This window comes from Coloeus monedula (assembly GCF_965178545.1).
Source record: "Coloeus monedula genome assembly, chromosome: 3".
In the NCBI taxonomy this organism is placed as follows: domain Eukaryota; kingdom Metazoa; phylum Chordata; class Aves; order Passeriformes; family Corvidae; genus Coloeus; species Coloeus monedula.
The window spans coordinates 104,117,324-104,335,280 of NC_138783.1; the positions used below are offsets into that span (position 1 = coordinate 104,117,324).

The following is a 217,957-nucleotide window of genomic DNA, read 5'->3' on the forward strand; positions in this document are numbered from 1 at the left end:
CACCACATGCATTTTTAAATCAGCTTGGTTTATGGTCAACCTCACCCTTCAAATACGTTTTGATTTTGTGTAAGAAAAGCACAGTAGCTCAGGGAATGTGTCCAGAAATAGCACAGCTCTTATCAAAGAACATTTCATCCAAAGGGATACTCTTAAGACTGGTGGCTGCCCAGTTATAAAACTCCCTCCACACAAAAGAAAGGGAAGCCTTTGTTTAAAAAAGTGTCTATAGCATTAAAAAACCCAAACTGTTTTACATGAAGATTAGAAGAGCATTAGAATTAAAGTCTCTATATAAATAGTATGTAGTTCAGATAGTCTGTGTCTAATGGTGTTGATAGTCCTTCATTTTATTAACTGTAAACAGCAAAACCACGCTGCCAGTGCAGACAGCATTGCTAAATGAATCATGTAGTTAATTCTTAGCAAGCACTGAAATATTTTCAGGTACAGAAGGCAGAAAAAATTTAATGGTCAGTACATAACATAGCACCAGAAATGGCTACATTCACCCTGAATAAAAAAGAAAAATAAAATTTTAAAAAGGATGAAGATTAGTCTGGCACTGATTACAGAACAGAACTGAGACTAGTACAAATGGCCCAAATTAAGACAGTTTGGTAACATTCCCACAGCGATGCAAAATAGGAACTGCCTGGGCAGGTTTGCTCTTCTATCTATACATCTTTTCCAGCTGTAGCTCACGTCCCATTAGCCCTAAGACATTTTGTTATGTTTTCATAGCCCTCAGAAATCTTGATGTGTTTCATTCTGCCAGATTGTGGAAAAAAAGCCAGAGATCACCCCGTACCATGGAGATGCTTTTAGTCTGACTGGCAGCATGTGTGTGAGGCCTCGGAGGGGAAGCGGGAGGCAAAAGTACTCGTGTGTGAGAGAGAAGTGCAACTCCACATAGCAGTGTCATGTTTCTCCCCAAGTTGGAGTGCCAGACGGCTCAGAGCAGCACACACAGATCCATGCGCCTGGAAGAGGAACACAAACAATGAGCAGTGTCTCAGCAGGAATATGTGACTGGCACACTTTTGTTTTAGCACAGTAAGGGAACGTACAAAACACACATTTAGACGTGTACACGTGAACCAGGGACATCTCTCAGCAGCAGGATACTGATGTGCGGAGAGGGCAAGACTGCCAACGCTTTTAGAATCAGAGTCAGAGCTGGATCCCCTTCAAATGGACAGAGTTGCAGCGGTCAATACACATTTAAGATATGGCTTTAGGAATAAAATATTTTTTTACAAGTCTCAAGTGTGAGCTGAAGTCGTCTTCTGAAATGGAGACCTTTTCCCAAATGCAAGAAAACGTGAGGCAGATAATTACACAGCGCTGACCACCAGGCCCAGGCCCATTCCCTGTAACTCATGCACTTGGGGTGCTTTGGCCATCGATGGCAGCATAGGCACCATGGGATCACCATCCCTATTAGATGGGAGGTACCTACACCAAAGGCTTGCATATCCTACATTAGGAGAAGTCTAGCTATGTCTGACTCAGCTTTGAGCCTGTATCCTGGAAGCAGCCAGTCTGTGGAAGACAGTTTACCCCAGACTTGGGACATCATTGCTTTAGCTTCACCTCTTGTGGACTGCACACACACTGCTAAGCAAAATAGGCAGAGGAAAGCCAGACCCATGTACTTCTGCACTTTCAGGTTGCAGGTTCCACAGGCCCTTAGCATCAGTATGGTGTTAATCTTACAACTTTGGCCTGCCAGGTCTCACTATGGGATGTGTGGCTGCTTTCCACCCAAAAAAAGCTTTTGCAACCTGGCCCAGGTATCCCTGCATTGGTCTGCAATCTCTATCTACAATCTAACTGCACCTTGTCTGTACCCCAGAGTGTTTTTTTAGTGAGAACAAGCACTGACAAAGGTTAATAGTTTTCTTAATATGATGATGATGAAGGTAAGTTTCTTAATAAGTCTCTGATTAAAGTAAGTTAAGCCAATTTTTTCTCTTTAATCTTTAAGATAGGTAAATCACACCCTCCCACTCTGATCCTGCAAAGATACTAAAGCGCTGACTCCAGGTCAGCAGAGCTCAGGGAGTCTTCTCCTCCTCCTGCAGAGACGTTTTAGCCTCAGCACTCGACAGGGCTCCCACGCAGACAGATGCCATGCCAGCAGCCATGCCCAGAGGGTACCGTTTTCTAAAGCCTTGCACGTGCAAAATGAGACAGCATAATTTAAAAGTGAAGCTGCTCCGAGGCAAGCTGAGATGGCTCTTTCTTTCCCAATTAATAAAGACGATACACACAGTACAGGGGAAAACACGGATGGAGTTAACCGTGTTTGCTAGCTGTGTGCTGTGAAAAGCACTGGCCTTTCCCCAGAGCTCAAACATTCTCCAAACACAGGGGTGAAAGGGCCCATGCTCCAGTCTGTCCCGGTGAGACTCCGCGGGGATGCATGGGGCTGCAGACTTCGCCACTGCCTTTGTCCCTCGCTGCTTGGGAGCAGGCACGGGCTGCTGCTTCTCCCCACGGCCTCTGCTCTCTGTGGTCTCCTCGGTTACCCCTCCGAGGGACCAAGATAAGGTGGGGATTCCTCTCCCGCGCTGGCAGGGAAAGGCTCCTCTTGAAGGCGGGCGTTCCCTGCCAAGGTTGCAGCCTGTGGAAAGGATCCCATGTGGCAGGGTTTCCCACATGAGGTGCCTTTCTGCTCCCGTAGAAACACCGTGCTCCGCCTCTGCCGCACGCCGGGCCCGCGCTTTCTTTAACTGGCTAGGAGGTTCCCCGTCTTGTGGAGGAAACAGCTAAACCGAAACCGATCGCATTAAAGGAAATTACGAAAAACTCAGCGTGAGCCAAGGAAAAAAAATTGCCAACCTGGCGCTGGTTCCACTGGGGCTCGAACCCAGGACCTTCTGCGTGTAAAGCAGACGTGATAACCACTACACTATGGAACCGCCACGGGAAACTGTTCTCCCCACACTGCCCCTATCGACCACGCGCTGGCCATGCCTCCCTCCGTGAGTGAGGAGGGAAGTCTGCTATTCTCTTTTTAATTGCTGGCTAATTACAAACAAATGTAGTAATTAAAAAACACCCTAATGCGTTTTCTGTCCTTCTGATAGCTACAGAGGGACAGTGACGGGGGTAAATCAGCTCTAGGTAAGGCTCCTGTGCCACCGTGTTGGGGCAGCGGCGGGCCCCGCTCTGCCCGGCCGAACGCGGCGCACAGAGGCAGGTACCGACCCTGGGCGGGGTACGGGCCACGTTACCCGGAGCGCTCCCTTCCCCTGCACGTATTCGGCACATGCATACGAATGTGTTCCGTAAATCTTTTGCCTTCAGCGCGTGTGCTCCCAACGCCATTGCCACTAGCCCCGCTTCGGGAAGGGCTGCCAGCCTTCCTGCGCATCCCGCTGCTCCTGGGACATGCTCAACTGTTGGGCTGGGGTGTCACATCAGGTTGGCCCGAGTGTGGGAAGGGCAGGCTGAGCTCCCGGAGAGCTGCAGCAACTCCACCTCTGCTCCGGGGGAGCCCGGCTGCGCGGACTTCCTCTAAAGCCACCATGGCGAGGCGCTTCAGCTCTCTTTTCAGCGGGGCCGGGAGGTGCAGATGATTTCCTCGGTACTGGAGGCTGTTTAAGAAACATAAGGCAGTGAGAGGCAGAACGCCCGGCTCTTTCCAACCCCGTGGAGAGGACGGAGGGTTTTCCGCCCGTGTGTGGCCGCCCGGGGCCGGCGCCCCGCAGTCCCCGCCGCCGGCAGGGGGCGCCCCGCGCTCGCCCACCGCCGCAGGCCCCACTCGGGCCCGGAGCCTGTGCGGGAAACAGCTCCTTGAGTAGGTGTTTTGGGTATCCATCCATCCATCCATCCATCCATCCATGGACCTTCTTGTCACCTCTTACACCCCACCATAATTGCCATCTTCCCCCTGTTATGTTTTACCTGGGTTTTTGCACTACTCGCGCCACCTCAGTCCTCACCATATTGCATCTTGCCTCGCATCTCAAAGGGAGTGGCTTGTAGGAGCACAAATTAAGGCACCTGTACAATGTTTACAGGTTAAAAGTTACAAACAGAAGCTATTATTTGGAATATAAAAAGTAAGTTTGGGAGTTTTCAGAAGTGTGGTGCTTGTAAGCAAAACAGTGTATTTTTTGTGGCTAAATAGTGTAGTTTCCAGGACTCCTGAAATTAATAACATTTTGCTGAAGCAGCAGATTTATTTACTGTAATAAAGTAGAAAATGTTGTCCTTTTTTTCATTAGAAGCAGTTTAATAAGCATTAGATGAATATACAGGTGAAGAAAATTATTTCCAGAGATTTGCTGACCTCCACCATGGATGTGAGGGTTGCAGTTATTAGTTGGTAGTTTCTAGTCTTTAAAAAACAATCAAAAATTTTTTAAAAAATCCTTTTACATACTGATCATTAGCGTGTGAGTCAAATCTGTGTGCTCTCCTGACCTGGAGAGCCTGATTTAACCTGGAGAGCCTGATTTAAAGGCTTTAACCCTTTGGGGAAGAGACAGTCTGGTGGGCCTGAGGCATCAGGATGTAGGATTTGCAGTGTGTGTGTAGCTTCTGGTTCACCAGACCAACAAAATGCACATCAAGCTTTTGTTAGGCAATTCTTATGCCCATTTCTTTTTCCTCATGTTGCTCTACTAAGATCTGTCAAACCCTTGGTGCTGTAGATAGATAGTTATCATTTCTATAAGCTCTAAGTGGAGGTTGAAGCTAAAGTGAGGGAGGTAGAGTTGTGCAAATTAGGTCATTAGTCATTGCTTCCCAGAATAATGTGCATACATCTGATAATTTGGGAAAGTTTCTTAAAAAAAAAAAAAAAAGTTCTCATTTTTTACAGCGGGTATCCTTATGGTTTCATAGTGTTCTGGTCTAGTTTCTTGGTCTTCAGGAGCTTTGAGGCCCTACCGCTGCCCTTCTTTCACATTTCTGATTTTGTATGCTTTTTGCCAAGGATGCTACTTTTGATGTCTTTTATTCACCTTCTCACCCAGAATTGTCAGTGGGGGAACGTTTCTTTTTCTGTTCACACAAATTAACCTACTTCTTCTAATGTGTGAGCACAGATTTCTGTCATCTCACTGACTGAGACAGAGTTTAGATTTGTTCTGGACATTAATGTCTCTCTTCATTTTTCTCTATTTGTCTTTTTTTTTCTGTCTCTGATTGGCCATCCAAGTCTCTCAGTTAGGGACTTGTCCCCTGGCTAGTACTTTAAAATACTTTGCTGGGTCATATAAAAATACTTCGTTAAGCTTGGTAGGGCAAGAGGAAGGAAACCATGGTCAGAGCTTAGAAGGAGTACATTCACTTCAACTATGATTATCTTCATTCTTTTTGAAAAATATTGGTTACATCACTTTGTAGTGGGTGCATCTGAGAAATAAGCCTGAAGCAGAATTTGAATTATGTATGTGGAACGCCTGCATGAAGACTTGCTCGGGAGGTTAATGTTTCCAAAGTATTTGGAAAACAGAATATGTGCTATTACATCAAGAAGGGCTGCTTTTAGAGGGATGCCCTGATTTCTACAGTAGCACCATCACTGGGTTTTTTCTTGTCTAGAGCTAGACTGCTCAACCATATATTCCCAGAATTTTTTGGCCTACTTTCTGTTGCAGCTGTTGATGATCACTTAAACTCTATTCAGCATATTAAGTGTGTGTGTGATACATGACTGCTGAGCATAAAAGCAGTAGTATGTGTGACCTTGTTGATGGGACTGGTATGTTCTCTTTGCCCTTTGTGGAAAGGAAAATGGTGTTGTCTCCTTGGACTTGATAGGGAAAGGTTAATTTGGAAAGGACCTTTGTGTTTCCTCAAGTTGCATGTTATTGTGATCCCCACAAGTAACTGGAGAGGTGGCTCAGTCCAGCAACACTGACTCTTTATCAGGTTGCTTAGTCATGTCAGATCACTGACACAGAGGACAAAGAACTTCCCTGAGAAACAAAACATGTCCTAAAGAACCTAATTGCTAAGGTTATCTCTCTCCCACTGATCTTGGATGAAATGTTTCTGATGGATTTATTGGCAATTGGAGCAAACCTTGTAGCCTCTCATTATGCAGAGATCTTGGTAAATGCCAGTATAGATGAACTTATCAGGTACAGTAAATGTTTATAAATAATGTGTATCCCAGGAGTGCAGTGGAAAGAGGTTGTGATGTATTTTTGCTTGCATGCATTTTGGCAGAGCAGCATGATCATACATAAAAGATTAGCTACTGTAACTAAGATCAGGGAAAGTGCATCCTGCCAGAAAAGCAAACATCAAAACTCTTCTGGGTCATGCGGAATTATTGCGCTTGGTATGCTTTCCATTTACTGCCTCGCCTCACAGGAGAGAACAGCTTTGAAAGTGGAAACTTGTGTCCTGGACTCCAGAACCTCAGAGGACTAGCTCAGTCAATCAAATGTCTTCTGCCTCGCTGGTTTGGCATTTTAAGTCTCTTTTGTACCTTAATAAAAGTCTGTCTCAAAAGGGGATTTGATCACTTTGTCCTTCAGAGTGGTGGTTGATGCCTTTAGAACTGTCACCCCACAGATGGCAAAAAAATTCTGCAAATAGCAAGTTATGGTATTAGTAGACCTTTGGGGAGGGACAGGAGGATGAAGATATTACTGTATTTGCCTCTATTCTCAGAAATCTTTTGCCTCCTATCCAGTCCTGGTGGGGCTCCATCACCTGGAGAGGCTTCAGAGGAAGGGGCACAGTGAACTTCATCTTGTGCCCAGGCACATGGAGCTTTCTCCCACCCCAGCATGCTTTATAACCTGTGGTTCTCTTTGGACCCACAGGCTCCCACCCTGACCCCACAAAAGTGGCTGCTGTGCTCTTTTCCATCACTGCACAGCAGCACACAATCCCTCCCTGGCTTTTGGAGTGGGGCAAAGGTGGCCTGATGAGCATAAGTGATGTTGAGGAGTGGGCCCAAAACTGTAGTGGTGATATTACAATATCATGCTTCCAGTGACACCTCCTAGTTTTGAGTGGTTTGGTGGGGTATGCATTCAAAACCAGTGTCCCTGTGCTATCCATACACTGCCAGTGGAGCAGATTGTTCAGGGGCTGTTGTGTGGGCAGTAACAAATCACCATGATGGCTCTGCCCTTCCATAGGGATCCTGTGCAGTGACTGAGAGTCAGGGGTCAGTGTGGCCAGGAGCTGGGGCTGAGATGCAGGACCTGCTGCCAGGGGTCAGGGGGCTCAGGGTTTGATTTCAAAGCACAGCTTTCTGACTGGAGCAAGGCTGCAGTGTTCTCAGCTTGTTCAATCCCTTCCCAGCAGTCACACAAGGAAAAGACGAGCCAAAACATGAACTGAGTCCACAGAATTCCAGTCACGCACTTATGGTGAGAACATGTGCATGCTACATGAAGAAACTGAAGGCATTAGCGCAGTGCTTCCCAACACAAGATCTGAGTGCTTCATACTTGTCCCATTATCTGGGTATGACTGAGTGATTTGGAGAACACCTATATTACTTGCATGCAGATACAATGCCTTGCAGTAAATTCAGTGCTCCTTTCCTTAAAAGCTTTCATAACCATGCCAGTCACATCAGATAACCAAAGAACCTGGACAGCCTTATGTTTTTTTCCAGTGTGCTAGATCTGCTAAAATGCAAATCATTGCCTCAACACAGCAGAAAGGCCGAAAGAGATCATGTGACTTCAGATGCGAGGCAGATAACTTCAGCCCATCCCTTTCTCTGCCTGAGATTCAGGAGGCATGGTGACAAAACAGCTCTTCTACACGCAAACAGCACAGCTGGAGGGCTGCAGCCATGAGCTTTCACATCAGGTTGGAGGATGAAAACAGCATTTTCCCCTGACTGTTTCTGAAGAGCAGCATTCAAGAAATTTCCTCTTGGGAAGCTGTATAAATAGGTGGAGAGCAAGTGCATTGGAGCTCCAGAGCCCCAGAGAGAATTGGAGCACCTGTTCTGCAGAGCTGCACCCCCCAGGGGTTGCTTTATCTTAAAAAAAAGAATCTTCTAAAGGTACTCTTGTACAAAAAATCTCGGTATTGCTGAAGCCGAAAGAAAAAAAGGTAATATCTTTGGGTGGGATATATATATATATATATTTAGTTCACATTTAAAGAGCAAATTGACAAAATGACAGATGTATGTGGCATTATTTATGATCTTACCCTGAGAAAAATCACTGTGCTTCAAATTATAACGTTTGACCTGGGCTGAGTCAGTTATCCAGAACTTCTGAGTACAGATGAGATCAAATAGCTTTCAGACTACTGTATTTCATGTACTTTCTGTTTCAAGAAATATAATTTTTATTATATTTTTGAACCTTCTTCTGATGCTTAACTTAAACTTTATGAAAACCATGCTGAAGCATGAATTTAATTTTTAAACTGGCTCAGATTTCAATGCATATTTATTCTGAATATTTGCTTTTTCAGGATGTCATTAAGAACCTGCTTATTAACTGCAGGACAGTGTGATCCAGCTTTTTGCTTAAAGGGTGTTAACTTCTATGCTCCAGTTGGGTTCAGTTTACTAGAACCAACTTTCCTTCAGGATTTTCAGTTTTCCCCTTGTTGCCCAAAGGAATCTCCCCCTAGAGGCGTTTAACATTTCTGGAAAGTGATATGATGGGTTTGCTCATTCTTCAAGGTGATCTGCACCCCATTTGTACACCTACATTTGCTACTCCCCCTCTTTTTAAAAACAATTCTGCCCAAAGTCTTGCTGCACGAAAAAATGAGGCTGCTTGCTTTGTTTATTTTTTGCACCAAAAGGAAAAAAAAAAAAGGTTAAAATGTTTTGTGTAAATGTACCCTTTAATGATATAAATAATATGAACTGGTATTCTCCCACCAATTTTTCTACAGATTCTCTTTGGGTGGCATGCAGTTCCTGAGCTAAGGGATTGCTTGAACTATCTACATGTTCACACCTTGGCTACTCTTGCTTTTATTGCTTTTTGCAGTGCATTTTTTGGTTCAGGAGTATGAGTCCACCTTAAAACTTCATCCTATTCTTCATCCTATTCTCTTTCAGGCTTTGCTGGCTTTCTGGTATCTTGCTGCATCCCATTCCCTATTGATTCCTGGCCCCAACACTAAGGTCTATCAACATGGTCACTGATAGCAATCATTCCATCAGCTCTATATTGAGCTTAGCCTTGCTTCTCTGAGCGGGCTAAAGAAATTGTCTGTTAACAAAGAGGCTTTCTCATTTCTTTCTTTCACATGTATATAATCACTGAAAATCATTTAATAGAAATGTTAGTTTGTTCCACGGATGTAAAACAATGGAGACCTTATCACATATTGATTTGTCTATGTTTGATGTTCTTATATCAACCCCTTGGCAGATCAAATTCAGTGTTGGTGTCAAACTTACAGCTCTTGTGCCATAGCCAGGTTCCATTTCACCCTGCTAGTTGACTGTGACAGCTTCATCCTACTTTCTGCAGGGTGGGTCTTTTAGCTAATGAGATCTTTAATTCATCTCCAGATTCCCATCCTTGACAATCCCAACAAGACAGTTTTGGAGAGCTGTCCTACTGCAGGTCCTGACCTGAGTGTTGTGATTTAATGTCTGGATTCTCTTATCTAGGGTGTTTTACTTTTGCCAGCTTCATGTCCGAAGCAATGCACAGAAGCAAATCCATCACAAAACCAGGTTATGCCTTCTCTATGGTAGCTGTAGTTTTCATATCCAAATGAAAAGAATTCTGAAGGAAATCTGTGAGTCACAGTAAAATAAGAAAATTATAGCAAGATGACTTCAATTGAAAGTCTCTGTCATTAGAACCATCCATCCATTCATCTGATCTTTATGCAGAAAACTCTCCAAGTACATGTACCTCCTAAGACATGTTATGGGAGGAGATCATAGCTACCTATTCACAAATATGATTGAGAAAGGGGTGATAGCAAAAGGAGGCACATTGCTGGAGAGAGCTGTTGAAACAACTTCTAGGGGAAGTAGCATAATTATGGAAACCCCATCCCAACAAAAATAAAAGGAGGAGCCTTTCATTTTTGTTTATCAAAGGTAAGAAACAAATGAAAAGACAGAGGAGTAAGAATTTAAATCCTGGTGGCTCTTATTCATATGGCTCCCATATCCTCAGGTTTAGCCCAGCTTACACTTGTCTGCCAGTGGGACAGCTCAGATAGTTTTAAAAGATAAGGTGTGCTTTAAAGGATGGCTCTCTGCCCAAAGAACCTGCCGTCTGATTTCATTAAAAGTCAGCTATAAATCTTTACAGGATGGTCTTTATGTGACTGACAAACTGGAGGCATGATTGATTTGGGGCAGCAGCTATTAGATCCTGACCAAATGATGCTGAGCCATAATCTCTGTAAATCAGGCTCTCAATAGCTTGGGTTCTCAACCCCAAATTTCTGAGCATTTGCTGTGTGTAACCTTCAGTGACTCCTGTCCAGGAAAGAGCAGCATGTGCTACTCTGGCTTAGCTTTGTGCACATCCATTGGCATGACTGCAAAGACATTTTATTTTGTTTCAGTGGATGGGTTGTACTTTTAGTGCCTGTCTATAACAAAACTGGCTTTTTTGCTAAGCTGAGACAAATCTAGCATTTTTTTTAAGTTATGTCTAAAAGTGGGGAAGATCATTGACTTGTAGAAATTGAATGCATGCTTTTTAGTCAACATGACAGAGTCTCTCTTAAAGGTAAATCAGTGGTATAGTATCCAGTATGTTAACACAGTGTTATATTTCAAATTCTCATCCAGCTACCTTGTGTCTCTTGCAATACCTTGGTAAAAGCCCAGCTTTCCCTTTCATCAGCCAACATTTGGGGGGAGTTTTGTAATGGCAAATGATTCTTCACAAGACACTGCTACACTGTATATTAAGTAGCTCACAGAAATTACTCTCCTGGCCTGGAGTCTGGACATACTTGTTGGCAGTGAGGATGGCTCTGTAGCCACTTGAGAAGCCATCATGAAAAGTTGTCCATTTTTGAATGCAGATATTTGGGACTGAAGGTGATGACTATTCCCCTGAACTACCTCTTTGATGGCCAGATTTGGCCTTTTAGGAAGCTTAATGATAGGATATATCTGTGCAAGTTTTCCTCCAAGCTCTGAGTGTATGTTTGAGTTTTCATTTACTGCTGTCACAATAAAATTTCTGTCCCTATGCCTCTATCTTTTAATTTCTTTGCTCAAGGAGGTTCTAGAAGTCCATGAGTTTAGAGGTATGTGGAGGAGAGTGGTGATGATTGGGGGAAAGATGAAGTCACTGAAAGCAGGGTATGATCACGATTCAGCCCCCCATTTCTTGGGTCAGCCCATTGTTTGCTGTGGTTTGAATGGAGGCCTGAGAGGTGTGATGGTTCTATTTGGGGCTCCCATTGCTCACTTGCTGGGCACAGGCTGAGCTGCCCTTTAATCAAGAGTCTCACTGCAGTAGAACTTGGATTGTAAAATCTTTTTTGCTCTTAGTGCCAGTCTTCAGACCACAATTCAAGTCATGGCTGGCTTGTTTGAGATGGAGTAATGAAGGCTTGAGATCCTCCTAAGAAGGAAAGTGAGTAGATGGTATCCAGGAGAGCAAGAAGTGTTTGGAGAGAAGACAAATTTGAGCTATTAGCAATATCAGTGCTGTATTTGATGCTGCCAAAGCCATTGAGTGGCTCAAAATTAATGTAAGAGCACTTTTTAAAAATTTCATTATACCTCCTTCAGAGAGAAGTAAAGCAGTCCATTGCAGGGAAAAAACCTTAAACTCCTTCTTTCCTGAAATAATTACTCACTCATAAGGAGTCAGACCCAGCTGAAGTGTAGGGTACTCTTGTTTTGTGGGACCCTGAAAAACAGTCCCAGAACTACAAAGAGTTGTGTGACATTAACATGACATGACAGGATATCATACATAATAACAAATGTAGAAAACTGTACATATAGTCCCACAATTATAAATGTTTTCTAATTATTGAAATTGAAAATCACCTAGTTATGCATTTATGAGTTCTTTTCTTTTGTATCCTTCTTTTATTTTGATTTCTGCTAGTAAAGCCAAAGGAAAATAGTAGCTAAGGATTCATTTTATGCTGATGAATTTCTTTGTTTTAAAACTCAGGTTAAAAGAAAAGGAATATCAATGAAACAGAACAACAAATGAAATAATTCAGATGTGAGACGTATCCCTGGAGATGGAGAGAGAAGGGTCAACATGATCATATAAGAAATCTTTAGCTAAAATAAAGTTCAGTATCTAAGAGCATCAGTGAATTTCTTGTTGCTTAGAAATTGATCCATTTTGTATCTCAGAGGAACTGTATTAATTTGAATTTGTTGATTAGAGAGTGTATTGCATTAGCAAATGATACTATTTAGTGAAGAGTTGAGCAAGTGCCAGGAGAAAAACCCAAAAGACTTCATTTCAAAATGTATTTTGTTCACTTATTTAATGAAACAAAATCTTTTGCTTGGATTGTTACAATAGAAATGCAACAGAAAACTGGATATTTTATTTAAATGAAATCTGATTATGAAGTGATTTGCTATGGTATTGTCTGTCCTGGTAAATTTGGTGGTAGTGATAAAGAGAGATAAAGTGATAAATGGGGTGGTAAGGCAACTTTTCAAATCAATGGAGTGTTAGGAGGGTTGAGGGTTGGGGTTTTTTTAGCAGTACTATCAGATGTAATTTAAAATCTTTAAAATCCTGCAGTTCCAATTTTCAAATCACAGAAATGAAGAGTAATGTGTTGCCATAGTCCCTTGTCCCTAGTAATAAGGTTTTAAATAGCTATTCTTCAGATTAAGAAATCACTGCTGCACATTAACTTTAAGCTAACATGTAAGGAGTAAACTGTATTAATTACTGAGTTAATTTCTCTTGGCTGCAAGTTGATAGTAATCAGATGTGAAAAAGAAATCCAGCGTGCTCCAGTTTGTGTAGGATGTGCTGTACAGTAATTTGTTATGTGCTGAAGGTACTTCAGATTCTTTGTTGTCTAGCACCTTTTTTTTTTTTTCTCCCTGTCCCTTCCTCCCAATCTCACCCCTCTTAGGGGTACTAGGACGAGCCCAGGAGCCCAACGGAGTATAGCCCTCATCACTGAAGGAACAACACAGGAAATGTGTCTAATGCTAACAGCTGAGGGAAACATGCTTCGTATCAGCAGCAATTAAAACGGATGGGCAGCATCATTGGAACCATGGGGTGCAGCAGTTCTGTAGCTGACAGAAGGTCAGAGAATGGTGAGTGTTGCTTTTGTCTTCAGGGCAAGTGGTTGTTCTCTCTCTAACACCAGAAGAGGATTGCAAGGTAATGTTTCCCCCCTATCCTGTTGTCAAAATACTTGTTCAGGGAAAATTATTTTCTAATTATTTTCTTTTTAAAAGAGTGCATAGTTTTTAGATGCTGGCTGAGGTCAGGAAGCAGCTTTAGACCACCTCTAACACTGACAGATTGGGTTGTAAAAGATTCACAGCATCTGGGACAGAAGCTAAATTTCAGAGGTGTCTGTGCTTGCTCTGTCACTGGCCAAGCTTAAGGGGTAAGGTACTGAGTGGGACTTTTTATGGCTTTTCACACCACAGGACTCCTGGGCAAACCACCCCAATTTCCCTGCTGTTGGGTGACCCCAATTATAAAACAAGTGTAATAAAGCAGAGCTATTACAGTGACTTCAAAATCAGTTTTCTGGCCTGCCAAGTGCCTGGCCTGGCATTCTCCCTGACAATTACTGAGGCTGTCAGCTGAAAGTCCCCACAGGACCTGGTTAAATGTTCAATTAAACTAATGGATCATCACCCTCCTTTTAATCATACCCCACCTTGATATGAACTCAGCAGTCTTTGCACAGGCAGGTGGGTTCCAGGATTCACTCAGACCTTTGTTCAGACCCTTTGTGTTCTCTTTCAAGATTTTTCATTAAAGCACAATTTGTTGGTCAGCAGAGAGCCATGTTACATGGTACTGTGCATAATCTTAGGACATTATTATGCTGAACAGCCATGGTTGAAGAGGAAGGCTCTTTCTGACTACTAAGCCAGGACCAAGTCACAGGAAGCTGGTGACTATGAAGCAGGAGCACTTAGTCATAGCTACAGGGATCCCAGCTGACTGGTTTGAGAGCAGTCCTCAGCTTTGTGTACGCTACTCCATAGCAGCATCAGTGCTGTATCACAGCAAGGAAAATACAACGGAATCAGCCGGACTCCCAGACCTACCTGTAACTCGAAGGCAGCCCTTCTGCTTTGGGTTTGCATGCTGTGCCTACGTGTGCCTTGCAAGACCTTGGATATGTGCTACTTGGGAATATTTCTGAGTGTGTAAAAGCTTGGAGTGTTCATGAGTGTCGGTGACTGAATGACGGACTCAGACCGCCAGGGAATCTGAATCGTTTACGCAAAGGAGTGAGTTGGTTTTATACACTTTTCTAAGGCACAGTATTTCCTTGAACGGCGTGACCTATCCCGTGTTGCCACATCAGCAACACACTTTCTCAATGTCCTTTCATGGGGTGGTCAGTCACTGTTCACTCCTCCGGCAGCTCCCGGCAGGCTCCTCTCGGTAGGGGTCTGCTGTGTGACACCTCCTCCCCCCAGGGTCCGGGGGAGATAAGCCTCTGTGTGCTGCCATGTGCTCCTTTGTGCTGCCATGTGCCTCCGCAGGCAGGTGTAACAGCTCACAGCTCAATTCTCTCTTATAATTCCCCATACATGAGGAGCTGTACTCTTTCTTGATCAACAACCATCAGCACACACTGATGTGGGGCATTAGCCCAAAGATGGCTTATGATTTTGTGTGCTTGTTGGATTGCGTTTTGTCTTCTGGAATTGCTGGATGGTTTTCTTTCTGCTCTTCAGCAGTAGTCAAGTGATGTTGAACCATCATTCTATCTGCAGCCTGAGGCTGTACATTTCTCTAATGCATTAATAACATTAATTTAACAGATACTTGTTGGTGTAGAGACCTTCTGCAACTGATAACAATTTCTTTTAGAGATGCAGTTTAGCCTAGTGTGAAAATAATGTTCTGATTCAGTCCTGAGAATAACAGTGCTGTAATAAGTACAATTGAAAAAAAAGACAGGAAACACTCTGTTAGATTTGCAACATTAACCACAGTGATTGATATGTTTCTGTCTTATGTGATAGCAATGGAACTGTGCCATGTTAAGTGCTCAGGACCATTAAGCAACCCAGGGGGGGCTTTAATGGGAAGTTTAATGGGTCTGATGCTGAAAATCAGTTTCTGTGCTGGTGACTGCACTTTGCCCCTTAGGTACTCTTCTAAACAGAAATGTTGGTGACAGCCTTGCTGTAATATGTGAGGCTTTCAGGTCTGTAGTGGTGGAGACTGAAAGGACTGAAAATAATAGAGATGTCATAGTTTTTGTAGGGTCTGAGGGATGCTCTTAGTCATATAAGGATCACATTTCCTTCAGTCAGGATTTTTCTGGGGTGGATGCAATATCTACAGGATGGGAGTCTTTATGGATTTTAGTCTTGTCTAGACTAGAAAATTTTATCACTTTAACTATACTGTATAATCATTAATGGTAAAATGAGCAAACATCGTGTTGTTATGGTATCTGTAAGAATTTTTATAAAAAGGTTTCTTTAATGTTATACATCTATTAATAGAATCACTTTCCCATTAATGTTTGTCCTTACCTGCATAACTATCAGTTTAAGAAAAAAAATCATTCTCACTCAGGTTCCACTCATCTTAGTAGAAAAATTCCTGGTATTTGAGATCAGGTACAATAATTGACTGGTGTAAACTGTTGTCCCTCTAGCACAGAGCTTTTCTTTACTGTTTTGCAGTGCAGGACAGTGTCCACCCCAGGACCCCTTTGTGCCACCAGATGTTGCTCTGATTAATAAACTTTTATCTGAGCAGTTAAAGGAATGTGCTCTCTTTCTGGCATGAATGAGGCCTATAGGCAACAGGCTTTTTCCTCCAGCCTGCAGTCTTGATGATTGTCCTTCAGTGAAGTTTCCAGCAGTTTTCCAGTCTGAGACCATTGTAGACACAGCTTCTTAAAATGCTGAGTGGAATGCATATTCAGCACATAGACAAAAATTGTCTTCTGGCATGTTCCCTTGAATTTTTGGGGTGAGTGTTCTTTTGTTAACCAAGTTAGCCAAAGATATACCTGATTGCCTTTTGGCTTGTCTGTTTAAGCAACATATTCTGCCCCTCGATACCATTTGTTAACTTTTTATCCTAGGATTTGAATTTTGCTGGCTTGCTGATGCAGCTCTGCAGGCAAAGACTTTCTGGTAGAAGAGGTTGTTGAAAATACTGTCATTATATGGCTGTTCATGTTGCAGCTTGCAAAATCAAAGCTTTTTACTGCAGCTTGGTAAAGAAAGACATTCTACTGATAGGCTAAACTGTTCTTCCTTTCCTCACCTTCCCAAAACTCATATAGTGCCCATCAGCTGAACATGACTGACTTCTTACCTGGGTACTGTCTTCAAGGCAATTAAATGGGGAAGGTTACTAACAACTTAGGCCTGAGCAAGTCAGCCAGCTTGGGATCTGTGTCTAAAGAAAGAAACAGTAAAGGCATCATGTAATTTTTTTCAGTCTCATTTTTACTGGGTACCATCTTATTGTTGACTGTGCACAATGGACTGCATTTGTCATCTGTCTGAAATTCTGCAAAGGCAGCATGCATATTTCCCTTGTAGATTGCCCTGCATCCATGTGTACTCCACTGCTTTCTGTTTTGACAGTCATTAGAGCTGCAATCCTCATCCAGAAGTGGTACCGCTTTACCATGGCCCGGCTGGAGATGAGGCGCCGCTATTCCCTCAGTATCTTTCAGTCAATCGAATATGCTGATGAACAGGATCAACTACAGGTTTGTAATCTTCCATTCTTCCTGTACAAACAGTTAAGTTATCCCCACGACTGTGTCTGGACAAACAAAATGGGTATGTGGTGATTTCTTCCTACAAAGTTGGGTCCTGATCAATGAAACTATTTCCCTGCCTGACACATGAACTGAGTTGTGTGTATTCATAGACAGACATACAGATGAATGTAACTACATGGGCATCAGGACACCTTCCTGCCCATACAGCACATCTAGGGTATAGGTTCCTGTATAGCAGCTCTGTTAGCCAGGGATTGCAGGTCATTTGCAGATCACTATGGTTGATCTTAACTGTGTCTGTGAGGCAACATATGTGCAACAGAGATATCGGTGTTTCAGCATGTCAGCCCAGGCTTCCTTTAGGGTCAATACAGGAAATTTGGAACTTACAGGCCTTTGTGTTCATCCTAGCACCTGTGTGTAAAGTCAGTTCAATGCATTGTAGCAGTTGTTTCTATTGACTACGAAGGAAGTCTAGGCAAATAGTCTGGGTGATGGGCAAGATGAATTACATCCAAAAATGTCAGCAGCACTGACACAGCCCTGAAATATTTTATGTATTCATAAAGTGTCGATTGTGAATTCATAGCAAAGAAGGAAAGGGAGCTATTTTTGTAGTAGGACACAAATTGTATAATTGCAGGCTGATAATTTGGGAATATACAGTAGTGACTTAGATCCCCCTAAATGGGAAATTGCAAGTAATTGAGTAAGAAAGATGTTAATGCTTGTTGGATCACCTAAACTCATCAGTGTGTTTGTTCTTTTCTTTTTCATACTCAGCTATCCAACTTCTTTACATTCATGCTGGATCACTGTACTCATCCTGATTCAGGTAACGATAAAAATAAAAGTAATGTAGAGATTCTGTTTGAAAAACTTGATATGAGGAAAGTTAATTTTCAATGTGATATTTACAGCCTATGGCATGTGCTGGGGTTGAGGTTTGATAATGTGATATGAGTTTGATCCTCTAAGTGTTGACACTGCTCACTATCTACTCAGTGAATCAGAGCAGTCAGTAAGTCAGAACAGGTGCTTTTGTCCTCACAAGAATATTCAGAGGTGCTCAGAGTGCTTTCTTATGTTACTGCCCTTCCTACAGAATCCAATTTTCACAGCTTTCTATGCATGTTTTCTTAAGCTATGAGATCTGATTATTCAGAAAGATTGTGTTCAGTTGGTTTAAGGCAGGTATAATCAAAGAGGTTGCTCTTCCCCCCACCTCCCCCTTCCCCTCCCTCTGGACCACTTTTTAATTTAATTTGTTCTAGATTTCACTGCAACATGTATCAGTATGTGAATGATAAAAAATGAAATAAATTTAAACTGCTGGAGATAAATCTTCGGAAACCATCTCAATTAAGCTTCGGTTATTCAAGGAATAACCTTTAATTTTTGAAGTATTTTGGGATCCTTGAACATAACTTACTTTTGAGGTCAAGCTCAACAGAAGGACAGAAAGTGATTCTTAAGTCCAGAAAACAAACATGACTTCCCTGAACAAATTGAGAATAGATCTAATCCCAGCAGAGTTAAAAATGAGGCTGTCCCCTTCTTACTGCATTACAAGAAAATGCCCTTTCTCTTTCATCTGGCCTAGCCACGGGTTATTCCAATTAAAATTTGCACAAGATACTTTGATAGCAGGATAAAACCACCATCAAAACCTTAAGTGGTTCAGCGTTCTAATGACAACCGGTAGAAATGGTAATTTTTCTCTCTTAAATACTTTAGAGTGCCTAATGCTCTCTGTGCTCTGCAGAAAAATAAATTACGTTTGAGCCTTGGTCCAAAGTCAAGACAGATGATGCAACAGTCCTTCCTTTGATTTTTTTTTTCCATTACTGCCATATTCTGTAAAAAAAATCTGCTTTAGTCATTTAACTTCCTGGAAAGGAATTGGCAAACTTAAAGAAGATCAGATACTGCTCACTTCATCTACTTCTTCATGCTGATAGTGCACCTCTGTTCAGCTTTTCCATCTGAATGGGGAAGAAAACAGTAGTGCTAGGTCTGAGACTTGGAAAAATATTGTTAATCTCTATTTTTAGTATTAAAATGGAATTTTTTAGCTGCTTGTTATAGATATGGTTTATCCACCTTTATTAATTGTGTCTGCTCACAGAAGGAACAAAGGTGAGGTGTCTCAGGTGACTTTCTTGGGCTCAGGACATTGCAGAGCACACTGCTACATGCATAGGTTTATATGCAGGTGGAGATTCAAGCCTCACCTGTGCACAGGGAGATGGAGGGTCCTGTGGGCTGCCCCTCATCACCACTGCACAGGTGACCTGTTTCTTGGTCTTGTAGATACTGGAAATTGCAGATGTGGTTAAGGCTGAAACACGTGATAAAGTGTAGATGGGTTATGATAAAGCATTCTTTTGTCTTGCTAGCTTAAAACTTCCATTTTTAGGACTGATTTTGTTAAGACTTGATGACTGCTCCAAAGGCTTTATTTTTCTCTTGGTTTGTTCCCCCTTTCTAATACCATGTGTTGCAGATACCAGAACCCTAAACAAAACCAAAAAATTCTGGTGTATGTTTAGTAAAGAGACGGCCAAGGCTGCCTATCTATGCAAAGGAACTGACTTAGATTTTTTTGAGGGATTGCATATCAAATGCCTGTTGTGTGGGTTGTGGTTATTTTGTCCAACTACTGGCTGTGTCCATTCTTTGCTTTAAGCTCTTGATTGCTTGCCCCTGGAAGTGACCTTTGCAGCACCCATGCTAGCCCCACTGATGTAAGCAAAATCAGTGCTGAATAGAGGGATTCTTAAAGAACTGCTTCCACTTTTGCTGAATCACCATCTTAAGAAATGAACCACCACGAATGTAAACATAACAACCAGAGAGGCTTCAAATCGACTTTGCTATTCTCTGGTGTTTTTTTCTTTTTTCATCAGTGCGTGCTCACTTAAATTAGAGTGATTGCATATGGTTCAAAAGCTGTCTCCAAGAAGACAGTATATAATATTCTTACCAGAGAATAAGTTGCCTGTTCTTCTCAGTATAAGAAAGTTACCTGAAAATTCTGTGATCTGTGGTTTTCCTTACATTATAAACCCCTCGGTCTCCACTATTAATCTTGTTACTTTCCTCTTTTTAATCTGTTTTTGCAGATTATGTTTTTCAAAGAAAGGAAGCAGCTGCCATCTCATTAACACAGTAGTTCTTTTGATGTGATTGTTTATCTGTTATACCCTAAAGCTTTTTTCATTCTCTCATTCTCCTTAAGATGCCAGTGTAGTTTGTGATTGGGATATTATGTAGTTTGTGTCTTGTTCTGCTTCTTATAAAAGGCTATTTTGCAAGGGTTTATGGAAAATAAGAATAAAAACCTTTTCTACCATACATTTTTCTCCCTCGTTTCCTGAAAAATCTTCCTACATTCTCAGCTTTCAATGGAAAGTTCTCTGGTCAGAGAAAACTGGAAACTGCCTTTCTGGCAAAAGGTGACCTATTTACTCACTCTTTTATGGGCGCATTGAGGGTGAGAAGACTGCAAACACATCCTGGGAAAAATGGTGGGACTGGGAATCTAAGCCTGTTCCTCTCAAGGTCACCAGGGCACCTCCTGGAGCCTTTCTTCAAAGGGGAACAAAAGAAAAAATGTGTTGTTTTCTGCAGTTTCCCTCCCCATGATGCCTCCCTTACAGCTTTAGTGCCCTTCCAAGATATTTTGCACAGTGATTCTTGCAGTGGAGAATAAGTTATAGCTGCTCGTAGTTTGTAGCACCCAGGAATGGAGTGAAAGAAGAAATGTCTGAAGTGTTATAGAAACCTCCTCCCTCCTCTTTGTAGGCTCAGTGTCCATTTGGCTTTGACCTGAGGGCTGTGAATCAGTATCTGGCATATGTAAGAGCCCTTCTCAGGAGTCAGAGGTGCTCTCAGATACCCCAGAGGTCAGGCTGAAGGCACACAGATCGTGGCAGAACAGAGAACTAATTTCAGAGCTGCAGAAGTAGCTGATTCCTGGTTACCCTGATTGTGAGCACATCCTTGGCAGTGGCAACTTTGACTTGCCTCTAACAACTCCCCTGGCAAGACGATCTTGTCAGGAGAATCAGGTCCTTGGGCTTTCTGTAGCCAAATTGACTCCACCTAGGTCTGGGCCTTTGTGTTTAACACTGAATATGGCTGTAGGGTAGTTGTGTGAGCTCTCTTAATGGTGAAGGCTCAACTCCCTGACCTCTGGTGTCAGAGTACAAAGCAGGTCATTGCCTGTGCTCCCTCTAGTCAGTGGAGAGATGCAGATGCTGGCAGAGGGCATTTCATTCTGTCTTGACACATGTGCCTGAACCAGGCAGGCCTAGATTTTTCATCTGTCTTTCAGTATGAACTAAAGAGCCTTGATAGCTTCAACTAGAACAGGAAAATGTGAGGGGTGCTGAATCCTTCAGAATTAGTCCTGCATGGGGCATGTGGTGAGCTGGTGTACTTGCTGGCCACCTTGGTGATCCCCAGGCTGCTTTAGGTCATCCATTACTGACTGTTCAGAGATGGGACAATCATTGCTGTGCTGGAAGAAGCCTTAAAATCCAGCTGAAAGACTGCCTGAGGAGCCATAAGCACACTCTAAGGGTAATGACAATGACTGGCTTTTGACAACTCATCCAGAAGTGGAAACTGGGGCGTACTTTGCAGAGATATGCCCTACAGGGAAAGAGATTGCATTTCCCAGCATGTGCCAAAATGGAAGCGAGTCTGTGAGGAAGGCAAGTTCATGTTCAGAGGTAAAGTGATGGATGGATGGCTAGCTGTGTGCAGGAAGGGAAGGCAGGAGTAAGAGCAGGCATGGGCAGGTGTCTGCCTGGCTTGAAGCGCTGAGAAGATCACTGACTTTGAAGGAGTCATGTCAGATAAGGACAGCTGGCTAGAACAGGCAAGAAATGAGGAATTTGGGTGGTCTGAGGAGCTGGTTCTGCAGTTGCCCACTTCCTGGGAAGTAGGGTGCAGAGGGAGATACTGTCCAGAGGCCTGCTGCTAGAGCTGGAGCAAGAACTGGTGCAAATGTGCTTGGCTAATCACTATGTGGGAATCAGCAGTTTCAGCCCATGGTGACATTCTGGTGTCCAGCCAGACAAAGCTGTAACTGTGGTAGAAGGCTGCAAATCAAACTGTACTTGGTGGAAACAGTGAACCTTGCTGTTATTTGATGCCTTAGTCCATTTACATGGCTGAGTATAACATTGCATTAGCACTGAATGTGCTAATCAGCTCACAGCTGAAGTGCTGATAGTAAAAGGGGACTTTTAAAAATACAGATTACATTTTTATCTATTTATTTCTTTAATAGGGACTTTATCCAGTTGCAAGACAAGCTGGCCTTTATGAATCTCATAATTTAGGAGGCCACATGCTGGTTTTGGCTACTGTGAGTTTTGAGTCACAGCTACAGGTCAGCTGTAAATCAGCAATAAATAATACAGCTGCATGGCTGTAAATAATACATTTTTATTTGCAGTTGCAGGAAATCAGGGTTACAGAAAACTTACCTGTAGCCCAGCAAACAGTGTTTACAACAATCATCTCACAAGAGCAACTCTGCAACAGCATCTGCTAGAACACTTTTGTTTAGGGCCTGGTTCTCTCTTTTAGAATAATATATGATCAAGACAATCTGCAAGAAGAAAACACTGAAGTCTGGTGATCAGTCAGTTACATTTCAAGGTTACATCAAGAAAAATATTGGATTGAAGCAATTAGCCGTGTTCCTCCTTTCTCCATGTTCCAGAAGAATTAGAAGCTATACTCTTCTTTCACCACTCTGTTTTTGTTTACTTTATTTCATCCAATAGTTTTATGGCAGCGAACCAAAAGCTGGCATTGTTTCCTAGCTGTATCAGAAAGGAGTGATTTGCAATCCACTATGAATAAATAGAATTTTGTTGGTGACTTTTAAAATAATCGCTGACCTTCTGGTATTTTAAGTAGAAAATAAAAGTAATAGAAGTGAATCTCCAAAACCTGTATAAAAAGTGTAATATTGAACTTTAAACAGATGATGATCATTAAAGATCAGCCACTACTTTTGTGTCTCCTTGCATCAGGGGGAGGGAGAAGGGAGTTTGTACCAGGTGATGGTTCTCGTTACCTATGTGAGCAGACTGCTCCACAACTTCAGTGCAAAATTTTTTGCACCCTGACCACAGCTACCTGCAGTTGGAAAAGAGTTTTTGCCTGGTTTTAACTTAGCTTTGGTCTTTTTTACCTTGTTTTGGTTGGTTGGTTGGTTGGTTTTAGTATTATGGAACAATCTGTGGAGACCTGGAGCTTTTCCACTATATGAGGCAGGAGTCGGCCACTGTAATACTGCAGCAGTTAAAGCAGTTACATTCAACCAGTTCTGGCCATGCTGGTACAGCTCTATGGGGGACTGGTGGAGTTTCTACAGTTTTGTTTTTCTTCCCTCTTGTTCCAGTGTCTCAAATTTTTACCAGCCCTAGTGCTCCTCAGGTGATGGATGAAGGCTTATGTTTAAAAGAATTTGAAAAGAAGATTGATGTTCCAGACTCCTATTATGGACCACGACTCTCATTCCCCCTTACTGTTGAAGATGCCAATGCTCTCCTTCATGCTTTCAGGAATGAACAGGTAATTTGCAACTAGCTTGGTTTTGGTTTTTACTTATTTTACATCTGTCAAGTTGTAGTTTCACAATCCAATGCAAGGCTAAACTGGTGCCCAAAGAGATATTTCACCCTTCTTTTACATCCCATTACTTTTTCCTGCTAGCCCAGTGTGATCATAAATGTGCATGGTGAGCTGCCTTGGGAAATTGATCTGGCTGGAAGTTAACACAATAAAATCAAAAGCAGACAGTTCTCAGACAGACGAGTTCCCAGATTTGATTCACTACTTTGCTGCACGACCACCAGGCCCAGCACTGGAGAGGAGGCAGGGAGTAGTGAGATGAAATGAGAACACTTAAGCAGCTGCAAGTCAGGAGCTCTCAGTGAGAGTACAGAACTGGGAAAGGTGTTCTAAGCTAAAATAGAAACTAATTATCATCTTTTTCTGGGTTAAAAGTGCTCATTGTTTGGTCCTCTGTCTTTTGTCTCCCCACCTCATTCTTTTAGAGGAATTGAGGTGTAAGGGTTAATCACCTCATTCCAGGCTGCAAGACTCTACCATAACAGTGGGAGTGACCATAAAGCAGTGCTAATGTAGCAGAACACAGTGACAGCACAAATCTCTGGAGCTCGGGCTGCAGCTTCCAAGGCACTGAGGAGGCTGTCCCTCATTCTCTGTATTCCTGAGCCAGCCCTTTTGTTGCCCACAAGATGAGGGTGGAGCAGGGAGGCATTACATGGCACAGCTCTGTTTGAACTTGTAATTATTTGTGCTTAACAATATGTTGTATATAAAGGGTAAGGGTCTATCTTGCTTTTTAATTTTCTAAATAAGAATTTTTTTTTCTGAGTCAGTTTCTGTGGAGGCTGATTGTAAAAGTACCAAATATAAAGCACATGATAAATGAGCCAACCCACACTTCACCTTACTGTCCACTCTCCCTTCTCTTACTATGGCTGGCATTTTATTAAAGAAATGATCATATGTAATTGGCCTTTTTGTTTGCTTAAAAACATGAATCTTGAAAAGTTGTTCTGTAGCTCATCTATCTCCTCTACCAAGATTCCTCAGATCTGTTGGAATTAAAAGCTTTAAAAATCACCAACTAAAAATTTTTCATAAAAAACATTAGGAGAGAAGACTGGAAGCTTCAATGTTGCATTGTTATAACATCTTCACTGTGAACAAGAAGATAACTCTTGCCAAGGCAGCCCTTGCTGGAGTTTTCCTGTCATTGTTTTTGCAGTTTGCTGAAATATCATTTATGGCCTTTGGGGGTTTTTTTTGTTAGCTTGTGGGATTTTTTTTGTTTGTTTGTTTGTATTTTACTCACATCTAGAATGACATCCTTTTAATTTTTTCCCAGTTACTTTAAACAGATGGCCTTATGCAATGATTCTGAGTGCTCTCTAAGTCTTATATTTTCTGAAAAATAGAAAGAGTAGAAACAGTACAGTATAAATAAAGTGGGAAAATCTGTAAAATAAATTCAGTCAGGGCTCCATATCCATTCACTGGGAAGCAGAAGCAAAGCTCTGAACACACCAGCACTAGGCCATACAGCCTGAACTGATGTCTGGAGGTCTGCACTATAAATAACTTTGGCAATACATGTCTGATATTAATAAAGCAGACAGACCTATTGCTAATTTGAAGGAGTCTTCCTTTTCTACCTGCTTTTTTTTTTCTCACAGCTGCTTCATGCCCGCTATGTACTGCAGCTACTAAGTGAAACTAGGAGGGTTCTCAAGGAGATGCCAAATATCACCCATCTTTCAACTTCCTACTCCAAGGAGATAACTGTCTGCGGTAAGGTGCCAGAGAATATAACTGCTTTGGGTTATGGGTTGGTATTATAAGTGGTTATAGAGTGATACTTTTCCAAATTTTGCCATCACAAGAGAGTTCTCAATGCCCTTTAAAAAATTTATTTATTTACTTTCCCCCACAAATGCATAAATTGGAACAAACAAACAAACAGACAAGAAGTTCCTGAGTCATAGTAAGTATCTTTTAAGAAATTCCCTCACCTCCTCTTTCCTGTTCTTGTTTAACATTTCTGAATGAGTCAGTATTAATTCAGCTAACACTGCAGTGCAGCTGAAATACTCCTGCACTTCCACCTCTAAAATGTTACCAAGTATTTTGATCACTGGCTGTAAGTCTCACCTCTTTCTCCTCTCACTGGGATAAAGACCTTACTCAGTAATGATTTTAATGATTTTAATCATAATTTAATCGGTAATGATTTTAATGAGGGCTTAATATGGGTGGCAAAAAAGACCTTTCATTGACAGCATGACTATTTAGAATAAATTGAAATGATAATAACCCCTCTTTTCTAAGGAGACCCAAGAGGATAGATGTCTCTATACAACCAGCAAATTAGTCTCACAGAATGGTGTATCACACAGTAAAGAACTAAGAGCTCTTTGCCCATCTATTTTGTTACACTTTTGTAAATTATGGATAATGGGATGCAGTATCCTGACTTGACACAGAATGCAGTAGCTGCAAAACAGAACAATAATGGTGACATAACTCTTGACATCTATAAGTGCGTGCTGTGTGTAATAGTAAAGTGGTATAAGGGAGGTACTCTGAGACATGCAAAACAAATAATGTTTTTAAAGATGTGGTTATGGACCTACTTTGATTGCCAGGAAAGGGTTTGTTTAAATGAGGTTTGTATAAACAATAATTTGTTAACCAAACCAACAAGACCCCTTTCCAAACCAAGGGAACATAGATTCATGCTTGTTCACAACACAACATGTTCTTGTTAAACAAACATTCCTCTTCGCGTTTCTATTGCATTTGTACTATGTAAGCAGCATCTAAAGGGAACCCAGTCCTGTACTGAAATGAAAAGCTTTTGTAACCAGAAAGAGCCTCTGCAGAAGACAGATAACCCATTTTAAAGCATAATTGGTCCAAAATGTTGATTTCCTTAAAATAAGGTATCCCTCCCTCCATTTCTTATAATTTCAAATTTATAATGCAGATTAAATATATGCCTGAAATGTTTGCTTCCACATATGTGATGAATACCTATCATAGCTTGAAAGATCCCTTAGAATTAATTCAGCAGGCTCATAATTAATTAAAAGTTGTGCAGAAAACACATACACAGGGTAAAAATGTCACTTCTCTTTTCCTAATCATTGGTGGTAAAAGCATATTTTCACAAGATAGGTTTTGAAACTGTTTTGCAGCTTTGTGGTGGTGAGTCACAGACATGAGAAGGTTGGCTTCAGCTGCAGCTACAGCTGCATGAAATGAAGTCAGATGCACATGGAATCTCTGCTCCAGTGATCCTTTGTGTTGGGGTGAAATTCCCCTGCCTGTTCCAAACAAACCTCTCAAAAAGGGCCCAATCTGTCATTCCTGTGGCCTTAGCATTGAGGCACACAGGTATGGATAGTTCTTGACACTCTCCATCACTTCCTGCTGGTAGTAAGCAAAACCTGTCCCTGAAACACGTTCTGTTGTGCAGTATAAAGAGGGCTACTTGGTAAATTTAAACCCATTTGTATGTAGAAGTCTATTATATTTCAAAATGTCTTTCAGTGACATTTTCTGGGTTTATATACGTAAGGAAAGCATGGGGGAAAACTTATTATGCCTAACCAATTCCAGTTTTATAATTCCAGTTTCTTCCTCTGTGAGAAAATTTTTTAAAAATGTTTTTGTTTCCTGTAGGAGATTTGCATGGAAACCTGGATGATCTTTTGCTGATATTCTATAAGGTAAGTAGGTACTGCGAGATGTGGCATTTTCACTTTATGACTTGTTATTAATAACACATATTTGTGTGTGACAGATTTATCACCATTAGAACTGTTCATGTGGTGTGCATACACCACACACACAAGTTCTGGAACAATTTGGTGTCTTTGTCAGAGCTTTTCCTTCTTCATATCCTCCTGTTTACTGGGAAGGAGGAGATCGAGGAGATGATTGTTTTCCTGAATGATGAACTGCAGCATGAGCCAAAACTTAAGAGGACTCCTTGCAAAATCTCCAAAGTTCTGCCACTGTTTTAAATTCCATATTGACTGAAGTCTGCTACGGATAATTTTGACTCACAAGAAAAATGCAGAAGCTTTCATTTAGGCCTTCCACGGATACCTACAGGTTTTTTGGTTTGGTTTTGGGTTGGATAAACCCACGGATAATTTTGACTCACAAGAAAAATGCAGAAGCTTTCATTTAGGCCTTCCACGGATACCTACAGGTTTTTTGGTTTGGTTTTGGGTTGGGTTTTTTGGTTTGTTTTTGGGGTTTTTTAACAGGAAACAAGAAAGTGCTGTTTAAAAGCTTTTTAAGCCTTCGAAGCAACCACATGATCTGCACAAAATAGAAGTACTTTGGGCACACTTTACATATCCTTTTTTATCATGCTAAAAAAGCATTTCTCAGTTTTACTGATGTGTAAAACAAATTAAGCTCCAGGATGCAGGAAATGTTGTGTATTTAGTTTCACGTTTATCTTCAGTATGAATCACCACCTTTGATTTAGCAGGTACTCTCTTTGATTTGAGCTTTCCGGGGAGAGGGGGGGAAAAGGTTTGTGTCAGATCCTTACACATTCATCTGCACTGAATGGAGACTGAAGTGAGGTAAACCAGGTGTTTAAATGATGTAATTCTCCCCCTGCTTCCAGCTTTGTTACCCTTCATCTGACACTTGTTGAATGTAAATGTAGTTGTTTTGCCCAGTGCATACCTGAAGTCTGTTGAAGTATAGTTAAAGTATAATCAGACCTTTTTATGGAGTTCTGCTTTTCTTATTAATCAACCATCTTTAACTGGTCATTGGCTTGCAGTCTTTTAGTTGTTTAGCTCTCTTTTTGAAACTGGAATAAGATATATGTTGGTTTCATACACAGAACCTGGAATGGGAAATTTATTTTGAAGATAAATGCTCAGATATAATTGTATTTACAGCTGCAGTAAGCCTGCATTTTACTCTTTTGGTGTAAACAGATGCCGATTCTTTCCCCCCTGCCTAACAGATGTTATAAAGAGAAAAAAAAAAAAGCAACTCTAATCCTGATTTCAGTAAATTTAGAGCCAAAACTCCCACTGACTTCAGACTAGAGATAACACCCAGTTGTTCTCTGTTAAACTTCTAGGGAAGTCCCTTCCACCAAACCGAATAAAATGGGCAAGTATTTTGTCACTTCAAAGTAGTTGAGAATATAGAGAACATATGATAGAGCTGATTAGTTATTTAGAAGCAAATTAAATGACAGTATTTTCTGTCCCCTCTGAGCAGTTTACTCAGATAAGCAGCGAACCCAGTCAGCTTCTGGGATCCATTTTTTTTCTCCTTCCCAAACTCTGTTTCGGTTGGAAGGGATTTCATCCTCCGAGTTGGTACGAACTACCTTAAACAAGAGGATGCAATCCTAAACAGTGCCATGGGAGTGATCTCAGTGTTCACAGGGCTGTGCAGAGCTGAATGGATTCTGGAGGCCTGCATGCAGACCAGGCTTGTCACAGCACTTCCACAAACCAAGCCTCGCAAACACACAGAGCTGGCAATCTACAGCATATGGATACAATGCTGCAGATGCTGTATAATCCTTACACCTGGTTTGGCTGTAGCTAAGACAGTTACTTATTTTTCCTCAATAACCAGTTTGTAAGGTTCATTCAGTCCCTGCATTAATCTTTATTAAATTACAGCATTTCCTGATATTCCTTGAAACACTTGAATTTTAAATTATGTATTCCTAAATTAGATTGTTAAAGGGATGCTATAGATAGAAATAGCCTGAAGCAGTAGAAAATGCCAACAACAAACGGAAGTTAATTAATAACTAACCCAGGAGATACAGTAATGATGCCCAGCAGCAAGTTGCTAATCATTACAGGGTCTTGTTTACCTCTCCAACATGTCAGAGGCTGCAACAGCCTTTAATTTAGTTTTGCTCTCATTGTTGGTCGAAACCACAGAAAAGGAAACTGCATGTCTGTGGAGCAAAACTAAAATGTCACATTGAAGTTGGAAGTCCAAACGAAACTTGCTTAAAACTCAAACTGTGTGTAAGCTTTTCCCAAAGAAGGGTGATAGAGTCTGGAGAGTGCTCCAGTAGATCTGTCTTTACATGAGGACTGTAGTTAGAGTGGTTGTGTGTATACTCACAATCTGCTGGTGAATTCACATGCCTATTGGTTTTAAGGCAAAGCTTTTATTTATCTTTCCAGAAACTGCTGCTGAGTTTCTGCGTCTCTTCTACTCCTGAAATCCATCCTATCCTTTTTAAAATCACTTCAACCCACTGCATTAGCAGAGTCTCATACATTGCCGCTCCTGTGAGCACAGAGCAAGCACAGGCCCCTTCTAAGTTACCTTGGAAAGGGCTCAGGACAGACTAGAGCAAAAACCAAGGAAGTTGTATTTACAGCAGCCAGGATGGAGAGACCAGGGTTCACTTCTGCATCCTGAAAACACAGGACACTGATTGGGACAAAAAAAGATATTCTTGTATGGATTCAAATTACAAGTTTCATTGAGTCCCTGGCCAAATCATGTATCCTACAATAAACCTGCTAAGGCAGTACACCTGCAATGCCATAGGAACACAAGAAAGGCTTGACACTGACACAGTAGATATATTCAAGAAGTGGATGTGCATGTCTTGCAATGCTGCCAAAAAATGCTGCCAAAACTGTTAAGAGTGGCTTCCGCAGTTATAATGTGATTTTATAGATGTCCTATTGATATTTCTTGTACATATCAATTGAGAAAACAGAGGTTTCTCTTTTCTGCGAAGTCAAAGTTAAAATACTATTTCTGATACTCATGACTGGAAATGGTGAAGCTACATATAGTTGGTGCTATATTTTATGTAAGCTGACGGCACCCATTGAAGTGGTGGTAATTATTCTAATCTAAAACATATCATCAGTTCAAAATACTTGTTTTTAATAAGTCACCATTTATAATAAAGCATTTCTCTGTATCTTCAGAAAAAAAAAAGGTAACAGATAGCTGTATGTTCAGCCTCTCAGGTTTGTGAGCTTTCAAGTATATCTTTGCCCTCATGAAAGGGGCATTTTCATGAAAGAAAATTCAAGTAGTGCTTTCAGGATTAAAACAGCTGAAATCAAACTCTTCAAAGTTCTGTCTTAAGATTTTATATCCTCTGGACTATAGTCTTTCTCAGGAGTTCTGGAATCATACACTGCAAACAATTTAAATGTATGAAATTCATTCAAACTTACATCAGAAGATAATTTTTCATGGATTTCTTATCTTCCATTCAAAGTGAATGACTCCCTTCTGTTGCAAGTGCATAATTTCCTGGCAACAGTTGCATTAACAAAAATGTATCTTTTACTACAAGACTGATGTTCCTTTTGGTCCCTTTCAATTTAATATAATACATTGAGGAAAGGATTAGAGATGGCATCGTAAGAACAGCTAGAGAGGTCATCTCTAATGGCTCAGGTTGTCTGATATGGAGGTTTTTATTCTAAGCAGTGGAAATAAATGCTGCATTTTAGATCTCTGTATTACGTAGGATTTTTTTTAAGAATTTCTAGCAATGGGATCTCATTTAAATGCTATTTCCTTTTTTACAGTAGCAAAGCAGCCTCTCTAAATGCTCCCCCCCTTTTTTTTTCTTTCTGCAGAATGGTCTGCCTTCAGAACAAAACCGCTATGTCTTTAATGGTGATTTTGTCGACAGAGGGAAAAACTCTATGGAAATACTTATAATCCTATTTGCATTTCTTCTTATCTATCCCAACGATTTACACTTGAATAGAGGAAACCATGAAGACTACATCATGAACCTGAGGTAGGTTTTGGGGGTGTATCTGGCCTTTCACTAGAAATGTTTGAGCTTTTGAATGCTACTTTCCACTGTGACACCCTAAAACAGAAATAATGTTTTATTAAGTAGTCAGGTGAAGAGCTTTGCCTCTTCAACGTGTGGGGGGGAAGGAACATCCTCACTACACACAGACATTTGAATGGGAATCATGTCTTGTTTTTGATCTAATCATGATCCATTGAAGTCAGAGGGCTTAGTGCAGCTTCCAGAGTATCAAAGTTGGGGAAGGACAGATGGAAGGATGATATTTTAATTAAAGAACATATTTAGCTAAAGCTGATATTTTAGTTAACTTTGAACTACGATGTCACTTCTCAAACACAAGGCACAGGTAAATATCCTACCTTCTACTCAGTGGAGCTTCATTAGTTGGAGGTGTCAATGCAGGAAAGCTGACACTCTTTTCTAACACAGACATTGGCACTCAGCTGTGCAGTGTTGCCAAGGGAGTGAACACAGCCAGTGGCTCTGGCTGTAGTCAAAGTGTGACTTGGAGACAAAATCATCTCACAGATGTAAGAACTCGGTCCTACTCCCTACAATTCTAAGCCACCCCAGAAAGTCTTTGACTGGTGGGTAACCTGCTATACCCCTTGGATCATTTGATGTGTGCACACAGGATGTATTGCTGTTTTAATGCAGAAGCCTGTGTTAACATCTAGGTTAGAGGCCCATAGTCAAGTCCTATTAATGATCCACATAAGAGAATCAGTTTCACATGATAGTTACTTTTTCAGCACTTAATTAAAAACAAAACAAAACAAAACAAAACCAAACATAAACCAAGATCAGTTACTTAATCTACAAGGTAGAAAAATTCCTACCCAGAACAGTAGAAAATATTAACTAAGTCTGTGATGATATGGAGTGCACAGATGTAGTCCTGTGTATCACTCTTTCCTGGGCATTTTGATTAGCAGTGCTGCACATGGCTAAATTTGAAAGCTGAGTGTTGTGAAAATGCCCCTTGATGAAGGATATCTTGGTGTTAAAAGAATGAGCTCTCAAAATCCTTGTCCCTTGTGGGGGAAAAGACATGACAGATGACATTGTTTAAGAAAGTAATATGTTCAAGGCCAGGCTGGATGAAGCTCTGGGCAATCTGATCTAGTGGAAGGTGTCCATGCCTATGGCAGGGAGTTGAAATGAGGTAATCTTTTAGGTCCATTCTATAATATGATTCTATGGTGATATGATATTTAAGACAAAAAACTCTGTGAAGGTTTTGTGGGAATTTTTGCCCATTATCAGTTAGCTTCCTTTGGAATTTCTCTCTGGTATCTAAAAGGTAGAGCTGGCAAAAAGGCCTCTTAATAATTATTGGGCTGGATTCGGTTCCTGACCTCTATTATGTACAAGAAACCGGTTTAACTGAATTCTCAAGACAGAGTGGAGGAGAGCACATTTCAACTGAAGTGAGATGGAATGGCAGGTGAAAAAGGGGGCTAGAAAACTCCTAGAAAACACCATACCACAGGAAGCCATGCAGAAGGGGCATACTGAAAATCAGTTCATTATGCTGTCCTGTTTTCAGATATGGCTTCACAAAAGAAGTTTCGAAGAAGTACAAGGTAAGACTCCTCCTCCTTCCCCTATATCTTTTTGTACTTTTGCACATGTAAAATGAAACCTGTGTAAACAAGGAAACTTCCAACCAATTTATTTAGGTGTAGCAGAGAATTACTTTAATGATGTAGTTGAAATTATTTTGGCCTATCAGTGGAATAACTGGCAAAACAATTTTAACTGCTAGTCTCTTATCCCCAGAGATCTGTGGGACAAAATAAGTAACATCCATAAGACCAACCAAGAACACAAAAAGAGGTGAACATGAAAGAAAAACTAAATGCTACAGAGACAATCAAATGGCACTAAAGTAAATGTCAGAACATGTTTGTCAGGATTGCAGTTCAGGATATCACCTGGACACCACTGTTCATGTAAACTGTCGCAGACATTTTAGCAAAACCTTGAACTTAGAAGCAACAGAATCTGCCAGAAACAGGATCTAATGTAAGAGTATATTTTACAGGACCATTGGAAACAGATTTTGTGTCTTCTGCGAGATGTCTTTAGCTGGCTTCCCCTTGCCACTATAATTGATAGCAAAGTTCTTATCCTACATGGGGGGATATCAGACACCACAGATTTGGATTTTCTGAATGCACTTGAGAGAAATAAGGTAAGAGATCATATTCATATGAGGGTAATTTTGTTTTCTTTTAAAAATTTTGCAGTACAAATGCTAGGATCAAATTGTTTACATTAGGAAAGGAAATGGCAGCAGTATAAGGCATGTAAAAAAAATAATAGTCCAATTTTTCTTCAAAATCAGGGCTTAGGAAAGAAGGTTGCAGTAGATGTGAGAGCCAGTTGTTTGGCTTTCTGTGTAACATGGGTCTTTTGACCTTAAAATAGCTAAAACCACTTTAGATGCCTCCTCCTGCAGTGATTAGCCAGAAAGTATGAAAACTACTTGATTCTCAGGTATTTCCAAACACTGTAGAAATCAATCTAGCCACATATTTCTTGCACTGCCTTTTGTCCTGGGGCTGTGCTTCTGCCATCTGTTGTGTGGGGGAAGTTCTCTACCTGTGAGGCACTCCCTTGGCAGCAGCTGAGCATTGTACATGTGGGAGAGCCTTTCCAGAAGGATCAGACTTCAAGAACTGGCCTTGATAAAACAGAATCTATTGCTTTTCATGGATTTAGAAGACAGAAATGTTCATGCTTTTTTTCTGAAATGGTGAGCAAACACAGATCTTCCAAATCAGTGGAAAGTGGTGTGGGATTTGGTCTCGATTTGGACAACTAAATCAAGATGTCTGCTTGTGATCAGGGTGCTGAGACTCCTTATAGTCAATGGAGATCCAGGGGATCTGATGGAGATCATTGCTTAGGCACGTGTCTCCAGTGCTGTTGAAGGAAGTGCCCCATAGGTTAGGGATGTCCCCTCTGGCCTTTGCCTGCCTCTGAAGAAAGTCTTCTTTGTAGGTCTCCTCCACCAGTCCCCTTTAGGCCAGATTTGTGTCTGCCCCCCTCAGACTAATTCACAGACACAGTGGAGCATCTCAGATGGCATAGGAGACCAATGTTTATGCAACCTAGTGTACCCTGTCATCAGTGTCTGTGGAATCTAGAGCTGTCATCCCCATATTTCCTAATGCAGAAATAAATGCTTTACAGGACAGTCAGTTGTGTCTCTTTTTCAAAGACATGAAAAAGAGCACGAACACTCCTGATCATTGGAGTCTTAGGCTCCATTGGCTGTACCACGGTGCACTAAAACTGGGTGCCTAGCTACAGATAGACGTGTCCTAACTGTGAGATGAGTTCTGCCCATGCTTTCACCAGGGCTCAGCTCTGCATGTTTTTGATGCAGTATCTGTAAAATGCAGAATTAACAGGTCAAAGTTGCTGCCACAGGAGAGCATTGCTAATGAGACATGTGTGGGCCACAACCCAGGGTGGTGTCACTCAAGGCCAAGTGATGTATTTTAATTGGTACAGCTGGCAGCTGACAGGTCTCTCATATTGGTCAGTGCTCTGGAGAATAACCCAGTGTTGTGCACTTTGTTTTAAATTAGTCCTTTTCTTTGTTAAAAAGTAAAATTCAGGCATCTGTGGACTGTGTATGTTTTATTGGTGGGTGTTTTTGGTTTGGGTTTTTTTGTTTTGGTTTGGGCTTTTTGGGTTGGTTGGTTGGTTTGGTTTCGAGGTTTATTTTGGCTTTGTTCTGGAAATAAGCTAGTATGAGAGTATTTCAAATGAGAAGACATTCCCTGGAGAAGAGTCCATGTTAGTGGTCATCCATGGAGCCATAGCACACCACTCCAAAAAAGCAAATGCCCATGCATGTTGGAGGAGTTTGATTTAACAGTGTAAAGCCTGATGTAATACTTCATCAATTTCACTGCCATCTTCCTGATACTCTATTTGTTTTAGCCAAATTAATCTAACAGCATGGTAGTGTGTCAGAACAGAAGTGAATGGACTTTCACCTTCAATAGAATATGAATGTATATTTTGTTTCCAGGGAAGCTGGGCACTGAAGCATCTTCCCTGAGCCCAGGCCCTACTTGCTGTATAGTGAGACCTTAAGATTGACTGTGTTTGGAATGAGTCTGTGTGTCTGGATAAGAATATGAAAGCAGCTCTGAAGAGCCTGGTTACTGATAGGTATAAAGCAAAATTTCTGCAAGTGCCAAACACCTGCAGCTTCTCTGAAACCTGTGAGTTCAGGACATTATGAGAGTTAACATTAGTCAAACTCTCTGAGTTTTCCTGAGTGCAAGAAACATGAGCTGGTGTGCCTTTCAGCCAGCATCTCTGTATCAACTTTTGTTGTTGAGGTGGTAACTTTTTTTTTTCTTAAAGTTGAAATCTTTGATGCGGCCACCAAAGTCAGTGAGAGACAGACAGGACCAAACAAACAAGAGAATTCCCACGACCAAATCCAGTAAACACACTGCCAACCAGCATGTTGCAGGGAAGACACAACACATCTCTTCATCGGGCTCCACTGAGCCTTCAGGCTCAAATTTGCCTCCAGACCCCGCCCTGAAGGAATGGAAACAAGTAGGTGAAACCAAAGACACACTGATACCAAACCCTCCCGCACAAACTCGGCAGGCGTTCTGTTTGGGCAGTGTGGTTATGCGTTTGAGAGAATGGTCTCTTATTAAGAAAACAGTCATTCTAAGGAGTGTATTAAATACCTAACGGGTTTTGGATGCTTTTTGTAGACCTGGTAATAAAGGCTTGGGATTTTATTCCTTACAAGTAAAATTTGCCCAGTGTTTTGTTTTCTTAGCCCTTAGGAGGAGGAAACTGCTCCGTACGAAATGGGTTTGCCTGCCCTCATGTGGTTGGATCTGTTGGTACAGAACGGGTTGTCGGTTTAGACAGGTCAGACTTTGCAATTGTTGGTGAGATAAAGCGCCTTTCTTTGGCTGTGCTTTTGGCAGCTGAATGCTGATATAGCCCCAAAAAGCCACCCAGATCCTGAGACCTACAGGCAGATTATTCAGAAGTGGGAAGTTTTTGTCCTCTGGCTGTTCATTTCCTCTTGAATATTAGAGCCAATATGGAGCTTTAGTTATACTGTAATTTAATAAATTGTGGCAATTTGGAAAGCTTAATTTCTCTGAAAATCTGATTTCCCAAGATACCTCTCTTACCTACAAACCAACACAGTGGGCACAAGCAAGGCCCTCTTTCCCCCAAAAATCTGACACTCCCCCAGCTAATCAAGCATCCACTAAGGCATGCTCATGAACATGAAGTGGAATGTGTTAATGCAAACCTTGCCCAGCAAGGTTTAAACAAACACATTTTGACTAATGTTTTCTACTGACTAGAATTAAACCATGATAATTCACCTTCATGTCTGAATCCTGCTAAAATGTTAATATGTGAAATGTTGGTTTGAAACATGAGCTAACTGAAGACAATAAAGCCAAAGGCAACTCTTACCATGTTGAGAGCAGGTACTCCCAAGCTTAGGTAAAACCACTGACCCATGTGGTTATCCAGTCTGTGCTGGGAAATAGAAATTGCCTCTCCTACCTATATGTGAAGAAGGCAGCTTGTGTTCTCTTTGAAATAGCCCAGGTACTGCTCCTGATGCACCTGCCCAAGTCTGAAAACCTCAGCTGTGAAAGGAGGTACATTGCTAAAAAGATCTCTCTTCTGGGAAAAAAAAAAAATTCATCCAAAATCTAGAAAGTGTTTCTTAAAAAGGATAAGAAAAGTCTCAGCACAAAAGAATATGCTCCTGAAAGGAAGGAAAAAACCCAAGACTTACATGTTAGCAAAGATGTGTTTTCTCCCTGTACTGTGGGGCTTTTGCTGTGGCCAGGATTTTAGACAGCCATAGCCTGTCAGTCTTCCCCCACTGTTAGTCCTCACTTGCTTGAGTTTGCTCTTTATAGATCCTTGACATTCTGTGGAGTGATCCAAGAAGCCAAAATGGCTGTACACCAAACAAGTGTCGAGGAGGAGGCTGTTACTTTGGTCCCGATGTCACTGCCAAGCTGTTTGAGAGGTATAATCTGAAGATGCTCATCAGGTCTCATGAATTTAAGCCAGAAGGTTATGAGATCAGTCATGATGGGAAGGTAAGATGCTTCCATGTAAAGTAGAATTCTCCTGTGAATTTCACAGGAACATCCACAGTAGATTTGTCCGCAAAATTTATTCTAAAAAGGGAGAGTGACTTTGTTAAACTGGGTTTGGGGGAACTTTGTCCTAGGTAGATGTTACAACAAATTACTGAGTTCTGACTAACAAAATTCTTTACAGCTTTAGGGAGTGGGGACCAGCTTATTACTGACATGAAAACAAATGGACATCAACAAAATCCCCAAGAAGAGTTGTGTGTAAATACAGTTCAAGAGATGCTATAAGGCTCTAGTTCTCTTTAATTTATGGATTTATCTTCTGGCCCTGCTTTCTTACATGCTGTGTTGGGAGGCCAACAAGAATCCTGAAAAATCGGTCTCTCTTAGAAAGAGGTTTCTCTTAAAACAGCATGTTGTATCTCACTGCCCTCTGAAGTGTGACAGGTCAAAAATAAAGGACCAGAGCTCTGACTCTAAAGGCAAGAGCAATTTGGTGAATAACAGTTTTATATGTAGACACATAATTTTGTAACTTGGAATTTTTTCTAAGATCAGTTTCAGAAATCAGTGTCAAGAAGAGCTGTTCTGGCCAATCCAGTTTCTCTGTTTCCTATGATCAGGTTATCACCATATTCTCTGCCTCTAACTATTATGAAGAGGGCAGTAACCGGGGTGCTTACATCAAGCTAAATCCTGAACTGACCCCTCGGTTTGTGCAGTACCAAGTCAGCAAGTACACGCGCAGGCAGAATCTCCGCGAGAGGTAAAGCTGTGTGTTGCATGCTGTGAGGGGTGGACTCTCCTCACATGTGAGTGTACTTGCCACAAATCTCGAGCTTGATGGAATAACTGAATAGGCATCCATTTTCCTTGATTCTCCCTGGTTTTTTGTTTTACAATTTAAAAATTAATACAGTAAACTAAACGTGTTCTAAGTGTTCAAACTTGGTTTCCTGAGAAATTCACAAAGGTAATTAGATGAGGTAAGCAGTTAGAACAGACAATTGCCAGGGACTCATAAATGGCCTGCACCTGCTTTAAGGCTGCAGTGTTAATCTGGACAAATCCTGTTATGAATTGAGTCTCAAAAGTTTATCATGACAGCTTTGCCATGCCTAGTACTGTGGTCAGATTAGTAAAGGAAAGCAGCTTAGAATTACCTGCATAAACTCAATTATCTCATAAACGCAGATTATTCTTATGGAGCATCGTTGGTTTTGTTTTTTGGGGGGGTTTTCCCCCTCTGAATGTTGTCTTCCTCCCCCACCCCCTCCAGTGTTCCAGTATGTTTTGGGTCATCCTACTTAAACATACTATACCCTAAACTTACTACATGTTAAAGGATAGAAGCACTTGATAATGAATGTTGAAAAGCATAAAATGCTTGAGGATTTTAATCCTTTAATAATCTGCTGATTTTTTTCTTCCTAGGGTAGGTACAATTGAATCATCTGCCTTAAAGTCCTTACGAGAGAAGATTTATGCTCACAGGTCTGAACTCACCAGTGCTTTTGCACAATACGACGTCAATGGGACAGGTACTACTCCTTCTCTGTCCAGCTGCCACCATGGGGAAAACAGCTTCCATGCGTCTGTGGGGCAGAGGGGACAAACTCCATGGAGAGGAATCCTGCCTGCCTGCCACTGTCAGGCTGAGGGCAGCAGAGGCTAGTTGACCTTGTTCTCCTTGACCACAGAGGAGAATAGATGTTGGTAAGGGTTTAGCCCCAGACAACAACTTGAGGGGATGAAGCTTAAAGTAGAAAAAAGAAAGCTGAAAGACATGGGCAAATAGAGAAATGGCGTTTGCTGTTGGGTAGAGAGTTTGGGCAGGCAAATCCAGTTCCAGAAGCTCAAAGGTCACCACCACCTTCATGTAGGAGGGTCTTCAGAAGGTGTCAGACAGGGAACTGGTCTCCTTTTGAGCCTGGGAGGTATCTGAGGAAAGCTGGCTGCCTGTGCCTCCAGCAGACACACAGCCTTGTCTATACCTCCAGCAAAAACACACTCACCCCTCAGCTGAAGAAAAGTCAGTGCTAAGTTAATAGATTAACCTTTAATGTAGAAGCAAGAAGTTGATTTCTACCACAAATACAACTTTTCCTCGGGATGGCTACTCACTTGACTGTGTCCTGTGCCCTTACAAGGGCACTCAATAACATGATGGTGTTTCTTTGGCCACTGAACAGCTGTTTCACATATTTCTGTCTGGTTTTCAGCCACATGTCACTCTAATTGCAGCTCAGCTGAAATCTGAAGTACACCTTCATGGCATAATCTGGCTTTGTCAAAAGGTGTTAAAATATGCTGAACGTCATAATAGCATCACAACTTTGTGTCAGGAAGGGACCTGTGGAAATGCCTAGTTCAACCCCACAGCTCCTTTGTTATGAGGGCTTTCATCCCAGGGTTCAGAGAAAATCCTTGTGTTTTGTAACCCTTTGTGCTGGTGACTGATGTGTGCTGTGTCCTGTCCCACTTGTAACCATGACCTGACCCCTTCTGGCAGGCAGGATTTCTGTCAACGACTGGGCTGCAGCGATGGAGTCTGTCCTACAGCTGGAACTGCCCTGGAGGATGCTGCGGTCTCAGTTAGCACAGATGAATCCAGATGGAGAAGTTGACTTCATGTCATGTTTTTATGATTTGAAAATGGGTCAACCTATAAAAGAGGTAAAGAGAAAAACACCTCCTTGCAGTTCTTGGAGGAACAACTTTCGGTGCAAATTGAAGCACAAGACAGTGGTTTGGCCCATCAAGTAGACATCTGAACTAGTTGCTGAGCTTCCTTTTATAGTTAGTGGAGGAAAATGAGCACTGCTGGGGTACGAATCATCATCCCCTGCTAAGGTAGATGCTTAAAATAGGTTGGATGAATCACATGCAAGAACTGCTTCTTACTTTCTGTTGGCTTTTGAGGGCGTTTAGATAACAGAGAAGAGGAGATATGACAAATTCTGCCCAGAGCATTCAACACTTACTCTTTGAAATGAGCTTTTCAAACAAGCTCCAGAGGCAGTTCAGGCCCCTGTGGGAGGAAGTCACATTTGTAGATGGACTTTTAGATGTTTATAATGGTATCTGAGGTCAGTTGTTACTGAGTGGCAGAACAGTGCTTTGGGACTGAGGTATAACCATCATTTTCCTAAACAGCGGGATCCATTCACATACTTACAGTAAGTGCTTTGTATGAGTGCATGGTCTACACCATCCCTAGATTATCCATATTTCCTCAAATAATTACTGAAGGTAGGAGGTGTGAAGGGCTCCTTTCCCCCTTGCCCTGCCATCTGAAAGTGACGGGTTTTATCTGATTATTCCTCAGGACAAGACATAGAAGTGTCATTCCAGAGAACTCAAGCATAAAGATTTTTTTTTTTTTAACATTTGACAAGTTAAACTGGGAAAATGGAAATTGGATAGTAGATACTCTGTTGGTTAAATTAACTCAAACCAATATCTGAGTAGCTTCTTGTATGTGATTTCAAAACCAGGCTCAGCCAGCTTTGGCAGAAACACTGTGTAGATACAGAAAAGATCTGGAGATCATCTTTAACATCATTGACAAAGACCACTCAGGTAAGTCCAGGTACCTCCCCTGTGTCAGCTGAATGGAGCCTATACCAGTTATCTTTTCCCCACTGTGTTTCCTCCTTAAGGCTTCTAAATATAGGGGAACCAGAGGTGATGTCATTTCTCCAGTTTAGTGGAGACTATTTTAAGCAGTCAGGCTGCAACCATATAAGGGACAGTGCACAGAGCTTAACAAGAAAAAATTCTCACATACCCCAGCTCCAGTACTGGCTTCCCTCTTGTGGGGGCTTTTTCTCCCTTCCACTGTCTCTTTACTGCTTTCTCAATTCCACTGTCAGAAGCATTCAGTCATTACATAAAGTAAAAACGTGCTTCAATTATGAAAGCACTAACCCCACCACGGTAGGCAGATAACTGTCTTGCAGTGAAGGAGTGTGTACATGTGTGTTTATGCAGGAAGGGGAAACAACACTGCAAAAAGCAGCCTACTGTCTGTCTCCTTTAGGTTTGATTTCTCTTGAGGAATTCAGCCAGACATGGAGACTCTTCACTTCTCACCTGGGCATTGATGTACAGGATGACTCCATTGACAAGTTAGTCCTCAGCATAGACTACAACAAAGATGGCCACATCGACTTCAATGAATTTTTAGAGGCCTTTCACATTGTTCACAGACTCGAGAAAAAGGCAACCTCATGAAAAGGCAGAACTTCTTGTGAGTTGTCTTGGAAGCTCAGCTTGCTGTCATTAGTTATAAAAGGGCTGCTTGATAGGGTCACTGCTCAAGTCTTTATTTAGCCCCTCGTGGTTGATCTGTACCTGCTAATAATGGGACAGAGGAGATGAAAACTCACACTTAACAGTATTACTGTGTCATTGCCACACACTGCCAGGACCTTACAATTCACTTCTGCCCTCTTGGTGGCATCATCCCCATCAGTTTAATCCCTCAATATTGCCAAGGTCATGACTAGAGCTGTGTAGGAAGAGAGACTTTGGTATGTGCCTGTCAACAGTCCTTAGTGACAGCTGAGAGCATTGATGACCACAAGGAACATATCAGACCCTCCCTGGTGATGGAACAGGCACAAGAGAGTCTGGGTGTGGGTTTTCCATTGCAGGAGAGGAAAACAGGGAAGAAGCGTCTAGTTAAAATGGGTAGGCCTGCATTTAATCTTGCTCTTTGCATGATGCAGAGGAATTAAATCATTCCAGGTCACTAACTTATCCTTTCAAAAGTTTACAGGCACAACTTAGAGGACCTTGGTTGAAAGGTGTTTACACTTGCACTAGATTTCCTCTTGCCACTGGTTACTTTCCCCCACATTTGTTGGGATTTAGAGTTCTGAATCAATCATAACTGTTTCTGAGATGGAGCCAGGCTCTTCTCAGTGGTGCTGAGCGATAGGACAAGAGGCAATGGACAGAAACTGATGCACAGCAAGTTCCACCTGAATATGAGGATGAACTTTTTTCCTGTGCAGTGACCGAGCACTGGAACAGAAGGCCCAGAGAGGGTGTGGAGTTTTCCTCATTGGAGATATTCAAGAACCATCTGGAGGTAGTCCTGTGCTATGTGTTATGGGATGACCCTGTCTGAGCAGGGAGGTTGGACCAGATGAGCCATTGTGGTCTCTTCCAACATGACCCCTTCTGGGATTCGGTGATTCTGTGATAACTTGTCACCTTAATGAAGGCTAAATCCATAGCATGTTAATGCAGAACATGATAGATCACAAAATAAAGCTTTAGCTTTCTGAGCAATGCCTAAGTGGGGTGTCTCTGCTTATGTTTTGGTATCCTGCCCCGATCACCATAGAATGCACTGTTCTGAAGACAAACAGGGTTTCTTAAAAACAGAGATGAGTAAGAACACAATAGTAAACATATTTTGATACTACCAAACCTAAATATTCTTGCATATAGTTAAACATAAATTCTTTACCAAGAAAAGGAACTGAGAAATCCTGAAACTGAGTTTTTGGAAGGTAGCAAGATGGAAGAGTCTCTTGCCTTCACCTGCCTCTCTCCTTCCCCTGACTGCAAGCCAATATTCCCATTCCTGCCAGTACCACCCTGGCAATTCCCAAGGGGGAGAAGTCAGGAGATCTGGACTTAATTTTCTTCCATCTTACACCCTGAAAGCAACATCAGGTCAGGAGCTGTTTGGTAACTGTATTACCTTATTCAGCCTCAGTAAATCCAATGCACATAAAGTGCTTTTTGGGTAGGAAAAGGTTCCAACCTAGTCCACCTTTAAATTTTAATAGCTAAAGATGAGCTAAGTAAAACAGCTCAGTTTCATTTGACAGAAGTGTTGAAAGTAGAAAAGAAGCATCCTTCCAAGTTTATCATCCCAGAATGTAACAGCAGCCCAAGCTTAAGGCACTGCTGTCTCTCTTAAATCTTATTTTCTACATTTAAATACAGAACACTTTTCCAGAAGTATTTTGTAACTTGACAGATGAATGAACAAACATGCACACACTTATTTCTACCTCCTTGGAGAAAAGAAAAATCTTTAATAGTGCAAACAAAATTTACAGTAAAACTTCAATGGCATTGGTAATACATAATGTATATTTTTAGCATGCAGTTAATCTGATCAGTCCCACCTTATTCCAGTGGAGTGACAAAAAGGCTCCACTTACGATGGCCAAACACCACTGTGTGGGGTGGGATCTTGCTTCCCACTGTTGCTTCCATGCAGTTGGTGTGAAATGACAAGGTGGAACTGGACACCGCAGCTCTGGAGTCCTCCTTTGCCACCTGCCCCAGTAAAGAGGACAAAGCCAGGGTGTGCAACGAGAGAGAGGAGCTCTGAAGGATGGCTGGCAGCCTCCAGTGTGGATCTTCCCCACTAGGGACACATTCCTGAACCTGGCATGAAGGGGACTGGCCTTGAGGGATCACTTCCTGAGAGGGGATGCCAAGGTACAGTTGCACCACAGGTTCACTTGGCAGGCAGTGAGAGCCTTTTGGGGATACAGGACTGAGGAGCTGAATCATTGAGCCAAAAAAGAAGGTGCTGTCCTGTCAGCTGCTGGTGGCACAAAAAGCCCCCTTACCCCTGACAGAAGGAGGATGGCAGGAGAGTAACTGAAATATCTAATGCTGGAATGCATGCCACTTGAGACTGGAACTGGGAGTGGGAAAAAGCCCTGCTGCTTTTACTTAAATCCAAACTGTTTGACCCGAAGCTCTTCTTCTATAACCCCCATCCTCAATCCCTTTTTTCAGTCATGATTCTATGCAGCAGCTACTTAATATTCCAGATGTGAGTGGTCCTTTGAGCAGCACCTGAATCAACCTGCAGATGAGTGCCCAAACTCTTACCCTACAGCTACAGATGGCACCAGGGGTGGCATCTGTCTCCTGCTTTCTGGGCAACTGCTCCTACCTGCAGACCACTCCAAAAAGTGCCCAAGGTTGGACGTGGACTGACTCAAGCTCCCACTTCACTCAAGGCCCTGGCTACTGCCAGAGGGGTGACACATTCCTGCAGTGTCCTGTGCCCACATGGGGCAGCCCAGGTGTTTCACTACCCCACAGAAAGTGGCTGCCCCTTTGCAGGGCAGCTAAGGACTTTGTGGCTCACCTGCACCTTCTGGGAACAAGCAAGACTCCTTCCCTGAGAAAGGAGACTACAATTAGCAGGAGAGAAGTCAGACAGACTTTGTACGCCACCCATTCAGTTTTCACAGTTACCTGTGGGACCAGCAGCTAAGGGAGATCAGTGGTGCTTTTGATCTGTCTAGTTTGACAAACCCATGTCCCTGTTGGCAGCAGGGAGAAGGCAACAGCTGTGAGCAGGGAGGGCACTGACCTGGGGGAGCAGGGTTGGGGCCAGCATGTGGTGTGAGCTCTGAGCTGGACACAGATCCTTATTCTGCCAGTTGCCCCCCACCCCAGCCCTGCACCTGTCTCCAGGTGCACCCAGCTGCCCCCAGCACTGTGTGGGTGCTCCTGACCTCACAGCTGCAAACTGGTTGGGGCAGCAGTGCTGGTCAGGCTGCCACAAGCAGCTCTCAGGTGAGTCTATTTTAATTCACTAATGCCCTTGTTTCACAGGATGTGTCTGTTCACCTTTGCCTTCTTTCCATAAATGAATTTCCTGGGGCTGGGAGCTGGCAGTGTCATCTGGTGGCTCCCCAGGGAGGCTGCACAGCCAAGGAGAGCCTCTGCCAATTAGCTCAGCCCTGCACAAACTGCAAAGTCGTCCTGTATTTTATCTGGGAGCACACCCTGGTCACTGCCAGTGCCAGCTCTGCTTTGCAGCAGCCTCACACACACAGGGGATCTTCAGGAAAGCAGGGGGTCTGTGTAAAACCTTAGTTGCATAATTGGGTTTGCACTGCAAGGTAACTCTCCAGTTGCAATGGCTCTTCGCTCTGAGCAGTAACACAGCAGCAAGGTGGTGCAGCTGTGCCTGACCCTGTAAGTAATATTAGTTTGCCTTCCACTGGCCTTGTGTTTGAGTCCCACCCTTCACCACCAACCTAAACTCTTCAAATTACCACATAAATACTTTTCAGTTGCCTGCATTCCACGTGGTAATTCATTATGACCATCATGAATATACCATAACCTAGGTCATACTGTGAATTTGATATTAAAAACACCAATGACACTCCCATTAAAAAAAATAAGTATTAAGGGGTGTCCAGGTATGTTAGTCCATACATTTAATTGCCTTAGACTTCAATGCAGCTGCATGTAAAACCAACATCAGCCTTCTTGTTTCTGCAAAAAGTCATCTTGCATCTCTCACAGTCTAGGATTCAAGAAGAAAAGCAAAAATAACTGCTACTACTTTTTGTATGATACTAGGTAAAATAAAAAACTATCACCTTGCTGTTGTGTGCTTATGCTCTGCACTGTCACATCTGCTTAAAGTAGACAAAGGATTTTACTTCCTTTTACTGGGAAACAAGCCAAGTGAGCTCTCACAATACATACGAAAAGTTAAAAAAACCAAACTAAACAATAACAAAGGCAAACCCTCACAAAACAGGCACCACACCAATAAAATTACTTCTACACCCAAGTGCTAATTGTACCTGAACTGTCACTTTATACTGGCCCCTGCACAGGCCCATGGTTCCCATGGTGGTTTAACACAGGGCTCCTGGTCCTCTGGACTACCAAACTCCTCTGTCTCTGAAAAAAACATTACATCACCTCACACTAAGGCCTCCCACACCTTCACTCTCTTGAGCCAGTTCCCAGATACTGCTACAGCAGCAGTGACTCTGTAGAGGGACAGCAGGTGGGGTGTCATGGCCTTTGGAGCTCAGACCTGCTGGGACCATGAGGGCTGGCAACTGGCAAGTGAGACAGGACATTACTTCTACTGGAAACAAAAACCTCACTCTCAAAAGCACCACACACTATTGTTACAAAAAAAAAAAAAAAAAATTCAAATCCTATACAAATGGCACAGCTATGTTCTGAAAGAGTGGAGGGGAGGCTTACAGAAATACTCTTACCAGGTTTATTAGCTCAGAAAGTACTTTTTACAGGCCTATCTGCTCTTTTCCCCTCTGCCTGGCAAGACAGAATTGCTCTGATCCTTTCTGCTCACATGGCAGCAGTGCTGCTGAGGGAACCTGTCTGTGGCCATGGAGAGGCTGAAGCTACTGCCACTTTCCTAAGCTGTCAGCCAGGTGCTGACATGTGGCTGGTGGCAAAGCCAGCAGCACAAGCACAAGGAAAACCACTGCCAATGCCTGGGGACACACCTATTCTCCCTGCAGCATCTCAGAGCTTCCAGTGGACAGCATTAACCTGGGAACTGTCTGCAGGGAGACTTCCAGGCAGCCCAACCCCTAACTACATGAGACCAGTGTGACTTCAAATTAAAAAGAAAAAAAAAGAAAAAGAAAAAATGGAAAAGGAAAAAAAAGGAAAAAAAAAAAAAAAAAAAAAGAGAAACATCAAAGCCTTCCATAAACTCACGCTACACTGGAAGAGCCACAATAATGCCATTCTTAACTCTGAGGCTGTTTGCAAGGGAAATGATCAGGAGACTTGGAAAGGGTGCTCAAGGGGAAAAGGTTTATCTTGCTCCATTCAGAGGAAAGGATTACAGGCATAAAACTGTCTGTCACATTGGAGAAGCTGGAGTCTTGAGATTTTTGCCTCCAAAGTCTTGGGGATGCAGGGAAGGAAGCTATTTTGTTCAGATTAAAGACAGATGCAGCTTCCTGACAGAGGCTATCCACTCAAATTAGTGGATATTGTAGGAAGTTTGTCCCTACTGGCCTTAGCCTTGCACTGACTAGGTGCAAATGAGAAGAGAATCAGGGTAAAAGTGTATTAGAAATACCACCACGTTATTTCAAGTTATTCTTACTCCTCTATTTTCCCTGGATGTTTCACACTGTGCATTAGTGATTCACAATGATGTACATTTACACACAGCAGGAGAAAAATTAATGAATTCCATCACTTCCCTTATTTGTGAGACCGTCCCCAAGATGCAGCTCCCTCGTTTTATTATGCCTTTTGATCTCCACAGAGTAATCTGTTTTCCCCTTGGCAGAACTGTATAATCCTTGCTAATTTAATACAAATGACATTTATGCACTTTGGGCAGAATAAGCCTCGTTATTTGTTATTTCTTGCACACTCTCCTAAAACCAGGCCAAATTCCAGCTCCCTATCCCCAGCAGGTCGGTGTGCACAGAGCATCCCCAGCAGGGCCAAATGCTGGGGGAGTGGATGGCACACATGGGCAGCAACCACAGCCAAGGGGTTTGTGACAGGGAACTGGGGAGGAAGAGCCTCCGAGCCTTCCCTCCGCTTGAGGCATCACTTACTGCATTGCACAGCCTGTGCTGGGCAGGAAATCGTGTAAATAAATAATTATAGCTTTTGTTAGGTAAGTCATGGTGCCATAGGCTCCACTGGGAGCACTGTCATAAAAAAAGTGGCAAATTCCTGTGGCTACGTCTTTCTCCAAGATACTACCAGTAGCTCCAAATGATTTCTGTAAAGAGACAAGCAAAGAAGTAGGGCAAGTTAGGCATGCATGCTTATTTATTGGAAAAAACCAACCCCATTATGATTTTCTATTTGTGCTGAATACTGAAAGCAATTCTCTTTCCCCTCATGAAAATCTTAATCAGGATTACTATAGGGCCCACATGACTTAGTTGGATCAGTGCAAGTAAATGAAGAATATATAAATTCACAGATTTTTGTCCATTGGGGGGAATGGGTGGGATTACTCAAATATTGGTGATACTAATGCCTTGATACAGCAGAACTTCAATCTACCCTTGCACTTCAGAGCTTGTTAGACACTACAGTTTTATTCCCTTTAAATCTCCCACAGTTCTTGCATTAATTCTCCCAAATATATTTCCAGAAGATACTTAAGTGATTTGGTCTGTCTTTGTAGGAGAAAGGGCCAGGACAAAATCAAGTTCATCACACACATTAAAAAAAGAGCAGGGAATAATTTTGGAAGGAGAAGGCTTTCCCCCACTGCCCTTTGAGCTCACCAGCTCCTGCAGAAACAGGTCATTGGCCATGTGCACAATTCTGTCCACGTGGATGATGCCCCCGATGCTGTTCACCTCGATGTCAGAGAGGAACGTGAGGACCAGAATAGCTTCCACCAGGAGCTGCCTGTACTCAGGCTGGGGGACGTGGTTCAGCACTGACTCCACGTGCACTGCAAACTTGATTTCACATGGGGTCATCTGGCAAGTTTGAGTGGAAATGGAAGGACAAACTGACAAATCCAGAAGACTAGCTCCTCACATCCTGCAAGCACTGAGACATATGCTCCTCTCCGCACATGGGGGCAGACTGACTGAAGCGAACAAAATGTTTGTGCAGCTTTAACACTTACAGAAAGTTTTTGTGTTGCTAGACCCTGATTCTGCAAACAGTTACACAACTTCCAGAAGCCTGCTCCAGCCCTGCAACCCATCTCACACACATCTCACTTACATACAGTGCTGTTGATGCTTAGCTGGCACATTAACTCTTTGCTCCTCAGGCTGTGGTCTCACACACTCTGCCTTGTACATATCTTTCTGGCATTGCAGGTTAGTTGCAAAGCCAAATGTACTGCTGAGTTTTAAAAGCAACCACCTGCTTAGAGGGGTGACTTTTAAATAACCCCTGAGCTTTGCCATGCAGGAATATCACTATTCTGTTTGTAGAACAGCTTAATTTGCACTGGCATAGCTCTGTGGATGTTATGCTGCCTTAGGAGGTTTGTGCTTATTTAATTCGATTGCCTCAAACAGCAAAATTAGATCCTGTCCAGGTCTGACAGGCTAAAAATAGAAGTCTCTTTATCTACACAATAGGGATAAATAAAGCTCTCCTTTCTGAAAAAAACCACAAACCCCAACATTTAAATTTGACAGAAAATTCCAACTCCTCTCTTCAGCTGCTACCACAGTCCCTCAGAAAAGAAGGAAGCCAGAGACAAGTTTGAGAGAAACAGTCAGGAAAACAGTCTTGGGCACACAAGCACAGCTCTTGCACTGATGGATTACTATTCACAAGAGTTTGTTTTATAGATGCGAATTCAAAATTTGCCAGAGCACCTAAAGACAGAATCCAGCTAAGAAAAAAATGCAAGAAAATGGTATGGATTTAAAGAACCAAAGCTTTGGTTAGAAACAATCATCCTTAACTGGTATTTACTTTTGAGCCAAAATACACTGCCTGCTGTTGCAGCATATTAAAAAAAGTAAGTGGCAAGCAATGTGTCTGCTTTATTCCAACAAGTCTGTGCTGCCTCACCTTCCCCCCAAAGGGCTGCTGTCCCCCACCCTCTCTGGAGTCTCCCAGTGGGCACAAGGAGACAGTGAAGGTGTGCAGAAGGCAGGCTCAGCAAAGGGAAAACCTCCTCCCAGGCCTGCCTGGCAGGAACTCACCTGCACAGACCCAGGGAAACTAGCAGAGGTGCTGGGGGAAGGTCCAGATGTTCTAAACATAAAACCGAGGATCTGTAACAGCAGCCCTGCTGCATTTTACACTGTCAAACCAAACATTCAGACATGTGGCTAGAAAATCATTGGCATTTTACTGTACCTCTCTGGTGGTTGAAGAAGGAAGGACATACCCATCAATGGACAGACCATGGCACTGAAACATTTCAAGAGTGAACAGAAATTACACTTCTTGCAAGTCAATCTGAGGGTTCTCTGTTCTAAGCCAATATGTAACAACTTTCAGTTAGAAAAAAAAAAAAGGCAAAGCAAAACCCCGCAAATAACACAGAAAAAATCTGTTCAAAAATATTATTTCATCCTTCCTGAAGAAGTTATTATGTAACTGGCAAAGATTAGAAGCAGCCTGACATGACACACCAGAGCATGCTGTGCTCCAGCCCAGCTAACGAAGCAAAGCACTTTGAGAGCCACTACAGCAAAGGCAAACAAAGGAGGGAAACAAATCCATGAGAGCATTCTGTTGGAAAGGATTTGGAAATAAAAGATAACAAAAAAGCAAGACAACAGACCACAAAAGCAAGAATCTTTTTAAATTTTTGCTAGAACAACATTAAGTTATGTGTTTCAGATCCAGGACAGCACACCGCAGGATGTCAACCACTGGGGGAGAGAAATGCCAAGTGGTATAAAGAAAACAGCGACAAAACCTAAATGGTGAAAAGGCAGGTTAAAGACAGACACATCTGGGTACCTGAGGTATAGAATGGAAACACACTAGGAAGAGGAGACACATTTTATGATTCGTCCAAAGAGATTTTAAGAATGAAATATTGAAGACAAGCACAATTCATTTTAACAGCCAGAAAAACCATACAATTACTCCCAGCTATTACATTAGGCCAGAAGTGATGCGCACTCTACTGAAAGATCCTATTAGTATATAGCCAAGAGGTCATATATGATTTGTCTTGGCTGACATCAACACTAACAGCTTCAGTGTAAGTGATTTTAGAAGGACAAACCAGCGTAAATTGGTGATGCACTCTTTTTCCAACTAAGCAAGCATGAACAGCTCAGTGCTGCAGGGTGCCAAATGCTGGCCTGTATCCAGCAAAGCAGAAAAACAGGTGCATAATCACTTTGAAATAAGTTAAAATTTGTAATTCCTTTCCCCTTCTTCTGGGAGTGTTGCTTCAACACATTTCTATACCCCTCATATCCAATGTGCTGGCAAGGACTTACTTGTCACTTAAAAACAAACTAACTAACAAACAAAAAACATTAAGAATGCCATACAGCTCAGAACAGCCAGCAGGAGGTCTCAACACATTCTGGAAGAGTTAGAGCAGTTTCCTACTTCATTCCTCACGGCCTTTCTGACCCGGAGCACAGAGCTGCATTGCACTGCAGTGCCCTTTAGCTGCACTGACAATGTGCATTAGGCCAGGGGATGCACAACAGGCAGTGGTGGAACAGAATCATTCAACCAAAATTCAGCATTGGTGGTTTGAGAGAAAAAAACACTTTCAAAGAAACACATGAACTTGTGTTAATGGAGCCCTTTTATGTTCAAGAGACACACTTCTACCAGTGACTCTGGTTTCCACCTGTTGACCAACTTCCACTCCTGGCAAGATGCCACCCCTGGACCACCACCTCCCCGAGTTACTGCAGAGCTTGCTTGCATCCTCCACAGTGGTCAGCTTACCTTCTGAAGGATTTTCCACACTTTCTCATAAAAGCCAACAGGAACTCTGTTAATAGCACCGTCAAGCCTCCTCCTGCGCAGCCACTGCCCTTTTCTGTCACCCCAGCTCATGTCTCCACCGGAGCCAGTTGGAGAAGTGCTGGTGGGAGATGATGGAGTACTGCCCCTCTGTAAGGACATTAAAGCCTTGGTTAGTACTCACACAAGTGCCACTCCTAGCCAACACATTTCTGTTATAATGCTACCTCAGAACCAGGGAAGAAATACAGGCTTTGGTGTCATATAGGATGATGGGATGGGATTGATCCTTCATCCTCATCTCTCCCCTTTGCAACAAGCTTCATTTCTCAAGTACTTCCATCGTTTCTCAACAAAACAGGCAAGCACTTCAATATAGCATAACCCAGTGACCTCCACTGCTTGGTTTAATGCAATGTCTAACTATTTTAACAAGCATGAGCTGCTTCCAGGGCAGTGTCACTGGTGTGCAAGGTGGGGGGATCTGCAGGTATGTCCAATTCACTTGGACATGGTGCTGTAAAAGTATCAAAGTGAAAGTATCATAGTCCAGCAAGAGAGGCCCTCATACAAAAGCTCTATTAAAGCAAGTAGATTAAAAATTGACTTAATGAAGCCATGAAATCATCATGCTTGCCTTTCTGTTAAGTGTTAGTCTTGTTTCCTTTATTACCCTTGTTGCACTATTATTTTACCCTACCAGGCCTGGACACTAAATTAGGCAGCAAATCATCTTCAAAGTTGTTGCAATACCACCAAATTGCTGTTGTGATTTGCACACATACAGTCTGCCCATTCCTTGCACTCTCAGAGACTGTGCTCTTCTGTTTTCTCCTTCCTTTTGGATACCTGTTACTTTCAGCCCAGAAACGACTTCACTGAAAGTGCCATCTTAAATCCCCTTACCTCCAAGTAAGAAGCCATCTGAGCAATATAATGGGGAAGGAGGAAAATGATTGAAAACTGCATGTTTGGAAAGCACAGGCTCATAGACTCTACACAGCTCTGCAAAAAAAATCCCCAGCAAACAGTCCATTTCCACTGCTCCTGGTGTCCATGAGGCAGAGGTGGTGTTCCTTCGATGTTCCAGTGCTTGCTGTTCCTTTCCACTGCTCACTGACTATGACAGATAGAACTTCCTGCTCTATAGCTGTGTTTTTAGGGCATTTGGGAGGTGTGGAATTGACAATAAGTCTGAAGATGCAGAGGATCACAAACCACCTGTTCAAAGGGCATGTGTAGCTGGAAACTTCCTGTCTCTCCATGACACATTTGGAGCTTCAGACTTACTTGGAATTGCTGAAGTCTCTGTTGGTAAAATATTTAAGCAATTATATTCCTTCTTTAACAGTGAGAGCTTAAGAAGAGCTACAGTTCTCTGCCTTGAAAGAAGATGACTTCTTGAAGAGATACCCATGCAAACCCTGTCTCAGCAACTTGTAGCTATTCTGGGTTCCTCGCTGTCCAGAGGCTGCCAGCATTTATCAACACTACCTTACTTTTAAATACTAAAGACACCTGTAACATAATCCAGTATCAAGTAGCTAAATCTGCTAGAGTACTTTATCTGCTACAACTGCTTAAGCCTCAGAAGAACTAAGTAGATCTAAATGCGAGACTCAACTTCTTTTAAAAGATTACTAATGAGAATTGGTTCCCAATGGGGACAAACAAGACAAAGAGGCAGGGTTTGAAAACAAGGTTTTAGGCAGAAGACAGAGGAGGTGTCTAGAGCCAAGACCCTTGCAGACAAACACACACAGGGTGAAGAGCAGGTGCAGAGCTACAGATAGTGTTTTACCGTGGAAGCAAACATGCTGTTGGACGTGGAGTACCCCTCATGAAAAAACTACAAAACAAAACCAGACACCAACATGTCAGACAGACAGCCATGAGAACAGAACACAAACAAGATTAAGTAACCCATCTGTGCAAAGGCAAGAAATACAGAATAACCTCAGGTACTCAGGGAAAAACTGCAGCGATCCATGGCCTCTTGAAGTGTTGCACTTCAGCTGATACCAGGGCAGCTGCTGCTGATTCCCAGGGTCACCATGACGCAGAGCCTGCCATGCCAGGAGCCTGTTTGGCAGCCACAAGGTGCCCATGCCATCCACAGTGCTCCCAGCATGGCCAGCACAAATCACCAGTTTAAGATGCAAGCTAAAGCTTCCCCCTGTGACTCAGGGCTGGGGTAAAAGCCAAGCTCCCCACTTCCGTTCCCCAGTTGTTGCAATGCCACCAGCTTCTCTTTGCACAAGAAGGTCATCTTGCTGGAAGGCTGCAAACTGAATGGGCAGCACTAAACAAACAGCTGCAAGGCCAAATGTTTGCTGAAATGTGGATGCAGCATTTAAGCACTCAGGCTTTAAGCATTTTTCTCCAACTGCCCATCCCAAGCCATGCCTCCACATTCAGTGTTAATGGCTCAGGCAAAGGTTTGATGTTCAGACTCAGGAAAGAACAGCCACAAAAGAGGGAGCTGCAGTTGCTCAACACGTCCAGAGATGTTAGTACAAGTACTTGAAATATTCCTTGTAACAACAGAGTGTATCCTGCACCACCCCACCCAACCCCCTGCCAAAATGACATTACATCAGCTGCTGGTCAATTATTCACAGAATGCAGTTGTAAGTGGCAGGAAACAGCAGGAATGGCAAAGTGGGGGGGTACAAAAATAAACCCAGCCAACTCCTCCTCTGTGCAAAATACCCAGTTTCCATGGAATGAAAAAGCAACAAAGGAACTATGTTTCTAACATCAACAGAGATCCACATATTCCAGCTACGGCCCACCGCTGTATTTCAAACAAAATAATGCTGCCATCTAGTGCCTTGTCCCTCCTCCTTCCTGGAAAGGCCCCGAATCCAGACACTGCTCTATGAATGGGAGCCCTGCTCAGACTGACCTCCAAGGCCACCTCAGGGCTGGTGCAGCACAGTCGGCAGCACCTTCACAGCCACTCCTGAGCCTTGTCCACGATGGTGCTCCGGCAGTGGCACAGCTCAAACGCAGCAACCAGGTCTTAGGAGACAGACACCATGTGCTCCTCAGGGGTCTCTGCTTCCCTGCCTGACCATTTCCCATGAAGAATCATTAACTGATCTTTGCTGCCACCAGCAAATGCTTCATGTTAAGACCACGTCAAAATGCCACTCCTTTCTGAAGGCTTATTCAACCTGTTTTACACAATCCATGGAAAACATCAAATGCTTCCTTAGATGAGGCTGCTTAAAGCCCTATCCAATCTGACCGTACACATTTCCAGGGGCGGGGCATCCACAACTTCATTGGGCAACCTGTTTACTGCCTCTTCCCCTTCATCGTAGAAAGTAGTCCTTGTATCTAACCTAAACCTACCCTTTCAGTTTAAAACTGTTGTCCCTTGTCTTGTCACTACAGGCCTTGGCAAAAAGCATCTCTTCATCTTTCTTGTAAGCCTCCTTTATATATTGCAAGGCTGCAGTTAGGTCTCTTGGAGCCTTCCCTTCTCTAGTTTGAATAACCCATGAGGAAAAATAGAACCATTCTTACAAATGTATTTTATTTGACCACTATCTTCCTATTTATTTAAAGCAAAAGAAAATTGCTAATAGAGACACAAAACAGAGCAATCAAACCACTCAAAACCATCAGTCATATTCATTCAGAGTATTTTGGTTGTGTTTTCTGTGATCTCTCCATATACTCAGTTGAAGTGTAATTTAAAGTATTGAAGTTGAACATATATGTATAAATTCTAGCAGTAATCATCCTCCATTCCTGAAGAAAAAGAACTGGAAGAAAACAAACCAAGATTCCTTTTCCACCGGTATCTTTTCCAAATGGCATGTGGTCCACTTTTGCAACTTAGGCCAAGTGCAAGAACAAACACTGCGTAAAAGCTTCTCTTTGACCCTCTGACTTTTCCTTAGCTAAACATGATAAAAGAGCTGTTTTTACAGTGGATGCCATGAATGCGTTAGAGTTTGTTCAAGTTCTTCTACATCCAGAACATGAAACAAGAACAGAAGAGGAAGCACATTTTTGGAGGAAACATCTCTTAACTGCCTTCTATTTAGTGATCAGTTTTAAAATCAAAGCAACTTTGAAAATTTCTGTCATTTAGCAAGAACAAAACCTAACATAACACAGTTCCAGAACAGCTGTACTTTCTGATGAGCATTGACAGAAAACCCTCACCTGCTTCATCTCACTCTTCAATTTAGTAATACCACTTCTTTCTGTTTTGGTTGCTCCAGAATGCCCCATCTCATGAATAGAAATTGCAGGGCTGGATGAAGAAGAATCTACAGGTCGCACTAAAGAAGCAAATGGACATTTTTAACATTCTATGGGTAGAAAAATAGATGAAACTGTATCTAAGAAGTTAAACGCAAACTGTTTCAGAAATATGCAATGTTCTTGGTGACAGCATCCTTTCAAATCACATCAAGAGTTCAAACCTGATGGTATAAGGGGCCTAAATCCCTAGTTGGGTATCAGAAACTGATTTTCCAAGACAGTGAGCAATTGTAACTTTAGTGAGAATTGTGACAAGACTCTGAGGGCCTACAGAGGACCCTCAAAGAGAGCTGATGTGCCAGTCAGGAATATGTGGGCATCAAAGACATGCTTCTTGAAGGCAGGTTAGATATCACCTTTTAATGACTTTTGTTCTGGTTCCACAAAATTTCATTTTAAAAGTTTGCCTTAATGTTACTGAAACTCGATACAATCTTATTTCAGTACAGGATAGCTTCCCTCATATGTGTTTTGTTTATTCTACAGCAAACATACACATGTACTCGTCACCCATAATTAATATGCTACCTATACTTTTATTTTATGTGCAGAAGGAATAGATCCCTACTTATAAGACAATCTAACTTAACACATAAAAGTGAAAAACTTACAGCTTCTTTCCACTCCAAACTCTTTCCCACTGAGAATATGATGTAGGAGACTTTTCATATCAAAGGGGCTTAGATTCATCAAGCTCTCTGAAGCTTCTTCACCTAGTTAAACAAAATAAAACAAAACAAAATGACAAATGTCACACAACAAGCTATAAAGCCAGCTAAGGAAACTGAATGAAGTCCAATCACATGTAACTTTTTGGCTAGCTGTTCCTTTAAAAAAATTAATTATGTAGTCACATTCCAAGGAAAATACATTTCAGGACTAAACAACAAACACTGAATGGAAATAATACTACTTGCATTAATGAATATTGTCATAGCTTGTGCAAAATTTCACTGAAGCTCATGATGAGAAAGCAGTTGCTCCCTTGTAGAGCATCACTTGGAATGGCATTACAACCATCTCCCAACAGCAGATGACGTGAATCTAAATTACAGAGCCAGAATTATTCCATAAAGAACATCCTTTGATATTCTTTGAATAACTGGGTGCCAGGGGGAGAGAAGTCTTTCAATAAGTCAAAAAAAAAAAAAAAAAAAAAGTGATTTCCAAAGTTTGTAACTGCACATATGAACTAAGAGGTTAATAAAAGGATTTAACACATATAAATGAAAAGATCAGCCATGAAGGGTGAAGCAAAAATGACACCAGAAATACCCTCATGATAAAATTGTCTCCTACCTGAGCATTTCAGACTTCGTGCCAGCTCAGTGGCCATCACCTGGATTATCAGACCAATGCGGAGCCTGAGCATCTCCACAAAAAGACTGGGCTGTGACCGGACGTACATCGCCAAGTACATAATTATTTCCTGTAAGGACAAATCCATAAAGGCACCCATCAGAGTGGGTCTTCATGGCTTTCCCAGTCTCAGAGCAAACACTGGCACAGCACTGGGCACAGCCAAAGAAGCCTTTCTGCACAGGCTGCATACCTGAGTCAGGACTGCAATACTGATGTCTTGGCCACTGGCTTCATAAATGAGATCTGTGAGCTCCTCAGGCGGCAGTGGGCTGCAAGAAGACAAACCACAGGCAGCAGTGACTCAGCACAACCAGCACAACAAGCACTGGGATCGAGTCACCCAGAACAAAGGTGCCTACAATTCTACCTGGGTGGCTGCAAATCCTTTTGAGGGCAAGAAGTAAGGTTTAAAAGAAGGTAACAGCAGCAGAATGGTACCAGCAGGAAGATGAAGGGCAATCTGTACCTGAGGCAGAGCTCCAACTTACGTGGTAATGATTTTCTCACGGGGTTCTGGTGGCAGGCCCACTGTAAGTTGCTTGTGGTGTGACAGAAGGTCTGTGCATGCCTATCATAAAGGGACAAAAAGGAAGAGACCTTTCTCTGAATCATGTGGAAGTGATATGACTTTTAATTCCCAAAATTAAATTAATTCCATTTCTTTAGCAATTTTAAATGCATTTCTATTAATTACCAGACATACAGATCCAGAAGAATGCTGTTAAATAGTTTCCAAAGATCTCCTGAGGTCAACAGGGCTATGAGAGTCTACCCAGGCTAAAAGTGGCCTGTTTACCAGCTCAGTGAAATCAGCAGCAAAATTGTTAGATTAGGAACTCCAGTGGGGCTGACAGATCAATAAAGGCTTTCATCCTTTATCATATGATAAACTTTTGTTCTTTATTTAAGAAAAAAAAAATTTAATCAATGGAAAGTTTGGCAGCATTAGCTAAAAAAAAAAATCCTGTGTCCTAATATATCTCCTAAAACAAACACCCAGCATACTGCATCACATTCCTAATACATTCTGAAATAGGTACTTTCCCCAGTACCACAGTGTTCAACCTCCTTTAAAAGTGGGTGTTCAGTTTACCTGTTTTAATATCCTGAATCAAAAAACATCACAGAGCAGTGTTCCTCCGACTTCCAAGAGGCTATTTTCACTCCCTTAACATGGAACAAAACAGATCATCTCCATTCTCCTCCTCCCCAATTCTTTGTCAATACCTTCTCAAGTTAACACACGTGGCTTTCTGTGAGCATGTCCGTACTGCTCATCCATTGTGTGTTGAGAAGGGAAAAAGTTCAGTGCTTAATGAAGTACCATGCACAGTGATTATCACATATTGCTCCCAAGAAGACAGGACTGTCACTAAAATAAGGCATCCTAAATGTGACAGTCAGAGCCTTGAAAATGGCAAGGAATTACAGAAAGAGCTCCTCAGAAATATCCAGAGAATTACTAGAAAATTAAACAAATACTTTTAGAGTACTTGAGAAGAAACCTTTCTGTAATGTTCAAAATCATATCTGTACTCTTACAGTGGATTTTTCTTGCTACCACTTAATCGTCACAGATATTTAAACAGTTCCAAACATCCATTCACAGGGCAGACCGTCCACCCAAGGGGATGGAAAGGGGCAGAACATGTTTTTGTGTCATCACTAGCACCTTGACATCGCAGTGCTCCAAAGGTGTTCATACCTTCATGACAGCAATAGACAACCACCAGTGACAACTGTAGCTTTCAAAGCACACAATTCAGCTTCTCTGATTAACAGAGGTAAAATGAAGCCTTCACAACTATTACAGTGTGGCATTCTCAGTCCATGCCAACTTTAGCACAGTTCACAGTACAGATGAAAGATAAAGATGTAGTAAGACTCTAGATCAGAAAAATCAACCAATATTTAATTAAAAATGCTGCACTATGTATGTTGTAAAGTAAAACTAGAAGAAGGGCAAGCACAAACCCCAACAACAAACCAGTAGTTTTCTCTCTGTTCCCAGGCAGGAAGCTGAACCAGGATTCTTTGTATTTCATACCTCAGCCAGGACTTCAACTCTCTTTTTGAGTATGCCAGAAATGTAGCGGATTAAGCCCCATTCTTGATTGAGACCTGCCTTTCTGTAGAGCTCGTTGAGGAGGCAATGAACAGTGACACCATACTGTCCATCCAGCTCTGTGTCCCAGTCAGCACCTCTGCCACAAAAGAAACAGGAGGTAATTGTCATCAGGCAAGATGCTAAACTTTACCACACAGCCGGATTTTGACTGCCCTGCTCATGTTGGTGACAGAATTAAATACCAAATGGGACATCTGTGCCTTCACCACAGATTGATTATATGTGGACAAAATCTTCTTGATACCAGGAACTTTCATCCTAATTTGAGCACCCACTCAGCTGTGAGTGACTTGAAAAGAAACCACCTGAAGGACTTCCTACTATACTTCAAATTGAGCATTCACATGCACAGTTTTCTGGAGGAACACTCTATGTAGTGATTTTCAGAGCAGAACGCAACATCTTCAGTACTGCTGGAGACTACACCCATTTTTCAGATGCTTCAGGGGAATTTTTTAGCCTTGCTTCTTTCTTAGCTATTAACTAAACTTCCGTGTTGCTTATGCCATTACTGAAAAAGCAAAGGAGATTTCTGTTCCTCTCCTGGTTTTGAAATTCACTGCATTATGGCTTCTCTTTGGTAATGTTTTGAAGTGTCACAGAATGACTCTTCAACTCCTGCTGACAGAGTCCACTAGAGGTCCATCTGCCTGCCCAAGAGAAACTCCCTTGGTGAAATTACTGGTGTTGGATGCAGTTAAACAACAAAACATATTTTTAATAGGATTTCCTTTACTCTTTAAGAGAGGATGATAAATGTTTTGTTTGGGAAATCAAGAAGATCAAAGAAGAGGTCCTCACGGGAGACAGACTAAAATAAACAAAAATGCAATCTTTGTAGCAGTAGGGAAGACCATCTGTGATTAACACATACTTGTCTTTGCACCAAAAGCTAACTGCCTGACAGGTTCCAGCAGTATTCTCCTGCACAGGAAAAAAAAGCTCAATAAACACACTTCAGAAGATGATTCTGTTGTTTGTATTCGCATTTTGTTCCCATCAAACCAATTTAAATAGCAGGTGTTTACTAGCCCCAGCAGATGGGTCTAGACTGCTTCCAAGAATGTTTTAAAAAGTACCAAATTTTTGCCAGTTGTGTACTTAAATATGTAGAGAGATTAGAGGAAAAATAGTGAACACTCATTAAAATTGCATTTTGCTTTTAGTTAGAAAATGACAAGATGAATTTTCCCTCCACTTTCATTCTTGTGTATAAAAATCACACCAAGTCTTTGTGAACTTTATGGAGTGCCACAAATATAGCAGGGTGTGTTCTCATTCATGGAAAGGATTTGTGCATCTAATTTGTGAGCCATGGAGACTTCATGTATTTGCAACTTTGTGCCAATCAACTCTAAAATTTGCACAAGTCTTCTTTTGTATCCAAATAATTTCTGTAATCAAACTAACTGAAAACATGCTTGTTAAAGCACAAAATATTTCCATTCTCCCCTCAAAACACAACCTGAACAGTGGGAACCTTTTGCACAAGAATAATCAGATAGTTGTGAACAAACTTAAAGATGCTGAAGTTCATTCTCAGGCAACTTACTTGAGTATATGCAAGATATACAAGATATCTGCTTGATCATGGAGTGTTGGACATTCTTTCAGCTGATCAACAAGCTTCCTGCAATCCAAATCACCATGAGCATCTTTAGGTAAGTACAAAACATTTTCACGGTCCTGATAACAAAGATGGATGAAAAATCAAAAGACATGACCTTGAAAAAGTAGCAGATCTGTAACTTCCTGTAACTTCAAACTTTCCATTAAAAAATTCACAACAGACTTGCAACAAAGCTCTGCACTTGAAATACAGACACATCACTTAGTTCTTGCCAGGATACTGCAGGCACAGAAAGGAGACTTATACCAAGAAACACAACCCCCAGAATGGAACCTTGTATCTATTTTTTTTTTTTTTTTTGACAAAACAAAGAAGCCGAATTATCTGCATGCTTTTCCTGTCATCTTATGTTACTCGTAAAGAGAAAAGCAGAGATACTATCCTTTTTTTCATTTGAAATAATTTAGAGCTTTTTGAGTTCCATCTCTAACCTGTATATAAATGGTGCCTTATGAATGCAAATACTGCCATTATAAATTTTCCAGGCTTATGAAAGTAAAATGTTAACTAATCAGATGATGCAATCCTATGGTGAGTTCTTGGATGAAAAGAAGTTTTGTTTAACAAGCAATATAATCAAATATCAGCAATTCATATAATCCTAAAATACCATTTCCACAAACAAAGCCTTGTGCAGAGCAGAATCTTACAGGAGGCTGGATACAACCTCTTCTAGCCATTCTCAGCAGCTGGTCACATATACCAAGACAAAACAAGTGCCCAGCACAACCCCAGTGCCTTAAGGACATTCACACATTCCCAGTTGCCCAGATGTTACTGTAAGTAGCATTTCTTGGAAAACATCTCTAAAGGCTGCGAACATCCTGTCCTTCCCCTTGTGTTCAGCCAGAACTAAAGACGATGACTTAACTTTTGGCTTTTAAAAATAAAGCAACTATTATGTTCTTTTCTGTTTTGCACATGCAATTAAAAACTTTCCACTTGATAGTGTCTATTTGACTAAAAAACCTTAATCCAGCCAAAAACATAATTTCCAAAACAAGGGAGTACCTGGGATAGAATGGCTTGTCTGTGAAGAAAAATGAGACCTGGCATAGGGTTTGGAAGGAAAACATGAGGAAAGGCTACAGCATTGCATCCTAAAACCACAAACAGCATAAAAATTCCCACACCTTACCTTTGCCTCAAAGAAATGAGGATTATCAACAAGATTCAGAGACTTCCGGTGTGTGTTCAGAACTTTAGTGGGAAGAGACATAGACACGGCTGGAAAGCAAAGCCACCAGAACACAAAGAAGAAAAGGTCTGTTTCAGTAACATGAAAATCAAAAACACCTACATGAAGCAGCTTGACTAGGTAAAAACAACAGAAATACCTCCAAGGGTCAAAATACAAAGGCAGTGCTTCTGATATGCTGTGCATGGAACTCTGAGAGAGGCTCATGTTCTGAACCTTTTCTCCTTGCAGATTTGCTCTGAGAGTTTCTGAGATCAGCATGTCAAAGGCTCAGGGGCTACATGCTCAACTGATACCTCTTATTTGGCCCATGACTCAGAAATCCTGCAGCCCAATGACCTGACCCTGCCAAGTGTTTTAAACATTTCAACAGCAAATAAGTGGAGAAAATGGCCTAATTGATAAGATTTCATAATTAAAATTATAATGCTAAATGCAGGTTAATGCTCTGATAATTTCATTTGCTGAAATCAATGGAGGATCAGATGATGTGGTACATGAAAGATAGCAGAAAAGACTAACAGAAAAGCTTGGAAATTATTAATTTACACTGAAGTTAAAGGAAGTCTTCCATTGACCAGGACATTGAATACTACATATCTCCATATAAAACAATACATATGTTGGAATTTATTTACACACTCAGCCAAAGTGTTGTTTTGGTGTATATCTTCCAATCAGGCTATTAGAAATGTAGCATAATTAGAAAGACTGTGCTCCCTCTCTACTCCATTTGTTCTTACAAATTTAGAAAGTACATGTGAATATTTATGTTTTTCTTGCATTGAAACATTTCATTTCACAGCAACTTCATTAAAATAAAAAAGTATATTTTGTCTGCCTTTACATAAGCAAAGACAAAATTAATTAACTGATTTGGGTTCTAAAATTCTATCCAACTAAGAAGCTGTAGCAGCTTCCACAACATTTAACTTTGATTAAATGTTACATTCATTGCAGGTTTTCTGTGTATACACCATGACATGGGATACTGTGGAAACATGACAGCAACAGCTTCAGAGTCATTCTTACTTCTTAAGGAATTTCTCATTTCTTCTCTATACAGAAAGAACTAGTGGCACAAGTATGTCAAAAGATATAATTTTTAAATACTTGAACTTACCCCTTCTAGCATCCAAACCAGTTTTTCTATTACTATCACTAAAAAAATAATAGGGAGAAATACCTGGAACTTCCAAGCCCTTTGTCTTGGCCATTATTGACAGTATCTCTTCTGTGGAATGGTTTGCACTGAACACAGGTGGTTGACTCGTTGTCTTTGAAGTTGGAGGCAGGTATGACTTCAGTGCTGTGCTCTGCAGAACATCATTTATATACTGATCCAGCTCATCCTGGCTATCTAGTGTAACATACATTAAAAAAAGGTTTCTTAAAGGTAAAAATCACTATTTATCATCATCACCTTCTTATTCAAACATACTACTTTATTCTTGCTTATTTAGAAGGGCACTCAAATATGCAAGAATAGCGTAAGGAAGAGATTTTTAAGCCAAACAAACTGGAAACAAAAGAAAAAACCACATTTTTTGACATTGAAAACAGATTAAGAAGCTAGCTTTGCCTGTGAAAGGAATCAAAAGGGGTTTTATCTTGCTGGTAGATCACAGAACACAGCTGGACTTGATGATCATAAAAGTCTCTTCCAACCTGTATGCTTCTAAGACTCTATCATCTCTTCCACACAAGCTCTTGTCCATGGCTCCTCATAGCCCTCTTCCCTCTAACCTCTTCCACACCTCCCCACCTGCTCACTCTCCAGACTCAGCTTTACTGTAGCAGTTACCAGTCAATGCCATACTACAAATGCAGGAAGAACACAGAATGAATGAATTCATTCTCCAAACTGAGTCATGCAGGTCCTGTCCTCAGGTGGATGCATGAGGACCCAAATGACCATCAGCTGTGCACAGAACAGACTCTGCACTGTAGGCAAACCCAGGCCTGCACTGTAGGCAAACTCTTTTGATAGAACTTGAGAGAGAAAAAAATACCAAGTAAAAAAACACTACTACCTTTTTCACAGAAGTCTGCTGGGTAGTCTCCATATTCACTGTCAGGACTATTGCAGTCTTCATTACGGTCATCAAACAGTTTTAGGTCACAGTCTGGATCCAGGAAGCTCAGATATGTATGAAAAGAGGTGGTAAGAAATTCTGATAGTTTGCCTATCTTCACCCTGCAAAAGGGGATACGTGCCAAAGAGCATTAACATCCACCATTCTGGTACAGATTAATGCCCACTGAGCTTTCAACAACTCCTCCAAAATTTGTGAAACCTACTGCTCAATCCACCTTTGGTAACTGTGAAACCACAGAAAATGACACTGAAAAATAAAAAAGGAAAACACCAGTTGCAGATCCAGCTGGGTAGTTACTGCTGTAGGTACTAATTGATTTTAACTGTGTTATGGTAACACTCACAGGCCTAACTCAAAGCCTAATTATGCAGGGCGCTGTATGTTCATATGAAGAGAGACCCTGAAAAAGACCTGAGCTCCAAGGACAATGCATGAGAAACTGGGGCTGAGAAGGCCCCATGAATGGCAGTGTCTTTTCACAGAACTGGAGGCTGCTAAACCATCTGTGTTGGTTTTAGCTGGGATAAGAGTTAATTATGGGGCTATGCTTTGGATTTGTGCTGGAAACAGTGCTGATAACGCAGGGATGTATTAGTTACTGCTGAGCAGGGCTTACACAGCATCCCAGCCTTTTCTGCTTCTTACCTCACCCCAGCAGCACAGGCTGGGGGTGCACAAGGAGCTGAGAGGGGACACTCTCAGCTGACCCCTGCTGAGCACAGGGACATTCCATACCATAGGGTGTCATGCTCAGCATATAAAGCTGGGGAAGAAGGAGGAAGGGGAGGATGTTCAGGGATACAGGAGTTTGTCTTCCCAAGCCACAGTTACATTTGACGCTTTCCTGAAGATGGCTGAACAACTGCCTGCCCATGGGAAGTGGTGAATGAATTCCCTATTTTGTTTTGCTTGCATGCGTGGTTTTTGCTTTACTTACTAAACTCTCTTTATCTCAACCCATGAGCTTTCTCGCTTGTATTCTTCCAATTCTCTCCCTGATCCCACTAAGGGGAGGGTGGGTGAGTGGCCATGTGGGGCTGAGTTTTTGACTGGAGTTAAACCATGACAGTATGTGACTGTCAAAGAAATATACTGATTGAGAGGGCAAGTAGGAAGAGCATAGGGAGGTCCTGTGGCATCATATTTTGCACATAGATGAATGGAACACACAAGCTTACAAGTACTAAATGCAATTTATGTTTAAATCATGTCCAGTAACTGTGAAAGTAATTTACTTTTTAATAACAGAATCCCAGCCAGAGTCAAGATTTCATATTTCCAAAGACTTGACATTGTTTTTGTTATCCATTAATGGAAGTCAGAGATGGTACACTTTTTGGGAGACATCTTTTTCACTGCATCTGAGGTCCAGCTACCATTTGATTGTCACATAATAATTAAAGCTGAAACTTCCTTCTCTGTGGAGTTCTAGTACAAGGCCTGTGCACTATCACAAGTTCAAAACTGAGACTTCTTTAGGATTTAATTTTTCTGACATTACCTTGCACCTCCAAAATAACCATCCTCTAATTTTCTTATTGTGGCAAGAACTGCTGGATGAATGTCAGTACCATCATCAACTAAAAAAGAATAACAGAAGAGTTGAAATTCACCAACACATTCTTAAATTATCATGTCCAAATACAGTGAATTATTGGGTGTTGTCTACAGTGTAAATTAGACAAATTAAAACAGAACCCTCAACTGCTATCAATACTAGCTTATTCAAAAATCCCAGAAAAACAAGCAAAACACAACCCCTAGACAAGTTCTAAAGACAAACACCCACCCACTCAAGACAAGTTCCAAAGGGATTTCTATGAAATTTCTTTAGACAGAAATAGCATGGAGATGATGAGGTGATGGAAGCACATAAAGGGGGAATAAAACCAAAATTAAATACTACCATGTCCCCCAAATTCAGCATACACATGAGAAAATTAACTGTACTTCTGATGTTAGAAGTCCTGCTACCTGCCTCCTCTCCAATCAATGTCCCTCCTATTCCTCTGCATTACTCTACTCTGCTTGAAACAGAAAAAATTAAATTTACCAAGCATTGTGTGGGTGATGGGAAATGTCAAGGTTGGTCTCCCTGTCATCCTCCAGCAAGAAGTGAGGTAAGCCAGCTCTGTCTTGAGCATCTCCACAATCATCTGATTGTCTAGAGCCAGATAGAAGTGATGCTGGTCAGTAAACTAGAGAAAAGAAAAACACAACATAGGGGTAGTTGTCAGTGCTTTCCTTATTTTTTTTATTTCTTCCCTTAAATCATCCACAAATGCCATATGAGCTACTCCTGACCACAACACAAACCACCTGAATTAACCTAACCAGGCCTCAGACTGTAAAAAAGAAATCCATGCTCGTGCAAGAGTCCATTTTCTTACACTTGTAGACTGACCATCAGGTAAGCCATAGAAACAAAACCTAGGCAATCACACCCACGAAGCAGAATCTTCCCAATGACCGATTACACTGACCTATGATCTGGAAGATGGAAATACTCTAAATGTGGAAGAAAAAGCTAACAACAGCAACAAAAACAATAAACAGGCTCAAGTGCGCACTGGGGACTGGGAGCCAGTAACTGTATGCCCCTTGGGAGCCATCTGAAAGTCAAGCACAATACAGAAAAGCTGGCAGTTACTGAGGACAAAAGGTACATGAAATGTGCAATGGCAAAGTGTGCTGCTCCCACTACAGCAGGAAGCCAAGAACCACAGTAAGAGACTATTATGGCTACTTCAGGAGCTGGAAACAAAGAAACAGGACAAATAATGGAAAGTATGTCAAAGCAGCCACAACAAAAGTTAAGGAAGCCTGTAAGCCTTCTGGAGGAGTAAGTGCAGAAAGAATATGTTAAGTTCAAGCTGGCAAAGTCCAGAGAAATTTCTTCACAGAAGGAATCAGGAACTAGCCAAAACAATCCTTGAGCCACTTGCAGTTAGCTTTGGTAACTCAGGAAGAACAAGTCCCAGAAATCCAGAGAGAAGGAAACACACTGCCTGTCTTTAAAAAGGAAGAGCCATTTAAAAAGTCAGGCCAATTCCAGTGCCTGAAAGCTAGGGAAAACAAAACCAATTTGAGACAGCCAAGATAATTACAAAATTATAAAGTAGGATGGTCAAAAACCAGTCTCAGCAGATTAGTCCAATTTTCTTCTTTGGAGCAATTAGATTAGAAAATGGCTGACACGTGCCAACTTCTGCAAATTTTCACATTAGTGGGCTGAACAAAAACATCCTAAGAAACAGAACTACTTTTAAAATTGTTCTCAAAAGGTAGTTATTAACCATTTTTTCAGAATGACTGTATCTAAATGAAGTCAGCCTTTGCCCCACACCTAATCAATGTTTTCACTAGAAAAGAGAATGAAATACAAATGACAAAATCACAAAATTTGTGGACGCTAGTCAAGATCAACAAGATGATTTAACTGCTAACCTTAGGAAGGTGACATTAAATATTAACTCCATCCACCTCAAAAAAAAATGTCAAGGGAAGTGTCTGGCTTCAAAGTACAATGGAAAACGTTATGGAGATTTTAGTAAAACATGGAATATGCAGGAACTGTCACTGTGTTGCTAATGTAAAGATAAATGCCATTTTGGAATATACTAACAAGTATGTCCTTATTTGATACATGACAAGATTTTAGCTGGAATGTTGGGTCCTGCTTACATAGTAAGATGTGAACAAAGACACCTTTTGAAAAAAATCACATCTCTAAGGAATTTTTCCCTTATTTGCAAAAGTGAAAATTGGTATAGGGAAGTAACACAACAAATAACATTTTATAAAGCTGCTTGTGATCAACTGACATGGGGAAGAATGAGAAGGGACCTACAATTTTTGCAGTAAATCTGATTTGTTTGGGCGTTATGAAGCAGTACAGAAGCTTTCTACAGAGTCCACTGAATGCCTTCAGCTGGAGTTTAAAGACTTCATTAGTCAAACACCTATTTAGAAGGGTGGATGCATTCTTTTTCCTGCATCAGTTGTACATGCTTGGAGCAGGTGACTCCCTGGCCATCTAGTACCAACCGTTGGAATAATTCTATTGGAATAAGTGTGTTGCATTTCATTAAATGTATAAATAAGAGCCATTGATTCTATGAGGATCCAAACTTCCAGCAACACTGAAAAAACACACTAAAGACAAAAAAGACAGAACATCCATTTCTCAGCACTATTGACCCTTTCAACAATATAATGAAAAGATCACACCTTCACCTCCTAGGGGGTTACAGTATTTGGCACACTTATGTGGTACCAAATTTTTCATCAAAGTTTTCAGTAGAAAGATATATTAAGTGATCTATTTCTGCAGAAACTATTTCATTAATTAGTGTTGGTGTGGGCAGAGATCAGTAACAACTTTGTACTATTGATTTGCTGTGTTCTCTTAAACCAGACTCTGTATGACAGAAAAGAGATTTATTAGCAGTTCTATCACGCCGATCATCCCATGCCCTTAAAACCCTATAAAGTAAAGTACATCTGCTGTGTCAGCCCTGTTCTACCTAAAGTACAACGAGAGCAGGGAAAAGCAAAGCGCTTCACTAATGATTCACCATTAAGAAAGGAGTGACTTTCCTGCCAGCTTTACATGCTTACCTGAGGGGTAAAAGCAAATATTTGATTTCTTATCACGTAGAGCTTGGAGGTGCCCAACACCCCAATGTGTCGGTGTGGCCGGCCACTTAATTTCATGCTCTTGTTCCGGCCTGGAAAGAAAAGAATCTCAGCTAACATTTTCTGCATTGTTTTCCAAAATAACCACTTTAGACAGGAAAATCTATTCCACTAATACCAGTAAGGCAGAAAACAGGTAACATGGTGTGAGGCTACAAATTGGTTGGTTTTGTAGCAAGCACCAATGTAATAGCCAGAGTCCTTCAAAGGCCTGATTAAAAATTAAAATTTTGGCTTCACTGACTATGGGTTTGATCTTATAATTATAGTAATGGTTCAGCACCCAAAGCTTCCCCACTAAGAAAGACAAGAGATGTGACATTACAAAAACAAGGCCATCAATGTAACACAGAAATTGCAGCGTTTTCAATACAGGACCTTAAAAATTTGTGCCTGCAGGCTAAATCAACACACAAAGTACATCCAAATACAATGACAGACTTTCATTGGGCTTTAATAAGCTCCACTTTTCTCAGTGGAGCTTATTAGCAAATGATCCATACTACAACCTTTGCACCAGCAACCAGGAGCTGACTTGAGTCTTTCTGACATGGAATATAATGCAAACCATGTGCCTGGAAAAATAATACTGTGAACATTCCCAACGAAGTCACTGTTAAAAACAATGTATCAAACCATCCTACTCACACCCCCCCACTAGTGAAAGAAAGCCATTATGAATTACAATACAATAAATGTAAGCTTCAGCAAAGCCCTGCAAATGTTTCATTTTTTTATAGGACTTTGAGATGAAGAGCCAGATTCTTTCCCAAAAGCAACATATACAGTTTCCTTTCTCTGTGTAAAGGGCATACTTTCTAAAACTTACCTGAAGGCCCCATTACTTTGAATGATTCCAAAAAAAGCTCCCTGTTAGAAGAGAAAAACCAAACCCTGCAAACAAAAAACCACCACTACAACAAAAAAAAGTTTGTTCTCCCCATGAGCAGCCTCAGCATTATCTGTAACCAAACTGCCATGGGAACATGCTCCAGACTGACAGAGAAGAAGGATACAGCTCCCCTTATCCACACAGCAAAGGAATCTACCAGTGCTGAGTCACCTCACCTCAATTTTATTTTATAACAGTATCCACAATTTTGAGTAATGAGTTGCTGGCATTCCTGAAGAAGTAAAACTAAGGAAAATTAGGAATACATGTAACAAACTTTCCACCAAGACCCAAATAATTCCAGCAAGGATTATCAAGAACCAGTTATAAAAAGACTTAACAACTAGAACCAGTCAGCGCTTTGGGGCATTTATTTAAATCAATTCAGGCTTTGAGGAAAACAGGACTTGAGGGCCACTGCTGAGGAACAGGAATGTATTTAAAATCCTGTGTTTAGAAAAGCCCTAGAGGTTTCTGGGTTTGCAAGAGACAGAGAGCTTCAGCAGCTCAACTCAGCTCAAGGCTGGAAGGAACTTTAGCAAGAACCTGACAGCACAAAGATACTGTGCTAGCAGCTTCCCTGATTTGGAGCAGAAAACTTCCCTGATTGCCTGATAAAAATCATACTGCCCAGTTTCCAGACTTAAAAGAGAAATACTCTGAATTCTCAAAGGAAAAAATATTTTACTTTTTCTTCTGTGTTTTTCCAGGCATTTTTCAAAAACCAGTTTCTCTGTGGAAGTAGTTTCCAGGGGACAAAAGAAGAGTCAGTTCTTGTCTAACTCCAAGGACACAGGGAAACTTGTATTTTTGCCACCATTTCTAACAAGGCAATTTTTTCCCCTGTTTGAGTCCCTCATTAAGACAGAAGTTCTAAGTTGGTTAAGCTTCTTAAAAAAGTACCTTTCCTGGCAGTAGAGAGGCTTCCATGTTGAAATACTTACCCAGCATGGTGTAAAGGTTGCTGAGGATGCGAGCTGGCTGCACTCTGAGTGGATGGATATCAGCAATGCTCTGAACATTGATTCCATGGTCTTGCAAGAGATTCTTGATTTGATTAGATTCTGCCAAAACAGTTACTGCATAACAGAAGACAAAAACACAAATAAAAACCAGTGTTCTATTCTTTTTAACTGTCTCTACTGTCACCTCTCAACAAATGCATTTAGCTAACTAAAAAGGCACAAAGAGCTTGCTTTTTTCATAATCTATGGGTTCATGGAACCAAAAGGGATTGCAAGAGGGCATCTGACAGATTTTGATTCTCTGTTTCTCAGTATTTCTTGACATTCCTGTCCACTTTGGACCACAGTGGTGGTCAGAAGGGTCCTGTGAGGTCTCTACTCAAACCTCCTGCTCCAAGCAGGGTCAGACCTGCTGAGGTTAAAGCAGGTTCTTGGGGACTTAATCAGTGTCTTCTGATTTCTTTCAGTACCGCCAGTTTGGATCACACAGTCTCTTTTAGGAGAGAGTCTCTTCTGGGGTTTTCCCCCATAGAACAAGGAGAAACATGACTTGAAAATCTTTGTTATTTTAACACAGCACACTATAAAAATACAGTCAAGTCACTGAGGAGCAGGTGCTGTCACTTGTGTAGCAATAAATATTTCAGAGGCCATAAAATGGCAGAGGTAAGGAGAAAAAGAAGATCTCTAATCAGAGGAATTTACAATCCAGGCCTGGAACCCATTTCTTGTCCCACTTGAGGTTTTGCCCATAGTAAGTGGCTTATTGGTTTGGGACTAATAATGCAGTATTCTTTGTATTGCAAATACTTGCTAAAGAATGCTAAAAATAAGTAAGCACTTCTATTTCTATTGGAAATTAAGGACTTCAGAATAATGAAATGCTACTCCTATGACACCAACAGAGGGTAAACAACCACCAGCCCAGGTCACAGGATCATTGACAAAGGCTGCTCCTGATAAATGAGCTGGTTGCTCTTTCAGAGCAGTCTAGGTCTTGGAAAAATCTTAAAGACTGACCTACTGGTGTTTGCTCTCTGCTTAATTTTCTGGTTTTGGCTGTCCTTGCACAAACTAAAGAGGCCACTCCCTGCAGCAGCCAAAACCTGGTAACTCTGGCTGCCTCACCTCTGTGTACAGGGATCCTCTTCACTCGGTGCTCTCTGGTTCCTCTGAAAAGGGGCTGCAAGAAACCTGCTTAACCTGATCCATCTCCTGTCAGTCCTGCTGCTTCTTTCTAAAAGCTGCCAAGATTTTCCTTTTCACTACAAAATTAAGGTGGCCACTCTCCAATTCCTGACAAGTCTTAAAATTGTAACAAATATGTATTTTTTAAAAAGAGTCTTAAACCTGCTCTTCCCTCCTAGAAAAAGGTAACTAGGAAAACAAACCCTTTCTCCTTCTCACCGTGTCATCAAAGCATCTATGTCCCATGCAAAAAAATCCACATTATTTTTAAAAACATCTTTCATCTCTCCTGTACACAGGGACTTTGCTACCACATGATTCAATTCACATAGAATGTTCACAAAATTCCCTCACCTTGTACCACAACATCAGGTTTAAATCCAGTGGAAAATCTCCTGTTTAAGGGATCAATTTCACCTGCAGCAAGAAACCCCTAGAACAAATGCAAAAGAAAGAAAAAAGTAAGGAAACAAGCAGAATTTAAGCAAAAGGCTTATAGAATAAATCCTAACCAATTTTTGTATTTTTTCAGGACAGCAGGACTTGAAGCCTGGTTTACCTACTCTGTCTGCTAAGTAGTACATTCAATAAAAACAATGGCTGGAATATTTTTTGGAAAAAAAAGAAAATGGTTCTGACTGACACAGTCTGCACATTCAGAATTCCTATTTCAAAGTTACAGCAACTGACATAATTTCACCAGGAAAGTGATTTTTTTTGTAGCTCCACAGAGATATCTGTGCTTCTCTTAACTCATCTGACTTTATTGTGTCTGACTTGTAGACACATCATGCTATAGAGCAAGGAATAGCCTAGTGGAGCTGAAATGGCACAAAATCCTGGCTCTGGAACAGCCAAGTCAGCCTGGGCATACTCCTCTCTTCTAACCATATATCCAGACCATGTGACAACTTACTCAGCTTGATTAGAAACAGACAACTGCATATCTATATTAAAAAATAAAAGAGAAGTTCCTGAAAGCTCAGAGTCAGTGTTTCATGGTTCACGTACATGTTTCTACTGGAAAACACACTATCCCCTACCTGTCAACCAAACTGTACTTAAAGCCCAAGCTATCTCAAACAAAATGAAATATAAGTTTATCTACCATGCAAGAAATAATTACCTCTGCTAACAGGCAGCTCAGGACATACAATGACTGGCCCCAAAGATGTGGTAACTTTCCCACTGGGACACGATCCACTGAGTGAGGATTTTCATACTCCTCATCCACCTGAAAATAAATACATACGCAAGAAAAATTACCCTAAAGTTGTGAAGAACAATCAATAACATGTAAGCACTTGCAGACATACAGCCTAACATCAACCCTTTCTAGCCTGCCTTTACTACTGACATAGAAAAGTCTTGGTTTCACTTTTAAGGCTACACATTTTCTGGGACAAGAACTATGCTTCCTTTTTGTACTTTTTCCCACCCTTCAAAGCTGGAGGATGCATGGGGACTCTGCATGCAATTATAGCTTTGGTATTAGCTCTTCCACTTTCTTCTCACTGTGCCTTTGCTGCCTTCCCTCTGGGCTGCTCATAGGTAACTGGGTGTCTGTTTTCCAATCCCTTCCAAGATGACACTTTAACTTCACTGATGTTTACCCAGCCTTCTGAAGCAAAGGTGCTTTCCAACATTAAGACTATTCCATCTTTCCTGTGTTAGCAAGGATGGTCAATAGAAAAATTAAGAGTAGACTTACTAATTTAGAATAACTGCCTTTGTTTTGTGGTATACAGATCTATTGAGGGAAGGGAAAAAAGCCCTCCCAGATTACATTTTCAGGCAGCCATTTCATATTTTTTTATAGACAGACAAAATCGACCCTGTTTATGTGGCATGTTTGTCAAATCATTATCATCATATCAAAATTCACAAGAAGGCTCTGGACTCTTACACGCTTGTTCCCACTAGGAAGGCAATTCAGTTTCCACCTCAGATCTGCGAGCAAGGCATCAGCTGTCGGCTGAGCAACTCAGACCAACCCAGGAGGCTCCACACCCTTAGTGAGTGAGGGCTGAGAAGTCTGGAGTGGGAGAAGAAGTTGGCAGGGAGGGATACAAAGGCAAATAGCATGGAAGAGCACATAAGCTCATGTGAATTGCTTTGTCACAATGGGAGAATGAGATAAACAGTAACAGCAAAGGTGGGGGAAAAGAAAATACCCAAACAAACCAAACAAAAATCCCAGCCCAAACCCTAATCCATTTGAAACCTGTCTCCCATACATGTTCTGGAAAAGGGCAGCACAATCAATCAATCAACTACACAGGCAGGACAGCCTATGCTTTATTTCTTCTTTGACCTTCAGTTCCTAAGTCAGTATCAATACTTCTTAAATATATGTCTTGCTCTAAGGATGTAAAGTTTTAGACCTGCTGTAATATTTCCACAGACACTCAAATTTAAAGTAAAAAATTTGACCATTTGGAAGCTAAAGTTTACCATTTCTCAGCAGGAGCTGTGAGAAGTCTCTTACTTTTTAAAATAATGTGGAATAGTCTTTTTTAATTGTTGATTTAGATTCACCAGAAACACAAAAACTGTAAGACTGATATTCCTCTTGCTCTCTCTCCTTTACATACTGAAGTGGATACTGCATTTTCACAATACCTTTTCTGAAGGGACTGCATACAATTCAGGCATTAGCACTAATCCATTCTTCTCTCTAATAAGTATTCCTTCCAGAGCCTCTCTGTACTCTTGCACCTGGAATTATTTTTAAGAGAGTGAGAATTCACATTACAGTCAGCAAAACTGAAACAATAAAGTTAAAGTACTTTTGAATAGTACTCTTCTGCTGAAAGTTCATATATTTTAAAAAATAAAAAAAGGGTGGAGGAATCATGACTTGCTGATGGAAGAACAGTGTTCAAATTATCAGAGACTGTTCCAGCATCTCAGTGTTACCAGAAACATGAACACTTGTCTTCAATCTGTAATACATTGCTGCAGTACAAAACTTCCAATATACTCCTATTGAGAAGTCACTGGAACAGATCCTACATGGAATTTTCAATGGATGACAGTGCAGTGACACAGACATCAGACTGCCAGTATCTGTCAGAGTGTAAGGTGTATAAATGGTTAGCTGTATGCCATGCACATTTGTCTGTAGCTTACTGAATTCTGCTTTGCAGGATTGGGAAATCAGTTTCTCTTAACTGATTCGATCAAAATTTTGTCACAAGGAAAGCTTCAAGTAGATTTAAACATTCAAAAGTATCTAAGTTCACTGAAAAGCAAATCCTCTTCTTCTTGTGTTGTGAGACAACATACTAAGAACAGGAATAGCAGATTGCTAAGAACATGTAACACATTTTCTTTTTATCAGATTCCTTAGTTTGTCCATTTATTAACTATCCATTCCAAGTTTTTACTTAAAGGAGAAATTTTCAAGCACTACCAGCACTTGCCCCAGAAATCCTATTTCTGCTATTCCTGAGTAGAGTGGATCACTCAAAGGAAGGTACCCACAGGTTCATGTTATCGTACACTGACATTGTCAGTATCCTGTCCCTCTCTTTTTGAGTCCTCAGGGTGCTTACTTTTCTGGCAAAACCATTTGTTTGCAGCAGTAACTGGGGATTAGGCACTGACCTGAGTGTCTCAGTGACTCATTCAGCTATGTTTAAACAGTGGAAACTGGGAGCAATTGCCCTGACCATGCTCTAGAACAGTCCGTCTGCACACTGTAAAAGCAGCCAGGTACATACTGTCCCAGATAATCCAACTAAGGTCTAGAGACTGCTTAATGAAGTCGTATTTAATTGGCAGGACTGAAGTTTCAGTAAACTTTCTGATTTTCCCCCTCACTAAATAATCCCATTTCTCTCTTCATCAGACTACTTTTAGTGTGTTCAGGGAAACATTTTATTTGTCTAGTGTCAGAAAGAATTTCACTTGATTTGCAACATCTGATACAGAAAGAGGGCTCTTCGGTCTGAAATCCTCTGAATTGTTTCTGACGGGACATTTTGATTTTTAAGGAGTTTAGCAATCTCCTATCCCTCTGCATACTAGGCAATTTTAAATCACATATATTTTTTATTTCTTTCAAGCTACCAATCTGCGGAAGTTCTAGTATGAATGCATTTAGTCCTGGCTACTTGCTGCTCTTTAACTCACCAATAGTCCCCAGGTGCCACCATAACCTTTGGAGGGCTACAATCAATTTAGTTCCACTGTCCACTGGATGTCTGGCACAGTAATGGCATGAAGTGACTTAGGGAATTAGTGAAAATGAAATTGCTCCACATAAGCCAACCCCAAATCTCTCTAAATGTACAAAAAGACTGAAAGTGCTACGAATGTTGTTTTCAGCAGCCAAGCCAGAGAGGCTGGGGAAAAAGAAACTTGTCTCATCCTGAAGTAATTGTAAAAGAGGCATCAAGGTTGGTGATAAGACAAAACCAGGCAAATAAACCCTGTTCAGCCCAGTTTTACCACCCCAGCTAACAGAGCCACTCCAGCTGGTAAGGGGAAGGCAACCAGGCCCCAGTGTGCACAACCCTTCTGCCTCTACCATGTCATGAACTCCCCAGGAAGGTGAAAATGGCTGAAGACTATTTCACTCTGCTAATGGGGTATCCAAATGATACCCAAAACAAACAAGGAACAAAGTTACAAAATAGTGTGGGTAAATGGTTTTGCAATTTGAAAGCAGTTTCTTCTTTCCTCACCTGGATTTTGTCCTCATTAAATATTCCATCAATTAGGAAGTATGTCCAGAATACTGGCCACTCACATTCAATATTCTCAAAGAGCTTGAGCTCAGCAGGATCATAATGCAGCCTGCTTGGATCCTAAAAAATTCAAGCACACTTGTTTAGTCACAGTGCTAAATTAGTCACTTATATTCCAATCATAATCATAGTCTATTTTATACAAATTAAAACATAGAAACCAATAAATCCACCAGAAATAGTTTCCATGCAGTCTCTTGACTTCTTCGACACATTCACTCTCAAACTCATTTAATGGTTCTCTAGACAAGCTGATCCTTCCTGGTCTCAGAATCTAAGTGTCTCCCAAATGATCTTGGCTCTGCCTCAGTTTAAAGATATTTGGGGATGTTTCAGAGACACCACTTCATCTTAGACACCATAAGCATATCAAAGGGTTAATTTCTTACAGAATTATGAATTAAGTTCTGTCCTTAATAACTGGTTTTCAAACCCTTAGCCACCCTCAAATATGTGTCCTTTCAGGGTGGATACCTGGATTACCTCCAAATCCACTAAGATGTCTTAGCAGTGGTGGAGAACTTCACCCCTTCACGTAAATAAAACAAAATTTATCCATAAGGAAGAGAGAAAATTCTTCCTGTGTGCCTACTGAAAATATACATCATAAATATACATCAGAAGTACCTCTCTGGGTGTCTTGTAACCATCTCGGAGAAAGCGACAGCAGCCATAGCGGCCCTGTAAAAACAGACAACATTACCAAAAATTTCACATACACTTTTCCCTCACAGACTAACATCAGCAAAAAAGTATGTGCTGAGTTTTAAAGGTCACTCAGGGATTTTCTTCCCTCTCTTCCTCATGCATAGATGAACCAAGTCTGGCAACCCTTGTTTAAATAGGATTTTTGATTTATAAAGAGGTTCTGCTTCTCTCTTTGGAAAAAAAAAACAAAGTAAATCCTTACCTGCAATTTGGATATGATTTCACTCTTGGTTACATTAACAAGGTTTACATCCTCCACTGCAAAAGCTGGGTAAGAAATAATAGAGAGAAGGCCAGCATCTATCTCCTTTGAAGTAGACGCCCTTGGCAGCATGGAGTACAGAATAGACTGAGCAAAACAAGAACAGGAGAGAGGGATGTAAAACAATTTGCCTACTTCAAAAAACTATGTGAAGTGCAAATGAGACTACACTATTTGCAAGCTGACAGAGAACTCTGTGCAGTTATTTTTAACTGAGTTAGAATGAGAATGCTTCACACTACTCAGTTTCACATATCAACTAGAAAAAGGGTGAGCAGCATAGCCTGAAGCCATCCTTATTACGTTACATCCTTGGCTTAGTTAATCAACATTTCATTTAAAAGCAAAAGGGAGAGGGTGTTAGGTTTTCCCCTCGTAATTTTTACCTGACAGTGTTCTACTTCATCAGGAAGAACATGAATCACTGATTTGTGTCCTCCATGAGCTCCAAAAAGATCTAGTTCATCAATTGCTTCCAAAGCAGCCTTCAAAGAAAACCAAAACACAACCCAAAATCATTAAACACCTTTTAAGCCAAGTATACACCCTAGCACCTGTGCTTAACCTCTGAAAGAAATTACATAAGACAAGCTTGCTTCACAGACTTTTTTTTATCTTTAAAGGGAAGCTTGGCAGTATTTTTAAAAAAGTAACTATGGTTTTATTTTCTGGTTATTTCTGATGTGCTCATGCTCCTTCCTACAATTTAAAGCCAATGCAAAATAATCAGGAGCTGGGTCTCCACTAAGACATCATCTAAATAATGATGTACTTAATAAAAAGTGCTTCTCCTGTCCTATATTCCAAAATAAGCCTCCTATATCAGTGTGGGGCCAAGACCAGCAGTTTCTCCCTCTTGCAGTGCACACAAGAGCTAACAAATCCTGCTGAAAGGCAAATATACCTTTGACCTTAATGATGTTTGTCCTCTGTCTGTCCCTCAGATACCATGTAATAAGGTAGCTGTCAATTACACATTTACATTTATGGCCTTCTAAGCTTCATTTAGTATCTCTGTGACCTTGTGCTATGAGGGAAACAGAAATATCCACTTTTTTTAAAGTATATCTTCATTTATTTTTCTCTCTAAAATACTTGTAGAAAATTTCTTAGGCTGATATTCTGCTGTTTTTTAGAATTTACATCTGACTTTATCTTACCATGAGAACATCACATATGACACTGAGGCTGAAGAACGGAGGAGGGAAAGAAAACCAGAGGCCTCTTTATGAGATTGCATCTTACTGAATCTGTCAGATTCATGGTTCAATTAACCTGGTACCCTTCTTGCGATCCCTGGAACAACTGTGCTGAGGTCCTTCAATGAGAGCCATTATCACAAAGATTTTGCACTAAAGAATACTCACTCATATCTAAACAAAAATTCTTATACAATCAGCTAGTTATTGCCAAGAAGACATACAAAGGAAGCCATCAGGTTTGTCAGAGCCCTTAAGCATAACACAGCAGCCATGAAGGAGGTGTGAGGAAGACATTCTCACTTTGGCCATCCCTACGGAGCTCGCGTTCAGTTCAGGGATTCCTTGGTTTGTCTTATCACCACGTTCCCAAATTCCATAATCCTGCAACAACACCACAAGAAAAACAAATCAGGAAAAAGGCATGATTATATGCAAAAGGAATGTTTCCCCACCTTGTCCCACAACAAATCCACACTGCTACATGAAATTAGTTTATTATTTGTTTTCAAAAAAAAGAAAAAAGAAAAGGGGCTCCAAGTCTCCAAAGAGACCCTACTCATGTTTGAAAAGCAGCACATAAAAATATACCCCAGCAGGATCAGGCGCCTTCACAGAACACACAAAGCCCTTTATCCCTCCCCCTGTGCATGTTTCTCCCCATGTCCCTTCAACTTGGTTTGCTAACAACCTGCCCTTTTTAGAAAGGCCCACAAGACTTTCAATTAGACATCAGGAAATATTATTAATTATCAATAAAAGCCACTGTTATTATGATAGAACAAGTATACCTCACCCACGCAGCAGTAAATCCTCCACAGCCCTCTCAACATCTCCAAAGATGCTGCTCACAATGTAAAGTACTGACAGGCTGATACCTTTCCATGGAAAAAACAAGTCCCTATTTTACTTCTCCAGCAAGAAATAATTTTCCACCCACACTTGAGCAGTGTTCAGATGATTTACATATAAATAACTACTTACAGCAACTTTGTAGGCAGCTTCTATGTAAAAAACAAGATTCTGGATAAAGGTAACTTCATCAAGAGTGAAGATAATACGTAGCCCTGATCAAAAGAAGGGAAGAGAATAATTATACTGTATCAGAACTGCAATAGTTACTCTTCAGTGAGTTTCATGTTTTTGTTTATTTGCTACCAGCTCCTGCCCACTGAAATCAAAGGAAAAACTCAAACTAATTTCCAAAAGTCAAGCAGCAAGCCTCAATACTTGCTACTGACAAAATACTTCAAACCCCACCAATATCCACTGTTTCAAAGACCAACCAAAAACCACCTCTGTGAGGGTGACACTCAGACCATGGGTCTAAAGCAGAGACATCTGAGCCAGCTCTGGCTCTCCAGAGCAGTGCATGCCAATTCCTGCAGCTCCCCAGCCCTCTGCCTGCTTAGTGCTCTACCTAGGAACCTTCAGGATGAACAGGTGCCTGTTCTGCAGGGCTCAACTGCAAGGGGCTCCAAGGACAGGAAAACATGTAAGGAAACAAATCCTTATCCTCACAGGAGGAGTATGATTAAAAAGAACACAAGATAAAATAGCACCACTGAGACAAGAAACACCGATGGCACAAGTGGCACCTGACTTGATGTTGCCACACTGAAGAAATGTGGCTGTCCAGTAGGATGCCCTATGAAGTCTGTAAACATGAGACTTCTCTGACATAACTCTAAATATCTCATGTATTTGATGCCAATAAACATTAAGGGAATAGACACTGCCAGTTACTATAAACATGAAATTCCAAGTAAGTCATATCTCTTTTCCAGAGAAATATTACTTGCTTCTGAGTAATAATTATGTAAAGATCTTTGAAGCTAGTTACTACTTTTCTTTCCTTTTTAAAGAAAAGTTGGAATAGGAAAGGCTGCAACAAAAGGCAGAAGTATCTTCTGCTTACCTGATGCAGTCATCTGTGCCAAGAAGAGCAGATAAAGAGAAGTTGCATCCACTTGCAGATGCCCCCACTGGTCGTCCCCAACCACTGTGGCACAAGTTGCAGAGTTATACTTGGCATGGAGGCAGTCTTTGGTACTCTGAGTGCGTTTGAACTTCTCTACCTTATCTACCTAAAAAACATCACAAATCTCAAATCTGAAACATTTTGGAAGAAATTCGCCAAACTATTTCAAAATTAACAACTTTTCTTAGGTGAGGAGAAACTTGAGGTCTTAATTCCTGTTACCTCACTTCAGTGTGTTTTGATTAACCAGAGGGTTAAACACAATTCTGACTTTAGACTCCAGTTAAATCCACATCTCTACAGGAAAGAATAAGATTAAATTACCTTGTTGAGTACAGATCTAAACTACAGGCATGCATCTTGGTGAAAATCAGTTTTCAAAGGCAAAACTCTGCTTTGCTACAAGTACAATCTCAAAACATTACTTGGACAAGAAGTGGAAGTAAGGTCAGAGTTTTGCTCAAGAGTTTTAAGAACATTCCCCACACTATCATCTGCACACACGCAAAAAACCTCACTCCACAGAAGACATAAGAACCACACAATTCAACGAAGTGCTTTGTAAATACAACATCTACTAATTCAACTCGATTCTATGGCATTACCTGTCTCATCATGCACTGCAGGAGTCCCCGCATCAGCTTCACAACATTCTGCAGGAACAAAACAAACCAGTGACACTTTCAGCCTCATCAGCTCTTACAAACAACATTCAAAATGGCAAAGTTCACACCCTCTGCTAATGTCCTGCCAAAGGTAAAAAAAAAAGCATATTTGCTATTTTTTTTAAAATAACTAATCAGATTTTATTCCTTCATCCCTGTGTAGAAGAAGAAATATTTTCCCAAATGTCCTCTCTAAAGAGTGGAACAGCTCTCTGCGGTCCTTCTATCCAGCTAAAGGAAGTAAGGAATGCTATGTCTTATAATAATACCAATACTAATCTTTTGAGTGACAGATCTGGGGAACACTGGTGGGTGACTTCAAGACATTGACACGACTGCAAGACCTGTAGAGCTTCTTCCACTCTTTATACAGTACAACAAAAAGCAAGTGATTAGTCGAGAAATGGCCTTCAGTGTGAATGTAGAGAAGTGCAAGATTGTGCCTTAAATAAACAAATCAATCCCATCTTTTTACTCCCAAAATATAGCCTCAAAATATGATCATGCAAACTGAGTCAAGGTTATTCTGTCACCAGGATCTCCCTGGTTTGAGCAGGACATACCAGCAAAAAATTTATCCAGTGACTCCAAAACAACAGCAGGACACCAACAGTCCCTCACTTCCCATTTAACCCACCTCTGGCTACACTCTCATTTCTGATACTCACCCAGCTGCAGATTTTAGCATTTAACTGTGTGAGTTATGTCCCCTTCCAATTCTCCAGCACAGATCTTATCAGTTTGGAGATCGTTATCTTCTCTGCTTTGATCAAACATGCCTACACACCATGTACAACCTCTATGCACATTCTAAGGGCTACTACTTTAAATGGCATGTTTCTCTTTACAGGGAAGAATGGTCTAGCAGATAATTTGCTGCAAGATCCAAGCAGCCTAGGCCTGATTTTCTGCTCCATAATACACCTCATGAGGGACCTCAAGGTCTAATCAGAGAGAGGCTTGTAAATCTGGGCACAAAACCTTTCAGAAGCCTAATCTTCAACAATCAGCCAACCGATGGAAGTTTGACTTATACAGATTTTTGTTTCATTTGTAGTTTAATTCAGATGTTAGCCTCTCTGCCATCCAGTTCCTCAAATCCTCCTTGCCAGAAGGCTGCCAAAGATACTGCACACCACACATTGCACGGATGTTGCTGTCTTTGGAACAAGACGTACTCCAAGCTGGAAAAACCCTGTCAGATACCCGGGACAGCAGCAGTGCGAATGCACTCTCCCGAAACACTACTGTAAGAAAACCCAAACAGTGGAACTGGTTTATGCTGAGCCTTGACTCACCTGCTCGAGCTCATAGGCTTTGGCTTTATCCTCATCCCGGTCCGCATTCTTCCGATACGCCATTCCCAGCCCCCACACGGCCAGGATGCTGTAGATGTTGTCCCGTACCCAGGCATCCTTATGGTCTGTCCCAGCTGAAAGCAGCCCCGTCACTGGGTTCTAACCATGGCAGAAGGAATAAAGAACAAACATTACCACCTCGAGTCCCACCTGTTAAGAAGCATCACTTCTTCCTGTATTAACGGGTAACAAACTAAAGATGATTTCACACTAAGTGCACATTGTGGCTGCTCATGATTTCACAACAGAAGTGAGATTCCATCCTTCTTTCCCAAATTCACACAAGTGAAATGCAAAATTTATTTGAACACTTCAGATTGTAAAGTTTAGAGCATCCAGCTGGAAATCTCCATCCACACAGGATTAGTAGCTAAGTCACTGAGTGAAATTCAGAATAGATCAAGGAAATGAAAATTTAAATTTTACATATTCATGAGGAAAAGAGGGTACTGAGTTAATGCTAGAAACTGAGTATGGGATATATGTTTCTCTGTGTAACTGGTCTGTGACATAATCTTGAGAAAGATAAAAAACCACTAGTTACCTTCTAGGAGATTAAAAAAGTTATTTCTGTATGTCTGCCCACTGGATTTATGACAGCTAAATTAATGCAAAAACCTTTTTATATACTCCTTTGGAAAATGGACAGGAAAAAAATTCTGAAGGTGTTGAAAAGCAGCACTGTCTGAAAAGCAGTACAATGAGTAGTCTCCTGCATCCCAAATACTCCATTAAATTTTTCATTGCATCATTAATTCCTATCACTTCACTACCCTTAATTTTTTTAGACCATCTTTCTTGGCTGTACATTCTTGACTAAAAAATGAGGCAAAGAGGCAAAAGGTCAATAGAACTTTCAATCAAATCAAGCCTTTATAGAAAATTTCAGTGAATGAAGACCAGTTGCTGGGGCTGGTGTGACAAGGGGCAAAGACTACAGTAGTAAAGATAAGTAAAATTTAAAAGGATACATCCACCAATTTTTCATTTCTCCCACACACTGGTTCACTCAACTCATTATTTTTAAGAAAGCTGGTTTGAGGGGGAGGGGCTTTAGTTACAGTTTCCTGGGCTTTGTGTGTGACCACTGAGCACCACAGGGGTGACAGCCTGACAGACATGACTGGGCACAGTTGGCCCTATTGCTATGGTTTAATACAGCAACTCTTAGTGGCTCACTCAGAGTAGAAATGAAGTTCTGCTGCAACAACCCCACCTCAGCAAGGTCTTCACAAACCAAATAACAGCTGAAGGACCACCTCCTCATCTGTTTGATGAGGAATGTAGCACATATGAATGCAAACAGCTTAAAAAAATTCTTTTTGATCTTGAAAAGTCAAACAAGGAGTAACAGAAGTCCCCGTTCAGTACTGTGCCCACTTGACAAAACCCAGGGTCTCAAAAGGCAGACTGCATACTCCCAACATTTGTAGAGGACACTTTGTATCCCTCTCTCCTATGCAGGACAACAATATCTATTCACCTGCAGCCCTGGCTTGATAAAGATCACTCTGCTGCCTGAGAAATGATCATTTTGGTTTATTTTTCCCTACACTCCATGCTGGGCTGGCTCCCAGCTGAAAAATAAAAATCTCTCTGGGTACCAAAATGGAAATCCCACAGAAATGGCCTATCCAAGACTTTAAAAGCCTATTTAGCTCCCAGGGAGGGACTTGCCTACCTCAAGAGGCTGTATTAAACACCTCCAAGGGCAGCTATCACTATTTCAGCACCTTTGATTCCTCTAAAAGTTGGTCCCAGCTTTTGGGATGCACCAGGGCTTCCTCTCATGGACTGACAACATGTTAATGTCTTTCCCCATGCACATTCAGAATGTTAGGAGAACAACATAATATACTAATTAATATTTTCAGTGGTTTTGGTTTAGCTTTTTTAGAAGTGTTTACTCTTAAAAACTACAATTACTTTCTTCTGTTACCTGCTGACATCATATGAAAACTACAACCCTTACAAGGTGCTTAAGAACCCAGAGAAGCACTGAGTGCACTTAATCCCATGAATGTCAGAGATTTTCGCTTAAATAGTACTTCACAGCATTACATCTATGCAGTGATGGCTAGTTAGACTAGCAGATCTCATCCTGCAAATCACACTGCACATAAGATCCACGGAGCAAAGAATTTTATCAGCACCATGGGCTGCCAGCTGAGAGCACTGCAACAGAAAGCTGATGGCTGGACTAAGATTCTAAACTGTTGTATCATGCCCAATCCTATTTTTAAATCAATTTGTCCATCTGGAGACAACCCCTCCGCCCAACAAGCCAAATCACAAAACATACCAGTTCCTACAGGGCAGCAGGTGCTAATAAGAACTTCAGCAGTACAGGCACAAAAGCAGTGGAGTTCTAACCAGAGCAGCAAAGCAAGTAAGCCCACATTTAGCATCTTGCTGAAAAGTGGAAATTAAACAGATTGTCTTATTGATCTGTCAGATGAAAACTGAGGTAAGCTCTAGCAAATCTTGCAGATTTGCTTGTGGAGCCAGATGTAACATGATGTGAATCTTGGGGATGGCCCCACGCAGGGCTAGGAGTTGGACTTGATGATCCTTGTGGGTCCCTTCCAACTCAGCATATTCTGTGATTCTGTAATACAGTTGGGGTTACTCATAAAGGTATGAACTTTCCTTATCAGGTCCATTTTCTTTTCACTTACAGTACTCTAGCAATATTTAAAATGTACATAGATGTTAAGTTTTATTATTTCCTGTTGGGGAAGATGAAACAGGAAAGCCTTATAAATATGATTGCCCGACAAAAGATTTTGGGAATATGAAAACTATAAGCGACATCGAAATGAAAGCCACCTTTGAGATACCAAATCTTAGTTACTGAACAACTGGAAAACAATGGTATGGCCGACTGAAGGTAATCCCCTCTTGATTGAACAATACCCTCTGCTTGCAGGCAGGTCCAAGGGTCAGAGCAGACCCTACTAGCTCAGCAGAAGGGGTCCAAAGAGTAGTTTTTAGAAGTTAAGATGTAACACTCTATGGTAATATAAGAACTCTTATAGGCTGTATGTAAATGCTATAGGATTTGTATCTTGTATTAGATTGGTTAGTGACAATTAGAATATTCAGTACAGAAGATGATTTATTGTATTGTAACCAGGACTTCAGACACTCTTACTATACACTCTCTTAATACACACTCTTACTATTCTCTCTTACTATTCACTCTTACTACTACTTCCACTCTCTCTCCTTACTTACCCGCTTACTCTCTTGCTCTCTTGGGCCTGCTCAGAGCTGCCAGCTGCAGCTCTAAGCAGTGCCCCTGTACCCACGCCCTTTGCAATAAACCGCATGTTCCAAGATCTGACTACAGAGATCTCTCGTCTCCGTCCGTCTACGCCCGGTCCAGACTGAACCTGAAACTCCTACAATTTCCTAATCTTAAGATTCGCATTTTTTTCTTATCTCATTCAATTTAACAGGTGTAATAAGCAGCTGAGAACATCCCTCTGTCCCCAGTCCCTGGGGGTATATACAACAGCTGGAAGACCCCACACAGACAGGAGCCAATAGTCTGGTCTCAGCCTCCTTTTACAACCTTTAACAGGATCATAACTATCCCTGGGTATGCTGCAGGGACTGACCAGCACAATTCATCATCTGCAACACAGGAAAAAGTTTGCTACTGACCTGATCCTACAAGGTGCCACACAGAGAAAATTGTCAACCCTGGTGTGGGGTCTGGACCTGTTGTCTGAACACATCTGTCTGGTAGCACAGATATCATCCATTAAAAATTGCCTCTAAAATCATATTGATCTAGAGTGACTGGAATGAAAGCAAGATCAATTACTGCTACTGAGAAGCCTGGCTCATGGAGTATTAAACACGTGATGAAAGCCCAGTGTTCCGTGCACACTCCGTGTTCCCCTTGCTGCACCTCACAGAGGTGAGCATGTCACTGCCCTCCCTCAGAGCACTGCAGCTGATGTGCCAAGGCTGCATTCCAGCAGCTGTGGATGGGAGGTGCAGGGTCACAGTCACACATCACTCCCTCTGCTGAGCAGCGGCACCTCAGAAGCGTTTTAAACACCTGGTTCTTCTGCCAGGCTGCTCCTGGGCAAACCCATGGCTAAAACTCACCTCCCTGTCTCCTTCCTGAGAGGCCCTAAAAAAGGCACCAGCAGCAGTGAAGCAGCAGCCCAGCCCATCCAGCCACAGACTATTCTGCTCCCAAGGAAGACATGGTTGCATGTGGTCCAAAGACAACCATCCTAACTTGCCCAACTAAGCACTGCACCTCTTCAACATTTTCAATCTATTGCAATGAAAAAAACACAAGGAGTATAAATATACAGAAAAAACCCTAGAAATGTGCCTTGAGCATCTCTGTGGGCCCTCTTGAAATACCACTGATCCTCTGCCTCACTGCTAGCCTGTGACTTGCTTTCCACACAAAGAAGAAAACGTACTTATCTCCTTTCCCCACCTCTGAATTCTCCCAGACATTGAGCCCTTAGTGGAAAAGGCAATACACAGTCATGAACACTCATCCTAGTGTTTTAAATGGCAATTACAAAATTTAGAGTCACCAGCATGAACTCCTGTATTACCATTTACTTATCCTTTTTACTATTGTTAAATATTAATAACATCAAGGCGCAGCTTTCATGGGGCATGTTTGAGCTCTGCATCTCAGAGGCTCCATGTCTCCCCCAATGGAAGCTGCTATCAGCATCCTCATAAACAAGGAAATCAAGGCAGGCACTGGAAGCCAAAGTGACTTGCCCAAGGTCATCCTGCTGACAAAAGGCAGAGATGGGAACACAATCCAAAGCATCTCCTGCACCCCAGCACAGCAAGAGTGAAAAATTAACTTCTCACCACTTCTCACACCACATATACCGGTTCTTGCATTTATGTCTACTGGTTTACAATAATTAGTACACAAACTCCAATTCACAGGTGTTTGGACCCTGTGCCCAAAAGAACTACCAGTGTCAAAAATCTTACTGACCAAAGTGCATTTAGGTCCCAGCCTCTTCTTTCACTGCTTTCCAGTTTCTTGCAACTCCCATCAACAAAACATATCTGGTAACTGATCTGTGCAAAAACCCCTGCTGCTTATCTTTATGTACTGGATTGTTTTAACCAAAGCATGACACTGCCAAACACCTTCTGAGTCCTCAGTGCCCACCTGGGTAAAGCGAGCACGCTAACAAGAGAGCACCACGCTGACCCAAAAACGCAAGCTGGCTTTTGCCAACCACCCCCGCTATCTTCGTTCTTTCACTGCTCGCCTGTGCAGGCAGCCCCGCCTGTCGCTCCAGAGCCTCAGCAGTGGAGAATAGTGCGGAGAGTGGGAGAATAGCCTGGAATCTCTGGGACGTGCCCCGCCGCACACACGTGTGCGGGGAGCACACAGGGATCCGCACCGCGCTGTGCTGACAGGCGCGGCACAAACTCTTGCTCGGAGCTCTTATGTCACCGGGGCGTAATGCCGCTGTTACCATGTGTGCGTATATATATACACACACATATATATAGTGTGCACAACGGGTGGGTGTGTATCATAGGGCCACGAACACATTGCATACACTGTATTATAATTATCTGCAAGCTCAGACTCGCTGTGTTTTCCACACGGTTTCCAAGGTGCACTGATACAAGCACCCCCGGGATCCGCACCGCCTCAGCATTCCCGGCGCTGCTCCGCAGGCGGGGGCGGGAGATGCGGACAGGCGGCTGTGCGCCGGCCGGAGGAGGGATGTTCGTGTCCCTCCTGCAGCCCCCGGCCCCGGTAGCCGCCCCACGCCCCGGCACGGCCCCGGCACGGCCCCGGCACGGCCCCGGCACGGCCCCGGCACGGCCCCACTGCGCCCGGTACTCCCAGCCCCGAGCAGGCGTCCCGGGGCGGCGGCTGACTCCTCACCTGGTGGCAGAGGATGGTCCGCTGGACCAGGCGGGCGTAGCCGTCCAGGCGCACCCCCGAGTTGCTGCGGCTCCTCATAGCCCCACGGCCCGACTGCCCAGCCCGGCCGCGCCCGGAGCGGCGGTACCCGGAGATGGCGGCGGCCTCTCCCCGCCCACACGGCGGAGCGGGGCGGAGCGGGGCGGGGCGGGCAGCGGCCTCCGCCCTCAGGCGCCACGGGGACACCGTGGGTGCACAAGGGTGCGCAAGGAACCGAGCAGAGGAGGGGCCACATGGCATGACAAAAGCCCGTCTGCTTTTGTAAAAAATAAAGTCGATTTTATACAACCTCTTCGTAATTTCGTAAAATAAAGCTGAGGAGGCCAGAATACTTGTTGGAAGCTTTTCTTTCCCCCAGCTTTAAAAAACCCCATCGTTTTGAGATCTGATCGAATGAAAGAAAAAAAAAGCAGCAAGACTTTACCATGTTTTCACACCTCTTGGCTTTCCCACTTAGCAAAGAAACAAGACGTGGAGATTTCCACGGGAAATGAACCTGCTACTCCCCAAAGACACTCCCGAGAGGCACCGAGCAAGGCAGGGTTCTGACTCGATTCGCCCTTGCCTGACTGCAGGCTGCAGCTCCCCAACGAGAGCGAGCAGGAACAAGGGATGACGGGCAAAGAGAACCCAGATCTAGAAATTTATAAACACTTAAAAAAACCACAAACCAACAAACGTGTTACATACAGTTGCAAACCCTTCACATTCCGCCTGTGCTCCTGGCAGCAGGAAGAAAAAGTGGGTGCTGAAGCAGGGAGCAAATGTTGCAGAGTAGCCGAAGGTGTGGGATTCACTCAAAAGTCGGAAAGGATTTTTTTCCGGTTTTTTTTTGTTTTGTTTTGTTTTTGCTTTTGTTTTTTTTTTTTTTCCCTCATGTGAAATTGTAGCATTAACAGAGTTACTACTGTCACTTTTCCTTGCTGTGCTTCCTTCATTGACTGCATTACTGACAGTCGTGGTTGAGAAAGCAGTTTTCAGAGACGCGTTCGTTCCCTTGGTGGCCGTCGGACAGCACCTCTGTAGGTTCTGCACAGCAGTTAGAGGACAGAGCTCGCAGGTTCATCATCTCCATCTGCCAGAGCCGCGCGGCGAAATCTGCACCGTGCCAAAACATGGACCAGGCTCCCTCTTTCCCTGAACTCCGCACCATCTTCCTCCTTCAGGACACTGCTTTTTAGAGAGACTGTACTTAGGGACCAGGTTTGCTGAGCAGGGTGGTGCCAGCTGCACAGGAGAGGTTGCTGTTAATCTTTGACTAAGCTAAAACCTTACAGATCCCCCGAGTTAGCTTTGCAGCCACAAGCTAATGCACAGCATCTTACTTTGTGCTCTGGGCAGGTGTTTGCAGATTTCCCCGAGTTCTGGGTGTCATGGCTAAACAATGCCCAAGAGACCAAGTACCAAAAAGATACTGTAACACCCAATGTCAAAACACGTTTTCAGCTTGAATATGATAATTTTTTACTGAGCTAAAATAATATGCTGGTGTAAGTGCAAAATTTTACCACAATACGTGCGTGCTTTTAAGTGGCAAAGTCAGAAAGGACTCCCCACCCCTAGGAATATATAAAATAAAATTATTTAAAGAATCCTAACATATTTTAGTGTGGAAAAAAAAAAAAAGGAATACTCTGAGCAGGTCAGTGATAATGGAATATGTGTATCCATAGGGAATTTAATTACTGAAGCCAAACTCAGCTATGTGCTTTTGCTTACAGCATTCTTGTGGGAGAGCTTCAGCAGACTTTAGGGCAGGCACTGACTGGACAGACTTAGGTCAGGGTTTTCTGCGCTAAAATCCAGATCTGCTAGAACCATGAAAGGTAAAATATGTAGCAGACAAATGCAAAAGCTGGGTCAGTTTTTTCTCCAAGAGGTTATGTACTGTAGATCCTGTAATCTGAAGAACTGTAATGCAGCCTAGTATTAACAACACATTTATCTAAAAACCAAAGTTCCTATATTTCGTGTTGTACTTGCTGCAAATTTATTGCTTTTTTTACAGTTGAAAATATAAATATAAGAACATTAAATAAATTTACAAGAAACACCGCAAAGGCAATTAGCCAAATAGTTAAAGCATTCACAGAAATGTATTCCAGCTACTAGCATTCCAGGAAGGGCTTTACAAACATGCAGCTAAAACCCTGTGGATAAACACAACAAACACTTTAAATTCTCACCTTAAAAGCATAGTCAGAGTAATCTTAGACATAAGTGACTGAAAGAACTGAAAGAACCCATGTGTTGCCCACAGAACCACAACAGGGTTTGAGTACTGAAGAGGCTCAACTGCGAACCACAAGAGAGCCCCAGATAAGAGGCATGTAATTCATGCTTTTTGTTGAGGAGAGTGTTTCAGGGCTCCCCACCAAGACCTCTGGGAAACCAAAGCCTTTGCTCCCCTTCAGCCTGCACCTGCTTCATGCAGTCCCCTTTACAAGGCCTGGTGGTCCACAGCCCAACACCAGTTTGTCCTAGTTTACTCTGGGAGCATCCAACCTTTGCCCAAGAATGCAAATTAAAAAAGCAGTGGCCACAGCTCCACATGTGTGTGAGGAAGAAGAGGTAAAACCAGGGCATAGGCCAATTTCTGTTCAGGAGGAATCTTCACAATGTTGTATGGGCTTTCAGCTTTACACGAAGAGCCAAAATCCATTTTTTTCAGGTAAATATCACAAGGGGAATGAAATTTTCCTTCAGCAATTACTGAGCTAGCACCTCAGTGTTTGGTTTGCCAAGCAAAAGCCAAAGCACAAGCAGAAAAACTCACTAGAATAACTCAAGAGCTGCCCCTTAAAAAACAGCCATGCAATGAAACAAACAGTTTCTCAGCTACTAAATATAGCAGCTGTCATTTATTATTTCCATTTTTTCTCCAACTCCCCCCTCCTCCCCCTGCAAACTTCTCTACTTTCATCATTGCAAATGAGAAATGGCAGTGTGTTTAATCTCACCATTCAAGATAAATACTGACCCTGGTGAAATCAATGGCAAAACCTGATTAATTTACTCAAGCCACCAACACGACTTAGTTGTACTTAACCTACTGACTATTTTATTCAGCACTCCATTCACGGCACTCTACTTGAATTATACCCAGTTTCTATCCCTCTGTGGTGTACTGAAAGGGAGCTAAAGGTTCAAGACCAATTGTGTTTGTTATTTACAGTTCTGTATCCAGTGAACATATTCAAACCACTGTAGGTGATCCATTTACTGGACAAATTAACTTTTGTATTATTGTATGTTAAAGTTAATTAACTAATGAAAAATGCAAACTTACAATAACAGTTACAAACAAAATATCAATTACTTTTCTATACATAGGAATATTTAAATTTATATTACAAGAAATAAATACAAAAAGTATCATTGAGATGGTTAAAGGTTGATATTTTTCTGCTTCTGTACATCACTGCAGAGTTTGCTACTAAAACGTATAAAAAGTTGAAGACAGCATAGCTAACATTTTAAAAGTTAACATCGTTTGTATGCACAAGTTGTAACTTTCTACATTTATACAATACTACTAAGCATTATATCCAGATAAACGTAATTGTAATGAAAAAAGTCTAAATAAAAGTTTTGTTTAAATGCAAAAAAAAAAAACCTCAAAAAAACCCACTCTCTGATGAAGAATCAAAATGGAAATGTGACAGCTGTAATCTGATATCCAAGACCTTCTCAAAATAGTAGGTTCCTTTTTTTTTTTTTCAATAATTGTCCTTGTCAATCCACTGCATGGCTGCCTTGAAGTTCCAGTACCATATATTTTAAATAAAACCAGTTCTTGGTCTGCTCATATTATGTAAAACTGTTAAAGTAAAACTCTACTTCACACTGTAAAACAATGTGCTGTTTAAAAGGAAATCACATTTTCTCCATAGAACTTAGGCTTCCTCTCTTTGAAGTCCTTCTGAGTGAGATTTGGCTTTCTTGGCTGCTGGTATCATCCTTGTCTTGAAATACAAGCTGTTTGCCTGAAAAGTCATGGAGACACACATCACCATTCTGTACACTGAAACAAACACCATTCTTCTCACTGGAAAGATGGCCTGTTGAAACAAAAAAAGTGCATCTCCTCTCAGAAAGGTTCAGAATCAAGCCTCCCATGCTTTTTTAGTCACTATAGGGAGTTCACACACACTCATTTTATCCCTGCAACAATTTTAAAATGTGGATTTTTTGGTAAATATTTTGTATACATTTCTTTTCCTCTGTGAAATCCTAGATTTGAGAGATGCTAATATATTCATGCACAATAGGATTTCATATTTTAAGCAATGAAGGTCACAATTCTCAAAATGTAGACTTGACTTGGAATAAGTATCACTAGACAAGATGCAAAATACTCCTCATTTTAATGTTTTGCTTTATGAAATTGAGTTTTAAAGGTATCTCAGGTATGCCATGCAACTGAAAGAAGAAAGTGTTTGAGAAAACAACGAATTTTTTTGCCTTTGAAAGGAATTCAACTTACAGCATTTACTTCTGAAGGACAATCAGAATATGGCCTAGGTCTAATCATGGGTCAAAACCATATTTAGACTGCAGAGCATCTTACACATTTAGGTGAATCCACAATGAACACATATAATACCACTGCTGACTGAAGCCTTTTAGAAATGTTTAGTTCACCGGACAAATCTCCTGCCTTTATGTATCACATTCTAAATATTTTTAATGAGAATTTGGATTTTTTTATTCTAAGTATTTGTGTAGATGCTTCAGTTTGGATTTAAAGTTTAGTTATTAATTTGAGCAGCCATCAAGCAGTTAAACAGGCACAAATGTAGACAAGGTAAGACAATCAGAAGAGCTTTGTTTATCAACTCAAATAAGAAAAAGGCTGAAATTACAGAAAACAACCATGCTTGCTGACAATGTGACTGTTGTTTAACCCTCTGCTTGACTACAACTGTTTTATTTTAGGAGTTTTCAAAATAGCTGTGCCCTAATGTTAGGGCAAAAGCTGAGAAGAAAATAATGCTGCTCTGTGAACAAATTCAGAAAGGTGGTTTGTATTCCTCAGTGAGGAAATCTGCAGGTTTGGCCATGTGATACCTAATGGTAGTTTTCCAAACATGCAAATCTGCAAGAGAGAAACTGAAAATAAGGAAATACTAGAATGCCATGAAAAAATGAAGTCCAGTAGGAAAGCAAAGCCACAGGCTATACAGACATCCCAAACTTACCACAGTAAGTCATTCAGTCCTGAATCTGGAATAACATTTCAGTGGAAGCAGTGAGGCCAAAACCATAAACAGTTTATAGCTCAGTATATTTATGACATGGGTCTTCATTTCTAGAGAGTTTTTGGTTTTGGAGGGCACTTTTTAAAATGAAGCCTTGCAATGTTATTTTCAAGCTCCAGCTTTGAGAGCAGAGCAATGACGTGCAGCATATTAGAAGGTCCCATGCTAAGTGCAGCCTAATGCCTTTTGGAGGCACTAGCCCAGCTCTTCTGAGATACCACTGCCCCATGTTTGGAAGATCATATGTAAGGAATTGCCTCAGAGCTTTGCTGGGAGCTATCCAAGCATAGGTTTAGCCTCTTCTCATGGGAGTCCTAAGGACCCAGAAGAATTATTTTGTCAAACTATGCAGGCAAGGTATCATACAGCCCTCTTGATATGAATGGGGGATGTCGTATGAGGTTCACAGCATTCAAAATACACAATAAAATAGGAAATGAGGTGGATCACCTGAGCTATCCATGCTTGAGAGTGCACAGGAACAAGATTCTATCAAAGTTCTTTCAGCTGCTTTTGTCTGAGAAGCTTTTGGCACAGGACTCACAGACCCTCACACTGGAAAAGTCTGATTATGTGATTGAAGTAGGACAGAATTGGAGCACATCCAACAGAATTGGCATCACTCAATGGTTTAGACCATCAATTTAGCATCTCATTCTAAAATACCCAAAAGAAAAAACTTTTTCCAGAAAGCCACAACAGGCTCATTCACTCAGTTGCTACAACAAACAAGTTCAATAGAACATTTCTTCTATCTTTCTTTCTGTTGAGAAGAGCAGTCAAATGCTTTTGTAGCTGTGTATAAGCATTTCAAATGTTGCAGGGAGAGATGGCTTCTTTCATCAGAGCAATTAACACAGCAGGGAAAAAAGAACCCTACAAGACATGCAGGCTTTTGCGCCTGAAAATTTCTCTCTTTGAAAGGAAATCCTTCTACCTAAAAATATTGCCTTACTTTGTATTTAATGATAGTGAGAGTTATTGGATTCTGGTTCTCAATTGACCTGTTAGGTAAAAAGTATGTTAATCATTGCATTATATGATGTCCAAATGGAGATTTTACAAAGGAATGTAAAAAAAAACCAAAAAACAAACTCAATTTGGAAAGCTGTTCAGGGCATGTCCCAATGCCATCTCCTGAAGTGTTGTGATTTCTCTGCAACATGCAGTTAGTACACTCAAAGGAAGAGTAACCTCTAACCCACGTATGAATTCCATAGCTTTTACTCTGTACATCTGAGAGGTTATCAGCTGATATTATCCTGTTGATTATGTGCTGCCTTCTGACAGCATAGGCCAAGAAATGAGGACAACACAGCCTCTCCAAGCATGCTCATCAACTTCATAATAAACATTCTAGTTGATGACATGACTTCTTAGCCTCAGCTCTTGATCAGTTGGGAAAAATACCTCAGGCGCACAGGAGTAATGTTCTCTGAGTTTTGCTTGACTTAGGGTTTTATACATTACAGATTCGTAAGTTATTTTTCAGTTTGAAAAATTGATTGTCTTTACTGAGAGCTCAAGTCAGCAGCATGACGTGCCCTGCAAGAATGTGAAGAACTAGATTATGTTCACCGAAAGAAAGATCAGTTTTCAGTAAGTATAATCAGTGGTGATTCATATCTAGTTTTCTCAGCAGACAAATAAGCCACAGCAAATTGCAAGTGAAATTGAGCACAGTGCTACTTGCACCTGCATTTCTGGAACAGAGCAGAGGGCAGTAGTTCAGAAGACAGTACTATGTTAGAACAAGAAGGATGGAGAATTTTGCTTCTGAAGAAATACTGTTTTGCAGTATACTTACCATTTCCATTTGCATGGACTGAATAATCATTATTCATTAGCAGTGTTGTAGAGTTAGTGGAGTTACTGTTTGATTGTAAGGAATTGGAAGAACTGGATACTCCTTGATTTACAGTCTGCTTCTTTAAACCATTTGTAGCAGTTCTACTCCAGTCTACAACAGATACAGGACACCGAAAATAACACAACTCATACAAGCACTATATAAAAATATAGTTAATAATGCAACTGAATTGATATAAAACCAAGACTTTACACACTTCTTCCAGTATTCTAGACAGAATTATACTCTCCTAAGAATTTAATGACTCTTTATGTTTAAAATTATTTAAATCTAGTTCCTTTTCTCTTGTCCCTTTTTAAAATACAAGCAGACAACTGTCACAGCTTTACAACTGCAGATCAGATCAGAAAAATAACTAAAGTGCAGTTGATCCTCTAAGTGAAAGTGTGTAAAAAGTATATAGCTTTACAAGATGACAACTACTGAGTAACAAAATAACAAAAAGTAATTAATGTCTTTTTGGTTTAAACCATGTTTCACTTTGTTTCTGTGGAAGCCACTGGTAAAACTACTGCTGACCCAGAAGCTGGAACAAATCTTACCGTTTCTAACTGACCAAAATCTTCTGCAAAGACATGACTTTACCCTGCAGTGGAAGAGGTCAACTCTTAGCAGTTAACAGCTTAAGGCAACAGCATGTAAACATGCAAGAACTGCACCAGCTACCACCTTTAAAGAGTATCATTTTGGAGGTTTATTGTATCTTGGATAATAAACTAGAACTGCAACTGCAGCAATATGATTATTTGCCCTCCCTTTTTTTTTTTTTTTTTTTTTTGGTAATTATTACAAAATACCAGGAACTTAACACTGAATATAAGGATTCAGAAGTTAAAAAAAAATTACCTGAGTTTTCAGCCAGCCTGAATTTCCCACAACAAAGATATCTTCTCCACTGTTTGCGGACATTCTCTTTCGTTACACAATAGAAGATGAAAATGAAGAACCCTGCAAAGGAATAACATAGAAGACTGTTGCAAAACTCACTTTTACTACTTCTTAATGAACAATGCTTTCATTTTCTTTCATTTCTTTTTAATTTCTACTAAAAAGTAATGATACCTTTCTTTGCTGAAAAAGTTTACAACTCTGAACACTGCAGAGTACTTTTTCCTCACATAGATTAGAGGAATCATACACACAAAAGACAAAACAACAAATACAATCAAATGCATAAAATGCATACAGTTTCCTTCTATCAAATAAGAGGGGAAAAATTCTGTTGATCTTGAAATTTACTTAATGCTTTTGGAAAAGAATTCATAATGTCAAAGAGAAGGTGTGATACCACACTGTCAGATTTCTATGAAGCTTTTTTAGCACATGGTGTGACACTGTTACATCTTTTATTAGCAGCTAACCTGTTACCACCAATGCTACAAAATTTTGAGCACTCATACAAAGAAAATAACTAATTTCTAAAATAATAATAATAAATGGTACTCCCTTTACCACAATTTCAAATATTTTCTAGAAGGGATGGTGCTCATTCATTTACAGTCTCTTTGTCTATTTCTCATTCACTACTAACTGACACAGGGTGGCATCTAACTTTCCCTGCTTAAAAGTTCATCATAATTGTCCCCCTTTAAGGGAAAGCGGCACTCAGTCTTTGCACAATTTCCAATCTGCAGGGGGAAACAGCTGTATTAGGTTTAACATGAATAATAAATAACAGTAAATCAACACAGCAAATAGGGGAGAGGTGTATACACTGAACTGCAATTTTCATTGCTTTAGTCTCTCTGGGAAATCGTACAGTCAGTCATCTAAGTGCCATTTAAGCAGTTTGGATCCGAACTTCAGAAGTGCAATTCAGGTATATTTAGATAACTGTGGACAGCTACAATATCTTCTATTTATATAAAAGCCTTTGCAGCAACTCTGCTTTTGGATATGTCCAGTAGCACCCTGGCCTTTGCAAAACTCTTATGTTTTCATATCTACTTCCCTTATGTTCTTAAGGACTATATAAGCCATGCTTAGAAGTTGGGTCACTAACTTTTAGATGTTGCAGCCTTGCCTGTCTCAATGACCCTTTGGTGAATGTCAAACCTCCCCCAGAAGCTTTAGGGGAACTGAAGAAATGATAGTTTTCACTACATTAATTGCATTATAACATGAACACTTAGAGTAACTGAGTATTCAAAATTCATCTGTTTATTAGTGAAACACAGTCGCTTCCAGGGATATCTGGTTTCCATACACTTTTAAAACGATAATATTTATAAATATACCATATGTATATAAATAGTACCTAGTTTTTCGGTACCTTATCATAATTGCATAAACTGCATTTTAGTATTACAGTAAATAATTAACATGTTACAGTACATACCAGAGTTAAATTTGTATTGCTGAATCAAGAAAATGGGATTTCAAAATGTTTGGTTTGTTATATTATACTTAGGAGGCTGTTACATGGAGGACAAACTTACCTTGCAAAGTGTTGAAAATGGTAAAGAGGTAAGTAAATACCTCATTTACTGTGAAGAAAGCAAACCCCCAAGTAATTCCCAACAAGAAAGTGAGGCCAGCAACACTCCTAAGGTCTTGGATACTGGTTTTCCTTTGAGCACCGAGTTGTTTTTTCTTTTTGATACGACAGAGCTGGATCAGCACAACAATGAACATGCTGATATTGATCAGGAATATCAGGCAAAAGTATCCCACAGCAGTAATATAGAAGACAATTCGATTTTTGATCCAACAGCTAGAACAAAAGAACAGTCTGTCAACTGTTATGAGAAACAGAAGTTAAGTGAAATGAACATAGACAAACTTTTTGTTTGTTGCACATGCAAACCATTTTTGCCTTTTTAGAAAAAAAGTATTTTTTTGGCCAAAGGATCCAGGCCTTCATATAGGCAATAAACCTAAAACACATGAGATATTGTAGAGTTATGCCATTTCAAAGGACTACCATTGCTTCTTTCCCTTCCCCACTTTTACTCTAAAGAAAAGCAGTTTGGAGGATCTTCTTCCATCCCCCACCCCCACGTCCCCAAAAGCACCTCCCTTTAACTCACAATTCATCAGGTCCATTTATTGAAACCTTTCCAGTGGTTATAAGTCCATAATTATCTGGTGATACTGCCAACACAATGGACACAACTACTGCTGGTAACCCTAAAAGATTATGAACAAACACATATGTAAAAATCCTAACAGAGACAGTATTATGAGGACTTGAAATTATTATATTTTTCTATGAAATCTACAACTTGTTTCTGAAATTTATCTGTTGAGTTCTGCTGACTATTAGCTGTCTGAAAAATTGCAGGATTCAGACTGCTCAGGAGCACAACTTGCAAACAAACAAGAACAGTCCTCCACAGCCAGCTCCAAAACTTTCTGAATAAACCAACACTTGTCTTGAAACTGATTTAAAATCTCTTACAGCATGACCGATTTTCTTTCTTACATATGCTTTAAGAAACATTTAAGAGATAAAAATCAGGCCCAGAATCTCTTCATCCTCTATCCAGTTAGATCTGATTTTTTTTTTTATCCAGTTAGATTGCTGATTTTTGTTAGTGTAGTGGTTTGGTCCTGCTAACCCATGACAGTTAGCAACAGTGCTATTCCAGAAAGGGAATATATATATTCAGTGGCATTTATTCTCAAAATAATGGAAGCGTGCACACTCAAAATTGGTTCTATTGTACTAGCACAAGGAACACTTATTATCACTTTGCATTGCAGAAGCTTCAGTTCTGCAGCTGGGGGGACTCCATGACTCAGAAAGGTGGAACACATATAACATTTAATGATTGCCTAATTTTCATTTCTGACCTGTGTCACACTCACTGCAATACTTGATAAGAGGATTTATCTATTTAGCATACAGATGGAAAAAAAAATACATACCCCAACCAACAACGCAAAATTTAAGAATATATTTCCGTACATAGGTGTTAAAGACTTTCACAAGGGCCAGATACATGTGGAAAGCTTCCAGGCCCATCCAGGTGAAGGAAACCAAGAGGAAATAGTGAAGTAACACTGCAACTGCAATGCATAGACCTCGGGTATCATACAGTGCAATCCATGAGTCAAGGAGAAAAACTAAGTTGAGTAGAAGTAATGCAGCACACAGCTGAATAAGTATTTTGGAGGGGTAGTCTCTCCGGATTTTCCTAAAGAAAAAAATAAATTAGTGAGATGACATCAATTGTCCGTGGATCCCTGGCTTACTTCCTCTCACGCAGTCCTTGGCATTCACAAAGGCCAGGAAAAAGAAAATTTTACATTTTCATTCATATACAATGCTTTGTGTGTTGCATTTATACACGGAGAGAATAATTCACAACATATTTCCAAATTCACGGTCTGTATAAATAACGTTTTTAGAAAAGGTTACATAAATACCAACAATAACTTGGAGATTAAGTGTTTAGTGCCATGGCTATTTTTTTGTTTTACATTGTATGTTGGAATTCTTGTTACATTGCTACCCAAACCCAAAATGTGACTGTTCCTTATTGCTAAACTAGATCAAGCTTTTGACTGGACATCTAAAGCCTTGATAGACACAAGTCCCAGTCTTAGAATAATGAGAGAATAAAGAAAGAATACAAATGCTTTTAAAAATGATAAAATTCTGCACTGCTTTTTATATGTTGTATCTTAAATACATTCCTTCACACTTCTACTATGATAATCCATTATAAAATATTTCAGAGTGATACTTCTTCACATCTTACTGCATAGAGCCTCATGATAATTCACTTGTTCGTAAGATTAACATTTCTGAAGAATGAATCAACACCTTCCTGGTGAACTGGACAAATCTGTGCTGTTGGAGTGAGAGCTCCTCTGGACCCAGGCCCAGAGGAAAGCCAAAGCACAGGGGTTGAATTAAAACCTTTGGATAAGCTGAGATACATGAAGTCACACCAAAGTGAAACAGAATATAGATTTTTAACTTTTAGTAGAAATATATGCAAAGTGCTTTAAACATTGAAAAGCTGCAGCAAAGAAATCTTAAACACGGTTCTTACTGCAGCAGAGTTACCTTTTCACAGAATTTCTTTACTTTAGACAAAACACAGATAGAACTATACTGTTCACATGTTTTAGATAAACAATTAGATTATTCACATAAACAAGAAGAGCTGATAGAAACTATATACACAAATCTGGGTAATAGCTGTGTAATAATTGTGTAAGATTTATGACTATTAGAATTAGACCAAGATAAGTTAAGAAAAGAAAAACTAGAATCGTGTCAATTTTATTGGTCAATTAACAAATATAATCCACACTTCTGTAAGTTTAGAAAAGAAGAAAAAGAAGAAGCTGGTTTTCTACTTGTTTGCCTGCTGCTGCTGCTGTTACTGCTTGGCCTTATTATGTAACCCCTTCAAACTCTGCCTTCAGAAGACTATGGGACTACGAAATAAAGAACTTCAGCAGGACAGCAGCCTCCTGCTCTTTCACCCTCATCAGCAAAGAGAGAGTATCCCATCAAAAGCCCAACGCTGTGCATTGTTTGTGGAGACAGAATCCTTAATTTTTGAAAAGGATTTCGCAATGAAGACTATAATCAATCCCAATTGAAGAATAATGGGAGCTTAGTCGAATGGGTACTTACTCAAAGGCTATGTAGGTCACAAGAGTAACGGAAAGAAAAATTGCAGAGAGGCCACAGCCTATATACGATATAAAAGTCAGTACCAATTCTTGTGTGGGATTCAAAGGAGTCTTTCCATACAAGTCCTAAAACAGAAACAGAAGTTAATTTCAGAGAACATGTTGATTTAATGGTAAAAGATAAAAAAACACCAAAATAAACAAAAATACAACTTTTCCTCTGCACTTAAAAATAATTTTAAAAAAGGAATTCACTCTTTTCATCATGGCTCTTATAAAAAGTTAGAAGAAAAACAAAAAAGCCAGTCTAGTCTTGTAAAGAGCAGGGAGCTGGACTCCATGATCCTTATGGGTCCCTTCCAACTTGAGATATTATTTTATTATTCTCTGACTCTAATTGTGAAAACCCATTTGATTAAAACCCTGTTTTAAATTTGATTTATCCTAAATTTTATTTCCTAGAATATAAACAGCTGTCTAAATGTAAAAGCTGCAGCACTTGAGAATTTTTTTTTCCTCCGGTGGAAGTCATGGACTCCCATTTAACAAACAGTTTAAGCATATGAGTAATTGTATGCTATTTGTACTAACACTGAAGCCAGCAGAACTGAGTATTATTTATTAGGTAGTTTGTGCTTATTGAGTCTTCACTTACTTAAGACAACAGAAGGTTAAATGTGTTCTTAAATAAGGGTAAGATTGCATAATTTTTAAAATACTTACCATCAAAACTGCAAAACTTGTGAGATGGTTGCATGAACAGACTGTTTCATTTACTCTACTTTCTTTAACTATGCAACCTGCATGTGACCAGCCTCCATGTCCATCTGTTAAAAAAAGCAGCTTTGTTCATTAAAGGCTTTACTTATATTAACATGAATTAACATAGCTAAAACACCACAGCATCTTGGGTGATCTCAAGTACTTACCATTTTTATTGAAGTCCCAGAAAACACATCTAACCGTTGAATTATCCTGTTTAGGAGTAAAAAGAATAAAAAATCTTACTAAACTGTGAGTTTAGGATTGAATGATTTATGAATTATCTACAAAATGCTGGCAAGAATAAACACTGTATACAGCAAATCTGCCTGATCTACGTGAATGCAAAATTAATTTAGGTGCATAAAATGGATTAATATTGCAAACTGCATGTAAAAATATGCTGAACAAATTTGAAGTCACCATACAGGAGCTAGCTCTTGTGCTTATGCAAAGATTCTGTTCCTGGTAGAACCTTTTGAATGCTTTTTCATTGTCTTCCCACACTATACAACTTCTTGGGATTTCTCATCCTTCTGGACTTCATAACTTTTGAAGTCACAACCACACAGAAAAGGGAAAACCTTTTCATTTACAAATATTTGATCACTTCCTACTATCATGATGTTAAACATTTACATATTGATTTCCCCACACACATACAAATTCCATAAATACCAGCAGTAATACACATTGTTATAAATACTGATACTTCTACAGTTATATCTCAAAACTCATTATTATGTCAAAACAAGTAAAGATGTCACTAAGCCAGCTCCTGAAAAAAGCTTCAGGTGCATTAGTGGAATCCTTACATTTTTTAGTTTATAGTAATTTAGGATTTTAAACTCTTAAGATATAAAAGACTTTAATCCTTGATGCTCCTTTCAGAAAGAGATGGTGTATAAGAGTCCTAATACTTCTAGATGACACAATCCTGTGCCATTTTCTTAGGGAAAATTTCAGTTTTCCTTATTTTCTGGCCATGTGGCACCCACAAATGTCATGACTGAAACATCTCTAACAAACCACACTGTCAGTCTTCCATCTAAGAGTTTTTATTCTTTGTAGAATAAAACAGAAGTGTAAGTAAGAAAGATAAAAACTGGATGCATATGTGATAGAGCAAAATTACCTTATCCTATTTGAGAGCTAAAATGTATACCAGTGGTAAATAAGCAAAAAAGAGTGATTTTTAATGTCCAGGTGAAGATGAAATGCCCACACTAGTAAAGCAGAACAAACTCACTGGTATTCTTAGTACAGTGTTTCCACTACAACAGCTTCAGTGGAGGCAACAAAACTGTACTTTAAGTCTGCCATAATGTAAATCATACCTGATTAGGCTTGATATTCTGCAAAATGACAGTAACATTTGCCTTTAAGTTGCTAATGCTGAGGTTAGCAACACTTGATGATACTACACTGCTGATTAAAGATGCATTCTTCAAGGACAGATCCTGGAATGACAAAAAATGTGCCAGATTTTAAAATCTTAAAGGAAACAATAGTAGAGTACAGCATCCACAAGCTCATTTACTATGTGATGTAAGCACTGGACAAAAATAATTACTTTTTAAGTCAGAAGTTTTAAAACGTGTTTTGTGGGGAAAAAAGATATTTTGCTCTAAGCTTGAGTTTAAAAGCCTTATGAACAGTGGGCCAAAAAAATACCTGAAACACAGTGGTCTTTTTAAAGAAGTTGAATATAATTCTAGAAGCCAAGTCCAACTCTTCAGTGGGCAAATTTGCCAGCAATGATGAAGGAAGTGTAATTGATCCAAGAGTATTTAAATTCTGAATTGCCTGAACTCCTAGAGAGATCTGAAAAATAAACACCAGGATTACGCTTCGTTTCAGTCTCCAAATAAATAAATTATGACTTACTTTCAGTTTAAAACTTCAAAATAAACATCTCTTTAATCACTGTCACAAACTCACTGCTGCTCTCATTCCTCTCCTGCTCCAATGCATAAATAGCATTGACAGGACTGAAAAGGATGCATTCCATTTCAGGTCTGCCTACCATTGAAAATAATCTGGCTTTAAGCATTTGCCTACACGGACATGACACACCACTGTGTGTTTTGCATTGATTTGGAAAAGGTGAAGAGCAACAACCCCGGTAGGTTTATGTAACTGTGTAGGGAGATCAACATTTCACAGCATGAAAGCCTGCTAAGGCCAAGAATTTTTATACCCTGCAGGAAGTATGTCAGAATTCAGAAAAAGTGTAAATAGCCATTATTTGTCAATACATTTTTAAGTTCAGTAGGTTATGTTTATGTTTAGATAAGAACATAAACCCTAACTTTTTGATCATCTGGCAAAAATTAAAAATAAACTAGATAAGCTACAATTCAGATAACTCAAGAACTTAGTGAACTAATATTGTACAGAAAGGGATCTGAACTTTCACCCATTTTATGTGCTGTGCTTACAGGCCAGGGTGCTTTGTTTAGTACAAAATCTCTCAACATTCTTGTTGCACATTAGTCCTTTACACACAAATATCATCACCTCAGTGTTCCTGGGAGATGTGAAACCTTAGTAGTACTGCAGAAAGAATTTATCTGAGTATTCAAAGAATGGCTGTAATAAGAGTAACAGTGTGAACTCCCCACAGTGCCCTAACAACTTGGTTTAACTCTTCTGTTTAGAACAGCACACTCCAAATGTTTTTCACCATGCATCCCCTAAAAGTTTTTGAGCATGAACCCCAATATATACTCATCCAGAAGTTACATGTATGTATTACTGTATTAATATATTACTTAAGTTATAAAAATAAAAATTTTTAAAGGAGATAAAAAATTATTTTTGGAAATGTATTTTTTATTTATTGATCATATAAATAACATTTTCCCACACTGCAATGGACTGTCGTGTGCACACCCTGAGTACTCAAACCCCACTTTGGAGATCACCGGTGTAGACAGACCCCAAAGAAATCCTGAATCAATTCCACAAAAGCACTCCTGTTGCTCTAGTTTGAAGTAGATGATACTTACTGAAAATTTTCAGTGTTTCATTGCCAGTGCCATGCAATAAAAAATCATTCCTTAGCAAATACCTGTATGTCAGCACTACTACCTCCTAGTCACCTCACATTCATGCACTATATAATGCTAAGAAATAGAAAATAACTCAAATGTTAAACATTTACATCATTTTCAGTAACACAGAAAAGTTTCAGTACTACTTATGTCTCACAATACATTAAGCTATTTTCTTCTCTGAGGAGGCAGAATATCCCAAAATTTGTCCAAAACTTTCCATCTCTCCTTGATTAAGCCTCCTAGGCTGGTATTGTCCAAATTATTATTTTCTCTGCCAGGAGGGAGGTTTTGAATGAGATAAAGGGGATCCAACCAAACTTTCTAAGCACTTCTTTCTTGGTGAGATGCCATCAGTGACAAACATCTGAGCATCATTATCCAAGCAACATACATGGTAGTTCTTTCCTGGAACCCTCTGCAATTATTTCTTTCAAACAGATGAAGCCATCTGGCAACATTCCTTGACAAATTTCAGCACTGTCATGGTGGTTGAACAAATGACTCATAATTCAGGGGATTTGAGGCAAAGTTATTCTTTGCCAAGCACTTTGTCCATTCTGGTGTTCTAGCTGTAACCTCTCCAACAGCTTATTAGTTCTGCCAGTTTCTGCTAAGTCAGCTGCCATTTTACACCTACTTACACAGTTGAAAATTAAAGGAAAAACTATGGAGGGCTTAAAAAAAAGTCTGAAAATAACACGAACTAAAGATCCTGAAACTGACATAAACAAATAACAAACTCATGTTCATATAAATATAAGACCATAAACACTTTAAAAAAAAATTTGAAAATTTGTAAGTATTGTAAGCATTTTGTAACCTGGAGATCAGCTGAGTCCTGGACAGCAAAAGACATTTGGTTGGAGCGGATTCTGTTGGTTTTGACAACTGCCAGAGCCAAGGAAGGGGAGACAAATTCAGCAGATGATGTCGATAAGTTCAGTTTTAAGCCAATATAGTCCACCAGTTTTATAATTCTGTCAAATAAAAAGTATACTTAGTATTACCAAGCACATACATCCAAAATTCTGAGGCAAGTTATGGTTATGGAGCAATAATCCAAGTGTAGTGTAAAATGCTCACTTATTATGGTGTCAACACAAAAAAACCCCAACGTTTTCCATGGCATTATATTACAGTACAGCTGGTAACATTAGAATGCTTGTCCTTCCATTTTGAATAACTACATTAAAGAATAAGAAAAATTCTTCTGGATTATGAAAAAGCGAAACTTGCTGAACACATTTTATGAAGACATCCTGTAATCTATTGCCAAAATGACCTACCTGTTAGAAATTTGCAGTGGTAATGGCTGAGAAGCAGTGAGGATACCGCTCACCTCACTAACCATCCTTTCTACATCTTTTGGCTCTACTTTTCCAGCTGCTAAATCATTTTCTATTTTGGACACGATTTGCTCAGCTGTGGCAATACTAATGGTAGTGTGTTCGGAAGTTGTATCTGTAGTAGCTGAGAGAGTTTTTCCTGTGACAAATGAAAAGTTAAACATTGTGTTCAACAAATGAAGTAAGCTTGGAAAAGCAGAAAAATTAAACAGTTCTCTTGATCAAAAAACCATATCACTACTTGTAAGGTTTCTCAACGAGTTATATAATTCCTCCCTATCAGCTACTTTGCAGTGAGCAGTAATTTAAATCTCATGAAAACATAAGGCAAGGTTTCAAATTGCCAACATTAATTTCACATTTTATTGATTTCAAAGTTCCTCTCATCAGACCATTAATATATTAAATAACCTATTATTTTGAATTTTTAGCAACTGAATTTCTGAGAGTGTCAGAAATTTGAAAAGAAGCTTATAAAGATGTGTACAATCTTCATAAGAAAATACATAGCCAGTAACAATATTCCCAGTCAGTAATAATATTTTAAGGACGATCCAACATTATTTTGTGATATTTTAAATATTAAAATAGTTTAAAAAAAAATCTGCCTTTCTCTCTGACTTATTTTTTTTCTGTCCAAAAAGCATTTGTTCTATTGGGAACTTAGCACAGTACCTCCCTATGACAGTTATAAACCAGTGTGTAGGGTGAGGTATTACCACAGCCAAAGGCATCAGAATGTATTTTAAAATACATGCACATCAAATGAGAGTTGTCTCAGGGTTTTCACATAGAACAGAATCACAGAATCATTTAGATTGGAAAAGACCTCCAAGACCATTGAGTCCAGCCTTTGACTGAACATCACCTTGTGAACTAGACCAGAGCACTGAGTGCCATATCCAGTTGTTTCTTGAACATCTCCAGAGATGGGGACTCCACCACACCCCTGGGCAGCCCATTCCAATGTTTAACAACCCTTTCAGTGAAGAAATTCTTCCTGAATTCTTCCTGATGTCCAACCTGAACCTCCCCTGGGCACTCCTATCCTGTCACTGGTTGCCTGGGAGAAGAGGCCGACCCTCACCTAGCTACAATCTCCTTTCAGGGAGTTGTACAGAGTGATAAGGTCATCCCTGAGTCTCCTCTTCTCCAGACCCTTCCCCAGCTCCGTTGCCCTTCTCTGGATACACTCCAGCACCTCAATGTCTTTCTTGTAGTGAGGGGTCCAGAAATGGACATGGGATTGAAGGTGCGGCATCACCAGTGCCCAATACAGAGGGACAATCGCTGTCCTGATCCTGCTGGCCACACTATTGCTAATCCAGGCCAGGTGCCACTGGCCTTCTTGGCCACCTGGGCACCGCTGGCTCATGTTCAGCCACTGTCAGCCAGAACTACCAGGTCCTTTTCCTTCGGGCAGCTTTCCAGACACTATTCCCCAAGCCTGGACTGCTTCCCAGGGTTTCTGTGACCCACGTGCAGGACCCTGCACTTGGCCTCGTTGAGCCTCTCATACAACTGGCCTTGGCTCATCAATCCAGCCTGCCCAGATCCCTCTGTAGAGCATTCTTACCCTTACCCCCACCCAAAGGAATTCACAATAATTGCAAGGTCACCTCTCATATATATAATGCTGTTTAATGAAGTTTCAAAGTAAATCCAGAATATGGCATTCAAAACAAAGAATTATTTATTTGTCATATTTACCTGGGGTCCCACGGCCATCAGCAGTAGAATGAGGACGAGAAGCTGAGACAGAATGGTTGACAGGACTAACAGTAGGGGTCAAAGATATTGTGAAAGGAGTAAGGGGAACAATAGGTACCGTACTAACATTCTTGCTACCAGATATAAGTTGGGTTGTAGCAGGAGGAATTTGTGCAACAGATTTGGTTATAGCCTCAAAGTGGCGATTTATAATTGGAAGTTTGTGGGGCTCAGAAGAAGAAAGTGCAGAATGTTTAGTGAAACCTACAGAAGGAGAAAGTATTGTAAAAGTCTTGTTAAGGTGTACAGCATCAGATTTAATTGAGAAGGCAGCATTAGTGACAGATTCTGTTGCAGCTGTGGGAACAGTGATGGATTTACTGGAAGTTATGGAAGAAACAGTTGGCATGGTAGGTGGAGTAGGAGATTCAGAAGAGGAACGTGTAGTGGTAACACTGGTGGAAGACACAGAAGTTTCAGAGAAAGGGTTTGTAAGGGGAGGTGTGGAGAGAGTTCCAGAAAAATAAATTTCTGTGAATGGTGGGATCAGCGGTCTAACTGTGGGGCTTTGTTTAGCAGAAAGTATAGTGGGGGGAATAAAAGAATTAGATTTGAAGAAAGTCTTTTTAGGGAGAGAAAGAGAATGAGGGGAAGGAACCCATATGGAATGAGGTGGCACTTGTATAGTACTGTAAAAGAAAAAAAGGTTAAAAAAATCCATGTTAAATTTAGCATTGTTTCTACTTTAAAGAAAATGAATTATAATAGCGGAATATATATGAATTATATGGACATAATACTAATAATGTGTATTTTAAAACCAATCAGATTGGATGTTTCATGCTCTAATATTTAGAGGGTTCTTACATTCTATTTTGCTGTAGTTGTTAACTAGCAAGTCCATAAATAAATACTGCTACTGTCTTTGCTGCCTGTTCTGAAGGTGAGCTGTTGTTGAACACAAAAGCTAGATGCATCAGGGAAAAAAGTGAAAAAAAAAAAGGGATAAGAAGGGAGGGAAGGGAAAAAGGGAAAAAGGGAGGAAACAGAAGTGAGCTACACTGGAAAATGCTGGTCAGCTTTTTCTTGTGGAGTCCTTTCTGCCTATTACACTAAAGCATGGAAGTTTACTCTAGCAAAGTATTAGAAAATTTAGGAAATTAGCAAGTCAAATTTTGTATTTATACTTACTACATTTGTAATTCTTCAGCAGTCAAGGAACAATACTTCAGTGATGAACAGCAGCATTGATCTGAGATGACAAAGAACCATTATCCTTAAGCATAACAACTGCTAACATCATTAAGTAGAATATTTAACCATGTGTATTAAGTCTTTAAACAACATAATTTATTTTGAAGTTTGTTATGAAATTAGTTTTGCAAAACAAAAGAACTCTTGACCAGTCAGAATATTGCCATACCCCTAGATTTTTGTTCAATGCCTGACAAGTTCAGAGTTCTCTTTTTTTTTTTCAATTTTAAACAAACCAAAAAGCAACACTTTTGAAACAGAGACAAATGGTATGAGCCACTACTCCATCCTGTCACAACATCACTAAGAAAATTTGGCTACTTAACAATCCTTTCAATTCAGATTGTCATTTCAGCAAGACATGTTCTCAGCTTATTTTACACCTAATCCTTTCAAAGTGTGCTCTATTAAACCCAGTATTTTATACCAAAATATTTTTGTAAGTTATTTCTATCACACACACCCCCAAAAATCAGAAGGCTGCATTTTTATGTATTTATATTGCTCAAAACAGAAAATATTTTGATCTAAAAGTAAGTAACTACCTTGTCTTCTTAGCTACTTGAAGACCACATGTAAAGACATTAAATTGTGATGAGATTGTGTTTAAAGCACAACTTACCAAGTTGGCTTATTTTTGCTTTGTCTGTTAAACTGCTTATATTCTTTCTCTCAGCCAGCTTCATTATGAAATTGCAGTGTGTACTATAATAAGAAGAAAAAAGCTTAAGGCTCAAGAAACAGAGCTGCCTCCTCTTTACAACACATGAAACTAACATCAAATGCTAAGTGTGAAAGCACATTTTTCCTAGGCTCTGTCAGATTTGGGCATATTTTTAATGCATATAAACCCCTATTCCAGGCTAATTAGAAGCCCAATACATCAGTTTGTGGCACTTGTCCCTTACCTCTACTATGGCGATTCTTAAATGGGGTCCTCCCTGATCAATGTTGGCCATTAAAGAGTTGATAATTTTGTAAAGATAATAATGTAATCTCCACTGCTAGTGTAAATATGCCAGTGTTTATGAAACTTCCACCACCTGGGCAAGACAGCATTCTTTCTTGACTTTAGAGAGAAATTCAGTGACTCATTCAACCATGTAACCCCACCTTTACGACTACAGTTCGACAACTTGAAGCCCTGCCCAAACTAGTGAAGCTCCAGTAAAAATTCTTCATGTTCAGAAAATGCAAACACAGAGATGAATGAAAAGGCTTCCTTCCAGCACATAATAATGAAAAGATTACCCTAGCAACTGCCAGTACATGACATGAGGGTGTGATCTGAATACTTTCTGTCTATATTATTTTAGTGTTTTGGACTTTTCTTTCACCCTAATCTAGGAAGATAAAGTCCAGATTCAAGTATTTATTGGGGAAATAAAGTTTCACATTTTGTTTTAGAATACAGTGTTTCCAAGCTGATAATTTTAAAGGACAATTTAATGGTGAGTAGCAATTAAACTGAGAGATTTTATTTTTGTTTCAGGGCTTCCAGGATCACCTCTCCATAACGGCTTTGCCATTCTGATAACCCATGGCTTCCAGACTCTGAACTGGTTATTTCCTCAGGCTTCCCTACCCCAAGGATGGTTGGTTGCTCAAGCTGAAGAACAGCAACTTGGGAAGTCTCAAGCAAATCCCTCATAAAGATTGCACTGCATTCACAAGTTCTGTAATTCTGGTGCTCCCAGTTATGTGACTCAGCTAATAGCAAGATGCAGAAGAAATATGACAGGAAAGCCTGTGCTTCAGCAGAAGACTGATGAGAAGTACATCAAATACACTCGGGTTAAACGAAACCAACAAACTCGAAACGGTTTTTTCAACATCACGAATGCCAGGAGAATAATGAAATCAGAATTTCTTTGTTAACCTATATATATTTCTCCAGCCTGTTTCTTGAACTTCTGAACTTCCTAGAAAGTTTGTCTTTTTCTTCTGTTACAGAGCCATGCATACTTCACAGATCACAAGACAATATATGAGCTTTTAAATATTTGATCTTTAAAAATTTAGAAACAAACCTCTGGTTTTCTGCACTGCATTCCATAACAGATGACTGTAATGACAAACAAAAATAGGAAAAAATTGGTTTATAAGGAGAAATCAGGAATGATGCGTTTTCAGAAGCAAGTTGGAAAAAAGTTCTCCAAACAGTAACAACAATTGGTAATCTTACCTCACTTACTGCTCGCAAGGTTTTGTTGAACTCTGAAATGCTTTAAAATGAAAGGTTACTGTTATGGAGGAGTTTTAGTTATGTTTCTAAAAACAATTACAACAATTTAATAAAAAAAAAATTACAGACAAAAAAAATTTCCAGTTAATTAGTGATTTTTTTGAAGTCAGGCCAGTTCTAATACTGTAAAACCACATTTCAAAGCATTAAACATTTGAAGAGCTGACTTATTAGTCACTACACAAACTAAATTTAAGCCTCTGTCATCACATTTGAACATCAACCCACTGTAAATGTTATTTAAAAGAACAAAAGATAAATCTTAATGCTGCATTTTGACAAGCATTACTTAGAATAGAATTCTAAATTTATATTCAAAGCCACAGAAATAGAATGAGTAAAAAAAATGCATTTCTTGCACCAACAAGATTTGTCCTGAAAAATCACATCTTTGTGATTTTCAGGACAAGTTTGGGAAATATTCACTCATTCAAACCTCTTCTTATAAAGACAGGGAAAGAAAAAACTCACCAAAATAAAGTCATAGCTATGACTTCAAGAATGTTTATTGGAGAACATGCAGCTAGGAAAGTTCTCTTCTTAATTTCCTACCAGATAGACTGGAATCCTTAAATTATAACAAACATTTGGTGTACCATTTTTTTAAAAGAAACTCCAGTGGTACATAAACTGACTAAGAGTATTCTAAAAAATATTAACCTTATGTTAAGGAGCAAGAACGTACAACTTGTGAAATTTTTAATGTGCAGGAACAACACAAAATCTGCTCAACACATGGAAGGTCTCACTTCATCTTTTTCAAATATAACGAAGATGTCAATCCTTATTCAGAATTACTTACCTCAGTTCTTGTGGGGCATGTGCTGGAATTTCAATTAATTTTCTGACTTGAGTGTGAGTGGTTATGTTATTAATCTGTTAGAAAAAAGATCCCACGGCTAAGTACAGCCAGTAATTTTCAGTCTTAAAAGAAAATTGTTCATTTCACACATTTTAATAGGCTGAAATTACAAAGATAAGAAGCACATTTTCTCATGAATACACTGCAACAAATATTTACCATGACATTGTTGTCACAACTTATGGAAGGAACTGTTGATCTAGTATAGACCAAATCCCAAAATCTGATTTGTGAAAGATAGGGGCAAAAGGACAGTGAACTCACCATGTCGTATGTTGGAAAAAGAGGAATTTGGCTTAGTTTGCAACAAAGACAGCTTAGACCAGACACTGAATGAATTTTTTAACTCTAAGTGCAACAATGAGACAAGCTCCATAACAGACTCAAGTAACAGATGACAGAATGCTGCCAGTGAGAAGTCAAGAACTGCATGAAAGACATGGCAGAACTGAGCTAAATAAGTATGATCTAGCATTAGTGTCTGGGGATGCACTGAGGTTTATCTAAGAGCCCTTTCTATATATGCATTCTTATGCTCTTCTGGTTGCCAGCATTACAGGTTATTTTTACATTTCGTGCAAGCAGCAAGTGCCATGAGGCAAAACATCATCTAACATATGTGGTATTGACTTCCCCTAAGAAATGCTCTTCTAAAAAGCAAGAGTTTCAAGACATGGAAACCAGTTTTTCCAGAAGCTGCAGGCATAACGTTACCACGCTAGGACAGTTTCAGTAGGCATTATCACCAGTGAAACACAACATAATGTTGAGGTGGGGCATATCCCCGCCCAAACTCGATGCTCCATGTGCAGCTGTGCAGTAGCTCTCCATGCATATGTTGTTGACTACTCTCATGCTTTCAGGGACTGGCATGTGAAATCTCAGACTGAGGACTGACAAGGATGTGTAGGATAAAGATACAAGGTCCTTTTTTCCTTCCCTCAGTTTCCATCTGTAACAATTAAGCATTGTTGTCCTCATAGTATTATCTTGATACTCAATCATCTATATGGTCCTTGCTGGGCATGACACTGTCCTCTCAAAACTCTCTTCTGTTGTAAAAATGGACACACTCATGTCAGATAACCCTATTGCAAAATTAATAACTCAGTAACCACAAGCCAAAGAACATAGAATGATCATGCAAAAGCATAATTGACAATAAACACAAAAAACCAGAACTATTTATGAGAGTCTCAACATGAATTATTCCAGGATATAATCCAACTTTAATTATGCCCAAATAGTTGCCACCTAATGATGCTCATCTTCTAAAGGCAAGTGCCTAAATTAAACTCCAAAGGAAGATCCTGTGTGCCTAAAGGTAAATTCTTGAGATTACCCAGAGCTTCCCCCTCCTTTCAGTGGCCATGCAGAGAATACAGGTCCTTACTGTAGGAAGTTAACTTAGCTGGAATTCTAAAATCTAGCTGCAAAGCAGCTTTTAAAACAGAGTTGTTGCATCCACTGCAAACAGTATCTTGTACTGCAAACACAGTAAGAATCATGTTAAGGTATCAGTATTTTAAGTGTAGACAAAAAAACTCATTTCAACCTTCCTCACAATAAAGTTTTAAAAGAAAGAATACTTACTACTGCTACATTTAGTGATGCATTATTTTCTTCACTTGCCCGAAGCTTTACCTTGCCCACATAGAACACTAAAAGCAAAAGTAAAAAAAGTTAGTAAAATCAATGCTAAAACACAGATGCAAAATTTTTTGAGAATTGAAGATTTTACTGTCTTGTGTTTTGATACGAGGGAAATAAGAATACTTTCACTAGCTTATATAGTGTGCAATTGTTCTTCCATCTTATCACCTATTTCAACAAATAAACTCGCCCAGTAGCTCCATTATTTTCTATATATTTAATTTTGATGGCTGTCCCTAAATTCCTTCTCGTTAATCTATTCCCAAAACAGAAAAACTGCACTGTGTGTTACTATTAATAGAACTCCATAGCATACTTGTTTCTTGGGGTTTTTTTGTAATTGTTATCTGCAATTGTGTGCCTTTGAGAAACCAAAGATCAAAAGTACAATAGTCTCAACACTACTTAACCTTCCCCCGTTTAATATTTTTAGAATTCATATAAAATCTCTCTAAATTTACAAGGAAATTTATTACAGACCTAGCTTTTACATGGCAACTAAATGTTGCTTCATTACTCAGAGTATAAAATAGTTGGACAAGATTTTTATTAAAAAAATGGGAAAAGAAAACCACTTACCTGAATAATTACAGGTACGTGTTACGTTGCATACAATGGTTTCTCCTGCTATAGATTTTTCGGGAAAAAAACCAAACAACCACTGAGTAAAAAAGTTAAACATAAATCCAATATTAACACATGTATTTACAATCATTCCAGTGTTTGAAATGTAAATGTCTTTATCTTGTGCAAGTATTTGACATACTGTCTAGGCTTCACCTCTTTACAGCTCTTACCATGACATTTTCCAAGACTCAGTATTCAGAAGTATTCATGCTGCCTTTGATTAATAATTTTGAATAATTTTCTGCAACAGTTTTGACAGAAGACTTACATGCAAGTGGTCTTCATTTTTTTTCTTTTAAAAAAATTTAAATAGAAATTAGCATATAATTAATAACCTCTTCAAATATCACAGAATTCAACCACTAGGCAGCACATTATCTGCTTCTGAGGATCCTACTATGGCTCCATATGATAGCATGAAGCTAAAACTGCTCTACCTGATGGAATTCAAACTATGATGACAGCAACCATGTACACTCATCTAGTAGAGCATGCCTTCATTTAGTTACAGCAAGCTTTTGGCTGCTCCATATTTGCTATATTTTTAATACTACCTACACTGCTGAGAAATAACACTGATACTAAATTAGGGTACTGTAAACAGATGGCTCTGTTGTATAATATAAAAATAAAGCACTGGAAAGATATTTGCATCCAAGACAAAACTCCTACACTTGTTCATTAAAACGAAGTGGCAGCACGACTTTCCTTACTTAAGCAGATGGATTGGCCCCCATTAATGGAAAAAAACTAAATTCTACTTTTTCTGCTGTTATCATTAGTTAGTACCAAATGAGAAGGCTTTTTTTTCCCCACTTTCTCTGTGGTACAAACATTTGACTGTAAAAGTTTGATGCTTCATCAGTTTTATCACCATCAATAAATAAGCCATCAGAAGGTACAGACTGTAAGCTGGTGGTAATATTCAAATTATTAGAAAAAAACCCAGTTTTTCAGACAGCAGTTTAGAGTAAAATAAAGTTGATGGTTGGACTTGACGATCTTAGAGGTCTTTTGCAAATTTTACGATTCTGTGATCCTAAAAACTTAAAACTTGATGTTTTGTGTTTGAAGCACAAAAACATATCAGTAGTGATAGATGAAACCTACCTGGTGTTATGGTGGAGTAATAATCAGTGGTTGTAAGTGCTTCTGTTAAAAAAAACAAAAAGAAAGTCTAAAGTTTCACTTTTTAACTTCAAAAAACTATAAAACACTGTAGCAGGGGGGGTCCCGTGAGCAGGGGAATCCAGCCAGAGTCACAATACGAACACCGATACGATTTGAGCATCGTGCTCCAGTTTTATTATTCCATTACACCAAGTTATACTTTTTCCCAAAGTTCACGCCCCTTTCCCACGAGAAAGCCTCTAAGCAGCGGGGGAGCTGACCAGTGTGTACCTTTTCCCAAGGCTGTTCAAGGCTGCCAGCTAGCAGGTGCCTTGCAAGCCTATCTTCAGCCTGAGGCCCCATCAGGGATACTTCTGCAACAGCCCTGGGATGCCCAAGCTCTCCTGGGGTATCCTGTATTCCACAAGGAATCCCTCTACACAACACACGTCACAAAAATAAATTCTTATTTCTATTTCAGACTCTGTGTTTCCAGGAAAAGTGTAAATACATGACAATTTACAAGAAAATGAAGTTACTTTCAGTGTGGGAAATGCAAAACCAGCAACTGGAGTAAGATCCATCCAATTATATGTTTATATCCCCATCTGAGCCAGCGACTCCTGGCTCCCTACTGTTCAGAGGAGAAAGGGGTGCTTTTACAGTGGTTCCCATTTATCCTATTCTACATGAGCAATCCAGTGTAAGATCAATCTTGTTCTACAAATGTGTTTTTCAATTAACAACGAAGAATAGCAGGATGTCCAGCTCCTATACAGGCATGGAGGAATCTGTACTGATGTGGAATAAACCTTGTTTCAAATGGCAAAATCAGGAAAGGAAGGGGTAGCAAGTTCTTCGGATTGAGTCTTCTCTGATACAACCTGGCAACTCTTTGCAAGAACATGTATCATGTAAGTGTCATGTATTTAAGGAACGGGGTGTACATTTTAGTTCCGTTAAACAACTTAAATAGTTATCGGAAAGCATAGAAAACATTTCATATAGATATACAAAACCCCCTATATACATGCTAAAAAATACATCTGCCCTGTTTGAGTTTTGGTAAGCAATACAATATTTTGAATGAAAAAGAAAGGTTTACAGGTCAGTTAAGTGCGCCTCGGAGCCCTAACCATACAGACTTAAAATACAGACTGCAGATAAATACAAATTTTAAGATCATGTATGAAAATAATTTGGAATAAACGAACCCCAATTACTAAAAAACCCAACAAAAAAGCAACAAACACAAATGCAACAAACATCTCCCTTGAAACCTTGCTCTCTTCGTGCAAATTCTCACCTGTACTTTGTGTAGTTTCCTCTGAAGACATATCTGAAATAGAAAAATTCATAACAGTAAAATCTATAAAAATAAAACATAAAAAATCCTAAAAGTCTAAATCCAACAAAATCTAAATAAGAGAAACAGTAATAACATCTTGCCTGAAGAATTAATTGGATATGTGATAAAAGTAACAATAGAGAATTCTAGGGAAAAAAAGATAAAAGTAAAAATTGTATTAATAAAGTATCCTACCTCTATGAATTTTTGAGAAAAAAGATCAAGCCTGCAAAATGCTGAACATAAACTGAATATTATTTACCTAAATTTCATTTTAAGAACAACTTCAAAGCTTGTTAAGAGTGTTCACATTATTCAATACTAATAATTGAAATAATGTTCACATTATTTCAAAAATCTGAGTATCTGAATACAACCAGCTTGGAATCAAATGTCCTCCTTTTACTGGTTTCATTCTTTCAGAAGATGCAGATAAATTTTGCATATCCAATTGCAATAACTGCTTAACCTCAAGGACCTTTTCCTGCAGGAACTCACAGCATTCATAAGCAGACATGACACACTGGGTTTGACAAACTGTCTCTCCAAAAAAGCTATTTTTGTCACTAAACATATATAAATAAAATAGAGTAATGATGCAAAGTTCTTTTCAGCAAAATTAAGACAATAGACAAATATCTGTGCTTAGTAAGAATATTTTAGGTGTCAACACAAGAATAGAAAGTGGTTAGAAGACCACTTTATATCACTTCAATATGACAACTTAGTAACTTTTTTTAAATGGGCCAGAGCAGATTCACAACAGAAGAAGAATTTTCCAAGGCAACTAACAAGCAGCCAAAATATGAGCAATCAGAGTGAAAAGTAATGCTGGTTTCATCTACTTGGCCTTGTATATACTACACAAATACTGAATGTGATGCAGTTGTTAAAGATGAACCATTCCCAAAGAGTGACTACATCTGCAAAACAACAAGATCTTGTGTGTCTTTTATCCAGAACACTCTATGTCAGTATACATTAAGCAAGAAAGCAACTGGCTTTCACACAGCTTATTTTGGTGTGTCTCATTCTGAATTTTTTAAAAATGCTTTCATAGATGATGCTTATCATCTCCAGTTCCAGAAGTTTTTAGAGCCTTGTGTGTGTGTGCGCATGTGTGTAGTGTAATCTACTGCATGAAATAACATCTGCCAGGGTGGGAGGAGATGCAAAGGAGCTCTCACTACAGTTTTCCTCCTCTGCCATCTCAGCAAATTCTTCACTATTCAGATAACTCAACAAAAGGCTCCTGATCAAGGAACTTGCACCTAACTTCACCCCCAAATACCACAGCCACAAGCCATGAGTGATCCTATAAGGTAAGGTATTTCATTACAGTGTAGAATGAAACAATTAATTTTAAATTAGAACATTTTAGTGTTGGAACTCTGTTACATTACAACGTTCCTGCATTACCACAGATAAAAGCAGATTTACATAAGAGGAAATAAAAAACATTGCAGAAATCAGTAAAGTCCTGACTTTCTTACCAGAAACTGTTGTTGCAGCTGATTCTTCTGAATCTGTAAATTCTGTTTCAGGTTAAAAAAACAAACAAACAAACCCATTATGAAGTTCTAGACACATACATGATCATCCTCAGCAGGCTTTTCTTATATTATCAGAAGTTCACTGCATTCACCAGAAGAGGGCAACACCTGCTCTTTCAGAACAACACTTCCAGGTTGCCAAAAAAGGCAGATATAGCAACCTCTGGTTAAAAAAAAAAAATTACAATTTTTATGCACTCAAATAGAATTCAGTGCAAGAAATTTTTTTTTTCGAGAAATTCTGGACAGTTTGAACAGTATAATGCTAAGAAACCAAAAATTATTGACCCAAGATTGTGCCACACTAGCCTGAAAGCTACATGCTTATCCTGAGCGCCTTGCTAATTGTGGGAATGGGAATCAAGCATACACAAGATGGCTCTAGCTGGGTATGAAGAGCTCTTCTCAGACTTTTTACAATAACAGTGATACTTGCCACTTAAAATTTATCCCATTCATATGTATTTTCTTTTCTATCCTGCAAAAAGCAGCAATAAAAAAACCCTAATTCATTTCAAGTTTGAACCTCTGATTTCAACAGGAACCAGCCAACTGTTTATATAGCAACCACTAGCTATTAGATTTTTGATATTGTTACAGTCAGTATTTTGATCAAAAATAATTTAGGAAATTTGATATCTCATTCACATAGCAACTTTAAAGTTGGCCCTTTCAGTCACTGAGTGGTTTTTGACACTGTCAGAGACATATCAAGTTACAGGTCACAGTTATCATAGAAATAGAATCTAAAGAACAGCTGGATGCAAACATGAAGCACTATTCAAAAAATATACTTAAGTTATTTCAACACCTCTCAAAGGTCAAAAGTCATCCTCTAATGTTGCTTACAATACACTAATTACACTGTAAGGCCTTTTCTACTGCTGCAGAAGACTTAAATCAGATATACCAAAAGTCCCTGAAGAAAACTGGATTTTTTAAATTAAAAATCGTAGACAAGGAGTTTCTGAAATGCTAATCACTAATTAATTCCTTGCTCTAGTAAGACTATTTTGCTTGCCTTACTGAAAACTAGCAATAGCTTCTTTCCAAAGGATAAACGTGAATACAATTTCTGTAATGATGGGAGAATCAGAATCATCTCAGAGACTTTATTTTCATTTTCTCTGGAAAACTACTGATGCTATTTGCACCACAAAATTAGCTAATAAGCCACAAGGATGATACAGAAAATTAATTTGCAAATGTTTGCACATGCTTAATTATCTCCATGAATTACAAAGTAACAGCAGCGGCCATCTTCCTACACACTTTCTAAAATAGAAGAACAATGGGGCAAAATCCCACAGAACCCCAACATACCTGTAACTTGCTTTTTGCCAGGCAGCATAGCAGTAGTTTCAACTGCAAAATAAGATGATCTTTTAGGAGCAGAAGATTTAAATATATTTGTACACATGCATACACATACACTTATATAAACACTATTTTAGATGTGGTACTCACCTCACTTCAAAATAGTTTGCACAACTACTTTGCATCCATTAAGAAATATTTGTCAAGACTTTTTGAAAGCTGAAAGTTGAACTCTTTTGAGTTCAGTTTTCCACTCAGATTATCTTTTCATACTTATGGAAGATACAAATCAGGCCATGAGCTTTCCCACTTCTCTTCCATTGCCAGTGTCTTCAGAAACCTATTCAGCACATTTGCTTGAGTGAAGATGAAGCAGACTAAAATAGCAACAACTAAAAATGTAACATGTATATGCACATCATGATGTGCATGCACATCATGTAGACACACATCCAAGAGCTGCACCACCAAAATACATCTAAACAATGAAAAATCAGGCTGCCAGAAATGAAGCAGCTCAGGTGGACCTGGGCTGGGATGAAAAGGTGAGCTATTTCCAGCTCAATGGACCCATGAAACATGTCTGCAGGGAGAGATGCAAGACACAGATGGGCTTTTGATCAAGGGGTGGATCTGACAATTGAAGCCATCACACTCATGAAAGTGAAATGTGACATCATCAAGTGAGCCAAGTGACTAAAGCCTCCCTGGAAAAGAAGATGGTGTCCGGGCTATCAATGAGGAGGCCCAGCAGATCCATTAAATCACACCACTGCAGCAAACCTGCCACCAAGGCAAGTGCTATGTGCTTCCTGTGGCAGACAAAAAGCAGCAGATGACTCCAAATGTTGCCTGCACCCTGTCACCACTCAAAACACCACCCCGGGCCTCTAAAAACAAGTGGCAACACAGCATCACCTATACTTAAGGCACTGTTACCTACTTCAGCATCTTGAATAGGTGAGACCCTGTCTGTTGGGCAAAGAGGAAGAAAAGCTCTTCTCAAGTCACTGAACCTGGTGGGTCACTAGGCACAGTCATGATTCAAGCCCACAGGGTAGCAGAAGAAGAGAGATTCTCTCTGAATTGCTGGAGTTGGTGGGAGAGTTTCTCCACAGGTAATGCCTTGATACCTGGCCAGTCCATCACTGCCATGGCACACTGGTGGATACTGAACTGTGCCACAAAGCCCATGTACAATGGACATCACCCAGATTCTTGGGGACCTTGTTGTTGTCTAGGTTGCTGTAGACTACCCCCACCCCTGCTAATGCCCTCAGACACTGGACACCTTCCTTCTTCCATCAGTGGTGGTCCACTTGCACCTGTAGTCTAATTGACCATCCTCAGACTCTGAATCCAGTCATCCAAGCTCCAGTCTCTGTGGGACCTCCAGTAACCAATCACTTGGAGACGACACACAGGAAAGTGTTCTGAGGGAACAAATTCCTGGGTAGCAAGGTATGTGGGAGAATTTGGGCAGCTGCCTAGAGCAGTATTCACCTCTGATGGCATGGGAGTTTACACTCAAACAGGCAAGGAATCCTGGTGAACCGGCACACCACTGGAAGGATGTCTTGCTTACACCGAAGACAGAGACTTTTGGTCTTGTGTTGGGTCCTGGCATACGCCCACCAGGCCTGTGTCCCATGCCCTGGAAGGGGCAAGAGGACCTCTGGATGTAAGGACAAACAAATGGATGCTGCAGCTAAATCAGAGACACAACCCTAACCATAACAGTCAAGGGGAAACTATGGAAGTGGAGGTTGACACAGTCAGGGAAGGAAGAAGAAGATCCTCTTGAGGTGATGTAGGAAGACAACTCAGAAGAGGTAGCCTGTTCTGCAGCAGGACAGCCACAAGAACAGGAGAGGGAAATGACAGAAATCAAAAAAGAGACAGAAATTATCCAGTCCCTATTCCTGAGCAAGGTGTGAGATGCACACAGATGACAGCTGCCAGCCAGGTAAGCAGATTGCTGCCTGGCTACCCCAATGCTGGGATACTGAGACCAGTGATCTGAAGTCAGAGACAACATGAGAGCTTGACAAGATGAAAAATGTCAGTTCATTTTTGTTGAATATCATACACTGCATGAAGCTAAAAGCAGAAACTCTGAAATATGGCAGGATGAATACATGGGAATTGGATTCATTGCACTACAATTTTTTAGGAGTTTTCCATGCAACTGTAAGTTTTAGTTAATTTGCATCCTGAGTAGAAATTTTCTCATGTAGAAGAAAGAGGGAGAGAGAACCAATATTCTTAGTAAAGTAATACATATCCATTAAGTAAAAGGTACAAGTAAAAATTCACACCTTTTTACATACCAATCTACTGAACTTAAACTCCTCCAGTAAAGATAAGACAAAGTTACATCAAACATCTCATTTGAGACAACTAGGCTTCTGCCTACAGAGAAGTACAATTGCTTTTTTTTTTGACATCTAGAACTGTATGAACTTGATAGATCATAAAAATCTGGATATAACCTTAATTTTTATAGTCAATTTTCAGGAAAATTAGGACTTCTCACTATATTGTAAGTCCAGATAAAATACATATTTATATTATGTAAGGAATATATTCTAGAGCTCTTACATAGAAGTGCTGTTACTTTAACACTGTAAAGTGATTAGGAATTACAGATACCATAAAATTATTTTCTTAACACCTAGTGTAGGCTTGGGGAAGACCCTTAAAATACAATACCAACTTAAATAATATGCAGAACTGAAGCAGTAGCCAGATAAGATTATTCTGTATTGCTTAAACAGTAAATACTTTTAAAGGTAGAATGGTGCGAATAAAAATAATTGAGTGAAATTCTGGTTAGAGAAGGAAGCACCCTTCCACAGGTGGGCAGTCTGACTTTCCTACCACAAAAAGTGAATTCTATCTCCAAAAGTTTACCTGTCACTAGTCCTGTCCTGATCAGTGGTTAGGACCTTGTGCAAAAGCCCTTCTCTCCAAAAATAGCTCTGGAGGAAATTAAATTCTCAAAAGGAACCCACTTCTTGAATATGCAGCAGCTCAGAGCAAACACCACCACACTGCTTCTTCTGCCCACTTGAAAATGAAATCTGTACAGGGAATCTAACTTTAAGATCTTTCTCACAAACTCTTTTGGATTCAGTGTAGACAGTCTTGTTGTATACAAGCTGCCTTTTGCATCCTCCATACCCCTTCAACTTGCCTTGCAAATTTTTGTGGATACAAGTGGTACCCTGAGGTAGGTACAAAAACTGTACATTAACATATCTAGTTTTGTAGATTAGGAAAAAGACAGTGAACCCTAAAAATGCCAAATGTTTTTAATAACACATCCAGCAGTACAGGGAGTAAAATAAGCTAAACGTGAGCCATGCATATGGAGCTGGCAAATGCAGCAACTGATGATGGCATACATAATCTGAGGGACAATTTTTTTATGGACACCAGTCTAACCACAACTCCTCTTATAGTACAATAGTCACATGCCTACAGTTGCTAGAAATTATCCATGAGTATGAGACTTGTCATTTATCAAGGTGCAGCATTAAGTTCATTAACCAAGCCTTTCACCAGAATCATCACTGCATACAGAAAGGAGGAAGGAGGAGAGATGTACATATTAATTTATTTGTTAACCCCGTGTTTAAGAACAAGAAAAGAAAGTGAATAGGGTTTATTTGCAGAAGGATTAGGGCTCAATCTAAAATATCCCTAAAGTTGACATGTAAAAAGGAAAGTAAAGTAACTTAAGATGTGTTAGTTACAAGCTAACGGAAAATTTATTGCCCTTAGGTTGTTTACTATTGATAAGAGCATGAAAATCCTTACCTGTGTGAAACTTCCATTTATTTGCTCTATGGATTTTCATTTGCAACACTGTTAGTTTAGGATCACCAAATCAATATACCTAACATATCCTATTCCAAAACAAGGGATTACACATCATAATAACACTTTGCTACATTTTCTCTAATAGAAAACACTCTTGAAGATTCAAACAGTAATTAAATAGGCAAAACCCAGTATTATTTTTCGCTTTTGTTGCAAGGGAGATAGAATAGGCCCCCACAAGAACTGTTTGGTTTCTTTTCTGAGGGAAAAGGCAACTTGATTAAATGAGATAAGCACCAGTTTCTGTTACTAACATGCATCATTAGAAACAAAAGCAGCAAGCCCCTTACTGTCTTCATATCACTTTGTACTGTTCCAACACAAATAGCTAGCTAAGCGACGACTTGGGAATCCCATCTGTGTAGGCAGAGGAAACTCTTCCACAGGTTTGAAACCTGTTTAGCAACTCTCACCATAGCTCCATACCACAGCTGCAAAAATTGTGACAACTTTCATTTCCCAATGACTTCGTCTCACAATGGGAACCAGTGTAACTTCAGCAGCTCCAGTCAGGAGACTAAACCTATTAACAGTACTTAAGGTTAGGTGCACAAACCAATATAGCTCTGAGAGAGACCAGGTACCTGGCCTAGTCTAAAAAAACAGCCTTGTGTTTACAGCATTCCTTAGCATGACAGCTTTTAATTCTCAGGCTACTGGACCTTTTAGGACGAGATGGTCTCCACATGTCCTGCTGAAGCTGTTCCACCAAGAAAAGCAGAGCTGAAAAATCAATTCAGCCAAAGGGAAAGAAAGGCAGAAGGAGGATTTGTAACACAGTGGTCAAGATGGGACAGATGGTTCTGGTCCCTTCACCAAAGGCACTGTCACTCAAAGTACACCATTTGTTCAGTAGCTCAGGCACAGGATAGAGAAAAAGCCCTTAAAGCATGAAAGGTGTACAGTGTTCTATCTCCAACTGTGATAATGGAAAAAAAAATCCTTTTCTTCTCCCTACCTTCAATCTAACTTAGAAGCAGTACAGTCTTTCTTAAAATTTTTGGAAAGGCAACACCCTTTCTGATTCACCTGTCTTCAGACAACCTGGTCTGTGAGAAGCAGTTCAGTTTTTCCAGGGTGGAGAAGTGAGAAGCAGCTGGAATCTGGCTGCTGATAACAATTTTGTGCAAGAATGACATTACTGGTGGCAGTTTCTTGTCCTCCTGTCTCAGGGGAACATTGCTGCTGCTGACTAACACTGTTTTACCTAACACTTCATGATCTCCTTTAAACCTTTGCAGAAAGCATCCTCTGAGCAAGCCACTACTGGGCTTTCCCAGGAGGAGAAAAACAGTCTGAACTTTAGTGAACTAGAGCCTCCCTATGGACTCTCCCCCTGTCCAGCCTGTGTGATAGGTGAGGAGGGGCAGGGGACAGCACAGTGAGAAGGGCTGTGTCAGCTAGCCTCTGTGTCAGGAAACACGTGAAAGAATGCAAGGGCAGCTGCTTTCTAGTCAGCTCCAGACACCAAACAGGCACTGAATGTAAGGAGCAGTAACAGCCCTGCCAAGCTGTAGAAGTACAACATTCCTGGCAGAGAAACATACATTTATGAACTTACACATGTAGGGCCTAGATGAGAGGTTTATGGAATGAAGTGACTAAAATTTTACTTATATTAATTGAAAAACATGACAAAAATGAGAACAGTTTGTATTAGCACCCAAGACCATTCTTTCAAAGCACAGGTAGTCTTGATTATGTTCAGCTTTCACAAAACAAATCAACAGCAAATGGAAGAATCCCAAAGGACAGTTTGGTGGTTATGTAATTGGTCTCCTCAAGCCACAGTACTCGGCTGTCACCACAGAATGACATGAGATAACCACGACTGTATGTTGCTGCTAAGATCAGTTTTGACTTACAAATAAAAATAAAAATACAAGGAAATTTATAAAAATAATATTTTCTAAATAAGAAATTACAGCACACTTACAGTGCTGAAAGTTTTTTCACCAAAAATTCAACTCATTCAGTCAGTGGAATTGATTTGCATGAAAAATTCCCACGAGAAAGGCCAAAGCCAATCTTTTAATTCCAAATAGAAACCTAGTATCATTTCCTGGCTTATGTAATTACAAGCATTTAACATTTAAAATGTCAATTCCATATTGCAATTTTTAAATCTATACACATCCTCTTCTAAACATTTTTACAGGCAACAATTACCTGTTTATTACAGCGGTTACCAGAACTGTGCAGCATCCACTGCACTCCATTTGCATTCAGTGAAATGAAAATGCCCAGCATTGATACCTTTCACAAGACTTGCTCATGAACAAAACTGAGTAGCTCACACTGCAAAATTTCAAAATGGTGCTCTCCTAAAACCCTTTTTTTTTCAGAAACAGGCACTGAAAATATGAGATTCAATTCTCCTATTCAAATTAAATCCATATTTTCCATTAAGAGATTGGGTTCCTTTAACATTTGACAAACCTTTCAGCTGAATAAACGTTCTGCCAAAATGAACCATTCTGTCACACAAGGCATTTGTAACAATAACACAAAAAAATCCTCCACAAGTTAATAGTTGTTAGTTAGTTGCACACTGGAAACATTAGCCTATCTTGATTTTCAACGTAAGGTAGATTTTGAAGCACATTGTATATAAGTTTACAGGATAAAACTTAAGTGTAATCTTAGTTTTATATTTTGGTGCCCCTCGTGACCCCGTGTATCTGCTCTGACTCCCTGTGGTGGCACCATGGAAGAAAGGATGAATTATCACTGGCCATTAGACAGAAACAAATGTCAGAGCTTGTTTGCATCAGGCTCGGTCACTTTGGCCAGTTCATTTTTAGTATCTTTAACAGAAAATTTAGGCTTAGTATTTTTAACTCAGCTTTGATGCTATACCGGTTGTAAGAAATTAGGTTATAAATTGTTTTTATCTGTTTGTGGAAAGCTGTACATTAGATACTGAGGTGAATCAAATTACCACTTCTCTGGATAGCTGATTACCAAAAAGCCACTTTGTTTGGTATCACAGAAGATGGAGGGAACAAGAGCAAAAAAGGGAAGGTCAAACATGCGTTCTGTTAATAGGTACAAAGTAAAGTGCCACTTGACTCATCAAAAAGGCACTCCAGAGCTAGGTATTTTTTTCACATCACACTTTCTTCAAGAGCTTCTAGAGGTTTCTACAGTATTCTGTCCTTACAGTTTTAGGAAAAAAAAAATGCATTGCGGCAAATAATTTCCTTTTCCATCTTCTGCTTTCATGATCCACTCAGTAAGCATAATAATACAGCCCAAGGTTTGGTACCCAGCAGGCTGGGATGCAGACCGGATGAGTGACGACTACATTTCCACTTTCTCCCTAAGGATGTAAAGCCTTGAGACTTCACCCTCCCTTCCAGGAAAGGTGATCCTGTCATCAGATGGGCACACAGTTGGGAAATCTTTAAATGGGATTACATGAGCCTAAAACAATCCTTATACCGCCCACATCTGCAACTGGAACAAAAGTCCAAACTGAAGTTTTCCTCTTCCTTGAGAATGCAGAGGTAAAACAGTCACACTGAGCACTGGTCACTCCCCATTTCTCCCATCAGCATTAAATTGCTCTGTACCCAGAAGCGTGGAAACAGCCTCCAGCAACACCTGCAGCAGGCTTAGCAATATTGAGTCAAAAGAGTACATGAAAAAGAGAGGGCAACATCTTAATCTTGAAGGTTGGACAGGACAGTTTAGAAAAATCATAAATGCTACAATATACTCACTAAATTTCAATTAGGATAAAAAGCAGCAGAAAGCAACAGGCTAAAAGTTAGAGCACCAATATCACAAATGAGATGGCAGTGCTTTATGATCAGTGATCCTATTTATGCCCCATATCATCTATTTTATTTATTCATTGAAATTTGCTACAGATGTCCCATCATATCTGTGCTCCTTGCATAAATGCACAGTGTAACAGTTTGGATATTTCTATTTGGATTAAGAAAGTTACTGTTTAATGTATAACTGAATGATTAATGTTTAAACAGTACATTTCACAGTGAAGTTATTATTAAAGGCAACTTGAAAGTATCACATGTAAAAATGACAACTGAAGAGCCGGTACTCATAGACGATTAAAGTTTCTTTTCAAGCATTTAGCACTTTAACCTCATTTATTTTCCTGTGTGTTTGTTCTCTTAAATCACCCCAAACTTTAGATTATTTAGTAGACTCTTTACTTGGATTATATAGAGACAATAGTGGTATCATTCATATTGTCCACATTAAAGTATGTTGCTACAAAGGAATCATTAATTAAGGAACAAGATAAAGAAATTTTCCAAGGTTAGAATTTGGAAGGGTGAGCACATCTTTCTTCAATTACGTACTTTTAAATACCAGGAGGTTATCTGTAAAGTGAGACACATTCAACTTGTGGCACTCTTCTCTGCATATCACAGCTGTTATGCTACTTCTCTCTCACCAAGAGGGGAATTATCAAAGGAACATGAAGAATGTACATGGAAGGCCAGTAACGCACCAAGTGTGTGACCTCCTTCCCTGTCTGGCCCTGCCTGCAGTATTTACACCTGCTCAGTGTGCAGTGGCCACACCAAGAAGGAGAACCAGAAGACTCTGTCACTGGAAGGAGCAAGAGTGTCATCTTTAACTCAGATCTAAAGGTTCACTATTGAGAACCATTAGTCCAAGAAATGCGAGCAGCTTCATCCCAAAGTGGGAAGCAGTCAGATATGTCCTTTCTTGCATATTTCAGATGCATAAAACACGCAGCTACTGCAAAGGTAATCCCAGCCACTTCTGGGGAGTGAGCTACTTGGTTAAAGTTAAGCATACCTTTAAATGCTAAGCATGCGTGTGAATCTCACCAGAGTCAGGATTTTGATCCTTATTAGACCTCAAACTGTTAAGAAAAAAATTAAACAAATCTTTGGTAATTTGAAAAATATTCATGAAAATAAATTATAAAAACTAAAGTAAATGAATCAGAAGAGTCAATAAACAGAAAGGCAGGAAAAGTGATGCTAAGTAAACCTAGACCTATTAATGGAGTGGATCACTGCCTATGAGACACCAATTAGACAATGGCTTACACTGCACAGAGACTTTGAGTGGTTAAGCAAAGAAGAAATCATAGAAATTACGGTAGCCTTTGACAGAACATTTTACAAATAATTGTTTTACGTAGGCACAAAATGCCAACCATGTCACAAAAAAAAATCTGAAACTTGTCCTCCAGCACAATTATGACTAATGAACCACTTCCTTTTCACCTTTTGCGCCTACAAAGTTTAGGACTTTCCAAAACTTTTGCCCTTTGCCAGTTACGTTCATTGCAGATGTAAAATTATATCCTTCTGCAGACTTACTAATCAAAGTTATTCTGTTTTAACAAAAAAACAGAGAAGCTTCCCAAATCAGGTGATTTTTACACAGGAGTTTGGAGTAACTCACTGAAAATAATCAGATTGTAAGAGTAGTAGCAACATCAATTAAAATCACCTGACACAGACTGTTAGATATTCCTACGGTAAAAGCTTTGTTATCTATTGGACTATATTTGCTAAATACATGCGTTTCACAGCACAGCTTGGGGGAGATAATCAGCTAAAATGCATCTATTAGTGAAGAGAGGCCAATAAACTGTAAAAGAATTCCAGTAAGCTTCTCTTTGAAAAGCTGTTAATGCCCCCAGTTATCTAGAGGAGATAACTTATATTTGGCAGTAGAGATGGTCTCTGCACTGAAACAAACCCTGTTAGCATAGTTACTGCTTAGTCAGTTTGGCTAAGCAACAGAGCTTTGGAAACCACGCATCTTACACACTCACTAGAGATTCCATAAACCACTAAATCGTGAATTCTAAACCCATTAATCACTTGGGGCTGGAGCTGGGCATTTCCTGATCAATCTGTCCTGTGATGTTCAAGGATGCTCCATATTCAGGGCAGAAACTGCTGGAACAGAAAACAAGGAGGTTGTGCTTTCTGTGCATCAGTAGAAGACAATCAGATCCTCCACTGTGACCAAGATTTTCCCCACCATCCAGACATACCTCTCTCAGACTTTCTTTGTACCAAACTTATGTCTGGTAGCCAGAATGTTCCCCCTTTCAGCCTTAGGACTGTGTTCCTTCAAGCACAGCAACATATGAGTAAAAGAAAGACATTCTTTCTTCAGCTCCTTTCCCAAGTCACAATCCATCAAAGATGATGTTCTCCCAACTACAGCATCAGGGACAGCAAAGGCATTTCATTCATTACAAACCAGTGCTGGCAGCACTCTCCATGAGTCCTGGTTTGTTGGACAGATTTCTTTATTTCTTTCTCTCCCAGAAAAAGAAATCTGATCACCTTATTTTACTGCCCTTACTAAGGCACTTTGAATCTGGTCCAGTCAGGCAGTGGTTATAAGATTATACAAATAAAAGATATTTTTGAATCAGCATGAAATAGATAGGTACATTTTTTAAGGATAAAGATTATGAAGACTGGTGCCACAGTTAAACTGAATCACTGATGCTATATAAAAATTTAAGGAAACAATAATTGAGGTAGTCACATTAAAATCTCTTAGGGGATAATATAATTTCCTACGATTGATAAATTGTATACCATCAAAGCTTGATTCAAGTTTGTCTTTTTTGCCAACAGATGTGATAGCAAAAGCTAAAAATAGGATTATTCTCTTGCTTGAACTCAGTTTCTCTAAAAATAAAATCTTGGTTTGGTTTGATTCAAAGGTTTTTGTGGTTCTTTTTCAGGGCAGAGGGGAATTTTGAGAAATGTGTGAGAAACCATTTGGCCACTTTAATAAAGGAGGCATTACTGATACTGATAAAGAAATTGGATCATCCTATAATTTTTGTGGACCCTAGCTGCTGAATATGGTGTAATGCACCAGTGAAGCACTGAAAGCTGCACTCACTGAAATTTTGGCCCAGCAAATGAGAATGTGGAATGAGAACCAGCAATGCTTCCCTCTGTATTTATTCCCTGAACAGAAGATGTGCAAATTAACTATTTTAAGATGAAATTGATACATGCCCCAATACTCCAAGGAGTTTTAGTTGCATACATCCTGCTCCCATATTACACTAACGGTTGATAGACAAAAAAGTTGAAGCAAGTCAAAAATCTTTAAAGGACTGATGCTATACTTTTTCATTTGGATAAAAACTAGTGAAAGCTGCAGGTCCTCACATGATCTCATCAAGAATTTAGCTAGGAATGATTAATAGATTGAGACTTCATAAAATCTGGAAGAGAAATGCTAAACATACTCAGATCAACTTTTGACTGAATTACTATTTCAAAAGAAATGCAGCGGTACTTACCACATTGTAAAGAGTTATCCTCTTCGACTGTCGTATTATAGGTCCAATCCTCCTTTCTCCAGCGTATAACACCGCTATCCTGGCAGTCCTTAGATTGTGTCATATTTGCCTTGTCCCACATTCTGAACAGGTACAGCTCCCCAGTCATTCCCTGGTGAGGTGACGCAGATGTACCTCGCAGCTTTGAACAGCCAAGTAAGAACTGGCCTTTTCCAGGCAAATTAAATTTCCCATTTAGTTTCCTGCGTGATTCTTGTTTTCCATTTATGAATACCTTCATCTCCTCATTGTCACTTTTCCACTGGATACATATTTGGTTCCAAGTGTTTTTACGAAGTCTTACAGTTGTATTTATTTGTTTTCTGAACAACCATATCTTCAATTTACCATGATCTCCTGTAAGTCCAAGATCATACTTATTTGCAGAGAGATTGGTGTGAAGAGGTTTTTCAACATATACATATGCTGTCCACGGACTATTTGAGGAATACAGCTTGAGGTGCACACAGACAAGGAATTCTCTCAAGGGACGCAGAGAAATTCTTGATGACATACTCCACGGATCTTCACATGCAGTCTTAAAGACAGCTTTGTATCGCCCTAGGAAATCCTCCTGATCTAAATAAAGAAAAGGTGATTTGTAAAATGATTTAGTTTTAAAAAAGATCTTTCATATGAAAGTTATTCTTCAATATACTACTGTTTCTAGGCATTTTTCTAGGAGTTTTCAAAACAACACATTAAGAAACAATCTTGTAACCTACTCCTTTGGATTTATTTTTGTGATGGGGAAGTAACAAATTTGGAGGCAGTCAATAAATCCTAGCTGCTCATGAAAACTCTGAGGTAAAACTTACACACAAGACCAAGGATGACCATGCAGACTCACAGAATCATTTAAGCTGGAAAAGACCTCCAAGATCATTGAGTCCAATTGTAAACCCAGCACTGCCAAGTCCACCACTAAACCATGTTCCCAAGTGCCACATCTACACATCTTTTAGGCACCTCCAGGGACAGACTCAACCACTTCTCTCCACAACTTAGTTCAATGCTTAGCAACCCTTTCCACAAAGAAATGTTTCCTAGTATCCAATCTAAACCTCCTCTGATGCAACTTGAGGCCATTTCTTCTTGTCCTGTCACTGGTTACTTAGGAGAAGGGACTGACCCCTATTTTGGTACAACCTCCCTTAAGGGAGAGAGCAATAGGGTCTCCCATGAGCCTTCTTTTCTCCAGGCTAAACAATCCCAGGTCCCTCAGCTGCTCCTCACAGGACTTGTGCTCCAGACTCTTCATCAGCTTCGTTGCCCTTCTCTGGTCTTGCTCCAGCACCTCAATCTCTTTCTTGAAATGAGGGGCCCATAACTGAACACAGGATTTGAGATGTGGCCTCACCAGTGCCCAGTATAGGGGGACAATCACTGCCCTGGTCCTGCTGGCCACACTACTGCTGATCCAGGCCAGGATGCCATTGGCTTCTTGGCCACCCGGGCAAACATTGGCTCATGTTCAGCAGCTGTTGATCAACACCTCCAGATCCTTTCCTGTCATGCAGTTTTCCAGCCACTCTTCTGCAAGCCTTTAGTGCTGCATGGGGTTGTTGTGACTGAAGTGCAGGACCTGGCACTTGGCCTTGTTGAACCTCATACAACTGAGGCTTAATTTTGCTCCCCATCCCTGTCTTCCAGTTCGGAGCACTGGGTACTCTGAGACTGAGGCAAAGAACACATGAAGTACACCAGCCTTTTCCTCATCCTTTGTCACTATGTTTCCCCCTTCAGCCAATAAAGGCTAGAGAATCTCCTTAGCCCTTTTGTTGCTAATGTTTTTATGGAGACATTTTTGGTTTTTATGGCAGTAGCCAGATTAAATTTTAGTTGGGTTTTGGCCCTTCTGATTTTCTCCCTGCCTAATCTTAAGACATCCTTGTAGTCCTCCCGAGTTTCCTGCCCTTTCTTCCAAAGCTCATAATCTCTTCTTTCATTCCTGAGTTCCAGCCAAAGCTCTCTGTTCAGCCAGGCTGTCATCTTCCCCACTGGCTCATCTTTCAGCACGGGATGACCTGCTCCTTCTTGAAGAATAATGTGCAGCCTTCCTGGACTCCTTTGCCCTTCAGGACTGCTCCCCAAGGGACTCCGTCAACCAGTCCCCTAAACATGCCAAAGTCTCCCTTCCAGAATCCAAGGTGGCAGTTCTGCTGACTCCTCTCCTTACTTCTCCAAAAATCGAAAACTCATCATTTAGTGATTGCTGAGGCCTCCAACAGTCACATCATCTACCAGCCCCCTCTGTTCATAAACAACAGCTCCAGCAGGGCACCTTCCCTATAAAACAAGTAGCTCCAGACAATGCCCCAAACACTGAAACTTGATCATAACTGTTCAGTTCTTGTAGGTGCCTTGTTTCCTCCATAGTCCCAGTACAGGAAAGGACAGACTTTTGTGGCTGTAGATGTAAACTCTTTGGAGCTCTTATTTTGTGGAAATACCCACACTCCATTTGCATAATCATTATCATAGTTGCTTGCTTTATGGTGTACACATCAGCACCAAAATAAGAAGAAGTTCCTTTGGAACTTGAAATGGAACAACAGAAAAATGAAACAGGCTGGCAGATGCTCAGCCAGTGCAAGAGAACACATTACTGACACCTTTAAGGAGGTCATTATTTGTCCATCTATGCAGGGCTTTTATGTATGGTCCAGAGGACTTGTGGGGTTAATGATTGGTCAGGGGTCAGACAAGCAGAAAATGATCAGCCAACATAGGAAAAAATCCTTTTCCATTAGCTCCTCTGTAAGAAGACAAACTTCCAGGCAACTTGGATCAGGGTTTTTTTTCCAGGGTAGGTTACATTCATAGTCCTAGTTAGTTGTCAAGATTGCAGCCAGCTCTTCTGTGATGTTCTCAAGCAACCAGAGCACCAGCTTTCATCAGGCCAGTTCCGACAATTTTTCTGTCTCTTGACCTCCAGGCTCTCAAATTTCTTTTTCAATAGCAACACGTGAAAACAATGAGAAAGTTCCTAACTTCCAAGTGCAGCTTGATAGGTACAAGCTACCAGAAAAAGTCTGAAACACAAAATATATCAATCCAGTTTCATGGAAAGTCATTGACACCTATTCTTGTTGCATCCTATAGCTCTGTGATGCTAACTAGCAGAAACGCACAGGTTTTTTTCACAACCCTGACTCATTCCTGAAGTTCAGCATACATCATGGAAGTACTATGCAAGGCTACAGACCAAACAAAAAACTCCCTGGGTACAGGCTGAATTTGGTGAAAATCCTAACTCACAGACAATGGATTTTGAATGGTGAGTTAATACTTAGATTGCATTTAAATGGCAATGGAGAAGGAAAGACATACTTGACCCAACAGCAAACCTCCCCTGCCTAACCCTGCAGCATGAATTCACTCATTCTGTTTGGCCACTTGTCAGAGTCTGAAAGCAAAATCTGGGGTACTCAGCTAAGAACACTTCAGCATGAAAAACTAATTTTTAAAATTACTTAAAAGCTGGATGAGGAAGACTGGATGGGAGGGGAAAGTGTCATAGAAGATGAGATTTTTAGATACAGACTCAAATGTACCTACCTTTTTAACTAAAACTAAAATAGATCTACCACCTTACAGCATGGACAGATCATAAGGAAACTGCTTTTATAAAGGAAACAGCCATCTAATAACATGCCAACACTGGTGACACAGTCTTCCCAAATTAAAAAAATTACTCAAGTCTTTCATTATTAAGCAGAAATTTTGCTGAAGGTTTTGGAAGACTTGATGCAGCAGCTGTTCCTCAGACAGTGTATGTCAGAAGTATATTTGCATGACTCATATTGCCCCAAAATTCCTCTAAGCAATCTTGAACGTGCAGAGATGGCCAAATTGACTGGTAAAGGCAGTTTCCTGACACAGCTTCAAAACTTGAAGTCACTGTTATCTATCCAAATTGACAGACTAGAATTCCACTCCTGAGCAAAAATACTAATCAAAACTTGAAGTCTCATCATCAGACTTGGTTTTGGAAATGAACAAATTCTGAGAGAGGCTTGATTTCATGTTAAGCATTAAATCAGTGTTGATATGCCAACAGTGAATTAAAGGGCTGCTAAATTCTCTTACGTTCTTTAGGGAAATTGTCACTTCAAAATTGTCAAGGGAGCCAGAGTGAACATAAACTTGCAGATGAAAACAGTCATAAGACAGGTAGCCAACAAAAATTACACAAAATGAGATCAATCTGCTGATGAATTCTCCTGGTCTGCTTTATATAATCCAAAAAGATTGCTGTTGATCAATACGCAAGGCCTGAAGAATTAATTTAAACTAAGAAAAGTGTTTACATAGGGAGGTCTACACTTCTGGAATCTGGAAAGCTGGCCCACTTTGCTCTAAACAGTCATAAAAAAGAGAGTGCCAAAAAGGGATGCCAAAGTTAATAAAGTAGATACCAATACTATCTGAATTGTTACAAGACAGGGTTGGAAATTTTAATACAGTTTATCTGCCCAAAGAATGCTGAAAAAGCACAAAGGAAATCATAATCGTAGTCAGAAAATGCACTTTGCTGTTCCAAGTGAGTGCAGTACAGCCTTACATTAGAAATTAATTATCAGTATTATCTTGACTACATCTCCTCGATATGTGAGTGGATGCAATGTAGGTAGGAGATGACATTACAGTAAAGCCTTTGGAAGATCTGTTAATCGTCACTTATTATCTCTAGCAATGGTGCTTGTGGGCTGCAACCCACCCTTGACCACAGAACTGAGGAGCTGGAACGGGCTGTGCTCTGACAGTGGCATTTCTGTCTTATAATTAGTCTCCATGCATCCAGACTACACAATACATTCAGAAAAGTAGCCATGAACACACCTTTATCACCACAGCACAGAAGGGGTAGCACAGTGGAAAGAATGCTTCAAACATCTCCAGAGTAAGAAAACTCAAGAAAAAATAAATAATGATATTAACTTTTAAAAAAATTCAAAAAACCCCACAATTTGGAGCGAAGGAGTTGCCATGCAATAGTAATCGTGGGCTGACTTTTCAATGTCTTTTGCTGTATTTGGGCACATAAGCCTTTTCAGAAACGTGAATTTTTTCTTCTTACTATACTTATTTCTAATAGATGCAAAACCTGGGGGTTTTACCCTCAGTAAAACTAAAAGCATGTAATAAGTAAGCATGTTCTCTTAAGCCCTAAAAGAAATCCTGAAATGTATGCACACACTTCCAAATGTTTAAAATAAACTTTCTGAGAATGACAACATAAACCAAAAAAGCAATCTCCGTCTTTTTTCTAAACATTCTTAGATAATGATAACTGATACCTTTACAAGAGGTAGCCAACCGTAGGTATTAAGAATTAGACCTACAGGAGCAGATTCTCTCAGTACATAAGCAGCAGTGTTATTTTCCTTATATTACAAATAACCACTCTATCAGCATTACTACAGTCAGGTATTCTCTTGAATAAAAATAGTCACAAGTTTATGTGTCTGCACACTCTGGCTTTTAACTAGTAACAACAATAGTCATTAACTTCCTTGCAAGTGTTTGTCACCTGTGACAAATTTGGCTCACTACAGTCCATTGAAATGATGTCAAAAGACTCTTGTATACTCAAGTATTTCATCTACAGCTTGTAACTGTTCTTTATAAAAAGTTTAAAACTCTAAACATTCTGCATGTGGGTCACTTGATTCTGTTGAGTATTTTGAAAATATGAAGCTAAGAACTGTTTCCTCAAAATCAACGTCATCCCTCCTTTTCATTCACAGTTCTATTTGTTTAGCTGGGGATAAACAACATCACATTATCCAGCATTCTGAGCATCAGAAAGAACACAGGAAGTTCTTCTCTCTTCATATTTTTTGGAGAACATAAACATATTTTGGCATCTCAGATAAGGAGAGAACTGAGTAGAAATGGTGCTGGTAGTACTAAAACCCTAAAACCAAAAACCCCCAATAATATAGGGGGAAAACATAAACACACTCTTGTGTCAGTTTAGCTTTTCTTGAAGATTACTGACAGTTTTAAGTGATTCAAAGGTGAAAAATGAAATCCCTCTTTGCTTGCTTCCTCAGAACTTCAGACACAATCAAATTTTCCCTGAAAAACTCTTCTATGACATCCGTCCATCTGCTGAGCAGCTCTGTCTTTCTTACTATTTAATGTACAAGAAATTAAAACCTCTCCATCTTAGTAGCAGGTCTATCACCTGAATCTCAGATATGCCTCAATAGAAACATTTTGTGAAAATTACTATATTTGGAGAATTAGAGTAAGAAATAGCCTAGTTTGTAACCTGTGAACTCTCATTGCTTGTACAATGTCGTAAAGCAGGCATACTTAAATTTAAAAAAATCAGGCATTAAATCTGAACTGCAAGAAATTCTGACCTTCTAGACTAAGATAACATGCCACAAATGCAGCTTCTGAAATTAGCCATTAAGTACATGGCAAAAAGCACTATCAATTTTTTAATACTCTAAGCACATTATTAACATGATAAATGTATGTAGTGGGTTCGGTATTACACACCATTGATACAAGGAAACTTTATGAATGACAAGCACTGTCATCTTTATCACCTGAGGTCCAGAGCAGTGACAGATTAACAATTAGTTTACAGAATAGCCATGAAGAAACACAGATTATTTTACCCCACTTTATTCTACTTTATATCACAGAAAAGCATCACCACATTAGTTATCCAATTTGTACAAGAACCTTACGGATTTATTTTTTTACTGTTACATAAAGAGCATAAACTGCCAAGTTCAAATACATAATTTCTGTTACATGTTTTGGACCTTATTACCTTTTCCTTAGCCATATTCAGATCCACAACCAAGATCATATTCTACACTCACACATGCCCAAAAGAGCTCAAAAGATCTTATGGTGATTTTGCAAGAGGAGTGTAAAAGATTTAACAACATGTTCTGAAAATAGTAACACTTTCAGTTAAAAAAACCCCCAGCAATAAAATAATTTGTCTTGTTACTACAAATTGTGTCTTGGTTCTCTCCTCATGCATAGCCTAGAAGTTACTACCAATGATTTTTTATGAAAACATGAAAGGCATCCAAAATGCTAAGCACCAACTGTTTCATTTCTTGTTATTGACAGTTCTTCCTCTTGATTGCAAGAGGCAAAACTTGCCTGTCCTGAATATGTTCAAAAGTCCTATTCATCAAGACTAATGTTATTTATTTGGAATACCAACACTAGACAAATGAGGAAAAAATTCTCTTACCTTTGCTTGCTGTAGCCAGGAATAACTGAAGTAAAAGGACTGCTTGAACAATCCTGAATCTCAAGAAAACGTCCTGTATTCTGCCAACACAGCAGTGCTGTTTCCCCCAGACAACCATTCTAGAAGAAATAATTAAATAAATAAACCACGACTAGAAAACGTGTAGGTGTGTGGACATTATGACAAAATATGTTTCCAACGTGAGCATAAATCTTCCCAACCCTGTTGGGTATATATTGCAAGGAAATGCACAGATATTCTGTATATTGCCAAGACACTAAGAGAGAGAGATGTTTGCTGAAAGGAAAAAAAAACCCAAAACCAAAAAACCCATTCAAGCTCTAATTCGCCAAAGACTACAAATACATCAGAGCATGGCCATGGCTCCTTGCACAAGTAAGACTTTCAAGATTTGAAAAACAAACCCCTCCAAAACATTCGCACACAACAACAACAAAATACCCAACCAAAAGCTGACAGAGAAAGCATGGAAAGGTTATCCAAAAGCTTTATTAATCTCAGTAAGTATGCAAGAAAGCATCTCTTCAGTCCATTACCCACATGTTCTCTCATGTAACACTTTAACAGCAAGACTGTGAATGCCTAAGTAAGAAGCAAGATTTTGATTCCCAATCCTCGTCCTATTATCAAAGCAAGAAGCTACACAAAAAAAAAAAAAAAAAAAGATAAATTCCACAAATCACTGTGGGCAGCAAGTTCACAAACAGTATCATGAAAACCTGGTTCATCTACCTTTCCTCCTAGTGATGGTTGTCTAATGTGAGCAACAGGACAAAAGAAAATGCATTGAAAAAAAGGATGTGCCTTCTATTATAAGAGATATCGTTCTATGAAATAATTTTTTTAAGATCTATTCAAAAAAGCGTACATCTGAGTATTTTGCACGCCGAAAGAAACATTCAGATGCTTGTTGCATGCATTAATTCTTAAATAAAAAGGTTTAGATACATAGTGGCAAGTGATTCTATAGCTGATTCTTGAAACATGCACAGCAGTAAACTTTACACATTGACTACCTTTCATGTATCACCTTTAGGGTATAACAGAGCATGCTGCCTGACAGCACAACTTTTCCATCACAAGCTGGGTGCATGTGCAAGTACGCTGGTCAGCACTCACTGCTCACAAACAGCACTGTGCTTCTGCTCATGCTGTGTCAGGCTGCAGTAGATTCCCTTCTTTTCAGGCACTGTAAATGGTGAACTCTTTCAGGAATTTTACATTTTTTTAAGGTTAGGGCTAAAATGCCATTTTTTGGCAAGCATTCACACAAATGTAAATATTTATTAATTTACAATGGTTACTATTGGCTGAACTCTGCAAGAGAAGTGCCACAGGAATAAACTGAGAAACAGTGAAGTTGCTAAGCAAATGAAGCCTTGGAAATTGATTAAACATACATGCAAATAAATTATACACATATAACAACATAACATAGAAAGCATAAAGCAAGGCTTTTTAAAAATTAAGAGCACTGCAACATTGTTGCCAGTGTTTTCAAGAATTATGCAATGTGCAATACTTCTAACAAATATAAAAAAGCTGACAGAAAATAAATCATATGCTAAAACAATGGTCATACCTAATATACACAATCCTATGCAGGAACAGATCAAAACCAAACAAAACCAAGTTTAAAATGGGAAGAAATGTCAAAGGTGGGCTAGCTTTCTAAAGATCCCCAGGAAACATGTTCAAACCTGTACTCAGCTTGCTTCTCAGAATGTCTAAAAATCATGTATTAATAAAGTTGTTCCATCAGCAAACTGAGTAGCAGAATTACATTAATTATCCTAAGAACCAGTTAATGAAAACTGTTGTGCTTAAATACATCTGACAACTTCAAGACTGTTCATCTACAATATAATTTCCTAGGATTAAAAGAGATGCTTATCCAAAAACTGCGTTTCCTTTCTTTGCTTACTCACACTTCCCATTCTAGTGTCAAATTAGGTTACTTCCAAGTAAAACCAAGCTGCAATTTTGTTCTTACATTTTATGGGGAAATCTCTTCTTTAGTACACAAACCATATATCCACAGTGAGGTATTTAGACAGCAAAACAAACACAACTGCCAGCATCCCTTGTCTCTACTACCTAGACACCAAGAGTTGAAATGTGAATGGGATGGAGCCCAAAAAATACTCAGTGGCATCCACTAGTGTAGCCACCAATGCTAGCAAGTAATGAGGCAAGCTGCTTGCTTTGTGTCACTGATACTGATTCAGAATGCTCCTACATTCCCTGCTTTTAGTTTTCTCCTTAAGCCTCAGTCCTGCACACAGATACACATGAAATGACCTGACTAGGACAGAGGTTTTCTCCTCAACCACCAAGCATGCCTTCTATTTTGTTTGGCAGACCTTATTAGACAATGATGTTAGTGTCCCATCCCCCAGAAATAAAAACTGCATTACAAAAGTCTAAATTTGAGTACAGGAGCCAAGAAATTCCTGGTACTGACTCCAGACCTGTCTGAGCACTTCGTAGCTCTGAGGAGTTTGAATGGACCTTCCTCTAACTCTGGCACTTCAGAGCGAGCTTTGCTAATATTTGTCCAGTGTTTAAACAAAAGGCTGTAATAAATACTTTCTGTACATTTAGGTTTTTATCTCATCTGGGCTTTTTTGACATTGTTCTCACTTCCTGAGATGGGCCTGGCAAAGACAAATAGGGACAGAGGCAGAGCTTCTTGTTGATTGAACACAGTCACATCAAGAACTCCAAAACTATTCAAAGCTATGAATGAAAATTAATGATCCCAGGCAAAGCAATAAAATCCAGATAGCAGGAAACTGAGTAAATGTATAAAGTGAAATACTGACATGGTCACAACTCAACTGACTTTTTGCAAGACTTTGGACAGTTACACTGCTCAAGATCTGTTCCAATGTCCAGATAAAATATACAATTAAAAGAGAATTACCTAAGAGAGGTAAAATAAGATTTGTGTTCCTTTTTTTTTGCAACAATGTTGTTTGAGCACTACCAAAGAAAAAGATGCTGCTAGCTTTGGTATATTTTTAAAGGAAAAAAAGCAAGATATAAAACACAATTTCACCATATCTATTCAAATGAAGATCATATGATACATTCCAAAACATTTGGCCATTATGTTCTTCTTAAATTTATTTAAGTTCTTTCCTGTATTAGAATCCTAAATCTTTACTCTTAATGATCCTGAGCACTAATGTAATTGCGATATATAATTGTGGACATTATAGAATTAGGCATAAGGGATTATTTTCATTTGTTTTTAATTTTGCTCATTTGCTCAAATGAACACTTGTATTGTTCTTTATAATAGAAGAATACAGCATGACTGAGAGATCTCAGCATGAATATGCATGGTTTTTGCAGTAGGATGAAAAATTTTCACTTGTATATCAAGCAAATCTAATCAAGTACAACAGTTACTGAGCCACCCAAATGTGGGAAAGAATTCTATGCACAGACTACAGGTAAAGATGCAACCAGCTGTCTTCAATTTCTCAGTTACAACTAAGTCATTTTTATTTACAAAGAGCTAAGTGTCTGAAGAAGATGACAATATAAAACATTTCTTTATGGTCAGCAGAAAAAAAGAAAATTCAGAAAATAGAAATTAAAGGCTCAGGCATAAATCTGTTACCTCTTGTTTTCTCTCCACAAAGAGTGTTCTATTTTGACCAATTACAACCTTGTAGCATTGGTACCCAGGTCTCACAACATTTTACACCATCTTATTAATTTGAAAGTCAAATTAGAATTGACAGAGATTTTCTTAAATGAACAAACATACTTTGAAAAACTAAATTTTTTTGTCTGTTGTGTTATACATGTTCCAGTTCTGCATTAATATCACATTCTTTGCAAATTAAAGGGGTTAGTGGAAACAAAGACAGGAAAATGGTATAAAAGGAGTTTGTATTCTTATTATTAATACTAATTAGCTCATGCCATGCTAGTTTACTACTTTCCAAGTGTGCACCCATGGGTGATATATCAAGACATTTAGGACTTACCTTCAGCAACTGCTTGCCTTGTACTACAGCAGATATACTTTCATAGAATTAAAGATGAAGAAAGTACAAAACATAAAAACGGCTGTTGTGTTCTCTAAAGTATTTCGCTAAATCACTTTTGGAAAAATACATATGAATTTCACAATTCCTGTTGAAAATACATATTTACTAGCAGTATTTAACATTTAATAAACTATTAGTTCTTTTATGCAAAGTTTTAGGCAGAGCAGGTTTTCACTGCCAATGAATAAACAGTAGATTACAGAAACTTACGTTGGAAATCATGGCCCAAAACAACAATTCATTTACTTCAAATAATGCTGTCTGTCTACTGCTGCACTTCAAACTGCTTTGTTCAAGCCACACTTATTTCATCCGTATTCTCTGGGTCTCATTCTGTCCTCTGTAGTCATCCCCTACTAAGATTTTGGATTTCAATAAAAATATTTCTCAAATTCATAGAAGTTACTGCTGAGGAGAAGGGTAATAATGAATGGTAAGCTTCTGGCTGCTGTTCTGTGATATTCTGCCTTATTCAAGTCTATACCAGGTGATAAAAGGCTAAAAAGAGCAAGACAAACACATCATACTGCCCAGGTATGAGAACTTCTTGATGTCTTTCCTTTCAGAAATGTAAGGCTGAAGACTTCTTCCATCAACTCCTTATATTTTCCAGACTGGAACCAAAATGCAGTAAAGTTTTAATGTTATTTTTAAATTTTGGCTGGAGCAACTTAGATGTAATAGGGAGGACGCTTATGTTGGAAACTCTTGTGTCACAGTTAATCTTGGCACACACAGTATTCGCTGACTTAACAGCAGAAGTAGCACCATTGATTTTAAAATGTTGTTCCATGGGGGTTTTTTTATGTGTTTTTCCAAAACACAGTAACAGGATTATTACTGTCTGATAATAATTTGGTTTTCATTAATTTTCTCCAGTGTTAATCATGTCTGTAAAAACTGTATTCTTTATGGTCACCGTGTTCATACAGTTACTTTATGTAGAACACTAGCTTTTTCTAAGACTGTAATGGTAATGTGTTCAAGTACCTTCCTCCTGACATAAATCTTTACTGTTTTCAAAGACATTAAATATTTTACTTTTTAATAAGTTGGCTTACAGATAGCAACCAGCCACTTTGGTAAAGACATCAATCATCTACAAAACTCATAGCTGGTTGATTGAGTTCTTATGAGAACTGAACAGGAGGATGAACTCTCTGAGAAATCCATTCTTTTGTTTAGCCTTTCAACTGTTGCAGGATACTGCCATTAGAAAGACTTTTTAATATATTTTATTTCACAAATACCAAGCTGTGCAAGCCAAGGTCTGCCTTCAGTTCAACTCACAGATCTCCCCTCAGATTCATCTAAAAGTGCTAACTTAATCACTCAGACCTGTGTAAGTGGATTCAGGAATGGAATGTGCTATTGGATGGCTCTCCATTACTGACCTCAGTGCCAAAAATACTGCACTTTTGGTACTTAATTCTCTTGTACAGCAACTTGTGTCCTATATAGTGCAAAAACAGGGCAAGGGACAATTACAAGCAAGTTTTGTTCCCTCTTATCCAGACTGGAAATGTTTCACCTCCTCATATCCAACTGTCACCTGGGAGATGAGCAAGAGGCCTTTCTCTAGCTTTTATAAAAGTTTTACACTATCCAGGAAATCCTTATCTGCACGATGTATTCCCTCAAGAGCACAGTATTGCCCACACCCTCTATTAATCCTAGAGCAAACTAAAAAGCCCTTCAGTGACAATGCCTGAGCAGGTTTCCTCTCAAAAGAGTTTACAAAGTACTGATGAAGCATGGCAAGCAGAGATGCAATGAAAGTAGTTGTTTGTCACAAGTCTGATTATTTCAACTACAGACAGGCTGTTTACATTTTCCTTAATACTTTGGGGTATGGACGTATATAGGCTTAAGGGAGGGGGAAACAAGATGTGTTCTGCAGAGAAGACGACCACACAAAGGTTGGCACATCAGAAAACATTAAAAGAACACTACGCGTGCACCTTGAGCCATATAAGAACATGTGAAAAGGTATACAGAGATATAAGCACAAAAAAGTAGACAAAAAGTTTTCAAAAGCCTTTGTATTCAGTTACAGGACTTGATTTGATGCAGAGAGAAAGAGGGAAGGACAAAGACTTTTATAAACCTCAAATATTCATATTAGTGAACAATGCAAGCAGACTGTGAGGAGTTAGGTGAGGACCAGGCATGCCAAAAAAGAAGACCATCCAGCTCATGCTTTCAATTTTCCTACTTTTCAGAAAAATAAGACTTCTAAAAGTTTCATCTTACTGTAAGTGGGGTAAAATAAAAAGTAAATAGTTGTTCCTGCTCAGTTTACACTTTTCTTCCCCACTCTCCTTTTCAAGCTCTCTTGGCTTGAACAGCAACACCTTAGAAAAGAAATTATACTGTGATTTCATCCTAAGCTTCACTTTATGGACTTAACAGGTGTCTTGGATCCTGCTCTTGGAGCTCTTAAAATTTCTCTGGAAGCTAAGAAGCACAATATTTGGTGGAGGTTTTTGGTTGAAAGAGGGGGTGTGGGGGTGGTTTGTAACAGTCTCTCAGGCTTTTTCAGTCAACAGCCCAATGACCAAAACTAATAGTTTGTACCACAGAAATAAAACTCATCAGTTTGGAAAGATGGATGCACTAAAGCAAGCATCTTCCAAGTCCCACGAAAACTCTGATAAAGAATATGTCATCACTACCCTACACAGCCTAAGGAAATACAGTCATGTTGACACTTCAGCCTTCACATGGGGTAAACACTTAGGGAACCTCTATTAAGACATTCTAGGAAACAGGGTTATGCCAGAACTGCATTCTGGGCCTCCTTTAGCACTTCTCCTCAGGGTTCAACGTAAGTCTCTGCAGGGGGACAGGAAATGGTACCATTGTCTGCATTAGACTACTACAACTGAAACAAGTTAGTCAATAGCAAACATCTCTAAATACTTGAAAGTCATCACACAGGTGAGTAGATGATTCGAAAGCAACTTCTGAAAAGTTTATTTAAATCGGAGCCATTCCTGTGTGCAATCCCCACAAATGTATCAGCTCAAAAAATTTACGTTGTACAACTAGATTCCACATGGCTTTTTTCAACATCACCACCTCTATTAAAAAAAAAAAAAATTGCCTTCCCAGAAATAAACCACAATCACCACATTGCTGACTTGTTGAAACACAGATGAGGGTGAAAAAAAGAAAGCATTTTTAATTCAACTTATATGAACACTGGGACTATGCTATGAATAAGTAATGGTGGAACAAAGTCACTTCAAAACATGAAGAAACCCATCAGAAACCCATTCAGTCAGCTTATGTCCATAATTAATTTGGTGCAAAAGAAACAAAGATATTCAAAGTCTTTTTGGGAACTCAGAACCTAAACATGGAATTTGGCAGCATTCATAGTCATGCATGCCCAGATGTCTAATAAATTCAGGCAGAGAGGCACAGTAATTTTTTCTCTAAAGAAAGGGACTTAATAAAGGAATATTTTGAACACTAAAAGCATCAGTAAAAGATGCTAAGTTTTGTTATGTGTGCAAAATAACATTTCCATAATTATAATAATCACATTACTCCTTGTCTTTCTAGTTCTACCATTTCTAAACGTGTCACATATTATCAAACATGACAACTTCTGGCAAACCTTCTGATGGATCTCTTAGACCTTAACTCCCGAATGATTCCTTTAAGGAACACCATAAATGAGAACATAGTGCTTAATTTGTGAAGTGTGGTGGCCAGTGAACCTACGTTACAAAGGACAGAGTGTGCTCAGTAAGACAAGTCCCCAGTACCACAAGAACCACTTCATGTTAGGGTGACCAGAAAGGCTTCTCCGAGGATGCTTGTTCTGTTATGTTAATCTATCCCAGTTTGGATTCCCCGGTTGCCTGTCAGCCTCTACCCCTTGTCACTCCCCCAGAGCTTCCCCATTAGTCCCTCTTCCCTACTCCCATCTTTTCCCCACCCCCGGATAAGCCCCCGGATCGCCAGTGTTCTCTCATCTTTGCCCCTGAATCTTCGGCAGTGTAGAGGCAATAAATGCTCCTGCTGGAACTCATGCAAAGGCCCTTCCCATCTCCTTGCAACCATCTTTATACTGAAGCGAGCCGTGCGTTTGTGCCTGCACGCATGCGAGCTACAGGGCCAGAGAGAGACAGTAATAGTAAAAGGTTGTTCTTTTTTGGTAACTAAGGCATCACTTGAGGTACTCACGCAAATTTCAGAAAATATAAATAATGTGATAAGTTCTAGTAATTTTCTATAAATTCTACAGATTGAAGAAGTATTTTAAGTAGATTGGGGAACTTTATTAAGTATTTCTTTTCTATATACCGCCTCATCTAGTATAACTGACATTCTACAGTCTTCTTTTAAAACAAACAAAAATAAGCTAATCATGTTCCTAACTATACTTTTTCTATGAGCTGGTAAGAGCACTGTATTTAAGCAGCCAACAGAAGATGACCTAGAACAGAACAACAAAACAACATTTTTATAAGGCACTAGCTGAAAAGCAGCTGTTGTGTCAAACAGTATTTATATTTCTGTGCTACAGAACTCCTCAATAAAAGAAAGACAGAAAACACTGAGTCTGGGACTTGAACTGCCAGATACACTTCTAAAATCTTGTATTAGTTCCACTGCATAACACCTGCAATAAAACTGTCCTGAAGCTGATGTAGGTAGCACTCACAGGTTGAGTACCTGTGGCATACAAAATATTCATCTCACAGCTGAAGACAAATCCATGTGACTCATGAAGGGAGGAGTTTGAGATCCACTTTTTTTGTCTTTGATTTAATGTCAGCTACAAAAGACTCTTTGTCCATCCTGAACAACAATAAATTTCAAAGGTATTTTGTCACAAAAGGAATGCAAGACTCCCAAGTAATTGAGTCCTATTAATTACCATATAGTTATACAAGCCTATCTTTTTCTTAGAGCAATTATAGATCCTTTCCAAACTGTAACTCCACCAGGAATTTATGACTGGAAAGAGTAAGACCCTCATAATCATGAGCACCTATCTAACAAATGAAATGATCAACTCTATTCATGTTCACAAGCTGAGTAGCACCTACCAATAAATTAATATTCTCTAAATCCTTGCATCTGGAAAAGAGCAAAGCTTTTAATTGAACCTAGATATAAAACTACTGGTAGACTTACCATTTATCAGAAAGCTAACAATTCAGGCCAAATAACATGACTTATTAATGCTAATTCTTACATTGACGTCTATGAGATTACTTGCATGAGCTACCCTTTGGCCTTCAAATAATCTAATCTATTATTCCACTGAAAACATAAAACTTCAAACTCAAGTGTAGTGATCAGTTTTAAAGCTAAACTGCATTTGCCAAGGCCACTGATCATGTTACATGCTAGGAACTAAGAATTGTCCCAATTTAACAAGTTATTCCCCCATGAACTCCCAAACTTTCTCAATCTGCCAACACTCTACAGTTACCAGTGGAAGACCTGACTAAAAGCACTCACAGCACAGAAACTGTATATACTGGGTAATTAACTTGAGAAAGGGAATTTAGTCCTTCATCTCTCTCCAATTGGCCCTAATCTGAGCCAATTTGTGTTGATGTATTAGAAACAGAAGTTTAACATTAAATTTGGAAGGCACTGAAGAAAAATGAACATGCTAACAAACTCCATTTGATCTATAGAATTACCTTAAGATACTAAAGTAATATTAATAAAGATACCAATAACACTAGTTCACTTGGTACCATAGTAGAAATAACATAATATTATCTTACAGTGTAGGCAGAAAATTTTGTGGCCCCAATTCGTATCTGAGCAAATTCTGTTTATGTGCAATTTCTTTCCTGCATCTTTTTTCAAAGCATTCCACTTCAGAGCTTTGTCTTCATCATTTAATTATAAGTGTGCTTCCTCAGTGAAGACAAGTACTTGGAGATCCGCCTAAGCAAAGACATGTTTTTTGTTCTTTAGTTTAATTCAACAAACACACTACTGGTCACCTAGCAGAGGAACAAATCTTGCTTGTTTCCCCCATGGAAACAGTTACAGAAGTATGCTTTCCACTTGGGAATACCCTTAACTTGAAAGCTTAAGATCAGGAGTATCAGCTTGTGCAGCTCTCTTCTAGTGATGATGTACACTGTTAGCCTATACAACCAAACAGGAGGAACATGTTCTGAGCAGACGCACATAACGCCAGATTTACTTTTTCAGTACAAGTGACAGAACTGGAGACAACTAATTTGCTTCGGGATTGATAACGCTTAGGTCTGGAGGTTGTGAGCTCTATTTTGGCTCATGTTGAAGCCAATTCCACCACACCTTCAGGGTTACTCTGATTGTAGGGAGGTTGGCCCAGATAACTCACTGTGGCTCCTCCTAACCTTACCAATTCTGGGATTTCATGTAAGTCAAAACTAGACAAGGCTTGCACAATCACACATTTAATTTGCTGGATAAGCACACATTGAACTAGTGTACAAACATTTATTCCCTGTTTTTACATGAATCAATGCAAGAAAATAACACAGTAAAAGCAACAGAGTTCAGTACTGTTACAAATACTACCCATGAATGACTAAATCTATATATTTGCAAAGCAAAAATAAAGTCAGTCAAGAAAGGCTGCTTCCAGTACACTTAGCCAGTGGACATGACAAAAAAATCCCCAGACAAACTCCCGTCTCGAAATAAGTGTTGTGCACAAAAGGTGACTGAAGACATCACTTTTAGTGATACAGGTTTCCTTGCAGAATGTATGCGAAAGAAGCAGGGAAAACCTTTAAGCTGAATACATTCTCTGCACCCGTTCCCACAGAAAACGGATGTGAGAGCAAACCCCGATCCAGTCTAGCAATACCGTCCCAACGGGATGCTACCCTGTCTCTTCGTCTAAACCGCATTCAAACGTCACCAACGCCTCTGTCAAAACCACTCACTTTTCAGGCCAGTTTAAACGCGCTACTAAATGTTTCTCGCCGTTGACTAATTAAGCGCCTAAAATAATGCTAGAAAGCTGAAGGAGAGCTTTCCGCCAGCAGCATCGAGAGCTGTACCTGATGCGCAGCGCGGCGCCGCTCAGGACGAAGCCCGGCCGCCCTCCCCGCAGCCCCTCACGGCGGCCTCACCCCGCACCGGCCCGGCGCGAGTCCCAACGGGCCCGGGCCCGCCCGCGGGACCTTCCCGCTCAGCCGCCGGCCGCGCTCCCTCCGGCCGGGCGAGACCCGCAATGCCACGCCAGGGCACTGCGTGACTAAGCGGGAGCCGCCGGACTTGCCCGCGGAGGTCGGAGCTCCCCGACCTGCGCTCCTCCACCCGCCACCGCGGGACCTCCCCGCCCTAACCTCGCTCGTCCCTCCGGGGAGAGTCGGCGGAAAAACCCGTCCCAAGGGAGCCGCGCACCTCTGCCGCGCGGCGCCGCAGAGCCGCTCACCTCCACCCGGCTCAGGGCGACTCCCACCCCCACAGCCCGGCGCGCTGCCGGCCCCTCCCGCCCTCGGGAGCCCCCCGCCTCCGGCCGCCTCTGCTCCCGCGAGCCTGCAGCCGCTCACCTGGCGCCGGGCGGCCGCCCGTCCCGTCTGGTCCCGTCCCGTCTGTCCTGTCCTGTCCCGTCCCGTCCCGTCCCCTCCTGTCCCGCCTGCCCAGCGCCGCAGCTCCCCCGCGCCGCTCGCTCAGCACTGGGCACAGCAGGCGCGCCGGCGGCTGCGGCAGCTGGGACAGCCACTGGACGGGGGCGGAGACAGGCGAGGGAGGTGCTGCGAAAAGCCGAGGGAAGCCGGCGCGGCGGCGGCCGGCGGAGCCGCCCGGGAGCGGCCCCCGCCGCCCCTCAGCAAGGCGGGCTCGGCAGCCCCGGCGGCCTCGGCCCCTCCCGCCCGGCGGTCCCGCGGGTGCGGGCGCGGTCCGGGCTCCGCGGCAGCGCCTGGGGCGCGAGGCCGGCCCGGCGCGGGGTGCAGGCAGCGAGCAGTGCCGGCTGCGCCGGGTCAGTGCGTGGGGACACTCGGTGGCTGCACACAACCAGCTCGGGGAAAGGAACTACTACGAGTAAACTGTTTCACATTCCTTGGTGGGCATAGTGTTCGCGGTCAAACCAGCCTTCTCTCTTGCATAGCTTACTTGACCTTTAAAACAGACTTAACTACCTGAAGCCCTACTGTAAACGTAGTTTTTCACAATTAGCAACCTTCATTGAATTTCAATGAGATTCATACTTTCAGTCCGTTCAGATTATTGGTAGTGTAAATGAGCTTCACTATCAGGACGGCAGAAAGCTGCAGCTGTGGCCCTCCTTCTTTTCAATTGCTTGAAATGAAGCATATTCTGAAAATGCAGCATTTTCAGTTACTCATTTTATACCAAATGTTAAGGAACGGCTTCTTGCATGTGGGCTGGAGCTTTGGTCACTAGGCACTGCTGAAAAGATCCAAAAGCCTGGCTCCAGGGCATAGCTGGCAAAAGCACATACAGAGGCAAAGGCCAGAGCTGTAGGCAACAACTCTTCTCAGTGTTACTGAAAAGATAAGACAAGACAGGGACAAATTTTAGGAACTCCACAGACGGTAGGTCTTCCTGAGGATACAAGGTGTGATGAGTCCACATGATGAGCATAGTTTTGTAAACAAATACTGGTGAAAAACAGATGGAGGTAGATGGAGAAACTTGTTTCATTTTGCTTAGATCAGTGGTGTCTTTGGCTACTTTGGAGCCGGCATCTAGTGGAACACAAGGCCAGTGCTTTTGCAGTTCCTCACATGGGAAAAAACCAGGAGGCATTGGTCTTCTTCTGCCTCGCTTAGTGGAACATCTTTCACGTCCTCAAAGGCTTAAGGACCACAAACTTTGTTCTCTTCCTCGCTTAAACCACCTGTGAGAATTATAACTCCTCCTTCACTGCTGATCTGGATGTCTGAGGTCAATGATGAAGAAAAGAAAAATTGTCCTAAAGTTAGTGCTAAGGGTGTGAATATCATTTGTCTACGAAAAGACTTGCCTCGTGATTCTACACCAGTGATCTTCTGACACATCCACAAACAGTGCACTTTACCAATGTAGCTTAGCAATGTCTCCTCAGAAAGGCTAAAATGTTGAATAAGGATGGAAACTGAAGCCCAGCTTACCCCTGGACACCTTACCTGTTGGTAGTGCAGGGTCAGGAAGCTTTCTGTGTTGCTTTTTGTGTGAACAGTTACTTGTGTACAGATAAATGGAAGTCTGTCTCTGTCTATCCAACACACCTCTGACAAATAATACAATGTTTTGGATAAAAATCAGCCAGCTGCTGAATTTTCAAGTACTGAAATGTAATTGCAGGCAGGGGATTTACCTCAAAATACCTATTCTCTTTTCACTCAGACCAAATTAATTTACTAGGAGAAATTACCTTGCAGCCCACAAAAGGAAAACACTCCACTTAATTTATATTTCTGTTTATTTAAACTGTGTATTACATACAACTGGATGTTGTCCAGTAACTCTCAGAGAAACTACACCATATTGATTTGTAATGACCTAAAAACTAAGTAAAGAACTTAATTCCCAATGTATATGTGTTGCTGCGCTTAATTGGAAAAGTCCCTGGAATCTTTCTATAGTCACTCATATACCAGTATGCCATCTTTACAGTTCAAGGATTACACTGGATCTGGGCAGTGTTTCATGGAAGCCAAAGGCAAACTCCTATGCACTTACCAAGAAGACATAGACTTGAGCAGGTCTGAGGAACAAGCATGGATAATTGAGGAACAAAGAACTTTTCTCAGTAGTTTTGTCATATTTTTGAGAAAATGCCAAAAAAAAAGGTTACGCTAATTCAGATTGCTCAATGCCTCCTTTATTGTGCTTTTGCAATACTGAGCACTGGTTTAGTAGGAACAGCAGGTGAAAAATGTGGGTTTAAGAGAATGATACTTCCTTGGAGAGAAGGAGTCTAACCTTCCCTCCCCAGGCAAAATGATCATATGAAAACATCTTATATAAAATGAATTTTTTCTGGATCTGGAAGACTCTCCAGAAAATGGGAGCACAGATAGCATAAACTGGTGTTGATACCCAGTTTGGCCATGCATTCTTCTAGTGGGAAAATACTGGATTTCAAGGGTTTAACAACTGAAGCGTTTTATTTTCACCTGTGTGCAACAAGATTGAATGTAGAAACCCCAACAACAACTCTGACAAAGTCAGTGACTGAATTCCCATTAGCTTAATCTTAACCAGAATTTCACATTATACTTTCTAAATGGTTTGGGATTTATTTTTATTATTATTATTGCTTTAAACTCTTTCTGTCTTTATTTATATTTGTGTATGTATATATGTTTCTTAGGAAGATAAGACATTACCGTGACGTGTTGAGGTATTAATTTCATGTTTGGAATTTATGTATCCATATGGAATTTGTTCTGATTATATAATTCATGTCTTGGTAGGAAAGAAACATATGTAACTGACAAGGGAAAGAGGAGAGGGAGGTAGTGGGAGAAGTAAGTATGTTTGCCTTTTCACTTATGCTTGTGAAGGTTTGAAGCTGCTGTTTCACAAAGCTGCTTGACAGGACTTCACTATTCCTTAGTGGGCAGGATTGGGAGGTTGCTTTGCCTTGTGATGTGTATATGGTTGACCCCAGGGAGCATGAAGTTAGGGGAATGACTATTTCAATGAATCAAATTAACATAGTACCTTTTATGTCAAATCTAATTGGTCTAAAAACAAAGCAAAAAAGAGAATTTCCATGGCTCTTGATTTTCTGGGGTTCTGTCTTCTTCTCTGCCATGTGATGTATTTCTGTGAACTCCAGAAACTGATTGGAGGTAAAAAAGCAGTTAAAATGGTTACACTTCTCTGTTTCATATATAAATACAGTTCTTCCCCAAAATCACTCCTGTTCTATAATATCAGTTATCAGACACATAAATTACAGATCTTTATGTAAAAACTATGTTAGGGTTTTTGTTTTAACTGATGGTAGCACTGAAGATTAAATAAAATTGTCTATGAGTCCTTTGGTCTATTTTCTGCTTTCAGCATTACAAAGACATAAACAACAAGTGAGCAATTTTAGGATAAGGAAATTATATAGCCTAGCTGTGATGCTGAAAGGATTTAAATGTATCAAGGAAGGAGGATCTAAAGCCTAATCTTAAAACTGCACATATTAGGTGCAAAGTTGAGAGCTTGATTTGTGAAAAATGGACAGCCTCCCATAAAAATTTTTGCCTGACCAATAAATCTGTATCTTACAAAAGAGTCCTTGGTGTAGATACACCTATCTAGCGTTCTAATAGGATAACTACTTATTAATATTCTCTTGTCAGAAAGTAGCATATAGGTGTGGGTACCATGAGCACAGTGTTTGCTGAATGTTAACTGAACCAATATGTAAAAGAAATCTCTTAGATATGTAATCATTCAATAAGGAGGTTTAGTCTATCCAGCTGTGATTTTACATAAGTTGTCAAATACTAAATACAACACCCAGGGTAAGATTTCCTCTTGACTGTAGTAGTTTCTTCATAAAAAAAGAAATATGTAGTATCTTCCTTACTGAAAGTCCAGGAAGGATATTAAAATAGTAATAATAACAACAACTCAATATCTGTGGTTAAATTCTAAGCCTCAACTCACCAATGGAATATGCATTTCACTACTTGTATCATTACTGATGACAAGTGATGTTTATGTTCAGCATGTTATTTGGCACTGCCAAATTCCATGTTGCAGGCTGTCCTGCTTGCAAACACACAGCCATGTCCTGTCAGACTGTATTCCAGCTCAGTGTCCCTATTGCATTTACATTCCAAAATGGGGTAGAGGTGGAAGGCAATTTGTTAGGTATCGAGGCCAAAAGAAATGAGAAATCCTTGATACTGCTTTCTTTAAAAAAATTGCATGTTACTTACATGAAGAATGGATGATTATATGTAGCAGCAGGATGAGCGTTCTGTTCTATCGGGTGATCAGCCCTTCAATACTTTACCCTCTGCAAATGTTCTCATGCAACACTCATTCTGTGGAATTGAGAGCCTTCATTATTACCTGTTGCAGTAAAAAGTGAACAGAGCACAAACTGAAATGCAAAAAATGCCATTTAAACATAAGAAAAAGATATTTTATAGTGAGTCATTGAACACTAAAGCAGATTACCCAGAGAGCTTGTGGAGTCTCTACCCTTGGAGATGTTCAGAAGAAGTTCAGATACAGTCCTGGGCAACCTGCTGCAGCAGCCCCTGCTCTGACCAAGATTTTGGACTGGACTATCTCCAGAGGTTCCCTCCAGCCTCATCTGGTCTATCACACTGTGGGAAGAACTTCTGCTAACACTCTGCTTTCCCTTAGAATAAAATACACTTTTGGCCAAGCAAAGGACAATGATCCTCAAATTGTAAAAACCTGAGGGTGATGAAAGGCTCACATACCCAAGAGCCCAAAAGCCCACGGTGCTAATCAACATTGTGGGAAACTACAAGGAAGGGTTGCCAAGAAAAGCAATTCTGAAGAGAGCACCTGGAAAGGACAATTAAACTTTTCAATTCTCTTTTAATGGCACTCAATCTCTTTAAATTGTACTGAAATTTATATTTCCATTAAATAAGCATTTTAAAGGAGTTGTAACTTGTCCATAAAAAGTAAGTCTGTGTGGATCTTGGCAGGCAAATTCTCATTCTGGGAACGTTTCACATTTTTACTTTTCTTTTTTTAAAACTTATTTTACAAAAAAAGCTCTGTTAACTTCTGAAAATTGACACTGACTCTAATGGTTCCACATTAAATGCTCTTGTTAGTAAGACTTTTATCGTAGCATGAATGGTTAAAGTAAAGCCAAGGAGATTACTATACCCCAGTTGATTTCTATGTCTGTGTAACTGGTAAAGCAACAGAGAAGGATCCTTTTTTATCATGGAACTCTTTTCCAGTGTATGGTCTGCAGTGTATATCTTTCACGTACTAGGGAAAAGATTTTAGCTTTCATGCCAAGTCCTTTCACTCCTGACAACACTTTTTTTTCTTCTTTTCCTAAGAGGAAAACTTGTGTTCATAGTTGTCCTTTCTTAACTCTGTTCTTGGCTTTGCTGTATCTTTTAAGCAAAGTGTGCATATCTCAGCTGCAAAATAAGAGATGGATGGTGCAAAGGCGGAATAAATTGTAAGATGCCATCATGTTTTGAGAAAGGCAATCTGCTTTTGGTGTGTCAAAGGAGAGGAGATTTCCTTCCCCAGTTTAACTCTAAAATTTACTCCTTTGTTTTGCAATGTTGATCTCTGCCCACTTTACTGGGAGTGACTTAATCAGGGAGTGTGGGGAGACCCTTGGAAGCTGTTGCAGTACTTCTTGAAGACTGTTGTGCTGAAGTTTCAGCTTCCTTTTCAACCTTGTCCATTTTCAATTTTTTGCTGGTTTGGAAGAGAGGAAAGTTGTTCTTAAAAGGTCAACTAATCCACACTGCCTTTGATTTTACACCAGCATAAATCCATTTCACAAAGTTTCTTTTTAATCATACTAAAACACTTGGGAGGAAAAACAGAGTTTGAAAAATTTTTTCAGAAGAAACATTTCTCCCTGGCTCTGCCAGGGATGCAGGAATATATACACATGGAAGTCACAAACCTGACTGTTAATACTGGTGTTCTGCAGAGGATTAAGACACAAGAGACATCAAATTTTCCAAACACTTCAGTGTATGTAGACTTTGCAATAAATGATTTCTGCATAGAAGACTGGAATTTCAAATACTATTAAGTGGCAGCTTCTGGGACAAGCTATGGGCAGCTAGACAACCTACTACAGGCTGACTATGTTTCAACAAGTCTTGTATGTGGTTGCAGGCAGATACTCTGCATGGTAAGAGCCATCACATATCATATGGCTTGTTATCTTCACCTAGGATGCATTGAAAACACTAGTGGTATGTCTGATGGAAAGAGACAATAAAATGGTAGACAGCAATTAGATTGTTCATCTATAGAATAGAGATAATATTCAACCTTTTACTCTATATATCTGTTGTTTGATACTAAACATCTTTTTATTTAGTTTTTTAAAATGTTAACAGTGATGCTAATGTGGTGGTGCCAGAAATCTCTTTGTCTAAGTGTACCACAGGAGTTTTAATAAACCTTAGCACTGCCATTAGTTGTATTTGACTGAATTCTGAATGCTCTGTGCAGAAAAAGCACTTCTAGCTAGGTCATGTGATTATCAATATTAAATATTAAAAAAACTATAATACTGATGATTAAGGTAAGAAAAGAAGAGCATAAAGCCTCAAGTGCCAGGAAATTAACGTTTCTTTTACTCTTCTATGCCTGTCTCAGCAGATAGTTTGGAATGTATTTTTAAAAGTTGTCTTTCACAAAACTTGTTTTTATTTTTTAAAAAATAGATTTTCCGACTGGAATTACTCAATAGAAGAAAACATGTTTTTGTAATAGAAGTATTACATTTTGTGTCATTGGGTAACCTTGTTTTGCCAGGGTTACCTTTCTGTAGTCCCTAAACTTGTCTGGGATGTTTATTTTGGGGGGGAGTTGTTTCCTCAGTGGTTTTTTTTTTTTCTTGTGAATTATCTTTTATCATTTTCAAACTTAGGGAGGCTCTGCCACAAGTTTGGATGCTACATAACTTTCTGAAATAAATTACCTCCAATATTAAATGAAAATTTATCAAGATCCTGAATGTTTACATTTTTCAGGGTAAACAAATCCCAAATAATAGCATCTGTATTTCAAGTATAGTTCATTCCTGTTCAAAAGGTTAGGAGAAAGTCTACACATAGTTTGCAGAGTTAAATGTTTTGAGGATTTAGGTATTATTTGAGTGATTAATAGGTTTTGTGCAAGTCTTCTGAACATAGCTGAAATTCATTCTTTGTCTTTTGGATGTCAGATTAGACCTAGTCCTGTCTCTTGGAAAGACCGTGACTTTATTTTTAGGATCTTTTCTGTGTGATAAATTATTTTCTCTTAATTATCGCATCCTTAGGTTACTGTACTGATTATAGGTTAATTTTTGCAAAGACACAAAATGCCCATTCTTAATGTTGACAGAAATTTGTTCTGCCTTTCAGTAAAGGCCATATGGTGGTCCCTTGTACCTTCAGGAAAGTACTGAGCAGGAACTTCTTAATTCCAATTTTTATTAATCTATTTGCCAAAGAATCACTAAGGTCTTAAGAGAAGTTTTATTTAGTCCTCTTTATTCAGAAAGTCTATTCGAATGGAAATGGATTGGAAATGTAGCTGATTATACTGCGTTCTTGGGTCAGAAAATGCTTATAGCCATGGCCACAAAAGCAAGTAAACAAATAAAAAGGACAAAAGACAACTGTGTTACATGTCTGAAAATAGTATTGCCAAACAAAGTCAATGACCAGCTGAGATCATCATGTCAGCTGACACCTGGAACTTGCTTCAGTAAGATGCAGTTTTGCTGAGCTTGGCATAAGGAAAGTTGCTTGAAGCAGACCAGGATGGATCTAACAATGGTCCTCAGTTCTCCAAGAATACTTCAGAATAAAAGGATAGTATAGTGAAAAAATAAGCAAGAATATGGATGTCTGTGTTCATACAGTAGAATCTAATTATTTTTCTCAGTAGTTGTGTTTGGCCTTACATTCCCAATTATTATTAAATTCATTACACACTGAGATTCATATATGATCTTTGGGGACCACATATGACATTTCATGAAGTCTGATCTTGGCAGAAGTTTTCCACAGGTAATATAAGGGTTAACCTTATATCTTCCAGCAACTTCAGGAAAATTGTATTTGCAAAGTCTTTGGGCAATACAGTCTTGGGTACCTTGCCTGTTTTTTATCTTCTAAACTTTTACTTAGCCACTTATTAGCTGTGGTTTCTTTGTTTGCTTATATGTACATTTTTCATTTTATTCAATGGTTTAGTGCATTAAAATATTAACCCACAGAAATATTTCCATTTCAAAATAATTAGTCACATTAAATTAATGACTGATTCTTTAAAATAATAATTCAGCTTTATCATATCTTCAAAGTGTTGTCTTCAAGGTTTGTCTTTCACAATATTAAAATATTTTAATCTGAATAATTTGATTGCAAATGTATGACATCTGTGAGGTAACTTCTGGGATCTCTTGGTTCCAGAGATTGTATCAGGTGTAGGAAGTGCAAGAATGATTAAAGTCACTAAGGACAAGATAAACCAGAAGTCACAAAGAGCATCTGGCATGTGTTTTTCTCTGCCGTATCTGCATAGTTCTCAAGTTCCATATTTTGCCACACAGTGGAATGAGAACATTGTCTGAGCTGCACTAAATCATTTAAGAAGTGGCAGTATATTGTAAAAGAAAACAGATATTGTTGCTTATAAAATGGAACAGAAACTATCCTAGAGCACATGGTGGGTTGGCCTCGTCCAGCTGCCAGGCATCCACCGAGCTGCTCTCTCATTCCCCCTCCACAGCAGGACATGAAGAGAAAATACCATGGAAAAGCTCATGGTCAAGATAAAGGCAAAGACATCAGTTACCAATTACCATCACAGGCAAAACAGACTCAGCCCGAGTCAGGAAAATGCATTTTATTGCCAAGTAACTTCAAGTTGGATGGTGACAAACAAAGGAAAAACTGAAATATCTTCTTCCCATCCCCCATTTTTCCCAGGCTCAAATCTACTTCTCCATTCCTGACTCCTCTCCGTTTTCCCCCCAGGTGGTGCTGGGAATGGGGCATGGGGCTCATGGGCAGTTCAGGACAGTTCTTCACTGCCGCATCCTCCTCACACTTCCCTGCTGCAGTGTGGGTCCTCTCCTTGGGCTACAGTCCTTCAGGATAAACCTTCTCCAACATGGGTCCACCAAAGGATGCAGTTCCCATCAGAACCCGCTCCACTGTGGGCTTTCCACAGACTGCCATGGATGTACCTGCCTCGACAGGATATCTGCTCCACCATCACATTCTCCGTGGGCTGCAGGGGCACGCTGCCTCACCATGGTTCTCACCATGGGCTGCAGGGTAATCTCAGCTTCAGCCCCTGGAGCACCTCCTCTCCTCCTTTTTCACAGTCTTTTGCAGTCTGCAGGGCTGTTTGTCTCACTGGTTTTCCTCATTCCTCACACTACTGTGTGGCATTTTGCCCTTTCTTGCACACTTTTCCCCAGAGGTGCCACCACGTTGGCTGTGAGGCTCCACCTTGTCCTGTGGTGGGTTGGTCGGAGCCGTCTGGACCTGTCGGTGCTTGGTGCGGGGCAGCTCCAGCTGCTCCTCACATGGGCCATCCACAGTCCCCCTTGCCACTAAAACCTCCCCACCAACACCCAAGTCATCGCATTAAACTCAGCATTGCTTTTCAGACTGTGGTAAATCAGGGTTTTCTGAGCCCTGTGGAGTTGTGTCAGTTTGAGAACAGCTTTGAATGAGGACAGACCCCCAGAAGTCCTCTAGTGAGAAGCTGACACTTTGGAGTACAGACTGTCTCCCAATGCCATAAGATGTTGCTGAGACAACAGGTATATTTATGGTTCATGTGGCAGTTGCACACTTCACTGGTAATAAAGTTCCACCATTGACTGGTGAAGTATTTTCACAAATTACCTAAGTTAAAAAAGCATGATTTGCACATCCCAGCTTGATCATTTTGCCAAGAACATATGCCAAATTCCAGTAATTTTGCATGAAAGAAAATGGCCTTTTGTTTTACACGAAGCCAGAAAAAATTGGCCATTTAGCTACAAAGCTGATAAAAATAAATTTCTCTCAATTTAGTGAGCTATCTCTAATTCCATTTACTTTAAATATGCTGACACTTCAAATTTCTTTTATGTGTACTGGTTCTCCTATTAAAGATATAATTGTGGCTTAAAAGATGAAGTTACTGAAATATAAAGATGTAAGAATACAGATAATGTAGATTCTTTAGGCCCTCGTAACTCATCTAATCATTGTAGCAGATGTTTCAGTTCTGTCTTCAAGCTATTGTGATGTTCCTCGTGGGACAAAAGCAGACTTCAAGCCTTCCTGTATTACTGGAATTTATTTTCACAGTTGATAGTTGGAAACCAAAAAATCTTGGAAGTGCTTATCTGAAGATACAAATAACGTAACGACAGAAAAGTAATTTGCTGGAAAAAATAGAATTTGCCACCTGGATTCTTTTACTGACTTGCTTTACAATATTCTAGCTCTTGACTTGTAAATATCTCTCCACATGTAATGTATATTTATCTAATATGTAGTATATAATACATAATATATGAAAATATGATAATATAGCAAAATGTCTCTATCAGTCTGCAGAATCTGCTCTTAATGCCTGATTCTCTTCTCAGTTTGCTTTTGTAAAAATGTAAATTTATCCTGAGTTGCAACCATGAAACCTATCACTCCTTGTACATCCTTGGGATGGGTACCGTATTTAATATCTATACAAATTTGTGTTTATCTTTTAGACATGTAAATAGTAAATTATAATCATCAATGTGATTAAAAATCTGGTTTGGCTTGAATTATTTAGCACCATAAAACCAGAAATTCATCAACTTTTTCAGAAATGTAAACCCAAAGTTAGTTTGATTACGTTTGTAGCCAACAGTGTATTCACCAAACTTGAATTGAGAAGTACCCTTGAGTGATTGTTCTCAGCAAGTAATTTATCTGAAAACATTTACTTTGGTACAAAAAGTACTTTTTAATTTGCTTTTGAATTCTTTTCAATTATTAAGTCACTATGATTCAAAAGAAGTAAAAGAGAGTGCCTGATTGTTGAGTAATGGCATTCAGTTTGTTTGGACAAATCCATTGTCCTTGCAGCAGTTTTAAGTATTGCTGGTGAAAGAAGGAAGCAAATTCCTCTGTCTGTTATCAGTGTGTGGGCTGAATGTCCAGGTCTTCACTGGCTGAGATCCACTTAACTCTCATATCTGCACTGACTTCATTGTCAGTGTAAACTGGATTACCATGCCAAATACTTACATGTGTGATACTTTCAGGTACACTATTAACAGAGAGCTTAAGGTCAGAGCAAGAAAATGAAAATTAAAGCCTGTCTTACATATCTCAGTAAAATATTTAGCTGTTCTTGGTTCATTTTGTTTTCAGGTAAAACAGGTATATGATACTCAGCCCTTTGTTGAGCAAATCAGGGCCTAATTCTTTTCAGATACTGAAGCAATCTGGCATGACACTTGACTAGATGTTATCCTCACCCCTCTTCATCCTCTTCCACTGAAAAACAAGCTAAAGCTTCGGAATTTGCTATCAGACATGACTGAGTGAAAGCTTTTTCACAGCTGTAGTTCTTGCAGGCTCTAGATATTTTCCAATAGTGTTCTAGTGAAGGAAAAGGCAATGGCTACTCTCTGCAGTCCATAACAGATTATAGCATGGGTACAGTCAATGATTTTATCAGCATTATTAGGAACTACCGTGCTCAAACAATTTTAATCTGAAAGATGCTCACATTTCCTTGTAATTTACAACCCCAGTGTATTTTACTCTGTCCTTGAAACATGAAAAATATTCCCTTGCTGTTTGCATACACATTGATAACCAACTACCATCTGAGCTTAATCTGCTCTGCACCTTAGTCAGACCCCACGTTTTTTGACTAACTGTAGTTTGAAGAAGAGGATGAAGCATTTCCTGGAGTTCCATAAATACCCCTTTGACACACATAGTTTTCAGAAATTTTTTTGGAGATTGAATTACAGCAGTTTGGATTGCAAGCAACATGGGTGATGCTGGGATAGGAATAAATGACCTGGTTTCTTTCTAGTGATCTGCTAATGGTAGATTAATGTATCTTGGCATCATTCAAAGTGTAGGAGAGAAAATCTCTTTTTGGTTCTGGCAGGTTCAGACAAGATCTTGTAGCAGAGGCACAAGAGAGCAAAAATCTGAATGAGAAGCTGCCCAAGATACTCCCTGGACATAAAGAGATGTGGGCAACACAGTACTTACAGGTCTTGTTGCTGTGAACTTATTTCAGTCTGGGAGGAGAAAAGGGCATGAAATATGTCCCAACGTCAAATCATCAGAGCAAACAGGAAAAGGATGATTCTCACTCTGCAGACAATGAGCTACACGGAAGCAGGATTTACAAGGGAAACAGAGGGATCATTCATCCCTCCTGTCTCCCAGCCGTGTGTTTGGGTGCAAGAGAATTATTCTTCATTTATGCATTTCTGAGTGAACAAACTATTTTCCTACCAAAAAAAAAAAAGTACTTATTTGCTCTTTGTTGATTAAAAATCTGCTGCTATCCTATGCCAAATTTATCATATATTGAGTCAAAAGCTTGTCAGCTCTCTCTGATCTGTCCCCCTGAATATTCTCCCCGTTGTTAAATTATTTGAGCAGCAATGAAATAGAGAGCTGGTAGCTAATACTGCTGCTTTCAACTACACTTTGAATGAGAATCAGAGCTAATGGCATTTTTACAGATGAATGAATAAATGAGGATTAATAGAGACATAGCTGTGAGGATTAAATAATCAAGAACCTCAACTGGATGGAGAAAACTCATAAAATGTGCTAGGATAATGTAATAAGCATTTTAAATAATGATTGTCAAAGATAAAGCATGTTTTAACCACAGAGCCTGGAAATTCATCCAGGTTTATTAATATGAGTTATTCCGTATACCCACCTTAGATACTGTGGTCTCCCACAAGAACAGTAGGTAAGTGTAAAGGGTGAAGGTCCTCACAAAGTTTTCTGCAGGGAAAAGTAAGCAATGAGAAGCCATTACCACTGAGGACTGTTTAGAAAGTCTCTGGGGGTAAGTTCATTAAGAAGGGCAGATGTAAATTCCCAGGCATAGCCGCTCCCTATTCATGGGTATTCAGGCTGATCATACTGTAGAGTCCTCTGTCAATGGATGCTAACCAAAAACTACATGATTTTCAGATGCAAAATTGCATTTTGAATGGTACTAATGTTATTGCTCCATAATAAATAACTGTGAAAGTGCCAAATACACCTGAGCTTCCTCAGCAATAAATAGAAATATCTGATTATAAAGTCAATTATAAAGCAATTCAGTCCCTGTGCATGTGTGAAGCAGAAGCCAATGTTTGCTGCTGCAGTTTCCCGTGATGACTTAGACAGGCTAAAGCAAGTGTATCACATCCTCCACTTTTCTCCATGGTTCCTCCTCCTCTTTTCAGGTCATGTCCTGCTTTGTACCAGCACAGCTATTCGTGTGTCCACCCAGTCAGCTGGGGTTGTTTGCAAGGGTAGCTCTCACCCAGGTTTGTGGCTCAGCCCAGGGGATGAGGGACCACAAAGGATACTCCTGTGTGAAGAGTGGAGGATGGCTCTGGGGCAGGAGCAGGGGGCAGCAGGGATGAGGGTGTTGCAGGGCCACTCCTTTCAGTGGCAGTCTCAGCCTGACGTGCGACTGCTGTGTCAGTTAATGCAATCATTTCCTGCTCTAAATTTAGTGAAAGGGGTGATGCCAGATAACGCTGTGTGGTAACTGCTAGCAAATAATTAACACCAAATGTCAACCAGTTAGGTGTTTGTTGTTATATATTCAAATTTTGTTGAGGGCTCAGTCACAGAAACGGACATTCTTAGCAAGCTAATGGCACTTATTTTCATTTTGATTTTGGTGATGAAACTGCATTATGTCTTTCTCAGGACCTGGTGTTTATGTCTCAATATTTAGAATACAGACTTTTCGTATGGAGATTCAGTTTAGAGGCCATAAGATATCCCATCACAAAAGGCGTGCAAATACTACCATTCAGTTATTGTATGAATGAGTGATTGAAAGGTGACAAAATTCCCCCTCTCATCTGTGTGCCATGCATATACATCCCAAAGAAGCAGTGCCAAATTTCAAACCCTGTAAATCACTACTGAGTGCTTAGAAACTTTATCATCTCCATGGAAGAAGAAGTCAGGAAGGACCTGATGCCTGAGTAGAACAAGTTTACTAATATCCGAAAAACAGAAGTACATTTTCTCCTGTAAGACACAGTGGTCTAGATCATGGGTGGTTAAAAATAAGATGCTTACAATATCACAGTTTTTACCACATCTCTTTCCACTTAGCATGGTTCTTTTTCTGTGAAAAGGTGGGATTTGAGAGGGTTTTCATTCATTTGACTTCAGTAAACTAAAAGTGGAAGGAGAAAATACATGTTGCTCAGGTTTCCTGTCTAAAGACATCTGGGTCTTTATTTGATTGCTTAAGTCAGTGGTTCCCAAAGTAAGGTTACAAATCAGTAACAACTTACCAGATAATAATAAGTGGCTGGAACTGTATATTGCTAGGTTAATAGGTAGAATAGACAGAATTTTAGATTATTTGTGACAAAAGGATGGGAAGATTAAAGACACTCTGAGCTTGTCTTTCAGTTTGTGGATGCAGACATAAGAAAAATGTTCATGGGAGACAATAGTTTCTTAGGGATCTATTGAAAATATTTTAATTAGTTCACAGTAAAATCACTTCAAATCACATGTATATAGACTATACATCAGGGTCTTCTCCTCCTCTTCTCTTCTCTTCTCTTCTCTTCTCTTCTCTTCTCTTCTCTTCTCTTCTCTTCTCTTCTCTTCTCTTCTCTTCTCTTCTCTTCTCTTCTCTTCTCTTCTCTTCTCTTCTCTTCTCTTCTCTTCCTTTACAAGATAAAGACTGTTTCCAGGAGCTCATTGTATGGGTTGGTGACCTGAATCCTGGTACTTCTGGCCTGTACCCATAGAACGCTACCCCACTGTATTAGGGTAGATTGTAATTCTGTGTTGATTCCGGTTTTTGCTAAAGTGGGACACTTTGTTGGGAAACTTCCGTGAAGCCTATTTTTATAATATCTGAATCATCACATGTACCTGGGAAGGTAAAGAGCAACGTTAGTAATGTATTTTCTCATGCACAGCCCTGCCCATGCAGTATGTACACAAGAAATCAAAAGCAGAAAGGATTAAAGACAAGGAGCCACTGGGATAAGAAAAACAGGTTGGGGCAAATCGGAGGCAAGGAGGCTACTGGAGATAAGGAGGTTCTGGAATAAAGTTCCCCTTTACTCCCATGTTTGTAGTCCTCAAAGTACTGAATGTTGTGAGGGGAGAGGAGCTACTGCAACCTACTGTTTTTTTCCCGTGGGCATCTGTTAGGCAGAAGCACAGCACTGGGAAGCCAGTCAGTCCCCTCTGAGAAGAGGTACACCTCCCAGACGAGGTTGTCAGCATATGGATTGATGCCAAGTTGCAGAGGCAGTAAGATCTTACCTACATGGTTTAAGACCATGGTCAAGGGTGGCAGGCCTGGACACTGTAGTCCAAAGAGTGCCTAGTGAGGGAAGCTTTACTGTGGGACTGGAACTGTTGCCAAAGTTTCACAAAACTCATATCAAACTTCACCATAAGGCCATGTAAAAACCTAGAATTCTTACACAAAAGGTCTACAGTCAGTATAAACTCAGCTGGTTTTTTTTCTTAAATAGTGGGATCTTTATGTTTTGATGACTTCCTTGTCCTCTAAATTAAAGTGTTTAAGAAGTGCAATTTGCAACCTTTTTTTCAATAACTGATGACTGTTCCAAAACGTATTGTGAAACTAACTGGGATCTGCACAAAATACCAGTTAGTTTATTTCCAATGTATTCCAATTATGACATCTTCTTGGCGTAGTGATATCTAATGATGCCAAGATAACTGCTAACATTTTTTGAATAACTGGATGATTTCACAGTAGTATCTAAAGTCATCTGATTTTTCTTGGACAACAGCCCAAGATATTTCAAGTGACAGAATAATGACCTATCTGCAGATGTAATGTATGTTGCCTGCTTATAGACTGTATTCAAAAACCTTACTAAACCCCACTATCTTGAATTACTTATAGAGTTTTTAGGAGACTGGGGAAATTGTTTTACACACAGGATAAGTTCTACTCCCTCCCTCAGTAGAATTCATTTCTGAGAAAGCAGTAAGTCCCCAGGTATTTCTATGATTACTTGTGCATATTAGTCAAGGAAAAGGACTATTAACCTGATCCACACATGAAGCAGAACTGGTTTTCAGTGGAAGAGCTGTGAGAATGTTGAAGACGTCAACAAGTTGGACAAGTCTTTTGGCATTTTCACCTGGTAGACCAGACAGTCATCTAAAATAAAACGGTCAAGATAAGCACCATGGCAATTCTAACAGGGGCAAATAATATACTCTGCTGAACACTGATCTGACTTTTCAGCTCTGTGTGCCTAATCTAAACAAAGGTGGATCTTTGAAATGGCGAATGCTCACTCTAGCCATTGACCTTCTCCCATGCAAAAAACCAGGCTGTTTGACTTAGACATCAAAATCCACACGTGATTCCTTAAGTCTATTCTGTTGTAGGAATATGACTTTGGAAACTAATTCTGAAAATGGAAATTTTTTTTCTTACTTTTAGGATTTTCAGGATTTTAGGAGTTAAAATCCTGAGAGGAGTTAAAATATCCAGCCCAAAGAAGGACATTACAGTTCCATCAGCTCATCAGATACACATGAAAGGGAGATAACAAGTCACATGAGCTACCTGAATGTTATTAAAGCCTGCAATAAATAATGGTGAAACCATTAGATATTTTTAAAGGCCTGTCTTTTATGTGGCATTGAAAAGAAAGCTTTATGAAAAAAATGAGAAACTTCTTTTTTAACCTCTTTGATCAATAAAAAAGTAAAGGATGGTAAGATTGGACCTATGGTTCCTGTAAGATGTGGTGCTCTGAAATAATTGTTTCAGTTACCTAACTACATGTACACATTGTTTAATAAATCAATCATTTAAAATTAAAATAATATTTTTGTAGTATTTTAATTTAGTTTACTATTTTAAAAAAATCACTTGATCATAATATTTAAAATTATTTTTAGGCATGTTAATTGTATTTCAATGTTTATCTAAATGCACCTTGACGTAATTCACCATTTATGAAAATAGCAGAAGAAACGTCACAGAAGATTTGTGGTATTTTCTCTTCTGAGCACCACCAGAAGATCCAGCTGCAGAGGGGGCTACTAAAGATGGGGGTGGTTCAGAACAGGGGATTATTTTACAGAGCTTTAAATTATATCTTTGCTTTCTATAATGTAGGGATAATAACCATAATTTTACATAATTGGCATTTTGGTGAAATAAGAAGATCATATAATTCCTTTTGGAAATATTAAATGTGCTGTGTCTTTCTTGATCTCTGCAAAAGTTCCCAAAAACATAAAAGTGGGAGAAGTGTTTCATGGCTTATTATGATCACACTGGTGAAGTATTAAAGAAAGTGATTGTCTGATTTGGAAATTTTAAAATATATATAATTTAACCTACATCTTAGCATGCCAGAATGTCTGAATTCTAAGTGCTGCAGCTTTCTACTACTATAAATAAAATAGGAGTTGCTAAAATGCAGTTTATTTCCTAGTGAATTACCAGCAGCATCCCTTATGAACAGTAAAAGTTTATTAAAAGACCTTTCCATTTCTGAAACTAAGCAAATTGTATTTGAAATCTGATTAAGTTAAAGTAAAGCATCCCATAATTCCAAACAAAAATATTTTCAGAGACTTTGCAGTGTTTTCTGGTTACATCAGAATACGTAAATAAAAGCTGTGAGCCAACATAAAAATATTGGTACAAAAATGTTGCAATAAGAAGGAAAAACTATTACATGAGATCACAGACACTATAATTATCAAATCATATTTACAACTCAAATGTGTCAACTTCGGTTCTTGTTTCTCTAAAGCTGTTAAAACTTCCGCGTCACAAACACAGCTGCAAAACTCCAGCCTTTCAATGATTTCAGGAGAGTGAGACTTCAGCTGCTCTGTGAAACTGGATCTCTGACTCCAGAACTTTGGAAATTAAATATATAGTCAATGTTCAATAATCTTGATGAGACCATTTCATTTGGAAAGAGAAGTAGTATAAGAGCAGAGCCCCTGGAATTTTTAGCATCAGTGTATCAGTCTTTCCACTATAAACTTTGAGGTGTTTTTTTAGTATACTATAACATTTGGAAAAGAAACTTTTAGGGCAGGGGAGATTTTTTTTTTCATAAAAAGGTATAAAACTAATTTGTCTGTTCTATATTACAGGACACAGTAAATGAAATGAAGTCTGTGCCCAAGCTGATTGCCTTAAAAAGAGTCGTGTTTTCAACATGTTATAAATCTCTGTCATATGGGCTAAGATATTTCATGTTTGTAGACAATGAAAAAGGATAAATGACGAGACCAAAAGAGAACTACATTTGTAATAAGCAGCTATTTCCTGTATTTGTACTGAATAAATGAATTAATTTATTCAACATGTATCCATGATTCGAAGTGAATCAACATTTGATAAGGGCCCAGAGTCAGTGTATCATATCTGAGTTAGGAACATGTTTTCCAAAGCCTGGGGAGCTGCAGCAATCTCTGGGATGCATTAAGGAGTGGCAGAGCAGAGCTGCATAGCAGCTGCATCTTACTCCATTTTCCTTGGACGGCGCAGCTGCTGCCTTTGCAAAAGCAGCCCGAGGGTGTGGTGTCCCAGACCCTGGAAACTCTGGCCAGCCCATGCACTCCACCAAACAAACGAGGCCCTTTCAACACCTACTTAGCATCAGCCAGAGCCCTCCCTGGTGGCCTCGTGGCCAGAATCCCACACACTCATCACTGGGCTTCACTTCTTCTTGGGGATGGTTCACAAAGATGCTCTAGGCAGTGTCCAGCGACAGGGAGAGATGGACCAGCTCATGAACAAAGCTGAAACTGAGCTCATAAAACACTACACAGATGTAGAGTGGAACCCAGAGGAGTGGCTTGAAGCCAGTTGACCACATGCTGCATGATTGTTGCTGCCAACACTGGCATTATGGTAGGAAACTGTAGCCAGGGCAACGGGAAAGGAAGGGACCATCCCCATCAACCACAGCATGGCCACAGGTCAGCTGGATGAATGGGAAGACTTAGCCTGGGGGGCTTCTCATCCCACCTTTCCTGACAGCCTCAGGAAAGAAACTGAGTGTACTTTTGTTTGCATTAACTGCAAAACAACTTTGCTGAAATGAGAATGTAAAAATCATCAATGGTATTTGTCTGATTGAAGAAATTCAAATACTAGATTTTTATGCTTTTAAACCTTTAAATTGTTATGCTAACTTATTACGTGACATAGAATTGTTATCAGCTTGGTGTAAACATATAAACATTGAGATATCCTGTGGCTGATAGCAACAATAAATTACTGCAATAAAAAACTACTTGTAATAAAGATGTTAAAGCCCAAACTCACCATGATCCAAGAAGTTTCAAATGCATTATGAATGAGAAACTGAGTGTTGAGAAAACTGTTCAAAAGTGAACAATCTGTGCCAAGGTCTGAGGGACTGTCCTTTCTACAGATTTATTTTTTCTCTTTACCTGATTGGCCAAAAATGGAAGAAGCTGGCCCTCAAAAATGTTGTATAAACAAATTTTTCCAGTGTTTCTTCAAGAACATACATAAATGTGACATTTCAGGGGGAAATATTGTAAGAAACCCAATACTCCAGCCTAAAATACCCAAGTTTACAACACTTTTATTCCATTAAGCTGTGCTTTCAGCTAACAATTTGAAAGAAAATAATCACCTCTATGTTTTTAGGCCAACACAAGGAAATGAAAAACTAACATGGTGTAATGGAGTTGGGAATATGGGAAATTAAATACTAGTCTGGTTCCAAGAAAACCCAAACACCATTCCAGCTTAGTACTGGCAGATTTATTTTAAAATTCTCTCTGGAAAGGTGGTGAGAAATCTTTTCACCTTGGGCAGGCCACCCAGTAACTGGCTTTGTGCTATCACTGGTGTTATCATGTGACCTTAACCTGTATCTTTCTGGTCTTTCTTTGCCAGTTTTGCTTACCTTTCATGGTTTCGTATCTAAAGTTACAGCTCAAGTGTTTCTCTGGCACCGTTCTCATTCACCAGGCAGTATCTCTTACTAAGCACTAGTTAAACTGAAGGTAGGTGGGCATCAGGTGATGCTTGAACCTGGGGATGATGTTTAGTCCAATTTCAGGCAGGTCAGCTGCACTTATGGTCAGATCAGGATGCAGCTCTTTGCCCAGCTGGGATGGCTCACACTCCCACTGAGCTAAGCCAAGTGAATTGAGATAACTGCTGAACACACAGGATACTGCTCATACTGTCTGGGAGGTTCTCACCCTTACGAGACTTATGAAGCCAGGTTTCTGGCAAAAAAATCTTCTTCCTACCTGTGAATAATTCACACAGGTAAAAAGGTACTTGTGAATAATTCACAGGTTCACCATGATCACTGTAAATATATTTTGCTGTCCTTAATCTTGTGCCAGAGAGCTTAGGAAATAAATTTCAGGTTGGCCTTTTTTTTTTTTTCGAAGTGTATCTCATGTGACTATTGGCTCTTCACTGTTAATGGTGATTAATGATTAGTCACATATGTCTAACAACTTTTTCAGTTCTGCCCAGATGTCTGAGAGCTTTAAAGCAGGAGAAAAAAGGAAGGATGATTATTAAATACTGAATAATCAACAAAAGTGCATTCTTGAGGTTCTTGATGCTGTATGTCAGACTATATTAGAGCAGGTACTCTGTAAAACAGAACACTGTTTGTGAATCAGAATATATCTAAAGTTACATTCTACTGTAAAAGAAGTTTAAGTTACAGCTGAAGTTACTTAAAGGAGTATTTTCAGCATTTCACGCTATGTAAAAATTGCATTGTGTGTGTTTTATAACACACCAATACCCGTGCTCTTTGTCTTTCCATCTGAGTGTGCACAGCCTATTTGGGTGTTCCCAATTTTGACTAAATGGCTTGCTCATGTTGATTATATAATGACACATATTTCCAAAGCTGTGGTTGGGTGCAGGTGCTAAGGTCAACTTCTTGTGTTTTGATTCTCAGGAGGATCTTCAGAAAATGAAGCATCTGTGGTTACATTTATAATTATAAATCATGCAATGAGATCACTGTAGACCTCTTTGTTTTCATAATAACAGCATGTAACATTTTAAAGCACACAGATTGTATACTGAAAACAACGTTTAACAGGAAACATCCAAAGGTAAAGTGCCCAGAAAATTTCTCAGGCACTTATTTTTATACACTTGGAGTTAGTTCTAAAGTCCTCACTTCTTTTTTAAGGCAAGTCCTTCACAGATTTTTTCCAACAGTTTTCAAAAGAAGTATACAAACTGTACTGCAAACAAAGGCAATACCTAAACTATGCAGTAGTAGAAGAGTCCTTATGTGATAAGTGAAGCTAAAGCATGAAAAATATGCAACCTATTCTGTAATAAAAATCACCTTCTGTTGGCATTACTACCTTTTTCCCTTATTAAGGAAGTGGCAGTTGGTACACAGTACAGTTTGCTCTACATGATACAAATGGAAATAATAAGCTAGTGGCTAAATATTTACTTATTACATTCTTCTCCTATATGCTATTCACCAAGTCATGCGACTTACAGTTTTGCATAGGAAGATGATCAATGATTAACCACAGGTTACAACAAATTCCCTGGACAATCTCATAGAGATTTCTGCAAAATGGCTACTGTTTATTAAGGTGGATACACACACAAAGATTATGTCCTCTTTTTTAGGTGAATTCATTTGTGTCCAAATTAATGGGGTTTTTTTTCAAATTTTTTTCTGTTCTGCATTATTTGGTCGATACTGGGAGAGAAACTTGGTAGTCCATGTGTCAGAGCATCAAAAATATTCACAAAATCATTTAAAAAGTAGAAATACTTTTTCATTATCCCCAAATATTTTCAGCCAAAACAAGTAATTGTTTAGGCTTGCAGTATTCTGAAAAATTTCTGACTTTCTTGAGCAAATATTTCCCACAAAATACTTTGTTCATCTGTACTATTTTGTATGGAAAATAGACAAACAGACAACAGTTTTAATTCATATTTCATGTCCTAGAGGGTAGGAACAGCTGATAAAGGACAAGGTGTGACTCTGAAGCGTGACTCACGTTGCAGGGACTCCTGTGTGCCAGGCAGTGGACACCTCAATTGAATTTCTGTAGGCAAGGACTGTTGTGCCACAAACTGTGCCTCTGGGAGGCATGTCAGTGGTGAGAGCAAAGGGGAAGGGACAGAAACATGTCTTAAGATAATTTGGAGAGGAATGGGAGTCCAGCACAGGCAGGTGATAGTGTTGCAGAGAACAGAGACAGAATTTAGTCCTCTGCACTCTATGCATTCTAGCTGGCTTCACTGTGCCACTCAGTCTGGGGAAAAAAGATGAATGTGCTCTGTATCATCAGGCAGGGAAAAGGTCTCTGCTGAGCCAGAAAGGAATAGAATAGGAGAATCATAGAATATCTTGAGCTGGAAGGGACACATGAGGTTCATCAAGTCTGGCTCCTGGCTCTGCACAGGACAGCACCAGAAATGACACCGTGTGTCTGAATATACAAATTTAGTCTCACCAAAAGATGTCAGCTCTGCAGAGTTTGTTGAGAAGCTTGGCACATCTTTCCCTGAGTACCCTGTCTGGGACTTCATTTGCAATTAAGGATGTGCAGGCCAAAAACTTGTCACCGTGAATTTCCCAGCTACCTGAGCGCAGTACCATGACCTGCAGATCACTTTCCCTCGGTGCATCTAGGAGTAAATCATCATCATCTTTTTCATGGAGTGATCCATTGGAAAGCTGAAACTTTTATTTTCTTCATGTCTGCATGCATGCTTCACTCACTTCACTGATGCCTCTGTAACTCTTTATATATGACTGTACTGTACCATGAATACTACAGAACATTCCTTCTGAAACCAAACTAACCCCTTAGTTTCTTAATTTTGCCTTCACTTAAAAGTCAAGGCAAAATGCAGGAACATGATTGCAGACTTTTTCATGTGAAAATGAAACACCTTTCATCTCCTTCTGTACATGCACCCACATTTTAATATACCACACTAAACCACCACTGATCTTATTTCTAAAGAGGTTGTTCCACGTCTACTCTCATCACAGCAGTCTCTGTGCCACAACTGCAAGTCAACTAGTGATGGCAAAGGCGATTCTGAAATGAGTATTTTGCTTCCTCTGTGATTTCTACATTACATACTTGTCATATCACTCTTGGGAGAAAAAGGATGCTAAAAATACCTAGAGTTAAAAAATAATTATTTTAAGAGGCTACAGGAAGAAAGCAAGAAGGCACTGACTGTTACGTAGAGTTCTAGACATTTATCTGATTCACTGAGTGAGAGAGTTAATGGACTTACAAGAAAGCTCATCATTTCGGCATCACTGCTAGTGTGAAACTATTTTTATACTACTTTCTCCAGTGCTTAAATCCACTCCTATATTAGTGTTTTCTATTTATACTTATTTTCCTTAAGTACATTGATTTTTGCATTTCAGCACACCACAAAGACCCCTATCATCATTATGGTACAAGCTAAGCACGCAAAAAATCCTACAGAGTCCCAAATTTAGAGGTTACAAAGTAAAGCCTCAAAATGCCATGTAGAATTGTAGATAATTATCTGAGAGATCCACTGAGTCACAGACTTATTAATGTGTTAAGTCGCCCTGTGTATAATGAGAATGCTCATCTTGGTTCTAGAAGGTCCTGGTGTTTAAAATACTGCTTTATTTTCTTTGATTCTGAAATCACACAGAACATCCTCCTTCTGGCAATCAGTACCTACACTCCCCTGCAAAATTATCTTCATTTTCATATTATGAAACTGCTGCCATGAATTTTCTAGTAAGTTCTAACTCTAACAACTGAATTTCTCTTATCGGTAGTTTTCTTCCACGATGTTTCCAGTTTAGTTACCAAGAATAATAAGGATAAGCAGTCTGTGTGTTTTTTCTAATGTTTTCATTGGATGATTCCTAAAACGGTTTACAAATTACTTAGCACCAACTGAAATGTTAGGCCCTAAGAATGACTCAGTTTGCAATCACAACTCATTAGTAAGATTCCAGGGAGACAAACTATCATAGGAAAATAAATATGTTTCCATGTGAAGTTTTCCACTTGGAAAATCTTGAATTTTAACAGTGTTTTCCAGAATAGCTCCTAAGGATTTCTGTTGACAGCTCCAGCTCTCAACAAGGTGTGTTATGCACTCATTGTGCTATTCTAATTAGAAGCCATCATAGTTTGTAAAGAATAAATTTTTCATTTTCATTCAAATTAAGTCTGTATTTTTTTCTTTTTTAATAAAAACATTAGGTTCATAATGTCATAGTGACTAGCTAAACATCTGAGCTGATTTTCTGCAACACTTAGTATAATTATACAACTTATTTGAAGCTGATGTACAGTACACCAGATTTAGTCAGTGAAAAATAGGATTGGCACTTGCTGGAGTTCTGTTTGTCTATAATTTCCACTGGTGTTTTCCTCAAGAATAAAATTAGATTATCCGTAATTCTTTCATATCTGTGCAAAGAATTAAACCCCACAGAAATCACTGAAGTAATTAATTTCATCCTGTAATGGTCAAGAGGTTCAGTCTATCAGAAAGGTGACTTTCACTTCATCATTTGTTTTGTAACTACCCAGAGAAGAGGCACAAGGCTGAAGGACAAACAGAGTGTGCTTATCTGGGGAATAACTACACCTTGAATGACCTCCTCTCCAGCTAAACCTTGTGCTTGGAAGCATTCTGCCATCTTCTTATGATGTGCAAGTGTCCCTGGCATGTGCATCTGTTGTACAAGCTGGCAGTGAACTCTTGCAGGTGTGCATTTCTGCTGAAAACATTTAAGTGTGGAATGCAGCGGAGGAACACCAGTCAGGAGGTAAACTCAGGGTTACTTCTCTTAACTTATTCCTGCAGCCCAAGCCCTGTGAACAATCAAAAGGATTTCTCATCTTCCTGGAAGGACTTCCCATCTCCTGTTGCTTGTCTTCCTGGAGAAATTTCCAGTGTTTGGCAAAGGTATGTATACTGACATCATGTATACTCACTCATCCTTTCATCTAGGATATATTTATTTACACATTGACATCTCTCCTTGGGAACTGGAATATAAAAAAGGTGTCCCTAGAATAATGCATATTATTTTCTCCCTTTTCTACATATTCCTAAACACAGAAATATAAATTACTGTGTCATGATTTGCAAACAGGTTGGTTTGTTCATTTTTATACTTACTCTGTTTTTAAAACTCAGATTTAAAATAAAAAAAAGGAAAAAAAATACAGAATAAGTAGCATTTACAAGACAACTGGGAAAATATATAAATATTAAAAGTTTGGTGGATACATTGTCAGAAACATACAGACTACCATTTGACCAATAGCTACGGCTATTTAGTTTTAACAATAACACATTTAAATCAATAGCTCTTTTTAATATTTGATGTCCTCCTACCATTAGCCTGTTCTTGTGTCCCTTTTTCATTGCTAATCAAAGCTATTGGCAATGACCTTGACATTTTTCTAGGTTTTTAGTGGCTCAGGTTTCACTTAAATTAGCAACTATGGAAACAGTTTTTTGTTGATTTACAACCCACCTACATTTAAAAAATTTTGGTTGCATTTTGTTATTCCACTTGCAAGCAATTCTATAATTTTTATTTGAGAGACAAGGCTTAAATTAAAGTGCTTTTGACTTTTCTGTTTTCATTGTATATAGTATCCAGAATATATCAAACTGACTTCTTATATATGTCTGATTATGTGTTATGATGGCAGGATGCCGAAAACCAATTTCAGTCTTCCATTGTAATAATCCAGAGAAGCCAATGTCACTTTGGGTCCCTAGTTTGGGTTTGCAGGGTATTTTTGAAAGGATATTTGGAACATTTTCTTATTTCACGATTATTCTGTAGCTGTGGTAGAAGGCATAGAAATTCAACGATGAGTTTTTCTGTGTTTCATTAAAAGTGGAACATACTTTTAACTCAAAAATCATAATTTTTAGGAGCATAGTTACTGCACAGTTAACTACATCTCAAGCATTTCCTTCTATATTGAGACCAGCATGTGGTAATGTTTTCTGTGACACAGAAAAGCACACAGAATCTCATTATTTAAATTAGGCAGGTAAGGTTAATAAACAAGGGTCCAGAACTGAAGTCACACAGCAATTAAATAAGCATCAATCCAACACTGCTTTTTCACACAGACTGCTTTCCTGTAAAAGGCGTTTTAGCAATTATCTTATCAATTGTTACTACCTCAGCAGTGATTTATATAATTCTGCCTGTGTAATTAAGCTGGTGTTAGATTATAGCCGTTGAAATGAATGTAGCAGTTGCATTAAATAGCTCATTTACTTTTCAATGAGTCACAGGAAATACTTAAACCAGTTTACCTTGTACTAGCAAAAGCTTTGTACCCAAAGTTTAAAAAAATGTATGATCTGATCCAAAGCTTGCTGAAGTCCTTTAAATCTTTCCACTAACAGCAAGCAGTCTCTTACATACATGTATAATATACATATATATATATATATGTGCTCTCCTTGTGTAATATCTCGTGTCTGCAATGACTCCTGCAGTTTTCAGCGTGTCTCACTGGAGTTCATCAGATCCCTACCTGGAGCTCAGCTGAGAGCTCAAGGTACATATGCAGCTAATCTTCCTCTATGCTCAGGGCTGCACCTGTGCAAATGGAGTCCAGAGGGGTCTTTCAAAGTAGGCTTGGCTGCTGGCAGACTTGGCAGTCTTCCTAGTGTTGCTTCCTTGCTTTAGCAAGACACTGAACAAAGCAGAGGGAAACCTACGTGCTGTTTGCTTAGGGCAGAATTGCACATATCCTGTAGCAAGGCATCAGAGAAGCATGGAAGCATTAAATGCCAAGGTCATGATTTTGTCTTGCCAGCCACTGTTTACATCAGCCACCCTTGTATATGTGAGCCCACTGAGAGAGGTGTATTCTCTGCCCAAAGACACACAGGGGCATTGTTAGCATTGTTATTACAGACCAGAGCCGAAGAAAAAGCTGCCCACAAAAGTTACTGAAATTTTTGACAAGGAAGTAATTCTGGAATCAATACCATCATATATACTGGAAGAAAAATATTATATACATCTGAACAATTCCTTTCACACAGAGATCTCAAGATGTCTTCCCACACATGGATAAATATTTTCTTTATCTGTGGGCAGATGTGAAAATTAATTGCAAAATAGTGGCTTCCCACAAATGACAGTGAGGGTGCATGGTAGACCTAAACAAAATTGTGTTGAACTACCTTTAAAGCAGTCCTTACTGCAAACTGAGTGCCTTTTATTTCTGTTATATTGTCTGCTTTTGGTTATTTTTTCAGAAATATGCATACCCCCTTTTCACGCTGATCAATGATAACAAGCGAAGCTTCACCTAAGTTCCTCTTGCAAGAAAATACCAGCAAGACACCTGTATAAAGCTGCCCTTTAACAGGAAGATTATTTCTGTCCACCAAGAGCCTACATTATCTCCTCCTGCAAAGGGAAACTTTTGTTATTAAGGTTATGCTATAAATGAATTTCTGTAAAACTTGCCCATTTTAGAGGTACATTCTCAAATCCGTGACACATACAAGTGCTGCCTAATGAATCCTGTGAGTTAACCTTAAACAAGTAAAATAATCAATATTTTTGGAGCATGGATCATCCTCTGTACCATCACGGTTTGGTAGGCAACATCACTATCCTAATATTAGAAGTGCTAAGAAATTTCAGGGGGTTATTATATGACTCAAATACCCAATACAGGAAAAGGAAAGATCTGATTACTGTGTGCTCAGCATTTCTTGGACATTGGACTTTGTTCAGGTGTCTCACTCCCAAAACAAAATGTTAAAAACTATAACTCAGCCTCGAAAATATTGGCTGAATTTTGTAGATGCCCCAACCAATGGCCCAATCAATGGCTCAGTTAAATTCAAAGAGTTTTAAGGTTAAGTTTATTAACTGTTGAAATGTGCAAAATGTATGCTCAAGACTCAGTTTCTGCAGACTGCTGGCACACTAGTGACATATAAAGGAGCAAATTATTTGTAAGGCTTATTGCTGGTTGTGTAACAGCTTAGGAATTTTCAAAAAAGCAGCATATAGAGACAATGGTGACACTGGGCTAGGTCTGAAAAACTGGAGCTGTTCTTAGATATGTAAATTCATCTATACCTATATTCATCTTTATATACCTGTCTTCATCTTTAAAGTAGGATTTTAATCTAGGACTTCCATGTTTAGATAATGAGACATCTTGGGTATATTTTATATTAACATTCATTTTATAAGAAAGACATAATATATAATAGATTTAAAGGTCATGTTCTAAATTGTTACAAGCACCATACTACAGTATGGGCCAGTCCTAAGAGAGAGGCCAAGGATTGAAGTATTAACATTCTTAATTAAAAGATAGCAATGAAATTGATTTTATAACTTTAGCTCTTCTATTGAATTTCAACACTAGCACACACCCCGATAGTGTTTGATAGTGCCAGTGGAATTCTCTTTTCACTCTTGAATTTCCATATATGTCTTTCATTCCATATTTGCTGGGAGAGAACAGCACAGTATTTCTGACAATTCTTATTTAGATACCGTGCATCTGAGCTACCCCAGATTTCAGCTACATTTGGCTCCAGATCAGAATCATGTAACTTGGATTAATCTCTGTTATTGATAAAGTCCTCAGAATAATACTGAGAAAGCAAGTATTCAGGTTGCACTGTATACAACAGGTTATGGTAGTCTATACAGCCTTTGCCTTGTATTTCACTACATGCTCTCAGCTTTCTAAAAATAAGTCTCCCACATAAAATTCTATAGGGTTTATAAATGCAGGAGTGCTTCGCAAATAATAATTTGGTTTTGAAGTGCCGCTTTGTGGTAAATAGGTACTGCTGTAGTCACTTTGGGTTTATACAGATGAACACCCAAATCAGACCATCTGCACACTCAAGGATAAGTGAAGTTAAGCTGCCCTGGTAGTTCATAGCAGAGCAATTTGTCATTGCTGCTGATACCCAGTATAATAACTGACAAGTATTGGTATGCAATGTCTTCATCCTGCAGTCATATCAGAAAAGGGATCAGTATCAGAATGACATCGTGGGCCAACTGCTACATGCAGGCATATAACATCCCCATGTACATTCTGCCCATTGTAAAACTGGAAGGGCTGGAGTCACTGGCTCTTTCAGCACCACATAGGAACTCCATGTAATTGTTTGAAGTTATGGAGGTTCAGGAGGGACAGACCAAGTACCTGGAAGGGAACTCCTGGGAGTTACTAAATAAGCCACAAAGAGAATCACTTGATTTTATAACCTTCAAGTGATTTCAAAGCTCAAGAAATCAATTGAGGTGCAAATGATGTCTAGGAGAGCACCGCTGCAGGAGAGAAAAGGGAGTTTGCTTTGACTCATTTTTCAAAGGAACCTACTTCTGGTTTTGAGAGAGAGAGAAAAAACTGAGCCAGATGGCCCATGGGCTGAATCAATATTTCCTCTCTTATGGAAGCTGCCATATAGCAATACATTAAAGGTATTTTCCCCTGCAACTCCCTGCCTCAAAGAACAGTCTTTCTCATGTCAGAGTTCACCTCTTTCACTTCTGTTGGGAAATGGGTGGACGGCTCTAGGTAGAGCCTGGCCAGCTACAGCTATTGCAGCCCAAGAGATACAAGGGTTACAGAGCAAGAGAAGTGCCCGGACACTAACTGGGAGACTGAGTTGTCTGTGGTCTGTTGTGTGTCCCACTGAGGAGATCAAGAAGAAAAAACAACACAGAAGCCTTCTGGATCTTTGTCAGCTAGAATATAGATGAGCAATACCAGGTCTGTACCATAGTAATGAGACTGGTGGCAATCCAGGGAAGTTCCCACCGAGTGTGGTCACACTGCCTATGCAATGCTCTCCCTCAGCTGTCCCATATTTCAAACAGATTAAGTGCTGTCTTCCTCTCTTTTCTTCACCTTCGTCTTTTGTAAGCCTTTTAGGCTGCATGGTCTGCTTGGTTTTGATGAATTAATGCTTTTATTTGCATCTTTGGTTGACGTGTATTAAGAGTGATTTCAAGATGACTGAATAACAACAAAGCATTTTCCACCCAAATACTCAGTAAAAATATAAACCACAGCACCTTAACAGTGCTGTAATGCGCACCTCCTGTGCATCAGAGAATAACAGCCTGTTCTTCACAGGGGCCAGGGCATGAGGAAATGCCTAGTGACTATTGAGTAACAGGAAAGGCTCTCTGCCAGGCCGTAGACACTGGGAGCCATGGCTGATTTCAGAGGGCAATCAAACCATGTCTTCCAGAGGCACTTCTGAGACAGGATTCACAACTTTGATTATCCTGTCAGAAGAATCCTGCGACAGAATTCAGGCTTCTAATTAGCAAAAACCTGTATTTGTCCTTGGCATCGGCAATAAAAGTTTCAGTGTTACAAAGACACTTTATTTCATGGAGGGCAGAGGCTGAGGAGTGGTTTTTGTTTTGTTGGTTGTTTTTTATAATTTGAGTATTATAAATTGTGGAATGAGAGACAGGACATTTCAAGCAACAGTGTTCTTGGAGGCTGGACTGTAATTTCATACTGATTCAGAAAAAGATTGGTGTGGAAACCACTGAATGTAGGGAAACAAACAAAAAAAAGCCTTTCTCTGGTGAGGGGCTTTTTACCAGGTTTTTTTTTTTGCATTTGAAGTTCAATGTATGCATGGGTGTTTAGATTTTGCAGGGAGAGCCTCAAGAAATACCAAACGATGTCCATTCACCACTCTGAGGATCACACAGGTAGAGTAAGGCTGTTCCCAGAAGATCAGATCTGTTCTGGGAAAATCAGGGGTATTCTTGAAGAATAAGTACAACTACTTGCTTAGACAATTGGGAAAGATACAGAAGAAGAAGGGAGCTAGAGGAAAGGAAAAAGCAGCCAGAAGAGGGACTTCACAGCCATGATACGAGAATTTAGTGACCCAGGGACCCAGGGAGTCATTTGACTTCGAAAGATTCTGCCTCTAGACTTTCCATAAGGGCAGTTTGTGTTAAGGCATATCTTGCAGTATTTGAAAGTTTATTGAAAAGCAAAAAGTAGCAAAAGAGCACCAGATGTCTGCTTCACTATAAAGCTGCTGGAGAATGACGTTCTCTTTTCAACCTGCTCATTAAGAATGAGATTCAGATTACAGCCAGCCTAAAAAAGCTTTATCAAAAAAAAAGAAAAAAAGGACTTGCAAGGAAAGGAAAACTGATTTATTCATGGATGTGGTTGAACTGCTGGAAAACCTGTATTAGATCAACCACAGACGTTAAGAAATTTAACCCATTTGGTTCACTTTTCTTAGCATCAAATATTTGACTGTAAATAGGTTTTGTGAAGCTGTTTCTGTAAGGATTGCAGACCTTAGCTCTGCCTTTGCTATGCCTGGAGGTTTTGCATCGCTTCAGATTTACTCTGCAGCCACAGACCTGAACTAAGAGATTCCTCAGCGCTATATGCCACTGTTCTCTTTTCTGTGAAAAACAACAGAATAGCACTTAGTTGTTTAGTGTGAATACTGAAATGGTTGGGTTGAGCAGCCTCAGACCCTTAAAAGAAGGATGTCACAAAAGTTCTACAGTATTGGTAGCATTTTTGTTGATGTTGAAAATTTGCTTGGATACTACAGCAGTGGGCTCTACAGAACATGCTCCAGAAAAAGAAAGAAACCAAATATTTGCACATGCTGGAAAGAGAGTGAGTCAGCAACTGAGTGGGAACATTAATCAAAACTCAACAATGAGCAACATTGTGATGAGTCTTGCTTCAAGCATGGCATTCACTAGAAATTTCGCCTAAAATTAAGTTTTAAGAAGTGGATTTGTCTGGAAATGCTTTTGCTCAAAAGAAGTGCAAAAAATAGTGTAAAATTGTTATTATTTTAAACTGCCGTTTAAAATAATATTCAAAGGACTAGAAAGAAAACTTCTCATTCACTCCTGAGACCTCATTTGGCTGCATGTACACTATGGAGAGAGGTTAATTAGCTAAAAAGACTCTTGGGCCATGGTATAACTCCTGCCTGGAAAACCATTGTTGTCCATGCAAAAAGAAAGAAGGCAGTGAATGGAATCAGAGAGGGACAAGCCAGGAGAAATATTTTTTAAAGAATTCCAAGAGTTTAGACTAATCAAACAACTCAGTTTTCATGGTTATTTGGGTAGTCATTTTGATACTGTGCCACGGTGCACATGCAACCTAGTAAAATTAATATATCCTGTTTATAAAACAAAGCCATCAGTCACACAGTTGTTTCTCCAAAAACCAGAAAAACAACATTGTTCAAAAATTAGCCAGTGTCAGAAATTACACAGCCTTCTGTATCAATAGCATTCTGGAAGAAGTCCAGACCTGTCAACACGGAAACATGCAATATGATTTAATAAGTACAGCAAAAAAGTTTGTGTCCAACCCACCCTTAGTGAAGATGGAAATCTGTTTGTGTTCCCACACAGAATATAACATGTTTAGTTGCATGTGATTTTATCCTGAAAACACGTATTGTTATTGTGAAATCCATCAGCAAACGTATGCTAAAGAGGGAGAACATTGTTGAAATTTTTACTGTTTATTCACTAAAAATTTCTGGACAGTGGTCCTGCTTGACTGACCCAATCTCCTTCTATGACAAGGTGACCCGCTTCACAGAGAGGAGAGAGGCTGAGAACATTGTCTACCTTTAGTAAAGCCTTTGACACCATGTCCCACAGCATTCTCCTGAAGAAACTGACTGCTTGTGGCCTGGATGGGTGTGCTCTTGGCTGGGTGAGAAACTGGCTGGATAGTGTAGCCCCGATTGGTGGTGAATGGAACAAAATCCAGCTGGTGACCAGGCACTAGTGGTGTTCCCCAGGGCTCAGTACTGGGGCCAGTCCTGTTTAGTATCTTTATTGATGATCTGGATGAGGGGATCGAAGGCACCCTCAGTCTGTTTGTAGGTGACAACAAATTGGTTGTGTGTGTTGGCCGGCTGGAGGGTAGAAAGGCTCTGCAGAGGGATCTGGATAGCATGGATTGATGGGATAAAGCAAACTGTATGATGTGCAACAAAGAAAAGTGCTGAGTCCTGCACTTGGGTCACAACAACCCTAGGCAGTGCTACAGGCTGGGAAAAGAGTGGCTGGAAATGTGCCCTGGGGAAAAGGGCCCGAGGGTGCTGAACATGAGCCAGTGTGTGCCCAGGCGGCCAAGAAGGCCAATGGCATCCTGGTCTGTATCAGGAACAGTGTGGCTAGCAGGACCACATTGTTCCCCTGTACTCAGCACTGATGAGGTCACATCTCAAATCCTGTGTCCAGTTTTGGGCCTCTCATTTCAAGAAAGACACTGAGGTGCTGGAGCAAGTCCAGAGAAGGGCAACAGAGCTGGTGAAGAGTCTGGAGCACAAGTCCTGTGAGGAACAGCTGATAAGAGCTGGAGTTGTTTAGCCTGGAGAAGAGGGCTGGGACAAGACCTTATCTCTCTCTACAACTGCCTGAAAGGAGGTTCTAGCAAAGTGGAGGTCAGCCTCTTCTCCCAGGTAACATACCATAGAGCAAGAAGAAATGGCCTCAAGTTGTGCCACGGGAGTTTTAGTTTGGATATTAGGAAAAATTTCTTCATGGAAATTGTTGTCATACATTGGAACAGGTTGTACAGGGTAGTGGTTGAGTCACCATCCCTGGAGGTATTTGAAGGATGTATAGATATGGCACCTGGGGACATGGTTTAGTGGCGGACTTGGCAGTGCTGAGTGCTCGATAACCATGTTTTCTTTCAGCAGCTTAAAAGTTCATGTTTTATATTTGAGAAAAATAAGTTTCCTCCTATAGAGTAGGCAATTGTTTTTGCAGCTTATGGATGAAGATTACACAAAATCAAGTCTGGAATGGCCCCACAGACATCAGAGCAAGCTACCACAGCACTCGGTACTTACAACCATTGGACCTAGAAGTATAAGTATTAGTTTATCTGGAACAGTCTCAGTCTTTCTTGTACTTAATTAATTGACTTAAACCCCAGTAAAGTGTTCTTTCTGAATGAGTGTATTGTATCTGATCAAATGTCACTACTGGTGCCTTCTAGTTAACAAGAAATAAATGGACTTACATTCCAAAATTAATTGTGATGAAATATTTCATATGTAGGAATTAAAAAGTTGGGAAAGAATTCCTATTTCCTATATTAATTTGAAATCTTTTGGAAGCTGCAGCTATGTGGTAGTGATGTAAAGCGACAATTGATCCATCCTATATTCCTGGCAAGCTTGATCATTATATGACATTTGGAGAACTACTTCATTCACCTCTCTTTCACACACATTTCCACACACAAGACAGACATTTTTAAAATTTTTTATTTTGTTTTTTGCTTTATTTTGTTTTGAAGCATGAATTGTTTTTTATTGTTGTGTTGTGTTTTGGTTTGGTTTTAAGAGGCTATGTTTGGCTGTTCCTCATTTACAACAAAACCAGAGCAGCCAAAATGACTTGTTCAAACTTGTAAATGGAAAAATTAGAGCACAGACAATTTTTGGTGTCCTGTTACTTTTGATCTAAAAGAGGAGGTAAGAGGCTTGTTACAGTGTAAATCAGGTGTCACCCACCTGTTCAAGCAGCTGAAATGCAGACCACTAAGTTATCTAAATCCCCATCTCCAGGAGAAACCATCAGAGGCTGTGGGGTGTTTTCCTGGGGCTTCCATCCATGCCCCTGTGAAGTGCTGCCCCCAGCACTCACCCACACTCACCCACACTGGGTCACTGCCACTCCTGGGAGCCACAGACAAATTCTGCTCGTGATTCCTGAGCAAAGCCTCCTTTCCCTTCGAGTTTCTGTGGTACAGGGAGCTCTTCTCACGGGAGGATTTCTGATGCACAGCTAAGAAGGGACAGTTCCTTCTGATGAATTTCACCTCTTCCAGCACCTACTCTCCTCTGCAACATCAGAGGAGGACCCTGATGATCTCTGGAAGTCTGCTGTGCACATTTCCAGAAATTTGATACAGTTTGTTTTCTTACAGTAGAAGGAAAGGGAAAGGGAAAGGGAAAGGGAAAGGGAAAGGGAAAGGGAAAGGGAAAGGGAAAGGGAAAGGGAAAGGGAAAGGGAAAGGGAAAGGGAAAGGGAAAGGGAAAGGGAAAAGGAAAGGGGAGGGGAGGGTGATAACACAAAAGAGTGAGCATGAACATGTGACTCCAGGAAAACTCAGTTAAATTTGCTGCTATTAATGGGTTTTGAACCCTGTGGGACTGGAACATCAACAGCTAAATAATTTTGTGAAGTGCAGCTTTAATAAGAGGTTAGTACTGCAATGGCTTTAGTGGGTATAGAGGAAAAATAAGAGATCTGGAAAATAAGAGAGACACTGTTCCCAGTTGTTTGTTCCACCAACTGTTTTATTTTGCCCAAGGAACTCTCCAAATATCTCAGCCCTGGCTAGTAAAAGTAGCTGTCAAAAAAACCACTAGCAGAGCTGTGGGCAACAATGAACCAGAGGTTTTTGTCACAGCAGAGAATGGATGGCATTCTGGGAGGTGTTTTCTGCTTCACTTTATGGAGTTCATCACTATGGTAGTTATGTTTGTTGATATCAGTAAAGGGTGGGAGATGTGATGAGGGAATAGTTTGTATTTGGTTATTTGTGCTGTGGCTTCCAGTGAGAGAACACAGCGAACTAAAAGGAGAGCAATAAAACAAAGGAAGACATAAATCCCATGTAAGGAAAGAAAAATCCACAAATTTTTCAGTGCATAAGGAAGGAGAAAAAAAGCCCATATTCTCACCAGTACAGATAGCTCTTCATGTTGATTAATATCAAAATGGGAAAAAAGAAACTGCAAACAGCTTTTAGTAATGGCAAAATTAGATATATTATCTTTAGATATAACTAGTATTTTGCTTCTCCATCATAAGTGCTATCACATTTTCATTTTGATCTTCTGAAAATATGGATGAATGAAATAGAGATCCACAACAAGTCTGGTACTGATTGTTTCCAGCCTTTTTCAAGCATTTGTAGATGTGAAACTCTGATAGCCTAAAGCAATACTGAAGGTTTATGGAGCAGAAATAACAAAGAATCTAAGAGGACTTCTCTCTGTGGTAACCCAGATATTAAAATTGTAGTTGTATGTGGAATGTGCCCTCTGCCACAAGCCAATATGCATTAAAATGGTGAAAAAGCACTGACAAAACTTTTGTTGGTGTTGCAAAGAAAAGAGTTTGAGAAATATTGGGACAGTATTTTCAACAGACACAGAACTGGCAAAGCAACAACACCTCTTCTTTGCTGGCATCTTATTTCCTCTGATAAGCACAGCCCTACAGCCCTATCTGTAACCCCTTCACGGAAATCAAATTACACACTCCAAGAGCATTTGGATCCTCAGATGAGGACTACCACAGACTTCTCAGTATCTCCATCAATGCACCTTTCTGGCACTCATGTCTTGTCTGTGCTCTGAATTACAATGCCAAACATGGCAACTGAAAAAATTCTGTAATGGTTCCAAAATGCCAATTTCTATCTTTTTTTTAGTAGCATGACAAATGTAAAAGTTAGGCAATACTATAAATAATTGCATTCAAGTCTTTTCCTCGCCAGTCTCATAAACCCTGTTGTAAGTATCCTCCCAGGATTTTTCTTTCCACACTTGCCTTCTCCATTAATTCACAAATTCATAAACAGCAGGGATGAAAGGATTATGAAGAAATCATCTGGTGTACTTTGGCCCAAAGTAATATCAAATACACCTAAATCATTCTAAATGGATGTTTGTCTGACATCTGTTGTAGATTTTTATACTATCCAAACAAAATATTCCAGTTCTTCAGTGTTCTATTAGAAAGGTTCTCAGTGTCTCTGACTTACGCTTCCCTCCCTGAAAGTCCATTGCTCTTACACAGAAGAAATGTGTAGACTATGCTATAGATGCTGTAGAATTTTTCTTTTTTATATTTAGATGTTTTTATATTGTGTATCCCATCTCCCTCTCTCTAAACTGAGTCTTTTTCTCTCCTGTAAGTCTCCTAGAGTTCATCTAGTCCAGCTGACAAACCAAAGAAGGCTCTCCTATATTTGTCATTTGTGTTTATCTGATCAGTGTTCGTCTGTTTTCTTAATAGGACAGATTCCATGTCAAGTGATGTAAAGTAAAGTTGTGTAGTTTTTGGTTTATGTCTGGTCTTTCTCTAGTAGTGTACCTTCCGACTTACCCAATGTCCAGTAAACACTTCCTAAATGTGTAGTGGGATATCTCTGCCTACATGCTTCTCAGTGTGTTTTATGTAAGGAGGTGTGAAGCTCCTTTATGGCCAAATAAGATAGAACAACAGGTGCCTGTCACTTTTAATGTAATTTATAAACACTTCCAAAGTGAATGTGGTATTTCATCTAGAGCCCACTTCAGAAGCAATTCAGACTCTGTATTTCCCTCTCTCACAGTGCCCTGTGACATTATACTGTGTTAGTTTAAAGAAAAGTGAATTTTACCTTTAGTGATACAAACCCAATTTCAGTGCTTTCGAAAAGACTCCACAAAGAATTTTGCGGTAATTTGTGATGATGGAAAAAGCATGATAGTGATATGTGACATATATGGTGTTTTTTGTAGGATGGAGCTGACAGATGGCTTAGCCATTCATCTTACACATGCAGCCCTAAAACAGAGACACTCACACAATATTCCTAAAAACTGCTTAGCACCTTCTGTGCCTTTCTGGTAAGTGGGGATAAGTATAATGACATGAACATACACTGTCCTCTGGCAAGCAGTTGTAAGAAAATAAGCATTGTTAACATTGAGTAATCTACAGTAACAAACCATAAAATAATACAGGCTAGAGAGGGAAAAGACCGATTAAGTCATCCACTCCATCTCCTGCCAAGGCAGGCTTCTTTGCTGCCATATATTATTAAGGGCTTTGTCCAGCATAGTTTTAAATTACTGAAGCAATTTGATGTCCACTATTTCCTTTGGGAGGCTACTCTCCAATTCAATTCAGAGGTATGTTTGTTTATTCCGAGCTCTATAAATAAAATGTTCTTTGCCTATCTGCACTACTTCAAAAATTTGTTTTCAAATTCTTTTTTTTTTTTTTTGAACTTTATTACTATTGGAGCTGAGACATAAAATGGGGCATGTAGAGGACTTTGGATGAAACAAAGACATGAGGTTCTCCTGGAAAATTAAATAAAGGGAAGGTATTTTCTCTGGGTTTGTTTGCTTGTTTGTTTAATCTTGCATCATATCTTTGTACACCTCATAAACCAGAGCCAAATAAAATAGCAGCTGTTGCACACTGTTGAATAACTTCTCGTCCTGCCAGTAACTGTCCTGTGACAGTAAGCATCCCAGGCAGCAGAGTGGGAGATATTTTGGGATCCATGCAAGAGACAAGGAGTCAGGAAGGCAGAAAGGGACGACTGCCCAGCACCCTGACAAGCGAGCACACTGCCCCACAGATTGTCCTCAGCAGCAGCAGCTTCCTGCAGAGCTGCCCATGTGGTGGTGTGGTTCTTACTCAAGTATGCCAAGGGTTTCTAAACTTTTGGGCTGCTCAGAAATGTAAGATCAGGTCAGGAAAGCCCTGTAGACCTCGTTGGGTCCTGTGGATTGCTGGGTGAGGCGTTGCAAGGGGAACGACCAAGCACTAAATGTGCAGGACAGCAGAAAACACAGGTAAATGATTACAAGGATTGATTAAAAGGCATGTGCATGGCATAAAAAGATAAATAGCAAAGAAAGACATTCTTAATCCCAGGTGTTCATCTGTGCCTTGTCAAGTGTTCCAGCAAGCTCGTCCCTGGCCTTATGCTCCAGTACACTTTACAAGAAGTTTTCAGGTAATGGGAGTTTAAAAATTAACTGGTGCACCCTGTGCTGCATGCTCATGAGCCAGGGCCCTTTGAAGTGGGTAGAAAAATCCCCACAATTTCAAAGGGCTTTGAAGTCGGCCCTGGGCACACAGAGACAGTGGTTAATTTTACATTTGGACACAGAGGCGCCCTGAAAGCAAGTGGTGCAGTGGCTGGGACAGTGATGGGCGTTGGGACAGTGGGAACGTCTGCGACAGCGGGGAATGGCTGCTGGGGACACGGCAGGGGCAGAGCCCAGGCATGGATGTCAGCCAGCCAGCACAACATCCATCCTGCAGCCGTGCCTCTGGCAGGCACCTACCTCCTGCTAGCCAGAATAAGGCAATGCAGAAGGACACGGGAAAAATAATCTGCCCTTCCTCTAAGCAGGTACAAATGTTGAGTCTTGGGATAAGCAGCAACAGCAAAGTACTCCCCTGGGAAGCCACCTTCAGCTGGCACTGGGAATGTAGTGCAAGTTTGGCATGGAATAGCTGAAAAGACTGTGAATACTCAGAAAAACACTAAAGGGGAAACCAGAACTGGAGCAAAGAGGCCACAATGTGGCATCGAACTGCTGCTCTCCCTGCAACCACAAAAAAAAATGAAGGTTCCCTTTGAGCAATCATACAGAAAACCCTGAGGTCTGGCAGCAGAAAACAGCAGCAGCTCCTTTATCCAGATCTCCTTTTCCAATCTTTTGACAAAAGAAGAAGGGATCAACCCATGCCTGGTAGCACAAAAGTACAAAGTCTTGCTCCTGAGCACCCAGAGGGCACTGCAGAGGGAGAAGGCAGTTTCCCAGCCAGCACTGAGGCTCAGACCTAGCGAGGCGTCACCCAATGGGGCTGTCAGCCTGACACATCCTCCTGCCAGACCAGGTCCTGCCTCACTCAGCAGCTCCTGCTGGGGACAAGCCAGGGAGCCTACCAATTGCTGAGACACCCCAACCTCCCCCTGTGGTTCTTGGGGAGCAGGACAACAAGGGCTCCTTCCACACTGGCCCACCTGGCCCTCCTTCCCCATGGTTCTGCATCTCAGCCCCAGCCCGGCATCCCTGGGGTGGCCTCACTCCAATGTGGTGGCACTGCTGAGATGAACAATCCCAGCTCCAAGGCTGGGGAGGGACTAACCAAGGCCAGGGAGTAAAACCTCAGCATCCCCATATGGATATCGTATTTGGACTCCATTGTCAGAAAAGATTCCTTGTGGATTCCTCCTGGTCCCCCTGCCCAACAACAAGGCTGCCCCAGGGTCTGAGCACACCCACCTTGAGACTCAAGGCTTTTTGTAAGCTGTTCTTCCTCATTTTGAATCACTTACAGTGTTATAAGAAGGTCATTTGAATTGTGCTGTGCTGTTGCTAGTGTCTGATTGTACCTCTTAGAATAGTTTTAGAAGAAAAAAAATGTAAGAAATAACAGCATATTAAAAAATCAATTCATAGCATAAAATTCAAAGGCACATGAAGTATTATGCCACATATCTTCAAAATATTGTTATGTATTACTAGCTTCCAGTTGGTAAGAAACCACATATATTGCTAAGGAACTCAGTAATTTCTCCAATTTTGTTCCTGAGCACATTAATCACAATGGTGGATTTTATTCAAACAATATCTTCTTCTTCTAACCCTCTGAGCTCTATTTAGCATTATCCATCTGGATCAACGAATCACCACAATTTGGTGTGTGATTCTACTAGGATGGTCACCACTTCTGGCACACGACAGGAGCAGCTGCGTTTAAACAATCCCAGTTGGGATTCAGGCAAGTAAAATTCCCTGAACAAGGTGTTGCACATTCCAGCACCTGAGTTGAAGATTAATAAGCACTTCAGGCTGTTTTAACTATAGTCAATTCTTGCTTCCTTGGCAACTATTTTAACTCCATTTATGTGAAAAACACACAGCATAGTATAAAGTGGTGGAAAAAATTATTTGGTAAACTAAGAATGGGACTGGAAATAAGAACTCCATAGGAAGCTCACACATGACATGTAAAAATTTCCAATTATTAATGAGTGTATTCAAAGTAGTCCCTCAGAAATAATTTGAGAATAGCTCATCTTGTCCTGGGAGGGGAGGATGGACAACTGTGGTGCCTTCTTGGCACCTTGGGCTCTCTGTGGGACACAAAACCTGACACCAGAACAGTGTTCAGGTGAGGAGAGTTCAGTGGTTGATGGGCCTTAGCAAAAGGAGTAGAATACTTTGCAAAAGATGTTTATTTCTACTTGATCATTAAACTTCTCTACTCACACGTTTGTCTCAATTCAAATATGTTTAACCATTTCATCAAAATAATTACATAAAATGTATTCCTGGATTGGTTTGTGATTTTATATTACTGACAGGCTATCCATAACTTGCTTTGTATTTTAAATACGTAAAATAGGCACCCCTTAGATGACATAAAAGCCATTTTCAGAGACCAGTTGAAAAAGAGGTCATATTTGCTGTACTGTGTTTTAAATGAAAAAAGTATTTAGTTCCCAAATAGTCAAGATGCTCATTACTTTGTCTTTTACAGTTGGATAAATATTTAGAGCTGGTGTAATTAAAGATTTACCTCACAGTATCATCCTTATGACTCTGTGTGGCACGTTTATATCAGCTTCAATGATTTCCTGTGCTATACAAATGTGGGAAGTAGTCACTTATTTTTTATGGTGCCTGTACAAAAAGAGAAGAAAACAACTTTTTACTCTTGACTGGAGTCTGCCACAATGCTAAGTAACACCTTGCCCCTGGCACAGGAAGTGCTTTTATGTGGAGTAATATTTAATATTAACATTACAAAATCCAGCTCTGAGACTGAGGGAGGTGAAGGTGTACAAATGACTTGGCCATTTGAATACTTTAAGGTGTCACTGCACATCACTGCGCATTCTTTGGGACTGAAGGGCAATGTCTGTGCTGTGCCATATGGTATGGAGCAAAAGCCTCTAAACTGGCTCCCAGCATTTCTAATGCAGGGGTGTGGCATCACAGGCTCCATAAAGCTCTTTAGCTTGCAACACTGTCCCTGAGCTAATTAGCTCCACTTCTTAGCACAGCTAATTAACCTGAGTCCACATTGACACAATACTGTCTTTGGTCCCAAAGCCGGCTGGGTTGCTGCTGGCCTGAGGATGTCCAACAGCCATGCTCCATCATACAGTTTATATGGACCTGGATGTGGATGTTTTCAAACAAGAATATCTAAATCCAGTGCCAGGATTTAGCTGGTGGGTTGGGAGATGGAGCTGAGAGGCTCCCATCAGGCCAGGGGCAGCTGTAGGCTGGGATATGAGATGAAGGAAGTATTTGCAATGCTATATCCAGACACGATAGAAATCATTACTTTTTTCCTGCAAATTAATTTACAGTCACCTGGTCAAATGCATTTGTGGAGAGTGAAACAACTCAAGTGTACTGGCCAATGGCTCTGTCTAACCCAGTACTGCACTGATACCAAGGGACTTTCTATCAGGGTTAGGTGACACCGGGAACTCTGCTCTGAGCAGGAGGGCCCAGCCACCGGGTGGGAAGAGTGCCACCTTCAGACTAACGCATTTCTTTCCCTTCCATTATTCCTCCTGAGTGGGGTAGCTGTCCCAGAGTACCCAGAAGAAGACAAACCCAGGCCAGTGGCTTACTTGTGTACTCCAAGGCCATCCTCACCTGCTAAGTTACATGTGTGTAAGAACACAGTTAAAGAAAATATACATGCTTTGTAGCTGGAAGAGAGATGCAAATAATTTTAAATGAAAAACATGAGCTGGTGGATTCTACTAAAGAAAGAGGCTTTTCATTAACAGGAAAGTTTCCAGTTAAATATAATTCCACCCTTTTTTTTTTTTATTAAACAGCATTTTCAGTGATTTTGCATGGATGATTTATGTTCTAAAATATCTTGCTCTCCTTTAACCTCCATTGTAGTCAAACTTGATACATCATATTCTGCTATAGCAACAGTTTGCTTTCAGAAAAACAAAATTTGTCAGGGATATTTCACTTCCCTACAGAATTAAGGATTTGGTAAAGAATGAAACAGGAACATCTGAAATCACAGGTTAGGGAATACAGAAGCATGATGTGCTGCAAACTTCTTATTCCTGAGTATTGCCAACTGTCATAATTATTTAATATCTGAAATTCCCAACACTTGGCATCCTTCTAGTTGAACTTTTCTTCTTATTATTTTTTTTAAAAAATCAAAAAAACAGTTTGAGGAGAAGATAAATAGATGATCTTTTGTAATGGAATTTGCTGTTTATAGGGAAATATTTGCCTTGTTAAACTACCTGAACAAGCACCTTGGAAGTACTAGTATGCAATGATGACTATGAAATAAAGGATAAATATAATATAAATGTGTTTAAAAAACTGAGGGCTTCACTGGGAATTGATAGATGGTGTGAGAGAAACTGTTGAAATTAATTCTGGTGGTTTATACAAAACCACACAACTGACAACATGATTCATGCATATAAAATACTTGATACATTACTTACGGAGAGTGAATGTGGATGTCATGCACATAAAATGCATGCCACAGAGTGGAATACCTCAACCTTATGTACCTTTCTCACCCAAAAAATAAACACTATATAACCTAGTGACAGATTTATTTTTCTTTTCAATTACAAATGTCTGTAAATGGAGCACAGTATTGGTGTTAGAAAGCTGGAGTTTATAGAGACAACTTTCAGGCACTGGTACACAGGACAAAGCACATTTTGACTATAATATGTCACCCGGTAATCAGTTGTAAAAAGCCAGCAGTGAAAAAACAACCTTGCCTGAGAAAATGTAGACTGAGTGCCAGAGCTACTGCTGAGGATGAGACACAGTAGCAAGGAATGGAGCAAACATTGGCAGAACAAGGAGCTCGCACAGTGTCTTCACAGACCCCTGTCAGACAGAGGAGGAACAGTCAGTCCTAGCCGGAGTCCCAGTTAAAACCACCACGGTGCTGATGACTCATTGCTGCAATATTAAAACATCCACAACCATGTTTTAGGGAAAACAAAGCATAGCTAAGAATGGCCATGTGTACACCTATGTATACATCTATCCACATGTATGCTAGGCTTCATATGAGCATTGTGAACAGCTTCTGTCATGTTAAAAAAAAAAAAAAAAAGTAAGGGATGAGGTAAAGGAACTCAGAGAATTCAGTGTCTCTGATAGATTTTGGATACATTTTACCCCAGTATGCATAGGGACTGTGAACAATCCTGTATTTAGTTGTATTTCCAAATTGGTTAGTAGCTTTGTTTTGGATTGCATGTGTTCTGCGGTTTGCTGACTGACAGTGTATTCTCCAACTTCAAAATCAAGTCCAAAAAAAATAGATCATTTTAAGCCCCGTGCTCCAGGCTGTCAAACAGCCTCCAAATCACCATAGACTCTCCTTTCTAGTAAGGCCAGGGAAAAGCCTTTTCATAATCTGGGTCATGATGGAGTTTTATGTTTTTGAGAAAAGTATTCTTGGCTTCCAGAAAAAAATGCATCTTTAAACTTCCTAACAATACACCATACGTAAGCGAAATAACTTTCTCCAAGCTCTCCTCTTCTGTATCAGTCTTTCTTCTATGATTCTTTTCATTAGTTATATATATCACTTCTTTAATTTATGTTTTCTATTTAAAAAAGATCAGGGCAATAAAACTTTGGTATTCAGTCTTCTAAATTCTTCCTCTTTCTGGTTTTGACTACATTCTTTTCTCTGCTGGAAAAGATAAAGATAAGCAGATCTCCAAAGCCAATCAACATTTATTTTTCCATCATTGTCCTCACATTGTAGGACACATAAGCAATCATGAAGGAAAGTGTAGCAGTTAGAGTAACAGGCGAGGCCAATCTGCCCATGTGGTAGTAGAGTGAGGTACGGAGTGGAAACAATAAGATGTTGCCAAAACCCTGTCAAATGTAGAGACAGGGCCAGGCTGTGAAACAGCAGAGATTGAAGCGTCCCACAATGCAATGTGGGATCTTCCAAGCTGGGATTGACAATGAAAGGAGAGAGATGAAGCAGGTAGCTTCGCTTCAGAAAGAAGGGATGGGATGGGATGGAAGTAGCAGGGAACAGGTCTTGTTGGAAATGTGTGGGGATTTTCTTGGGTTTTCTCTTTAATTTTAGCTAAGCTCTTCTACCAAAACACCTCCTGCACAGCCCTAGAGGGGACAGATGTAGTGGTTTGGCCCAAAATACTCATTACTGTTTACCTTCTGTGAGATAAGAATTAGGAGAAATGCAAAGCAGGTACCAAACTTGAAAGAATATAAAGAAGTTTATTAACAGACCTAAAAGAAGAAAAAAATTATACCACACTTTCAGAACTTTTCTCCTCCCCCCACCTTTCTCCCTTCTCCCACTGACAATGTAAAAAGACAACCCTTCAGATGTTCAGCCTGTTTACCACTTCCATAACAACCCTGTTCAGTCCATTTAGGAAGAGGAGTCTCTCTTGCCCATGCTATGAACACATTATCACAACAAGACAGCCACCCACTTCCAAATAACTTTGTTCAGTCCATTTAGGAAGAGGAGTCTCTCTGCTTGCATGTGAGTCCCTTCCCCCGACTTGCAGCTTTTCCCACAACTGCTTTCGAGGGTCCACTCTTGAAGTTTTTGGGGTACAAATTTAAGGTTGAGCCATTCAGAAACAAAAGTTCTCTTGACCCATCTCTGGGAGCATTTCATCTCTAAGAACAGAGGCCCTTCTCCTTCCCTGGGAGCAAAGGGTCTTCCTCATCTTCATCTTTAGGACTATCTCTGGGAGCATCTCTAGGAACTGAGGTTTTCTCCTTTCCCATTTGGAGCAAAAGTCCTCATTGCTTCCATCTCTCCCTGTCCAAACTTCTCATGAAATTACAGCTGCGTCAGCATCTGCCTATCTCAGCACAGGTGCTGAGATCACAGGTACAAGTTGAACACTCCACCCCCCATATCTTCATGAAATTACAACGGGATACTCTGATATATCATAGCTTCACAACAGAATTTCAGCTTTAAGCATCTCCTCTTTCTCTTCCCTCAGGTTTTCGGCTCTTCACATCACTAAAAGGGTTAATCTCACCTAGGCCTTGCAGCTGGAATGTGGCTTATCACTGTTGGTCACCTGGCCTCTGCTGGACAGTGGTGCAGCTTTAGCTGATCTTGGCCGAACTGGAGGGGGGGGAGCCGAGCCGCTCCGGCTGCCCATGGCAAGGCAGTGTGTGTGTGGGGGGGGTGTTCCACGGGTGGAACAGGGCCCATCAGCTCCAGGATGGCCGTGGCCCGGCCTGGCCTGGCCTGAGCAGGCCCTGCCCCCGGCACGGGGCCCACAGCCACCTGTCCCAGCACCAGAAACGAGACAGAGAGACTCTGCCTGGGAGTTTCTATCCTTAAGTGTGCATCACAGAGGTGGTCACAACTTTAAGTGGCTCAAAGAACTGTCCATATTCAAACTGGCCAGCTGATAGGTTCTGTCAGGTCATAGAGGAAGCTGTAAGCACCCCTTTGCAGAACAGCACTTCCGGGACTATGCTTGCTAACCCATGACAACAGAGTAGTTAGTATGAACCAGTACTGAGTATCTTGACAATGTTATTTGTTGCCAACTCAGACGAGTTTCACTCAGCTCAATCGTCCTAAGTATGGAAACTTTTAAAAACCTCTTTATCTACTGACATATATACATATATAAATATATATATACACACCTTTTCTACCTCACTGTCTTCTGGACTTCTTCACTAACATATCCTTCCTCTTGTCTCCGAACTGCCCTTTACTCTTCCATTCTTCTTTTCTCTTGATGTTTTCCCATGACAATCTTCTGACTTAGCCAGACTTTATTCACAAATCTCAGATCCTCTTCATAGAAGACACCTTGATGTAAATAACTTTGAAGAGACGAGAGAAACAAAATCAAGACACAAGTCTGAAAAGAGAGCTGTCCTCCCATTAGTTCTCCTGTTGCAGCAGTTATGATAGGAGTGATGCAGCAGGATATTTTGTCTGGTGGTTTGGTAGGAACTCAAACAAGATTTTTACTATAATGATCGTCTCTGACCTAGAATTTATGCACCCCTGGATCTTCCCTGGATTATGTTGCCCACACAGAAATAGCCCAAGTTTTTGCTTTGTTCTTTTTCTGCTGTCCAAAGAGTTCTTTTCAAAATAGTGTAGGATTTCCATACTGTCCAACTGATGTGATTTTTTTTCATTTGCAATGAAAAGTCCTAGAGACTTAACATTCCTAGTTTATTTTCAAACCCACAATATTAAATTGGCTTTGATGTTAGGCAGGGAGAGTCTGCCCAGCCAACTGTAAATACATGTAAAATGCTTACACTCATTCCGTTACAGCACACATTTGTTATTATATTAAATAGTTAATAAAATTACATTAAAAGGCTTGTAAGAGTGAGGCAGAAAATTCCCACAGAAGGAAAATATTGAGTAAGTATTTCTGTCTTTAATTCCTTTTGTCTAGACATCACAACAGCCATTAGGCTTATCCTGCCAGTGTCAATATAGTCCCTTGAGGATATGTAAATTAACAAATTTAGCAATAAAAGTAATGGCTGAGAATTACCCAACTATAGCAATAATACAGCATATATTAATGAAATACACAGACACACACATGCATAAAAATATATGTCCTTGCAGGCACCTATATGCACATGTATTACTCCTGAGCCAAATTCTCCAACTTGTACCATAGCCAGCTGTTTTTTTCCACATTTATTTTTACATGCACAGTTTTTCATGGCAGATGGATCTGACATTAGGCCATTAAAATGACAATGAATGAGAACAACAACACGTATGTATAGTGCCAGATCTATGCACAACCATAAAAGCGCCCACAAACGCTGCCACAGCTGCCCACCTCTGAGGTGAGTGAGCCCAGGCACCCCCTAACTTGCAGCAGGTACCTGCATGAAGGTACCCATATTCATATTTTTGTATTCTGTCCCAACTCTGTCTGAGCTCAGGTGGCCCACTAATCCCAGGTACCCTCCTTGCAGATGGAGCAGAGAAGCACAGGAAGAGTGCTCTGCCATCTCTGTGGGGCTGGCATTGACATGGCAGGACATTCAGATGAGCCCCTGAGCATTTGTGACCACATGTTGCTGGCATCTCTGGTGGGGTCACCTAGAGCCCCCCCACAGGTGCTACTGCAAGCAGGCAGGAACCAAAGAGCCCCTCTGAATGCTTCAGGACTGGGTGGATGAAACAAGGGAATGGCACCGTTTTAGACTGAACATTTTCCTGTTAGAAACAGACAGTGGCTCTCACTTCACAAGGAGATACATGGAAAACATGGGGGTGGGGGGACAGGATGGGACACACAAGTTGTTCCAGCACAGGTTCCATCTTCAATTAGGGAAAAACTTTTTATAGTGAGAACTATTAATCACTGGAACAGCCTCCCCAGGGATGTGGTGAAGTATCCACAAATGGAGAGTTTTAACATGCAATTGGACAGGGTGCTAGATAATCTCATCCAGACTCCCTCTCCCATGAAAGATTGGGCCAGATAATCTTTCAAGATCCTTTTTAGCCTGGACTGTGGTGTGGTTCTGTAGTTTGGCTGGAAATCTGCTCGAGTTCTCCTAACACTTCCAGGATATCTGTGAGTCTCACAGCCAGAAAGCATTTTTCATTAACAGCTTTAACTACGACACCCTTCTAAATCAAAATGCATTAAGTGGTGAAACTCAATTCCGTCACAGTGAAATGGACAAAACTATTCCCAGATTTTAGCAGTCCTTGTAGCTGGCGAGTGGATTGAACAAAAAGGCCAAACTCGCTTGTAGTGAGATCTTTCCCTTGGTTCTTCATTCATCAAACTGAAAAAAGTGATCTGATGGAAGAGAACACAGTAATCTCCTCCCAATACACAAACTCCTCCTTTTCTAGAGGAGTCATAAATAACCTTTTCCCCCAGCTCCATCTCTTTTGACCCAGAGCATGTAACAACTCAGCATCTTTGCAGTAACTTGAATCACACTTTACACCCACCTCCTTTTCACTGGATGATACCTGCAGATCTAAACATTACCAAGATAAAAACTGAACAATGGACTTGTAAAATACTTTTTCCTCTTTAAAATAAGAAATCTCCACCTTTTCATAGACAGCATCCCACATGTCTTGGGGTGACTTTATGATGTGTATCCCATATTGCTGCCCTAAGCCCAGAAATTAATTCTTGTGCCTTTCTATGCCTTTAAACTGAGTCTGAGAGGGCAAAGGAAAAACTGAGCAAAACTTTCTCAAAGCAGTTTGCAGCTTGTTCAAGGTCAGACAGAGATAGCGACTTTTTTTTCAGCTGTGGCAGGGAAGCGAGGAGGCACCCGGCTTGCTGTTTTCCAGTCAGCTTTTGGCCAGTTGTTCAGTTTCTTTTTCTCTGAAGAGAGATTGAGAGTTGAACTTTTTTTTCCTTCCCTGGAATTTCGGATTGTCTCCCTTTTCTACTGGACTGCTTCAATATCAGAACACATCGGGAGGACTTTCCACCAAGCACAGAGGGCCTGGCCCTGGGCCAAGCCCCAGCTCCGAGGAGACCAAAGGGAGGACTCTAACACTTTCCCAGGTTTTTTCTCCACAGCGAGAGCTTTTGTTATTTAGCATTATTTTCCTTTCCCCATGTGTTTGTTAAATAAATAGTTTTTATCTCCTTCACTTCCCTTTGAGGAAAATTTATTTTTCCCAAACCTGTTGGGGGAGGGGTGGTGACCTGCCTTCTCTCAGAAGATATATTTCTAAATTTGGCCAAACCAGAACACCACACTATACCTTTCTTGAAATTGTTAATAAAGTCAAATATTAAAGCAATAATGAAGATAGTTATGACTTTTATTTTTTGTGAATTTTAGGTGAGTTTGTACCTCTCTTAACTTAATGCAATGCAATATTTATCCTACATTATTTTTCAAACACCCCCATTGAATTTCATAGCAAATTTCAGGTTATAAAAGTATTCTACCGCTTTCAGCACTAGATGAGTATTATGCACACCAACAAGCCCAAATTTGGTCTTCACATTCCTCTCCAAAAGACAGTGAGGTTTCACCAAGTTTAACTGTGGATCAGTTTGTTATTAGGGAGATAAACTCCACGCTTTCTTGAAAGAATGGCTACAGATTACAGTCTCTACAGCTTCAAAAATGTAACAGTATCACAGGAGGAAACATAAATGGCCTTAGGATGATATTACACATTAAGTCTCCTTTTAAATTAGAGCAAAACAAGAAAGTTTTACACTTTTAAGCATGGATGCTATCATTAAACTGCTCTGACCAGTCCTGAAAGAGTTCATTATTTTTTTCTGTTTGTTGGTTGCTGTCACCACAGCAACTGACTGGTTCTACGTGAAGTTACAGTGCAAGCCAGCAAAGCTGTAATGGAATACATTCCTTAGCATGAGTCAATGCCTGCACTGAAAGGAAAGTACACTGTTTTGGAAATAGGCTCTAAAATGGTGTGCTGTGGTCAGACTGGAAATAAGACACTGTCTGAAATCAGATTTCTCCCTCTTCCATGTATTTTTAATTATAGGTACTTTAGTTATGCTTTGTGGTGGATTGTGAGTCCTGGTCTTTCAGCATGACTGCAGCAGTAGAGAGGAGGGAGCTGAAGCCGGGGCTGTTTTGTGCCCTGCAGAACACACACACACACAGATCTCTATCGCTCACAGTGGAGGCTGGCAAACATTTCCTTTGGTGCGGTGATTTCCACACTGCATCCCACAGACTCCTGGGGATTTGCTGACTGCCTCTGAAAGGTCTTTCAAACGGGACTATAAAACACAAGACTACTGGCATTATAATTTTAATTCACTATCCTGGGATCTGTCTTTCCCTTGGAAAATTATAGAAGGTCAATAACTTATAAAGTGTTGAAATTCACAGATATCTATAATGGAATAACACCTGCTGTGTAAAGTGAGTCTCCTTCAGCCTCTATAAAACCAGCATCAGAAAAATTCTGATTGCACTGATAATTATGCTGCTACAGATGTAGAAGGCCAAAACTTTTCACTGGATAAGCTGCTTCTGTTCACGTTATATGAAAAACAGTAGACATTGATTTAAAAAGAATCAAATATATTTTGTCATGTGATTTTCAGGGGAGAGTTATGTATCAAATCATTAATTATAAAGGCAAATCCAATGAAAAGTAAATTCAAATTATATTCCAAAAGGTAAATCACAGTAATGATTAAAATTAAGTAAATTATTAACACAGTACATTTAATAAGATGCATTTGAGGTTACCAGTCTGTGAAGGGAGTTGCATGAATTTTAGATTTCTGTTTTAAAGCAATATTGCATTGTCCAGGTTCATGAATCAGAGAAAACCTAAGAGCGGATTATTTTTTCACCAGTGTAATTCTCTGTGAAGTCAAAGCTTCTTTGGACATTTTTCTTTTCTTAGAACAGAATGAGAGCTTACTTTGCATTATAAATATTATGTCATCTGCTTTAAAAAAAATATTTCTAGAACTCCAACCACAGGCTGGTAACCCCAAATGTAACCTGTCACATTTGTCTTAATAACCACAACACATTCATTATCAGCAATTTAATAATTATTTCTTCCTGGAATTCCTTTCTGTAGTATGATTTACTGTTACTTTCATTCAACCTTTCCTTAAAAACGTTTATTATAGATGTCTTAAAATTAACCCGCAACTTCCTTATAATAAATCCAAATGACAAAATACATTTTTCCCCTAACAGTGAAACTTATTAAAGGTTTATGTGAGATGTCAGAGTTAGAAATAAATTGGTCAGGAAATATTTTTGTTCTCAGTTTAAAGTGACTGCTTGATCTCATTTTCTGATGCCCTCCCCTCTCCCCAGATATATTTTCACATACGACTACAGATCTTGACAGCTGTGAAGCTTATTTTTATCCTACCACTAATGTGCAGATTACAACCACTGAAATCTCATTAATATTTTGAAGCAGACTTGCAGGGGCCACCCTAACAAGCTATGATTCATCAACACTCTCGAGTAGAACAGTTGCTCAGAAAATGAAATGCAGTAATGACTTACTTACAACAGACAATACATAGTGCTAAAGAGTAGAAAATAATTTGTAATTTATTTCTGTCACTTTGATAAATATTAATAATTTTATTGAAATCTGCAAGAAGGTACACAGGAATAGCAGAGTTCATCCAATAAAATCTTGTAGGTTCATAGATTAGTAAAATTATTACACCACCAGCCTGATTTCCTGCATAATGTCATCTGGAAATGGCATCCAACAATTCATATATTGAGTTTAAAAACTTTTGCTCAGCTCTGGAATCACTTCAGGCAATTTCAGCCCCACATTTCTCTTGGTAATTTTGGGTATCATTATCACCACTATTAAGCATGTGTGATTTTTTTCTGGTAGCTCAAATTTTCTGGACATTGCTCTCATTATGCTTTTTTCTATGAGACTTCCTGGAGTGAAAGTATCAAGGATGATATTTTACGTATGTGTACTAGTTTGAAAACAAACCAGTGGGAGGCACCAAGTCAGAGTAACAATTTAATGGGGAAGTTAAAGAAAAGGAAAGAAAAAAAACTAAAAGAAAACACTGGTTCAAACTGACAGAGTCAAGATACAACCTGAGTCCCTGTTAGGCAGGGTGGTGGTAGCAGTCTGGTAGAATGGTGGCTGCAGTCCTCTGAAGCGGTGATCCTGTAGAAAAGAGGGTCTGCTCTTCCTCAGAAAGTCCAGTGGTGGCCGAATAGTTCCTGTCCTCTGGAAATCCAGTGGAAAGGGTTGTCTCTGGTGTTCAGCCTCAGCTTATATCCACGCTGGGATGCTTGGTTCCTCCCTCTGGGTGAAGCATCTCACAATGGGGTAATGAGTCATGAGGCCAAGTGTTGATTAGGCTCATTAACAGAAGATAGTCCAGAGAGAGTTATCTCTGAGTCAGGTGGCAGGACAATGATGGGCCATTAACAGAAAGATAGTCTGGGGGGAGGAGGCAAGGAAACACTGCCCCACCTGATTTCAACAGCTGATGGGGATGGTAATAGAATACACTGCAACCCAGGACAGTATGAAAAGCTTATTTTGTGTATATAAACAGGTTGTACTCTTTAAATTTATGACTGTAAAGCATTAGAACCATTTTGAGATACTTGTGTTTTTCTTTCTACAAAAGGGTTTCAGAACAGTACACAGTATTCTAGTATAAACACTATAAACAAAGATAAAATCATTTTCCTGATTCTTCACACTACTTCCCATTTTATACAAGCAGGGATTATTGTAAGTATTTCTTAATACTTACCTGTATTTACACAGTCATGAATTAAACCTGTCTCAAGCCTTCAAGGTCACTGCTCCATAGTACAAAATTTGCAAGAGTAACAATTTTCTAACACTATATTAACATTACTTCTGAGTCTTGACACTGGTTTTGCACATTTCTTTGCTTCTAGAATTGGTTTAAAAATTTGGACTCAAAGCTTTAACAAGCTACAAAATACTAGATATTCCCACAGTTCTGCTCAGTCAACCAAGATGATGCTCGAGTCCGTTCTGTACCAATTTCTGAATTTCCTCTTACAAAAGCCAGGATGTTCCCTATTCAAAAGGACAGCTGGCTCGTCTGTGTATCATTTCTGAAAATGAACACTAAATCATAACTAGATGGGAGCTCTCCAATTGTACATAACTTCTTTTTTCAGGTAAGAACACCAAATGTCAGGAGTTTCTTAGAGAATGTTACCTTGTGCCAATTCACACATGTAGAACAAACAGGACTTCTCATAGGTGTTGTTGAAATTCATCCTGTTGCAAATTAGACCATATGACACATGAAAAGCTCCCTCCAACCCAATTTGTAAATTACACAGTGAAGGGGACTGAACTAATTTAGGGTTTTCTTTCATCCTGCCTCTCTCCTTTCCTGCAACTGTTGCAATCACCAGACATACACTTGGTTTTGCTAAAATGACCGGGCCTATAACGGGGCCTGCTTTGCTGTATGTAAAGCTTAGCTACTGCAAAAGTATTTGCAGGATTGTTGCCAGTTTGACTGGCAAGTAGAAAACTTTGCTCTGATTTCCTTTATACTTCTTATCTACCAGAGGGTGGAAACATAAAGATTTTTTTATGGTGTAATCATCAGTAAAAAAATGCTGGTAGCATAGCTTCATCAAATTGGAAAGCCATGAACCACACATATCCTGATCTCTTGCTTACTGTCCCTCTGTGAATGGAATGAGTTTATTTCACAAAGTACAAGCCTAAGGAGCCAGGTCCAGATTCCAAACAGGAGAGTTACCAGAATAATAGTGATTCAATATATTTATTTTGGAGAGGGAAACCTACATGTTATAAAATGTACTTCAAGAATATCTCAACTGCAAAGTGCGAAATAAAAGCAACAAGTTGGAGATAAATGTAGACTCTTGCCCTTGGCTACATGGAGAAGAGCCTCTTTCAAAAGCAGTGGACAGAAGTCCAAGGAACCATGATTACCTTAGCTCAGCCTTCCATAAACCCATTTTCTGTTGTGGGTTGGATATGGAGGATAATTGCAGTAATATTTTTAATTATAATAAAGAATGAACAAGATTTCCACATGCCTAAGAACTAAACCAAACTGCTGTGCAAATTTCAGCCTGTGTAGAATTTGGCAGGGTCAGAGCAGGAAGAGATGGCAGAATTCCCCTCTTTTTAAAAAATCCACTAGAGAGATCTGCATTATTTCAGCACTGGCCACACCAAAGAAAAATAATCTCTGAAATCCATTGGGAGTGCAGTTAAAAAGTCACTGCGGGTTTTGCTTGTTTAATAGGAGCTATGGAAAAGGAAAAGAAAATGAGATTTCACAAGCTCTTAGACTAGGTAAGAGATCAGTATCACCGAATTTCTGGATTTGTTTTCTGCTTCTGTTTCTCCTTAAATGAAAAAAAGAAATTGACAGCAAAGAACATAAAATCCTCTGATACTTTAATGGGTTCAAATGCACCAATGAACTGAGGTGGGGGAAGCACTGGGACAGGTTGCCCAAAGAAGTTGTGAATGCCACGTCCCTGAAAGTGTTCAAGGCCAGGTTGGATGGACTTTGAGCAACCTGGTCTAGTGGAAGGCTCCCTGCCCATAGCAAGGGTTTGCAACTAGATGATCTTTAAGGTCCCTTTCAACCCAAACCATCCCATGATTCTGCAATTCCCCCAACTAACCTTTCATTACTCTGAACTTGCATCTAATCCTAGATGCATAGCAGGCATGCCTTGCTTTGAAGCTAAAGATCTTTGTTTTCATGGTTGAGAAGGTCCCTCTAATATTTGCTGGTTTATTCTACCTAGTACAAACACTTAACACCTGCCTTTCTTTTCTATCATGATCATTGTTGCACATGATTCTTCTCACTTACGTATGGCCATTTCAGAGTGAGTACATAGTCAAAGACAGTCTTTTCCATAGGTCCATTTATTTTACTCGTCATAGTTCTGTAGGATTGTTTAACTCTCTTCAGTGGCCATGAAGTCTAAACAATGAGCTCAGCAGCATGACTCACTTCTATGTCTCACCTCCTATAAATGAAACTATGAAAGATGACTCCACCATTTTTCAGGTAAACCTCTGAATTCTTTCATTTGACCATATCATTCTGATTTCTCATTTGCATGTGTTTTGTTCCTATTCTTAAATTGTTGTCCATAAGTAATTTTGAATTTATTTTATATTTCACTCCCATTTAAATCTCAGTTCTAGGATGAGCTTCTGCATGAAATCACAGGCTTTTAGTGTCCACAGTGGATGGATGGCTGTGGTCACAGAATGACCCCCAAGAAAGAACATATCATGGCTGCTGACCTTTTGTCCTTGGAGATGGTCTGTGATTTCATGCACCCTACACCCTGTACACTGCTGTGTCTGGCAATGCAGCATCTCATCTACATGTTTTTTTTGAGGCACATTTTGTAGGTGTTTTTAATACTGGCATTTTTTCTGTTTTGCATGACTGACATGTAATAGAAACCTGTTCTCCCTGTGCCTTTGCTCTGACTTTATGCTCTGTCAGGGACCCTGTTCTTGCTTCCTTTTCTGTTTTTGTCTGTGTTGGATTCTTCTTTGAGAAAGTTTGTCTACAAAAGTCGGAAAGTCTTCATTATTTAATTAATACATAATGACACCTTCAAACAATTTCTCAGAGGAAGATTTATACTTTTTGTGAACCATTTTATGTACTCACACTTGTACACACAAGTAAAGCACAAATGTTATGCAGAAATGCCCAGGCTAACTCAAACAAGCAAGATAGGGAACCATTTTATCATATCTGAATTTCTTCTGGCATGCAGATTACTTGATATAACTGTAGCTCAGTATCTCTCCATGATGCTGCTTTTCCATGACAGAAGATCTTATTAAAAAATCTATTCAAAATATGGATTTTCTAAATTATTCTTAATGGATCTCCATTTGAGGGAACAATATAAATCAAGACATGCCAGCATTACCTGCATAAAATCTCACAACACTTATTCCCACCAGCAAAAGTCCAAAAGCATTCCCCTGAGTGAAATTCGATAGATGTGAAACCACTAAAAGAAAGAACATCTAAAAAAGTCAGTAATGTCAAAATCAATTTTCAGTAAGATCTGAGTTTCTCCCCACTCTCTGAAATATGTGGATTCAGGTATGCTGCTTTTACTTCCCCAGGTACTCATTTCTCCTAGAACTGGTCAAATTAGCATCATTATGGCCTTAACTGCAAAGTGGCTGTTTGCACTGAGAATTCTACATGATTATATGGCTTTCCAAAACATGCATGGTCACTTTTATATTGATTTTAATTATGTAAAATTTCAGTTTGACAACATTAAATGTTCAAATTTATTAGGAACCTAATCAACTGGCTGCCTAGTTATTTTTCAAGAAGCCTTCAGGGCAAGCTGAAAGATCCACAGCGTTTTTTTTGCATATAAGCATCCCACTGATAACAATGCAGGTTTGTGCATGCAAAAAGAGGATGCAAGACTTTGTTTTCAGAATTAATGTCCTTGTGGACAATGGCCTGCAAAGAAGTATTGTCAGAAACTCTCATTTTGCGGTCCTCAAGATTCATTATATTCTAAGATTGGTCATCTCATACTACAAAGAGTTACAATTAACTGCAACTTCTCTAATGCTGGTTAACAGGAATCTTTCCTCTTCCACTCAGTTACAGCAGTTTTCCAGCTATGGAAGGAATAACAGCGTTTCAGAAATGATGTCTGGTAAAAAATAGTACCAGCATAACAGTCTAGATGAGAGAAAGCAGCTGGCAGCCTGTGGGATGATTTTTCTCAGCCTCTGATGGCTCAAACTTCTCCTACTGTGGTTGCAAATGCTTGGGCCCTTTCTTTGATCAGCAAGAATTCCCTCTGAGTTGAGAGAGCAGCACAAGTGGACAGCAGATGTGCCCAAAACTGGCATCTGTCCCACTAAACTGTTAAGAAGCCCTGATCTAAGAGCCAGTGAATCTCAGAAGGTAACAGTATCTCATTCTGGCTTTCATGGGGCCAATATTTTTTCTTAAAACAATAAAATCAGATCTTTAATATAAAATGCTACTGATGCCATTAAGATTTTTGCCTTTTCTTTTATACCGCTGTTATACCTTTTACAACTTCTGTATTCCTAGTGCTTTTTGCCTACATTCTTGGACTTGTTTGTCAAGTTAAGAGACTAAACATTTTAGAAGCTTCGTAGTTAGGGATCAGTGTGCCCCAGACCCCAAGGTCCTCTCTAGAACATATTCTGTAAACCAAGATAGAACCATCCAGGGGAAGGTTCCTTGGGGAGGGGGGCTCACTTGAGCCTCTCATTGGGGAATCTTTGATAGATATGCTAATTAGTAAAACCTATCAGGTTATACCCAGTGTTGGGGTGGGAGACAGAGACACAGAGACACAGAGACACAGGGAAAGACTCGGCGGGGTGCATCTCGATGCATATGACCTGGACGTGTGCACCTAAGGATCCTTAAAAATAAATACCAAGGTAAAATCCCTTTTCCCCTTCTAACCGTGTTTGACTCTTGATTTTAAGACCAGGAAAAGGCATCACTACCATAGTTCAAGTGCTCAGCAAAAATAGCTCAAGTGCTTATTTCAGAGTCATTGTGGGACTTACATTAATTGTAATATATTAACAAGAAAATTAATCACACTTATGAGGGCAAGATGGTACCTTTAGTGTCAAACATTTCATTTGATCCACGGCATACTGTTCTCTGCAATATGTTTGGTCTTCCTAGTGATACATCTTTTGCTGGCATGAGCAATCTGCAACAGAGGCATGGCTGAGTCAAAACTACATGCACTGGGAGAAATGAAGAAGTTATTCCTATCTACTGTCCAGGAAAAGTCAATCCAGAAGTAATTTGTTAAGTATTTTATTCCATTTCCTTCCTGGAATAATTTATGCTCTTGAACATTTTTTAACGTATAGCTAACAAGAAGCTTCAGACTACGTAAGACTTTATAAATATTTCAGTTATAGGCAGGCCAAGTGCATAATCTAATTACTAAAATCAGTATCATACTAAGGCAAACCAGAAAAAAAATCAGTTGAATACAGCTCCCTGAAGCACCACCATTTTATATTTCAAACTCTGGCCTTTCCTCTGCTGTAAAGAGGAACGAAGTATGCAGGACAAATGAGGGAGTTCTTTAGCTGACTGAATGTGCATGTTCAAAAAAGTTTGGAAAAATAACAGGAAAACTCACACTGGCTCAAATTTCATTTGCTTCTATTTTCTGATCTGTTCCTTCAACTAAACTTCTCCTAGAAGAGCTATAAAAAAATCCACACTGGAAATATACAACATTCATACCACATTTTGGGTCAGCCAGCTGGGTCACTTGTCTCAAACACTTTTCCAGCCACTGAGAAATGTTCTCTTACAAATTCTGTAGGTCCACCTTTCCAGGTCTTGTCTTCTGCTGTCCAAGTGAAAAAAAAGTAAAAATAAGATTCTAATATTGCGCATCCCTTGGTTTCATGGATGCCTACTCCTCACAAGTACCCATGACTACCATCACTGAGTTACCCCTCTTAGGACTCTCTCTGGATAAACATTTGTACTGGAAATTGATGAGAAGTCATAATGGTTCTGAAATAGGCTTACCCAATTCTTTTTTCCAACACAGATCTTCAGATTCTTTAAAGCACTGATCAAGCTGAATATCTAAATAGCTCACTATATGTTGCAATTAGAATGGCTTAAAATCTTTAAGGAGTTAAATTCTGCTGAAGAAAAAAAACCATATAAGGTGTATATAAAAAACAAGCAAGATGTATCTATGCAGCCACCCTGCAATCTTAAAAATGCCTATTCCAGCCTTTGTGGAAACCAGATACTCAGTCTGTGTGTCTACTGAAAAACTGATGAAAAATTAATGCAAAAAAGAGAACCCATTTCACAGGAAACTAAAACAAACTGCTATGAATCTTGCTGAAAATTACTGTTAGGCAGTAGTATAAAAATGTAACAGATGAATTTTCCTTATCTGTACCCATTCCATCCAACTCACACCATGCCCTTCCTCAGCAAAATGTTACTTGCTTCAGGTGGATGGGCTAGCAGAATTTCACCAGCTTGTTTTAATTGCCTAATACGTAAATTAAAATAGCTGACTCACTTGAAACATCAGTTTTGTTTGAGGATTAAAAACCAGTCACCTGCAAAAACAACAGAAAATATCCCAAGAAACATAATTTTGTTTTGACTACAGAGGTTTCTAAAGGAGAAGAAAATTTGCTGTCAATTGCATTGTATAGCATCAGCTAGAGAATACTGGATTCTAGCTGGTGAGGGATCTGGAAGAACACTGCTTGTCATATGAAATAGGAGACAGATGATTAAAGTAGAGCAAAGGGACATGGTACACAAAAGAGCCAAGAAATAATTGTATGAAGTTTATGGGACTCTAAAGCAGTTGAAGTTAGTCAGACAAAAGTAAATAAATTCTGCCTTACTTGGCAGAGACTGTAAAATTAATGAACACTTAAAAATAGTTCCAAACATGAACTCTTCCTCATGTTTACTCATTGTTTAAGTGCAGCTGAAGTTAATCATGCTTCCAAATGCTGAACACAGGATATACAATCTTTAGATCTTGTAATGATTTGTCTGTTTTTTTAAAAAGTATTATAGGTTTGTATTTTTGACTGCAAATATGCAGATATTGATATATTTGAAAGCTAATACACAGTGGGGTTGACTGAAAACGTACAGAAACAATCTCATTGATTTTTATTGAGTGTGGAGAAGATCACTAATCTGAAAACCAGTATGATAAATCTTGTTCTCTTCAAGATGGTAGATACACAGACAACCCTTCCTAGCCTCCATCAGCTGCTTGCTGGAGAGACATTCCCTTCTTCCTCCCTCTCCTGTGGCTTTAAACAGAGTGAATTACTCTTTAGCAAATATTTTTGCAAGCAAGTCTATGTTTGCAGCACACCATGGCTCTCCAGGCAAAGACTCCTAGATTTTGCAGGCAAGGTAAACGCATCAAGGAGATACACAGCTGGAATAAAAATCCTCTCTGTGCAGGGTCAACTAGAACCATGGGCAAAGCTGAGATTTGCCTAGAGCAGCTAACAGACAGAGGCAACAGCATTTTGATGGCTCTACTGCTTATACTGCTTGTGCCAGGTCCCTGGAAAGTCCTGCTGGTGGCTGCTGCCGCCAGAGGTCCTTGGGGCGGCAGTGCTGCTCAGGCAGTCACGGTGTCTGTGCTCCCCATCTCCACCCAGGCCTCAGGAGCCACAAACCCAGCTCCACAGAGCTCTCCTCACAGTTTTATAGCTCTCCCCACTCCTTTCTGTCTCTGGCCCACGACACCGATCCAAATGTTCCTTAGCCAGCTCAGCCTCCCCAAAACTGCTGAGAAGTTTTGGATCAGCGCTATCTTTGGCCTCTTGTTCAGGACTTGCCTGACTAATAGCAAAGCAAGAAAAATCTAATATCCAAATGTAAAGCAATAATACAGTTAAAATATACTGAGTTTTTAGGACAAAATTGTAAGGAAGAGTCCATTTAATACCAAGGGAATAATATTTAGAAAAAGCTGTGTAGCCAGTACCCATTGCCTTGTAATGCTCAGGACCAGGTGACACTGAATTGATCTCTAACAAAGCTGTACTTAATTTTAAAACCTAGTAAAAAAAAAAAAATACGGGCTTCATTCTACTCATGCAGATTACCAGAAGAGATTCAGCAGTCTGGTGAAAGATAGCCAAGTTACCTTAACAAATCCTGACATTTAAATATTTTTCAACCTTCCTCAAGAAAAGAAAAAACCTGGATGGAAAGATTTCAGGCTGAAGGGACTACTCTTCACCTCTCCGAAGTTTGTTTTCTTTTAAAGTCATTCCCCACTCCCCATTCTATTTGAATGCATTTAGAGCAGTCTTAGTTGCGTAATTGAACACAATTTTGAATGCCCTTAATCACATGGAAGAAAAGAATTTCTGAAAGTGTGGGAGTAGAGAAACAAGTTTTATTCCAGAGTCCTCCACGAAGGGGTCAGAGGGTATTTTAGTATCAAAGCTCAGGAAGTGAAATTAAAGAATGTCATTAATTATGTAATTTTATTGATCTGCTTTCATAAATGTTCTCTGCTATAATTATTTGCAGGGTTTCTGCACATGGATCCAGAACACATGCTAAAGCAAGTGGCATCATATCATCCCAAACTAGAGTAAGGAAGGGATGAATCACAGTCCACTAAGGGCTGTCAGGATCAACGTGGCTTAGTGCAAAAAGGCTTCTTATCAAAAGAGTTTGGTATGGCATGGTCATGACACGTCCCTCAGGGTGGGGGTTTTTGTGATACATGACCCTTTCTGTACACCATAGGACTGGCTTGGATTTTGCAGAGGTTCAAAAACCTTTGCAACCAGTACGGGTGTGTTTCTCTGGTGCAGGGAGGAGGGCTGCATAGATTTGATTCCACTCAGATGTATGAGCTTCATTCAAACCAGATAAATATCAAAATTATTGAAGGACAAATCTAAACTAGGCACTCCTTCCCCCGAGGGAGCCAGGGGACTGTGGGCAATAGGAACAGACCAGGTACTGAGACATCCCCTTTCTTGTGCTCAGGGAAAAGAAATAAACACCACACACACAACTGGGGAAGTAACACCAAGTGGTCACACCCATTCTAGTGCAACCAGTTTATTTTCAGTTTGTTCCCTTAATGTTATCCTAAGACGACTTTCCCAAGTAACTAGGCAACCTCCAGCGCCCCACTGCTGAAATGGTTGGCTACTGACTGCAGGGGAAAGCGCAGAGGCACTTCCACCCCACGAGAGAAGTGCGGATGCACTTCCATCCCTGGGCTACACTGCCGCCTCACGGCACTTCTGCTACACAGCTCTCGTTTCCTCCCTCTAAAACACCAAAAAGCCCACGATCAAAGAACAGTTATCTGTGATGCTGCTGGTAACACAATTCTGACAAATTGTGCCTGTTCTATTCAATTGTATTATTAGGAGATATAAGGAAGGACAGAATCTCCAATTTAGTTCTGGAGAGAGACAAACCTGAGAGGGGCAGAGAAGCAGAACTCAGTTATTTGTAAAATTGGAAGAGTGGTCTGAAAGACAGGAGGTAAATCAGTGGTTTAGAGCTAGCAGCAGAGAGCAGGACCCAGCAAACAGAAGGCAGGCAGTGAGCAACGGAGCTGACAAAAATCCTGCAGGAAAGAATTTGGCATTGAAGTGGTTCACAAGTTGAGTGTTGTTCAAAAATATTCTGGCACTGTGAAAAAGGAAGGTGCTACTTAGAGCTTTATCAATAGAAAAGTTATCTCTAAGGTGCTGGGAAATACAATACAGCAGAAGAAGGATGCCTGTGTAAAAAACATAAAGTAGAAACAGTTGGTTTCTTTACAAAGCTTTTCACGAACTCAAGTTTCACAAATGTTTGTTTAAAGCATTTGCCTGAGCTTTTTAAACACAAAGCCCAAGATCTCAATTTTGAATAAAACTATACCTTCATATATACCTGAAAGTCATATATGAAAATATCAAAATGCAGAAGGACTGGACTGAGCCTCAAATACAACTTTTCACTGAGATCCAGCCACAACAGAAAATATGTCAGGTTTCTTTTCTTCACAGTTTTCAAGCTGATTAATGTTACATTCAAACAACCCTACAGTAGCTGAGCTTACACAGAAGAGTAAAGTAACATCTCTTTTCCCATGGACTTTAGTATGCAAATGATAGAATCTTTTCTACAGCAGTCTGTATGTTTTAATACTAATTGTTCCTGGGACTAAAAAGCAAGAAAGTTAACATAATGACAAGCACGGAGGCATAAACGGATAAAAAATTCAAGCATGAAAAATGACATTATAACTTCATTGGCATCTTTCTCATTCAAGATGTTGGTGTTTCCCAAATAATAATGCAGAAAAGCAATCAAAATGATGAACATAAATTATACTTCCTTAATTTCTATCACTACTAGAAGCAAAACATCTGGAAGATCCTAGAAAACTGCCTCTCTTCCAAACTCCAGTGACTCCAAAGGAAACAAATAATCTGAAGGATTTTGACAGTACAATTAAGTATTCTAATTCCCCCATCTACGTCGCTGTCCAAAGCCAGGACTACCAGAACATGTAGGACTGGATGGGAATTAGTCAGAAGGGATGGGAGACACTGAGGAAAATATAGACATTTTCTGTGAGGAATGCAGAGAAGCAATGTGGACCTGAAAAAAAGAAGAGAGGAATACTGATAAAATAAATGTTTGGACAAGAAAAATTGAATGAGAGTGGGTTGGACAGGAAGAAAAATAAGAGAAGATAAATGTAAACTCAAAACAAAGAATAATGAGAGAAAAGATTGTTCCTGCTGAGCAGTTTAAAACAGAGTGTAGTATATTTATTTATGTCTAGAATGGGAGGATGCTGGGAGTGAAGCTGTTGATTCAGGTTTTAAACATGTAAAAGTAACTAAGACTACATCTGTTCTGTTTGATAACTTAATTCTTCAGTTCAGTCCCAGGACCTGGTCCCTTGTCATTCACATCTGAATATGTTCATCCACTTGTGTGCTCTCACTCAGAGTTAATTGACTGGTTCCCACCAGGGAGAAGTCAGGGCAGGGACCTGGAGGCTGCTGTGTGACCAGCATAGATAAGACTATGCCACCATCCTCCCCAGCCTGTCCTCCAAACGGAGCCAGCTCACCACCCACCACAGAGATTCTCACGCCACCGAGCACACAGCAGAGTCCCCCTGTACTGCCATTCAAATGCCACTCAGAAGGGCTGCTACATGGCCTCAGTTCATCCCAAGCATTTTGAATTAAATGATCATGAAGAACAGATATTACGATTTAAGGTGCCACACGGAGCCCTGGGGAAGCGTGTCATAGCATGGATCCTCCCACAGAGGAAATAAGGCTGAAGCAATGTGGTCACAAGCTTGGCAGCCACCCTGTCAAGTGGTGTTAGAGCTACAGTGGCACAGGAGCAAAAAAATCACGCAGCAAACTTCTGGCTTCTGGAATGAGGTGGGGATGGCTTTCACCTGGATGCAGACAGTGAGCTGGGGTGCGTCCGGTGTGCTTCCCTCTGCCTTCAACCCAACGGCAGACATTTATAACAGCAGCTGCAACCCAAAAAATAACATTTTAGGATCACACCCAGAACAATAGAACACAATGAGTTTTGGTCAACTGCCACGCAACACACCCTTGATGTAATACTAGAGTCACACATGGCAAGGTACTCCATTATGAAATCTTACATAATCATCTTTCATTAAATTATTTTCTAGTGTTGTTCTCTGCTTATGATTTTATTATGTTTTCCTCTTCGTTGTTTACCTCATTCATGAATTAGGTTTCCACATTTGTTTTTTGTAGGACAATTTAATAATTTCATGATGTTTTTAGAGGTTTTAATAAAGAAAATATATTAATAATAATGAAATACCACGAAAAGTAAAAAATTGGCAGAGGTGATATAAATCAATGCTTTACTGTATTTCCAGGGAGGACAAAAATGGATCATTTCCTACCAAAAATAACTATTTCCAATGGCTATTAGAAGTGCAGATAACACATCAATCTAGAATCGTGTAACTATAAAAATTGCTTTGTTTTTTTTTCTTTCATTAGAAGGAACAGGTAATAACTGAGCTTGAAAAAATCTGGACTGCATTCTTTTGTAATAATAATAATAATTTTCCTTTGAGCAGGAGGAATTGTCCAGTTAACAACTGGTCATAGACCTCTTGAAACCTTTACTTCGTAGTGTTGCTTAGTGAAGTAGGCACGTGAGTTTTCCAGAAGCTTCCTGTCTCAGGTACAGATACCAGTACACTTCATTCTTTTGATGAACCTCGTTTAAATAATGTGAAAACTATTAAAAGTGGTGAAGCCTTGTTTTTCTTTGCACTGCAGGAAATTCTGACAGCCTCAACATCCTCCCATGAGCAAGTCATCCCAGCCCAGGTGTCACTCGGCCTTGCTATAAACCTGGATTAGGCAGGAGGGCAGTCCTCACAGACAGGTGTGTGCATGAACACCATTGATGTGCATGAATCCATCAGTAATCTCTCCAGGAATGTGCAGAGTGATTGATAAAAGCGCAGGTTGCAAACTTCCAGACAGATGGCTACACTATTCAGAAGTGTCCTGGGACCTCTGGGGGTGTCACAGCACCTTGGAAGCCCTGGGGAAAATCACATGCAGACCTTCAGGATAATGTTTTCTTTAGTTGCAGAGCCACTCCCTACCTGCAGAACATCTCCAGCAAGTCTGTATTTGCTTTCCAAGCAGTGAAGCGCTGCAGACTAAAGACACCCTAGGAAAAATGCCTTCTGAGACAACTGATCAATTTTTCACTTTGCCCTTTATTCTCTTGGAGGTCAGCTGCTGTTGCTGCTATTGTTGCTTCATGAACGAAGCCTAAATCTGCTTAGTAGTGTAGAGCTGATTTGCAAAATTCAAATTTCCAAAAAGTTGTGTGCCAAGAAAGATTCCACAAGATGCTCTTGTAGAGACTTGCCTTTACCACTGTGTTAGCAAGATCTGCTTTATCCTCCAGGACACTGAAAACAGCACTATCCAGCTACTCCCGGATGGATTTCATGATTGCAAAAGTGATAAAAGTTTCAGATTTTTTTCTTAGATGTGAAAAGCAGTAGCATTATTTTGCTTCTTTTCTACATCCCAGCCTATGTAAAGGCACAGCATATGTCAAGGAACCTACAGGGCAGCAGCACAAAGGTAGGATGCTGAGCACTGCCAGTGCCCTTCACTTTCACCAGTACTTGAAGCCGAAGAAAGTTTGGTTAAATTTCAGTCCTCCAGCAAGCTGATACCAAGCCTGGGTTTGTTTTTCTAAGCAAGAACTAACCAAATGCATGAAAGTTAGGCTTCTTCACAATGTCTTTATGAGATAAGAGATGGCTACCTCTCTTCCTACTCTGTGTTACAGACAAGGTGAGGAGGAAATCACGTTAGCCACGAGTGTCCTTATTAATGGAACGGGGGAGAAGCCAAAGAAAGAGGTGAACAGTACAGTGGGCATCCAGATGAGGCTGTGTTTTGGAAACAGATGGCACTTCCAGTCCTCTCTAATGGAGGTGAGGGAGTAGTTTGAGGGGCACGTTCTCAGTGGAAATTATGCCTTAAACATTTATCACTTGTGCTGCACTTGAGCTTTGTGCACCCTGCAGGACTCAGCAGACACAAGCATTTGTGATGCCAACAGGTGAACAGGATTTACTTTCTGGATACTTTTAGTGGGAGACAGGGGAGAAGTGCACAAGATCAGCTGTATCCCATCCGTGTCCATCCGCAGGGTTATGCTGATGTCAGCACAGCCCAGAGGAGCAGAGCGGGGGAGGGAGCCCAGGGCCAGGCGGGGAGCCAGGACAGCAGCGCGGGCGGCTCACCCGGATCGGGCGTTCCACAGAACCCAACCCGAGCGTGCCCTGGAGCCGGCGGCAGGAGAAGGGGAGGCTGGCTGGAGATCAGCGGGTGCGATACGGTGAGAGGAGTCAATATTCTGTTAAATCTTAACTTTGCTTTGTATTTCCCCAGGGATGGACGCGTGTGACGTTAAAAGGAAACCGTTTCAAGACTTACTTTATGCATTTAAAAATCAGGGAATGCGCTCACACAGATCAGCTCTCGCGTAGCAGCA

General features: G+C 40.0%; 3 protein-coding genes across 4 annotated transcripts; 1 reads left to right on the top strand and 2 right to left on the bottom strand.

Moving 5' to 3' along the window:
- Window positions 1–13,146: 13,146 nt before the first annotated feature.
- Window positions 13,147–41,631, top strand: PPEF1 (protein phosphatase with EF-hand domain 1; the record flags this gene model as incomplete). Its single annotated transcript, XM_082277442.1, has 16 exons — window positions 13,147–13,210; window positions 16,706–16,833; window positions 17,632–17,683; window positions 23,276–23,448; window positions 25,122–25,236; window positions 27,130–27,176; window positions 31,074–31,240; window positions 32,811–32,847; window positions 33,309–33,458; window positions 35,654–35,854; window positions 37,210–37,395; window positions 38,019–38,161; window positions 38,830–38,936; window positions 39,908–40,071; window positions 40,893–40,977; window positions 41,438–41,631. 16 exons carry the CDS (start codon window positions 13,147–13,149, stop codon window positions 41,629–41,631), a joined length of 2,013 nt encoding a protein of 670 aa, XP_082133568.1.
- Window positions 41,632–47,749: 6,118 nt separating this feature from the next.
- On the bottom strand, window positions 47,750–88,977 carry PHKA2 (phosphorylase kinase regulatory subunit alpha 2; the record flags this gene model as incomplete). Of its 2 annotated transcripts, XM_082277386.1 has the most annotated exons (32): window positions 88,862–88,977; window positions 82,891–83,049; window positions 81,533–81,580; window positions 80,865–81,033; window positions 79,931–80,013; window positions 79,250–79,330; window positions 78,134–78,232; window positions 77,688–77,834; window positions 77,405–77,458; window positions 76,715–76,837; window positions 74,646–74,741; window positions 73,150–73,257; window positions 72,378–72,456; window positions 70,815–70,949; window positions 68,901–69,010; window positions 66,334–66,478; window positions 65,782–65,860; window positions 64,215–64,378; window positions 63,368–63,541; window positions 62,122–62,210; window positions 60,906–61,039; window positions 59,273–59,429; window positions 57,714–57,793; window positions 57,416–57,494; window positions 57,163–57,292; window positions 56,475–56,576; window positions 55,762–55,880; window positions 53,381–53,428; window positions 51,562–51,729; window positions 49,993–50,046; window positions 48,441–48,641; window positions 47,750–47,923 (listed from the first exon to the last, which is right to left on the bottom strand). In XM_082277386.1, exons 1-32 carry the CDS (start codon window positions 88,937–88,939, stop codon window positions 47,750–47,752), a joined length of 3,666 nt encoding a protein of 1,221 aa, XP_082133512.1. In that variant the 5' UTR covers window positions 88,940–88,977. The 2 variants fall into 2 exon arrangements, with proteins under 2 accessions (XP_082133512.1, XP_082133513.1); XM_082277387.1 differs by lacking the exon at window positions 53,381–53,428.
- A 3,799-nt stretch (window positions 88,978–92,776) lies between these two features.
- Window positions 92,777–139,051, bottom strand: ADGRG2 (adhesion G protein-coupled receptor G2; the record flags this gene model as incomplete). The annotated part of the gene is made up of 28 exons (XM_082278928.1): window positions 92,777–92,961; window positions 95,969–96,121; window positions 96,878–96,979; window positions 98,470–98,744; window positions 99,061–99,160; window positions 99,902–100,170; window positions 101,628–101,752; window positions 102,350–102,453; window positions 102,556–102,601; window positions 103,726–103,848; window positions 104,063–104,212; window positions 106,268–106,424; window positions 106,734–106,932; window positions 108,504–109,192; window positions 109,695–109,755; window positions 110,380–110,462; window positions 111,788–111,822; window positions 111,943–111,982; window positions 112,805–112,878; window positions 114,458–114,525; window positions 115,097–115,144; window positions 116,255–116,296; window positions 117,561–117,593; window positions 117,704–117,748; window positions 119,096–119,137; window positions 120,479–120,520; window positions 131,658–132,275; window positions 138,934–139,051. 28 exons carry the CDS (start codon window positions 139,049–139,051, stop codon window positions 92,777–92,779), a joined length of 4,026 nt encoding a protein of 1,341 aa, XP_082135054.1.
- Window positions 139,052–217,957: the final 78,906 nt, after the last annotated feature.